Source organism: Aphelocoma coerulescens, chromosome 15, assembly GCF_041296385.1.
Source record: "Aphelocoma coerulescens isolate FSJ_1873_10779 chromosome 15, UR_Acoe_1.0, whole genome shotgun sequence".
NCBI lineage: Eukaryota > Metazoa > Chordata > Aves > Passeriformes > Corvidae > Aphelocoma > Aphelocoma coerulescens.
In genome coordinates, this window is record NC_091029.1 from 14,670,500 (window position 1) to 14,908,391 (window position 237,892).

At 52.5% G+C, this 237,892-nt stretch overlaps 1 protein-coding gene and 3 long non-coding RNA genes across 10 annotated transcripts; 2 read left to right on the forward strand and 2 right to left on the reverse strand.

The window, feature by feature from the left end:
* The first annotated feature begins 1,041 nt into the window (after positions 1–1,041).
* On the forward strand, positions 1,042–1,955 carry LOC138119195 (uncharacterized). Its single transcript, XR_011155422.1, has 2 exons — positions 1,042–1,123; positions 1,399–1,955. It is a non-coding gene; the product is annotated as an uncharacterized lncRNA (long non-coding RNA).
* A 3,480-nt stretch (positions 1,956–5,435) lies between these two features.
* On the forward strand, positions 5,436–131,960 carry TBX5 (T-box transcription factor 5). 6 transcript variants are annotated; one of them, XM_069030575.1, is made up of 10 exons: positions 90,070–90,081; positions 90,257–90,334; positions 95,221–95,396; positions 96,901–96,995; positions 99,501–99,620; positions 100,326–100,473; positions 102,449–102,601; positions 110,784–110,875; positions 121,350–121,576; positions 130,006–131,960. In XM_069030575.1, exons 3-10 carry the CDS (start codon positions 95,250–95,252, stop codon positions 130,581–130,583), a joined length of 1,560 nt encoding a protein of 519 aa, XP_068886676.1. In that variant the 5' UTR covers positions 90,070–90,081; positions 90,257–90,334; positions 95,221–95,249; the 3' UTR covers positions 130,584–131,960. The 6 variants fall into 6 exon arrangements, with proteins under 6 accessions (XP_068886678.1, XP_068886674.1, XP_068886676.1 ...); XM_069030577.1 differs by lacking the exons at positions 90,070–90,081; positions 90,257–90,334 and adding an exon at positions 5,436–5,525; XM_069030573.1 differs by lacking the exons at positions 90,070–90,081; positions 90,257–90,334 and adding an exon at positions 87,317–87,677.
* LOC138119071 (uncharacterized) lies at positions 77,917–91,292 on the reverse strand. 2 transcript variants are annotated; one of them, XR_011155376.1, is made up of 3 exons: positions 91,086–91,292; positions 88,989–89,080; positions 77,917–78,189 (listed from the first exon to the last, which is right to left on the reverse strand). It is a non-coding gene; the product is annotated as an uncharacterized lncRNA (long non-coding RNA). The 2 variants fall into 2 exon arrangements; XR_011155377.1 differs by lacking the exon at positions 77,917–78,189 and adding an exon at positions 87,887–88,590.
* Positions 131,961–209,492: 77,532 nt separating the features above from the next.
* Positions 209,493–210,431, reverse strand: LOC138119321 (uncharacterized). The gene is made up of 3 exons (XR_011155468.1): positions 210,229–210,431; positions 209,910–210,002; positions 209,493–209,819 (listed from the first exon to the last, which is right to left on the reverse strand). It is a non-coding gene; the product is annotated as an uncharacterized lncRNA (long non-coding RNA).
* Between the last annotated feature and the right edge of the window lie 27,461 nt (positions 210,432–237,892).

Below are 237,892 nucleotides of genomic sequence, written 5' to 3' on the forward strand. Positions count from 1 at the left end.
GGAGCTGCGCTTTCCTCATCCGCCACCGCTCCTTCGTGGAAGCTCAACCCGCAGCCGTCGCTCATGCACCACCTTTGGGTTTTCCCTTTCCTAATCCATCTGTTTTTCTTTCTTTGTTTCTTTGGTTTCTTGCTTTTTTATGATTGGATTATTCTAGAGTAAATACTTAATTATTATTATTACATTTTTTAAACGCTCTCAGCCGAAACAGAGTTCGACCTTTAGCCCAGGTAACCGCGGCCATAATTCCTGCTGAATTTCACCTTGGTTTCACCAAACTCAGCTTTACCTCACTCTCCCACATAATGACCTTCCCGGAGAAGGCATGGAAATAAAAACCAAGGCAGCACCGAACGGGCTTGGCTGTGCGGAGCGGACCCGACCTCACGGACACCCCGACCCCCTCCCCTCCCGGGGCAGCCCTCCTTTGCCTCCGGCTTCTCTCCTTTCCGAGGTCCCTTCAAGCTTTATTTCCTTTCAAGCCGCCCAAGCGCCCCTGACAAAATAAAGTTATCAAGGAAATAAGCTCGGGAGAAAAAGCCAGTGGTGCTTTCCCCCCCCCCCCCCCGGAGCTGCTCCTTCCAGGGAAGGTACGAGCGGAGCGGCTCCGGGCTGGGGGAGCCGGCCGAGGATGGGGACGCGGGGTCCGGCTTGGGGCATCCCATCGGCTGGACAGACGGCTCAGTGGAACAAGGAGGTTTTCTTGGGGCAGGAGGAGGCGGCAGGGGGGGAGCTGGAGGGATTTCTCCAAGCTTTCGCGCAGTCCCGTTCCAGGTCCCTCTGCAGGAAAGGGGTCCCCGCCGCCGCAGCCCCCCCGCCACCGCGCTGCCCGACCGCGCTCCCTTGGGAATGTGTCACCGCGATCTTCCGGCAGGATCCTGTCCCTTCTGCCGTGAAACTGCTCCCAGGAGCTCTCGCGTTTATTTTTCACAGGTTTCTTGAAAATGCATTTTCCCCGCTTTCCCTCGCTGTCCGTGGCCTTCCCCGTGGATTTTCGAGGGACGCTTGTTAACTCCTCCGTTCTTCCGAGTCCCTTTTCAGCCGGTTTTCATTTCTCCCGCCTCCGATCTCAAAAGCAAGCAGGAAAAAAACCCCTCGAACCTTAAATACAAATATAAACCAGGTCAGGAGGCTCCCCCGCTTTACTTGCTGGAGCGGGAGGGGGTAGGGGCTACCCCTAAGAAAAGTGAAAAGCTCGATTTAATGGGCGGTCATTGCTAAATCTCACCTTAGGGCCAAAACGACTCGCGACCCATTGCCCTCCTTACGATGTATTTATTTGTCTCAGTGGCACCAGCCGTCAGTCATTAGTGGGGGGGTTAACCCGAGAGCCGCCCTACGGTGGTGGCGGTGGTCTTGTGGCTTTTTTGGTTTGTTTTAAATATGGTTTCTCAACAGGAGCCTTTCCAGAAGAGGAGGAAGAACCTGTCCCGGGAGGGCTCCTTAGCGAAACACGGGGAGAACACGCGCGGGAGCGGAGAGAGCCACGACCTCTCCAAAAAACTGCTTTGGTCTGAGCAAGCGAGGTTTGGTTCGCACTCCGAAGGGTTCGCTCCCAGGAAAAGCGGCGCTTGGGCCAGCAGGGACATTACTCCATGGATAACAACGTTTTCCAGTACTAACAATAATGGAGGGGCAAACCAGCCCGGGAGCCCGAGCTCAGCAGCAGCCGCCCGAGCCCTGGGGCAGCCAGGCGGGCGTCGCCGACCCCGGGACCGGGAGTGCAGGCGGGCAGCAGCTCCGGACACCCGCCCGGCTGTGCTCACTGCGCGCAGGTCTGTGCTTACGGCCGCGCCAGGAGCTCCAGAGCCGCTCGGTAGCTGGATGTCACTTTATGTACAGCTGTCTCCGCACATGATACGTCGAAAGCGCTACGACGTTTTCGATGCATTTCAAATATTTATATAGTTCAAGTACGTGTGTACGTGTCGTTATGTAAAGTTGATGCAAAGAAATGTGACTGTGAGCGCATTTTTTTCACTCCACACAAGACGTGTGCGGTGTGCGACCTGTCCCCGCACACATCCCCTCCCGCCCCGGCTTTCCCAGGTTTAGTCCCCCCTGGCCGAGCACAGCCCGGCTGGGACCCGGAGGCTCTAACCGATGGATTTGGGATCTATGGCTCGATTAGCTCAGCGATACTTTCTCTGTCGTGTTCTGGGTAAATTCATCTCCGCCAACGGCAGCTCGCTGAGCGGTCCCAGGCTCCCCCGTCCCCCCGGGACAGCTTTGGGGTCCGTGACCATCGCCCTTCAAAGGGAGGGAAACGTGGGAGTCTCCCCGGTGCTCCCCCGTTCGCACCGGTTTCGCAGCCGGCTCTGGTTTGCTGCCTCTGCCGAGTATTTAACCAGGGTAGGGACGAGAGAGAAACCATACATTTCATCCTCCCTTTCCCCCCAAATTGCCATCCCGCGGCTCCAAACTTCTGCTGTCAGGAGGGTGGACCGACGGGGCCGGAGTGCTTGGCCTGGCCGGCTCCGGGCAGGGAGGGAGGAAGAGAGGGATGGATGGATGGATGGATGGATGGGTGGGTGACGGGGTTGGGGTGGGGCGGGGGGAGCTCCATCCTCGTGCCACAGCTCATTTCGTCCTGAAATCGGGAAATAACGAAATTCGGGAAGCATGAAACCACGGCAGCAGGCAGGACCTGGGTGCCCGGTGCCAGCAGCCCTCAGGAGCAGGACAGGGGGGCTCCTCGCTGCTCGGGGTGTCCCCCGCGGCCGGGAGCGCTGAAGCCGCGGCCGCTCTCGGGGCCGTTCCCGCGGCCGGGGCCGCTCCCGGGACCGGGACTGCTCCCTCCCGGGGCCCGGTGCCTCCGTCAGCCGCTCCTGGAGTGCCACCTGGTGGGAGCACCCCGGCAGCACGGGCAGGGCTCGGCGCCAGGGGTCCCGCAGCCCCCCGGGAAGCGTTTCCCCAAGGCTGGCAGGGGCAGCGGGGCAGCAGCGGGGTGAGGGGTGTCCTGGGGATCCCCAAGAGCCTGGGCACGAGGAGTGAAGAGGATGCAAGCAGCAGGACCCAAAAGGAAAAATCCAAATTGAAAGTGTTTCTTCTTCAGAGGCAGAGAAAGAAGAGGCTCTCATGGAATCCTGTGAGCCCCCTCCCTCTGTTCACCTGTAAGCGGGGAGGGGGCAGAGAGCAGGAGGGCAAGGCTGCCTCCAGCACTGACAGGATGGCTCCTGGGGCTTTCCACGCGCTCCAAGTGAGAGCCTCGTGCTGGGCACTCAGAGGGAAGCAGCTTTGGGCCTGGCATTTTTGCAGGAAACCTCCCAGAGCTCTCCAGGTGTGTGTGTAGCTGCACTCCGAGGGCAGGCGGGGCTTTATAAACAGAGCTGAGCTGTCGCCCTCCTGGCCATGCCATGGGCTCGTCTGGGGGGGCAGGGGTCTCCTTGCTTTGTCTCCTGGGGTTTCTGCTGCCCTCCCTCACATACCCACGTCCCGAACTATTTTGCTGCTGTGGTTTTGTCTTTGCTCACTGCCTGCTCACTCACAGACAGATCCAAGTGCGAGCAAGCACAAAGCCAGTGTGTTTATGTTTTGCTTCATAGCTTTATTCATACTTCTCTGACTTGCCTTACCCTTTTTACTCTCTCTAACGCACAAATTCTCCTTCATAAGCACTTTGTCTTATTATATCCTTATTATAGCTCTGATTTCTGTCTCCTGCCTCGTTACAAACCCATTCTGCACCAGAAACAGCCATTTCACATGAAACGCTTCGCCCTGGGCCAGAGATTAACTGGCTTTGGTGAAACTGGGGGGCACAAAAATGTGAGAACAAGGATGTAAAAGCAGGAAGACATGCATCAAACTTCAGGGTAAACAATGGGAATGATATTGATTGCCTTTTAATGTGCAGTGGGCACACAATGGGGAAGAAAACCTTCCCAGAGAAAAAAAAATAAGACACTCGCCCCGCTTTAGAAGCTTGGAGCAGACAGTGCAACTTTGGGATTAACTCAGAGGGGACCTTATCCCAGGGCTTCTGTAGGCAAGTGGCTTTCCAGGTCTAGCACAGCTTCCAAATAAAGTGCTGTCCTACTTTCTGGCCGTGTCTAAAGAGTGATGAGAAATGCCCATTGTCTCTGCCCAGGCTGGTGCGTGCTCTCATTAAGGCTCTGAATTGTGTGTGTGCATGTCAGTGTCAGAGCTGTTTGGAAGGCAGGGACGGGCAGGGTTTTTGTGGGAGGTAATTCCTGGGTTCCAGTGAGAAGTTTCTGAAGGAGTTTTGAACTCTTGGAGGCTCAGTGCTTCCAGGAGTGGTGGGAAGGGTGGGATGGTGGCCCTGCATTGCAAATGTTTAAGGAAGCTGCGTGAGCAGAGCTCGGGGGGAACCCACCAGGGCAGGGGCAGAGCCTTGGCCGGGAGCAGCAGGATTCATGCGAGGTGTAGCCAAGTAACCCCACTTTGCCCCTTGGGTGTCGGGTTCTGATCCGAACTGACAGGGGTTAGGAGACCCGGAAAATGGCCCTCCCTGCCTCCCCTTAATGAGCTACCTCAAGTCCAAATCGCTTCATATTCAGCGAGGGTGGTGTAACAAGAAAAAGTGTCAGGAAACATGAAGGCACAGCTGTTCTTTCCACTTGGGTAGCTGCGATGGGTTTGAATAATGGATATTCTGTTCAGCTCCTTCAAGGGGAACTTGGAGTCTCTAGCTCCTCACTAAGAGGAGACACGCTGATTTATCATTTATTTATTGGATTATAACCCTGTTTTACGGGTAATCAATCGCTGCTTTTTCGGCTTCCTCTTAAATCACATCACCCCGGTGCAATCAGGGGGTGAGGCCACTCCAAGTGCATCGAGTTTTCCCCTGGAAAATGTATTTCCATCGGATTTGGAGGTGTTAATGTGGGCAGCCAATGGGGGAAATAACAGGCAGGGGCTGATTTGGCCACGTCCTCTGGGGCTGGGGAGCACTCTGGTGGCCCTGAGGACACACTGGTGGAGGGTGATGTTTTCTAAACTGCTTTGCAATTTGGGGACCCTGGTGTTCGCACTGAAATGAGCTGTGACAGAAACAACACCCATTTTGGGGCTAAATCCTATTCCTCACAGAAAAATAGAGGGGGGGGCACAGTCTGTTAGACAAGAGTTTGAAGGTTGCCAGATGTTCTTTGCACATCGCTTGTACATGCCCCCAGATGCCTCCCCACCCTTGAGCGGGACCCAACACATCTCTGGTGATGGGTTCACACAAATTTTAGCACCAGGACCCTGCACAGCAGCGTGGGCACCTCTGTGAGGGGACTCACTGCCTGCCTGGAGCGGGGCTTCCCCTCCCCCTGTGCCCAGGTGCAAGCAATCCCCATCAGGAGCAACGAGAGCCAGCTGTGCCCAATAAGAGATAATTAAGGTGTGAATTTGCTGCACGGAGGAAGAGGACCTTGAGTCTTTATAGGCTTGATTCAGGCAAAAAAAAAAAAAAAAAAAAAAAAGGTTATTTTTAGGAGGTTGTTGTGTTGAAGGAGCTGTGAGAGACTGTTGGGAGAGCACCTGTGATGGGGAGCTCTGGAATCCTTCTGGAGGTAGGAAACTGTGAGGAGCGAGGGGGACGTGGTGTAGGCACAGGAGGGAAATGGTTGCTGTGTGAATTCCTGGCACCCCTCAAGAGCTGTGAGGGGGATGTTTCCCTGGAGGAAGTTGTGCTGTGTTAGATGTGCCTTCCCTGCGACTTAAAAGGGCTCCAGGGTCTTGGAACTTCTGGTTTGTTCTTCCTTAGGGACTGGTGGGATGAGCAGAGACAGAAGCAATGTGATTTACATGGAGCTGACGGGTGGGGGAGAAGGCAGCTGCTGTGTGCAAATCTGAAACCCGAGTGTGTGAAAAGGGCTCGCAGAGGTTCCCCGTGGTGCTGCTTCTCCTCCCTGGTCCTTCAGCTGATGCTGGGCCTGCTGCCCTCCAGCCACGGCTGCAACTTCCAGTCAGGCAGAGCATTAAATCTCTGGGGTTTTCCACGGAGCCTGTGCAGATATTGAGCTGGTTTTAATCTTTGCTGAGGCTCTTCCAGACTCACCCTTGCTTATCTGTGGGATTTAAGCTGGGCCTAAGCAAGCCCAACCTGGTTTTGGGTTCCTAGGTGCCAATGTGTCCCCACAGAGAGCCTGTAGCCAACCTGCACCTGAAAGCAGCTGGGAAATGGTTTGGGTTATGCGTGGGGTCCTGTCCCATCAGTGTCTGTGCTCTTTGATTTTTGGAGTTCCTTGGCTGGAGAACAAAGGCGGTGCCCTGGGTTGGGGAGGATGTTGAAATGCGGGGACGAGCGTGGCAAAGATTCTGCTCTGGAATCAGGAGTGTAGCTGGAAGGGAAGGAACTCGACAAACGAGTGAAATGCTGCCTCTGGCTGGCCTGGCAGCCTTTTATTATCCTGCATTCACCTGCCAGCCTGGCTGGGCCGTTCAACACCTGCTTTCCTATGTGAGAAGTCCCCAAACTCCCCACAGTGGTTTTTCTTTTTAAGGACCTCAGTCAGCTGCAGCATCAATGTGTAATTTTCCATTCTTGGCAAGGCACACCCCAGTGAACCTGGGAGAGCCATCTGCTGATAACAGCTGTCCTTTGGGGCTCTGGGTGCTCCAGCGGAGGCACCAGCAGGAACCAGCACCCAGGAATGGGGTGGGAGCTTCTGGGTGAGCTCATGGTCCTGTTCGGTCTGAAATGGAGTAGAAATAAATGCTGGTTTTAGAAACTATCCCCAAGAAATGTGATCTTTTGTCTTTAAAACAACCTGTTACCTGCTCTGAAAGTTTAATGCAGGAGAAGAAAAATGTTGGAAGGGTGGGATGCCTCTGCAACCTTCAAAGCTGCAGATCCTTCTTGTGCCTCTTGTCACAAGAATGTGCTCTTCTTTGCCACAAGGCAATACCAGAGATTTGATCACTGAGGAAATACTGATTTTCCAGGAAAATTACAGCGCAGGATCAATTTTTCATTTGCTAGCAAGTGAGATGTTGGATGTAGGCGTGAACACCACAACCTTTTAGGCTGGGTTATGTTCCCAACACTGCAGCTTTGTAAATGTCATGAAGTCTAGAAGCATAACAATATTTATTTATAGATATATACTATCTAGGAGCCTCTTCTCCTTGCAGAAGGTCATGAGAAAGGAGCTGCACAGCTGTTGACAATTCACTGTATATGTGCTGCCCTCCCTATTTACTGGTGACCCATCAGGCCTACGTGGTGAGGAGGGTGCTCATCATGGTCATGTCTTACAGCTGGGGGCTGAAGAACCCATTGAAGGTTTGTAATGGGCAAATAGACACAAAAAAAGACTCCAAAAGTGCCTCTGTCTTGGCACTGGGGTAGCAGAGCAGGGGTGGGGCAGTCAGGACACAGCCCTGGCTGGTTTTGGGCTCTCAGTCCCCTCTGCTCTGGTTGTACCCAGAAAAATGGTGTTGTTTCCCTGGTGAGCTCTGTAAATAACTCTTCTCCAATCCCTGCTGCCATCTCTTCCTGCTGAGGATGGGCAGGCCTGGCTGGAGTCCCTTGTGGCGTCCTTGTGTCCAGGAGCAGGGCTGCCCTCATCCTCCTGATCCCTGTGCCACGCTGGTGTCACATCTGAGGGCTCTGCTCCTGTGTGGAGGGAAATCATCTGAATTTCATTGATCTGATACTGGTGCAGCCTTGTCTAGACCAGGGAATGCTTTTCCTAGGCTCAGGTGGGATTTGCAGGACTTGCTCATTTCATTTAAAACAGTTTAGGCAAAAAGTTTTGCTTTGGTTTTTTTTGACACTGAGCTTAGTGTGTGGCAACAGCTACGTGCACATTATGTGAAACACAGTTTGGAAAAATTCTGGGTGCAGAGGCACAGGTGTTCAGGTCCTTAACTTTAATGGAGATAGAAACCTCAATCCTTGTAGTTAATTCTGATTATTCTGACTTGGCTGTGAGATGCTAGGCTTTGAGGCATGGATGGTGTCCTCATGGTTAACCAGCCTCAGTAAAAGCATCTTTTTGGATTAAAAAAAAATTCAGCGATCATAAAGATTTTAAATAGAGGGGGAAAGGGAGCGTGTGCTGCTCCTGGTCTGTGAGAGGAAGGGCTGGGGAGGTGGCTGTGCTGGAGACGCTGCTTTGTGCTTGATGCAGAAGGGCTCAGATCAGGCTCTCAGGGCCCGGTTTGCATAAACTCCAGGTGCTGGTGTTGCAGGGAACTGTATGGAAATGTGCCGCTAGATGGCCCCAGGAAGAAGGCGGAGCGGGCCCGGGGCGGCGAGGGAGGGCAGCAGCCGCCTCCAGCAGGCACCAGGGCCCCGGGGCAGGGCTGGGGTGGCACCGTCCGGCCGCCGAGACACCGCTGCTGGCAAAGAACAAGGGCAGCGCTCGGGCTCCCACACTGCCTCGTCTTTGACAGCACCTTCTGCTGGGTCCTGTGCCACGGCAGCGGGCTCCGGGGTGCGCGCAGCTGCGCTGCCGCCTTGGAGGAGCGCTGGGGGCTGCCCTGCGCCCCGGGCCCTGTCTTGGCACCCGTCAGTGGAACGGGTGACAGCCCAGCAAACCTGGCTCACCCGGGTGACTCTGACCTGCGGAGCTTGTGTATCCTTATCAGGATGTGTCCTTATCAGGTTGGAGAATTAACCAGAGTTCTGGGAGCCTTGGTAGCTCTCGAGCATCCCCTTCCATCTACAACCAACCCGGTAGCCGCACCTGAAGTCGCATGTTGGGATAAATGACAAGATCAACGCTGTGCTGAGCAAACCCCTGGGTTCTGCTGGCCTGGATGGTGGGATCTGGGCTCAGGGCTGCTCTTCAGGGGACTGTTTTGTGTTTGGGATCAAGGTGCCTTTCCTTTCCCCCACTGTGCAAAGGAGCCTTAGCTTTAGAAGGGGACACAAAGCGTCCAAGGCCAGGTTGGATGGGGCCTGGAGCAGCCTGGTGTCCCTGCCCATGGCAAGGGGGTTGGAACAAAGTGGTGTTTAAGGTCTGTTCCAACCCAAACCATCCTGCGGTTCCAGGTGTCTTGTTCTGGTTACTGTTGCTACTTCAGCTGGATATAGGATCACAGATCTTGAGGTCTGGATACACAGAACTGTAGGTCCTCTGGAAGGAAAGGCGGTACCTCTGCTCAGTTCCAGGGGGCACATGGGGTAGGAGGGAGCTGCAGTGTGCCGTGGGTTGTACTCCAAACCTGAGCCTGTGGGAAGCAGCAGGGATGAGAGGCTGTGGATGGTTCCAGCGCTTCTCTCTGGTGTGCTGATGAGCTCCTGTGGAGGATTTAATGAATGGAGCTTCTCTGATGGAGGAGATAGGAAAAATTGCTAACCTGGGGAGCTGAAAAAAAGTGCTGGGCCATGCCACAGCCTGAGCCTGGCCTGGTGGCCCTTTAGGAGGCTGCTGTGTGAGCCAGCCTAGGAGGGAAGCACAGCCAGGGAAGGGGCCGGCTGGAGCTGCCACCAAGCCACAGCTTCCTGGGCTGTGCTGGCACAAATCTGCTCTGGAATGAGCTCTGGGAGGCTTTGCAGCACCGCAGGCAGGGGTGAGCACTGCCAGGGAGAGCTGCAGGGCAGGCTCCCCCGGGGCTGCCCCGGCTGCTGCCCTGCCTCGCACCTCGCCGCCAGCCGGGGAAGTACCTGCTCTCCTGCAGACGGGGAAGCTGTGTCCCTCTTCCCTCTGATATGGAATTCTTGTGGGGCCCCAGGCGAGCGGCACTGCTCTTCCAAGACAAGCTTTGCTCCTGGGGCAAACTGGGATGAGTCCAAGGGCTTGTCTGGTTTCCTTTCTAGGTTTCCTCCCCTGTTTAGTGGGATTAATAACACCTAAGGGTGTCGGAGTTAATTACTTACCGGGCTTCAAGCGCTCTGAGAAAACCCTGTGCCATCCATTGTTTGAATTTACAAGGCGCTGCTGCCTCCTGGCTTTCAAAGGAATGACTGAGGCCCCTTCTGTGACTTTGCTTTTTGAAGGACACACAAAAGCCCCTCTGTCGTGACTGCTGATGCCAGCAGGGATTGGTGGGGTGCAGGAGGGAATCACAGTGTTCTTAGGAGCTGGTCAAAGAGCGAGGACGTGGCTCTTCCACAAGATCCCTGGATTTAAGGAGCAAACCAACCTTCAGCTAAAAACCCTGGGACAAGCTGGAGTTTTGTGGCCATCGGTTGTCAGGACAGAGCTCAGGTCTTTCAAGTGTGAAGTGCAGATTTCTATCCCTGTGTTTGAACTGACACAAGATAATTTACTCAGTTTGGGGCATTTTATGCAGATTTGAGCCACAAATATCCCTTTTTTTTGGTCTTGATATAACCAGTGTGAGCTGAAATAACCCCTGCTAAGAAGTGTCCTTGAGTATCCATGGATAAATCCAGTTAAGTGTGGCTCAGAAAGGGATGGACAAGGCTGAGACACCTGATCTCTGTAGTCAGAAGCTTTTCCCCTGAAAATCTTCATCTTACCTCTCCTCATCCCTAGATATCAACTCAGCCTTTTTTCCCTTCTCAGCCCTGTTTCTAGAAAGCATCCTGTAAAGATACCTGTTTACTGAATAAATTCCTTCTGACAGGTAAACTGAAACCTGCTATTGAGCCCTTTTGGGCTGGGGATTGAGCAGGGCTGGGACGTGCTGGATTTTGCTGCTTTTCTGTCAGGGAGGTTTAGTTCCAGCTGAAGCATGGCAAGGACCTGCTGAGTCAATCTGTCTCTGCTGCTGTGTGTGATGGGAAGGGCAGTGCCCTGCCTGACACCTGCTGATGAGCTCAGCCAGGATTGTTTTACCTGTGGGAGGAGGAATTTCTGGAAGGGGAAATGCAGAAGGGAGCAGGAATGACTCCTGAGCACTTGGAGTCAAGCTGAACCTGTTCTGTGGGGTGCAGGCCCTGCTGAGGCACTTGGACTGGTGCTCGGATCGCTGGTTTTGTGGGAGCAGGGAACTGAACCTACCAACACATCCCTGAGGATTTTATTCCCAGACTTGCTGAGCTGATTAAGTGGCAGCAGTGGTAGGCTTGGATCCCTTGTGATCTAGGAACTGTGGAGGATGTGTGCTAGGAATTCATCCAGCTGACTGCAGGTGCATCTTGAGGCTTTTGGTGTCTTGAGTTTCAGGCCTTTTGGCAATGTGGGGGGATTGGGAGCGCTCTGTGGTGTGTGATGGATGCAGGAGGGGGAAGTGGGGATTCAGTGGGCCCTTCGGGATGGAGAATAGTGTTGGATGGAGGAACTTGGGGTTGTTGGAGCCTCAAATGGCTCCTTTTAGCCTGTGTCACTCCCAGCCTACAGGGCCAGCATGATAGCAACTGTGTCCAGTGTCCGAATCTGTGCTGCCATCTTCCCAGAGCCATGGAATGGCCTGGGTTGGAAGGTCCATCCCCTGCCATGGGCAGGGACACCTTCCACTGTCCCAGGCTGCTCCCAGCCCCATCCAGCCTGGCCTTGGGCACTGCCAGGGATCCAGGGGCAGCCACAGCTGCTCTGGGCACCCTGTGCCAGGGCCTCCCACCCTCCCAGGGAAAAATCCCTTCCCAATATCCCATCCAGCCCTGCCCTCTGGCAGTGGGAAGCCATTCCCCCTTGTCCTGGCATTCCAGGCCCTTGTGAAAAGCTGTGGAAGCCCCTTGGAAATTCCACAGCAGATGGAGAGGAAACTCTTGGGATGATGGAAATGAGAAGACCTTTAAATGCTGCCAGGGCTCTGCTCCAGGGCTGTTTGTACCTCATGCTGGGCTTTGGCTCACGGGGGTGGGGAGGTCTGGGGCAGGACAGGAACAGGCTGTGCTGGCCCCGTGCCGTGTCTGGGCTGGAGGAAGGAATGCTGATCCCTGCCAGCAGTGCTGCCAGTGCCATGCTTCCCTCAGCAGAGCTGTTCCCGTTCCCATTGCTCCTGGAGCAGCTGTGGAGGAAAGCTGGTGCCTCCCAGCCCCTGCTTCACCTGGGGGATCCCAACTGCAGGTCCCACCCATCTCCTTGCAGATTGCTCAGGGTGGGATGAACCCAGGCTCCATGTACTGCATCCCTGTGCCCCCAAACTGCAGCCTGGGGTCGGGGCAGGGGGAAAATGGGCCCGGCCTGCCCCTTCTCCCCTGCAGTGGGTGCAGAAGGCTGGTCCACGAGCTGGCTGTAAATCAGAATGCATGAGGAAGGCAATTTTCTGCAAGCAAAACCTGCCCTCACCAAGCCCTGGGGGAGGGAGGAGAGCTCTGAGTGTCAAGGTGAGACGGAAGAGCACCAGAACGAGATTTAATTTCCTTCCCAATAATTTTCTCAAGCTGTATAAACTTTCCTTATTTAAAACAAATACTCCCTGAAAACACATTCTATGTCAGTGGCCCTGTGAAAACACCCCCAGTCACAACCTGTGCCTGTCCCTTGCTTGCAGCCTCAGCCAAAAGCCAGCAGTTTTACATTTTGCTCTATTAACTCGAGCTGTAAATTTCCTTGTGCAAAGTCTCCCAGGCTGGGCAATGAATTTAAGTAAACAGGGTGTACAATAATAGACTTGTGTTGGGGCAGGTTTTTCAAGTGGCCTGTAGCTTTTGGAGTAAGTTGGTCTAAATCTTGCCCTGTTATGGCAGGGAGTGTGTGAGCTTGTCCAGAAGGTGGAGGAAGTCAGAGAAAAGGCCTGGCTGGTAACAATCTCTGGATCCAGAGAAGAGCAAAGAATTCAGGTGAATTTCTTACCTGGCCCATGGCAGAAGGGTTGGAACTGAGGGATCTTTAAGGCCCCTTCCAACCCCAACCATTCTATGATCCCACTATTCTATTATAGTTTTTGACTCAAGCCTTACATGATTATTTTTTTTCTCTCAGTGGTGGCATCTGTGAGATGCTTATAAGGAGACTGAGGGTTTTTTCAACTCCCCTTGACCTACAAAATCCTGAATGCCTGCTCTAAAATCAGTTTTGTTTGCTCTGGTGACTAAAGGATTAGTTCCTTCTCAGTTACCTTCTGTGGGGAAGAGACAAGAGGAGTTCTTCCTGTAAGTGTGAAGCCAATATTGTTTCAGGTTTGTGGGCATCATTGTTCTGAGAGTGCTGAAATTCTGCCTGCTTGGTGCACAGCTGTGCTGGATCCGTTTCTGTCTCGTATTGCCAAGGAATCTGAAGGGATGCTGGGGATGTTATGAGGTGTTCATGTTTCCTGCTGCTCCGGGAAATCTCAACTTGAAATGCAGCCTACTTATCTCAGATTGTTGTTCAATCTCCAGCTAAAACCTGGCTCAAGGTGAACATGATCTAGAAGGCTGCAGCTGAGGAAAGACTGATCCCACTTTGCAAAATAAGCAGTTTTCCTACCTGCTACTCCTGTAGTAGATTCTTTTATTTTTCCCCATGAAGTTGCAGTTAAAATGCACATCTGGTCGGTGTCTTTGAGTCATCTTGTAAAGGGAACTTGATCATTAGATAAAGAGGAAAGGAACTTCTGGCTGATAGGCAGCCCTTTCCTGAAAAAAAAAAAAAAGGGAAGTTGTAAGGAATAATTTGGCATAAAAGCCTGTGATTGGGGTTTCTTTTGACTCCCCTGGGTTTGGGGATGTCTGGTTATCCAACCTTTCTCCAGCTGGCCCTTGTAAAACCGCAGCAAAGTGGTTCTGATTTCTGCTGGGGAAAAAAACCAAGAAAACATCTTTAAGGCCTTATCCAGAACTCAGTAAAACCAGTGGAAAACCTCTGAGTCTGGGGGATATTGGATCACTTCCAAAGGGTGGAAAACAGTGGAGAAAGGTTGAGCCCAGTTTGTGTTAGATCTTGAAGCCAAGGGACATTCTCTGCTCCTGGGAATGGGGAGAAAAAAAGTCTTGGCAAAATCTGGATCTTGGTGCTGGAGGAAGTGACTGACCCAAAGTGGGAAAGGTTTGGATTTATGGGATAAAAGGAGGATAAAGCCTTGTTTACCAGGGCACTTGAACAGCTTCTGAACTGGGAATTTCCTCTTGGTCTCTTTATTAGATAAAAGGAGAGTGTCAGGGCTGCTGCTGGCACAGCCTCTGCTGTGATACATCTATTTCCTCTCTTTGAAACAAGTGTTTGCACCCAAAATTCCTCCTTCTCCCAGCCAGGAGAGGGATCCTGCAATAAGGCTTAGCCCAGGTGTTTCTGTAGCCCCAAAAGATGTCGAGTCTCACTTCTGTGGGCCTCAGGGTCCTGCACCTGAGGTGTAACTGGCAGCAAAAGGACAAATTTACCCAGCTGAATGTTAAAGACTTTTTTAGATAAAACCAAGTGTTTGCTTTGGCTTTTAGAAACTTGGAGATACCTTGGATGGAGAGCTGCCAGCTGGCTGCTCACCAGCCACTGACTCAGAATGTAAAGTGTAGTGTGAGTCCCTGTATTTTTCCCCCCACTTCTTGACAAACTTTATAACTGGCTTTTTTGCTTTTTTGCTTTTTTGCTTTTTTTTTTTTTTTTTTTTTTGGGGGGGGGGGGGAGGAGGAGGGAATTCTCATGGTTTTAAGCAAATCACAACTGACTCAGCCTAAGCCCAAGGGTAGAATGGCGAAGGCTTGACGGATTAAGTGTCCTGGAACAACTGGCTACACAGCTCTGTCTTGTTTTCTGGCTGTGAGGATCGTCCTTTTGATCAGATCCTTTTCCCTGCCGCTTTCCGGGTTGTAAATCCAGATTAGTCATGGCAGGGTGGCAAACAATGAATATGGAACAGGAGGTTAAACCCAGGGAGCGTGTGGTGGTCTCTGGGTGTGTGTTACACCCTGGTGGCCAGGTGGGGAAGCAGGGACACCTTGAGGCCACCTGCCCATGAATTTGGAAGGGTTGAGAACCGGAGCTTCCTGCAACAACCCAGATTTCTGTGATCTGTTCAGAGATGTGACTCTAACTGACCTGCTTCAGTGTCTGACTTCCAAGTCTTGCTGCAAGACTCAGATTTGTGCCCTAAATCCCGGGGTAGAAGGTGTGTTTTGGCCATTTACCATCTCTCCTGTATATCTGACCTTCACAGCTCCTTGTCTGTGCTGCTTAGCTCATCCCTACCCTCAGGATTCCCTGGATAACTGGTCTTTGAGAGCATCAGCCAGCTCCTGCTCATTCCTTGGGTGCTGGTGATCCCTACTGGAAGCAAACTTCCTTGCTTCTCTGGCCATACAGGAAACGGGGGTGATGTTACAGAGCTCTGCAACTGGGAGAAAACACTGAGGGACTTAAAACCATGGAATCCTTAAGGTTGGAAGACACCTCTAAGATCATCAAGTCCAACCATTAACGTAGCACTGCCATTGTCACCCCTTTTTAAGGACTTTGGGGACCATGAGGAAGTGGGTTGGAGGGCAAAAGCTGAAAGTGCAAGGGACAAAGTGTCCTGATTCCCAGTCAGTGTGCAGAGGTATGAGCACAGGAACACCACAACCCTTGGCTTGTCCCTGACTGAAGTCCCTCCCCAGCTGTCCCAGTCAGACCAACAGGCTTGTTTGGAAGGCCAGTTTGGGTTATACTTCCCCAAACAGCTGTGGCTTTAAAATGATGCCTGTCCAAAGGTGAGGGCTTTGTAAGAGATGAGGCGGCCGTGCCCAAGTGCCTGCCATGTCCAAGCCTGAAAATGTTATTTTAAAGCAGTAAACTTGCAACATAATCAGTTTGTAGTGGGGGCCCAAAGGTGGAGCTAGCAAGGGCTGCTGTGAGAATTCACAGATTTATTTGCAATAAACTGATTTGCCTGATTAAGGTGACTCATGAACACAGCTGCTGCTTGGTGCACGGCTTCTGACATCAGCACTGTTATACCAGGGGTGAAATTGGCCTTCCCTACATTGTTGCCAGTTGCAGGAATTCATCATCCACCTGTGCTCTGATTTACGTGTGTGTAAATCCCAGGTAACTGCATTAACATCAATAAAGCTGCTTGAATAGATCTCTATCTGAACTGCTGCTGAAGACTTCTCCTGTTGCTGTTGGCTATGCAGGTGCAGGGACGTGGTTGCCTTCAGCTGGGAAACACGAGGCCATCCAAGTGTGTGTCTAGCATGCAAACAAGAAAATGCTGAGCTGAAACCACAATGCTCATTTAAAAGCAGGGGGGCAGATGCTGTCAGGCTTTCAAGAGAAGATTTCTCTTTGCCATCTTGAGATATTTGAACAGGCAGAAATTTTCTGGGGAATGTTTCCTTTGGGAGGGGGAGAAAATGTCCTGCTCCTTTGTGGTGGACAGATTGGTCCCAGATTGGTTTTGATGACAAAGTTGGGAAGAAAAATGAGTTGTTTTTATTTCTCATTTACCTCCTCCTGCGTCACTGCACCTCTACCTTCACCAGCTGTGTGAAGGAAGGACAGGGAACAGCAGCTTGCTTTTTTTTTTGCAAATGTTTATTTTGAGGGCTTTTTAAACACAAATTTTGGAAATGGGAAACATGGAGCAATGTTGAGGGTGTGGGGTGGAGCAGTGCCACCTTGCACTGGTGAATGGATTTTGGATCAGTTGTCTTGTGGCAGCAGCAGAAATGAAAAGTCACCTGGAAAAAAAGTTGTCCCAGGGAGATGAGAGAGTTAAGCCCTCAAAGAGTTTCTCTGCTGAGCTGGTGGCTACAAACCCAAAGCATCTGGGGCTGGCAGCTCTTCTGAACCACTGGTGATGTTACTGAAGGCTCACAGATAAATTATCCATACAATTTCTGAATCTCACTGACCTCTCTATGACAGCTCCTGCTAAGGAGATTCTGGGATTTTGGGGGGCCATTTGGCAAATTCATGGATACAGGTGAAAGCCAATATCAGTTTGGGTTGGGTTTTGAAGTGTGAAATGCAGCTTTACTGACCGGAATTTCTCCTGGTTAGCTCCAAGAGGAGGAGTGGAAATAGTGTTCAAGGCAGCTCATTTCTGGGAGCATGTGCTCGTGTTCTGGGGGCTCCGGCACTGAGCTAGCGGTTGACAGGTGCAGAGAAAAAGGATCACTGGCAGGTTCACGATGTTTTGGGTTTTTTAAATTAAGATATTGGCTTTTGGAATGAGAAGGGACACCTTACTGAAGGAAAAGACTTGTGGCATCCTGCTGTTTTCCATTGCTGGCCACTGGAGGGATGCTGGCTGCATGCTCTCAGCTGGTGACAGTCCGGGCAGGAGGAAGGGGATGCCAGGCTCGGGTTCTGGGGACTCTGGGCACCATCTCTGCTGTGTCCTACAGTTCAACCCTTTGGCCAAATTCTCATTATGTTCAAACAGCTGAAAATGGTCAATATTTTTGACCCCCAATGGGGTGGGTAACCTGGCTCAGTTTCTTTTACCACTGCTTTGTCTTGTGTTTGCTTCCAGCTCAGAGGGGCAAGACAAAGCCAAGCACCTTAACCCCCAAACCAAGCCATGGCCCTCCCCATACCCCTCATCCCATAGAAAGCTGGAATACTGGCTGGAATGAGCCGAGAATGTGCTTTTGGCTTGTAACCTTTGCAGCTGGTGGGTCTCTTATAAGAAGAAGGGTCTGAAAATGTCTGTTTGGATCTGATCCTCATTCACCTTGCAGGGCCTCTGGAGCAGCTGGTGCAGGAGTTGCAGTTCAGGTGTCTCATGTGCCTATTTTCCATGAACAGGTTTCCCACCTGGGCTGTGTCTCCCATGGCAGACCGTAGCTGGAGGTCCCTGTTGGGAATTCTGGCTGTTTTTCCCACAGGCTAATGCAAAGTACCACCGGGGATGGGAAGTGGGCAGGAATCTGTCGTACAGAGGAAAGCAGAGGCCTTGTCTGCATCTCCCACTTGGAACAGCTTTTTGGTAGCAATGCCTTTTGTCAATAATGCCTATCGATGATTTTTCTTTTTGTTTGGGGGTATGTGCTGCAGACAGCTTTCCCTGGGGACAGAGGTTGGAGTGGCTCTCGTAGAAAAGCCACCTGTACAATGCTGTGAAGAAGGGGGCTATTAAAATGAAGAATTCCTTTCCAGCCTTAGTGCTCCCGTAGGTGTAGCCAGGTTTTCTAAAAATAGGCTCCTTACGCTGGCTGAAAATGGGCTGCCCCGGGCGTTTGACTCTGCGCAGCTCCCCTCCTCCTTTCCCTGCTTTTGAAGTTGAATGCTTATGGATGTTTCTTAGCTTATCACAAACCCATCACAACTGGCAGTACTCCCCTGTTCCAGGGCTGAGGGTTTTCTTTCTCAGCCTCCACCCATGCATGTATCTCTCGGGAAAAGATCCCGTGAAATCCTCTGCTCCTCGAGAGGAGCTTGTCACTGCTCCATGCCTTAAAGATCGTGCTTAGCATTTCTTTCAGTGAGGATTTCCCACCTTCTGAAGGGCCTCAGACACTGGCTGTGCCCTTGATCTCGGCAGCTCCTGTGACAGACTCGTTCTTGTGGCCTTTGGTCTCTGCTTTGAGCCCTTAGGCTTGTCCTAAGGGGCTGGATGAGCTTGTGAAGGGGATGGGATTTCCAGGAGTCCTCCTGTTTTAAGTGTTTCCCTCCCAGAGATCACAGGGAGAAGAAAACACGCTGTTGATGCCTGCCGAGATGGAATCATGGAATTGTTTGGGTTGGAAGGGACCTCAAAGCTAATTTAGTTCCAGCTCCCTTGCCAAGGGACACCTTCTAGACTCCCACCAGATTTAAGGGACACTTCCCACTCTTTTTTATAGAGTTGCTGCACCCTCAGCTGCAACAGCAGCAGCTGGAGGTTTCTTGTACCAGCCTTGTTTTTTGTGGGGCGCATCAGGGGCCAAATCTGGCTGAGGGGGGACAACCGCCGAAGAAAAGACCATTTAGGAAACGTGGCCGTGTCCGCAGCAGGGCCCTGGGGGTGTGAGGCACTGCCACGGCCGGTGCTGACCCCAGGAAAAGAGGGAGGCAGAGCAGCTGTGGGGCTGCAAGAGATCTGTGCAGCACCGTGTGGGCTGGGCGTGCATTTGAGCACTGCAGGAGCAGCCAGAGAGCGCCGGAGGCTGGGAAAACACAGTGGGAAAGCTGTGTGGGCCCTGCCGGGCCTGCCAGGCGTAGGCCATGGATGGCTCCAGCTCAAGCCAGGCTGCTGCAGCGGGGCTTAGGGGGCTGTGTTATAAACTGTGCTTTAAAGGGTTGGGGGAACTGGTTTGTGCACACCTGTGGGCTTCCCAGTGGCTTCTAGCCGAGGCCTGGAGGGGTGTGCAGCCCCAGCTGGTGCTGGGCTGGCTCCAGGCTGGAAGTGGTGCGAGAGCTGAGGCACGTGGGTGACCACAGCTGCAATGAGCTGCTGGGAATGGCTGTGCTCTCCCAGTGCTCCTCCAGCAGTCCTGGTCAGCAGGTCTGAGTCAGGGCTCATTTGTGTGGGGAGCAGACAGAAAAGCACCCCAGGTAGGCAGCGGGATGGTGGGGCTGCCTTCGGAAGGGAATCTGGCTGAACAGGCCGTGTGGATGAGGAGCTGCTCCTCCACCTGGCACCCCAGCACAGATTAACCCTGTCAGAGATGCTGGAGAAAAGGTCCCTTCCCTGGAGAAGGAAATAGAGCTTCCCCATATCCCCCTAATCCAAGTGTGGCTGCCAGTCCCTACACAAAGGTGCACAAAGGACCCCCTGTGAAGCCTTTCCAGCAGGTTTCCACCAAGAAAACTATTCATTTTAGGAAAAATTCTGTCAGATTTCTTCAAAACTCTTCCAGAGACAGGGCTAGAGTAGAACACGTAGGGAAAGAGTTACGGCAGAGTGAATGTGCAGGACATTTTCAGAGGGTTTCATTCCATGGGGCAATGGACATCCCTGCAGTGTCACAACAAATCCTACAGATATATGTGAGAAAAACTCAGCTAGAGGGTCTGTGCAGGTGGAGATGGACCCAAATCTTGCAGAGTTCCAATGCTTTGGGAGGCCCATGCTGCTTCAGGTGTGTGTCCATGGATTGCCACAGTCTTGGATACGCCTGCCAGACCCTACTGCAGCGTCTGCCCTGCAGGGTTTAAACCCCTTCACTGCTCAGGGGTGCTGCTGGCTGACTTTCCAGGGGTGTCACCGCTGTTAGTTCTTGAGGAGACGGGAAAATTCACAAATGTGCTTGGAAACAGTTTGTCTTCCTAAGAGCTTTGCTCCCTGGGTCAGGCTCCCCGATAACATCAGTGTCTGTGCTCAGGGAGGGATGTGTTTTGGTGGCTGCTGCGCTCCAAACAAGACAGATAAATAATAGCAATCCATGTAGAGAGAGGTAATTAAAGTGACAGCCCCACTGACAAATAGCTGAGTAAATGGATGGGGCGATTTGCTAATGAAATGAGGATAAACGGATATATGGACATGCAGGATGGGCAAAATGACAGAAATATGAATTTGGCATATTCCCAACAGGCACTCTCGGGGCTGCTGTGCAATGATTTAGTCAAACAAGGCTTTGTGTCCTAAATCATGAAGTTGTTGCAGATTGCAAAGACTTTTTTTTCCCTGTGCCTAAGTGTGGGATTGACCCAGAACTGGGGGAAGAGGGCAAATTTCTGCCTCTCCAAGAAGAAAGAGGCAAACCTGGACAATAACCCCAGTACTGGGCCAGTGACTGTGGGCTAGAGAGCAAAGTACCTTCAAGGCAAGGGGATAGGCAAGCAATTTGAGGAAAAATCTAGAGAGTTTTCTGTTCTTTAGTCCTCCATTTAGTAACAGTGCAAGGTGCAGGAGCCTTTGGAAGTGTTGGAGTTGGGATGGAGTCAAAGTGAGGGGAAGAAGGTCAAGATGTCCTAAAAGCCAAGTTGTGCTCCCTGCAAACCCCCAGATGATGATGGAGTGGACAGAAAGTCCTAAAGGTGGTGTAACCACCAATTTAAGGCTGAGGAGCTGATGTGCAGTAGCTTCTCTAGACCCTGATAAAGCTCAGCTTAAGCTGCTTTGCATCTGGGACCAGTGCAAGAATGGCTTAAGCTCACTTAGACAATGAGGAGTTTCAGATCTGTGGTTACACACAGCTTGGCTGATAAAAAGCTGGTCTTGGTTCTTTTTTCTCCTCTCCTGTGCTAAATGGTGGGAAATCCATGAATTTTTTGGCAATTTCAGTCAACTTTGGAGCACAATCTGAATAGCCAGCTTGTAATACTACTGATCAACAATAAATACTTGGCAAAGATAAATATTAATGTATCAGCTGCTGTGTGTTTATCTTATTCTGATAAGGTAAACCATCTGATGGTATTTAAAGTGTTATCCCTACCTCTGCAGTCTCTTAACACCCTACAGCAGTCTTGCACATGCAGCTGTTTCTGGGGAAAAAACATGAAAAAATTGGAGTTGTTCCCCTTTTTAAGTGGAGCTTGGAGTGATTTCCCTGGCTTAATGGAACAGGCACCCAGTGCTAAGCAGCATTTCAACTTCATGTGCTCAGGTGGGGAAAAATGCTCCTTTAATATGAAAATGCCGTGATGCTTCTTTCCAGAAACAGCACATGGTGTGTGTGTTTGGAGGGTACTCGTTAATCTTCATTAAATTAGTGTCCTGGAAACTGGGGTGAGCAGAGGTGCACAGGGGAGGGACTGGGAGGAGATGGGGCAGCTCTGGCTCTGGAGCATGTGTACCCTGCTGCTTTGTGCAGCTCAGAACATTAGAAGTGCTGCTTGTCAGGACTTGAAGCTGGATTTTATGGAGGGATAAGATGGAGGAGGCAGGAGAAAGAGGCAACAGAACTTCCCTGGAGGCAGCATTTCTGCTTAGAGCCTGCTTTGTTTTGGTGTGCTCTTCCTTCCTTGAGATTAATTAATTTGCCGTGGTGGGGAAGCTTTTGAAGGCTGCACGATGCCACAAGCCACATGTCCCTTTGTGTCCTGCAGGAAAGGCAGAGAAAACAAAGCTGTCAGATTGCTCTGAAGATGGAGACTTGCCTCCCAGCCTGGGTGGTTGTTTCATTTCCAGAGAGGGGAAAAATAGCAGGTGTAAAGCAGCTTGTGGATTCAGAGCTTTCAAACTCCTGTGTGGAGCTGGGCTGTGTTTGCAGCCTGGTCTGGGTCCGCAGTGCCAGGATTCCCTTCCCAGTGTTTGAGCCAAGCCCTGGCCATGGTTTCACCTTGGTTACTCTGTGCTCTGGCCTGGTGTGTGAGCAGCAAGTACCAAATATTGCCTTTTGCAAAGAGTGAAGGAAAGCAAGGGAGCATCTTGCATCTTCCTCTGGGAAGTTCATTTGCTTTGTCCTGGCTGCTTGGGCTGAGCAGAAATCAGGAATGAGGATTTCCCCAGGCGCACTCAGCCAGTGCAGGATGCAGCCCTTGCTCTTGAGGGATGCCAGTAGAGCTCCACACAGGAGTTTGAAAGCTCTGAATCAACAAGCTGCTTTACACCTGCTATTTTTCCTCTCTCTGGAAATGAAGCAACCACCCAGGCTGGGAGGCAAGGCTCTGCTGGTTCCTGTCTGGACCCAAATCTAAGAGTTCAACATTCCAGGCAGGCTGGGTTCAAGGGACAAAGTAAGGTCACAGTTCATGATTTTTTTAAGGATTTTGCAATATATATCTTCCAGAAAAGAGAGTCGACAAAACCCAGTTCTGTGTGCCTTGAAAATATTCCTGCCACGCCCCCTCTGTTTATTGTGATTTTGTTCTCAAGATGCTTTAAAGCTTTTCTGCTTCATGATTCAAACACAGAAACAAGCAAATGCCATTTCTTGTCAGTCTCAGTGTGTGTTATTATTTGTCTGGAAGTGGCAAGTAGAAAGCAAAGCTGAATTGGGATTTTTCAGCCCACAGCTTGCATTGCTGGCACTGAAAGGTTGGATGTGTGTGGCTGGAAGAGTCAAAAACTCACTTTTCCCACAGTAGCTGGACCTCCTCAGGTTTGCTTTCTTCTCCTTGGTGCCTTTTTCAAATTCCTCTTTGTGCTGAGTAAAGGGAGGTTGTTGCCACAAGTAAGGCAAGGCTTGCTAACAAAGCCTGAGCTTGGAATTTAGGAGTCTAATCCTGGTGTAAGGTGCAATGCCATAAACCACTGCAATTACAGAGGGAACTGGTGTGCACATGCTTCACCCTGAACCCAGCTGGAGTCTGCCTGCTGAGCTGGCACAGCCTTTCATTCCAGACCACTGCAGGTAGCAGCAGAAAATCTGTGGGGTTTATTCAGTTTGACCATAAAGTGAATATGAAGAAATTCAGGATGCAAATTTTCTCCTCAGCGGTTCAGTGCACCCCTGAGATGGATCTGATGCAAGCAGTCTGTCCTGGCTTCTTGCTCTTGTTAAAGATCTTTCTCATGCTATTGCAGAGTGGAGGGTTTTTTTTCGTGCTGGGCATAATAAAAATACAACCTCTGCCCTAAGTCCTGGTGCTTTCATGTCAGAGCACAGTAAATGTTTGTGGATTTTGATGCCCAAATGCTGGTACTTAACTCCTGTCAGCTGTGCTTTGCAGTGAGGGGGAATTTGTATATCCCTTTTTCCTCTTACTCAAGCTTGTTTAGGTGTAACCTGTTCCTGTAAAAAGGAATTCCTCCCCCTCGAAAACATATTTTTTTTTTTTAGAGAACAAATTATATAGTATATGGAATTTCACATCTCTGTTACACGTGCAACTCTTTGGTGGCTTAGACTATTTTAAAGTCACTCTAAGCTGAATTAGGTGTATTTTATCTCTGCATTTTGGGGCAAGTGTCTCTAGAGAGCTCACAGCCCTGGTTAATGGTGCAGAACTTGCCTGTCGTGGCAGACTCTTGTCCCTAAGAGGCATTGCAGGGCCATAAATGATAAACCCTCCTCTTCATTCGCGGGGCTTCCCATCGTGTGGGGAGAGGAGGAAGGGCTGGGATGCAGGAGGTGCTGGGAAATGTGGCTGGCGGGGTGCAGAGGCTGTGAATTGCTGCCCCTGGCTGAGTGCAGCGGGCAGCTGACTGGTAAATACGGGAGGGAATGGGAATGCTGTGGTGATTCCTGTCAGATTCCTTGTCCCGTCCCCAGGCAATGCTAAAGGGCTGCTGCCTTCATGGCACAGGCTGGTTTTGAGTCCTCAGCCACATCAGCTGCTGGGAGGCTTTAGGGCTGCTTCCAAAACACTAGGATCAGAGGGAAAATGGGATCAGGAGTGCAAATGACTGAGGGAGTCAGCAGCAAATTTAGCATCTTGTTGCATTTTCCTCAGAGCTAAAGCAATTAGCTCAAATATGCTTTAGCATATATGAAGCATTGGGTGAGCTTTAATTCCCTTTAAGGTGTGTTTTGAAGGCTTTTTGCAAACCCAGGGCTCAAATGGCATCCCAGCCTTCCTTCAGGCTCGTGGAGTCTTCCATGCTCGGATTGTGCTGGAGTTTGGAAGGAGCTCCTTCTGGGAGTTAAAATATCCTGGCAGTGCTGGCACTGGCGCTCACCTGGGAGCTGTGGCTGTGTTCCCTGGCAGTGGCAGCTTGTTCCTGGTTTATTGTCTGAAAGTGGGGTGGGGAGCTGCTGGGGAATTGTCAAGGCTCAGCAAAAATCAATAGTTTTGTTGTCCTTTGAGCAGAGCCGCCTCTGAACCTCTCTTCAAGGCTGGTTTCATGTCAGAATGCAGATCCTCAGCACGCTCTGCTGGCTCTGAAATGCCCAATGTGGTGGGCAGTGTGTCTGGTGTGAGCTGCTGTGGTTTTGCAGTGCTCCCTGCTGCTTCCCTGGGCTCTAGGGGAAGGAAAGGAGCTTTGCTGGTCGTGTTCCACTCATGCCCAGCTGTTGAAGCATCCTTTTCCAGGTGACAAAGAAGCATTGTTAAGACTCCAGGCCTTGCTCTTTGCCAAGGATATTGTCCATTTATCTTCTCTTCAAATGTTTTTGTGTTTAATCTCTCAGTTCATCTTCACAACGGCCATCACTCTGAAAAACAGCACCCAGTTCTAGATTCAGCAGTGGGTGATGGAAAACAGAGGAGTGCTCTGCACCAAAGTGACTTTTTGAAGCTGAGATTTATTGCTGCTCTTTTGCAAATCAGTCATGACTCGTGAAATAAAAGCTTTGCACAGACCCAGTGCTCCCATGGAAATTCTGGGAGTGTTCTCCTGAGCTCCCACCTCATTTGTGGTGCTCTTGGTTCTTCTGATATTTGCTGGCACTCCAAGAGGCCTGGCAAGCTCACAGGAATTGACAGAAGAGTCTTTAAGAAAATCTGGACCCAGGTAATGTCTTCAGCCTTGTGGGGCAAAATGCAAAGGAGAAATCTCTGTGCTGGGACAGAACTGGTTGTAGTGTTCCTGCTTTGAAGATATCTGCAAGATCTGGGAGAGGATCCATGGCCTAGGAACTCCATCCACAGTGTGAGGAGCAGAGTGGAACAGCTCATGACAAGATGCTGGAAGTGAAGCTCCCTCTGTGTTGGGGGAAATTAAGCTGTCACTGAGCAGCTCCTCACACTGGGCTTGGGGCTCAGCCCGTTGCTCTGGAAACCTTAAATCATATTTGAGGTGGCAACAGTGCTAAATCCCATTAAATGTCATCTCCTGTCAGGTAGTGGCCTCATTCGTGGGAGGAGGGAAAGCTCCCCCAGCCCACTCCCGTTGGTGGGAAGCAGAACCTCGCTCTGCCTTTGTTTCCTCCTGCGTGGAGCACTCGCAGCTCGTTTGGAGGGATCGGGAGATATAATTAGTGTTTATGAACCACTTGGGGATTGTGTAAAACAAATCATAGAAAAGGGGAGCTCTGCCAGAGTGCTGACAATATTTACACAACATCTGAAGGCTGCCTGTGTTGGACTTTATCATAGGGAAATACGTGCAGGTGCCAGAACTTAAGCAACTGTTAAATGCATCCTTCTGGCTCAGCACTGCCATCCATGAATCCTGTGGGAACGCTCAGTCCTTGAAGCTCAGACAAAATGTTCCTGCTGGTTATCATCCAAAGCTTTCCAAAGGGGGAGACCACCTCACTGCTGCTTGTCTGGAAGAGGGATGATGGATCCTCAGGGAAGCCGAAGTATTTGAGGATTGCGAAAGCGGTTTGAATTCCCAGAGCTCTCCTTGCCTTGTTCTCAGTTTTCTGCTCTTGGCTTTCCCTCCTCCTGCACTGAGGAGTGGTGGGGTGGGGAGGATTTAAACCTTTCCCTGGAACAAATTCCAGTGGCTTCCTTTCAGTGTCCTTCTCATTTTAGGTGGCACCTCCTGCTCTCCGGGAGGAGGCTGCATCTTCCAAGGGTTTAAAGTCTAAACACTGAAGGTTATTTCTGCCTTCCTTTAAAACCTGGGGTTGAAAGGCTGCTCAGGGATACCACCAGCATCTCAGAGCTAATTCCTGCCCACCAGGATGAGCCCTTGGATTCAGCATCCTCATGGTACTGATGCCTTTTCCTGGTCTTAAAATCAAGAGTCACACACAGTTAGAAGGGGAAAAGGGATTTTACCTTGGTATTTATTTTAAGGATCCTTCGGTGTACACGTCCAGGTCATATGCATCGAGATGCACCCTGCCGAGTCTCTCTCTCTTTGTCTGTCTGTCTCCCCCTCACCCCCTCCCTAACACTGGGTATAACATTATAGGTTTTACCAATTAGCAGATCTATCAAAGATTCCCCAATGAGAGGCTCAAGTGAGCCCCCCTCCCCAAGGAACCTTCCCCTGGATGGTTCTATCTGGTTTACAGAATGTGTTCTGGAGAGGACCTTGGGCTCTGGGGCACATTGATCCCTAACTATGAAGCTTATAAAATGTTTAATCTCTTAGCTTGACAAACAAGTCCAAGAATGTAGGCAAAAAGCACTAGGAATACAGGAGTTGTAAAAAGGTATAACAGGGGTATAAAAGAAAAGGCAAAAATCTTTATGGCATCAGTACAGCAGGATCCCTGGTGCCCCAGCCCGGAGTTGTGCCCAGTGTGGGACGAAGCACATCCCAGGCTCGTGCAGAAGGAGGATTCATGGACTCATCCCCACCTGAGCTTCCTGGGTTTGAGCATCCTATTTCACCTTGGCATTCCATGGGACCCAGCTGGTGCCTTTTGCAGCTGATAGGTCTCATCTCCTTGGAGGACTTTCCCCTTTAGATGGAGGCCCATACTGTGGGATCACCTTTGGCACTGGGAAGATGCTTTTTCAGGAAGGGTGGGCGATGGTATTTTAGGATCCTTGGGGGAGATGCAGCCAGGATTGATGTGCTGCTTGTTTCTTGTGCCTGAGCTGCCCAGAATTCCATCCTTTTTCACTATTCCTGTGCTCAGTGCTGCTTGTCATGATCTGTTACTCAGCTGTCTGCTTCAGATATCAGCTGGTTGTTTATCAGTGATTTCCTCCACCCAGTTGCGTGTTCAGGGTGACTTTCAGAGGAGTGCTGGCTGTCAGCCAGCCAAGCATGGAATATCCCTGCCTTTTAATAGCATTTTTGAGGTCAGGTCAGATCCTTTTTAGCCCTAGCATGCTCTTGTGCGAGCACCAGCAGGCCAGCAGCAAGATGTCTTTCAAAAAACCATTTCCCAAATGAAAGACAAGAAGTCCCTCTGCCCCTGAAAGGTGGAGTTTTGAGACTTGTCAAAGGCCACAGGGGATGTTGGGAGGGAGGAAAAGGGCTGGTGCTTGCAAATTCCTCTGCTTTTTGAGCTCACTCCTAGGATTTAAATGTGGGAACATGGTTTGGTTTAGCTGGAGGAGATTTACGGCTTTTGGAGGAGATAGACCTGAACCCCCTTTTGAATTTCAAACAAACAAATGCCGAGCATGTTTTATTATCTTTTAACTGAACAGTGTCCTGTGTCTCCCATAGACTGCAGGTAGGTGCCTGGAACATCGAGGCACTTTTGGGTTACACTGATCGTGAGGGACGTGGAATGAAGTAAATTCATTCCTTCTGCATGTTTTGGTATATTCCTTAAGAACGAGGAAGCTCTGCCTTCCTGGAATTTCAAATGTTTTTGGATGTTTGATCAGATCCCATGCGAGACCAAGTGGTGTGTTTTGGCTCTGCATTCAGGGGTTTTTTTGCTCTTTTTGAAGTTATTAGAGAAGCACAAAGTCCTGGCAAGAAGTGGATTTCTTTACATCCTGCCTGATGCTGAAACTCCTGTCTGGGTTTCCAAATTTTAGTGGAAACAAGACTAATGTCTGTTTTTAACAAAAATAGGAGTTGGACTGAGGCACTTTCTGCTCTTCTGTGGATGGGAGGGAGGGAATTGAGAGGGGAAGCGAGTGAGGCTCAGCAGCATTTCTAATCAAACCCATGGTCTGATGATTGTCTTAATTTCAATTAGTGAAAACATCCTCTGGGAGGCCGTTGCCAGCTGCAGGTGCTCCAGGGAATTCAGCACCTCCTTCTCTCTGCAAGCTGGAATGAATCTGCTGGAAGCACCGGTCTGATGGATTGTGCTGGGTGTGTAATGGCAGTGCAGGCTTGCAGTGGGAATTGCTGGGAGATGGTGCTTAAATGGACTTGAGCAATCTTTCACCCATATCTGGCTGGCACTGGTAAAAACAACAGAGCCCTGAGTGACAGCTCAAGTCTATTTTTGATGTGCAGGGAAAGCAGGAAGGTTTAAACAGAGCAGACCGAGGAATGTTTATTGTTTTATTAGTCAGGACTTGCTGTTAAGATGGTGTTGGCTTAAAATTTGTTGCCTTTAACTTCCCTGGAAGCTCATTGACTTCAGTGGGAATGAAGGACAGAGATGGGGAAATCCCCCCAAACCCCATGAAGCTCAGGGAGGCTGCAGCTCTATGCCAGTATTGAACAATTTCCCTCAGAAAGGGATTGAATTTGAGTCTTCCATGCACTGGATGAATGTTTTAGTCACTAGCTAGGATACTACAATGATTCCAGAAGGTTCAGTGTGGGGGAGGCCTGGCTCACCAGGATAAACTGGGATTTCAGACCAGGACCTCGGAGCACATCTGTGTTTCTCTGTAGTAGCCCAGTGGGTCTGGGCTGCTCATTCAGGAGCTGTTCTGCTTCTGAAAACACTCCTGGGAATGTTTTCAGAGGCTTCAGGGAGTGCATCATGAGCTCCTCTGTCAGCTCAGGAGTTCTTTTGGATTTCAGCTTCAGGTTTGTCTGCCCAGCTTCTACCTCAGGATCTCTTCCCCCAAAATACTGGGACAGCATTGCTTGCCTTGGTAAAAAATTAGTAAAAATTTTGATTGTGAGGTTTTAAGCTCTGGTTTAGTCTCTTCAACTGAACTCCCACGACTCCCTGGCAGTAGCTGCTTCAGGGGCTCATAACTGGGTAGAATTTGTGACACTTCAGCAATTCTTGTATTGTTAATTTGTCAGACAGAAGGGTTTCTTGAATTCTGGTCTTCTACTGCTCTCCCCATCCCTCCTCTCCTTGAAGAGGGGGAAAATCCCAAACCAAAATAATATAACCCCCACATCTTACATCAGAAATTTCACTGGAGGCACTGAATGTGGCTTGGGGGTATCCCTTAGGCACCGTAGGTGTCAGTTCTTGCAACACCTTTGCAACAAAGCAGATTCCGTGGCATTTCTTAACAGGGACAGGGATCTAGGTGGGTGTGAGTGATCACACTGCAGTTGTGTTGGCTTAGAAACGGATTTTGTTCAGTATGAAAGCCTGGGAAATATTAAGACAGTTTCTGAGCTGGTCTTCCTTGGAGACAAAGGTGGGAGAGCTTCAAACTTCTACAAGAATTGAGGATTTGGTTTCTCCACTGACACTTGTTGCCTTTACATTCTCTGCTTCTGTCTCCTCCCTGACATTTACTCTGAAGAGGCTGTAGCAGTTTTCACACCTTGGCCTGAGAATCTGCTGTTTCTTTATTTAATAACCCTTTGGCTTCAACTGAATTAAACCTTCATGGATGAAGAATTGGATGAAACCTTCCCTGAAGGTGCCTCTTCCTATGGCAGGGGCTTGGAGCTGGAGAGTCTGTAAGGTCCCTTCCAAGCCAAGCCATTCCATGATTATTCTCTATCCCAAAAGCCTGGCATCTACTGCTGCTCAGGCAGGTGCTGCCCTCTGCTCTGCCTGGATAATTGCATTTCAGTAATCCCTACTTGCCTTGAAATCCCTTAATACACTTCACAGCTTTGCTGTGCTTAACACACCCCAGTCTCTCTGTCTGTAACAATCTCCTCACCTCTGCCATGCTCATTATTATTTATGAGGCTCATGGCAGAGCTGTATTGGTATTTTCTAGGTGTTGCCCAAGCTCTCAGCCCTGCAGGCCATATTCTGATCTCCTGACTTAGAGCAAGGAGTCTTTGTCCCACAGAAAGGGAGAATTAATTGCAAAATGAGATCTGCTTGGTGAGATCAGTGATTTGCTGTTCTGTTTGGAAACAACCTGGGCTGAAAGCATTTTAAAAATAAGGTTGGTTTCAGGAGTTGGGTACAAGCACAGATAATTTGAATCCATGAGCTAATTGCTGGTTAATTTTCAGATAGACATCCAGACTGCTGTTATTAAGATGGAGTGGAGGTAGCAGCACTCCCGGTGCTCTTAGGACTTGTTGCTATAGTTTGTGACAAGGTTGGTTAGGCACCATGGGAATTTCTAGGTGGTTTGAAGAAAATCAAAGCTAGTTACTTTTAGAGATGCTTCCAAACTCCCCCTCCAGAGGGGAAGGAGTTGGCTCACAGTCCAGGAGCTCTCCAAGTTGGCAGAGGCAGAGGGATCTCTTCACTAATTGATAGTGAGGGAGCCGGAGAAACAAAGCTGTGAAGCTTCTGTGATGTCAATATTTTAACCAAAAAAAAAGACTCACCCAGGATATCACGGGTGGGAGAGTGTCTCTGTCCAGAGAGACGCTTCTTTCTTGTGCCTCTGCTCTGTTGCCCGTATTTGTCTTATTCACAGACGTGTTTTGTCCCTGTCAGTGGATTTATCTTTTCCTGCTGGCTTAGCAAATGCTGCTGTGAGGCTGCAGCCTCCCCCTAAGCTTTCTGGCCCCTCCAGATGAAGGCAGAGGTTGCAGCAGAGCTGTTGCAGGCAGTGGGGTGGAGGCCTGGCCCGGGCGCACTAAAAGCTGGGTGTGAGCTCTGACAGGTGACTGCTCACCAGGAGCCTGCCCTGCTCAGGGGCTCTTAATTGATTCCCCTCCCTCCCCGAAATGAAGATGGTTGCATTAAGAGAGCAGTTAGCTCTGCCACTTGACCCAGAGGAGCATTTCCATTAAGTTGCAGGATCTGTATCCCTGGAGAAGCAGATGGTTCCTGCCTCCTCCAGTGCCTGATCCAGAGAACAAAGAGCTGAGACAAGCACAAGGGGCTGAGCCAGGTGTGTGCTGCTCTCCACGGGGCTTTGCCTCTGTAGAAGAAGCACAGAAACACTCAAGGGGCTCTAAGGAAGAGCTGTACCCACACAAGACATTTCATTTGTCACCTGACTTCATTGGGAGCTTTCTTCTTGCGTTTCCATCTCAAGGCTCAGTGCTGCTGTGCAAAGACCAGGTGCTCCCTGTTTATACACGCTTTACTGAAGTGTTTCCTTTTGTTTGGAGTATCCTCTTTGAAGCTAGAAATGAAAATAGCTTCAATTGCTGCCTCTTAGCTGATTTTGAAGCTGTGTGCTTAGGGGAAGCTGTCCAAAGTTTAATCAGTGGGTTCTGTATCTCTGTCTGGAGAGCTGCAGGAGATGGGAATGTGCTGCAAGAGCAGCTGTGGGTGTGAGAATGGGGGGAAATGTGCTTTTTTGAGTATTCTCTGGTACAGTATCATTTTGGGAACACCCTGCCAAAGTGGGGTGTTCAACCAGCTCTGAGTCTGAATAAGAAACTTTTTAGACCTTTGAGAGCTGAATTTTCTCAAGTGACTTTAGAGTAGAGCCTTGAGATGAATTGTGATGCTGCTTGTTCCGAAGCCACCTCTTCCAATGGAACCTCTCCTTGTGTTGGTACCTTTGCTGTGCAGCCAGGGGTATCTGACCTCCTTTTCATGTGGGGTGCACCTGGAGCCTGACACTGGTGGTGTTTCCTCCAGCTGCAGCAATCCTGGGAACCCCTGGTCTGCTCAGCAGTCCAAGCCTTGAGTCACAGAATGGGGTGGGGAGAACAGAGGAGCATTGAGAACGTGTAATTAAAAGCAGAGATGTTCAAAGAAGCTGGGTGAGAGAATCCAGCCACGGTGTCCTGTTATTTGTGCTCCTTGTGCTCTGTCCATGGCCACTCTGATTCCCTCTTCCATGGATGGAGTTTATCCCTGGGACTGGTTTTTTTGTCACCATCGTGTGTTCAGTCTGCAGGGATGGCACAGCTGCCCCCAGGGCAGCTGGAATGGAAAGAAGCCAAGGGAGAGCTGGTGTCTCTGGCAGCAGGTCTGGTCTCAAGGCTCTTGCTTAAAGCCTCTCTTTCAATAGAAATTCCCTTTTGGGAGCTCTGCTTTCACAGGACTCCGACTCCAAGCTGGTTTGAGGCGATTGCTTTTCATCTATCACCTGGGAATTCTGTGCTGGCAGGGCAGATGGGAGGGCTGTGGGTGAGCTTGGGCTTGGCACGCCTGCCTGGGGCCCTGTGCTGCCTGAAAGGAAGTGTCTGCTCCCTGCCAGCTTTGGGAGGAGGGAGAGGAAAACCCCTTGGCCTGTCTGTGCCAGCTGCAGGTCTGGCAAACTGCTGGGAGCTGCCAGAGCTGTGCTCTGTGCAGTGCCAGGCTCATCTGCCGCTTGTTCCCCTTCATTCCAGCCTCACCAGGCAGCTAAAAGATGTTCCTCCTCCTTCCCAAAGGTCTTCCCCAGCTGCCTGGCAGCAGGGCTTTGTGAACAGCACGGTTTTACCTCACAAGTGATCCCAGGTCGTTTGGGCCGGGCATTGGCAGGTTTGAAATCTGGATGGAATTCAGTGTGAGACAGTCCCTGTCCTGAAGGGTTTGGTCTTTTCTCACCCTCTGGAGAGTCTGGAGGCACAACAGGGCCTCGGCTGAGGTCACGTAGCTGGTTCTGTGGCAGAGGAGGGGAACCTGTGTGAGGGCCCAGCGGGGGACAGGGTTGCAAATAAAGCCTCTCATTCCTCCTGCCCCCGGCATTTCCCTGGCAGGCCAGTGGCTTCCAGCAGTGCCTGGGAGCACCTCGTCTCCTCCCTGGTGGTTTTGCATGGCTGGAAAAGGCTCAGGGAATGTGGCAGTGACAAGCAGGGCTGTTTGAAGCCAGGTTTCCCTGGGCATGTCCTCTCACTCCACCTCCGACCTTCGCCGAGGCAGAACTTGGGAACCAAGTGCATTTTCTGCCCTTTGCAGGGCTCTGCCTCGCACAAGAACAAGCTTGCAGAAGCCCATGCTCCTGGCAGGGGCTGGGAAGTGGGTGGGAGAGCACAAACAGCCTCAGAAAGGAACTTTCACTCTGTCCTGTGCTGCCTCAGGCAGGGATTTGGATCTGAGGAATAGATACTTCATCAAAGCTTGGAAGAAATGCATAAAGCAGGGAGATCTGGGGAGCAGTGACAGTGTAGCCTTAGGCTCAGCTCTGTGCATGGGTGCTGCACAACTGGCGTTACAGGTCTGGCTCTGCAGAGCTCTTGTTCTCACTCCTGCTCCTCCTGGCTGGAATTTCTGCTGGCTGCAAACGGGCTCATGTCAGGGAGTGTTTTCCTCTTGTTGCTCAAGCAAACCTGTGCTTGGAGCTTGGGCTTGTGTGGATCTCCAGAGCTGGCTGAGAGGGTGAAGAGCCCGGATTTTCCACACACACACAGGTTCTGAGTCTTGTCCTGCATTCATGTCAGGTGAACAAGGTCATTGACCAAGCCTAACGGGGAATTACACATTTCAGGGAAAATGTGGAAGATTTTGGGATGCCAAGGGGTTTCCAGCTGGCAGAAGAAAGACAAGGATGTGATCCTTCCCCTTTTCTTGCTCAGAGTCAGGGGTACAGGAGAGGGAAGCTAAAAATAATCCTTAAAACAGTGAAATCCCAGAGATTCACTCCTTTCTCCAGCCTTACAGGAACGGAGCATGAGATGACAGGCGCAAACCCAAACCCTAATCCTTTGTCCCTGCTTTCCCTTGTGCAGAATTTTGCCATTGAGCAGGACCCAAAGCAAAGCTGAGCTGTTCCACACTGCAGGGAAGGATGTCAGAAAAGTGCTACAATAGAACCAAATTCACCCTGACCCTTTCTAGAGGAGCCAAGAATGGGGACAACCTAAAGGAACTGAAGGTTTTTTGCCCCTCCTGAGTTTCCTTGGGGTCTTTGGACAGGAAAGCAGCTTTGCCTGGGGTGGCTCCCACTCTCTTCCCCCATTTTTAGTCCCTTGGCACTATAATAACGTGGGTTATTTCAAAGAGTAAATTGAGGTTGTCATGACTGCAGATGATATTTGGGAATTTGAACTTGAACTGCAGGGAGAAGTTTTGATCTGTATTCGCATGGAAAAGCCATGTCCAGGAGAGATGGCCTGGGATGGTTTTCAGTGTGGGAACTCCTGCTGGGTGAGGACAGGGCTCTGCTGTTTCTGGGGGTAAATCTCGAGTGAAACACTTCCAACAGAATGGGATTCAGTTTGGATTTAATCTGTGCTCTTAACATTTAATCTGTGCTGTGAATCTGGAGGAACAAAGGGACCATTTAGAGTTCACTGGGAATCACGTAATGCTGATATTACTAGAATTAAATAGAAATTAAATACTAGAAGAGAATTAAATAGAAATTCAGAGGCAGGGTACCTTTTCAGACCTGCCTGCTGTGGAAATAGAGCAAGTCACCAAAGGAGGCTGAAAGAACAGGCAAAATCATGCACGTGAAAGGCTTTGAATGCTGCTACAGTCCCTGGGAGAAGAACCAGGCTGTGCTGTAGGTCAGCACTCAAGGTGTTTAAAACCAAGCAACCCATACCCAGATCGTTACTTGAACGTGGTACAATGGTGAAGGGATCTCTGGGTCCTAGAAAATGTCCTTGCACAGAGAAGCAGATCCTGAGAGTCCTTCCTGCCGTCTTTCTGCCCAGAGAGAACCCTTTGTATATTATTATTTCATCTCCCTGCATGTACAAGCTGTGCTTCTGACCGAGCTACCAGACCCGGCAGGCCTGGGGGAGATTTTCATCCCTGGATCCCTCCCAGCCTCTCCCTTCAGCCAAGGCAACACCTGGCTGTGCTCGCAGAACCTCCTGTGCTTTGTGGTCCTCAGCCACTGACCTCCTTGGAGAGCCCACAGAGCACAGAGGGAAAGGTGGGAATCCTGTGAAGGCACATTCCCAGCCTCCAGCATCATTCCAGCTCCCCTCCCTCATGGAGATTGGATGCTCCTACAGATGTGATCCCTGTTGTTTGAGGCTGAAGGGACATGGCCTTGGGAGGATGGCCATGGGCTGGGATGATGGTTTGGAAGGGGTTGGCTCACTTTTCCTACCGTGAGGGTCCTGCTTTGTACCTGGTGTGTGGTACAAAATGAAATTATTGCTGCTCGGGAAGGGATTCATCATACGATGTTTGGGTCCTTGGTGGCTCTGTCAGAAAGCAGGTGGAAAAGAGACTTCAAGGCGAGATTTAACGAGGTGCCAAAAGTCACCGCTGCACGAGGTGAGGCCCCAGGCTGGCCTGAAAGAGATGAGTCCGCTCAGGGAGGAGAATTGTGCAGATAAAGAAGGTACGGGGCAGGATGCAGGCCGTAATCCCGCCGTCCCGAGGCGAGACGCGGGCCCTGCCGGCGCCCCCGGGGCTCGTTCCCGGGGTCCCGCCCGGAGCTGCAGCGGGAGCGGCGGCCACGAGAGGGCGCTGGAAGGATGCGGATTTCGGGCCGTGTCGCGGCTGGTCCCAAACCATCCCCGGGCCGGGGTTACCGGGAGCGTGAGCTGCTTCTGCTCTGCCCTCCGTTGTAATCATAAATCAGCCCGCTGGAGCTCGAAACAAGGCCGGAATGGCGCACCCTCAGCATCACTGCTTTATGCTGATTTTCTTTCCTACCAGGAGGCTTTTTCCTCCCGCAGCTTTCACAGTTCTGTTGAATTTTGCTCATCTTCCTTCAGTCCCTCAAGAGCCCCAGGTCTTCCGGGGAACGATCTGGTTTCCGTAGCCCGAATTCCGGACACACGCCCTGAGCTAAGCCAAAAGGGATGCACACGGGAGTTAATTTCAAATCTGTATTTTGTGTATTTTGTCCTGGTTGAGAGGTTACAATTTCTATCTTGTTTCCCTGAATTTCTTTCGAGCAGGGGATACTTGTTTTCCTGGTCCCAAAGGGTGACAGGGAGAGGTTTCCCTAAGAATTAGTAGTTACTGTCTTGCCTGTGGAGGAAGTTGCTGCAGGAACATCTCTTCCTACAACTGAGTGTCAGAGGAAATCCAGAAACACTTTGAAGTTAAAATGCTTATTTCACCCTTTCGCTTTGACCTTGTACTTATCCTGACTCAGTTTGGTTCCGATTTTTGGGCTGCACATTAAAGCGAATAATTCTATCTTGGAACATCTCGGAATTTCCATTCTGCAAAATATCTCAAGATCTCGACTTTTATTTTTTTTTCCTTTCAACCCGAAATCAGGAGGAAATGAAATCAACCCCGTGGCATCTCTTTTGGAGAGAGAATCCTGTTTTCTGATCTCTTCCTGACACTGGCTTTCTGATGTTGCTGGTGTGCTGAACTGGGATGATGGCTTGGCTGGGCTGGAATGTGTTCCTAGGAAGTCTCTCACTTCATCCTCCGCCTGACATTTCGTGCTGAGGCCAAGGCAAACCTCGATGCAGTTTTTGAACACTGGATCCACCCTTTGAGATCGGCAGATGGGAAGTCTCAAGAAATATTATATCTGGCAGAAGATTTCTGTCTTGGAATGAGAGCCCTTGAGCCGGGGGTGGAGCAGGGACGCTGATGAGAATTTGCAGGTAGAGAGAGACAGCGTTTCTGACCTTCAAGTATTAAGTACATTGAGAGCTGCACTGAACTGTGCGGTTCTTCAGGCAAAATCGGAGCTGAGACGGTGCTAAAGAGCAGAACCCGGAGCCGTGGGAGCCTAAATCCCTTCCCGGAGCCGGCAGTTCTGCTCCTTCCCCTGCTGATGGCAGTGCTCTGACTCCGAATCCCGCTGTGCTGAGGGACCTCGGCGCGCTCAGGGGCTCAGATACGGCCCAGGAGGAGCCTTTTAAAGCGGAGAAATGATCTGCGAGGCCTTCCCTGAGAGCTCGTGGGCAGCGTGCTGCCAGGCTGAGCTTTGGAAGTGGCTGCTCCCAGCCCTGGGCTCCAAAGTTCTCCCCTTCCTCGTTTTTCCACCCGAGCTGAGGGCTCGTCCCTGGCTGCAGCCTGGCACAGGGGTCTGGCATCTGACTGGGAGATTTCCCTTGGTGACCAGTGCCATCCTCAGAATTTTCCAGGAGAAACTCCTGGAGATCAGCAACCAGCAGGGCAGCAGTAGGTGCTCCGGGGACTGCACTCCCTGCAGGATGTACTGTCACAGGAGTGCCACAGGAGAGAAATCACTTCTGCTCATCCCTTTATTCATCTTTAAATGCACCGAGTTTATTCCAGCACAAACCCAGCACTCAGGCTGGAGAAGTTTCCTCAAGCTGCTCAATTTGCCTAAAACTGAAAATACAAGTAACCTCTGGAGAGATTTTTTTTTTTTTTTTTCCCCCCTCCAAATCATGGATCTTCAGTTCCAAGCCTGAAATGTCTCCCTCCTTATACTGTCATTTATCAAATTGTGTAACAAAGCAACGCCCACCTCTGGTAATAAACCAAGAAACGGGAGTTTTGCTTGCAAAATAACATGAAGCTTTGATAATTTAATTATAACAACAAAAAATAGGGGTTTTTTTCCTGTTGGCACTTCCTGCAAAGTGGCAAATAAGTAACTGAAGAAAAGACAGAGCCAGCTCTGAGCTTTGGGGTTTAAATCAAAGCATGCACACTTAAAAAAACCATATATATCTCAGGGTTTTATAGGCCCTGAGAAGGAGGAAGGGCAGTTCATCTGCCGTGGGTTTGGCGTGGTGGCTTGGGTTGTTCAAAGGGGCAGCACGGTGTGGGAATACTCCCCTGGAGAATGAAGATATTCCCTCATCAAAGCGGGAACCTGCAAACGTGTGCTGCATAAAGGGGGAAATTCCAGGCATTCTTGGGGAAATTGCAACTTCTCCACTGCAGGGCTGAGCCCGTGCAATGCTTGTAGACCATCCTGGGAGTCTGTGTCCGGGGCTGCAAGGAGCTGCAGGAGCGAGATAGGGGCTCAGAATGCTCCTGTGTGAGGAGGGAAGGAGGAATTTGCTGTTCCTCATGGATTGGAAGTTTCTTCCCAGCACAATATTTCAGTCATCCTGACAACCACAGCCCCAGCTGGCCATCAATTATTCATAGAGACCCCCCCACCACTGGGAGCTGCACGTATGAGAAGCAGCAGTGTTTGAGCTGTTAATTGGATGGGTAAGTTGCCCTCTCCTGAGGGCCGAGATGAACTTCCCACTGACCCCAAAAATGGTTTCTGGAGGCTGGAACGGAGCCCACGGCGCTCAGGGCAGGTGGCTTTGCCCAGCTTTTGCTGCACTTTGCAAAGCTGGTGGGCTGGGGTGGCTTCCAGGCTTGTCAGGGGAATTTGGTGAGAAAAGGAAGGATGGGATGCCAGCCCTGCAGAAATCAGCGGGATCTCCTTCCCATGGGGTCACCCACCCCGATGCTGTGGTGCAATAATGAGCTGCTGCTTCCCAGAGTGACCTTTTGATCCTCCACTTTGGGGAAAGGGGAGGTTTTTGTCAAAGAGCTCTTGGGCAGCTCCTGCCTTCTCTTGGCTCAGCTTCAGGCCATTGCTGCCTCCTTGGCTTATCCCTCCAGCCGCCTCCATCATCCTGACTGCTGGCAGAGCTACAGTGAAACCCAAAATTATCTCCTGCTTTCCCCTGAAACCACCCAGTGGGGCCCAGCTTGATGGAAGTGGACAAAGATCCCCTGGAGGAGGGAGCTGCACCCATGGTGCTGTGGGAAGGGGTAGGAAAGGAGACAATCAGGCTCAAATGCTCGGAGCAGGTGCCCAGTGGTGCTGGAGATGGGTTTGTAGGGTTGGGAGCGGCTCAGGGCTGTGTTTTATCTATTATGAGCTGGTTTATCTCCATTTGGGATGGGAGGGAAACCTTCCAGGTGGATTGTCTTTGTCTTGGGATATTCTTGGCCGTGTGGTACTAAAAGTGCTCCTTCATCTGTGCATCCCAGATTTGGGAGTCTTATTCCCACTCGTGCTGAGTATTCCCCAAAATCTGTCAAACCAAGGGGATTAAACCAGTGACAGCTGTCAGGCAAACCTTAATGTAAGGCTGATCCCTGTCCTCCACCTCCCCTGTGGCTTCCCTGCTCTTTTTAGGGCTCCTTTTCTTACTCTGTGGTGCTTGAGGGTCTCCAAGACTCACAGTGTCTGGAGCTGGAGAGCAGCTCACACGCTCCGAGAGATGAGCAATGTCCCTCTTTGTCTGCTCACTGCAAAAACATTCCCCTGCCTTCCTCTCCTTCAGCTGTCCAGTAGCTTTAAGTGGCTTTCCAAATGTGTTTATCTGGAATTCTTTACATTTTTACCCTCCATCCCCTGCCTGGGAAGCGACTGGGCCCTCGGATGCTGGAATCAGTGCTTAATGTAGGTCTGGTGTGCGGAGTTATCTAGAGGAGATGATCCTGCTGAGGGAAGAAGAGCACAGAAATCAGTGCCCCCGGTGAAAACGCAGGTGATAAAGGCGCCCTGTGAGCACATTCCTGCTCCCTGTGTCCCAGCATCGCTCATGAATCCCTCCTAGGAAGAAGGAGAGGGAAGCAGGGAGCTGTAAATTACAGCTTGGCTTAATTGGCTGGCTCAGGTACAGGAGGCCGGGCTGGGAATACACAGAATATCTTTATGTAAAAGAAGTGGTTCTTAGCAGGGGATGCAGTGAAATGGGGGTTTCAACCAGTCGGTGTCTTGTGGTTGGATCCTCTGGTGTCTGAGAAGGTGCAAACTCCAACTGAAGCTTTTCCTGCCGTCGGAGCGTTCTTAATATTCCTCCCTCCCCTGTGGATTCTCCAGTGTCCAATAATATTCCTAATAAGCTGCAACGTGAGCTCAACAATTTCTTTCAGTGTGGGGCATTAATAGGTCTCAGGGCACGGGAGAGGGCCCTATTTTCATAAAACTTGTAGGAACTGTAAGACCTCTGCCCCCTCCACCGAGCTGGGCTGGAATTGGCCAACAAATTTGGAAGTTATTGGAGACGGGGGAGATGAGTATGTTTGTTTTATTTATATTTTATATATGTATCCCACGTGCAGACTGACGGCAGAAACCTCATTTCTTAAGAGACTGAGCTGAAACCTTATGTTTTGCCTCTCTATTGTAATAAACCGTGTCTCCTTTTATTTACCCACCTGTAGGATTTGATGATTTCCCCCTTTCCCCCCCGGTCCTCAATTCCCCATATCCTGTTCCCGAAAGGGCTGGGGCCCTTCCCAAGGGATGGTTTCAGGCTGTTCCCCAGGAGGTCTGCCCTCAAGGATGCGGATCTGTAGGTGCACATATGCTGTGTCTCATTATTTGCTCAGCAGCAAGAGGGAAAAGGATACAGAGAGAGAGAGTCTGCTCCGGCCTTCCCCAAAAGCACTTCAGATTTGTGGGGTTGCTTTTGAATCTGTCAGAGGCACCTCTGGTCCCCTCAGGGAAAAAACCTTCAGCAATGCAAAAATAGGAGCAGCAGGAGAATTTGCAGTGCCTTTAGCCCAGGAGGCCACTTTTGCTGACTTGGAAAGGATCTTTCTTTTGGGGACTGATGTTTTCGGTGACGCCTGAAAACCCATCCCTGCTGTCCCAGGATGTGAACCCCCGAGCCGCTCTGCTTTCAGTGCTCCCCCAGGGCGGGTGTGCACACAAATTATCCCCTCGCACACGCAGCGCTGTGTCCGTGTTCTCCTCTCCCAGCATTCCAGCCCGCTCCGGCTGACCTTGTCTCTCCCAGTGATTTAGGTTTTAGAGAAGGAATGGGTAAGGATTTGCTTTGACATTTAAAGGCAATCCAGGTAATTGATAGCACTGGCAGCGTCCATCTCTCCCCCCATATATCTGCACAACAGTATCTATTTTTGACGTAGCTGACACGCCATTTCCTTTGGCAGCCCAGGGGCGGCTCATCTTTAAATTAAACTCGTCTCCGACCCCTCCAATCTGCGAGCTGTGCCGAGGCAGACACGGGTGGGGTATTTCATCTGGAGACTGTGCAGGCGTATTTGAGCAGGGTGATGTATTATCAAAAGGGCTCTGCGTTACTGCGAGCTGGAACCAAAACAAGCTCTAAAGTATTAACTAATGACATGGGAAGTCCCTTAGGTATCTAATCACCTTTAATGTTCAGATTTAGAAGACAACTTTAAAGGAAGAAAAAGAGATTAGCGGGTCAGGTCAGAGCACCCCTTCCCCCCTCCCTCCGCCCCCAAAATACAATTGGCTTTTTAAAGTCAAAACCAGATTCATATTTCACCTCATCAGTAAATACACCATTAAAAGCCCAGCCTCGGAGCTTGCATCTCGGAGCAAAGCTTTGCTCAGGTTTGGAGGGGTTTGAACCTTTGGCTTGTATCAAAAGCAGTGATGGGCTTGGGTGTCTGGAAAACCAAAAAAAAAAAAAAAAAAGCAAACCCCTTTGTGAGGTTTGAGGTGAAGTTTGGTGCTGTCTGGCTGTAGGAATAGGAAGCCCCTGCACCATTTCAGCTGTAGATTCCCGGGTTTTCATGCTTGGTCTCAAACCTGTGTCGCTCTAATCCCTGTTTTCCTCGTGCCAGAGCTCCCTACCTGGCCGGAGGTGCTGTAGGACATTCCTGTCTCCTCTAGGAAGTCTGTATGGCGGGAAGGAAATACTGCTTTGGCCTCCCAAGACTCAGGCCAGCATGTGGCTTGCAGAACTGGCTCTGTCGACTGAAAAAAACCCAAAACCAAAAACCCAGACCTCGTAAGAAAAGGAAAGCTGTTGTCAGTAAATTCACTTTCCTGCATGGATGTGGACCCAGCTGTGTTCTTGGGACTTGGAGCAAAGGCTTCCAGCCCTGGGCTGTACCCAGTTCTGCCTCCCACGCCAGTCCCTCTCTCCAGCTTTGAGGGAGAGGGGTGAACTTGTTTTCACTGGGAGATGTTCCTGTTTATGGCAGGAGAAGCTCTGCCTCCCAGTGCTGCCTCCCCAGCTTCAGATTGGGATTTCCAAGGAAGATAAACAAGTTCTGGCATCCTAAGTCCTGCTGAACTTTGCAATGTGGATTTCTGTGCTGTTCTGAGACCTTCTGGCAGTAGCACACGAGACCTCAGCATCAGCCACGTGCCTCAGAAACTTTGGATGCAAAAGTAAAACTCCCAGGGATTAAAGTGACTTCCAGCCCTGGATTTCACTGATTTTTTCCTTTGGTTGTGCTTTGGCATCTATGCTACAGATTTGGGCTTTCTGGAAATTTTTCCTTCATTCCTTACTTTTTTAAGGGTGGCCTGCAATCCTGAGCCCTCCAGTATTTCCCCCAAATTTATGGAACCTGGAGATGCTCAGCCTCCCTCTGAGTCAGGTTCAAACTAAAATACTGAATTAATGTAAAATCTGTTTTCTTTCCTTTTTCCTCATACTTTGATGCTCTTCAGAAACTGCTTAGGAACAAACCAAATAATTTGCTCATATCCTTTTATGGTTTTCATGCATAAAAAGTTTACTTAATTAGCTTCAACTGTTATTCCTTTCTTTTGAGAGTATAATCTTAGGGTAAGACTTGATACTTCTGAAACACAGAGAAGAGAGTAAATAAAATTGGGAGCTGACCAATTCCAGGGCAAGTGTGATGGAGAGAAATCAGACCTGGTGCCTTTTGTTCTTCACTTAAAATTTTTAAAAAGCCACACAATCACCCTCAACAAAAGCTGCGGAATTGTATCGGAGGTTCTGCATCCATGCAGGAATTGTGATGACGACAGGAGTCACCAGAGCTCTGCTCTCATCTCATTTGTTAGGATGTCACCTCTCCAGACATATTTATAATTTTGCAGTTTGTGGTTCCCAATCATTTATTCCTGTTAGATAAACACACGGCCGGGGGCTTTGGTGACATCATGGTAAACCAAGGGAGTGAAGGCTGAGGACTTTGGGATTGTGTGGCTTTGTCTGGCAGCTTTCCCCACGCTTGTGTGGTCATCCTTGTTGGGTGATTCTGGTGGGAGATTGTCCTGGAATAAAGAGGGAAGTGTTTGTGTTCCCTGCTCCCTTTTTTCCATCAGACTGGCAGTGCTGTTATGGCACCAGCTGATGGTCGGCGCACCCAAAGGGGCTCTTTAAAAAGAGATGGAGATGTTTCTTGGGACAGGAATTGAGGATTTTGGCAGTCAGCACCCAAACTCCGAAGAGGAAGTGGGACAATGGTGGTGTTTCAGGGGTTTGGGGTTTTTTTAATGCCTTGTGCCCGTGTGTATTGGGCACAGATATGGAAAGGACATTTTTATTTTGATCTGTAAAACAGAGAGTTTAAATCAAGTATTTAAACGGGTAAGAATAGGCGAGAATCTCTTTGTAGGTACATACCTACACACAGCAAGCTGTTACAGCTCTGGCAGGAGGCTGGGGCATTGTGTGTGAGAAATGAGCCCTGCAAGGGGGAACGCACCCCTGAGCCAATCCATCGGTGCCTTGTGCTCCGTCCTTCCCTCGAGAGGAGCAGCTGCAAGGAGGCACTGAAAGCTGGCTGGCACAGCTGCTGCTGCTGCTGCTGCCTTCACACCCTGCTGGAGCTCAGCCCATTTCAGGCTTCACTTTGGATTATCCAAGCCCAAACTCTAATGGGGGATGATTGAGTGGCAGAGAGGTGACGGTGCCCACGGCTGTGGGCAAAAGCGCTGGGTGGGCAGCAGCTCTGATCCGCTGCCAAAGAGGGGATCCCATGGAGAGGGCAGGAACAGAGGGATGCCAAGGCAGGAGAGGCTCCGAGGGAAGTCTCCAGGCAGCTTCCCAGCTGCATTTACCAGGAGCACACCAGTTGTTGCTGTTCTTCGAGCTTGGTGCTGCTTGGTGGTCTTGGAGTCCCAGCTCTGCCCTTGCCTTGCCAAAGTGACCCTAAGGAATGTGGTTCTGGTGTGAAGGCACCAATCTCCGTGGGGTCTTCTGTTATCCTGGGTGTGTCTAGCAAGGATTTTTCTCCTGCAGAAACTGGAAGAAACTGGTGGCTCCATCATACTGTGTCAGCATCACTCCTGGAGCTCCTGGAGATCTGATGTCTGCATCCCTCCTGCCTCTGCCCCAGCCCCAGGGATGCTGGCATTCATCTCCTGAGAGTGCTGTGAAAACCACGCTGCTCATGGTACAAATATTCTTAGCATTCCAAGAAGGACAAATATTTTCTGCCTCTCCATGCCAAGAACAACAGGGGTGGTTGAGGGCTGTTTTCTCCTGCCACCTCCTCGCTCTAGGGCAAGGCTCTGGTTCTAAATGGGGCTTTAATGTTTGTTCTGCCTTTGGATGCTGAATGGAGACATGCAAGTCTGTGGGGAAGATTGCACTGGTTGTACCATCAGTGCCAAGATGGGAAAAGCCAGCCCTTTTCATTCCTAATTTCCCCAGAAAAGATGCCCAGCTGCTGGTTTTCCTGCCAGCAGCTGGGTCCAAAAGAACCAGTGCCAAACCAGTGCCAAACCAGTGCCGGCAGTGCACGTGCAATGGAGAGAGCTCTGCAAGCTGAGCACGAGGCAGTAGTGGAGATGGATGAGACTCTGGGAGAACACTGTGAGGTTCAGATAAAATCTGCAGTTCTCGGGGCAGGGTCTCGGTGTGGTGGTGTCGAGGCTAAATGGAGTTTACCCACTTGGGACGTGAGTGACGTGTTGTTTATCCATTTCTCATCTACACCAGGCCATGGAAATAATTTCTTTTAATATCCTATCTTGACGTGGGGAGGGAGGGGGGATCACCCCACTGGGGGCTCAGGAGCAGGTGCATGGGGGGCTTGGGAATGCTGCCATTCCCTGTGGTGTTGGAGGGGGCTCTGGGCTTGCTGGGAAGACTGGAGAGGGGGGGCCTTTAACCCAAAACTGCTCCAAGGCTGTGCTGCTAAGGGGGTGTCTGAACGCCCCTGAGTTATGTTGTGCACTGTGCAGAGAGCACCCTCGCTTGTGTTCTCTCTCTCCTGGCATCTTCTCTCATAATCATTCATTCTCTCTATAAACAGATTTCCCAGTAATGGTTTTCATTTTCTTTGAAGTGTCCCATTCATTCTGCTGCTCTGCCCATTCATGTGCTCAGGGTTCCTTGAAAGGAAGACAGACACAAACATCCAAAGTGCTTGAAATCTGCTGCTGGGGGAGGGGGCAGGCAGAGGCATTTCTTTTAAAATAATCTATTTCAGGGGACTTTTTAATACTTTTTACTTTTTCATCTTTTTTTTTTTTTCCCACCTAAATAATTATCTTTTTGATTATTGTGTTACTTTTCCCCCCATACCGATCCCGGTGCAGCCTGGTTTTTAAATTCCACCCCCTGCAATGTGTTCCTGCTGCTTTAAACTATTAATAAATTGAAAGCATGTTCTGGAGGCTGTTTTAATCCAGCCCCAAAGTGAAGCAGGTGCTGAAGTGCTTTGCTGAGGGGGTGCACTGCTGAGCTGGGGCCTGCCAGGCTAGGACATGGCTGTCAGCAGGGCTCGGTGGCCGGGCTCACAGGAATACAAAGGAATATTTGGCCCTGAAAAGCAGGAATTGTGTTTCTCTGTGGGTGCAGGGGGGCTGTAAGGAGAGGCTGCTCTTCTTCAGGGCCATCGTAAGCCCCGGGTGATGGTTATTTGTCATCCCTGTAACACCTGAGCTGCACCAGGAGCCCTTCCCACTGCAGGAATAGCCCAGCTCTGAGGGTGAATCAGTGCAAACGCTGCTCTGTGGTGTCTGAACCTCTTGGGGCTTCCTCAGGGACAGGGATCCTCCTCCCTTGGGTGAAAAGGGACTTTGCTCTAACCCCTGGTGTCACCAAACCTATTTCCTTTCAATGACACGGCAGGGCTTGCAGTTGGCTCATTTCCATCCTCAAAGCCTTGTCCTGGTGTGAGAGGAAGAGACCTCAGGATTCTGATCCTTTCCTAGGGAGGCTGGGGTCAGGTTTAGAGCAGAGAAGGACCCTCGCCCTCCATGAAATGTCACTCTTGAGTCCCAGCCCCGGGAGCCTTCGCAAAACCGAGTGCCCCAAGCGGGTTCTCATCTGTGCTTCTTTCTCTTGACACTTCTGCCCACACATCCAAGGCTGCACAGAGCATTTTCGGGCTGGGTTTGTGGCCAGCCTGGGGTTTTTCTTAATTATTATGTCACGATGGACCAGGGGTTTGGTGCATGGGAGCGAGAATGGGTTTGCTGTTTCCCCACCAGATTTTTGCATCGGGTTGGTTTTTATTTAGGACGTGTTTGTCTTTGGTTTCAGATTTATAGGTAGCTCTGTTCTCTGAGGCTCCAATAGGTTTTTTGAATCCAGAGCCTCACAGAAATGGAGAATTATGATTCCAACATCATGCCTAGTAGCAATAATAATAAAAAAGAACTGGAGGCTCATATTTGTGTGAGAGGCAAGCCTGGCTTCTCTTTCAAGAGACTGAAGCTCTGCGTGGCTCTGGACCAGGCAGGACCCTATTTCAGGTGGAAGGTTTGTGCCCACTTGACTGAGAGGGGTGGGGTCTGGAGCAGATTTGGGTGAGGAACAGAACTGGGGGAAGGAGGGAGGAACAAACCAGCCCCTAGCATACCACAAATGTGTTTTATATTGTAATATCAAACATCGGCTTCTTCTGTGTTTTCTGTTAAAACAAGTCATAAAAGGACTACTTAAAGGGGACTCCATTCCTATATTTTATATATACCCACAGAGAACATGTGGAGCGCAGATAATGGTGACCAACCTTCCCCCCCATCGCCTCCTTCATCTCCTCGATCTAATAAGAAAAAGAACAGAGCTGGTGTTAACACAGGAGGGGTTGTTAATCTATTCGGAAACGGATTTTCGGGGCCGGCCATACTATTTTTAATTTTTTTGGCGGGCCTGAGAGGGAAAGGGAAGGGATGGGATGTTCACCTCGCTGCTCAGGGCCGGAGGGAGGAGGGCAGGAGCGATGCCCGGGGAGAGGCGCGGGGCAGCGGGGGGGGCTCAGCCCCTCGGGGAGCCGCTGGAGGGGCTCTGCGGAGGGCGGGAGGGGGGGGCAGTTGGGGTGGGATGTAATTGATGGCAGGGAAGAGCTGTCACAATAGCAGGATAGGAAACCGGCTATCCGGGACAGAGCCAGCTTTTAAAAGCCCCTAATCTGCCAGCCTATGTATTAAAGGGCTGATTTGAGGGGAGGACACGGGGGGAGGGGGGTTAAAGAGGAGGCCTGACTCCTGTTAGCTCCTTCTAATGAGGCAGTTGAATAGCATTTAAAAGGGCTCCTGGCCTAGCATGAAATCTCACAAAGGAACCTCCTTATTTTAATGCACGCAACTGACTCTGCTTTACAAACACTTTTATAGTGTCCAGACACTTACAAATCGACCTTCGGTGATTCTCGAGTTAATATGAAGTCTTGGGAAACATTAATGCGCTATTAAAAAAAAAAAAAAAAAAAAAAAAAAAAAGAGAAAGTCTCTCAATAGATCTTTCTAGTCTTACAAACACTCTCAGAGTTCTGGAGTACTCGGCTCGGGGTATAAAAATGTAAAGTCGTTTAGGGCTATTAATGGGGGGAGGGAGTCGATCCTGCATTCCTTGCCCGAGCTTCTCATTTAAGCTATTAACCTCCCGCTTGTAGTTGTTTGGTTTGTTGGTGTTTTTTCTTTTTTTTTTCCCCGAGTAAAAAGCAACGGATTTTGGCTTCGAGCAAACATATTTAAAGCCTCGAAGAAGGGCTTGTGTGTCGGCAAGTTTATCTTCCCCTCGCCAGCCCCCCGCCTTGATATGTCCGTTGGTTTAATAAAAAATCCCCTATTACCACTCCCGACAGACCTCGGCTCTCTAATTATCGAACAATGAGGGGGAAGAATTTTAGGGGTCCCATCCTGCCAAGCGAAAAACTGGAGGGGATGGGAAGGGCCGAGATCGGGTACTGTCTGCAAGCAGCTTGGAAAATACCTCTGTCCTTCAGAAAAAAACCACCCAAAAATTAAAACAAATCCGTGCAGCAGAAGGGAAACGGTTTAAATTGGCAAGCGAGATTAATGAGGGATGGAGAAAGCGCGGAGAAAATCGGGGTGGAATAGCTGGACACGGCAGGAAATGTGTGTGTACGGGGTGTGGGTGTAGTATGGGCTATGTGCAGCTCGTGCTGATCCTGGGAGCGAGATGCTGGAGTTTGGGAGCTGGGATTCCCTGCGGATTTGTCCCACAGACATGGAAAGGGAATGAGGAAAAAGACAGACTGAGAAAAAAGCGTTGTGATGAGGAATGGGGCGAGATTTTGGGGATGGGTTTTGGAGGGGGGAGTCGCTTTCCACGACCCGCGGCTCCCCGGCAAACCGCGCCGTTTCTAACAGTAAAACTCGTTTCTCAGAGAGGAGATTTCGGGTTTTTCCCTTTTTTACCGCCCGGCTGAGCTGGGCAGAGCAGTGACGGGAGCGCGGCTGTGGGGCGGGCGGTCCCCGCAGCCACCCCGGCGGTGCGGGCAGCGACTGCCGGGCGGGAAGGGGGGGAAAAAACCGATCCAACCCAAACCACCCCACTCTCACGGCCCAAATTATCTCCTCTTAGCGCTGCCTTTCGATAAGGCCAGACAGAGGCGGCCGGGCCGGGGGGGCGCGGACCCCCGCGCTCCTCTTTTGTCTGGTTTTCCCCCATCTCCCGGCTCTCGGTCGGTTTTTCTTTCTTTTTTTTTTTTTTTTTTCTTCAGCGAACAAAGAACCGATTTAAAGGCGGCTCCGGGCAAAGCGCTGGTTGTGCGCAGAGCCCGCTCCGCGCAGGCTGAGCGCGGAGGCTCCGCTCCAGCGCAGTGCCGAGAGGGGAGCCCCGAGCAGCCGGGAAAATAAACAACGCTCTGTTTTATCTCTTCGCTTTCCCCCTCTTCGGCGAAATTCGCAGGAGGGGGAGCGGATCTGAGCATGCGAACAGCTGCTTAAAATCTAATATAGACAAATAGACATCTTGTATAACATTAAGTTTTAGTAGGCAACTCATTTATTTTGAAGTGCGCTTGCAAATAGTTTGGCAAAGAGCTTTTCTCCCTTTTTCCTGTTCCTGGAGAGGAGCTGGAGAGTTTGCTGGGCTGAACTGGGATTTGGGAAGGAACAGGGCGCTCTGCCCGTGAAGGCTTCCCAGCCCTCGGGTCGATCACCTCAGCGCTCCGGGCTGGGGCTGGATCCCTTCACCCAAGAGGAAAACGAACATGAACAACCCTCAAACAAAATTAAACGTAGGAGACCGTGAGGATAAATGGAATATTTATTATTTGGGTAATTAGTGCTTCTGCAAAGAACTTTAGAGACTCTTAACTCTTAGAGCGTTCGAAGTGCCAAGTTTTGGGGCATCCCTCTCTTTAGGCTTGTGCGATATTAAACCAAAAAAGCCTTGTGCGGGATAGCTTGAGTTTGTAAATTCCTTAGGAAAAGTGGATTCCGCCATGGGAAGCCGCCGGGGATGGAGCAGGGCGCTCCTGCCTCGGCAGGATGGACACACGGACTGTGCCGTTCCTCTGTCGAGGAAAAAGTAATAATGAGAATAATAATAATAACAACTATTATTATTTTATAGGAATGTAAGTACTTTATAGGAGCCAAGAGCACAGAGTCCAAAAGCAAATCTGTGTCCAGCCAACCGTGGGGAGAGCGGCTCCAAATGACAGGGTTGGAGTTCAGGGCGAATAAAAATAAAATGGCCAAAGAGTAACTGGAAAATAAAGAAGTTCTTCGTGGTGTGCGCCTGGGTGCTGTCACCCACCGAGCGTGCCGGGGTCTCTCCTCTCCAGAGCCGCCGTCCTCCCCCAAATCCCTCCCTGGAGCAGAGACTTTTGGGCTGGATATGGGGGGAAAAGGGGGAAACTGCAGCTGTTTGTGAGCTCGTAGGGAAAACAGGCCCCTCTGCCACACCATCGCCCTCGCCGTTTATTTGCACGGTCAGAAATTCCCCAGGTTACCTAAATTTTTTGTTTAATTCGTTATGTATATTTACTTTTTTCCCCCTCGTTTGTTCCAAGACAACTTGGTGACTTACTCGACTGAAAACAGTCTGGGTGCCAGGATAAAGTTTTCTGCCGGATCAGGGGTTTGTTTGTTGGGGTTTTTTTTCTCGCAGAATCCAATTTCTCGAGCTGCCCGTGCGGCGGCAGCGAGTGAATTCCCCACCGGATTTTACCGCTTGGGAAAGATGCGGTCCGGGGCTAAAATACGGCTGCCTTTAGGCTGGGGTCCTTCGAGGGGTTTTATTCTTTATAATAATAATTAAAACCCCTGAACTACACGCGCGCGCACACACACATAAATAAAACTTATCTCACCCATTTAGGAGAGGGAAAATGTAGCGTGATTAGAAAATGCATTTTTGGAGCAAGAAGGGAAAACAGAGCGGCGAGAGCTTTGGGGAAAGCATCAAACCCCGCTGTCTGAATGTTAAAATCCCCTCGCAGGGACACAGGAATGGAGAGGGAGCGGAGCTGCCGCCGCGGTTCCGCGGGCCGAGAGCAGCCGGGCCGGGAGCTGGAGGTGATTTATTGTGTGTTTGTTTGAAAGCGTTCCCCCCAAACAGAAACAAACCATTGATCTCCCTGAAAGGCGCAAAGCCCCGGCCCTGCGGCGCGGATGCTGCGCGGGGATGGGCTGGGATGTTTCGTCCCGCTGCTCGGAGCCAGGGAATATCAGCTTTTCCGCCCGAACCCTCGGCTTGGCGGGGGAGGAACGCTCCTCTCGCTTTAACCCCGGCTTAATTTCGCCGCTTAAGGAAGCGAGCGAGCCCGTCCGAGCACGGAAGGTGCAGCCGGGTCTGTTATCCCTCAATTATAACTTCATTAATATCTCCTGCTCACGGCCAGCAGCGCCTCCGCGGAGCAGGAGCCGGCCCTGCCTGCGCGCCGGGCGGCGGAGGCAAAGCGCGCAGCTTAGTGCCAGGTATCACCCTTATTGTTATTGTTCTTATTCTGATGATTATTTTTATTGCATCCGCCGTGTCTGCTCCTCTCGGCGCATCCCCGATCCCTCCCTGGCGCTGGGAAGCGCCCCAAGCCCGAGGTGTTAACGAGGGGGGGACAAAAGGGCTGCGGAGCGGGGCGCGGAGGGGCGCGGGGCGGCCCCGGCAGTGCTCGGAGGAAACGCCTTGGGTTTCTTTACGGGCTCATTTTCTCCGAGGAGGATTTTACTGCACGCGTAAAGAATTTTGAAAAGCAGCGGTAAATATTTTCTCTTCTGGCAAGTTATTTATTGGCATGAAGAGAGGATTTTTCTTTCTCTCTCTCTCTCTCTCTCTCTCTCTCTCCCCCTCTTTATAAAGCTACATGTGGTGACCATATAGGATCAGAAATAACGTGGCCTTTCTGGGTTTGAAGAACTGCTAATGTCATTAAAGGTCTTCCTAACACGCCAGCTAGGAGTTCAAAAAGCCTCGCCTTTTATCCTGAGCATATATTTGGTTGTTTATAAAGTGCAGACTTCCTTGTGCTTCAAGTGCATCGGGAGGATTTCTTAAAACTCCGTCGATGGATCTGTTTTCAACTATATTCCTCTCTGGAAATTGGAAATCGGGCTGTTTAACTGGTGTCTTTCACACTTCTTTGCTGGCTGCTATTTTTATACATTCGACCGCAGATGAGCTTTCCCCGCACACAGAAGCAAACAAAGAACTCTCCCCTTTGCCTCGTATTGCAGAAAATATCTGCGCCGGCCGCTAATTGTCCATTAGCGCTAATAAGTGGCTAAAACAATAGGAGGAGATAACCCGAGCAACCTGTCTTCTTTGTTTTAATTTGGTTTACTGAAGTCGGGAAGGTTTTGACGCAGACCCGACTAGACGTGTCCAGGGAATCTGTGTACTAAACTTTTGGACTGTTGATTTTGAGGGTCACTTATCTAAGCTAAGTTCAAAGTGTCACCTGCTTTAATCCCTTTTCTGTCATGCTCGGGGAGACTCCACACAGCCCACTTCGTTTCTCAGAGCGCCTGGAAAAATCGCTCTGTCTCGATTATTATTTTTTTTTCTCCTCGTTTTCCCCTCGCAGATACATTTAAGAATTCCTCCCCTCGATTCGAGACTCTTAGGGAAAACTCATTTGAATTCAATTATTAATATTTTCCGGGCATGCTCTTTCAGTGTGCCATTTGTAATATATTAGGATGAATTATATGTTGGGTTAAAAAAAAAAAAAATAAAGGAAGGGGAAAAAAACTGCAAAAAAAAGGAGAAAAATCCGGAGAAAAAAAAAAGGCCTATTCTGTTAAATAGAAACAAGATGTTCAAATATAGAATACATGAATTTGAAATCTGGTGTTTTCCACTCTCGGATACTGATGGCGTTAAAAAAAAAAAAAATCCATTTTGCTGCTTCTGCAATTTAAATCTTTAGGTAGAAACATAAATTATCCACCGGGATATTATTTTTAATTAAAATTTTCTTTCCTGAAGGAGTTGTTTTTAACTGCTCCTCGGTTTTCCTGAAGATTTTTCTTTTTCCCTCGGATTTCACATTTTCATTAATTGAGGGATTCTTAAGACGTGTCTTGCAGCGGGGTTGGTGTTTTTGAGACTTTGACAGAAAACAGCCCGCTTGTTTTGTTTTGTTTTGGGTGAATGGTTTTGGGGAAAACGCATAGTTTTGAAACAACTCAGAGGGAGTGGAAACCTTGGAGCTCCTCAGGCATGTCAGTGAGCAGCGCTCACACACACACAGAAATCCCATGTTTTTTCAACGAGCTCTTGAATGTCGAGCTCCTCACTGAGGCTTTGGAGGGACAAACCTAAATTTACGCCTCTGCAGCCAGTCTGAGGCTCCTAAATAGAAACGAAGAAGTGCTGGACCCTCACAAATCTGGGTGAAGACGAGGAGGACAGCTCTGCTTCATCGCCCCTAAAACCGGCTCCCTTTTTCTCTCGCTGCCCGCATGTGACTTGAGCCACTCGGGCTGAGCTCAGCTGCCTTTATCATTTCCTCCCAGAGAAGAGCTGGAGGATCAAGGAAAAGCTCCTCTGTATCCAGCAAAGTCAGGGGCTCGAAGCGCTTGGTGGAGCTTCAAGCGGCTCGGGAGGGGCAGGGCACCACACCTGCTTTATGTTGGATGTGGGGAAAGGCCGAGAGGAGCCGCCTCAGCCACCCAGCCCAGCATCCCCTGGCAACCCAGCCCCAATTCCCGGCCTCCAGAAGGGTTCCTGGAGCATCCACACCACAAAACACCTCCCCCCTACCTGGGAACAAATATTCAGGTGCTAGTGCAAGAGAGCGAGTGGTGGAGGAGCCCAGGACCAGGGCAAGCCTGGCAGGGGACTTGAAGGGTTCACGTTGCTGCAAACCTCAGGCTCGGCCGTGTCAAACACCCCCAGGTGGTTCTGCCTTTTGGGTTGGTGTGTTGTCTGTCAGACGTGTCTCCTCCTGCCACTTCAGGCTAAAGAGGCGACAGCACTCGAAATGCAGTAAAAATAAAGACAAACTAAGGAAAATCAGCTTTTTTTTTTTGTATCCTGGGTTCTTTTAGGAAGGGAAAGGGATTCTTTCGGTTACTTGAAGCTGGTGAATATCAAAGTAACGTCATCTTTTCTCGTGGGGGGCTCTCTAGGAGCACTGGGGTCCTGCTCCAGCAGCTGCAGCTCTGCTGCCCTGTCCGTGCTGCTCTCTGTCCAGTGTCCCAGCAGATCGGGAAGGCGGATGGGCACTCAGGGCAGGGACAGGATTATTGGGACAGGTACATCTGCTGCTCTGTCTTAGTGGTTTCATTGACTTTTTTTCTCTTTCCTGTAATTTTGGAATCAGTCATTCTGCTATCAGCTTGCTCTAGAGATGGATGAGTAACACCAGTGAGATAAAAGTCAAACCTCCCTTTCCTGTGATTTGGCTGCTTTTTGTTAACAGTGCTGAGTGCCATTATTTCCCACAAGAGACATCTGGAAAATCATCGATGTGTGGTGGAGAAAGTGGCTCTTCCCTGCTCCGTGCTCCCCTTTGATCCAACATGGAGCACAATTCACTGCCTCTTGAGATCAATAGCTGCCATGCCGGGGTATTTTTCACTCTCCTATGCTGTGGCTGATTTGAACCACTTTAAGAAAATATGGATGTTAGCTGCTTTTTGTCTTAGATCGTGTTTATTTATGAATTTGTGACAGCAAGGCTGATGCCAGGCGGAGAATGGCATGGACCAGCTGGATATCACGAGTACAGTCGAGTTGTTCCTCTGAGCTGGGTTGGCTTCACCTTTGTAACAGCACACAACTGGCGATTTACAAAAGTCTGGGTGGCCGTGGCTGGGCTCTGCAGCCTCCCAGCAGTCAAAGCACAGATCTCCAGAGTCAACAGCATCAGCTTGAGTTGAAGCTGCCTGCCTGGAGTAGGGATGGGTTCAGAGCCCTTTGAGCTGGGGGTAGAAAGGGGGGACCAGAGTGGGAAGGGCTTTGTGTGTTCGAGTTCAGCAGGAGCAGGAAGTTGTGCTCTGGTCTTTACAACCAGGAGGGGCCCCCCTGTGATCTGTGGGCTGCGAGCTCGGGATGTGGCTCCTGATGCAGGGATTTGTCACGGTGAGGGCTGAGGCTACCCCTGCTTTGGTCTGGGCATGAGTCAGGGCTGAAGGGGCTGGCATCAGACCCAGCCTGCATCCCTGAGATCTCAGTCCCTGTGTCACTCATGCCCAGAGTCTTCCCTGCCCCTGTTTTTTGGTTCCCCAGTGAAAAGACATCTGGGTGGGTGGGAGTGACTGTGTGAAGCTTTTCCTCAGGAAAGCAGCTCTGGGATACGTGAGAAGTCCTGGCAGTACCGAGCAGCAGCTCCTGACCTGTATTCTCGCTGAAGGGCTCAGCTGCAAGGACTCTGAGATGTTTGCCTGCTCTCCAGCACTAAATCCTGTAGAACTCGACCTGAAAGGTCCTGCTAATATGGGCAGGATCAAGCACAGGCCTACAAAGAGCAAGGGAGGTCATTATTTTCACAGGAACTGCGAGTTGGACCCTAAATCTTCAGAAGAGAGCGGTGCCTAGGAACCAGCTGTCTCATATATCTGCTGTGCTGAACTGGTAGCAGGGAGGGGAGAATAAAAATGTGCTTTGCAGTATAATATTGCTTTGTGCCTCCAAAAAAGGCTCCTAATTTTATGTTTTAAAGGCAAACATTGCAGCTAATTGAAGAGCAGAGAGGGAAAAATGGATCTCCTTTTCTGAGTGCCAATAAGACTGGGTTCTGGGCCAGTGGTTCTGTGAGAGGTCTCCATTTACTACCTGTCCTAAACCTCAGATATTTTAGAAGGAAAATGCCTGCCATATATTAAAGAGAAAAGTCATTAAATGGATGTCAAAAAAAAAAAAAAAAGGAGGACAGAGAAAACCCATATGACTGAATTTATGGCTTGCTTAGGAAGCACAAGGTAGCACTGAGGAAACATGAAAGGGAACAAGGGGGCATCCACGCAGCGGAAAAGGCATTTACCACTTGCTGCCTTCCCAGTGCTGGCCTCGGAGGAGGTCCACCAGCATGGCAGTGTCACTGTCCTAGACCCTCCTCCTGCCTTTTCCCTCAGCCCCCCTCGCTTGGAGAGAATAACCCTCCTCCTCCTCCTCCTCCTCCTGCTCCTTTTCCCTGGGAGTTGGATTAGGCCCCGTGCCCAGAAAGTCGCTGGGATTTTATGGCTCTGTTGAATGCACCCATTTGCCTCTGGAGGAAACTGCTCGAGCAGCCCTGAGGCAGCAGGAAAGTCAAGGCTTTGTGGGCATCCAGGCAGGAGCCAAACGAAATGAGCAGGAGGCAAAGGGAAACGCTCTCAGGGACAGCAGATTGAGAGCAGGGTTTGGCTTTGCGTGGGAGGACGCAGGAAGAGAGAAATGTGGAATTTTAGCCATCACCTCGATGGGAGAGGAGTGTCCAGAGCGTGTGGTGTCACACCAGCTGTCAGGGCGGTGACACACCTGTGGGCAGCTTAGATCTGTCCGTGGGAAGAGCTGTCCTATTCCCCAGGGTCCTGTGGTTCCAGAGGTCTGGGCAGAGCTTGGAGCAGGAGGGTTCCCTCTAAACCCAGGAGTGGGACTAAGGGTGCAAAACAGGCAGAGACAACGAGCTTGGTAGTGCTGGGAGCTCCTGCTGAACTTCAGCCTTTCTGTTTGGACATCCAACACGAATGAAAGATCTGGAAACCCTGTCCTAGAGGGCATCTGTCCTTCCTGACCCATTTCCTTCTGGTCTCCGAGTTCAGCCATGAGCTGCTGTGGCCCTTCCACAGGGTCAGCCTGAGGGATGGGCTGGGCCATGCCGTGGGCTGGTGGCTCCCCAGCTCTGCTCACAGAACCCCCAGAGCTGGTGTCCTGGCAGATGCTGTGTGGTGCTGCCCACCCCCCTACATCCCACCAGGCAAATCCCCACAAGCTTCAGGTGCTTTGGAGGAAGGACGTCAGAAGGCCCCAGGGTGGAGCAGTGACTCCCATCCCACACCCTGAGTAGCAGCAGTCGAATGGAACTGGGTTTGTTGGTTTTTCTTAGCTTTGGGCCTGCTTTGATGTCCCAGCACAGCTCTGGTGCCAGCTCCTGTGGAGAGGGGTGGGCTGATCCCTGCCTCTGCTCGCTCCATCTCCACAGCTGCTGATTCCTCGCGTACCCCTTGCACCGGGCCTGGTGGGGTCTGGCTGTGGGGTGAGCAGGTTCAGTAGAGCTGAGGGTGGATTAACCCCATAAAAACATGGCAAAGAAACTGGATTTTCTGTCAGATCAGGTGCTAAGCTGATCACTTTATGGCTGGATCCCACATGGTTCTGATCCTTCCTCTGCCTTGGAGTGGCTTTGGTATGATCAAGACAAGGGAGGTGGCTTCCAACCCTCTCTTTGTTGCCACTGGACTGCGGAGGGGAAAATGGGCATCAGCACCAGCAAGAATCCTGCTCTGAACTTGGGATAGACAAAGAGTTTGGAAGGAAGCAGATTTGTTTTCCCCTCTGCTACTGATGTGCCCTGTGGTTTGGGCACTTCGCCTCGTGTTCCTGTGCCTGCCTTGTCCCATCCTCCTGCCACAGGAGCTCTGGAGAGACAGGGCCGGCCTCTCCCTGGGTGTTTGTGGGATGCTTCACACGGCGGTGTCTGTCACGGGGTGGCCTCTGGACTCTATCACAGCCCCACTACTATTAATAATCCAGAGGATTAGAAAGATAAGGCAGTTACAGCAAGACTCGGGCTTGTCAGTGCTCTCCACTGACTTGTGGTATCTCCTAGGTGGGGGAACTGCTCTGCTCTGTTTATTTACAGTCCATAACTTTGCAAATGGCCTAATAGAGGCTCAGGTTTTACTTCTTTGCAAACCCCTCAGCGTAGGAGACATCTGTGCTGACAGAATTATCTTTTTTCTTCTTTTTTTTTTTCTTTTTTTCCCTTTGCCTACAATGGTGCCTTTAAGGAGAGCTGGGCTTTAATCGGAGGCTCAGATGGATCCCTCCCCCTTGGCTTGGGGGAGGATGCCTGACGAGCAGCATGGAAGTAAAATACGGGCAGATTGGATCCGTGTATCTCGGCTATGAAGCACAGGCTGCCATATATTTAATGTATATTTCATGCCCAAGATTCAGAACTATTTTATTTATCTCTCTGTGAAGCGCAATAAAATTCTGCCTTTTGCACGGGCGTTGTTTCAGCAAAAGGCAGCGGCCACACAGCCGCAGGTCCCTGCCGGGCTGGGCAGGGCCGGGATTCCCGGTTATCCCGAGCACTTGGGGCTCCAGGCTCCCGCAGCTCCACGTGGGATGCTGGCAGCGTTGCCTAGGAGGGCTGAGGACTCCCTGGGGTCACGGCAAGGTGAAAGTTGTTTATTCCGTGCTGGAGGATCTAATCGAAGCTGGAGCACGGGGACAACCCCTCACTGACTGATCTCCCTCTAGGGGCACTTTTCCTTTTTCTGATGCCATACTAAGTGGATTTTGTCTCCTGGCTGATACAAGAGGAGTTTTTTTTCCTCCTCTGCTAACAGTCGTGGTATGGTGTTCCTTTTACAGAGGGAAAAAAGGAGGCTCAGGAAAGGGGTTTTAAGAGCCAGCCTGTCCCTGAGGCCGAGCAGCCGATGTCCCTGTGCAGCACCTGGGCGTGAAACCAAGGCACAGCCCAGGGATGATGCTCCCACAGGCACGGATAAATTCCTGGTCCTTCCTCCTACCCATGCAGAGCTTCCCAGCCACGAGGTTGGAGTGAAATCCAGCAGAGAGTTGCTGTCCTCAAAAATCCAAGGATTTTATGAGCCCATCCAGTTCCTTCCAGCTGTGGGACCTGACTTAGCCCAACCCAGCAGCCAAACTGGAACTCAGTCACACATCTCTCTCTTCTCTTCCCTGCTCTGGGATTTTACAGGGGGGATGTAGGAGGGATTCTGTGTGTGCACAAAGAAGGGATGAGGTGCACGGAAGGAGTTTTATGGTGTGACAGAGATCCCCTGGGGTCAGCACAGCCACACCAGGACAAAAGAATTCCCAGCCACCCCGGAGAGGCTGGCTTCCTTGTGCCACGGGAAAGGGGAGAAGGAGCTGGCAAGGAATCTAGCAGGGCTTGCCTTGCTGCTGGCAGGGAGAGACAGGACAGCTCCTTGGCTGTGGGGCTGCCAAGGCACTGCTGGCTTGTGTGTCAGCCCTCTGCAGTGACTCCGTGCTGATGTTTCTGTGGTTTTTTCCCCACTCTTTGCCATCAGTCCAAGAGCGTTACCTGCCCCACTGGTGAGACCTCAGCTCCCAGTGGCCCTGTTGTGCTGTGTAAGCTGTTGTTATTCCGTGTTCCTGCAGAACTGCTTTGCCCTGTGGTCCCTCCCTGGCCGCTCTCAGCACGGGCAGGGGTGGAGCAGCCCTTCCACAGAGTGAGTCCCCTCTCCTTAGTGACCCCTCTGCCTCAGCAGGCCTCAAAAGGGTCTTTGGAAAGGACCAGCAAGTGGTGAAACTGAAGAAATGTGGCTCACAAACTCATTCTTGAGAGGGATTTTCTGGTGTCCAGTCCAGAGATCTCTTGCCGCGTGTGCAGCTTTCCTGGTGATGCCCAGCTGTGGCTTCCCTGAAGTCCACGCCTCACTGCAGACCCTGATTTTTCCTACTCCATGTGGCACAGGATCTCTGTTTCTGGAAGTGACAGCAGGCTGCTAAACGTGACGGAAATGAAATCAGACCCCCCCCCCCAACTGAGAATGGAAACAAATCAGTTTCTGGAGGCAGGTACGGGTGTGCAGGACTCAGCCCCTTCCCTTAGGGATGCAGGCTGAGCACTTGCTCTACACCAAGCTGGCATCTTCAGGAATGACCCCAAATTTCTGACCTGCACACTGTGACACTGAGCACCTCCCTAAGTGAGGGTGATTTTCACCTACAAAATGGATTCCAGAAGGGTTTGTTTAGTTCCTTATTCCCCAAGTTCGCTCCAGCGTGGACCCCTTCACCGCAGCTTTGGATGTGGAGCAGTGCCCAGGCCCCGCCAGCTCCGGGCTGTTCCTGCTGCCTTGAGGTGCTGCTGGGGTCGCTGGAGGGTGGCAGTGGAGCTCTGGGCACTTTCTGGACCCACATTTTAGGGATCTTATGGATGTTCTTTATTGGCATCGCCGCAGACTGGGCTCTTCTTCACCCCAGTGTCTCCAGGCTCTCATTTCTTTCTCTCCGCCGTCTCCTGGCTCTTGCTGCTCTCCCCTTTATAATAAATAATCAAGAAAGAATTATTTTTATTAAATAATAAATAAATATTAATAAATAATTCCAGGGATTCCCTGGTGTGGTACAGATTTACTGGCACCCAGGCCACCCTCCCTGCTGCTGGCTGGCCGGTGAGGTGACCCCCCAGAACACAGGTGCTGGGAGCAGGACTCCTGTGACAAGGGCACTGTTCACATGAGAGGGGAGGCTTTGGGGTTTCCACACTGGGGTTTGGGAAATGTCTTGGGGGGACCTTAGGATGTGTATCCCATATCGCTGCCTAGGCAGCGATATGGGATACACATCCTAAGGTCCCCCCAAGACAGAATATTCCCCCCACCCTGTTCCTCCTGAGTAGCTGGCCAGAAGTGTTTCTCAAGGGCTGGAAAGGAAACCTGTGTGTACAATACCCCAGGCCAGGAAGCCAGAAAAATCTCCCCGAAACCACAGGGTCAGCCTGGCAGATTTGCAGCATTAATTTGCTGGTGGCTTAAACAAATAGAGGCAGATTTGCACTCCTGCCTCCTCCTCTGCCACCCCACACTCCAGAGAGCAGCCAGGACAGGATTCCCAGGGCTCTGCCCAGGTCTGGTGTCCCTGGATGGTCCTTCAGGTGGGTGCTGTGATGTGGCAATGAATCCTGCTGGAATCCCCCTCCCCCTGAGGGCAAAGGCAGCTGAGGAGTCTCCTCATCAAGCTGCTGAGTTAAGTGTCCCCATCCATGCTCCGAAACGCCGCTTAACTCTGACCCCACTTCCTTTCTGGTGACGTTAATTCGCCTGACCCTGTGTTTGCTGCTCTCCCGTTCCCTCGCAGCTGACAGGGAGCGAGGGAGGCGGGCAGGAGGCTCGGGAAAGGCAGAGAACTCCCTGATCCCGCTGTCCTGCTGCTTGCTGAGCCCGCAGGAAATCAGTGCTGCACTCCAGAGCCTGAGCAGCCACTCATGGATCCATGCTGAGGGATACTTTGGTCAAAATTTCATTTCAAAATGAGGAATTCTGATCCCGGATCCTGCGTGGGGATGCTGCATCTCCTGGGAATTCAAAGTTGAGCCTCGCCTCTGGGTCTGACGTGGGCAGAGCCTGCTGCTGTCGGATAGTCAGGAGCAGCTTAATAATTAACTGAAATTTATATTAATGCTTCTGAAAACGTCCTCACTGAGGGTTGTTCTGCCTCTTTAGGATCCTAAAACGTGGTCCTTCGTGTTTCCTCGGACCTCGCTTTTCCACCTACAGTCTCCAATGGTGTGATCCAAAGAGGAGCGTGGGAAGAGGCTCAGATATTGAAATGTGTGATGTGAGGGGATGAAGGGCTCGGGGCAGTGGCCAGCTCTGAGCTGTGACAGGAAGGGTCTCTGGTGGTCAAAACTTCTGCTCCGTGTCTTGAGTCTGCCTTTGGGAAGGGATGCTGTGGCTTTGTCACGCCTGTCACTCAAATCGTGATGTCTGCCCTTGGAAAAGCAGCAGGATTTGTGGACACAGCTCCCTGGGAGCGGAGGGATGTGTTACACACCGTGGGATGCTGTGGGAATGGATTGTTCCTGAGGGAGTTGGAGCACAGAGCAGCATTCCCACTGCTTCCAAGGCAAGAGTTGACAGCCTGGGATATCCTGGAAAGCTTTTCTGTGTGGGTCAGCACCGGCCTCTGCGAGAAGGTGACTTTGGTGCCTGGGTGCCTTCTCCGGGTTATTTGTCCTCGCAGGAATTACAGGTCTGCACCCAGATTGTGTTAGCAGCCCTCTGTAACCTCCCTGAAACCCCCCCAAAAATGGGGTTTTTCCCCAAGGAGAAAAATTTGGGCTTTGGAGCAGAAAAGAGGAGCATCTTTGTTCTCCTTTTGTCTTCAAGTGCTTTTCTCATCTCTTTAAGAACAGCCCTTCCCTCCCTGGAAGGTGCTGTCACTACTCCTGCTTCCCCAGCTCCGAGTCCCCACGCTGCAGTGAAGCTCAGTCGGGTTTTCCAAAGGGCTGGAAGTGGTGTCAGGGCCATCTGCTCTGCAGGTCGTTCTAAGAATTTGCAGGGTAAAGCTTTGCCATGTGTTCCCTGCAGATTACACACACCTTTGGCTGTGCTCTTGTTGTTAGCTGCTCGTTATTGGGGGGCTTGAAAAGCTTGCCTTATAAATGCCCTGGGTCCCAACCACACGTGTTGTATCAGTGCTTTTATAATGACCCATTTGGAATTATTTAGCCAGGGAACCTTGGAGTTTTTTCCCCTTCAATGTGTCCTTATAAGATGCCCAACTTCTACAGTTAGTCTATGAATGTACCCACACTATTAGATCCACTTGTTTATAATAGCAACCAAATGTCTTCAAATATTCAAGCCTCCTTTTATTTTTTACAGCACTGGCAATAAGCCTTTACATGTTAACTCTTGGCCTCTCTGGGTAACCTCTTATTTAAAAGCAACTTAATTGACTTTACCAGGCCTGGGCTATTTTTCATTTCTTCCTAGAGGACTCATTACTGGAGATGGATGTTTATAAACTGGATCTGGATCCTTCTCCTTCTCTCTCTCTCTCTCTCTCACATACACACACACACAAAACCAACCTATTTTACCCCTTCCTGCCTGTTTACATTAGCAGGCCACAGTCATATTCATGGCTTCACAGAGTTTGGCCAAGATATTTGTAGTGGTGACCCAGTGTAAAGAGAAAAAAGCAAATAGGTGAACAGCAAGTGCTGAAAGAAAAGAGAAAACTCTGAAATACTCAGGTTTTAGGGATTTCTGTCTGAATGGAATGGGCAGGGGTAGAACAGAGGTTTGATTCTTTGAAGCAGGTAGGTTTGTGATGTCAAACAGGTGTAATGCAGAGGTAGACTGGGCCCAGAGTTGGGTTTTAATTCCTTCTTTCCCTTTGGAAGTAGTGGTATCATAATTATTTAGGAAAAAAGGGTGACAGTTCAGGTCAAGCTGCAATCCTTAGCACAACAGACCCTCAAAAAATATGCCAAATAACCTGCAAAAGCTTTAGGCCTGAGGATTTTATCTGTGTAAAACTGCTAAGAAGGGGACACACTTAAATCCACAGCCTTGGAGTATTTAATGCATCAAACCCTCAGCCCAGCCGGCCGTGAGAGCTTTCCTGGTGCCCTTGGATCCACTCTGATTTCAATCAGTGGAACATCTGGTGCTTTGTGGTCATGTCCCTGGCTCAGCTGAAATCCACAGACCTGCTCTGGCAGAGGGGCTCCCAAACCCTCTGCGTTTGTTTGGGGTCTGAGCTGCTCTGTGTAACCGCTGGGAAAACCCACGCTGCTCCTCTGCCCCTCCAGCTGCACCTCCTGGAATTCCTATGGGATGTGAGGGAGGTAGAAACACCCACTAGGCCACATTCTTCATCCTCTTTTGGCCCTATTTCCACTTTACACCTGATCAGTTTGGGTTTGGTTTTTTTTCCATCATTTTGAGTCTCTGGTCAGCAGGGAGCTGCAGCACCTCCCACCCTTCTCAGGCCAGCAGAATTTGTGCTTATTTTTTAATTTGCCCATGTTCCATTGTGTCTTCTCCTCTTTCCTGAGCCAGATTCTTGTTCACCCAGCAGGTCCCCACCAGCTGTCACTGCTCTGGAGAATGACCCAAGGGATCCAGTTGTGGGATCCCAGATTTTTGATGAGGTGCTTTTCCTCTGCCTGCAGCCCCTCACAGACCCCTCATGGCTGATGTTATTTTCAGAGCTCCACCAGATGCCCCTGGAGGAGCTGAGAGAGAAATGTGGGCAGTAAGGCTCCAAGATTATCAGATTTATCTGATAATACAGATCCAGATCCATTTGATGGCACCTGCCAGAAGCACAGGGAACCCCAAAACATGTGGGGGCTTCCCTGCACTGGCTCTTGAATCCTACCCTCAAAATTAAGGGTCTTTCCTACCCTTTTCAGCACAAGCTGAAAGTTCTTTTTGTTTTTTCCAGTGTTCCTCTGGGGTTTTTGGCACTGCTCAGCCATAGGGTGCACGTCCCCATATCCCCGCTCCGTGTGTGAGCAGGGCTCCCGCTGTGGTCTCTGCCCTCCTGCCACCCCTCCCTGCAAACTCCAGCCTCACCTTCTGCCCCATCTCTCTCTGGGACTCATAATTCATTTTTACTGGATTGTGGATAAAACCACAATTGAAGAATCTGGGTTTTGAATAATCCTCCAGCCACCTTTCCCTGAATTTCATCATCACAAATAATTTTGGGCTCTTTCTCCATCCTTTCTTCCTGCTTTTCTCTGTCATTTTCCCTTCCCTTTTTAATCTTCTCTTGCCTTTCATGAATTCCCTTAACTGGGTAGCATCTGCCAATTTTATTAATGGGCTGTGTAATCCATTTACAGGGTCATTAATGAAAATATTAAATAAGGCCAGACCTAACAAAAGATCCTTGGAGTACTCTGCAAGATACCTCCCACAAGTGTAACACTTGGCTTGGTGCCTTCCTGGCAGGTCTGAATCCACAAAGCAACGTTCTTATTATTGTTATTATTATTGTTATTATTATTGGCACGAGGTGACAACCAGAAATCCCAGCCAAAGGCGGGTTTTTGTGGCCATAGGCATGGTGCACACATGCTCTGGTTATTTATGAGAAAACAGCAGAGTGGCTCTGCGATGGAGGGGCTGGTTTGGTCCGAGAGCTGCACGAAGAAGAGGCAGGCCCGGGGTGGTGGCAGTGTGAAAAGAGTGCCCTAAATGAAGGATGGGGAGGGTGACAGCGGGATCAAGGGCACTGCCAAAGGTTTGCCCTCTGACAGAAATCACTTGTCTCCATCTGCTTGATTCTGCCTTTTTAAAGTGTGTCAGCGCTGGATGCTTCAGCAGCAGCCCCAAATTACCCTTTCTGTGAAACAGCAAACCCCAGGCTTAAGGGGCATGGAAAGAAAGAAAATATAGCAACTGTTCAGTGTCTGCTCGCTGGACACGCTGAGTGCCTGGCAGGGGACGTGAGCAGAGGGGATCAGGTTGATTTTTAAGAATCCCAAGTAGATCCCAAAGAAGGGGATGATGAGGTGAGCCCCGAGCTCAGTGGGTGGCAGCACAAAGCCACAGCAATCTGGACAGAGAGCAGAGGGGGACCAGAGCCCCGTGAAAGGGATTCTGGTGGGTACTTTTCTGCAAGAAAACGTGAATTTCCAGAGCTGCTTACAGCCCTGGAATCCCCATCTCCCAGTCACAATCCCACTGTTCAGGCTTTTAAGATCTCGAGTTAATTAAGATCAATGCCTGGATATGTAAAATGTTTGTATCAGATGTTTAAAGAAGTATTTGCCTGCACACACCCAGATGTTTACTGACAACTACTTTCACATCAGTGCATTTCTCAGCCCTCCCGGATGGTGCAGGTTTAAGGCCTTCAGTTGCATTTTGGGAAGCCTATCCCGGTGCACGTGGATAAGATATTTTTATATATTCTCCTTTCCAGGTGCGCTTTGCACAATGTCTGTGTGTATACCAGGACCCCTCTGCGACTTTATGGGGCAAACAAAGTCTTTTTTGTTACTTTGCAGCTTAGTTGGAGCAGCTTTCAGGACTTCCCAGTGCTCTTTGCAGACCCTGAAGTCCAGGCAAAAAAACAAACAGAAAGAGTTCGGGGTTGGGCTTGGGGGGGGGAGAAGGAGAGGTTTCTGTGGAAAAGGAGAAATTTCTGACCACGCTACTTTTATTGGCCTGGAGGAACCCTAGAGATTAACAACCCCCAGCACCCCCCCTTCCCTGCCACCCACCCCCCTGCAACCCCGAGACCTTAAACAATCCGGTAGAAGGTGTGACTTCAAACTTGGTGGTAGGGATAAAGAGAAAGGAAGCCGGAATGTAAGCACTTGTGTGATGTGATTATTCCCAGAAATGCCTCGACATCTCCCCGCTGGCCCGGCCCGGGGCCGGGGAGCTCGGAGTGAGGTGCTGACCGCGACTGCCGCGACTCTGTGATACCTTATCGGGCCAGGCAGTGTCCCCTCGTAGTTACAAGCGGAAATAGGGCCGGGAGCCAGCCGAGCCCTCTGCCAGGGCCCTCGGCATCCATGAGAGCTCTGCCGAGCCCCCCGCCAAGGTAACGGGGCTCCCCGCGCCCCGCGGCCGCCCTGCCCGGCGCTGGCCCCCGGCGGGACCCGGGGCTGGGCACGGCCCGACGGGCGCGGGGCGGACCCGGCGGGGCGGATCCTACAGCGGGCGGGTGCGGGGCCCGCCCGTGGGTGCAGCGAGGGTTTGGGGCCCCGCCCGTGGGTGCAGCGAGGGTTTGGGGCCCGCCCGTGGGTGCAGCGAGGGTTTGGGGCCCCGCCCGTGGGTGCGGGGAATTTGGGGTGCATGGGCTGGGAGTGTTTGACCGCTGCTTCTGGACTCGCTGTCCATCCCCACCAGAGGAGTCTGGGGGGAGATTTCGGGGTAGGTTTGGATGTCAGGTTTTGGGTCCGAATGTGCCTGAAGATGCTCTGGTAGAACTCGCCCTGTCACTTCTCAAGTGCTTGGTTTTTAATTTGCTCACCTGAAGCGATACCCGGTTTGCCAGCTCCGATCCCATATGTCAGGAGAGAAAAACAATACGCCTATTCTCTCTCATATATAGATTTTTTTTTTCATTATTTAAATAATTTCATTTACAGGGGAGGTAGAAGCGAGAGAGGGCTAATGTAGAACAGGTGTTTTGATTTCACGTTCCTCTTTGAAAGGCAAATCTTGCCATTTGGAGCCTCTATTCACCCTTGGTTGGTGAAGAAATTAATAATAGGGATTGTTTCGGAATTCATCAAAGAAAACCCCATCCCCTTTCCCTGCCTCCCCTTCCCTGAGCCGTCGGTGGGATCCAGCACCCCCTGACTGGAAATGGCACAAAGCTTTGGCGTTTGATTTTTTTTTTTATTTTATTTTCCCGATTATTATTAATTAATTTATTTATTTAAGTTGGTTTTGGTTTCTAATGCGCTGTTTGGCGCTGGGAGCTGGGAACTTGGCACGAAATGAGAGGGGCTGGCTCTTCCCTGCCGTGGGCTGCGAGGGATGGGGCGAGCAGGGAGATCCAGCCCGGGTGCGGGGGGGCGGCTTTCCCGCACCCTTCCCGCACCCTTCCCGCACCCTTCCCGCACCATTCCCGCTCCATTCCCTCCGGGAGCAGGGATGGGAACACACGTGGGTTTGGAGAGCTGCCCGCGGCCCTTCCAGGGATCTGCCCCGCAACTCCAGCGCTGCTCGTGCCCGAGAAGTGGCTCAATAGAAATATATAAATATATAAATATAAAAATATATTTATATATTTATATATAAATATATAAATATATAAATATATAAATATATAAATATATAAATATATAACTATTTCTTTGCTATTTCTGCTTCTCTCCTACCCCGTAAATAATAAAAACCCCACAGAACCGCACAAACCACGACCCGGGGGCTCCGTGCGTCCATCGGGTGACACAAAATGTGTCTGGATCTTGTGAGGGTGGCAGAGGGGAGTGGGGTCCCTGCATGGCCCCGATGGCTGCGCATCCTCAGCCCCCAGAAACAACTTGGGGCACGGGGATGAACGAAATATTTGGGTTGTTGTTTTCTTTTTTTCCATTTTATTAAATATTATCCATCAGAAAAAAAATGTATTTCCATGATTTTCCCGTTGCCCCCAGAGCTCCAAGGATCCTCCCCGCTCGTCTCCCCAGATTCCCGAACGTGAAAAGCAGTGGTAGGAATGAGGTAAATCATTATAAATAAACGGGGGAAAAGTCTTTGCACTGGGGTGATTTGGAGTAAAAGGGGACTGGAGAACTCAGGTCGAGTTTGTGAAGCGAGGGGAACAAGTGCCACGCCGGTTTTGGGGGGCTGGTTTTAGGACGGGCTTTTAAATAAGCCTAAAACGGGAGTAACTTCTGGTTTACATTCGTCAGTGTGAGGATAAAATGAATTCCGGAACCTAAATGATGTTCGCGCCTAAACTCAATCAAATTAACCAAATATTTGGCAGTTCAAGAGCCCCGTTTTGCTCTCGGTTTCAGGGCTTGGGCTGCTGCTGGGGGAAAGCCGTGGGTAAATGCATCTCTCCGAAATTCGATTTCTCCTGCCTGATCCCGCTGGTGCCCAAGCAAATTCCTGCCTGCCGCTGCTGCCTGCTCCAAGAAAATTGATTTTCTTGGAGCGCGGGGCAATTTTCTCCGTCCTGCTCTTTGCAAGGCTGCTCCGTCCTGCAGAAACCCCGGCTCATTTCCCCAGATAATCTTAATATTCGCCACGAAGCCGAAGGAATGAGCCGGCCCGTTCCTCCTTTGGCTTTAAAGGTTGTTTCAAAGCTTTTATTTGAGCTCAGGGTGGTCGGAGGGCGCTGCCCGCACCCCCCTTTTGGGAAGCCAAAGGGGAAATCAGAAATGCAACATCTTCTCTCCGAGGTGGAGAAAGCCCTGCGAAAACTCTCCAGACACTCAGTCCCGCCCGGGAGCTCTCCCTGGCCAAAGGTTTGTCCCAGCAAGTGCAGTGCGAGAGAGATTCGTGACTTGAATTAGGTAGAGAGGAAAAGAGAAACGTTTTCTGTGCGGGAAACAGGGAATTCGCCTCCTTTTCTAAAGGGGACGAAAAAAGAAAAAGTTGTAGGTTTGGGGTCTTTTTTATTTTTTTTTCTCTTGTAATTTCTCTCACGAGCGGCTCTAATTTGGTGGCGATCGCTGGTTTTTAATCCCGAGCCTAACGGGAGCCGGGCTTTGCCCGAGGCCAGGCAGCTCCTTCCCCGCGCAACCCTCTTCTTCCGAGATCGGGGGTGCCTCGCTCATATTCCCTACAAAGCGCTCTATTCCCCCCCAAAACCCCCCAAACTTCCAGTGATTCCCTCTAATTTCCCCCCAAAATATCTCGTTAAAACCAACCCAGCCCCACCGTTAAACCTGGGTTTAGGGGGAGTCCCTTCGGACGCAGTTTGGGGCAATTTGTTCCTTTTCTCTCCCCCCTCCCCATCTTTTCAGAGTAAATCTTTTTCTCTCCCGTCAGAACCCTCCTGAATTTCCCCCCCCCCCCCCCCTCCCGCTTTTGGTGTAATTTAAATCCGCCCTCCAGCCCGAACAATAGGAGCCGTAAACCCAGACTCTAAGAAAGTTGTCGGCGGGGACGGAGGAACCGCAAACACATTTTTCCCCCCAACCATACAATGTGGAAACTCTTAAAGGGCGCTATCTGTAGACATCTTGCAATCACTGGTCTTCCTTGTCATCTGAAGGAGAAAGGGGAAAATATATTGAGTGAAGACACACTTTAAAATTACTTATACATTTTAAACATGCTGGCTGAGGGAACTGCCTGATAAACTCTTGCCCAGATTTCCTTTTTCTCGGGGAAATTATTTCAAGTTGTTACACAAATATCTCCCGCCCCTCTCCTTTCCCCCCGCTCCTTCCCCGGGTTTAATTCGAACGAAAACAAGTTCCTGCAGCCCCAAAACCCAGCTCGGGCGTGGGGCAACGGCAGGGCCGCTCCTGCAGCCCCGCGTGGGTGCAAACACCCACCTCAGCTGGGGTTAGAAAAGGGGAAAAAGCCGAGAAGAGCGATTGAAATTGGTTAAAATGCTCAATAACAAGCCGGCGCAGCGCCTGGTGTTGCAGCCAGGTGGGAGCTGAGCTGTGCTTGCTTTCCCCTGAGCCAAAACCCCCCAAAAGCAGTCGGGACAGCAAATTATTTCTCCGCTAACGAATTTGCGAGCCCGGCTCGCTGTGCCTGCCCAGGGCCGCAGCCAAGCGCACGTTGCCGCCTGTAAAGGCGCCAGCTCCAGAGGCGGGGGTTTGGCCCTGGAATAAACTCTGCGACTTTCCCACCGTGCGGCCGCGCTCCTTGGCTTTGGAAACGGGACTGAGCCGGACGGGAGAGCGCTGGGAAAAGGAAGCGAAGCTCTGGCAATTTATTTTTTCCTCTTTTATTTGTTTTTAAATTTTTCTTTTCGTTTCTCTGGGGTAACCATTTTTTTTTTTTCCTCGCTTTTTAATAAAAACGGGGAAAGACCCGGAGTTCGGTAGGGGATGCGCTGCCTGGTCAGGGATATCCCTTGGTGGGGACGGGAAAACGGGGCGGTCGGGGGATGGAGGAAGGATCCGGCCCCGACCCGGGAGAGCATCGGGGGTGGGGGGTGACCCAAAGGAAGGACGGGCTGGTCACACGTCCGGGGAACGGAGGGGCTGCGTGGATGAAGATTTGGGTTCGCTCCGGTTCTAAACCCACGAGGCAGGATCGGGTCCTTCTTCTGCAGCGGGATCTCCAACCTCCCTCTTCCCCCCCCGCCCCTCACTTCCAGCATCTTCAAACAGCGTCCGTCGCACAACCTGAGGGTAACGGGCCGGGGGGGGATGGGCCTTTCTTCTTTTTTGGTTTTTTTTTCCCCTTAAGTCTCTTTCAAGCTGAATTTATGTTTGTGTGATGAAATGCCCCTCTGTGTTTAACATTCCCAATGATCATTTGTTTCCTTAGCTCCATTACTCCTTTATGAGAGCGCCTTTCGCCCGGGCATGTTTAATCATAACCACTTACGCAATATTTTCTTTGGGATAGATTCACTCAGCCTTATTACATATCAATTATTTCCTTACAACTTCGTCCCACACCAGCTGCTTTGTTATCTGGGCCTGCCACCCCTTCACCCCCCCGGCGTGTGCTGGGAAGGGAGGGAGACGTTTGTTTTTCCTGGGATAAAATACTGCTAATAATAATGCAGATTGAGTGGAAGGAGCAGGGGAAGCGGGGGGTGAAGCCGGGCCGGGGATGCTCCGCGGGGCTGCGTGTCCCTGTCCCAGGCAGCACCGCTGCGGGTCGGGGTCCCCGAGGTCCCCTTCCCCACCCCAGGGCCTCCCTCCCCTCAGAGGGTCTCCCCGTTTCTCCACGCTTTTGCGCCTCATTTTGGAGCTGCTCCGCTGTGTTTGCGCCTCCCAGGCTTGGTGCTGGCTCAGAGCAGAGATTTCTGCTTCACAGTCCCCGGGGGAGTTCTCCCCACCCAGCCTCCGCCGGCTCCTCCGGCAGCCACCCATCTGGAAAGGACATTTCCAATCGATTCGAGCCCCTCCCGCCCGGACTTGAGTCCGAAATCATTTCAGTGCAAGTTTTATCGGCATTTTACGTCGTAAACACGCTGCCGGATTTGGCTTCTCCCTTGCTCCTCTCTCCGATGCCGGTTTTCCTGGGCTACCCCGACACGGGCTTCGCTCGCCGCACCCCAGGGCGCTGCACGGGGACGGCCCGGGCGCTCCCGGCCCCCGGGGCGGGTGGGGGGAGCTTTTCTCCTCGTCCAGCTGGCAAAGACAGGAGGGAACAATCCCTGGCAGGCAGGGAGAGCCGGGCCCGTGAGATCCCGCGGTGCTCCCTTCTCACCTTCTGCTTTCTACCCTTCCAGCCCTGGGACTCGGGTGACAGAGTTTCATTTCCCGTTTGGGGAACGCGGCACAGGACAAATTTATTTTCCTCTTTTTTTTTTTTTTTTTTTTTTTTTTTTTTTGCGTTTTTTTCTTCTTTTATTAATTTTTGTTCTCCCTGATGCCGAAGAACCCGAGATCCTTTGGTTAAATCATGTCTTTATAGGGGAAATATATACATCCATTTATGTGGGCTGTAAAGCTGCGCTGGGGAAGGGAGAGCGACCTCCTGCCGTCCCGGGTCCTGCGTGACCGTCGCTCGCTGGGACAGGGACTCTGAACGGGGACACCCAGATTTGGAGGGTGTCAGGAGTCCCGGCAAGACACACTTGGGAGTTGGGGGGGGTTAGCGCTGGATTTCCTGGCTCTGGCGAGCTGCTCTCTCCATCATCTTTACGCGCACACACAGATATGTGAACAGATGACTTGGCACCGGCGAAAAACACTTAAAATAATGCCTCTGCCTCTGGCCAGGCCTGTGTAAATATCTCACTCTCCCACATGCCCGCCTGGCTTTTCCTGATGCTGCGTTACTTGATCACAAATACATAATTTGCACGAGTGTGTGTATACACAGAGCCGCTTTGATCTCGGCGCAGAAATGCCCCCCTTCGCCTTCGCAGGGGCTGCAGCCCCGAGAACAAAAGCGGAGAATAAAAATGCTCAAATAACACATTTTCAAATGGGAAGCGTGTGTCGGCTTCCTTGAGTGGTTCTGGCACTTGGAAAGGGGTGGTGGGGGGGGGGGGGAAGAGACTTTATTGAACATATAAATTTAAACTTAGTTACCGCTAACAGTTGCCTTATAAAAGGGGTCCATATAACCCACATCCATTTTTTTCCTGGAGTCCTCAGGCGCGTTTCCCAGCGCAGCCGATCTCTTGGCAGCGCCGGGCTGCGAGGAGCGGGGCTGGCTGCGGGCTTTCGCAGGGGGAGATGTTTATTTTGCAGTCATTGTTGGCTCCCTCCCCTGGATTATTTTACTGCTGCAGATTTAAGCCCTTCTACTTATTTCTTGATTCTCTGGCAGCGCTCTCTGCGAGCTGCTCCCAGCTCTGCGCTTTCTCCCTTTGCTGCGTCTCGGGGTGGTGAAATTACAGGGTACGAGGGAAATGTGTAAATTATAGGGTTTATTAAAATGTAGGCGAGCGTGGCTCTCTAGGCGAAACAGATGCAGGATGGCTCGAAGTCAGGCAGCCTGACAAACTGCAGAGCAGCGGGGCAGGGGAATCATTAGAGGGATATTTCCCGCAGGGAGGGAGGAAGCGGCCCCGGGGTGCCGGGGGGAGGCTCTCCCTCCAGGAGCCCCCTAAAACCAGGACAGATTCCCCCGGGAAACAGCGAGGAGGTTGATTCCAGTAAACTGGATGAGGCCTCTGAGTGTTCAGCCCCTAAATGCCGCATCCCATCTCTCCCAGTCCCGGGAAGTGCGAGGGGCTTCCCCCCTTCCCTCCCCACCCGGCCACAGAGCCGGCCTCGGAGGTGATGATTTATTTAGGCTAAAGCGTAATTCTCAGTTTATAGTTTGGCTTCTCCAATATTAACCTCAACTGCTTTTATGTGAATCTCAGGGATGATGAAGGGACTTTCTGCGGCAGGCGAGAGCTCTCAGAAGGACCTTGAGGTTTGGGCACTGAAACTCCCTTTTCCCTCTTTCCCTCGCTACAGGGAAGAGCAAACTGGCAAGAAACAGGGCTGGGATGTGGATACAGAGTGGGGAACGGAGAAAAAAGCCCTGGATGAGGTGGTTTGGTGCTGCCCTGGCTCACAGCCTGCAGCAGGGGCTCATCCTGGCACACGGGGGTGGAGAGAGCAGGCTGAGATCACAGCGGGAGGGTGAGGGATCACGGCAGGAGCCTCTCCAGCTTCCCCTGAGGTCAGGTGGAGGATGGATGTCTTCTCCTCGGCAGGGCAGAGACGCGTCCTGCACCTCTCAGGAGCTGTTGTCACCCTGCCAGAGGAAGGACAAACATCCAGCGGTCCCTTCTCCTGTCAGCGGGGGACCTGCTGGGAAGAGATCCCGTCAAGGGAATCCTGGGGGTGTTCTCCCACCGCTCTTGTTTCGACACGTCGTGCAGCTGACGAAGCCTTTATTTACCCGCGTGTTTTCTGTTTGTTTTGGAGGGTGTCGGAGCAGCCCAAAGCAGTCAGGGAGGTTAACAAAGGAAAAAGCCTTATTTACTGATCCCCTCGCAGCCTCCATCCGAGGTAGCTAAAACACCGTCATAAAAAGAGTGATTAGGAGGGTACCGAAGTGTCCATTCAACTCTTGTCTTCACGAGATTGGTTTGGGGATCTCAGCCAGCCTGGCTGTTTTACCGCAGCGGGGCCGTCAGCCTCTCCTGCTCCCGGGCTGTGAAACGGGGAGGAAGGCTGCCCACACCACCCTCCCCTGTAAAACCAAGCCTTGCTTGGTTTTACAGCGCTGGTTATCAGTCCCGGCTCTCAATTTATGTCTCAATTTATGTCCTGCAAACTCATCCAGAAGCTCTGCTGTCATTTTTCCTCCCTCCCTCCCTTTTTTTTTTTTTGGATTTGTTTTTTGTTTGTTTCCAGCCACTGCGTTAATTTAAGAGGAACACGTGGACTAGGAAATGATCCTCAGGCAGCTTTGGGAGCAGCCCTCTGTGAATGGAAGCTGAGACAGGTCTGGGTAGGAGAGACTGGAAGAGCAGCTGGATTTTACATAAGGATGTGGAAGAGCTCCGGCTGAATAGTGGGAACGGGGAAAGAGGCCGTGTCAGCAGGGAGCAGGAGGAGAAACCTCCTCCGTGAGCTCCGTTCCTCCTCTGGGGAAGTCCTTGCTTGGACAGATGCAGGAATTGGTGAGGGGTTTCTTCTCCCATTCAGTGGATTTCCGTGGCTGAAATGCCTTTGAAAGACAAGCAGGTTTGCAAATAAAGGACTGTCAAAATCAGCTCTTCAGTTCAGCTTTGCCTCCTCTCGGAAAGAGGGATGGCAGTCAAAAGAGGCTGGTTGCTGAACGGAAAAGTGCCTGATGTGATGTGGGGAGAGCTTATGCACTCAGCAGTTGTGTTCTCAGTGCAAAGAGGGGGCTTTTGTGCTGCTCGATATTTCAGCAAAAGCTGAAGAGGAAATGAAGCAAACCCGCCTGCGTTTCCAGAGGGAATTCTGCAGTGTGCGGGCTGGAAACATCTCCCTCTTTTCCCTTGGACTCCGTGGCTATTTTTATGTTACCTTGGATCATGATCCTGAGTTCTTGGATTGCTTCTTCTGGGGTGCTATTCTTTCTAAAAACAGAAAGAAAATTCTATTCCTAGCAGTATTTTCTTTCTATTTTTGACCATTGGCTTCTGATTTTTAGTGACAGAGGAGGTTTCTATTGAGCCAATTAGGTCACATTTTCTCCTTTGCTGAGGGGAAGGAGACCTTTGCATAAATGCCTGTACTTTGCCTCCGTGCTTATCTCAACCACACATAACTCTCCCAGTGCTCCACTGATTTGTGAGCCACTCACTCCTCGGTGGGGAGGACCAGGTCCATGTGTTTGGAAACACCAGGACAGCTGGGCAGGCAGGAGCTATCAAGTGTGAGGGTGATTAACTGGATGGAGGCCTCCAGGCTGGAGCAGCACGAGTGCAGGGCTGTGAGGATGGAAGAAGACAAGTGTCAAGTGCTGGCTCTCAGCTGTGCGTGGAGCTCGTGTTATTCCATGATCTAATGCCCGGTCACCCCCTCGCGCTCGGCTTCGATGTCCCCCAGCTCGTGAACTAAACAAAGCAAAGGTGCCAGCTGAAGTCTCCAGTTAAAATTGTCCTGTGAGAGCCTTAACTGCACTCGTGCAGGGAATCTTCCTGACTGATGGCAAGGGTGCAAAAGGCAGGTTGTGTGCGGGAGGCAGAGATAAAACAGGATTTATCCAGAGGGAGGGAGATCCTGCCTTGCTACCGAGCAGCTCTGAGCTGCTGCTGCTGAACTCAAGTGCCTTGGACTGTTGCCTGTGCTCTCTGCTTCCCCGGCTGCTCCTTCTGCTGCAGAAGGATGCATCAGGCTCTGGCTGTTTCCACTCCTGGCCCATCCACGTCACGCTCCAGAAGAAGAAAAAGGTCCCATAACTCATGGGTGGTTTCTCTCTTCTCTCACCTGCCTTTCAAGATGCTGCATTGTGACCACGGCGTTCGCTTTTGCTGCGGTGGTCCGTGGGTTCAGGGTGTCTCAGCCCCAAATCTGTTGCCACAACAGTTTTTTGCTTCCATGGCTCCTGCCTGGTTGAGGTGGGCCTGGAGGGATGTGAGATTTGCCATCCCAGAGCAAAACCAGTGCGGCCACTGACACAAACTGGGCACCGGTGTGAGTGCCACACCAGTTTGTGTATTCACCACATATTTTATCCCTAAAAATGCCTCAGCCTGTTGCAGTGATCCTGATCTCTGTGGAAATGAGCAATGCATCTCTCTCCTGTCTGCTGCTGTGCCTCCAGCTCCTCTCGCAGCCACTTTGGGACCCGACATCCATTTCAGATCCAAAGACAGAAAAGACTGAAGGATTTTATTGTGTGATACACGAAGGACGAATTGAGAATTCCCAGCCAAGGATCAGCAGAGGTGAAAATGAAGCAAAACTGAAGCAGAGGAGGGATTGATTCTGGTGGGATATCAGTGACAGTGGAACTGGCTTTTCCATCTGAAAGGAAGAGCAAGGATGTGGGAAGGGAAGAGGTCTACGAGTCCACTGTGGGAGAGCAGAGGCTGAAAGGAGGCCCCAGCATGAATTCTTCCCTTCCCACTAACTTGGAGCGTTTTCTCTATCCTGTACAGAACGTGATACTCTCTCAGGAGTGACCCTGCTGACCTCCCGCCTCCTGATAGGATGGCGAGTAAGTGAGTGCAAAATAAATGGCACCAAATAGACCTTTTCAAAGAGAAGGAGGGAAATAAATCAGGTTATTCTGGTGCGGCATTGACAGCATGTCAAAACAACTCCCCAAAGCGTGAAACTTGGCTGGGGAATGGTAATTCCACTGCCATGATCCTCACATGCCAGATGTATGGCTTATCATCGTGTCTGTCTGCCTGTCTACCTGGCTGCCTACCTGCTGGTCCTGCAGCATCCAGTCTGGGAGCACACATGAGCTATTTCTGACCTTCTCGCCCACTCTGGAGCAGAAAGTGGGGTCTGAATGGGCGAGGATTGCTCAGGGAGGAAGGTCTGTTAGAATGTAATAGCTGGGGACTCAGTGTGGCAAAATGATCTGCTGGGCAACGCCATTTTAGGTGGGAGGTGGGTGGATATATTTTATTTCTGTTTTATTTACAGAAGCCCTGCGGTCTTGCTGAGACCCATCGGGCAGGTGGGTGCTAGCAAACCCTGATGGGTGCTGCACACTCAGCCTGGTGAATTATTGTACTGTCCAGGCTTGGATTATCCAGACCACCTTTCCAGCTTTCCAGAGAGCAGTGACAAACAGATCTAGACCTCATCCTGCCAAAAAAACCCCCCACGTTGCTTTGTGTTCTGTGGAGACCCAGCCTTCACCCCGCACCCAGAAAATCACCGCTCACCAATTCCACCGGGAAACTGGGACACGAAACCCAAACGTGAGGAAGCCCTCACAGGGCTCTCAGCATTGGCCTGTGCTGGTCAGGAAGAGCTGATGAACGAGGTGGAAGAGACCAGGCCAGAGGGCTCCACTCCCTCTCCTCTGTGGTTCTCCGGACACGCATCCCTGGATTTGCCTTGTACAGGAGCCTTTGAGAGGGAAGGCAGTTGTGGATTTCATGCCTGTGAGCTTCACGGTCACCCCAGCAGGAGCAGAATAAAGAAGGCTTAGAAATGCTGCTGAAGTTAGTTAGTATATTGGAACATTCCTGGAGATTTCTGTAAGTCCAGAAAAACTGCAGAAAATTATCCTCCCCAGGAATTTCCAGGGCTAAAGGCTGAGCTCACTTCCAGTAGTGCAGCTGCTGTAAATTTCTACTAATTAGCAGAAGGCTGAGTAATGTGGGGAGTAGTTAATGTTTTGGCATTTGTGTGCTTGTTTGTTTTTCTCTTTGGAGGACTGGGGGAATGGATCTGTGCTGCACATTGGGTCTGGTAGCAGGGGGGCGTTTCTGGTGCCAGGTTTGGAGCAGATTTCTGGCTGTGCAGAGCCTGTTTGAGCTCAGGACATGGCCAAGATCTCGAGCACGCACCCTTGGATCCCAAGCAGACCCAGGAGCAATCCTGTCTGAAATCCATTGGGAATTTTGTGTTTCTGGAGGTGATCTTGAAGCTGTAGCTTCTCTAGGTGGGGGATTGCAGGGGTCTGAAGGAGCTTTAAACAAAATTGCTGCTGCTGGTGAGATGTAAATGAGACACGACCACCAGAAGGACTCGGATCAGGCAGATATGAGCTTTGGAACGGTGCCTCATCCGTAAGGTATCCCTGATCCACAGGTATTGGTTTTGCCTGGGCTGAAATTTGGTGATTTAGAACTGAGCTGTGCAGGATTCTCTGTTACAGAAGTAGATAAAAGCCCTTCCTTCTGACTTCAGGTGAGCCTGGAGTAACCAGTGTGGTCTGGGGGTGGAGGAGTGAAGAGGGAAGGGTCCTGCACGACAGGAGCAGAGCCCAGGTTCCGTAATTTCCCAGTCCCAGGACTTCCACCTTGTTTATGATCCCAATACGCCCCATCACCTCGGTTTATAAGCATCACACCTCAAATGAGAGCAAGGGGAGATGTCCCACCTGACCCTGCTGGGGGTGTAATTCCTGCCCGCTGGATGTCAGAGCCCTGCTACCGCAAGACCAGGGAGGGCTGGCAGAGCCTGGGAAGGGACCACCTGCCTCATGGAGCACAGGCTCTCCCAATTACAGGTGACCATGGAAGAGCTGCTTAATCCAAAGGGGTCCCCAGCACATCCAGCGCATGCTGCAGGCTGTAAAACACTTCCCGACACCCTATAACAAATTTAAGACCCTCAGTACAAAAGACCAAAAGCCACAAAACCCTGAACACGCAGGAGAGATCAAGGGCATTGCCAGTGTCCTGGGTCCCAGCAGTAGCAGGGAAATTGTTAGGTGAAAATGTCCAGACGATCTTAGGAAGTGGACCATGGCCCACCCTACAGAGGAAAAGCGAGAAAACCCCACCAGCCCCTGCCAAATCTGACCCGAGGGGAAATTCTTTCCTGAATACAGGCCAAAAACCCAAAGTAATTGCATATGTACTCTTTAAAAATGGATTTTATTTAGGAGAAACACATTGTCATCATCATCCTGTAAACTGCGCCAAATGCGTGCCGAGGACTTTCCGTGGAAGGAGAAATGGGAAGGCTGCGGAGCTTTGCAGAGACGCTGGGATGAGTGAGGTGCCTCCATCCCACGCAGCCTGGCTGGTGCTAGAGGGGGAGCCCCCCGGAACACCCCGGATTTCTCAGGAAATGAGGCTTGACTTCCCTGGAGCTGCTTTTTTTTTTTCTTGCAGGAGTCCTCAGCCAGCTGTGGTGCATTGGGTCGATGGCTTAGAACCAATGTCCGGCTTCTGAAAGAGAGACAAAGCTTTGTGGAGGGTTTCCTGGCCTGAGGAACCTTGCTCAGGGCTGGAGCATCCATCGTGGCTGGTTGAGCGTAAGCAGCCACTCTGTGCCTCCCAGGAAGTTCTCTCTGATGCACAGGGCTTGTCAAAGCCCCAAGCACCACTTCAGCCTGACTAACGAGACCGAAGGACTTGTTCTTGAGAAAAATTTGCTCCTGTTCCCTGCAGTCCCAACCCCGTTTCTCTCTTTCCCATCTCTGTTCCCTCTGATTGCGCTCTCTGCTCGCGGTTCAGGCAGCAGTCGCTCAGAGCTGGCTCAGGCTGCGCTTTACCCGTGTCTGTGGAAGCAGATGGGTTTAGAGCAGTTGCCAGAAAGACTTATCCAAATTCGAGCTTCCAGCCAGCTCTGTGCTCTGGATAGAATTAAGAGGGGCTGGGAGGGAACAAATGGAGGTGGTTTTGCTCTCTTCCCAGCCTCTTGCAGAGCTGTGTGATGCTGAAGTCCCTTATTTTCATAGAGGGTGAGCCCACCATGACATCTCATAGTGCTTGTCCTACCCAAAAGGCATCCCAAGACACATCAGGCTACTCTGTCATTTTACAGATGGGTTCACAATTGTTCAAAAAATGTGTCAAAATCACATGGATGCGATGGAATTTTCTGTCAGAGACCCTGAAATTCTGCCTTTCCTAGGAAAGGAATCGGGGCTCACGTGACTAGATACTGATTTGGGAAACTCTGGAAGTGTGGGACGTGCTGCTGGCCCTGAGAGCACCTGTGTAATAAGGATCCTCGTGCAGTAGGGACTGCACAGGCACCCCTGATCCATTCGGGAATCCACTGACGGGGATGAGCAGCAGCTCTTTCTCCCAGGTCTCCCCACACTGTCAGAAATGTGGGAATTTTTATCCCACTGAAGAGGAAGTGGACACCAAATCTCCGTGATGTTTTCTCACGATTGTGTCGTGGCGCTGGTGACGCGTGCAAGGAGCTGATGGTTCCAGTAGGTGAAGCTGTGGAAAAAAATTTGGGGCGGGATGATCCTGGCTGGAGACTTCCTTAGGGTGAGGTCTGGGCCCTGCAGCCGAGGTGTTTGTCACGGGTAGATCTGTCCCTCCTGCCCCATCCCAGTGACCTTGGGCTCTGCTCTGGCTGAGCTGAGGAGCCTCTCTGGCCACGGGAGGCGTCTCACAGGCAGCGGGGCAGTGCCTGCGCTCTGGAATCCAATCTCCACTGAAACCTGGAGGCAGGAAAGCTTTGGCAGAGGGAGGGCTGTGACCAGCACGGTGCTCCCAGTGTCCCTGGCTGTCCAGCAGTGGTATCCAAGGCGGGGTGGCTCAAGCAGCTTCACAGTTCTGCCTGGCCCCGAATCTGCTCTGGCTGGATGTCCCCAGTCTGAATTCCCTCTCAGGAAGCTCAGGCTGATTTCTGAGCATGCTGAGCTCTCTGGCAGCTTGGTTTTGATGGGAGCCTTGCTGCAGGCTCCCTTCTTGTGCCTGGAGAGAGCCAGGAGGAACGTCAGCAGATGCCACAGAGCCAGCTCTCTCTGGGGATTCCCACACGAGATTCCCTCACTCACCCAGTAGCTGCAGAAAATACCCCAACCAGATCTGGTGCCAGCTCACCTGGTAAAGCTCAAGAGCCAAGTGTTGTTGACAGAGTGTTGGCATCTATTTCTTTTTAACAGGAGGATTTAGTTTCTATATATTTGGGAAGAGCAGGTTAAAAGCACCAGTCAGTGTTCAGTTAAAGCGTGCACAGAAGAAACAAAAATATCCCGTGTTGGGCTTCGTGGAGAGACGGGGAGATTGCAGCATTTCCATTAAAAATGATGTTTAAAGGGAAGGTGAGCTTGAAACTTTGACAGAACCATGTCCATCCCCTTTGGAGCCTGCTCCTGCAGAGCCAGGGTAGCACAGATTTCCCTGCTGATGATCCCCGGCTGATTTTTGTGTCCCTTTTGAGTGTGGGGAAGGTTCACTGAAGAGAAAAAGATTTTTCTCTTGAAGATTTTTTTCCTGAAATATCCCTATCAAAATCAGCTCCTACAGACAAAGAACTCTCCTGCTGGAGATCTTGTTTAGGAATAACAACTGATGTGCTCCTCTTTCTCCCTTCTGTGATGGGAAAATGGTGTTAAAGGGTGTGCTCGGGTGCCATGCAGTGTCTGAAGATGACTTGGGCCATTTGGACTTTAACAAAGCTCAGTTCCTGCATTTTTCAGCACCTGCTGAGCCTCAGGGCCGGCTCTGGAGACGTTGTCTGGGCTGTGAGACCCAAGTCCCCATGGTGAGACTGGGATTTGGCCTTTTCCCATGGGGCTGGGCCTTGCTAAGCTGCTCCTTCCAAACCCACTCAAGGGAAATCAGACCCAAAAAGTCATGGAAAGGAAAAAGGCGTGAGAAGAAAGACAAAGAAACAAAAAAAAACCAAAAAATCACAGAAAAGCCCTCCAACCCCTCACCTCCCTTCCTCCTCTGCCTGGATTGGAGTGGACGGATTTGGGGGGGAGATCTGTTTTCAGTCAGTGCTCTGGTGGGGCAGAGCTGGGTCCATCCCCACGGGCCCTGCACCCCCAGCGCCAGGGGCTGGGCTGGGCAGAGCCCTGGGCAGGCACCAATAACCCTGGGCAAGGTTCACTCTGCTCTGGCCAGAACCGGCCTCGCCGAGCCCCGAGCCCGAGCCAGTTGTAGGGGTCAGGCTAATGCTGACACTGGGGCCTTTGATTGTGTTTGATTCATGTCCGTACACTGCTGGTAGGTCAGATGGGCTGTTAATCCCAGAGTCCCTTCCCCCTTCCACAGGGGAGGAAAAAAAAGGAAAATGAGAAAGAAGTTTAGTGGGCGACTTCCCGGCTCACTTCAAGGCTTGTGGTGCCAGCTGGCTGCAAGCTCTGGGTGCTCAGAAATGCATTTCTTCCTCCTCATTTTGGTTTTTTGGGAAGTTTTTGTCGGGGTTTTTGGTCTTTTTTTTTAGTAGTCTGGTGACTAAAATGCATTAGAAGGAAAAAATTCTCCCAGCTGATGTATGGAGCAGAGTCTGGTGGTGAGGTGGTTGTAGCCTGTTCCAGGGGGAGCTGGGCTGCCGGGGAAGCTGTGGCAGGAGGGAGCTCTCTCTGCTTTGCCGTTTGCATTTAACCCCGGGAATTACATTTCCATCTAATCTTGGCAGCTGGAGGTTGGAGGAGGAAGGTTTGGTGCATAACCGAGCATCACCACCCATTTTCTATCCATACAGAGCTTCGGTCTGCTTGCGTGTGCCTCTGGATGTGATAGGGTTTGGTTCTTTCCCAGCTGATAAAGTGTATTTGGTGTCGCTAAAAGACTGCATGGTCAGAGCGTGGGTGTCTGAGCCGGGACGCGCGGGGTGGCCAGCGGGACGAGCCACCCTGGGCGGGCAGGCCCTAGGGAAGGATGGGCCCTGCTCTTCCTTGGGATGCGGCACTTCCCCGGCTTCCCCAGCGCCTGCGGGTGAGTGGGAGCGAGGAGAAATCATCGCCGTGGATTCGGGGAAGGGAAGAGGCCGGGAAGCACAGCCGAGGGGGTCCCGGGGGCGCGACACCCCCGTTGGAGGCTGAAAATAGCGTCAGCCGGGCCCTGGGCTGGGGAAGGCTGCTGTGGGCAAATGACCAATTAGGGAATCTTTGTCAGATTCGGGAAAGCCGAGATAAGTCCCTTTTATCAGCCTATAAAAATACCACTTTCACTTATCTGGAGCTACCTACGCCGCCCAGCTGCGGGAGCCGGGAGGGGGGAGCGGAGCCGCTCCGCAGACAGAGGAGGAGTTTCGGATGGGCTTGACAGCCGGGGGGGGGGGGGGTTGGAAAACCTTTTTCTGCTGGAAAACGAGCCCTCTCCGCCCACCTCTCTTCCCCCCGGAGCCCACCAGCTCTCCTGGCCGCAGTCCGCCCGGGTGGGGAATCCAAATTTTCCCTTTTCCTCTTATTTTCCACCCTTTTTTCCCCGGCGTGATGCCGCGGGGGGGCTCGGCCAGGTGGCAGAGAAGCCGAAGAGTTATTGGGGCAACGCCGGGTGGGGAAGGGGCACCTCGGGCACGGAGGAACCCACAGGCTGCTGGGCGGGCTGGAGCTGGCTCCACTCCCACTTGTGCGCGGATATTCCCGTATTTACACGGAAATCCTCAGATCCACGGGGATTCATCCCGCCCCCGAGGCCGTGGGCGGACACGCGCGCGGGGCTGGGTGTTTTGCGGACACCCCAAAATCTCCTTCTGCATCCGTGCTTGTGCCTCTGAAGGCATCTCAGCCCGGATACCCACACGCAAACAGAGGATCAAGACGTGGAGAGAGTGCTAACATGAATTCCTACTGTGGGAAAACATGCTGCACTTTGATTATTTTTTCTGTGGTTTCCAGGCTGTTTGGGCTGTAGGAAAACGAGCAGATAGAGCGTGGAGGGGGGAAAAGAAACCCATCAGGCAACCCAGCTCACAGCGCTGCTTTCTAGGTTTTTTTTGAGAGGGTGCTGGGGAAGACAAAAATGCGGGGAAAATATGGTTTTCGTTAAAAAACACGCCAAGCAGCTTCTCTGGGCTGGAAAGAGGGCAGAGAGGCAGCTGCTCCCCTCTCGCCCTTCATCCCCCCAGGTCCAGGCCCACAGGACTCTCTCCTGCTATTATTTTTTTAGGGCAGAACAAGCAAATCCGGCTGGCACAAAGTGCGAGCCTTGGCTGGCGCGGGGCGCAGTCGCCTCTCTTGGGGCTCGGGCAGGCAGAACTTGGCGCTGGAGTTTTTCTGGAGCCGTTCCTCTTTCGAGGAATAAACACGCGGATGGAGAGGAGCGGGACGCTGCCAGCAGCGCTGCCACGGGGAGTGGGGAGACCCTCGGAGCGGGTCGGGGAAGGGGCCCGGTACCTCTCGCACAGATTTGCTGGAAGGGCTTCCAAATTCTTTTCCAAATATAGCCCCGGGGCGGCCGCCCGGCTCGCAGCTCCTCCGTGTGCCCTTCACGCAGCCCAGGGGGACAAGCGCAGGCGGGAGGAAACAGGGACAGGGTGATTCCCATGGGAAACACGCGTAAAGCTGCGGGGCCGATCCCCATCGCTCCCCGTTTCCCCTGGACTCCAAGCAGGGTTATTTTGGGGGGAGCGAAGGGGTTCTTTTGGTCCCTTCTGCCCTGCTGTCACCTGCGGTCCCTTCCCCGAGGAAGGCACCGTCCCCCCTGCAGCAATGAGGGCCGAGGATTTCTTTTCCTACCCTCACCCAAACCTGGGGATTCCCACCCCAGACGCCCCGGCAGGAAGGTGTCTGTGGGGAGAACGCCGGCGTGCCCAGAAGTGCGCTCAGCTCCCGAGGGGGGGACACGCAGCTTTTGGGAGAGACACCCCCCTCCCCCCTTCCCCCTCAGAATTCCCGTGCTGGAGCGAAACCTGGGCTGGGGGAAGGAGGCAGAGGCTGGGGGGCATCTGGGGTGAGGGGACCCCTCCCCGCCAGGCCTGGGAGCCTTCAAAGATCATTTTCCCAGCGATAAATGGGATTTCCACCCGCACCCCCCGTCCCACACCCCCTGTTTCCACTATAAAAGGCTCCGCTCGGGATATTTCTCCCCCATCACGTTTTTATAGCGAGATCAAGGACAGACTTGGTGCGGGGCTTTGGGATTTTTTTCTGTAGTTTTTAAAATTAAAAAAATTTTTTTTCCAAATGCTGTTCGGGCTAAAGCTCGGAGAAATTTGCGGTTCTCCCGCCGCAATTAAGAGGGAGAGGGAGCGCAATCTTGATTGCTTCTGCTCGTTCTGCTCGCTTCGGAGGTGGGGAAGGGGAGGGGGAGACGGGACGACGGGCGGGAATTGATTTTAGATTTTTCTTTTATGTCGGGTCTGGTTTCTGGTGATTAAATTTCTCTCTTCTGCGGACTGAACCTCGGGATAACTGATTAATAACATGCCACTTGGCGCCAACACGGGGTCTCGAGGCCTTTAATCGGCAAGATGCACAAGAGAACAGAGAGAAACACAGAGCAGGACAAAACTCCACCGACTATTCCAGCCTGCTGCTCTCTGCCTCGGCGGAGTTTCTTTTCCTCCCCCCCTCATCTTTTCAGTATTTCCTGCTAAACTCGTAAACTTTATTTGATTTACAGCTATTTCATGAACCTGCTTAAACTAACATGTGTTCCGTCTTGTCCGACTGAATCATAAAAACAATCTTGGATCCAAACGAGATTTTTTTTTTTTTAAGGAAGAAACGAGTTATTAATGACAGAAAATAGACATTGTCTTGAACGGCGGCTCCCGGGGCCCCCGGAGTGGGGAGGTTGGTGGCTCCCGTGCCCGCAGCCTGGGCGGGGGGACGCGGGCTCGGCTCCGCAGGTCCCACCCGGGCTCCGAGGGAGCTTTTTTGCTCAGAGATTCCAGTGCTCTTTACCCCTCAAAAGAGTTTTTCGTTGGAAATGAACCATTTTCAACCCAAAATGAGCTGGCAAAGGCATTCACCTGCCGGGGCAGCCTGGCAGACACACACGGGGCAGGTAACCACCCCTGGCTGCGCCCCAGAAATCCCGGGCAGGAACGAAACGAGCTCCTAAACTTTCTCCAAAGGGTGAAAGCAGGAATTTTTGTGCCCACAACCACAGGACAGAGAAGCACGTATCCAATGTGAAACGATGATACGCGTGGAACAGGTACAAATCCATAGGATCGTGTGGATGGAGGCACACGTGGGCTCATAAAAAAATCAGGGTTAGCACCCCGAGTACCGGCACCACCCAGATATTCAGCCCCGACCCCCACCTCTGTTGGTGTGGAAAAGCTCTGCAGGGAAGATACCTGCTACCGTCAGAATTAAATCCCTGACACTTCAGGAAGCCGGATACGGCATCCCACTGCTCCCAAATACCGCTGTGCTTCCCCCACACACCCTCGGGGCTCTGCCCCTTCAAAACCCATTTCTCGTCAGCACTCGGGTAGCTCAGGGCCCTGAAGTTACAGTTTGGGACCTCATCCAGCCCTGGAACAGGAGAGAAAATGCTCTTTTTTTTCCTTTCCTATTCCTCCTGTGAATATTTTTTGGTATTTAACGTTTTCTGAAGACGTGCACACACACAAAAATCTCAAGAAGTGTTATTGGGGTAATCTGTATTTTTCCCTCGTGGATAAAAGTGGGTTTTAGCACGCCCGTGACACCCTTCCAAAGCCGGGTTAACGCAGTTCCCGTGCCGCGGGCCCACAGCTCCCGTCCCCTGCTCCCGAAACTTGTGGATGGCCAGGAATACAAAGGATAATATGGTTGTAACAGAGCGGCCGGGCTGCGCTGTGGCTCGGCCGGGGCGAGAAAAGGGGGGAGAAACGGAAAAAGGGGAAGAAAGGAGGCGAGACGGCTTGGAAAGGAGGAAAGAGGGGGAAAAATGAGTTGGAGAGAAAGGGAGGAAGAAATGAGGGAACTGTGGGGATGGCCGGGGTGTATCCCCGCCCGGGGATCCAGCGGGAGGGCGAGGGAAGGGAAGGGAAGGGAAGGGAAGGGAAGGGAAGGGAAGGGAAGGGAAGGGAAGGGAAGGGAAGGGAAGGGAAGGGAAGGGAAGGGAAGGGAAGGGAAGGGAAGGGAAGGGAAGGGAAGGGAAGGGAAGGGAAGGGAAGGGAAGGGAAGGGAAGGGAAGGGAAGGGAAGGGAAGGGAAGGGAGAACATTTACAGGTGTTGCTTGTGAGGCCTTTTATCAGTGCCTGAGCCCAAACCTTCGGGATCGGGCTCCTTCTGCCCCCCCGCCTCCCCTTCAAGGTCATGGCAAGATCGCTCTCGGAGAGGCGCGAGGCGCTGAGGACTTTTCCCCTCTCTTGCCCCCATTAGTTTCTTCCCAGGCAGAGAGCGAAGGTCTTATCTGCTTTTATTTTCTCCTTGGGGCCGAGATAAGGCCCTGATGGACACCCTGTTTGGGAAGAGCAGTTTAGCCCGGCATTGATAACGCGCTGGGAGCATCGGGCACCGATCGGGAATGGAAGGGGGATCCCATGGGCACCAAAACATCACCCGCTGATAATGGGGGGAAAGAGGAATGAGCCGAATTCCCTCTTTTCCTGGGCAGAATTTTTCCTTGGGGAAAAATTGGGGAGGGGGTCGCGCCCTGTCTCCCTGGAGTCGCCTCCCCGAGAGATGCCTTTTTGGAGGGAGACAGGGAGAAGAGAATGGATCCCTTTTGCTCCAGGGGTGTTTCTAGATTAATTTTGGGATCCTCTTGCTCTGCTTGGCATCCAGGAGGAAAAGGGATCTTCACCCCACGCGTGGGAGGTGCGGAAGGGCAGCGCCGTGCCCGCGCCACGCCAAGCCCTGCCTCTGCCCGGCTCCTTATTTTTCATTTTCGTCACTATTTTAAAGCCCGCAGTTCGCCTGGGAAATTAATGGGCTGCAGGGAGGGGAAAGGGTTTTAATTGCAAACTTTTTTTTTTTTTTTTTCCTTAAAGTAGCCAGAAGGGCGGGAAAAAAAAAAATCCAAACCACTTGAAACCACAATCTTTAAAAGAAAAATGCTATTCACCTGTAATTAAAAAAAACCCTCGACCCAGGTATCTACCCCCGAAGGCTTGTCTAAAGCAACTCTGCAGCACTAAATGCAGGACTTTGTAATGGAAATAATGACACGAGAGAACCGTATTGGCGGGACTTCCATACAAATATTTTGTCGATATCAGCTCTCCGGTCAATGCAGTCTGTCCCTGCCCCCAGGATTGCGAGAAAATTTAAAAAGAAGGAAATAACTGGGGGAAAAAAACCCAACACAGAAAAAAGCCCTAACAAGTGAATGGACAAAAAATGCTTCCAGAGAGGAGGATCATTTTAAACACTTGTTTGCTCCCAGGTGTGTTTTTCGCCAGAGCGAAAAGCGGCCAACAAAAGGGAAATAAAAGCAAAGAGAGAACTGGTCGGAGAGGGGAAGTAAATTATCTAAAAATGGAAAGGAAAAATAATAATCCCTGCTAGGAGGGAGCTGATTCTCTCTGAAAATATGGAAAGGAGAAAAAAAGAGCGTTGGGAGGCCAAAAGCGCCGAGGCATCCGCGCTGCCCCGTCCTTGGGCGGGGTGGCTGCCGAGGAGCGGCGAGAGGAGTGAATGCAAAAGCCTCTTCGATTTGGTTAAGCCGACCCAAAAAGTGATTTTAAAGGGGTGTGGAGGGCGGGCGGGGGGAGTGAGTTCATGCTCGGCACTATTTCTTACTGCTGACACCTCGACCCCGCTGCGAGCCAGCACCCCGGCCGTCCCCTCCCTCCACCTCTCCCGGGGAAATCCCGCAAGGAGAAACCTCCAGGGCGAGGGACACCCTGCAGAGGGGGGCAGAGGGGCCGTGCGGGGCTCCGGGATGCGGGGCCCTAAAGCCGGGGCTCCCCGCGGCCCGAGGCGCCGGGGCCGGGCGGTGGGGCCGGGGCTGCTCGGGCCGGATCCTGCGCTCCCGGAGCCGGCGGGGAGGAGCTGAAAAACCGGGATCGAGCCTGGCAGGGCTGCACAGAGCTCGGGGGGGCCCAGCCACGCACCCGCCACCCCACGGAGGTAAGTGCTCCACAGTGCTTGGGGCCGTGGCTGCTGGAGAGTGCGTGGGGGGATTTCTATTTCTATAGAATAAATATAAATATAAATATAAATATAAATATAAATATAAATATAAATATAAATATAAATATAAATATATAAATAAATCTATATATATATAGGGAGAGTGTGGTACATAGGCGGTGCATCCACGCTGATCCACTCGCCCGCCTTCTGCGGGTGCGCAGATTTGCGCCCACTCCCACTGAGATGTGCCGTGGGTGGGGGCTGATTAAGGCTGGTGTGCACCCAAAAATCCGCCTTTAAACCCCGGGTAAGACGTAAATATCCATAGAAACCCTATGGCGGGTGGGGCAGGGGTGGCCCAAGCTGGCAGAAACGCTGCTGTGCAAGTGTTTGTGAAAATCTCATCACCTGCACATCCACGCACACGCGGTTTTTGTGGCGTGCCTGCGGATATTTACGTGTACGAACAGCCACGTTTATTCACGTGTATCTCTCGGATCTCGGCACTCGTGCGGTTCCACCGCACGTTTAGTCTAAAGATATAAAATAAATGATATTTAGGAGACACGGGATGTGAAATTTGCTTAAAGGCTTGAGCGCAGAGGCACCGTGCGTGGGGCGTGTGCGAGCGGGGTGTCCGCACTCACGGATGCACATCCGTGCTTAAATATCCTTATTTACGGACATACCCCTCTGCCTTCCTGCGTGTGCTCCCTCTCTCACCCCGCGTGTCTCCCCGCTCCCGGGTGGGTCCCGCATTCCCCCGCAGCAGCGGGATCCAGGCTGTTGCAGGAGGCCGAGAGCGAGCGGTCCCCGGGCGGGCAGTGGGAAGCGATTCCCGTCCTTCGGCTGTAGAGGCCTCAAGGGCTCCGGGGGGACCTCAGGGGACACCAGGAGATGATGCCGGCTGCGGGGGAGAGGATTTTATTTCCCCTTTTGGGTGAGGCCCTACCCTGCTCTGGCAGCAGCAGCACCTTTGGGCGGTCGGTGCCAGCTGCAGAATCCTCCTCGGGGATTTTTTTCCCTCCTCTCGGCTTTTTCCCCTCCATCCCGGACATTTGGGAGGACTCTGAGCTGAGGAGCGCGGCCAGATCCGGCAAATGGGGAGCATCAGGGCAAGGGGGGGCTTTTCCTCCCTGACCTCCTTACTTTCATTTTTTTCCGCCATCCTTGCCGGTGCTTTTCCTACGGGCCTGGCTTTCCCGGGCGCCTGCAGAGCTCAGCCCGGGGAAGGGCAGGCAGGGCTTGCCGGGGTGCGGGGGATGCTGCCCGAGCCGGGCTGAGGTGCCCGCTGGGAACACTCACCTTGGCAGCCTCCAGCTCCCGCACCATCTTCTCGCTCTCCCTCAGGTGTTGCTCTTTATTTCCTCGCTCCCCATTTCTTCTCCTCTCTTTTTCTGTTGGACGAAAAAAACGCTTTAGTATCTTTTTTTCTCTCTCTGTGTGTGTGTGTATATTTTCTTTACTTTTTTCTTTTTTCAACTTTTTTTTTTGGGGGGGGGGAGGTGTGAAATCTTCCTGCTGCGACCGCGAGTGCATCCCAAAATCCCTCCTGATTGAGGGAGAGCTGGGACACGGGGCAGCGCCAGCGGCATCTCCGCAGTCACTGGCTGCACTTGGAGGGATCTGGAGGGTTTTGATTTTTTTTTTCCCTTGTCAATCTAATTTGGCAAATAATCGCCTGGATTTATTACTTATTTTTTCCCCTTTCTCTTTCTTTTCCCTATGTTTTTTAAAATTTAATCAGAGCAAATAATTGGCTCCTGAAGCACGCTTGAATCCGTGCAAATAACCAGGTTATCATTTGCTATATATAGCCCAGCGTGCTGGCTTCCAGAGGCGCCTGAGCATTCACTGGACAAGTTTCCTGGTCGCCCTGACAGCATTATTTGTTTAGAAAGAGAAATTAGGCTGAATAATGCCAATCCCGTTGGATTAATTTAACCCTCTGGTGAAGTGGGAGCTCTGCTCCTGCTTTCCCCCTCTTCTGCTCCAAGGATCACTGGGTTTCCCTGAAGTTTCCAGCCCTCTCGGGTGATACACGCTCGTCTGTGATATAAACCCCTCACAGCCGCATATGTAAGTCTGCCTTGTGAATATATGTATTTATATATACATCCATCATACACAGGCAGCACACACCCAAGCCACGGTGTATTTTGCACTTCACTGAGTGGTTTTCTTTTGGGGGAAAAAAAATAAATAAAGGCAGGAATCTCCCTGATAGAGCTTTAAAAAGAGGAGAATAATACAAATTAACCTTCCATTACTGCTGCAGTCAACCATGACAGAACAGGCCAGTTGCGTGGCTGGTGACGTCTCCGTGTCCTATAGGAGCAAAGCTCGTGAGATAGCAGCTATCGCCTTGAACTCTCTTTATTTTATCGGAGTATGGCTGGTAATAAACAGTAATATTTAATTTGTCGGAGACCACAAACCGGCTTCGAGCTGGAAGGCTCCTCGCCCTGCCATTCCAGCCCTGGGGGAGCCTGGATTTGCCGTCCTTTTTTCCCCAGCTGCTTTTTTTTTTCTCTTTCCCTCCTTGTCCACTCCTCCCCCCCCCCAACCTGCAGACGGAAATAAATTCGATTTATTTGCATCGTTTTCAACTTGTCTTCAAGGTGTTTGAGAGCTAGTTTGGCACTGGAGAGGTGAGTGCTTTTCTAGGCAGCGGCCGTGCTCGGGTTCGCTCTTCTGAACTTCAGGGATTTTCACTTTTGCCTTTCTTTCCGCCGAGGGGAGGGAAGCTCGTGCTCTCTCTCGCTTGCAGCTGCGAGAAACCTTTCTCCTCGTTGCTTTTGCTTCTTTTTAAGGAAAAACCCCCTCTCCTTTGGGGGATGAGCATTTGGGGGATGCTCGCAGCACACGTGCGGCGCGGGGCCGGCCGCACTCACCGCGTGCTTCCGCGGCTTCCCCGCACCGCCGCGCCCGCCTGCTTAATTCCCTTTTTCCCACTTTTCCCCCCAAATTTGCACCGTTCGGAGCACAGCCCAGGCCAGGGGAAGGGCTCTGCGGAGCCGCCGCTGCCCGCTCGCCCCAGGCCGGGGCTGGGGCCGCTCCTGCGGCCGCCGCCTTCCCCGCGGGGGAACGAGCGCCCGCTTTGCTGCGTCGTTTATTTGTGTTTGGAAGGGCTCCACCACTCCTTTCCCCTCGAAAAATAATGAAATATGGGACAAGCTTCGCTCTGTTTGTTTAAGTAGCATTCTCTGGCTTATTCTCTGCGGCTACAAGTGCAGTTATTTTATTATTCTTATTTGCAACCGTTTACTGTTGGCTGTTTCTCCTCAAGTAGCTGTTGGGACTGGCGCGCACATGGAGAGGGTTTGGGAGATGCCAAACTACACCCACAGACGCACCCCCCTCCCCAAGAGCCGCTCGCCCCCAGACTTTCCCCTTCCTCACCTCAAACTTTCAGAGGGCTCCGGTGTTATCGCGCCCTGCGAGAGCTGGGAGCGAGGGTGGATTTGTTGAAAACTTCCTCGAAACGCAAAAAAAAAAAAAAAAAAATTGATGGAGAGGCAGCAAAGAGTGAGGGATTCTTTTTTTTTTTTTTTTTTTTTGGATGGGTGGGGGGACGGGACAGAGCGGCGAGCAGAGGGTGGGGGCAGCAGCAGCAGGAGGAGGAGGAGGAGGGTGGGCAGAGCAGATCTGAACCATGCCATTTATTCCGAGTCTTATCAAAAATCCGCCTCGCCAATCTGGTTCTCTTCAGGCTGCAGAATGCGACAGGGAGGCTGTTTACCCTGCGCTGACCTATTCAACTTTACCCTCCCAATAATACATTAAAAAAAAAAAAAGAGGGAGCGAAGGAAGATGCAGATAAACCCCCAGCCCCGCTCCTCGCTGACGGGTTGATTATTTGAGCTCCGGGGGGCTGCGGCCCTCGGCCGTGGCAGCGCGGCGAGGGGTGAGGAAGAGGATGGGAAAGGGCAGGGGAAGGAGCCTGGACGCGGCCACAAGCGGGGACAGGGGCCACAGCCCCGCGCACACCCCGGGGCCACCTTCGCTGGGTCTCGGTCCTACTCCGCCGCGGTTTTTTTTTGGGGGGAGGGGGGTTGTACCCGTTAGGGAAAGCTATTTTGGGGGAACACCCCCCAATAAAAGGCCTCTGTGAGCACCAGCAAATTTAGAGCTGGGTTTAAATCCACACCTCTGGGCTGCCTTTGAGGGCGGGAGGGGGGAACTGGGGGTGGTACGAGGTTAGCGGAGCCAGCGATTTATTGGGGGGGGGGGGGGCAGGATATTCCCAGACGCTGAATTTTCTCTTTGGTTGGGAGAGATGGATGGAGGAGGGAGGGAGGGAAGGAGGGAGGGAGCGGGGAAGGAGGTAAAGGAGAGGGGGAGGGTTGCTGGGGAGTTTGATGATTGTCTTTGTGCCTTGTTCTTGTTTGCCGGCCAGAAAAATAGGCTGGAAAAGGAGGTTTGGGGGGGAGGGGGGCGGGAGGGAGGGCTGTGGGAGAGGGAGTCTCTTCGGAGCAGGATCCCAGCTGGTTGGGCAGCGGGTCCCGGCACTTGGCGAACGGAGCTGGACGAGCCCACGTCACCTCCGCGCTCCGCTCGGCTCCTCCGCGCTCCGCGCCCGGCTCCGCGCAGCCACAGCGGCAGCGCCGCGACCCTGCCCGGAGGAGCGGGGGTTACCAGCCGGCCGAAACTTTTTTCCTTCTTCTTTTTTTATCCCAAGAGGGTGCTGTTTTCTTTTTCCGCTCTCTCGCTCTCTTTTTATTTTATTTTTTTTATTACTATTTTAAATTTTTAAATTATTTTTAGGTGGGCAGCAGCAAGAGCGGGCTGGGGAGAACTGCATCAGATCAGGCTGAGAAAAGGGTGGGGGTGGGGGCTTTATCTTGGTCTCAGGATCCTTTCTAGTGCGTCTGACAACCTGGAAGTGTTTGGAGAGAGCAGGGGAGAGAGAGAGAGAGAGAGAGAGAGAGAAGCAGGCTTGCGTTGGATAGAATTTTTTCTTCCAGGCTGGGTTTTCACATGCTGATCCGCAAATAAATAAATAAAAGGAAATATGCACACGAGAAGCCTGATCCCATTGTAATTTCCATTGCAAACGGGGGAAATAGACCCACACATTATTTATGTGGAGATGCATTGAGTGCATGGAATTCAACAAGCAAGGTAACGGCTCTTCCATTGCCATGTCTGTCCGTCGGGGTCTGTCCTCTGTGTGTGCGGGTGCGTGAGCGAGGCAGAGCGAGAGCGGCTGCCCGGGGGCATCGGGAGCCACAAATCGCCGCTGCCGAGGAGCTGCGAGGCCTCGGGAGCCGCGGGGAGCAGGGGAAGGAGAGGGGGCTGCTCTCTCCGTGGGGCTGGGGGGGCCCGGGGCGAGGCCGGAACAAAAGCAGAGGGTGCTGATTTTATTTTTTTTTTTTTTTCATTTCCCCCCTTGTGTTTTTTCCTCCCGCAAACCCACTTGGCGCTACTTTAGCAAAGCGAGATGCATTTTTCATCCAGCCACCGCGGCCTGGTTCTGTCAAGCTCCATTTCTTCTCAGAAGCTCTTTTAAGGGGAAAAAAAAAAAATTAGAAGCCACGGATCGCCAAATGCTCTCAGTTGTGGGGTTCTTTTTTTGTCGTCACACCCTCTGTTTTTAAAATTATGATTATTTTTATATCTGCTTAATTATGTCTGGGCGCGGAGAGCATCGGGGAGGCTTCGCTGGGCTGGGCTGCGCTGCCATGGCTGGGTCTCTCTTTGTTTTAATAAACACGCTTTAGGGGTTGTTATTTCTATTTTCCCTCTCTCTACCCCCTAACCTTGCCAGCTCTGGGGGAGTCACAGCTCCAAGCTGGAGGGAAATCGATTAAAAAATGCAGAAGCGGCGCTTCCCGAGGAAAAAAAAAACCCAAACAAACAAGACACCAAACAGCCCGGGGAAAAAAAAAAAAAAAAAAAAAAAAAAAAAAAGAAGGAGGAGGAGGAGGGGAAGAGAAAAGCCTTAAAAGGTCCCTGGAGCTGCGGCTCTGCCCCCGCGGGCTGGGCCCGGGCCCGGGGCAGCGGCTCCCGCAGCGCCCCGCGCACTTTCCGCGCTCGCAGCGCTTTCGCTTCGCCCGTGGGTCTCTGGCTGGTGTGCGCTGGGAAAAGAGTCTTTGGGAAGGGAGGGAAGGAGGCAGGGATTGGGCACGGGCCGTGTCCGGGCACGAGCTGCAGCTCCAGAGGTGCGGACCTGGAGTCCCTTCGCTTTTTGTCCTTTTAAATCACAGATCCGTGCGTGTGTGGGTTACCCACCACTAGCGGGGAAGAGCATTTTCTCCCCCCTCCTTCCCACTCCCAAATTTCCTTCGCTTTTAAAGGAGAATTGCCTTTTTTTCGCGCTCTCTGCTTGATTTTTAACAGCTTTCAAATATCGTTGCAGGGCGAAGAACTCATTTAAAAACATTCTCATGTATTTATACCCAATATTGCCTCCATATGGTTGGCCTTTCAAAACTGAATCCCCTTCTCTGAAACATGCAAGAAATATATTTTTTTAAGCTCTTAAAACTCGGAGCTCCTTAAGAACAATAAAAACCTAGCAGATAATTCAATTGCTTTTATCTTTTTGGGTTTTTTTTTTTTTTGTGTTGTTATGAAACTTTTACCGTTCCTGATAGAGCCTTTAAAGCTAACTCAAAATACAGCTTTTAAAACTCTCTGCGGTTACTCGCATCAGATATAAACCATGTATTTTTTAAAGCTCGTTTTCTCTGCTGGTGCAGTTTTATCCCAAATGTTGTGGCTTAGTTCACTCCAGCCCCAATTCCACTCCCCGTTCACCAGCCCGAGTCCTCGTTACCTTGCACAGTGTTTGTCCGATTGATTTATTTGAACTTTTATATTTTCATTTCCTCGTCCACCCTTTGCTTTTCTTGTAACTGCCCGGGGTAAGGGAAGAACAGGCTTTAAAAATGTTTCATTTTTTATAAGACGTGCAAGAAGTTGAGTTGTCCTTGGGAATTGGGTGCGAGAAGTGGCCTCGTGTGTCAGTGGTGTTCTCCTGCGGGGCGAAAGCTTCCACTGCGCTGGGAGGAAAGTGGGGACTTTAAACCCTCCTGGGCCGCAGCGAGCCCGGAGGAATTGGAGGTGGCCAAGCCTCGGGGAGGCTCTGGAGCCCACACCTTGAAGCCCCCGACCTCCAGAGCCATTTGTGCGATGAGCTGCTTGTCCCACAGCCCCTCGGGTGCCTCGCTCCCCGCGTGCTGCCAGGCAGCCCTAAAACGCGCTGTTTACCTTCTCCAAAAGATGCATTCAATAATACCGCCTCCCCCTTCCCCTCCCTCCCCACCCCCCCCGAGCCCCCCCCCCCCCAAATCCTATCATCCCTTGCGGGCTGCGATAATAAATAAAAGTCTTTATTTCTCCCTCTCCCGAAGTTAAAGGGCCTCGCTCCCTGCCTGGGCAGCCGAAGTGAGTGGCGGCAGGGTCGGGGCAGCCCCGGCCGGCGCTGCGCTCGCTCGGAGCCAGCCCGCTGTAGAAATACCTATGTTTTATTAAACGTCAGCATTGACTTGTGCGTCTCTTATCTCTGCTCTCTCCCGATGTGTGCCTGCAGTGGGGGATTCGGCGAAGGAAGCTCGTAACATGGCGGATAGCGAGGAAGGCTTCGGGCTCCCCAGCACGCCCGCGGATTCGGAGGCCAAGGAGCTCCAGGCTGAAGCCAAGCAGGACACGCAGCTCGGGGCCACCAGCAAGTCGCCCACCTCACCCCAAGCAGCCTTCACCCAGCAGGTAAGCACCCATGCTCCTCTCCTTCAACCCCGTCACTGCTTAATTTTGTTGGTATTTTCCCCTTTTCTCCGCGTTTTCCCCCGCCCCAGCTGGGTGGCTGGGTTATTTTAGGCCCCACGCGAGGACGAAGCCTCACCTGGCCGTGGGCCTCATCCTGCTTTAGTGTTATTTAAGGTCGTGCTCAGGCGCTGAGCCTGCGGGGATGTGCCCGTGTGAGTTCTGGGGGGTGCGGAGGGGCAGGCAGGGAATAGGACCCGAAATAAGAGCGAGGGGAAGCCGCCCCGCAGCAGCACCCACACACCCACGGGTGTCCTCGCCTGAGCGTGCAAAGGCACGGGAGAACACACACGGAGGGGAGATTCCTGCTGGGCCTATCTAAGATAGAAATGTATATATTTTATATTTATATACATACACAAACCCATCTGCGCCCCTTGCACAGCCAGACGGGCACAGCTACGCCCCACACCCGCAGCGGGCACTCAGGGCAGGCAGCGGCTGTCCCGCCTGGGCACCCCCACAGTGCCACGGGGATCTTGGGATCCCCTCCCTCAGCCCTCGTGTGCCGCGACACGCGTGGGCTCCCGTGCGGGACCTCTGCGCTCCGAGCCATCCCTCGGCTTCTGCTTCCCGTGCCGGGAGCTCCCGGTGCTGGGAGCCGGCCTCGGCCCCCGCCGGCTCGGGCAGCGCTGGGAGTGGAGCGGGGGAAATGCGGGGAGAGGGGATTTTCCACCGTGATCCCAACTCTGAGGTCCCGGGTAGAGCCCCGCCTGTCCCCGGCAGGTACCCCCCGATGAACCCCGGGCTCTGGCAGGGCCGGGGTGGGCACTGGGACCGGCACCGCGGGCTCGGGGCCACCGGGGGCGTTTGGAAAGCGACCCCGAAGTTTGACGGGGCGCTTCGGCTGCGTTTTTAGTGACGGGAAGAAGTGCTTGGTTTGGCTGGGGGTGTCCCCTGTGCCTCCCCGCCCGGGGCAGGGCGGTGTTGTCCCCACGGTGGCATCTGCCCCAACCGTGGGGATCGCAGCTCTTGGGTGGGAAGGAGAAAGGAAGGGGGCGAGGGGAGCAGGGTGACACCCCGCTCCGCTCCAGCCTGCAGAGCGCAGCCGGGGGTGTAATCCCTCGTGAGAGGGTGTAAATCTCCTCCGGTTGCCTCTGGCAGCAGCTGGGCCGGAGTGCCGGGAGGTTTCTCTGGGAGGATGCAGTTGGAGCCGGCTCCGGGGGCTCCCTCCCATCGCCTCCCCGCCCCACGAGCCCCGCGGCCCGCAGGACCCCGCTCCAGGCCCGCCCTGAGCGGCATCTCCGCGCTCCGGCCTGGAATCCTCCTCCGGCCGCCTTTGCGGCAGGGTTTTCCCGGGAATGCCCCGAGCCCCGGCCCGCAGAGCCCGGCCTTTTCCCGGCGGGGCGGTGCGGGGCCCGGCCGCTCCGGCGGGGCTGTCCCCTCGCCTCCCGGGGCTGTCCCCTCGCCTCCCGGGGCTGACGCTCTGTGCCTCCCCGCTCCGCAGGGCATGGAGGGCATCAAGGTGTTTTTGCACGAACGCGAGCTGTGGCTGAAGTTCCACGAAGTGGGCACGGAGATGATCATAACAAAGGCCGGGAGGTAAGAGCGGGGGGCTCCGCGGTGCCCTTCGTGTTTGCGGCGGCGGGGGGGACACACCCGCCTGGATGGGGGCACTGGGCACCTCCCTGGCACGGGCACGGGCACATCGCGCGTGTCCGAGCCCCTCCGTGTGTGTGCCACTGCCCGGCCGTGGAGAGCCCTCCCTGCCCGGAGAGACGCGGGTGTTTCTTCTGGCTTCTTTCTTAACCAGAGCAGTTGGATCATTAATTCCGACTTCAGGCCTTTGGAAAGTTTCCAGGCGAACGCGAGTTGCAACACTTGGCCAAAAAGCCAACTTTGTTCAGAGCAACTCGCTGGGCCATTATTATTATTATTGTTATTGTTATTATTATTATTTAAAGAGCCCCTCGGCCCTTCTGCTTTTTTTTTTTTTTTTCCCGAAGTTTTATGCCATTTTACAGAGTTTTTAAATTATTTTCACTCCCTCTGGGGCGAATATTCCCAGCACAGCTACTTCACCCCTTTTAAAAGTCTATGCGGTCTTAAGTCACTGTTTATAGAGAGATAACAAAGCTGTTTAGATGCGGAGATAGATGCGTCCGCAAATAAATATCATGTGGGGGCATTTCTACGCGGGTGTTTATCTGCGTGGGTGTGCGGAAAAATACACAGCCTCGCAAATCCAACTTTATTGGGGTTCTAATCGATTCCATGACCGGCTCAGTAAACCTGATCCGCAGATATTTATATGTGGACGTGGGTATTTTTGAGGGGATTTAACAGTATCCTTGATATTAATGTGGTGGAGGGTTGTTAAATTGAAGAGCGGCCAGAGAAACGCAGTAAAAAAGTCTCTCCAGTCCTATCGACAAATCGGGGGCAGCACGAGGGAGGATTTTTCGTTGGGATTTTCAATTAGAATCCTTGGAGGAAAGGGGGGAAACCCTCCACGTGTAGGAATAGTTTTAGGTTGTAGGGACACGATCAACAACGCAGCGTCAAACTTGCGTTTTGTTCTGTCATCTGGTATTTGTTGTGGTCTTCCAAAATTTGCCTGAGGAGGGAGGGGAAAAATAAATATCGAGCTGGTTGGATAAAGTTTTAGCGAATAGATCTCGCCTTCCCCTTGAACCTCGCTGCTGCAAAAATGGGTTTGAAAGGGGTTTGTGGCCAAGGGGACGTGGGATGGTGTGGGGGGGTGAAGTCGGTGTTGGGATCTCCCGAAAAAAAACCCGGTCCACAGGGCCAAAAAAAAAAAAAAAAAAAAAATCCAACTCTCGAAGGGAGACAGAAACCACCTTGCAGGAATTTCAAACAAACATCGCCGCGGACAGAGATCTCATCTGGAGAGCAATAAACCAGACATTTACAGGGCAGGGGCTCGAGGGGAGATGCGGGATAGGTTTCCTTATTTGTGTCATTCCCCGTGTTTATCGCTGGAGAAGTCCCTGCTCCTGCCGCTCAGGTGCTCTCGGTGCAGTTCCAAGTGAATCTCCAGGTGGGATTTGGTGTCTTCTCCCTTAAAACCTAAAGTCCAGAGCCCCCTTCCTTCGTTGGGCGCTTTTCGCCTCCCTTCAGCTTTTTACAGCCGAGCTAAAGCCCGGCCCAGGTGCCCCACGGCAGCGATAAGACCCCGAGCCTCGGAGAAGAGCGCGGTATTTTTAGAGGTGTGGGGCGCTTTTTTTTTTTTTTTTTTTTTTTTTTTTTTTTTTTTTTTTTTTTTTGTTTATGCATGTTTTAAGTCCAGGGCTACATTTTCATCTGCTTTATTTTTAAATATTTGGAAAGCTCGAACTAAAATAACAGCAGCGGTTTAAGTGCCTGCCTTGCAGTAATGGAAAATATTTCGAAAAGCCCCTGCCCTGTGTGTATCCGAGGGTTTCCAAGGATTGGTCAGGTGTCTTTGCTGCCGTCTCGGGGTGGTCACACGGCTGCTCACGGATTTTCTCTTACACCTGAGTGCGTGGAGGGTTTTTTCCTCCGTATCTGTCCCTAGAACATCAAGGTGTTCATATAAACGCATTTTGAAGTGTTTATATTTCTGTATATGTGATATACGAGAACGTATTTCTATAAATATATACATTTGTAGGAAGATATATAAATACAATTTTTTATAGAAGTATCTATATTATAACTTTTATTTTAAAACTTTTTTTTGGCAAATTTCCTCTCCTGTTCCAGCGGTTTATGGACGGAGGGAAGTAACTGGCTTCCAAAAGTTCTCACGCCTGGATTTGTTCAAAGAACGGAGATTCAAAACTTTGGTGAAACAAATAATTAGTAAAAATGCGAATAGACGAGGAGGTGAATAAACAAACCCGCCAGCCTCGAAATTCCCATTTTGCTTTGAGAAATCACCCGGTTCGCCTCGGCTGGGACCCGGAGCGGGACCCAGCAGCACCCAACCATGTCCCGCATCCCTAGGGGAGGGTGCACCCGAGCCCTTCGGGAAGATCCATCTGGGAATGCGGCGTCGCCCTCGGCAAACTCGCTGTTCTCTGCTACTCTGCTTTTATTGATTTATCTATTTATTTTTAACAGGCGAATGTTCCCCAGTTACAAAGTGAAGGTCACTGGACTCAATCCAAAAACCAAGTACATCCTGTTGATGGATATCGTACCAGCGGATGACCACAGATACAAATTCGCAGATAACAAATGGTAGGCACGCGTGGGGAGAGGCAGAGAGAGAGGGGAGGGACGAGACCTCTGGGCTGCCCGGGTGGGAGGTTTCCCTCAATCAGCGGCTCGTCCTTCTTTTTCCATGCAAAATTCTGGGCTGCAGGAGCCTCACCTGAGCGCAGCACAGTCCCTGGGAGAGAAATGCATCCAAAAAAAAAAAAAACAAACCCACAAAAAACCAGAGAAATTGTGTGGCAATTAGTGAAGGATAACGAATCCTGTTTGACGATGAGATTATTTGCTGTTGTGGAGCTGATGGCTTCATGGTATTAAGGAAGGGAATATCTCTGGGCGGGAAGAATCTTTGAGGATTGGTTCTTTGCTCCTGGCTCGAGTGCCGTGACTTAGGGAAAGGAGGAAGGATGGGGTTAAACGGGCAAGCAGCGAGAGCCATCTCCGACGGGAAAGGTGCCAAAGAGCTCAGGAATTCCCCGAGCCAGCGGGGCTGGAAATGCCTGTTCTCCCCAGGCACGGGGCACCTGAGTGGGAGGGATCCCGCGGGAAGGGACGGATGAGGAGCTGGAGCCCACGGGTGGGGATGGGATGGGATGGGATGGGATGGGATGGGATGGACGGGGAGCAGGAGCCCACGGGAGGGGATGGGATGGGATGGAATGGACGGGGAGCAGGAGCCCACGGGACCGTCCCCCCGTGGCCGGAGCTCAGCCCCGTGTCCCCACGCAGGTCGGTGACGGGCAAGGCAGAGCCGGCCATGCCCGGCAGGCTGTACGTGCACCCCGATTCCCCGGCCACCGGTGCCCACTGGATGAGGCAGCTGGTTTCCTTCCAGAAGCTCAAACTCACCAACAACCACCTCGATCCCTTCGGACATGTGAGTACCAGGGCTGGGACGGGGGCATCGGGCGTGCCCAGCACCCACGTGGGGTGTCCCCCACCTCCAGATCCAGGGTTGCTGGGGTGGTATTTCCTCCCCTGAGAGAGTGGGATGGACCCCCCCAAAACCAGAAGCATAAACCTTAACCTCGGGTTTATTTCGTGGGAATTGGTTACAGACTCCCGGGGCCTGGAGTTCGCGAGTGGGTGAAACTCTGCTGGCCTGAGTGTTTGGTACCCGATTTTAATCGCGTGGAGAGTCCCGGATTGTTAAAATCCTCCCCTGCCTCCGGGAATTTGCCTAACAGGTAAAATCAATCAGGCATAATTAGCGGAGGCAACAGGAGCTAAAACCACGTGGATCCCTCGATCAGGAAAAAGAAAAAAAAAAAAAAGGAAAACTAACAATAATTAAAGACAATTAGAAAAATTGAAATCCCGCTAGAACTTCTTGGGCATAAAAAGGTCTTTGCGAGACTCGCGGGGCCGTGAAAATTTGTGTGAATTCTGCAGCCAGGAACAGCCCTCCTTCGAAGGTCTCCAAAGATGCGAGTTCCTCTGAGCAAATATACACGTGCATGTATGAATAATATACGTATATATATAATCTATAAAAATGTATATATATATATAATTGAACGAATATGTGGACCCAGATCCCGCCAGCCCTTTCCAAGGGCGGCTTTTTCTCCAGTCTCGTTTACACACTTCAGTTTCATTTTTTCCCAAGCTGTTTTTTTTTCCCCCTTTCGCTTTTTAATGATAAATTTTGTGCTATTAAATCCTCGCCCACGTGGTCGCCAAGAAGTGAGAGGGGTTTAGGGGAGAGGAGCCAGCAGAGTCCCCAGCCCACCCCAATGCCGAGCATCCTTTCCCAAGCGCTCCTTTGCACCTCCAGTTGCGGAGGTTGATCTCCTTTTTCTTTTTATAATTCTAATTTTATTTGAATTCTACCCTGAGCTGGTGGCAAAGGGGTTTGTGAGGGGCGCTTCCCAGGGATCAGGACCTTTCCTGCGGGAAGAGGGAGGGCAGCGGTGCAGCCAGGGGAACCCGTCCCACCCCCGGGGTGCTTTTGGGGAGAAGGGGGGGATCCGGCCCGGGGGGACGGGGCCAGGCACCCCCGCTGGGAATAGGCGGCTCTGGGGAAAAAGTCCCTCTAAACAAACCGAAGACGCTGAGGGGACAATAAGGGACTTCAGAGGAGGAGCTGCGCCAGGAGCCTCTCAATTAGAGTCGCTGTAATGAAATTAAAAACCATTAGATCGTTCACCGTTGATGTCTACGACTTTCCTGGATGTCAAAGCAATTTGCTTAAACCCCCGGGACGGGGGAGGCGGCGGCGGGACGCGCTGCGTCTCGCTGTCGCCAGGGTCCGGCAGTCATTATCGGGCCCGAGGGCCCCCTGCCACCCCCCATCCTCCCCCGAGATTAACCCGGTACCGAGCAGGGCCCGCTTTTTATCTGGAGCACAGCGCGTCCTCCCCTCCCGGCTCCGCCACCCTCCTATGCTTCCCATCCTCTGCGGGTGGCTGGCGGGGAGAAATGTCCCTGAATCCGTAAATCCCCAAATCCCTCCAGCTCTCTTCCCTCGCTCTTTCTTCCCTCTTTACCCCCCTGGGATGGGATGGGGGGGGTTGAGATGCCCTGGCCCCCCAGTACGTGTAGGGGGAGCAGCTGCGGCCCCGGGGGTTTGTGAGGGAAGAGCAGGGCTGGGCTGGGGGCAGCAGGTGAGGAACCACCTTTGACAGCATCTCCGGGCCCTGCTGGGCTCCTGGGTGGGGGGGTTTCTGGAGACACACGTCCCCCTGCCCCAGCACCTCCGTGCGCCCTTCGCCTGAAGAGGGAGAAGATTTTGGGGAAGGGGTTGCGGGTTCCTGCTGGTCCCTGTCCTTCTCCCCGGGGAAGGGAGGGGCCGCGCCGTGCTGTGCCCTCTCCATTCCCACGGGATGTCCTCTCCTTCTCCCCGTGCCCAGATCATCCTGAACTCCATGCACAAATACCAGCCCCGGCTTCACATCGTGAAAGCGGACGAGAACAACGGCTTCGGCTCCAAGAACACCGCCTTCTGCACCCACGTCTTCCCGGAGACCGCCTTCATCGCCGTCACCTCCTACCAAAACCACAAGGTGAGGGGCTGGGCCGGCCCCCGCCCCGGCAAACCGCATCCCGCTCCTTCCCTCTTCCCGCTGCTCTTCCTGAGGGCCTCAGCTCCCCTTCCCGCCCTACTTCTTTCAGCCCTTCTTTCTCTTGCCCCTTTTTCTTTCCACTCCTTCCTTCTTTTTCTTTCCTTCCTTCTCCTCTCCTTTCCCTCTTCTTTTTCCTCTCCTTTCCCCTTCTCCTCTTCCCTTCCCCCTTCTTTTTCTTCTTCTTGTCACCTTCCTTTTCTTCTCCTTTCCCCCTTGTCCTTTCTTTTTCTCTTTTCCCCCTGCCCTTTCTTCTTCTCCTTTCCCCTCCCTTGTCCTTTTCCTTCCTCCCTTCTCCCTCTTCTCCCTTCCCCTTTCCTCTCCTCCCATCCCCATCCCATCCCCTCTGTTATTCCTGGCCACACAAAGCATCCAAAGCCAGGGCTCGGGGCGAGCCGGGGAGGGGGAATGAGCTCACCAGGACGCTTTGCTCGCACGGAGACGACCAACCGAGGAAGCTGCCTTTATCTTGCCCCCTCCCCGTGGGTCAAAGGCTCCTAATCTGGAGGAGGGAGCCGGGCGCTCCCCTCCGCGGCCGGGCGCTGATAACCCGGCTGCCCACGGGGGGCTGCGGGCTCGGCAGCCAAGAGGCCCGGGCAGGAAAGGGAGGCTCAGCTCCCGAGATCAGGCAAACAAAGCACGAAAATCACGGGATAGGTTTGTCTTCTGCTGGAACAGCGAAGGGTCGGGTGGAATGAGGGTTTTCTCGGCGTCCTGTTGCTGCCCCTCTGTGAGGAGCCCGCAGCTCCCTCTCCTTCCCTGCTGGGTTTTGGGCTTCCTCACCCAGCAGGGAAGGAGGGGGAAGGCAGAGGGCTGAGGGCAGGGTGGTTCTCCACAGATGAGTTAGGGATGTCTTTCGCCAGCTGTCCTTTGCCACTGCCCACTGGCTCTCTCTAGGCCACAGCACCATGAAAACTCAATTTTTTTCAGCAAATAAGCAAATTCCTCTCTTAATCACATGTAAACTTGTACTCACAGGCAGGTAGGATGGCTCTTTTGTAGCCGATATAATAATTGCTTTTCAAACAGAGAAAAGTCATTTAGCACCCCAAAGGAATCCTGGATGCTTTCCTGGAAATGCAGGTTCCTAAACCTGTGTGAAAAAATTGCCTCTCCTCCATCCATCAGCTGACCAGCAAGATGCAGAGAGCAGAGCTGGGCTGGGGAAGAAAGAGTGTTCCACCATAACTAGGGAGAAAGGAAAACACTTCCCTGCCCTTTAAAATAGGAGCTGCTGGCACGGCCGGGACAAGCAAACCGAATCCAAATTGAGTCCTTGCCAAATTATGCCTTAAATTATAACTCCACTGTGGATGCTATAAAATCAAGTTTAACTTCTGCTTGATGGATTTGGAGAAAGAATATAATATTAATAGAAGTGGGAGTTAATAAAACAGGACACACTGCCTGCTTTAAAGGCATTTCCCGAGGAGAGAACAGACGAGAATGGAGCTGCTCCCCTTTGAAGGAAAATGGGGCTGGTTTATAGGAAAAGAAATGATCGTGCAAAGAAAACAAAAGCGAAGCAGGAACATGTGAGTACAGTAGTTTGGGAAAAGTGCCACGTTAGGAGGAGCAGGAATATTCGATTGTAAATCAGCAACATCTGTGTGATAAGAAATGACATCTCTGTGAGAGCAGAGGCGCTGGCAGAGGCGGGGATCCCCACAGACACACACACTCCCGGCCCAGCAGACACTCACACCCACCACGACACATTTTACACACCCCACACACGTTTTACAGGCTCTGGCAGCCCTCTCCCCCCCGACACACACGTTCCTCCCTGTGCTGCTTGGAATCGGGGGGGCACTGAGGAAGAGTGGCTGCAGCCCCGAGATAAAATCCCAACTGGGAAAGACAGAGACAAAAATACAAACCAGGGGGTGATCGTCCCTAAATGGCATCTCCCTGCAGGGAAGGGAAGAAAGCCTGTAGCCTGGCCCAGGGCAGATGGGAAGCGATACTGGGGTTGATGGAGACGCTGAGGGGGAACAGCCTCCAGCTGAGCTGGGTGACAAGTGGGGTCTTTTCCACCAGCAGAAGCCTGAGCTCAGCTTTCACAGCTGAGAGGTTGCTTGGAAAATCAGATTTTCCTCTTGCAACACAGGCTGCATTCCCCCTGCCACGAAGGATGCCAGCCCCTGATCCGTGGGGCATCCCCAGCTCTTGCTGTCAGGGCACTGCTTATTTTTTCCCCGTTTTTCTCTCTCCCCTCCACCCCTCACCTCATGCCAACTTTCCCATCCAGCCTCTGACATGTTTTACATGTAGTTTTATACACCCCTGTATTTTACACACACAAATTCATCCCTGCACGTGGTTCAGGTTTCAAGAGCTCTGTTATAGCTGAATTCTATTACAGAATTAATTGTGTGACTCACCCCAAAATGCATTTGAGTCCATGCTTACCCAGCTTACAGAAATACCTGCCTGCTTCCAGATAGCTCAATTTATTTCAAGAGCACAGCTGCAATCCCAATGTAGGGCTTGTGCTTATTTCCCCTGGTATTTTAGACAGCCTGAAAAGATATTTAAGCACCCTGGGATCTCCCTCTCCTCAGCCCGACTCCCCAAAGAGAGGCTTAAGCTATGAAGAGAGTTTTGGTGAAGTTTTCAGGGCGGTTGTCAGCAGCTCCATTGAGCACCTCCCCCCTCCCCTTAGAAATACCCCAGAAATATCGAGGTGTTAAAAAAGGTCACATGCACATTTCATTTCCTCGCCATTTACACAATGGGTGCTTGCAATCGGGCTGATTCCCAAATATTAACTTCCCCTGCAGTCAAGCACCGTTTTGCTGTAGCTTAAATCATTGTGTTCCTGGCCCGTATTTATTAGGTACGAGCTCTCTGCTTAGGACCAGGAAATGAACCCTAATAGACAGAAATAATTAAGGTTCTGCCCTCACGAGGGTTCTTTCAAAAGCAAGAATTCACAACAATTATTCTCATTAATTTTTACAACCTACTTTCCCCCTTAGCTGGACTCGGGCTTTATATTGGTTCCCCCCCTCAGGATATCCGGTTTTATGCTGATTTTTTTCCCCCCACCCTAAGTTATTTAACATTCTTGGTAGCCAAAGTTCTTGTAGGGAAATGTTAGTCCCAGGTGGGATGCTACAGGCACCCCAAAATGCTGTGTGGAGCAGAGGGGCAGGGCAGGGCATGGCTGAAGACTGGACTCCAGGATGTCGGGTGGGATTTCTGAGTGGAGAGGTTCATCCTTCCCCTGCAAAGACCCAGCGCTAAAATCATGCCGGTGCGTTGGCCAGCTCAGCTGGTGCTCGGTCCTGGGGGTGCTGGGGAGCTGCCTGTGCAGGTCCCCTCCGAGCATGGGGCTTCTTGTCACCGTGTTTGAGGGCTGGACACGGGCAGGTCCTCGGGCTCGGGGTGTTTTCTCCTGAGAGCTCCGTTTTCCTCGTCTTTGCTGGCAGGTGCCACCACTGTGGTGGCCTGGCTGGCATCTCGTGGGGCTCCTCTGTCCAGCCCCCAAGCTCTCCCTGCCCAGCCTGGGCTCACTGTCCCCGTGTCCCTCCATCTCTTTGGCAAGAGGGGACAGCCCCTCTCCTTACCCAGGGCAGACTCTGATCCCCCACGTGCTGAGAGAGACAGGGCTCCCCGGGGCTAAGTGAGGCCACGTAGCTCCTCTTCCTCACCAGGCCTGGTGGCTTCTGTGCAGCCCTCGGGCACCTGAGGAGGGCAGGGAGCCACTCCTCTCTCCCCGACCCTCTCTGGGGCTCCTCACATCTCTGCTCTCAAATCTTGGTGCTGCTCCAGGCCTCGGAGGGACAGAGCTTCCTTCCAGAGGCCTCGTGTCCCTCACAGCCTGTGGCCGAACCAGCCCTGTCTCCCTCGGTCCCCAGCCTTGTCCCTGCTCCCTGCCAGCCCTGCAATGGGGTGCTCAGCCAGCCCCGAGCCCCTGGACCCTTTTGGGCCTCAAAGCAGCCCCTCTCCTCAAGCCTGGCAAAGACACCCTCTGCGTCCAGCGCCATCCCCGCCTGCAGCCTCACCTCCTTCCCCCAAAACACCAGGCCAGGTCTGTCTCTTCCCATCCTTCATCCTCGTGTCCCAGGCCAGCCAGCAGCCTCCTCAATGAGCCCCTCTGTCTCACCCCAGTCCCTCCCATTTCCTTCACTGGCTTTAGGTTTGGCATCTTCTCCCCTCTGCCAGCAACTCCCCCCTCTCCTCCCTTCTCCTGGCCTTTGCCTCGGGCTCCGAGTCCCAGCTCCCCATCCAGCTGCTCTGCTTGGCCCAGGTGTCCGTGGGCTCAGCAGGCACCTTGTCTTCATCTCATTCTCCCCTTCCCACTCCTCTGGTTTGGCTTCTCCTCCATCCTGACTTGGTTTCCATCTGGGCTACGTGAGAGGGCGAAAGAAAAGGGCTCTGTGCTCTCCAGCCTCCCCTGGCTCCCAGCACTGCCAGCTCCAGGGTGGCATGGGTGCTCCTGGTCCCTCTCTGCCACCCTGAGCAGGACCACGGCCACCTGCAGGGCAGGGAGAACACGGATCCCCATGGAGTGCTGTGCTTGAGGGTGATCACCTGCACCTCTTCATCACCGAACTCTGGTGGTTTTTCCCTCCCAATCAGTTTTAAGCTCTCAAAGTGGCACAGACCCAAGAGAGAACTCACAAATTAAGGATCCCTGTCCCTTGCAGTCCTTGTCCAGAACGCCCAGCCCTTCTCAGTTTCAGAAGAGCCCAAAGATAGCAGGGTGAAGTGTTTTCCCTCAGCTTCAGTGCTTAAAAAACAAAGAAGTCATTAGCAAAGTAAGTAAATAAAGCAGAGCCCAGTGCACCTGGTGTGGAGCACATCATCCCCAACAAAGTTTTAACTTTGTTCCAACTTCTACAGTGAGAACTGAGAACAATCTTATCATGGCAAGTTCTTGACAAAAAAGAATACAAAATGGTAGTTTTGATTTTGGCCATAACGATACACATGAGCCCTCAGGCACAAATCCCATATAAATACATGTCTGTGGAAAAGGGAAGAAAATTAAAGCATCTTTCCTCGGCCTAACTCGATGCAAAGCTAAATTTTCTCATGCTGGAGCTAAAGCCGCTGTTGGAAAGGTCTCAGCAGAAGAGCTTTGTGGCCCATTAGCCCAGAGAAAGGGGAGCAGCCCAGGGATTGCACCGGGAGCTGTCGCTTCCCGTTAAAGTCCAGCTGAACCCACAGGTCAGACAAGCCCTGCAAAGTGGAGACCTGGGAGGCTTCCCCCTGCAAAGCTCTCATCCCCAAGGGAGTCAGTGGTCAGGAGGGGGCTTTGCCACCGGTTTCCCTCGGTAGCAAACACGCAAACAAAGCCCTTCAGTTTTATTGAACCCGTGCTGTACAACTCAGCCCTGGGCACTCCATCTTAATGACCTCGCAGGACGTTGTGTTTTGGTTTATTTTTCATGAGGTAATTGTCATTTGACTTTCTGACAGCTTTTCTTCCCCCTGCCCCCCCATGAGTTATAGTCAATTAAACTCAGTTTCGCTGTGGCAAAGCTGATCCAGAAGAAGGTTTTTTCCACCCCTGAGTTTGCTTTTCCACCTCTGAAATAGTTTGGAAGTCGGGCAGAAAGTGGCCAAACAAAATATCTTCCTCAGGTTGTTTGCTAAAGCAGGGATTCACGAACTTTTTCTCTATTTTCTAGTTTGTTGTGTGCAGTTCTGTTAAATCTGGCTCGGGCTCTCCTGGCTTTGTGGTGCCTGATGGCATGAGTTGTCACCTAGGGAAACTTTGTTCTGCAAGCTCCAATCCATCTGAAGTACACCAGAGGTCTGAGAGTGAATTCTAAACCTGCAGTCCCTGGTTTTCAGATGCCTTCAATCCAGCAGGTCCCTGATTTTAAGGAGGCTGAAGTTGGCCGTGATTCTCTTGGGGCTTTTGGCCACCAGCATCAACACCTTTTCTTCTTCCTCACGCGGCCTAGGGGACTTCTCTGCTCCTAAATCAACAGATCTGCAATATTGAGGTCCCATTTTGATATTCTGGCTGATGTTTTGTGGGTGATTAAAAGGCTGAAGAATCAAACAGGGCATTCAACTGCGGTGCTTACACGAGGGGCTGGAGCACTGCTGGCTCCTCCTGCAGTGACCAGAGAGCACTGGGGAGCTGTGGGGGCACTGCCACCCAGCCCAGAGCCCCAGTGCCCTCTGGCAGTCCCCATCTCCCTCCCTGGATTCCAGCAGCGAGCTGAGGCTCCCAGTGCAGGCGCCTTGGTTAAAATGCCTTCGGTCGGGTTGGGATGAATCCGGCCCTTTGTGCCTTTGTGCGCCGGTGCCAATCCTGTAAATCCTCGCTCACTGAAGGACTTCACTTATGTGAGCAAATATTGCCATTGGGGTCGGCGAGGGAGGACAACTCCTACATTTACAGGGCTTCAGGAGCATTCAAAATGCTGAATAATGCCTATTATTCATTCTGGAAGAGTCACCACCTCCAAACCGATAGGCTTTGCAAAATACACAGCTGGTTGTGTCAGAGTTCGGGGCTTTTAATTACAGAATGCGCCTCTGTTTTATTGCTGGAGAATGGCTCAGCTGGCAGATTGACCCCAAAAGATTGTTTGTTTACCCTTCTCTTTGAAATCTGAAATGAGGGACAAAAAAACCACGCAAAGGGCTTGTTTATGTGCTGAGTATGGTCCTGATTTAATGGGAATGCCCCTGGGATAAGTATAAGGGTGGTGGGGGGCTCTGGGAGAGATTTGGGGCTGAATGAGACAAAAATGGCAAATAAACAAATGGCCCTTGGAAAAAAATATGCAAAAAGACAAGAAAAGAGCAAAAGAATCTGGTTGTGCATACACCTGGCGAGGTTTGCTATTGACTCTGGGCGAGCCAGATTTCGCTCTCTGGATTTTGGCAGGGAGGTGGGCCCGGTTGTTTGTGCTTGACTCGGCGAACATGAACCTCTCTCTGTTCTCCCTCCATGAATCCCGAGCTCCTTCCTTCCCCTTGGCCAACTTTCAATAGGAAGGAAGGACGGGGTTTCCACAAAACATGGTGAGAGCATCAAGTTCCTCCAGTGGCAAACACGGGCCTGTCTCTCCTCCTGGGCAAGTGTCTCTCCTGATTCCTTGCTGAGGGCTCAGACTGCCAGGCAGTGATGGAGAAAAGAGACAAAAAGGGGACTTTTCTCTCTTCTGCCCAAATTTTAGGGCTTTGCAGCAGTATCACACCCGATCCAGGCTCTGTCCTGTTCTGCCAAGGCACCAAAGCATTTGTATCAGATTTGGCACGGCAGAGTGAGTTTTCACAAGACCCACAGGGCAGCTGAGGGTGTTGCTGGTCCTCAGTTAATACTGGCTTAAATGACAACCCCTGCTCACCAAAGCCCTCAGGAGAAGTAGAGCAGGAGGGGATGGGAGCTCTTGGAGCAGCAGAATCCCTGTTCTGTCCAGCAGCTGCTTTAAGTGTTCAATGTTGATGTTTTAAGAGGAGTTGAGTCTGAGCGGATTCATCCCACTAAACTTTGAATTCTCAAGGTAGCTCACTCAGTGAGCAAACTGGAATTAATGGGGAGACAAAAAAATCCTCCGGGGCTTGATGGTCACAGGTGAAGTCGCCCTCCAGGTAACTCAGGTAATTAGTCCCTGCAGTGCTGGCAGGTGTGGGGCAGGATGGCAGATGCAGAGCAGCTGGAGCGCATTTAGCTGGTCTGAAACACCCAAAGGGTGAAGTTCTGTGGTCTGGGAGAGAGGGTGTAGGCTCTGAGAGGTGGGGTTTTGGTTTTGCCTGTGCATTGATGAGAAAATACTTGTTGGGATTTGTTCAGATTTCCATCCCTGGTCCTCTGGGAAGTGGAGCCCTCTCTGTTCCAACAGCAAAATGAAAGTAGGAACTCTCAGAAAGCAGATTTTCTCCAGAGAAAAATGTGTGTGTGCAGTCCCATGTGTTGGTTCTGGGACAAGCCTGGGAGAAGCGAGAGGTTGTTGACAGGAGATATTTTTCCCATGGAGCGTTCTAGGGAAAGGCCCATCTGGAGTGGTCAGTGAGCTGAGGGACAACTGGAGTTCCTGCAAGCTGGATTTCCCCCCCATCCCGCCTGCCTTGGGTTTAATAACCACTATCCCCTCTCTCCCAGGCCGTGCCTTGGACTCGTGGTGACCCCGTTGCGTTTCCTCCCTTTCAGATCACGCAGCTGAAGATCGAGAACAACCCCTTTGCCAAAGGCTTCCGCGGCAGCGACGACATGGAGCTGCACAGGATGTCCAGGATGCAGAGGTAACGCCTGTCACCCTCGTGGGGACCCTCCCAGGGCCCCCAGAGCCACCTGGCCTTTGCTTGGCGTGTCCCTCGTGGCTTGGCCTGAGCCAGGACATGGTGCCACTCCCGGCCTTGGTGTCTGCGGGGGGTTTTACATCGGCTTGGTGTTCACATCCCAGCACAGGGGGCCAAAATCCTGCACCTTCTGCTCCCAGGGGAATTCCTTAATTGCTGGGTGGCAGAGGCAGGAGCTCACCTGTGGGACGCTGTCCTGGCCACAGGGACTTTACATTTCTTTTAGACACGTCCCCATCCAGAACAACCTTTAGCGTTGTGCTGAACTCCCATCTCTGAGGCTGCACATGGACTTAGACCTGTTAAAAACTTGGATTAGCTGGGAGAAGCTTTGGCCATGTTAAAAACTTGGATTAGCTGGGAGCAGCTCTGGCCACCAGGCTACTGTGGAAGAATTCCTGAGTGTTCCTTTCTCCCAGGTGCTTCAATGACAAAGCTCCCAGCCTTGTTTTGGGAGTAGGTTTTTTAAGGATGCTCCAGCTGCCTCTGGAGATGGTGGTGGAGCCTCCTGTGATGTGGTGTTGCTGGCTCTGGACGGGGCTTTGGCAGGAGGGGATTGTTTGCCTGCTTGGTTCTGGATGTGCAGAGCAGGAGCAGAGGTGTGGTGGTTTCAGGTTGGAGAAGGAAATGTTAGAAACTGTTGGGATCTCCAGGGCCAGGTGGCTGAGGAGACCTTTTCGAATCTAGGGTTTGGCTGCAAGTACTTAAGCTGAAAAACCAAGCCTAAATCTTGTTTGGAGATCCTGTTTAATGTCCTCTTCTAAATGTCAGGTCCTGCTGGAATTAAATTCATGCTTTTCCCTTGCCTTGGAACTTTGTCCGTGTGTCAAGAGGCTTCCTGGTGCAAATGTTTTGCAGGAATGGTGCCATACCCACGATTCTCGCTAGGACAGATGGAAATTCTCAACAGAGCATTTTCCAGGAGGGGAGGAGCCACTGGGATCCTTTTTTCTCTGGCTCCTGCTGGCGGGATCTGCTTTGGGACCTTCTGATGGGAGGGTTTTTCCCACTGCCCACCCAGGAGCCAGATGTAGGTGGTCACTTCTGGTGGCTGTAGCTGCAGACCTGAGCGTGGCTCTCCGTAGCCAGGCAAATGGCGCTGCCAGACACCAAATAACTCCTGCAACCCTGCAAACACGCCCAGAACCCTCCTCAAGCTGGGCAGATGTCCTCCTGTGTACAAACATGTTCAGGCTCAGCCCCAGGAAAGCCAAGAGATACCTGTAAAAAAGGTACATGTGACACCTCCTCTGCTCCGCCTAAATCATCTCCGTGGGCTCCTGAATGCGCCCTCTGTTCCCCGCCTGCCCTTTCCAACAGATCCTGGCACCATCTGCCAATATTTATTTATTTATGGCAGCACTGCCACTTGAAATAGCTCCCCCCACCCCGTGCCAGTCTCCCGACTTCTGCTGGAACTTGCGTGATGATGTTCCGTCCCCCCCCATTCTTTTTGCTGCCAAACCACTCTTTCATTCCAGTCCCTGGAAAGATCTGACGGTTTGGATTCATTTTTTGGAGCAGGAGGGAGGAGGTGGAACAGGGAGGACCCCTAGGAAGGGCTCGGTGCCACGTGAAGAGCATGGCATTGAGCCACGCTGAGCCCGCACTAAAAACCGCCTGGCATTTTTATGCAGGGGCTGCGGTCGATGATCCGGGGAGCAGAAACACTTGGAATATATAAATGCACCCACTCAGGCCTGGCAGGGCTGGAAGGGTTAAAAATCGTTGCCTTTACAGGATAATTTGTGATGTTCACGTTAATAACTCAGCAGAGGAATGGCTGTGTGCCTTTACAAAGATGGCATTTTTTAAGGGAGGGCAGGATAAGATGATTATAGTAAAATAAAGACCCATTCAAGGTTGCAAATATGGACCCACCTTTGTGGGTTTTTTATGTAGTTGTATGAATATATCCAAAATTATATATGAAAATATATAAACCCGTGTATAAAATCAGTTATATGTATAAATAAATTGTAGCTATAAAAAATAGGTTGTGTCTATGAGATAAAGAACCATTCAGGATTGAGAATGTTGCAGAACTATGCCCTGCCTTTTGTGGGTTTCTATAGATTTAACATATAAATATATATTAAAATGTCACTAAATTGACATATTATATATTTTAATATATAAATGTACGTTTATGACGTTGTTTCCCAGGGATGGACCAGTCAGTCCATCCCAGTTTTAGGGGAATGATGTCCATTTATGCCCTTGGAGAACATGGTGGGACGGATTTTTAGTGCTGTTGGTTCATGATGGAAAATGTAGCTGGAAAAACCCCCAGTTTTATAACCATGCAGAGCCTTTTGTACCCGGAACTGCTGACCTGACATTCACCACGGCGTCGAGTCCCTCCCTCTCCACGGCTTTCTCCTTTCCCAGGCCTCCCATATTGGTTTTTCCCCTCTTATTTCCCAGAAAAAAAAAGAATAAGGCTGTCCAGGTAGAAATTCACTCAGGAGTGGTGGTCAGCCTTTCAGCAGCAGATGATTCCACTGGAAAAGAGGAGCCAGGAGCTCCAGAGAGATCCAGGTTCCAGTGAATGTTCATTTTCGCCTTTCCTCTCGCTGCCTTTCTCTCCTGAAGCACAAGGTGCCTTCAGCAGCTTCTTTGGTAGGATGGGCCCTCTGGCAAGAAGAGCTTCTTCAAAGTTTTCAAGTTCCTGAGCATGAGATTGAGTTTGGGATTTTCTTGATTAGGGAAAAACCCCCAAAAACGTTGAAAAGAAAGGAAGATGCATAGAGGGAAGCGAGCTTTACTGCATGGCCCTGTGGTCACCCTGCAGTGGAAAAGGAGAAATCAGGTAAAAGTGAGGTGTTTGTAGTGCTGGGAATTTTGGGTGAGGTGTTCCTTTTGGATCTCTTGCCCTTCTGTGCTGTAAAAATCTTTTGTCTTCACTTGGGGCTTCTGCCTGTGCCGAGGGGAATTTGGTGTGGAGTGCAGGAGCAAAACACGTGGCGTGAACCCGCAGAGGGTGACGCTCATGCAGAGACAAGATTTGCAGTGTAGGGCTCTGCCCTCCAAATTCTCCACCCATGAGAGTCCAAATAGAGCTGTGCTGATAAATCATGGGGTGACTGGGGCTTGCATGCAACTCACAGCTTCCATTACATCAATTTCTGTCATCTGCAACTGCCAGAGAACAGCCGGGGAGAAGAATTTGTGGGTCTGGAGCACGGAGGGAGCAATTCTGGTCAACCCTGAAACCAATTCTTGCTGCCCATCTGCAGCTCCCATTGTCTGGGGTGGTTCTTCTGGGGGCTGAGGTGCTTCTGGAGTGTCAGGCCCTGGTTATTTTGTGCTCAAATTAATGCAGTTTAGCCCTTGAAGCTTCTCATTGGGAAGGCTTTTGAGGGGGATGCTGATGCCATGGAATGATGCTCTTGGCTGCCTCGATGGGCTCTCTGAGCCACTTGAAAAGTGATAAAAAAGTCCAGAATGATCCATGTGACAGGGAGGAGTGACAGCAGAGTCTGACGCTGGGGCTGTGTTTTCTCCGTCAAAGATCACGAGCCACAGTTTTCTGCCTTTGGCATTAATCCACAGCAATCTTGGCTCCAAAGGAATTATTCCAAAGATTCCCATGTGTCATTGGCAACAGAAACAGGGCCAGCACAGAGGACACAAAATCAGTGCCATGAGTCAGAGCTGGCATGACAGAGGTGACAGCGCATTTTGGGGTGCCAAATGAGAAATGGGTGAGCCTCTGGGCTCCGAAGGGATTGTGTTCCCCAGCATTCCAAGCTGGCAATGCCAGGGGATTCAGTTCAAACGCTGGACTCACAGGCACCAGGCTGACCTGTGTGCGTTGGTCTCGGTCTGCTGCAAACGGCCTTGTCCTTCTCGTGTCTTCTCATTGCATCTTTAATCCACTTCCATTTCCCAGGTTCTGTCACTGAGACCTCCCAAGAGTCTCCCTCTGTCTGAAATGCTTTCAGTGTGAGGCTTGGAGCTGTTACATCTGCTGGGGAGCGGATGCTTTCCTCCAGCACACACCCCCAGGAAATCTTCCCGCTCAAAGCCCCAGTGGAACCTGCAGGCTTGAGATGTGCTCAGTAGGACTTGATGGAATTCAGGTGAAATCCAAAAGGAAGCTGTGCAGACCTCACTTGTTCACAGCTCTTTTGAAGTGAGAAAGCCACTCAGGAAACACAGGGTAGCTGCAGTTTCTGTCACTGCTCCTCCTTTGGGGGATTTGCCCAGCAGGATTTGATCAGCAGAAGCTCAGCCCAGCACGAAGGGATGCAGGTGCTGCCTCCGGCCCACATCCATTCTCCAGCTCCTCTTGTGTTCCTCTTACTCCAACACATTTTTCTGGAGAAATTTACCTTTTTATTTGCCTGCTGATGAGAGCTCTTGATCTCTACCTGGTTCTTTTCGTTGCTGGTTCTTGGGTTTGTTGCAGTGATTTTGGGCTGCGCTGCTCAGAGGAGTTGATAACAGACCACGGGATCATCGTGGAATGGGTTGTGCTGAAGGCACCTTAAAGCTCATCCCATCCACCCCCTGCCATGGGCAGGGACACCTCCCACTGTCCCAGGCAGCTCCCAGCCCCATCCAATCCGGCCTTGGGCACTGCCAGGGATCCAGGGGCAGCCACAGCTGCTCTGGGCACCCTGTGCCAGGGCCTGCCCATCCTCCCAGGGATGGATTTTTTTCTAATATCCAATCTAAACCTATTCTCTGTCTGTGTGAAGCCATTTCCCCTTCGCCCATCACTCCAGGCCCTTGTAAACATTGTTCCTCCAACTTTCTTGTAGGTCACCCTGAAACCTTTTCTTTTCCAGAGAGCAATTCCAACCCCAGCTCTCGAAGCCTTTCCTCCCAGCAGAGCTGCTCCATCCTTCTGACCATCCTGGTGCCTCCTCTGGCCTCACTCCAGCAGCTCCAGGTCCTTTCTGTGCTGGGCTCAGGGCTGGGGCAGCTCTGCAGGTGGGGTCTCACCTGAGGGGGCACAGGGGCAGAATCCCCCCCTTCCTGCTGCCCACGGTGCTGGGGATGCAGCCCCGGACGTGGGAGGTTTATTGGGTGCTGGGGCATGTCCAGCTCTCCCCCACCGCAGCCCCAAGCCCTTCTCCCCAGGGCTGCTCCATCTCTTCACCCCCAGCCTGGGTTGATCCCAAGATTGCCCCAACCCCGGTGCAGCACCAGCACCTGGCCTTGTTAAACTGCCCGAGATTCCCGGGCGGGGCTGTGGGACCCCCCGGGTCCTGGCAGGAAGCTCAGGGCATTTGCTGCATTGGAGGAGGGTGGGGCAGAGAACAGAACCCCGTATTCCTCGGTGGACACTTGGACTTGTGGTACTGCACATCCAGTCTGGGATATCCTTCTCTGCGGGGCTGCTCTGCGGTCCCCACGCAGGCAGGGGTCACGTTTCATCAGAGGCTGAGACTGCAGGAAGCACTCAGCAATTCCTCTCCTACCACGTCCTTTCCTGCTGTAGTTTATCCACTTCCAGACAGCCTCTTGAGAGTGGCTCAATTTTATTTCACTGTGCTGGAAATGAGCTGAAATGAATGCACGCTGACAATTGGTTTTGGTTTGGTTTTTTTTTCCTGGGAGATGGTCTGTTTATTCCAGCCACTTTTTTTCCCCCCCCCTTCTTCCTTTTGCTGTGCCTATTATGGCTGACTTCCACTTCTTCCCTCCTCCTGAGCCTCAGCAGGAAGGACAACAATTGGTGGTCTGGGAAATATAAACCCCAAAGCCATTGAGTTGTGTTTGCACATCTGGACTTGGGGGTTGATTCTGTGCTGGATAGAGGGGACAGCACGGATAGGGTGACAAACATTTGTGCTTTTGTTGTGACTGCCCGAGGAGGAGGAGGAAAAACTTCCTGGAAATTTGGAAAGAGTGGAGGGGAATCCCTGTGTTCAACCTCGGGTCAGGTTTTAGACTAAGATTTGATATTGTGAACAGGATTTAGGCAGCTCAGGGGCTTCCAAGGGTGCTGTGAAAACATGGGAATGAAATCCTTTTCCATGCCATGCTTCACCTTGACCTCCAACAGATCCTTGGGATCTGATATTTAATAAGCCTTTTGAAGCCTTGTTATGGTGAGCTAGAGCAGCTCTGGAAAGCTCTGGAAATGCAGGGTTTTGTTGCAGAAATATCAAGAACATCTTCTAAAATAACTTGTTTAGGGCTGGTAGGGGATGGATGCTCCAATGCAGGAGCTTCCTGGCTCTCAACTGTGGATTTTTGCAGAGGTTTTTAACCAGGCTTTTGTCTGGCAGCTGCATTTGCTCTGCCTTGGCTGGTAAATCAGGAAACTTCAGGTCTGTACATGAAAATACACGGAAAATGATTATTCTCTTAGAGTGTAGTAATAAGCAAGAAATTGCACTGGGTGTTGCTCTGGGAAGGTCTGTATTCATCCTTTTTTCAGCTATTATTAGTCCGCAGTGGGCAACAAGGTTTCCGGTTCTGAGATTGCAAAATCATCTTGAATTTGCTCCTTTGGGCTCTTTGCTGGCCACGAGTTTGTGGCAAAAGTGATCTTACAAAACTCTGGAGTCTGTTGTGGTGAGAGCGTCGCTTGGCCAGGGAAAGGGGAAGTTGTCAGGAGAGAAAACGAGACTGAGCTCCTAATTCCACCTGGCAGAGGTGGGATTTGGGATTTGGAACTGCAGGAGGGATTCACTTGTCAGGCCCCATCTGTAGGATTGGGGTTTTAGGATGAATTTTAAGTGAATGTGGGTGCTCTTGGGAAGGCTCTGCAGAGCTGGTGTCTGACCCTGTGGGTTTTGGAAAGCCCTGGCCAGGTGGGAGATAAGAACAGAGTCCCGACTTCAGCACTGATGGTCTTGGGCCTCATCCCTGATTTCTCTCCCAAAGTTTCAACAAAACTTTAAACCAAACCTTTTTGTTTAACAAAACAAAACAAAAAAAAAAAAATCAAAATATTGCAGAGCCCCGTGTGTGACTCCTCCCTGTCCCCTTCTGCTATTTTAATACAGCAACTAAATATTCATTATTAGCCTCCAACAGATTTTAAATAGACCAGTGACAGGTTTCTCCTTGTAAATTCTTTTCCCAATCAACTTTTTTTAAAAACTTCTTCTAATTTTGCAAATTTCAATGCAAAAAAAGAAAGCCTATTAACATCCCCATGTAAAGCTAACTCATGTTGTGGCCCAGCAGCAATGACCTCCTCCTTGCTGTGTGGACAATTTCCTACATTGCTTAAGTTGAGCTTTGATGCTTTTCCCCGCCCTTCCCCCTTTTTACAGGTTTTTTTTGGACAGCAAAATTTCTGGACATGACAGAAACCTTTCATTCTATTAAACTGTAGCTCAGGATTACAACCACTCTTTTGGGAATAGTGATTTTTAGGAGAAAAAAAAAAGAATTTGATCCATTTTAGTTTGTCCTTCAGGCTTTAAAAATGATAGGTGTGCGCTCTACATATTGAGTGGGCTGAGGAAAAAATATAAATATTTAGAGGTGATTGTTGCTTTAGAAGATACCAAAGATTGATTTCAGCTCAGCTCCTCTAAGGAGGAGTATGTCGAATTACGGAGACAACGGCCTTTGTGAATTGAAAAACGTCAAAGTGAAAGAAAGGGAATATTTGAGATATTTAGTGAGAAAATACTTTCCTTCATCTCCCTCCTCCAATAGCTGATTTTTTGGCAAAAACAGCACCCAGCGTGTTTTGACTGAAATGGAAAGACTTCAGTCTGGAGAGCTGTTACTGCGATAGCTGCCGGGAGTTGCTGTTTGCAAACCTGGTGACTCCAACCTGTTCCCTCTCCTGCAGAACTCGCAGCTCCTGCTGTGTCCCACAGAGCACCACAGCCCTCTCTTACCTGCAGGGAGATTGTCCTATTCCCTGGGAAATGCAGCCTGGAAGGAACTGGGGACCCGACACCCCCCGTGCTCCGGCACTTGGGGTAAAAATACAGACAAAGAGCTCCTTCATGGAGAGAAAGGAGCTGAGCTTTGCCTTGGACATCAGGAGGAGTTCCTTCACTGAAAGGGTGGTCAGGCATTGGAAGGGGCTGCCCGTGGAGGTGGTGGAATCCCCACCCTGGAGCTGTCCAAGGAATGACTGGACATGGCACTCAGTGCTCTGGTTCAGTTGACAATGTGTTGGTCAAAGACCTTGGAGGTCTCTTTTGACCTTCACCATTGAAAATATTCTTTAATCAAGGAAAAGAATCCCTAATTGGGTTGTTAATTTTTTCCTGCTCTCAGCTCTCCATTGAAAGAGAGAAGATGCTGGTGTGAGTGAGAAATACCTGGGGTGGGGATGGCTCCTCAGTGTTTGTGTGGGGCTTGGCACAGCAAGGGTCTGACCTTTATGGGGTCCCTCTGAGAATTTATGGTCAGAAACCCCCACAGAGATCTCATCCCATGCTCCAGAGACATCCTCTGAAAATGGTCATAGAATCGCACGATTTCCCCACTGTGGCCAAATCTACCAGTACCAGCTGTCCTTAAGTGTCACATGGCCTGGCACCACGCCATGGCACGTCCCTCCTTCTCCTCCACCCCAGCTCTGGGTACCCACTGGAAACAAAATGAGGCTCTGTGGTTTTTTGGGAATTGGATGTTGGTTGTGTGGGGCTGAGAGAGATGAACCCAGCCCATCCAGGCAGCCTCTCCCCAGGAAGGAGAGCTGAGGGCACATCCAGGCGTGGCCTCCTCGCAGATGTCTCCCTGGAAGGGAAGCAAGGTGGGGGTGCAGCTTAGGGCTGTCGTGTTGGTACCATTTCCTCGAGGACCACGGGGGGAAGGTGGAGCAGGCAGCTCAAAACCATGGCCTGGGAGGGCTGGGAGTTCCTTTAGAACCCAGGAGATCTGAGGGCCATCCCTGAGGTTTGATGGCCCCAGCTCCTGACCTTCCCCAGAAGGCACCAAAGCTGCCCTCCAGCAAGAGACCCCGGTGCAGCGAAGCGCTGGATGTCAGGCAGGTGCTCTGAATGCCACCACGCATCCTGACAGCCACTGCTGCCTTCAGCATCCGGGGGATCAACCTCTGCTTCCTCCTGGTCCATCTCTCTTTTGTTCCTCGTGCACAGCCTGGGTTTTAGTTCTGAGAAAATGCTGCTTCAGGGGCCGAAACCCCACCTTTGGAACAGGCTCTCCTTGGCAAGCCCCCAGTGCCCGGGGTTTGGAAAGCTTTCAGGGCCCAGCCAGAGCCACATTTCTTTGGGTTTGAGCTCCTGGGTGAATTTCCCTTCCATTCCAGCTCGGTTGCTGATGCGTCTGGCAGCCACCACTGCGGTGGTTTGGATGAAAGCTCCCTGCTGGGGCAGGTTTATGTAATTGTTATTGTTAAATTTTGTAAATAAGTTCTGAGTTCTGTGGCAATGGGTCCTGTCTGAGGGGTGTAACTGGAGCTTCAGGCTCCTCCTCTGCATGGAAGTGGCCAGGTGAGCCTGTGGATGGGATTTAAGGAGCTGTCCTTGCTCCAGCACGATGATTTTGGACACTTGAGGGGGGCACCTCAAAGCCAGCTTGGTCCAATGGTTGCAGCCTCAGAGGAGAAAACCTTTGCTGGAATCAGCACTTTGTGGCTGCTCTGAGCCGGGTGGCACTTTGGGGTGCTGTACTACCTGATCTTTGTGCATTTTAGCGAGTCTTTGGGTTCAGGAGGAGACTTGTGCCTCACCTGAAGGGTCTGAGCTCCCCTGTTCAGCTTCAGTTCTCCCTGCAGAGCAGGAATCATCTTCGGGGTTTCCACATTGCTGATGTGTTGGGAGAAACATCTCCAAAAACATTGTAGGGTCTTTGAGGAGAGGGGATTTCCAGCCTGTGTTGGGAAAGCATCCCAACTTCCAACCAGATCTGGGAGCAAGGGAACAGTCCAGGCTTTCCCTCCCATCCTGGCTCTGCTGAGGCTCTGGTGTGTATCAAATCTCGGTGATTTATTTGTTTCTCTTTTCTGGGCCTGCTCTGTGGTGCAGGGATCCCCCATCCAGGACAACCAGGCTGACAGACTCCAGGGAAAAGGAATGGGAACAACTATCATAAGGGAAAAAAAGTAGACCTAAATATTTAATTCACTTCCAAGTGAGCTTGGCAGAAATGAGGTTTTTATTTACATGTGTGTGCATATTGCAGATCCATTATAAATAGTATATAGCTTATAACTGCTACAATGTGGAAATATAAATCTTCTTTAGACTGCATTTATCTATTTCATGTGTGGGTATAAAACAGCAGTGGTGGAAAAGGCATGACTTTAAGGGGACTAAAGGAAAGGGAGTAAGGAGTGCATGGATGAAGTGTGACGGGGCTGCAGCCTCCTGGGAGGGATGCCTGCATTTCCCTGAAAGCCTAAACAAACTCCGTGACACTAATGTGCTGCCCTCATTTATGAATCCTCTGATCTATTTATTAATTGATTGCTTTGATGACTTGTTTCTCATTTTGTTTTTTGTTGTTTCTTTGCTTGTAGTAAAGAGTATCCGGTTGTTCCCAGGAGCACAGTGAGACAAAAAGTGTCCTCGAATCACAGCCCCTTCAGTGGCGAGACCAGGGTCCTTTCTGCCTCCTCCAACCTGGGCTCCCAGTACCAGTGTGAGAACGGGGTGTCCAGCACCTCCCAGGACCTGCTGCCGCCTGCCAACCCCTACCCCATCTCCCAGGAGCACGGCCAGATCTACCACTGCACCAAGAGAAAAGGTCAGAGCTTGGCTGCTCCCTGTTTGCCCCCTCCTAACATGACTGTCAGCCTTGTTTCCCGATGTTTCCCCTTGGACAGCCCCGGGGATAACTGTCTTTGTGGATGGAAAAACATCAAAGTCAAAGAAGGGAATATTTTAGGTATTTAGTGAGAAAATACTTTCCTTCATCTCCCTCCTCCAAGAGTTGATTTTTTGGCAAAAACAGCATTCAAAAAGTGCTGCTGGAGGATGAGAGAGGGATGAGGCTTGTGGGCAGCTCCCCCAGGCTGAGTGAGACTCCTCTCACCTACAATCCCATTTCTGGCAGGCTGGGAATGAGCTGCTTGGGAGCGGCCAGTGCCTTTCACCCACGGTGAATCCACATTTGGAAAGATAGCTGGTGCTGGAGATAAAGATGACTTATCTGCACCCCTCAGACAGGGTTAATCTCCAGCTGGAGATACCCTGACAGTTTGCATTTTGCCCAGTTTTTGGCTCAGGGCTGTCTCACAGCTGGGAGGCAGTTTTCTGTCTGCAGAAATGCTCGGGCTGATGAAGGGGGCCTGGGATTGGAAACCATGATATCCCCATTCCTTCCTTTCTGCTGCGACTGACCTGCTCTGACAGAGCTGCAGGGATCAAACTGGGAGGGCTTTCCACTGACTGCTCAGCTCGTCCTGGCGTGAAGAGCCCCTGATAGTGATGGGATTATTGTTCTGGGCAGGAGCGAGTGGTTCCTGCTCTCTGCCTTCCTCTCCCAAAGCAGTGGGAACACTTAGATGCAGCACCACTTGTAGGACTGACATAGCAAAAGCTTTAGGTCAGTTCTACTTGGAAAAAAATAGGGGATTTCCAGGGCTGGATGCAACAAGGGGTGGGCAGGAGCTGGTTTGTGCTGACCCCGTTCCCTTTGTCAGGATTTACTCCGTGGAAAAGCTACCAGAAGGCAGCAAACACGGCATTGAGTGCACCAGGAATTTGTCCCCACAGCAGATCCCTTCCCGCTTCCCTGCACGGCCCTGTCAGTCAGACACGTCATTATTTTTAGCAACATAACCCCTGGAGCACTGGGATGTGCAGACAGTTGGAGGTGGGGAACACTGGGAAGTGCTGGCAGAGGAGGCGGGAGGGCACTGGAATTCTCTCCCACGTCCTTGGCGAATCCCTGGACGTTGTAGGAGCACGTGTGTTGTGTACAGCTATGCAAAGTGAAAAAAGCTGAGGAATGCCAGTATTTTCCTGAGACTGAGGTGATCAGTGGAAAACAGGTGGCATCTTCTGTCCCCTGCAGCTGACCAGGTGACTGTGCTCACATAGAACGTGCCAGAGCTGGGACTGGAAATGGGAATGCTGGCCTCGAGCTGGCTGTATGGCAGGGAATAAGGAGATTGTGGCGTCCCAAAGCGTCCCCCAGGTCAGGGGTGGGGCGTGTGGCCTCTTTTACCCCTGGGCTGCTGTGGGGCTGTGGGTGTGAGGTGCTGGGGTGCTGCTAAGTCCCACTGCTGGTGACGGAAGGTCCCAGCCTGTGATCCCTGCTCGGTGCTGGGAGCTGCAGCTCCTGGGAGTCCTTCCTCAGCTCCTCTGTCCTGGGAGCTGAGTTTTCCCCTCTCCTCTTCCTCCTTTTGCCGAAACTAACCAAACCAAGCTGGTCCAAATGGCAGCCAGCCCTCGGGACGATCCCTGAGTGCTGCGTGTCCCTGCCCCGCGGGGCAATTCATCATTCGCCTCCGCATTGTACCGCGATAAGGAATCAGCAGAGCTTTCCTTCCAGTTTTGGGATTCCCGCTAAGTGGTGTCTCCATGGGTGGTTTCCCTCAATCCCCCAATTATCTCACTTCCTCTTATTGTCACAAAAGGCACGACTATCTGCCCTGGAATAAAGCTCCCCGGCCCCTTTGGCCTGCGTGGCCCTCGCGACAGCGCGGGGATGGCCGAGGGAGCCTTGTCTGCAGGGCCGATGGCCCCTCATTATCTCAGCCATGGCTGCAGTGGCACAAGCAGTTAAGGGCCTTTTATCAAAGCCGCCAAACGCTTTAATCAAAGAGGAGCAGTGTCCTGCCCGATAGCACCGGCTTCTTCCGCGGGTTGGGTGTCCCCGAGCCTCTGCTTCCCTCCCTGCTCCTTTTTCTCTCCCCTCCCCGTGCCTTGGGCAAATCGAAAACAGCCAGCAGGGCTTACAGGAAAGAAGCACAAAGTTAATGGGATCCAGAGAGCCAGCCCGAGCTGCTGAGCAGCCCTTTGCAAAGTGAAATTAATTAAAAGGAAAAAAAATCAATTCGCTAGAGACGAGCAATTTGGTTCGGATAAATCAGAGCGTGATCCAAGGTTTCATGTCACTGAGCACGGAACCTCCTCCCAGCACCAGCAAGGATCTTTGCTGGACGCAGGAAAAGAATCCTCTGTATAATATTCCTCTTTTTTTTGCTGTTCCAGCCTCTCATTTCTGTGTTTTCCCTCACAGTTCTCCTGCTTTCCTACATTTCTGCTGAACACTTACCAAGCCTCACCACCTCAGCAAACCCTAAAGCAGGAGTGTGTTTGCTCCTATTGCCCCTCTGTCCATTTTCTGCACTGGAAATCTCATTGATTGTGTTGGATTATCCGCTCCCCAAGCATCGACTCCTCCTCAGGCAGTTCAGGATTTATCTCAAGCAGATTATTTCCTTTCCCAGGGCTGTGGTTATGGATAAGTGCCCTCAGGGGCAGAGGGCAGTTCAGCTGGGTTTCAGACCAGCTGCTGTCTGCATCTTCTGGGATGAATTCCACCACTGTTTTCCAAGCCAGTCTCCTTCAGGAGCTTTGACATCTCCTGATGTTTCTCTGCATCCTTTTCAATCAGGGCCAAGCCTTGGGTTAGGCTCAGCTAGGAGCAGCTCTGTGTTCACCCAACTCAAAGGAACCTTGTTCAACTTCTGCTTCCCTGGTGACCTAAGACAAGGATTATTCTCTGTGGTTGGCAGTGTTGTTCTTAGCTGTCAAGGCAAGATGGATTCAGTGTGGAGATCTGATATGGAATCACATTAGGGGAGAGCAGCAGGGATGCCAGGGGCTGTTATCTCTGAAGGCTTCAGGGAGGTGATGCTCTCCTGGCTGAGGAAGGAAGGAAGGACACATCCCAGAGCTCCCAATCTGGTAATTCCCGGTGTGCAGGTGGGAGGGCAGGGTCACAGCATTGGGAATGACCCCGTGTGCTGCAATGGGGTCGCTGCTCCAGGCGTGGGGAATGGCAGGGATCGTCCTGCCTTGTATCCCAGCTCCACACTGGGATTGCCGATGGCATGTGGCAGACACTGGTCCTGAGAGGACCCTCCCACCCTGTATCTCACCGAGGAGTGGCTGCAGTTCTTGATGTGGACTTTTAGGCTGACACAAAGAGCAGCTGGAGCTTTGTCTTTTTTCTGGTTGTTCTCCACCTCTCCCTGTCCCATTGTTGTGCTTGGAGAAGCCCAGAAGGCCTCAGCAGCAGGCAGCTTGCCTCGTGTCTTTCATTTAGCCCCACATCCCAGTTAAGATACTGGGGCTTGTTTTCCCTTGTATTATCCTGTCTCTCAGACATCCTGTGGACTACACAGCCATCCCTCTAAACCTCTGCTCCCTCCCAGCCTTACACAATCCCAACCACTTGGCAGATTTCTGGGATGCTTGCGATGCTGAACAGGAGGCAACTGGAACAGCCTCTCCCTGGGGAGGTCATAAAAGTTGTCAAGTTGGCACTCTGAGGGAGAAGAGGGACGTGGCAGAATCCACTGGCTCCAACCAGCGAGGACCGTGTCCTTCAGGCCCCTAACTTGGACGTAACCCTGGGGAAGGATTTATCTTCCATCTCCTTCCTGCTCTGATGAGCTCGGTGCAGCTACAGGGATACCTTTCCACCTCCTCCTCAAGAACAGGCACCTCTTTGTTGAACTGACTTCTCCCACATCCCACCCAGCTTTGTTTTTCACTCAAAGAGTCTGCAGGACAAAATTCAGGCATGGGGTGTCTCCTTGGAGGACACGCTGCTCATCCTGCTGACGGGTGGCGATGCAATGAGTTGGCCAAGGCTGGAGCTGGTCTGCAGCTGGAGAGATGCAGTGGAGCCCAGAGCAGGGTGGCTGTGGGACACCGAGGGTGAGGAAGGGACTCCCTGTGTGGGGAGGAGATGTTCAGGGGGCTGGGATGCACGCAGGATTTGCTGGGCAGCCACACTCTTGTGGCACTGGGGTTTCAGCCGCTTCATATCCCTGAGGAGGAAAGGCTGAGGGAGCTGGGCCAGCCGTGACTGAGAGGGGACCCCATCAGTGTCTGTCAGTGCCTGCAGGGAGGTGCAGCGGATGGAGCGGGCTCTGTGGTGCCCAGCCACAGGACAACGGGCAGGAACTGCTGCCTGGGAGCTTCCACCTGACCATGAGGAAGAGCTTTCCTGTCACCAAGCACCAGTCAGGCTGCCCAGGAGGCTGTGGAGTCTCCTCACTGGAGATATTCCAGAATTTTCTGGGCACAGTCCTGTGCCCTGTGCTCTGGGATGGCCTTGCTGGAGCAGGGAGCTTGGGCCGGATAACCCACTGTGCTCCCTTCCAGCCTGCCCCAGCCTGTGATCCTGCTCTGCTGCCAGAGGTGCCTCTGCAGGCAGTGCTGGCAATGTGCTGCCTGTGGAAAAGATTCCAGCTTTTGGGGGTTGGATGGTCCCTGCCCCACAACCCTGTCGTGTTCCCGTACAACACGGCCACATCACAAACAGCGCAATAGCTGGAATGACTGGCGTGCCTTAGGTTCCATGCCCTAGGATTTAGGACTGGTTTGCCCTTTAGAGATGTTCATTTTGACTGAATTTTCCTTGTTCTTTCCTTCTTGGACAACCTTTGTCACTCTTGCACCCTGGTATTGGCTCTTCAGGCTCGTGCCAGATCCATGCTGGAATCCAGACTGGATAAAACAACAGAGTTAGTGACAATCACCCATCGTGTCTCCCTCACAAAGTTGGGATGAGCCTCCTGTAACGCCCTGGAAGTGTGGGGGAGCTCTGAAAACCAAAGCAGTCGTGTCCTGTTCATTGTTTTCCATCCTGGGGAGCTGAGTGCCGTGGGTGAAAAGAAGCTCTCCTGATTTACACCAGGGGGACAGGAGGGCCCAGTGCACCCTGAAGTCCACAGACTTTCCATGTTTGCATTTCATTCTACATGGCCCTGATCTTGGAATGGGGAAAATTCCATTTAAAAAGCCATTTGTGTGGTATTTACAGCCCAGCTGGAAGCAGTAAATACCGGAAATCTTGGAAGCGCTCTCGCTCGGGCTCCTTCATTCGATAGATCATCAAATTCCTTGTGAGGGAGCCAGTTTCCACCCCATTCTTCAGGCTCCGTTTTCCTTGGATTCGCTTCGGAGCAGCTTCTCCCCAGCACTGGCAGCTTCCCCTGCTTGGCAGCACCTCCCGCTCCTTGAGGCTTGTGCAGGATCGAGGGGCTGCTCCCCGAGCTGATCACCACCCTTGGCTTCCAAGAGTAGCCACAACAGTGGGGGATGGTCAGGACAACTCCCAGGATGGCCAAAACTCCCCTGAGGGCTCAGGAGCACCTGGAAAAGGACAAGGAGCTGCTATCAGGGAATCAAACCCTGAGCAGGCAGTTCAGTGTCTCCTGTGTCCTGCTTGCATTGATAGGAGGAGGCAAGAGGACCTTGAGGGATGGGATTATGGCCTTGAGCTGCACTGTCCAGACTCCAGAGCCCGTGGGATGAGTTGAAACTGCAACATTTGGCATTGCATGCGAGATTTGTTTGTCTTGTGCTCCTTTTGTCACTGACAATGTCCCTTTTCCACCCCTTGACCTGCTCCACGCACCCGGGGGAAGCTCTTCAGCTGCTCTGTGCTGGCTCCTCCGTGAGGAGCGGTGGGACAGGACCAGAGAGCCTGGCCCGGTGTAAATCCCTCAGCCAGCACCAGCTGAGGCTCTCTGGTCTGCACCATCCCACCTCAAGGATGCATGTGGACCATTCTCTCCCCTCTCCAGCACTTTGAGGCTCCATATACAGGAAAATCACCGGGAAGGGGGGCAGGAGGACAGGCAGAAGCTGTTAGGGCAGGCTGCGATCCTTTGTTCGTGTCTAGGTCCTGTTTGGAGATGGGAACAAGGTCCTTACACACCTTAAAATCCCTTTCCACACAAAACATTGGTGAGCTTGGTTCTAGAGGGGCCAGCAGAGCGATCCTGAGAGCTTACAGAAGGACAGAGGGCACCCATGGGGTTTGCACTGAAATCCTGGCTGGCTTTGTTTTTCCCTCTTCACCTGTGCTGGATTCTGGAAGTGGCTCCGTGACGCTGCAGCTCTGCCCGGCTGGGCTGTGGCAGGCAGAGAAATGTCTGGGCTAAATGGAAAAATCAGCAAGCTCAGGTTGTAAGTCAGGCAGTTTTACACAACGGAAAAACAGAGTTTGACTGGTTTGTGTTGTATATTTAAAAAAATCAAAATAAAATAAACAGTCAAACCCCAAGCCAATGATTTCTGGTGCCAGCAGAGTGATGCGGTTTAATGCTGAAAACTTTATTAGCAGAACAATGCTGCATTTTACAAGACATTGTTTTTCCACCCCAGTGCTCTTATTACTCAGCGGTGGGTTAGGAATCCAAACTTTTTACACTGTCCATAAAAGCTCCAGCTCAGGCTGTTCTTCCAGATGTCCCTCCTGTCATGGAGCTGAGATCAGGGGAAGGTTGGACCTGTGTCTCCAGCTTTTGGCTTTCGGGGGACTCCATCCTCTCCACTGCTCCTACACACCATGGACCTGAGCAGGGCTAAGGAGGGTGACACGTTCCTGCATCCCCCTGCTTACTGTCCCGGCTGGTTTTAAAAACGGGACGGAATTGCTCATTTACCCCATCCTGCTTTTACAGGGAAGGCAGAGGGGGAACTCGATTATCAGGGTCTGCGTTGCTGAGGTGAAGGAGCCAGGCTTTGACATTGTCAGGAGGAAAGGAATGGGACTGTGCCTTTGCAGCTGAGTTTGTGGCATTACCAAGCCAAAGGCCACTGGGGGGAATGTCCCCACGCTGTCCCTCAGTACCTGCTCTTTGGGGGACTGTTGGACCAAGATGAACAGCAGCAGCTGGTCCAGCTGGACTTGGAAGAGCCCTGGGTGGGAATAATGGGTTATTTTGCATGCAGAGAGGGGGCAGCTTCCAGGAGCGCCCTCGGGGCTGGTCAGAGCAATAAGGGTTGTGTGCAGGCGTGTGTTCAGAAGGAACAAAAGGTGCCCGTGCTGCCCACCTGCCCCTCCTGAAGGTGTGACATGAGCATTCCCCTCCGAGCAGCCTGGCGGCAACATCTTGTGGGGCAGCTGCTCTCAATCCTCCTCTCTGTGAAACTGGGGTTTCTTTTAATCTCCTTTGTATTTCGGGGGTGAAAAAAATTCCAGCTCAAAAAATTGTAAAGAGTAATTTGTTTCAAATTTCTTTCAAATCTGACCCTGCTCAAAGGGTGCAGCCAGGAGGGCTCTAACCAAGTGGGATGTTTTCCTGCCTGCACCAGAAATCTTGCTTTTGAAGCAGCAGCAAAGTTAATCCATGTCAGAACAAGCTCCCCTTCCCTTGCCACGCTGTCCTTAAAATCTCTTGGTGAAGTGCTCGTCCCTGGGAATGTTGCCATCCATTCCAGCGGAGCTGGATTTCATTTGATGACCCTGCGAATGAATAAATAAGTGCACATTCATTTAGTCATTTGGCTTCACCCTGGAGATTTCACCTAAATTGTTTATCTTCTTCCCTCTGCTGGCCTGGGATGCTGCAGGAAACAAAGGGCTCTGCAAGATGGGCCTTGTTGTTTCTAGCTGTGAAATTTACTTTTCTCCTTTGTTCCCCTTGGCTCCAGCACACGGCCCTATGTGGATTTATGTGCCCACAGCCCCGTGCGGATTTGTGTGCCCAGCTGCCTTGGCACAGCTGAAGGCTGGGACTGTCAAACTCCAAATCTGATTGTCTCAATCGTGCCATCGCTGGTGCTCTCCTGGGAAGATTTTTATTGTGATCTCCTTTTTTGTCTCTTTTTCTCGTGGAAGTGTTTTGTTGTAAAGGATTTGAGTTGCCAGCATCAGCTCTGAGCCTCCTGGCTGGGAGTGGGGACCCTGGAAGGTGCTGAGGTCACGGGCAGATGTTATTCCTCGGGTCAAAGTGGCAGCGGGAAGGAGATGGGGGAGTGTGTGGGGGGATCACCAGGCAAGATAAACCTCAGGATCCCTCCAGCATCTCAATTTTCCTCCCAGAGCTCCTGGCTAATCCCTTCCCCACTCCAGCAGAGAGGGCCAAGAGCAAGGCTTGTTTTCCACAGGATAGGCTGAGATCTGTTCCGAGGAATTGGTGGGGATTGACACTGAGGGCTGTGTCGGGCTGTCCTCGGTAAAACCAGGACAGCAGAGAGGGAGGCTCAGCTGCGGGCACGTTCTCCTTGGGGGCTACCAGGACTTTTCTCTCCCAACAGATGAGGAATGTTCCACCACCGAGCATCCCTACAAGAAGCCCTACATGGAAACCTCTCCAGCAGACGAGGACCCTTTCTACAGGTCCAGCTACCCGCAGCAGCAGGGACTGAACACGTCGTACAGGACTGAGTCGGCGCAGCGCCAGGCCTGCATGTACGCCAGCTCGGCGCCGCCCACGGAGCCCGTGCCCAGCCTGGAGGACATCAGCTGTAACACGTGGCCCAGCGTGCCCTCGTACAGCAGTTGCACAGTGTCTGCCATGCAGCCCATGGACAGGTTACCCTACCAGCATTTCTCTGCCCACTTCACCTCGGGGCCGCTCATGCCCCGCCTGGGCAGCGTGGCCAACCACACGTCGCCCCAAATCGCCGACACCCACAGCATGTTCCAGCACCAAAGCTCTCACCAGCCCATCGTGAGGCAGTGTGGACCTCAAACGGGCATCCAGTCCCCGCCCAGCAGCCTCCAGCCGGCGGAATTCCTGTATTCCCACGGCGTGCCTCGAACCCTGTCGCCCCACCAGTACCACTCGGTGCACGGCGTGGGGATGGTGCCAGAGTGGAGCGAGAACAGCTAACCAGGGGGGCAGGGAAGCGCCGGAGCCACGGGAGAATCCGAGAAAACGGGAGAGGGAAGAGGAAAAGGATCCCCCTGTTGATAACAAAGCATTCTGCAAGACTCCTCGAAGGGAATGTTCACCGCTAGCACTCGCGAGGGACGGACACTGACTGAAACCGCGGCTGGAAGCCATCGGCCTCCGTGTGACTTGCCCCGACCCCCCTTTTGTTTTCTTTTGTTTCAAAAGAAAAGCCAACAGCCCAGCACACTTCTTCCCCTCCACGGTCCCACCCAGTTTGTGTTGCTGCCACCACCCTCGTTCCCCCTGCCCTTCTGCTCTTTTTGTTCTCCAAGGGACACCAAAGTCCTGCTGCCTTCCTCACCACGGTCAGAATGCTTGAACGAGAACAATTAGGATGTTACTTTTTTTTTTTTTTTGTGGTGTTGATGTTGACAATGTTATATAATAAATAATAATATATATATTTTTTCTTTTCATTTCCTCAGAAAAAAAAAAAAGAAAAAGACACCAGCCCTTTTTACCAAGGGTGGATTTTGGAGTGGTGTTTCTCTTTTTTTTTTCATTAGTGTTATCTTTGTTCCTTTTCAACAGAAAGAGGTACTGAGAACCCCCAAATAAAGAAATCCAGTACCTGCCTCGCCCAGGCATTGTGCCAAGAGTGAAATTGCTCCCACAGGGAGCTGTGTCCTTACAAATTCCTGCAAAATTCTCTCCAGGATCCATCCCATAAACCATCCCCCCATCTCCTTTCCCACTTGTAATTCTCTCACTCCTCTTCCTTTCCCCTCTCCTGGTCTTTCCTGGTCCCTCAGCTGTCTCTGACGGAAGCGTGGGGTTATTTCCAAGCTTGCAAACACCCACAGCTCGACTCCTGCTGGATTTTTAGTGTCGTGTGGACAGCCAGGCTCTGAGCCAGCTGCCACAGGGAGAGAGGGGGAGAGGATGCAGACACTGAGAGGAAAAAGTTTGCTCACAAAAATGACGATGATGACGCTTGTTTGTGATCCAGGGCTTTCATTTTCTCCCGTGTTCCTTTGTTTCCTCTCCAAAAGGAAAGGAAACAAAGAGGGATATCAGTGTGGGTATGTGAAGTGAGATATTAAATAAATGTGCTTAAAAGGGGCAGAAAATGATCCTGAGAGGCTGGGAGTGGTGGAGGCAAAAAGAGAAGGAAAAGCAAATATGTGCAAGGGAAAATGTCTACTGCAGAGTATTTCAGGTGTAAAATTTCCTGGTCCTATTTATTTATACGTGGGAGTTCCAATAACTCCGAGGATGTCACAGAAGCAGCTGATTCCAAGAGGTTCAAATTTTTATTGAAATGGAAGTTTGCTTTCTTTTCTTCTTTTTTTTTTTTTTTTCTCTCCAAGCTGTGCACACTCTATATAATTTACATATATTTTTAATTAAAAGTAATTCTAATTAACTAAAGAGGTATACCTGCGTGTCAGCCACTGGGAATGGGGGTGGGAATGTGTGGGAATGCTGATGTGGGAGGGAATCGAGACGGGCATCCAAAGCCATGGAGCTGAGGAGACAAAACAATCCCTGCCTAGCTACACTCTCCCATTTTTGTGTGCCAATTTGTGGCTGGCAAACACCACACACTCCCAAGGGCAAGGGAGCACCCACCTATTTTTTAATGCATTTTTGGGTTGGGGGTGGTTTTACTTGATTTTTTTCCTACTTGGTGCCTTTAATTTAATTTTCACTCTTTTCTGCTGTAGCAGAGGAGGTGCAACATCCCAGTGGGGAAGGAAGGGATGGGCTGAGCTTGGGGCTGTGGCCTTGTCTGCTCCAGACCTGCCTGGGTCTCCCAGGGCCGTGCTCTCCTGGGGTCACCTTCCCATCAAGGAAGATTTAGAAGTGGCCTTGGTGGGTGCTGGGGTGGCACTGGGAAGCCCCAGTGATGTGGAACTCCACCCTGTTCCCATGGAAGTGGGGTTGGTGGGAAGGGTTTGGCCCAGGGCAGGTGTGGGGTTGTGTCCCAGCCTTGGCAAAGGATGGGAGATGCTTTGGGAAGAGGAAGCCAGGTGGGAAAATGGGCTCCAGGGGAACGAGGAGATGGCAGCTGGGAAGCCCGGCGGGAAGGGTGGCTCTGTGGGGCTGCTGAGCCAGGACCACCTCAGGAAGAGCATGGAAGGAGCTGAGCAGGGGTCCCCAGCCTGCCCCACATGGCAGGGACACCGAGGGCCACCCTGCAAAGGCACAGAAAGGCAGCAGGAGCAGCAGGGTCACTCCACGGTGATATTCCCACCCTGCTGTCCCAAGGACCTGTGGGATGGGGTCTTCTGGGCCTCTCCCAGCGCTGGCTCCAATAAAACTTCCTTCTTTCGGATGTCTGTGCTTTTACTGCCTCGTTCTTGCAGAACATTTCACAGTTGTCGGGTGTGACACAGCCAAAATGTGCTGCTGGAGCTCGCTCTGGGTATCCACAAGGTTTGTGGGCAGAAGGAGACGCAGGCACCGCGTGTGGGGCACGGCCGGGACCTCGGTTCTTGCAAAGCCACCGCCAGGGAATCACCCAAACATTGAGTTAAATCCCACAGGGCACCTCCAGAACACGCACAGCTCCAAGGTTGGTGAGGAAACTGCGCGTGGAGTTGAGGGACGCAGCAATGACGCTGCATTCAGCCGTCATCCCCACGGTGCTTTCCCGGCTTCCTTATCCCACTGCTGATCATGTAATCACCTAATCCCTAGCTGGAGATTCCCGTGTAATTACACGGGCAGTGGCTACCCCGTAAGTAAAGAGGTCTCCCCAGAAATGCCTGCCAGGCTTCTCAGAGAGGATTAGGGAGAACTAAACTCCCATGGAAAATTACTTCCTAAGCTTTGGGAGAAAAGGCTCAAGCTTCCAACTCCACTCATTTCCTCGGAGCTCCTCAGGTTTGGTTTTCGGCTCTTTGGGGTTTTGCTGAGATTCTGTGATGGGTTTTGGCGCTGGAAAACCAGGAAGATCCCTGAGGATACAGCCTGGTGGAGCCACACTGGCATGGGAGCAGGGAGGCCATCAGTGGCAGAATCACCTCATCACAGAAGCAAAATCTGGGATGAAGGTGAAGGAAAGGTGGTGGGGAGGATCCCACACAGCCTTTTCCTCCTCTTTTGAAGGAGTTTGTCAGTCTGGTGTTTCCATATGGCAATTCCATTGCAGTGGGCAGGACTGGGAGGAGTCAGGTAGGATGTGAAAGGAAAAGGTGGCCCCCAGCCTGGATGTGGATGTGCCTGTTCTACCTCGAGCTTCTACTTTTCCCCAGGTGGTCCAAAACAACACCAGCAGCTGTCAAGAAGAAGGTTCTCCTCTCCCTCTGATTGTGATTTTATGTTCCAGGGAGCCTGATGTGATTTGTTTGATTTCTTTGCTTATGGATTTATTTCTTAGCCAAGAATAATAATGCTGATGATAACAATAAACAGCAAAAGTAGGGGGGAAATTACATTTGTCAGTGGAAGAGGAATTGGACAAAAGAAGTTGCAAAATTCACCCTATTCGGAGCTGAACTGGCAATTCTTCCCTGTGAGGGTGGGCAGGCCCTGGCACAGGGTGCCCAGAGCAGCTGGGGCTGCCCCTGAATCCCTGGCAGTGCCCAAGGCCAGGCTGGACATTGGGGCTGGGAGCAGCCTGGGATGGTGGGAGGTGTCCCTGCCCATGGCAGGAGGTGGCACTGGGTGGGTTTTAAGGTCCTTCCCAACCCAACCCAACCCATTCCATGATTCTATAATGAGAAGCATTGAAACTTGAGGACGACCATCCCAAACAGTCCTCTGGTGGTTTCCATAAACCCTGCTGAGGGTGTTGGGGGTGGGCTGGGCCTGGGCTGCTCCTGGGATGATGGAAGGAGAGCCCAGCAGAGCTGCATCCCAGGACGAGGAGGGAGCTGGGCTCCAAAGGGAGCTCCGGACGAGGAGGAGGAGGGCTGGTGAGCCGGGTGGAGAAGGCAGTGGAGGCCCTTCCTCCCCACGGGCAGGGAATTTGGTGAGGCAAGGAGCCGTGGAACGTCACCAGGCAGAAGGCAAACAGGCCTTTAGGGATGAAGCAGAGTAAATAGGAGCAGGCTGAGCAGTTCCTCGGAGGAGGAAACCCAAGCTCTGCTGAGAACACCTCTAAAGGGCGAGCAGCAAGCCCCGGGCTGTGGTCACAATGCTGTTTTTCCAGCTGCCTCCCTGGGCTGGAACACTCCCTGCTGGTACCTAGGGAGGATTTTGATGCCCTGAGAGGCACAGAGAGCTCTTTGTCTGCCCCTATCAGCCACTCCACATTTCAGGTTTCACCAGCCACGACGCTGGGTGGGTTTGGGAGATTTTTCCCCACCAGCAGCCCCCAAACCTGCACTGGTGGAGTTTTTTCCTTCAGGCAGGGATGCTTGGAAGGGTCACAGGTCACCCCTCTGCTGCTCAGGCTGCTCCCAGGGCAAAGCCAACCTCCCCAAAATTGCTGTTGTGCCTCGAGGGCTGAGGGAGAAAAACATCCCAAAGCCTCAGGATTCTCGTCCATAAATCCAGCCCACGATATCATAGATTTTACAGCCCTGCCAGCTCTGACAATTTTATGATGGGTCTCATGTGATTTGCAAAAGTGTGGTTTCGTTTTTTCTCTTAAAATTTCCAGTTTCTGGAGACCAATGAATATATGAGGCTCTCAAAGGATTCTGAGTCTTTTCCCCACTGCCCTGGTTTTGATTTTTTGTTTGATTTTAGAACATACTGTAAAGTTGGAAGTTTTACTGGAGAGGAAAGTGAGGCAGAGAAAACATGACTGGGGAAGGTGGGACCAGAACTCATAATGGGACAAAATTTTGGGTATTTTTAAAATTTGTTTGCTTCGTTTTTGTTTTTTTTTTTGTTTTTCTCTGTTATAGTCAAAGCCTTTGTTGCATTATTTTTGAGTAATGAAAATGACAAAGTTTGAAGTGGATGGCAAATGTTCAGAGAGTGGCTTGAATTAATTCCCACCCTCAAAGGGGAGCAATATTTTGTTCACATTTTGATTTTCCTCCTTCAAAATTTCAAAGGAACTTTTTCAACCTGAAGTCCTTTCAGAGGGAGGCGTTTCATTTGGGACCCACCACACCCAGGGGCTCCAGTGTCTCCTCCTTCCTTTTTTCGGCTGAAACAAATCCCTCAGATTCAGTGCCTGGTTCTGCCTGTGGCATTTGGAGGTTCTGCCCTGCACCTGTGAGGACTCAGCTACAGAAAAGTGGATTTAAAAGCGTTCATGACACAAATAAAGGTGACAAATGAAGGTTCAACAGCTTCCACAGCCCATCAGAAGGGCTGCTTTGAACATCCTGGCTCCAGCTTCTCCTGGGAACAGCTGGGAAAAGCCCATCACTGCCTTGGAGCAATCCCAACGCTTCTCCCCAGCACCATGTGCACCTGGACGAGCCCTCCCATCACAGGGATTAGAGGCAGAGGAAAGAGGAGGGCTGGGCTTTGAGGAGGTTTGGCTTCAATCCCTTGCAGTGACTCTGCTGGGAGCACAAGTGAGTAAAACAAAAGCAGGGGATGTGGTGGAATCCGGGAAGTGGTCACTGCAGATGGAACCTGTGCCCTGCTCTCACCCAGGGCTCTTTGGCTCTGCCAGAGACTGAAGAACTGAGCTGAAATCTGCCTCAGGGCAAGAAATGTTGCCTGAATTGTGAACAGAAAGTACAGCCCTAAACTGGGAGGGGGGAAGCAGCAAACACCTGCAGCAGTGCGCAGTGAGCCCTTTAACAGCGAGGGGCCGAGGGCTCGGGGGTGCCTGTATCCATAAACGTGCTTTTGTTGTGTAAGGTCAAACCAGATTTATTATTATTATTATTATTATTATTATTATTATTATTATCATCATCATCATCATCATCATCATCACTGCTGTATTGTGATAATCTGCTGTTGCTCCTCTGTTCTGTGGGAGCTGGCATGTGCAGAATGCCTTTACCACTGTGTGGCTGTGTCCCCCGGCGCTCTGTGCTGCAGTGACACCGCTGTCACCAACTCCAGGGACCCTAAATCCATCGATATTTCACTTCAGCTTTTACTCAGACCTGCTCTGCTATGAATGAGGAATTTGTTTGCTGCTCCCAGGTCTTCCCATGCCCCTGAAAAAGCAATGAGGCACTCGTGATGGAATGCTGGTTCCTCTTTTCCTGCTCTTGGGGTGTGGAATTCTAAGGCCTCCTTTACAACCCCATTCCTGCCTGGGTTTGTGCTCCTCCAGCTCAGGGTGCAGCTGATCTTTGCTCCATGGTTGGCTCCTGCTCTGCTTGTTCACCAGGCCCCAGGTCCTGTTCTGCAGAGCCCCTTTCCAGCCCCAGCCTGAGCTGTTCCATGGGATTGGCTGTGCCAGAAGGAGGGCTTTGCCTTTGAATTTTGGGGAGTTCTCCAGTTTTTTGGGATCCATCTGAGCAGCATCTCTGCCTCCCAGTGTGCTGCTCCTTGAGCTGGGGGTCTTGTCCCATCATCCCAGTCTTTAATATATGAAGTTTCTCCAGACCATTGGTGCCAACACCGATCCTTGAGGGATGCTGCTTGTTGCCAAACATCCCCTGGGATTGTGGCTGCTAAAGATCCCCCTTGGCATCTGCTGGCCCAGCCAACTTTCCACCCACTCTGTTGTCTGTTTACCCAGTCCCTGACTCATCAATCTGGACTTGGAGATCACTGTTAGAGGCAGTTTCGGGTCCTGATGTTCCTCAGAAACTCAGAGTGGGCAGTGCCCCAGCATTTCCCATCTCCGGATCCCTGCAAACCTGAGATGTCGGGGTGCAAGTTCTTCATCAGAGCTTTTAATGAGAGAACAAGTGCCCCACAAATGCCCAGGATGGCTTCTGTGGGGCACAACCTGGAGAAAGCAAGGCCAGCTGAAGCCTGGTTGGAAAGCTGAGTAGAATGATGAATTTGGGGCTGTTCCAGCAGTGTTGGCTCCCCTGCCTGAGCTTGCTGCTGCCTGGGCAGGGAAGGAGAGGGAATTCCAGACTTGGAGAGCTTTTCACTGAAAGCAGGGGGTCCTGTGGATGGTCTGTGCTGCTGGGACAGTCTGGAGCTGCTCAGGGAGTCAGGACAGAGGGTGGCTCTGCACAGACACTCTGAGAGCCGGAGCGAGTGACAGCACCAATATTGATGCTGGGGTGGTGCCAGTCGAGGTGATGGTGACAAAGCCAGGCTGGCAGTGACTGCAGCCCCTGCCTGTGTGGGCAGCAAGTCACAAAACTCTGGTTTGGGACATTTCCAAGGGTCCTGCACTGGGGTTGTGCAGCAAAGCAGGGAGGCAGCAGCACCTCGCAGCTCCAGGTTGAGGCAACCTTGCACTGCTGGGTGACCTTCAAAGCCTCAAAAACACTTGCAAAGGAGAGTAAATCCCAGTGCTGGACCCGGGGGGGTATCTGTGCTTTTTGGGTGTGTTTAACCAGCACCAAACACTGCTTTTAGGCTTGGATAACATCATTTGCTCACCTTACAGAGGAGCAGTTGTACTTTCCCCGCCCTCTTTAACCCAATCACCTTGAACTGTTCTTTATGTAAAGCATCTCCTAGAAGAGGAAGCATCAGAGCTGCTTAGTTTTGGGCATAAAATATTGCTGCTGGCCACCCCAGCATCCCAACTTGGTGCTCAGCTGTCAACAGTATTCAAAGAAGAAATGAAACACGGGAAAGTCAGGAAGCAAAAGGCTCAGGTCATTCCTAGCTCTGTTATAGCCTTAAATAATAATAAAGAAATCACAAGTACTTCTCCACTCCCTTCCAGACACTGTGGCTCAGTCTATGCCAGTCCTTGAAGGTCCTTACCCATCAGGAAGGGAGCTCTGGGTCTGAGCAGGATTAGCACCACCCCAGGGTATTGCTGAGTCTGACCTGGGATTGTTTTTAAGGTTGGTTTGCTTGGATTTTAATTCTGTTGACACAGCTGGTAATAAAGCTCAGGAAAGCTGTGTGGCAGATGTCCTTTCTCACCTGGTTGTGCCAGTTTTGGGGTTTTTTAACAACTTGATCAGATGTTGATGGACAGGGGAAGAACTCCTTGGATCAGTAGGTGAATCCTGCTCTTTCCAGGAGGACAGAATTCCAGGAGAATTTCAGGACAGGTAACCCTCTGCCTGAGAGGCGCAGGCTGGGATGGGGCAGTCACTAAACATAACCTGAATCAGGGCTTCATCTGGAGCCAAAGCTGGAGGGTTTGGGAGCCAGGAAAAGTTGAACAGGCACTATTTAAAGAGCGAACTGGCTGGAGAAACTCTCCAAGCTCAATGTCACTTAACTGAGGACCCACAACATTCAGCCTGAAATTCTTCTGGGTTTTTTGTTGAAGGTGGTTGAATTTTGCTCATGAAGGTCCCAAAAGGCAATGGCAGTGGCCCATTTCTTTAGGAAATTAAGCTACTCCTAACCCTCGGGACCAACTATCCCTTAACCCAGAGGCTTTATCCATCACTCTTGTCCATAGCGGGGCTGCAACTGGGAATTCCTACAGGAATATTCCTTTAGACAGGTTATTGATGGGCCCATGCAGGCTTAGGTTGGAGAAAAAGGTCTTGTGGGGGTTTTCTAATTTTTTGTTTTTGCTTAATCCATCCTGATGGAGTTCAGTGTAGCAGAAATGTGTTACTGGAATCCTGTGCTGGTGGGATCCGTTCTCCTTCAGGACAGAGGAGTGGGATAACAGGAATGAGTTATCTGTACATTAGGGATCATAGAAAGCACAGCCATTGCCCAGACCTGGCTCGTGCACCTCACCTGGGAGTCCATCCAGGACATGATCCCTGCCTGGAGGAGAGGGATCCAATGGTAGGATAAAAGGAACAGGCAAAGCCAGGGAAGCCGCCAGACTCCAGTAAAGGACAAGCAAACGCTGCTCTCTCCTCACACCTCGGAGTGACCCCGGCAGGAGATGCTCCCTTGAATCCCAACCTTTCCAAAGCCCTCGTGGCAAGGAGCAGCTCCTTGGTGCCATGACCCTGAGCTGCCCTTGCTCCCCTGGCTCGTGCTGGTGCTGAAGGGGCTCTTTCTCAGTGTCACTGATGGCCCTGACCTTTATGTTCCGTCTGTGCCGGAGTTCACCGAGCTCCCTCTCACGGGGAGGAATCAAGCTGGGAGACCTGGCACTGCCTCCTCCCCATCCGCCTCCCGGCTTCCCACGGGATGCAACAACCCTCAGGCTACCTGCCTCCCTTCCTCGAAGCCAAGGGGATGAGGGGAAATGGCAGAAAATCCCTTCCATCGCTGGGATTTTTGGAGACATAAAAGCTTCTCTTTGAGAGCAAATACTTTTTTTTAATTTTCCAATCCAACCCCCCCCCCCCCCCCCCCCCCCCCGCTTCTCCTTCTTGTGGCATTAAGGCTCAAGAAATTCCTTGGAAAATAATTTGTCAAGGCCCTGCCTGATCAAAGACATATATAAAAGGACCCTTTTTTTTCAAGGGGAAAAACTCCCCCTCCGAGCTCAGAATGAATTGGCAATTCATTTACCAACTGTCAGATAAAGTAGCTCAATCCCTATCACGTCTTTAGCTGGAGCTGTGGCCAGAAGGAAGCAATTCCCGGCCCACTGTGCGTCCATGTTTGGGGTATGTTAGTGATTAGAGTATTCCTGCCTGGGGGATGCAGAAAGATATGACTCAGATTCACAAAAGAGCCATAAATCTCCCTGCTTTTATTCAAAATGTGTGCTTTATAGCCATTTCCTGGCCAATTTCTGCCTTGGATAAATATGTAACATATCTGTGTGTGTTTAGTTTTGTAGGGCTGAGTGTTGGGCTTCCTCTCAAGAGCCAACCGGCTGCTCAGAGCAGCAGAGAGCCACTCAAACTTTTCCTTTCATTCCCAGAAAAATCCCTTGTTGAGCCTCAGTTGCCTGTCCTGGTGGCACCTGCTCCTTCTCCTTGAGCCGTGTGCCCTGGAAAAGGACTGGGTGGGAGATAGGATCTGGAGGACCCCAAAAAGGTCATCCAGGTCCCAAGACAGGATCAAGCAGATTGGAAGGACGATGTGGAGCTGAAGGGAAAGGCGGGAGGAGATGGACAGCACTGCAGGAAAAGTCAAGGCAGGGATATTCCCCTGGTTTTGGACCCCCCCATCCCAGGCTGCACAGGCCGAAATGCCCGAATCTTTAACTGTGTCATCTTTTGGCACCCATGGGCTGCAACCCTTCACTGGAATCAGCTGCAGCAGCTGAGAAACGCTCCCCAAGAACCATTTGCTCTTCATGTTTAGCCAGAGGATGGGTTCCAGGAAGAAGGAAGAACAGCAGGAACAATGGTGCTCCTGGAGAGTAACAGCGCTCCGCTTTCCGTCGGTGTCCTGCCCTTCCAAGTCACACAGAAAGCTGATTCCCCTCGCTGCAACAACAGGAAAACCCATCCTCTTTGCAGGGAAGCAGTAAATTTGGGGGTCTGGCATTGCTGGTACTTTATTTTTAGCTCTTCCTTCTAATCCCTTAAGCCTGTAGTTCCTTTCTGTTTCCTTTTCCCCTAAACCAGGAGCTGCAATCACTTCGCCCTGGCTCAAAGTCTCAAAGCCAAGGGCAAAGCTCCCAGATCCCAGAGCAGCCTGTGAGGGGCCTAAGGTTTATCTCCTGGAGGGTTTGATCCCTGGAGTTGGTGGGAATCTCACCCCCAACCCTCAGGAGCTTTTTTTACCGTGCCCTCAAACATCCCCAGCCTATCTGGCAGTACCCTGGCTGCACGCGGTGTTCAAAAGTAACACGTGCAGTTCCAAGAAATGGCTTCAAAGTGTTCCCTAAACTTCGGCCCAAGGCTAGAATTGATCTCAGACACCCAGTGTGACACCTTGAATGAAAGAGAAAGCAAGAAAGATGTGGATGAATAACTGGGATGATGGGAATTTCTCCCAAAGGTGGGTGGCAGAGGAAAACATCACTCGCTGGAGTGAAATCTGTGTCGCAGCTGTGCTTTGGATGCTCTTCAGGGGAGAGGCACGCCAGGCTGCTCTTTTTCTGCTCTTTGCTGCTTTTGAGTGATTTCTGGGGGCTTCACACTGCAGGTTGAGCCCCTTCCAGGAGCCATTCCCAACAGGTGAATAATCCTGTGGCTCCCAGTGCCAGGGGATGTTGATTCTTTTGAACTATTTCCCTCTGCATCAGGCACTGCTGATCCTGGGGTCTTTTATCAGCAGGGGAAAGAACTCCTGGAGACACCCCAAATGCTGGGTTTAGTAATTCTCCACCCAAGGTGGCACTTTGACTTCAAACAAGGAACCAGCAGATCCGAAACCTTCCACACACGAGTGTCTCTCAAGCTCTGACCGCAGCTTTCAGCTGAATTTATTTTTTTTCCCCTCACGGTATCTCCGTTTCAGGCCCCCTCATGTAAACACGGAGAAGCACATGCTGGTTTGAACAATGATTCATCCCATTAAAGTCCAAGTGGCTCCTCACAGGATGCTTTCCAGAACCAGGCAATAGATATAAAAAGGGCAGGGACCACGACTTCCCTGGGCTATCTCAAGTGCCTGATACTTCAGACACAACAGGCTCTACTGCAGAGGAGCTGGGCTCTCAATCAAAGCTGCTTAGAAACAGGATTTATAGGGTTTTTTTTCCTCTGGGAAATCCACTTTGTTCAAACATCCCAAATGGGCTCAGGTCACTGGGGTTTCAGGCAGCTCCAGCGATGGCTCAGAGCAGGGGTCTCACGTGAGAGAAGGGGAGTGGGATGTGACTCTGTGCACAGCAGGGTTTTATTATCAGCCAGAAAACAGAATAATCAAGTTGAGAAATGCCAATTTTCCGGCTTTTGACCCAAACATTTGGCCTTCAGTAGGCACAAGATGGAAAAGGCTTTTTTGCCCCCCTGATTTGTGACGCTCACCGGGTTCTACACGGCTGGGGAGGGACGTGGCTGCTCCCAGCTGGGCACAGGAATTTGGGAAGCTCCTGGCTCTGCCTGGGGACCACGTGCAGCCCTGGAGAAGGTCCCTGGCTGTGTTCAAGCACCTCAAATGCCACTGGGAAATGGCCTCTGTGCCCACAGGGCTCTGTGACCCTGGCTGCGACAGCTCAGGTGCTGCCACAGGGATGTCCCAGCACATCCCAGCGCTGCGAGCGTCCTCCAGGAGCCTGTGGAGACAGGGAAAAGCCAGGGAGGATGAACAAGGAGCATCCTCAGATTAGATCTCAGCTTGTTTTTGTGAGACCATCAAAGCTCTCTCAGGGATGGGGTCTTTTTGGTCCCACCTTGTGCATTTGGGCAGAGAAGCCCAGGGAATTTTGGGGGATGTCTCTGGGAAGTTTTCCAAGCACCCATGACCTTCACTGCCGTCCCCTCAGCTGGCTGGAGCTCAGCCAGCCCTGCCTGGCTTTGTCAGGCTGCTGCTGAGCCTGAGCTCTTCCCAAAAATAGAAATTAAAAATGCATTCATTGATTTTTTTTTAATTATTTTTTTACAAGCCGAAATGGAGCAGGGGTTTTACAAACACCGCGTTTTTCATGAGAGACTTAAAAGCCAAAAAAGCCCCAAACTGTCCAAAATTGAAGCTATGACAAAATGAATCTTTTTCATTACAGGATGATTCAATGCAGAGAAGTGTTTTACTTCTTTAGTGATTTATCAACTGTCTTCAAATAGACCAGGTAATTGAAGTTAAAAAATTATCATTCTGTTGAAAAATCACTTTTTTCCCTGGGGAAAAAAAATGTTTCAAGAAGGAAAGCTTTCTCTGGGTACCAGGGAAGTGCTCCTGGAGATGTTGTGGAGACAGGGAAAAGAAGTGAAGCAAGCTGATTTTATGCATTTATATAAAGTATTTTAAGGTGTCTATAAAATAGTTTTAATCTGCTTGATTGGTGGGCAACCAAACACAGGTAGAGACGCCAACATGATATTTTTGGGGGGAGTTTCTGCCTCATCAGACATTTGTAGAAGGTATCTGTGGACCCCAGAGACTTCTGCAGAGAGAAAATTGATAGCAGGACATTACCAGGGAGAGAAGAGAAAATCCAAAAGCCCTGAGCATGGCCAGGCAGTTGCTTTAGGAAAAAAAAAAATAGAATTTCCAGGAAAAGCCTCAAGATGCTCGTGGTGAGGCTGAGCGAGGGAACACCTGGGGAAGATTGATTAAGAGACAGCCAATGTGTGCCTGTGATTTATGAGGAGTGGGCCTGGCTTTAGTAGGAGTTTTGGGGAGATATTGCTGCTATGGTGCAGGACAGAAAGCTCCTGGATGCAATAGAGCTCCCAGACTGTCAAACATCACTTGATAAGGTTCCACGAGTGAGATTATTCACTCAGAGAGGGGGAAACAGAGCAGCAGGTCAAAGCAGCTGTGGGGCAGAAACCTGCTTGGAGAATTCTCTCTGTGCATGCAACTCCATGGAAGTGTGTGTGTGTAAAAATATAAATATATATATATCTCCATCTGTCTGTCCATCTAATTATCTACCTAAAACAGTCACTCCTGCTCCTCCTTCCTGGCAGCTGGGGGCAATTCAGTGTAGCTGAATCCTGCCTGCTTCCGCTGGGAGACTTTTTTTTAGGGATTCACTCCCAGGATGCCCCTTTGAACTTGAGTTTTGGGAGATTTTTTCGCTCCCCTGTGGGCTGGATGGTGGAGCTGGGATCAGGGGTGGTGTTTGGAGATGCAGAGATCCATCCCTGCTCCTTTCATTGTGGCCAAGGCACCGAATGCCCCTTTTTAAGATGTGATGAATAACCAGACCGTGCCTGAAGGATGGCTAAATGAGCACACAGTGTTTTCCAGCTGGATAAGGACAGGGAGCAGATAAGAGAAGTTGATAACTTTGGCTTTTGGGAGTGATCAACGGCCTCAAGGTAGGCCTTATTAATGTTGGCAAAATGAAGGATTTGGAGCATCCCTGGAGCTTGCAGGGTCTGGAATGTGCAGCCCTGCATCCACTGCCTTTCATATGGATCAGTGGAGATTTCTGTAACCTCTGGCTTTATTTGTTTCCATGCCATTTGGGATTCTCTGGGAAATCAGAATGGCTGGGCTGCGTTCCCTGTCCTTTGATAAGGTTGTATCTTTTGGAATTTCACTTTTGGAGGTGGAGGTTTGAAAGGTGTGTCCAGAAGGGAGTGAGGCAGAGACCAGCAGCTTTATGGACTCTGCTTCTGCTCCTACTCCACACCAGGTACCCAGCTGCTTCTTCCTGCTCTGCTCCCCAGAGCCCAAACAATGAGATCTCTTCCATTCCCAATCAATAATCCCTCTTTTTGGCATGAAAATGGGCTCTTCTGAAGCCATCCAGTGGGACATCAGAATGGTTTTTAGGTCATATTGAAAAGCCAGGCTGTAGGACAAAAGAGAAAGGAGGAAGGCCCAAAGCTGCCTCATAAATCCCAGAAATCTTTTGATGCCTTCAGCTCTAAAGCTACAATGGGATAAAAACCACAGCTAGCAGAAGAATATGGGACATTGCTTCCCTGGAGCAAGGAATCAGCTGGGAACCTAGGCCAGATACAGTCATGGCATCACCTTGGGACGCCAAAAAAGCCTGCCTTGGTTTGTGGCTGTGAGGGAGGATTTTACTGCCCTATGAACTGGGGCAACTGGGGTAACACTTCCAAAGTGTTCCCTCTGATGGGGGTACCTGAACCCCTAAACTGAGGTTTTCCAACTTAGGAAGAGACTCCACATGGTCAGTGGCCCATACTCATATTGGGGAGGTCCAAAGTCAGTGGGACCATCAGAAAAAAAGGGAATTCCAGACAAAACTCTTCCCTGGCAGCACAGTCAGAGGATGGAGGCGGTTGCCAAGAAGGCCACAAAGGTCTCATGTGCTTTTAAGACCCAGTTAGACCTTTTTATAGGAAAATAACTTTGTGTGGAAAACTTTGAGGGAAAGGAGTAGAAGTGAGTGGGGAGGGGAATGAGGTGCAGTGAGTGGGAACAGGGATGTGTTTTGGAGCTCACAGTTCTTTTTGAGAACTGTCTTTAGGGCTATTGTCTGTGATCTGTCATGACCTTCTTAATTCCAACCTGAAAGGGGCTTTTCCAGCAAATTCCCACCCTGGCTTGGTCCATATGAAGCTGCCTTGAATCAGTTCCTGGGAAGAGCAGGCCCAAATGGAGCAGAGGCCAAAAGCGGTTCTGGGGAATGTCCCTGGGAGCTGCATCCCGTGCTTGCATCCAGCTTTTGTATTTTCCTACAAGCCTCATAGTAATTAACCTGAAAAAAGAAGATTCTAAACCCAAAAAATACCCCTGGGAGCCTTTACCTGGCGTGTCCCAGGATGTGCAGTGCTCTCCCAGGACAGAATGGGATGGCTGCAGTGTGACCCCGTCCCCACAGATGCTTACCTTGAAAATTAACTTTTTCCAAGCCAAAAAGAGCCCAGGGAGAGAACTCTGCCTCTGAGAGAGATCTGATGTTCTTGCACTCAGGGCTGTGGGAGTCCTTGGCATCTAATTTCAGCTACTTAAAATTTAGGCCTCAAATTTAAGCTCCTCATGCAGGCTTTTTTAACAAACACAGGTCCTTCAGCTCCTGGAGGCTCCACAGGTCAGCAGAAAATACAGAGGGAGCATGTGGTGGCTGTAGGGATGCCCCAGCAGTGCAAAACAATGCTCTGGCTCTGGGTGAGGACAGGGAGCTGGCACAGACTCAGATTTCTGCTCAGAGCCTCTCGCAGGCCGAGACAGAAAGATAAACAGCAATGGGAAACAGTGGCTGGAGCGACACAAACGAAGCTTCTCCTCTGATATTTGCTCTTGGGGCTGCTTGCATTCCTTCAAAGCACAGAGCAAGTCAACAACAAGACAATAATAATCACAGCAACAATAAGAAGCGTGTCTGCTCGGCCTGTTCCCTAAACCCCGCTCTGGCAGGGGCTGTGTGCTGCCGGCTCCCGGCGCTGCTGGGAAGCGATAAGGAGACACGAGCTCCTGCACTTGAGAGGGCACTGGAAATAGAACCAGAGATAGAGCTCCACAGAGGGAGCCCCAGCGGCCTCAGGCTCCCCGCAGGCCTGGCTGGGGGGTTCAGCACCCAGGAGCCCCTGGAGCAAATTGAGAGCCAATTCTCTGTTCTCTTGGAGGGACAGGGGTCAATCTGCTCCTCCAAACCGGAGCGGCTCTGCTTTCACCCAGCTCGCTGTGAGTGAGGCCTCAGGGAGTGAGCAGCTCAGGGACCCTTGGCACTGCCAGGCTTTGGAGCCCTTTGGGCCAGGCCTCCCTCTCACTTTAGGGGTAAGGAAGAGCTGGACTTAGCAGTGTTAGAAAAATGATGGGTTATATACGGAATATACAGATGGAATTGTTCCCTGGGAGGGTGGGCAGGCCCTGGCACAGGGTGCCCAGAGCAGCTGTGGCTGCCCCTGAATCCCTGGCAGTGTCCAAGGCCAGGCTGGACATTGGGGCTGGGAGCAGCCTGGGACAGTGGGAGGTGTCCCTGCCCATGGCAGGGGGTGGAATGGGATGAGATTTAAGGTTCTTCCCAACCCAAACCAATCCATGGATTATCCAGGTATGAGGATAAAGACAAACTCCTCTTTCTGTTTGGAAAGCAGGAGCTTTGGGTGGCTTTGGGGTCATCACATGTGGCCCTTCTTGGGCTCTGTTGCTTTTTCTTACAGTTCATTTCAGATGATAAACCCCTTCCAAGCCAGCACCTAGAGAGACTGGCAGGCCAGCTGGATGTTGGAGCAGGGACCTTTTCCAGCAGAGGTGGCTTTCCAGACTCTTTGCTCTCCCTGCACTTGGTGAGGTACTCAGGAGAGGGGAAAAAGCCTCTGGGAAGCCAAAACCTTTGCCCACAGACCAGCAAAACCCCGTAATACTGAACATCAGACATTTGCTTTGACCTCACGGGATCATCCCGACCTTGGCCATGAGACAGGATGAGAGCAGGGTGTTTGTCTGCAACAAATTCCAAACCATCTCTGCTGCTGGGCATGTGCTGAGCATCACATTTAGCTTGGTGTTCTGAGAGATGCCTTCCCCAGAGCTGCTCCCGTGCTGGCTGTAGCTCGTGCTCCCCGTGCTTTTCCATTTTCCAGCAGTGAATTTAGTTCTGCACCTGCTCAGCTGTTTTCCAGAGGTGGATCCAGGAGCTCAGTAGCTACATGAGGATTTCTAATCCCCTTTTTCCACCCTGCTCTCACATGTGCTCCTGCTCTCCAAAGCAAACAGCAGCAGGCAACACGAGCACTGCTTTCCATGAATTGTTTTGCTCTGTTTTCGAAGAAGAGACCTGGGAAAATCTGTGGAAACTTTCTCGCTGGCCCAAGTGAGTTGAGAGAAAGAAAAACATTGCTCCAGAGTCAAAACTGAAATGGTTTTGGTTTTTCTTGTGTTCAAAGACGAACAGGAAAGGCAATTCATGAGGGAAAAGGGAATGGCTGCTGTAAAAACCACAAAAAAGCTTTCTAGGACCTGGCTCCAATCCTGCTGTGCTTGGATGAGCTGCTGGTTCACAACCTGGATGTCACCAAGAGTCAGGCACGATCAGCTCCTCTGCAAAACATAAAACTGTGGGACGTGGAAGGGGTTCTGTAGGTAAAACTCCCTGTTGGATGGGGCAGCAGAGAGGCAGCTGCTGTTTGATCAGAATGACTTCAGCCTGGAGCTGAGCTTGCTGAATCTCTGCTAAAATCCAGGCCTTGTTCTTCCTCTTGTGCCCTTCCCAGGATCAAAGACAGTCGATTGAAATAAAAGGAAGTGGTTGAAATGGTCTTGAAAGAGGAAATTCTTGTCTAATTCCAGGTCGTGGCAGAGGCTGTGTGTTCTGCCTGGGGAGATGAGAGCATCTTCCAGGCCTGGAAAAGCCATTGGCAGTTTTGAATCTCGAACTAAAGACTTCCTCCCCTCTGGCCCCAGAGAGGGAGAAAAAGAGGAGTGTTTGTGTGCATGGAAAGGGTGGCTCGCTCCACGGGAGGAATCCTGTCCTGGCTCTTGGGGAGGCAGGATGTCAGCCTCGGAGGGCCAAGCGTTTATTTTGGAAAAGTGAGCTCCAAGTTCCTCATCTGCAGCACATGGATGAGCTTCACCTCCTCCTCCTCCTTTGTGCCTTTCCTGCCTGGGTGCTGCCAGCCCTGCTGGTGGCCCTGTCCCCAACCCCAGGGCACGGTGTCACTCTGTCCCTGCCGGCAGCAAAGCTCCTGGCACAGGAGGGTGAAGCTGGAGGCTGCTTTCCTCTTCCCAACCTCATTGTGGAGCTTTCCTGCTGGAAAACCTTGGCTTCTTCAGTTTCCCACACTTCAGCTCACCCACTCCTTCCCTGGGTTTCCAAAGTGCTTTGTGGGAAGCCAGAACACCTGCTCTGTGAACTTGGATCCTGGAGGAAAGTTGGCAGAGATGTCCTTCCTGCACTGGAATGATGATTTTGTTTTTAAGTTGCTGGTAGATAGGATTCCTCCTGTTGCTCCCTCAGCACCTGGCACTCTGCTTCAGGAACCATCTCGGATGTGCCAGTTTGTGCCCTCTGTCCTGGCTCCCAGCCAGCATTCCCATCTTGCTTCTAGGAGGTGCCAGTGTCCCTCCCAGAGCTCTGCTCTTCCTGCTGGATGAAGAATGGCACCACTTGGCTCTGCCAGCTCCCATTCCTGCCTCATCCAACTGTGTGAAGTCAGGCCAGGAGTCTGATCTGGATTTAGGGAATGACAGAGAGGACTTAATCTGGTGTACAATCAGTGGTCAAGGCTCAGCTCTTGAGATACAAGGGAAGAGAGGCAGCTCCTGCTATTTTCCTTTTCAGCAACAGCCCAATAATTCCCTAAATCCAAGCTTTGGATCGCTCAGCTATTCTTCTGGAAAGGGGAACAAAAACAACATCACTAAGCCCGCCACAGCCCCTTGAAGTGGACTCAAATGGAAATAAAAGCCCTTTGTGGAGGGAGCTTTGGATGGATTTTTCACTGAGTGTCCAAAAATTCCTTGGAAAGACCATGTCGGCCAAAGGCCAGGGTCTGGGCTGCGTACCTGTGCTCTGTCCAGATGGAGGAGAAATAGAACAGATGCACCAAGATGAAGAGAATCTTTCAGAATGTTTGCAGAGCCTCCTGCTTGCTGAAAGGGCTGGAAAGTGATTTAGAAAACAATCCTTTGAACATGAGGAAAAAATTGTCTTGGACAGTGCTCCCAGTGCCTTTCCAGGCTTCCAGAGGTGGGGAAATGGTGTTTGCCTGCAAGGAACTCAACCCAAAATCTCCCTGGGGTCAGCTGCCTCTGTGTGAGAGGCTGTAGTGGGAGGAGACAGCACATGGGAAGTTGAATGAGGCTTTAAAATATTCGGGCTTCCTCTACTGGAGGCTAAAGCTGCCCGTGCTTTGGTGGCTTTTTTCCCTATGGCTTTGCCCAAGTGTCCGAGGAGATCGGGGATTGAGTGCTCTCCCAGGTTCAGGAGCTGGGGGCAAAAGCAAGGAAAATTCCTTGGCCGATATAGATGGATAAAGGAAAACTCTGCACTTGCTGTCCCATCTCACACAAGGCAAGGCAGGAGGTGCAGGATCACCTCAGCAGTGTGGCTGCAGCTGCTGTGGGCCCTGGATGTGGAAACCAGACTCCATCCCTCTTCTCAGTTTTTCAGACATCGTTGTTTTTCCACTGCAAAGAGAGAAATTTTAAAAACCCAGGGATTCACGTCGGGTTTTTTCTACTCCATTAACTGTGGGCACAGAAAAAGGAAAACCAGACATCTAGACAAGGATCAGCAGGGATTTCCATGGAAACCTGGGGTTTTTAACAACTCTGGAGACTGATGGTGATGTATGTTCACTGAAGGTGATGTTCTGGCAGCTGAGCTGGTGCTGAAACCACTGGATCGAACACAGAAATCAACGTGGGACTAATGTTGAGCCTGCTGGAAAAACATGGGGCTCACAGTGAAATAGGCCAGACAAGCAAATCAGGTAAAATAATAATAATAATAATAATAATAATAATAATAATGGTAATAATGAAGAAACTTGACCAAGAATAACCAGTCTCAGATCTATGGGCACCAGAGCCTGCTTGCTGTTTAGAATATTGCTTTACAGCCTCCTGGCAGCATTCCTGAGCTGTTCTGGGATAGCAGGGGACTGGGCTGGACGTGGCCAGGAGCCACAAAGGATGGGAAAAGCAGAACTGAGAAGTGTAAAAATCGGGGTTTACAGAGCCCAGTGATGTATCTGAGCTGCAGCAAGTTGTCGAATGCAACAAGGACTGAACTGATCCAGCTCCAGGCCTTTGTTGTGGAAGATGTGAAAGTTCCTCACCTCCGTGAAGAAAGAGACACTGAGGTTTAAGATCTTGCATCATATTTAGTCTTTCATTCTTGCTGTGATTCTTCTCTGTGGATTTAGGGAACTTATCCTTCATTTTCAGCTCACTTTAAATGTGTAAGTTGGTGTACAGCTGAACCTGTGAAGGGAAGTGCACACATCCATCACCACTGATATTATCCAAGCGTTTCTAGGCTTGGATGTCCAATGAGGAAAGATCTGTGCCTTGGATGTGGAGCTGGGAGCAACAGTTCAACAGAAAAAGGAGCTGCTGCCATGGAGAGAGGGCACAGGCAAGAGCAGGAGAGACCTTGCTCCTGTTCCCTGGGGCTCCTCAGCAGAGCTGTGGGTTTGTGAACCAGGACTTGGTACAACCATTCCTGGTCTCTGCCCCAGGGCTGGGTTTGGCTGCATCATCTCCTGAAGTGTCTTGGAACACCATCCTGGCAGTGGAAGGAAGTTGCCTTCTGATGTTGTTGCTGGTTTGTGGATGTGAGAGGATTGGGGAAGCTGGAGCTGGAATTCAACCCTGCCTCACCTTCTTCTGGACTTCCCAGGCCAGTGCTGAACCTGGAGGACTCCGTGGAGCCAGAGGGCCTGGCTTGGATGGGCTCACCCACCACTCACCACGACTGGGCTGGCTGGTGGCCTGTGCTGAAGAGAAGGGCTGAACAAACCCTGAGTGTGATGTGGGACTTCACAGGGAACAGGGAGAAAATTCCTCAGTAGATGCAGAGCAGTGGGAGACTGAGGCATGGAAGATCTGTGCCTGAAAAATTGAAAATTGTCTGTCTGCAGCTGCCATCCACTTTAGCAAAGGCAGGATGGAGAGGGAATCGCTTCCTTACCTTCACAGACCATCACTGCTGCAGCAGCACTACAGCAAAGCTGGCTCAGCGTGCACAGGGGGAGAGAAAGTTGTCTCTTCAGAGAGACAAGCAGCCAGACAAATAGACAGCGAGCCAGCTTCTCCTCTGCTCTGTGCCCGGAGCTCCAGAGCTATTAAAGGAGCTATTTGTAACCAGCAACAGAATCCAACTGCTGGCGGAGCTCCCCGTAAAAGATTCCCAGTTCAGTCTCGGATGGCATTTTCACGGGACAGCCACTCATCAGCAATGGCAGGGTTAAACACTCCCAGCGTGTGCAATTGCAGAAATGCCCCGAGAAGAACCAAGGAGATATTTCCATCTTAAACTCCGATAAGGAGTGAAAATGTGCAACTCGTTCCATATGGTGGCTGCAAGGCCCGAGCCAAGCGGAAAAGCCGCGGAGTCTGCCAATCCCTAAGAACTTGCAAGCCTGATAAATGAGTGCCTTGCTTTGGGAAAGCCAGAGACAAAGTCACACTAGAAAGGAGAAAACAGAAGAAAAGTGAGGAGTCTTTAAAAAAAAAATAAAGCCAAGTCTTCCCCATTTGTCTTGTGGGATGGCAGCAAGAATTTCTGGAAATGTTTTACATGTCAAAGATTTAACCAAGCTGGGATGTTTGTGGACAAGCCGTCACAGGCAATGAATAAATAAATCAGAAAAGAGTCTATCTCCTGCTTTACAGAAATGATCCTGGCCTGAGAGAGCTGCATTCTTCTGGGATACTCTGTGCAGGCCAGGATGGAAGCGCTCGAAGGCGGAGTGCTCTCGCATTTCTCCAGCACTGACATGGAAGGCAGTGCTGTGCTTGGTCAGGCAGCAAGGAGGGAAAAGCTGGAGGGACAGAGAAGCACCTGGGCACCCTCCAGCAGTGGGTGCAGATTCCCAGCCGCTCCCCAGGACTGCGACCACCCCCAGCACCAGGAATGGGTGCTCAGGCCAACTGCAGTGGCACCGTCTGGCACCGGGGTCAGGGATCAGGGAGAGCCCGAGGGAGCAGAGGGTCAGGGCAGCTCGGGCGTCTCCTGCTCAGGGCCTGAGATTTGCCAGGGCTGCATTCCTGGCTGAAGGGATCTGGCTGTGCCATGGATTTCTGGAGAGGAGTGGGCAAATCCGCAGCTTGGCTGCCTGGAGGGAAGGCTGTGCCTTTGGAAAAGCCCAAGAAAAGATTGTTAAGAGAGACACCTCCTCCAGCCGAGCACACTCCCGTGTTAAATCAGAAATCGAGGAGGAAATCAACCATACAAACAAAATCCCCTCCCATTTCTTCTCCAAACAGGGATTTTTTAAATCCAGGAGCTGCTTTCAAGCTGGGACTGTAGAAGCACTGAGGTTCCCTGCCATAGGAAGTCTTAGCTGGCTCATTTGCCTAAGCAAATTAGTTGTGATGAGGTTTTTCTGTTACACCAGGACTTCAGCAGGGTCACCTGTACCAGCTCGCTGACTTCTCCCAAGCCAAGAGTGTTTTGTTGGGCTAAAAAGAGCAACAAAAAGAGCAAACCCTGCAGGTTGTAAATTGCTGGGCAAGGAGATAAATGCTATGTGAACTGGCCACTATAATCTGTCTGGAAAGTTGAAAGGATTCCCACCTTCTCAGGAGCCTAAAATACTTCTTTTCCTAGAATACTTTATTTTCCAGCTGTGTGCCACGTTAGTCACTTGCCAAAGTATTTGCTCTCTGGTCTGTGCTTCTGTCTTGCAGCCGCTGACAAAACTGGACGCTCGGAATTTCCCTGGCAAAAGGGAAATGAGAATTTCCTGTATTTTGTATGTGGTTCCAGGGCAGCTGGGTCATTGCAGTGGTGCCTGGGGACACCCAGGTTACCCCTGGATTTATGAATAAGGGGGATTTATCTGCTGGAGAAGGTTCAGAGAGAAGGAGGCACCTGAACTCTGGCAAGAAGCTTCACTTTGGCTGTTGCCCACCCTCCAGCCCAGTCTCCCCCGTCACCCCCTGTGGCTTTTCCAGCACTGTCCCCTCCCTCCCCTTCGTGTTGCCCAGTGTGCTGTTCACTGTCCCAGGCTCATGGCAGGGAGGTGCTGTGCAATCCCACCCCCCCATGCCCTCAAGCCTGGCATTTATTATTTGCTGAGGATTTCTTGAGCCAGCCCAAGACATTGTAGGGACATCCTCTCTAGGCCTGGGCTGGCCAAAAATTCAGTGGGTGGGAGAACTTCAGAGATGAAATGCTGAGACTTCTCAGATGATGGTCCCTTTGATTTCCACTTAAAAACAAGTTAAAGAGCGAGCTCTGGTTATGACATCTCTGTCCTTGCAAAACACCCTCCCACTGAAAGGTCTGAGCATGAATTATAGGGCCAGATTCTCCTTTGTGTTTTATTTTTTGCCATCATTTACAGCTCGGAAAAATTCCTGTAAATATGCTCAGTTTTCCCACAGAGCCTCTGTGTGGATGAGCAGATTCTGTCAAAGGTTTTGAAGTTGGATGCATAAACATTAACACAGTTTGCTTCCCTTCAGCCCGTTTTTATTACATAAGAGAGGACCTGGAGCAGCTGAAGAAGTCCCCGAGCTGAGGTCTGGGAAATTCCAGGTGTGTTCTGCAGTTCAGTGTTCACCACTGGGTTTGTGCCATGCCAAGGAGGCAGCAAGAAAATTCATCTATATGGGATAATGTTCATGCTGTCCCCAGATATTTATTTTTTTTAAAGCACTGCCAACTTAAGCAATCAGAAATCCCTACCAAACATTGCAACATTTGTTTATCAAGGTTTTCTACCATAGAAAATTCCTTTAATGAAAACTCACTTGTGAAGGACCTCCTGAGGCTGAAGCTTGGAAGATATCCCAAACTCCTGACCTGAGGCTCTGGCTCAATCTTCCAGATGGAGAAGACACAGCTTTTGAGACAGGTCTGTATCTTGCAGCCCTAAACCACACTCTTTTGGAAAGAGCAAACCTGTTAAAGGCCATGTTTTGGAGACTTTGGGATGGCTCAGACCAAAGACACACGTCTCCCCAGATCCTGGCTCTGCCGGTGCCAGCAGCAAATGTTCAGGGCAAACCCACGGCAAGTCCCTCGTGACGCTTCCTGTGGGCCTTCCAACTGCTGGTAACTTGCAGCTGAAGGACTTCCTGAGCCAGGGGTCGTAGCCACATCCTTGTGTGGAATTCATGGCCCAAGATGGATCTCTCCATGTTTTTAATTGTTATTTGAACCCATTTATGCTCTTGGCTCCCACAGCCTCCTCTGACAGCGACTTCTACCACTGAACTAAACCCAGCACCATAAATCAGAATAGCCCTCAGTTCTAATCAAAGCCTTGGGTTTGGATCAGATTGCCAGCAGGGGTCAAGTTCCTTAATCACATCCCTGGGTTTTATCCACAGCAGTGGGAGCCTCATCCCGCAGCAGGGCCAATACATAAAATGAGTTTATGGCAAGATCTTGGAGATCCTGGTAACTCAGGAGCCTTCAGCTCCCAGCTGCCTCCTGGCCTGTGCCTTGCCAGGGTCGGCTCAGCCTGGAAGAGTTTCCTTGGGAAAACTTCGGGCTTATTCCTCATGGCCATGCAGGAAAGCCTGACTCTGCTGGGAAATTAATTCCTGGATAGGCCCTGCCTGCAAGGGAAGGGGGAGCTTGCACCTGCTGGGAGGAACAACCTCAGTCCCCATCCGTTTGTGGCTGTGCAGACCTGGACTAACAAGGCCTGCTGGAAGAGGAAATTCTGGGGAAGCTGGGATGATCCCAGATTTATTCAGCTGAGGCATGGAGACTGAGATGTTCCTCTGCTTTCCCATCCTGTAGATGGCTCCCAGAAGGTTTTCCCATCTATCAGAGCAAAGCTTGACTTTCATTTGTAAGTGGAACATGGCCCAAAAACAGCTCCAAGAGCTAGATCTGTTCTTCCTCCTGACATCTTTACTCTTTTTCCCAAGACTGATTTTTTGGGAGGTTGACAGTGGCAAACCCCACATAATTCTGCAATGTTTTCTGGTTGGGAAAACCCCAACCTTCTGTTTTTTCTCAGTGCTGGTCACCTTGGCACCACCAGCTCCTCAGAATGTCTCTGAGGAGAATCCCACAGATTCCTGTGATTTCTGCTGTGAGGGTTTTTTTGGGGGGAGGGGGGAAAGGGGGGGTCTGAATCTTCCAGCTGAGTGAAATCAGCTGCTCTGGTGAATTCTCCAGGAGATGCACAGCTCGGTGCTTGTCAGGCCAGGATATGAAACGAAGCAATTCTCATCAGATATCACATCTTCTGCCTCATGTCAAACGTCCAGCAAATCGCTGTGCTCGGAATTCAGCCTGACTGAAGGGGAGCTGCTCATCCCCTTCACCTCAGAGAGACACAGGAGCACGGAAGAGGAGCCATCTCCACAGGAGACTCCTGTTCACGGCGGATGTGCTCCCTGTGGGATCTGCTCCCCTCCCTAGAAGGCAGCAGATTGTGCTGCTCCTGCTGTCCGTCCCCACCGGCCCTTCCAAAGCTGCAGAGAATCCACACAGGGAATCCTTTAAAGTGATGGAAGCTGCATTTGGGGGAATCATCCTGCTTTGGTTCCCTCCTGGAAAGGCTCAGCCCAGGTAAGGCTCAGCTCTGGGTTCCTGTCCAAGCTCCGAGCTCCCATCCAGAGCTTTGCTGCCATCACCAGCCCATGGGAATTAGGGAATCTCAGCACAGTTAGGGTGGAAGGGACTCTGGAAGGTCATTTCCAGGGGTCCCAACCCTCTGGAGCAGCCTGTCCTTCCCCTGCAGTCAAACTGGGCAGCAGTGCTAGAGCATGAATTTAAACATTCAAAATTTACAGCTTGGGATGCATCAGGAAAGCATCAGAAAGTGTGGGAGGTTTGGGGTTCTTTTTGCTGATTTTTGTAGGTTCCCATTGTTCCAGCCTCCCCAAACAGTGCTGTGGGAACCACTTCCCCTTTCTTCTATTTCTTTTCTATTTAAAATTGAGTTGTGCTGTAATTACGCAACTCCAGGAGCTGGGGCTTGAGGAAATGCAAACAAATTTGCTGTCACCAGGTTCAGGAAAGGCACAGGGTTTTGTTTTTTTTTTTTTTTCCAGGGTCTGCCTGGCTCTGAAGGAGCCTTTCTTCTTTTCTTCAAAATTCTACTGAGCTTTGCCTTTCGGGGCATCCTTGGGGCCCCCTTGCCTCACCTGGAGAGTGGCTGGCAGTACAAACCCAACCTAACTCATTTCCCTTTAGCCAAGGTGGAAAAGACCCATCCCCAGAGCAAGGGGAGCGAGGCAGGGGCAGCTCCACAGCTTTCCAAGGTGAGCAGTGAGCCAGACATGAACTGATTCGTTAATGATGAATAATTCTGGTTGACCACGTGATTCTGAAAGACCCAGGAGATGCTGCAGCTGGGCAGGGCAGAGATGTTCCTCCTCCCTCTGAGAGCAGAATCTTCCTCTCCAAAACTCAGTGACCTTCTGCTCGTTTCCTCCCCGGCTCCTGCTGCTTTTTGATGTGTGGAGGGGAAGGATTTGATCCCTCCCTCCCTCCACAGGGGGCCCGGCTCTCTGAACCCATCCCCGCCTGCTCCGAAAAGGACTTGCAGCAAAATCAAGTGACAGGAGAACGGTGTCACGCAACAGCTCCTGCCTGGGCCTTGGGATTCGGGGATGAACAGCCGGGATTCCTGTCTTGGGAAGAGAGGGACAGCAGTGCCAGCTGAGCTGAGCTAAACCTAGGCTTGGTTTTATGTCCTTTGTAGATATAATGCAGATAAAAACATCCACAGCTACGCAGTCACTCTGTGCTGTCACGGTGCTGCAATAATGCTGTATCTCTCTCTCTATTGCCAAAATTTGGATGTTTTGCATGTAAATAGTAATCCCAAGGGGTTTCTTTCCTTGCTTAGAGCTCAGTGGTTCCACTGCCATTCCACCTTGGCTTCTTCCCACTCAGCCTCTTTACAGCTCATCCTTGCTCCCACTGCTGGGTGCCATGAGGATCTTGGCTTCGTGCTCTGCTCCCTGGAAAGCCCTGCCCTAAGCCCTTTTTGGGTGCCAGCTCCTTAAATCCTCTTCACAAAGCCTAGAAAATTTCATCTGTGAAACGACCAGGAGAAGCTTTGCCTGGACAGAGCTGGATTTAACCTGTTGCTGCCTTCATGTGCTGCTCTGGGAAGAAAATCAGGTTGAAACAGAGGGAGGTGCTTGGCAAATATTCCTTTCCTCTCCATATTCCAGCTCTAACATCAGTGGATTTCTGGCTCTTGGTTCAGTCCATGTGCAAGTTTTCATGCCACCATGAATTGCAGAGCAAATGAACCCTCTTCAGACCTGGAGACGCTAAAATTTATGCAAATATGTGGTTGGTGCATATAAAAAACCAAAGATAAATCATAGCTGAACCAGCGTTATCACCAAGAGATTGAATGCTGATGTTTCAAAACTTGGCAGTGTTTCCACAATGGGACTTTTGTCATCTAATGCTCTATCTGCTGGGATTATCCTTGGAAAAAATTGGCAGTGGCCTCAGAAAGCACAGCCTCCAGCTTATATTTTTTTCTTTTATCTCTTTTTTTCCTCCTTTTGGCAGCCCTTGCAGCAGTCCCTTGGCCATTTCCAGCCCTTCGGCTTTCACCCAGCGAAGCCCCGGCTCTGCAAGCGCCGGATTCCCCCGCTCAGCGTCTTTGGGACACCCATGGATCAGTGACAGGGAATTGGAGGGAGAGGAGGGGTGGCTTGGAAAATAAACTCCTCAGATCCAGGGAACATCCGCTGCTGGGCCATCCCCACTGGGTTTGGGGGAGCTGTGCCAGGGTGGAGCTTGGCCCCAGCATTTTTCAAGTTATTATTCCTTCGTTGATTATTTGCTGGAGTGTATAGAAAGCCTGATTTTCCATCTGCTTCCTCATGAATTTTCTTGCCTTCTGTGATGAATACACTTTGTTTTCATGCTTGGCTTTCACTTTGCAAAGCCTGGGTTAATGATAAACAGGGGTTTTTTGGGAATCATGGGCCACGTGCACTGATTCGTTATTCCAGAGGGAAGCCAGCAACAAGGTATTTTTATGGAGCTGGAAAAAAATCAAAGACAGAAAAATTAGTTCTGAAGGCAAACCAGCATATTTGAAATACTGGACCTTTTTTTTCTCTGATTTATGAAAGTTTTAATACATACTCCTATATTTAAAAGCAGAAATCAGTTGCAAAGACACAGACGTTTTAAGCCCAGCCTAACCTGCCTGTAGTTCAGATGACAATTTAGATAATGACCACTTAAATAGAAACAATCAATGTTAATTAGGACAATTAAGTTCATTATAAAAGGTGATTGTAAACAAGTCGATTGTTTAGATAACAATTAATTATCTCCCTGAGGCCCCATTTCCCACCACATTCATCCTCGGTGACCTGAGCAGGGCTCCCTCTGCCAAGTTCACCCTTTCCATGGGAGGATGTGGGACTGGAAGAGCTCAGCAGTGGAGCTGGAGATCAAGGCCAGCTGCTGAAAGATAAGTAATTTAAAAGCCTATAAAACTGCATGTTAAAAAAACCCATGAAATGCTTATCAACTCTTCAAATCCTAAAATTGTAGCTGGGTACCCAACTGCTGCCAGTTTGCCAAAAGCAGATGGATTTCGGACATAAAATTCTCCCTGCCCAGCTGAGAACCCAGAGAAGTCACGAACCAAGCGGACATTTGGGTTCCAGCCACGTTTCGTTTTCAGGATGTGCAAAGAAGAACCCACCCAACCTCCTGCAGCAGGAGGAGACTCTGGAAAATTCTCCAGGACAAAGTGGATGTGGAGTGCAGGCAAGAGAGGTGTGGGATGGGATTCCCCAGGACGGAGTTTGAAGAGAGGGGACAAAACCTGCTGTGTCAGCACCTCCAGGAGGAGGCAGACTCGCAGCTGATGTAGATCTCGTGGAGGAGCTTTCCAAGGGGATGGCTGCTGGAACAGCAGCATCGCAGCCCCTCGCTGGGACGGCTCCTCTGATGGAATCTGCAGGGAGCGGGGTCCCGAGGAGCCCTTGGTGGGCAGCAGTAAAGGGGCTCCAAAGCCCCCTGATCCTCTGATAACAACTGTGGCTTGTAAGCACGGCTGGGGAGGGCTTATCCCTCCTTTGCACCACCAGCGTGCCTTGGGCTGGAAATTCCTTCCAGCTGGAAAGTCCAGGAAAATGCTGATAAGCCCTTGCTGTCCCCCCAGCTGGGAATGATGGATTTTCCAGAGGTAACTCCATGTACCCGGCTCCCTTCTCCTCCACAGTGGGAGCATATGGAATATATTGTGGTCTGAGGGAAACGCATCCCAAGAATTCCTCCCGCGTCTCCTCGGCAGCGCGCCGGGGTGGACTCCAGCAGGTGTCGTGGAACTGCCCACTCCGAGCGGGTTCAGTGCTGAGCCCTGCTCAGCTGCACCCAAAATCTCAGCACAGCTTTGCAGCCAAAAGTTTTCGCTGTTCCTCGGGTTTGGGGAAGACTTGCAATGGAAGCTCCAAACAAGACTTTCCAAGGAGAGAGGACAACAAGGAAATATCCAAGATCTGCCTGGAAAAAGCTGCTCCTGCCAAGGGGTTGCTAAGCAGTTTCTGTAACGTGGTTTTTATCCTCTGCTGCCCAAGGAATCAAATCAAACACCCTTGTTGCTCCTCTGCAGGGATTGCCTGGGAGATGTGCATGGATTCCTGGAGTATTTCAGTTCTCAAAGTGTCCTCAATTGAAATTTTTCTTTGAAATTAATAGAAATTTAGGTTTTGTCAGTGGTTATTTTTCAACCAAAATCAACAAGCCAGATCCTGCGGTTTTCCAGTGCCAGAGAGGACAGAGTCATTCCCACAGGATGAATCCCCTCTGTTTTTCAGTGGTGGCCACAGCTGACTTTGGGTAAAACGCGGGATCAAGCTGAAACCCCAGCACAGGCACATCCTCTGCAGACAGAGCTGATGGGAGCTCAGAGCTGAGATCAAATCCTGTGCGTTGACCCACAAGGATGAATTGTCCCCTACATGGAAAACCACTGGGTCCTCTTCCAGGAAAAGGCACAGCACGCTGGAAATGCAGAGAGGCTTGGGAAGAGAACTGGGAAAGTCAGAGCATTTCTCCCACTGGAAGGGCTGGGTTGGCTCTTTCCGAAGGGCTTTCCCGTGTGGAAGAGTTTTCCCTGGTGAAATTTTCCCCACAGCACCAAGTGCACCCTTGGAGCATCCAGGACATCAGAATTGTGTTTGGTTTTGTGTCAACCGTGCATAAAAAGGCAGGGCTTAACTTAGGCCAGACCTGTGCCAGTCAGGCTTTGCTGCTGCCTCCGTCTCTCACTGCTGATCTGCAGATTTTTGATATTTTTGCCCTGATCCAGGAGCATTCCTCGCTGCTCCTGCTGCAGGGAGTGTAGGAAGCCGGACACCTGGGAATGTCAGTGGCTTCAGCGATCGCTGGGCTTTTCCCTGTGTCCTTCCTTTTGTCTCTCCCATGTTTTGCCAGCCACCTTCTTGCCCAGTATCCTGGGAAAAGGGACAACCCAGAGCACCTGGGTAAGGAAAGGGAAAACAGCTCAGAGAAAACATCTGGGCAAATCGATCCCTGGTTTCCCTGGAAAGGACCTTCCTGTGAGGCTTTGCTCTGTGAGGAAAGGCTGTGTCGTGACCCCGTGGTGCATCCCAATAAATTTTGGGAGCGTGTCTGGAGCCCAGCACTGAGGGACGTGAGGTGAAGGAGAGGGATTCTCCTCAGGGAACTCTCCACATCTCCAAAGCAGATTTCCAGTTGTCCAGACTCCAGCCACAATCCGTGGAAGGTGATGGGCACCATTTTTCGAACCAGCTGCTGTTTGTAGGGGGAAGAAAAGAGCTTTGAGGTGTCAGTCCCTTCCCATATTCCAGAAGTGACCTTTGGTGGCTGAGCTGGGTCAATGACGCCAACCAGCATCACCCCAGGGGAGTCATGGCACAGCCTGGGAGGAGCTCCTACGATCTGGGTTATGAACAAACTCCTCTCACCTGGAGCTTGATGGGAATTTGCTGCTAAACCAAGGGAATTTAAAAGCTGAGGAGGTGTCCAACACCTCCGGGCACCGGAGATGCCCGAGGGTGTAACAAGGTGCCACTGGAATGTCTGACACCTTGCCAGTGAGCCGTGTCTAAAGGGTCAGGCAGCAGGGGTGTCACAGAATCAATAGTGCTGGGGTGCAGATCTTTGCAGGGCCAACAGCTGCGTGCTTTGGGCTTGTTTCGGGTTCGTTTTTTGCGGGTCATTGTTGCTGCTGGGTTTTTTCCCCCTCACTTCCATCGAAGTTTTCAGTTCCCTTGTAAGTTTTTCAGGTTTAAGCCTCGGCCAGACCAAGATTTGAAGGGCGGCTGCCAGAGAGCTGAGGTCCATTAGGACACACGGAGCATTTGGCAGGGTTTGTGCTGAGAAATATCTGGGAGGGTAGAAAATAGGAGCCGTGTCCAGTCCCCTGGGGAAGGGGCTGAGTTCTGCAGACAGAACTCCAGGCTCCAGCCCCAACCCCAGCCCGACAACTGAGCCAGACAAATCCAGTGGCTGCTGGATTACAGCACCAATGAGGAACGTGTGTGCTGTGCTGATCAAAAGTCCCCAGCCCGCTCTGCCTCTGATCTGCAAATACATCACTGGTTTTTATCACTCAGTTTTGCTTTATCGCAGCGGGGCTGCTCTCAAGCGCTACAACCTGATTATCTCGCAGGAGGCTGCCAAAAGCATGTCAGGGATGGTTAAAGGGAATAATAAAGGAAGCAGGAGGAATCAAGTGGTTTGAGGAGGAAATCAGAGGGAATTCCTGGCTGGGGAAGGCTGGGACTTGCAGTGAAAGAGGAGGGGACAGCTCAGGACTCTGAAGCCTCCTCAGATTAGTGATGTGTTCAATGGAAATGCTGGGCTGGGCTGGATTCCCCAACCCTCATTAAAAATATTCCCACACATGCCTGAAATCTAGAGGGAAAATAGCATTTTAGGCTGAATGTCAAACCCCCCAGAGAAAAAGAGTGGATTTTAGCCTGTGGCGTTGAGTTCTTTAACGCTCAGAAAGAAATGGTGTCAGTTCAGTTCGTAGGACAATGAACAGCAGCACAGCCACATTTTATTTTGATGAATTAGATAACAAGCAGCGATATTCTTGTGCCAAAAACCCCTCTTCGAGTCAATTTGAAAAGAAGATCATTTTGTACTCAAGAAAACTGGAGAGTTACTTTTGATGTAAACAGACATTTTTAGCTTGAAGTGGTCTGTAATTAAAAGATTTGCTTTAAAATAATCAAAGAAAGTGTTGGAGTTTCCCTCCTCACCGAGCTCTGCCAAATTATTTGTGTTCAAAAAATCTATTCCAGAGCCGTTTGCTCTGATTGGATTTCTACTTATTTGGCTTCAAAATACAACTGTGGCAAATAAAAAGTCCTTTAGCTCTAATCAAGATCCAGTTAATCAAACCTCGTTTGCTACTGGTTTGGAGCTTGCACATGAGCAAAGGGGATCTTCTCCAGTCAGAGAAATGGGGTTTGATGTGAACTCAAGGTCTTGTAACGAGGTCTTTTTATTGCTCTTGTAACAACTTTCATAGGAATAGGATAAAACCAGAATGAAACCAAATCTGGGGAAGAACAGATATTAAAACCAGGCTGTCTTTGAGTAGGTAGAGTTATTAAAAAATGTTTAGCCCTTCAGTGTCGTTGGAGTGTATTTTGGCACCTACAGCCCTCCCTAGGGCCGGATGGAAATCCTCTTTGTTGTCTTTCAGTGTCCCTGTTTTAGCAACGGCGCTGGCATTTCCTCACAATCCCAATCCTCTTTACATCAGGAAGACTCCAGAATTCCCTGCCTTATGAAAGGCTTTTCCTTGTATTTTAAAGTTATTTTAAGTTGAAGTTGATCCATGAGGCTCAGGGCTTATGGAGCTTGGTTTCCCGTGGCCCCATGTCCCTGGGCTGGATCAGCGGGTGCCAAATAAAGTGGGAACTCTGCTTGAAGCATTTCCTGATCCCGGTGCCTTTGGAAGAGCTCTCTCCCATGTGCCTTTTCCAGCATCTACCAGCCTTGCTGGGCTCCTGCTCCCAGGAATTCAGGGCTCCCCCTCTCTCCAGCCATCAAGCTGAGCCTACTCCTAATGCTTTTGGGGCTTTTCGCATTTGAGTTGGCTGAGATGGACCCACGGATTTCCAAAGTCATTCCTGGAGGGAGCCAGGTGACCCCCACAGATGGTGCAATTCCTTGGGAAGGACTGAAGAAACGAGTTCCAGGCAGGAGCCAGCTGGGGCGGGGTCGTGTCTTTGTTGAAGTAATTCAGGACTGGTTTGGGATGGAGAGGGACTTCCTGCAAGACGTGGAGGGACAGGGCAAGGGAGGATGGGGTCACACTGGTGGAGGGCAGGGCTGGATGGGATATTGGGCAGGAATTTTTCCCTGGGAGGGTGGGCAGGCCCCGGCACAGGGTGCCCAGAGCAGCTGGGGCTGCCCCTGGATCCCTGGCAGTGCCCAAGGCCAGGCTGGACATTGGGGCTTGGAGCAGCCTGGGACAGTGAAAGGTGTCCCTGCCCGTGGTTCCCTTCCAACCCAAAGCATTCTAGGATTATATGATGTTGTCACAACATTTTTGGGAATTTCCTAAACCACTTGGAGTTTGTTACCTACCTTCCTCCGCATGATTTTCCCTGAAACAAAGAAACCATAAATTCATTCCTGATCTCATATCGAAATATTCATGCTCACAAATAATTCTCCAGTGCAGAAAGGAGACAATCAGGCCCTTGCTCTCTGCACGCTTGGAAATGAGCTGAAAATCCTTCCCTTCCCATGCATCCCACCCCGAAGAGCTTCATCCTCTTTGTTTTTTAGGGGAAGTGGGCCTTGAATCCAGCAAGTGGGCAAGGGCTGCTTTCCCTCCTCTTGTTGCTGGATGCAGGGTCCTTTTGGTGCTCAGCTGGAGCTGCTGGCAGCTTTGGGGGTGGAGCAGGCAGGGAACAGGGAAGAGGCAGGGAACAGGGAAGGAAGCAGGGAACAGGGAAAGAAGCAGGGAACAGGGAAGGAAGCAGGGAACAGGGAAGGAAGCAGGGAACAGGGAAGGAAGCAGGCAGGCACGCCAGGGCGCTGTCAGCAGCCAGCAGCATTCCCGTGGCTTTTCCAGGGCCAGGCTGTTCTCCTGCTCCCAGGCTGTTGGACACGGTGTTCCCGGCCTGCAGGACAGGGTGGGAGCTCTCAGACTCCAGGGTGGGAGCTCTCAGACTCCAGGGTGGGAGCTCTCAGGCTCCCGGCACAGCTGAAGGTCGGGGATGCAGCGGTGCCGTGTCCGTGCGGAGTGACAAGTGTGAGGATCGATATTCCCGGGCATTGTCACTCCTGGGGGCTGGGCTCAGCTTGTTCCATCTCTGCTGCACGGGAGAGGTGGAGTGGAAAATCCAGAAGGTGTGAGGGGAGAGGTGTGACACCAGGGAAGGGGGAGCTGGAATTTCAGCACAGTGGCAATTTGGGACCTTCTCCAAAGCAGGAGCTGCCACTTTGCTGGAGCTGCGTTTGTTCCAGGAAGGAGAGAGGGCTTCCAACACTTTTAGCTTCAGTCAGTTCTTACATTTGTTTGTCCTGCCCGGGGGAGGCAGAGGAGGGAAAGCTGCATGGTTTGTTTATTTACACGCACTGGTTTTGCTGCCCTGTCCAGAATCACTGAGCTTCAACCCCTTCAGTTTGTGGGATAACTGAGAGGGCAACAATGATGAACACTTGGCACCTTAACCAGCCTGAAAATCCCAGACCAAATTTGTCTGTGAGGTGTTTTTGCAGACACGGGTGAGGATGCAGGTTTGAGTTAGGCGACTCCAACACACAGTGATCCCAAGGCAAGGAAAATGTGAGTCTGAGTGCCTCATCCTGACCCCACCCATGAAGGGACAGTTGGAGCAGGCTGGGAATCATCCTGAGGAGACCAACAGACCCAGCCTGAGGGATGTCCCATCCCTGGAAGTGTCCAAGGCCAGGCTGGACAGGACTTGGAGCAACCTGGTGTCCTGAAAGATGTCCCTGCCCACAAGCAGGGGGGTGGAACAAGATGAGCTCTGAAGTCCCTTCCCACCCAAACCCTTCCACAATTCCATGATGCAGAACCCGGCAGCTGCAGCCCTGTCAGGAAACTCTGCCTCAGGTGTTGCAGTTGGGTTGCCAAGCCCATAAACCCATTAAAATCCTTCCTAGGATTGAGGAGGAGCTTGAGTTTGCCTGTGCCACCTCCAGGTGGGATAAATAATAATGATGAGGACAATGAGTGATGGAGAGGATTTTAGCAGCATAATTAATGCTGATTTATGGTGCAGGGCAGCAGGGAGAGACAGGCTGGGACAGGAGTGGGTGAAGTTTCTGAATGAAAGAGGGAAGGGGATGACAGTGGGGAGTGAAAAATGAAATGTGCCTTGCTAAAAAAAGCAAGTGGAGCTGGCTGGAGCCCCGCATGGAGCAAAGCAGGTGACATAAATAATGCCAGAGGATCCGCCAGTCCCAGAGCCGGGATGGCTGTAATTAGATGGAATCATTGGTGTCTTCAGTGCTGCAAGACAGAACGGGAGCTCTCGGTCCTGTGGAGCCAATTAAACAGCAGTGAGGGAGAAAACGAGTTCAGTCTGGGTACAAAAGCAACTGAGTTACGTGACTTTGAGGGTGGCCTTCATAGGACTGCAGTGAAATCACCCAGCCTCTGGCAGGACAGCTCGTTCCTCAGACCTTCCCCAGCCACAGGGAGCTGCTGGAGTCTCCAGGCCTCCCTGGGCTCCTCTCTGGTGTCCCAGGGGAGCCTCAGCCCCGTCACGGCTGCTGTCACCATGTCCCCAGCCCCGAGCTCCTGAGCCCAACACCCTCCACTACAGCCACAAGCCCAGCACAAACCCAGCACAAACCCAGCACAAACCCAGCACAAAGAGAGCATTGGGATTCTCCAGGCTCGTCCTGCCCCGGTGCAGGGACCTTGGCCGCACCATTCTCTGCAGTTAATTAACTGTGCACTCACGGCTGCCCTGATCAGCACCAGCGATGCCACCGTGTGAAGCAGAGCTGTCCCCCTGCTCCCTGGGCTGGCACGGGAAAGGGAATAAAAGGGAATCCTTCCTTTGCCACGATGCCAGCGACAGCTCCTTGGGAGCTGCAGCACATCTGAAAGCAGCATCGGAATTTTTAAATACATATTTAATGTGAGTTTCATCAGGCAACAACCCCGGTCTGGACACAACAGGTTGGATCAAGGCAGGATCAATCGCAAACTCCCTCTGCTGGGAAGGAGGGCAGAGGGAAATCAGCGGGGCACTGACTGGCCTGTGCAGCTGGAACACCCCCCGGCATGGGCTGCCCCACTCCCCTGGGACGGATTGCAGCACGCATTTGGGGAGCTGGATGCTCAGGGAGTGCTCAGCTGCTCTCCCAGACCATCCCAGCCCCCAGCTCCCTGCCTGGCTCTGTTTGTCCTCTTCCCACACACTGCACCACCAGCCAGGGGCTTTTCCCTGACTCCTCTGCCACCCCAGCAAGAGCTCCAGAGGCCTCCTGATCCAGCTGTGCGTGCCCTGGGACACCTGGACAGATGTTGTAATGAGACAGGGGCTGGTTCTTCCTCCAGGCACAACCCAGCTCCTGGGATGCCCTTCCCTGGCTGCTTCCAACAGGGAACGGCAGAGGAGTTTCTCTGACTCTCAGGGACTCCCCTTGGAAAATCAATTTAACTCAAATGCTCTGAGCCCAGGGACACAGGCAGGACAAAGCTGCCAGGGACGAGGTGGCAGCCTGGAAGGACATCGGCTACAAGGGAAACAACAAACCAGCTTTGTGACTGCTGAAATACCCACTGGATTCTTCCAGCAATGCTGAACATGTCCCTGCTCCCACTGGGCCACCTGGGCCTGAGGGCTTGATCCTCCCTCTACCCTTTTCTGCTGGCACCAGACAGGAAAAGGAATAAGCAGGACCAGCTATTTCCAAGTCTTTGCCCAGAAAAAGAGGGATTTTACCTCCCTGCAGGGCTCAGAGCTGCTGGTTCACAGTGAATCCCTCCAGGGGCTCCCCCTCCCCATCTCCTTCTCCCCCAGATTGCCACATCTCTGTCCCTCCTGCCCCTATTTCTGTCCCTCCTGGCCCTCAGGCAGGTGGCTGAGGGCACCCTGGGCTCTGCATCCCTGCTCCCGGCCACTCCAGCACCCATGGATTGTGTCGGAGCCATGCTGGGGAGGTGGCCAGTGGGCCCCAGCCACACGAGCCCTGCTGGTCTCCTTCCCCCACGCACGAGTCCAAAAGGACACCGTGACTCACTCCTTTTCCACAGGCAGCGCTGCCAGCTCTCGAAATATTCCGTGTTTTTCTTAGAGTCTTGGCTCCCGCAGCCCTGTAATTACTTGAACTTTCATTTTCTTTAAATAAAGCCAATTTCTGACACTCGCCGAGAATCGCCGGAAAATGTGACCTCCTACAAGCTCAGGAGCCACAGAGTGAAAACCTCACCTTTATTCCTTCTTTTTTTGATTTTTTTTTTCTTTCCTGTCACATTTTTTTATGAATTTTCTTTCAGACTGGAGTTGTTGGAAATTGTCTTTCTCTGCCTCAAGTCTTGCAATGTTGAAATGATCTGAGGCTTGTGCCTTGGTGCTGCTGACATCTCAGGTCCATTGGCTTGAAGCACCTGGTTCTGACTGTAAAATTCACAAATAAACCTTGTGCTTTTTGGCTTTAAGGTGTCCTGGGCTCTGTGCAGCTCTGGACAGCACAAATTTGGCTCTGGATTTTGTGATTCCTTGGGGGATTCAGTCCATCCCTGCCTTGGGTGGGACAGATGAACCAGAAGGGACAAGAGTGGCTGTTCCCCTCTTTATTCTGAGGAGCTTAGGACAGGTTTGCTGTGCCCCCCCAGCTTCAGTGTTCAGCACCAGGTGAGATGGAAAAGCTCATTTTCTGCTGGGATAACCCTGGGGAAATGGTGTTACCTGGGGATGAGGATCCCACCCAGCAGCATCAGGACAGAGATGCCACAAAACGATCCCATCCCAGGCCACTCCCCATCAGGGCCTGGAGACACAAAGGCACAGAAAACCAGGTGAAGGCACAAGGTTGTGTTTGCCTTGTTCTGTTCATGAGCTCTGAAAATTCATCTCCTGCCCTCAAGCAGCACAAAAACGCAGCCAACGCGTGCGGACGGGGGGCAGGGAATTGCCTCGGAGGTTGATTTTAGCAACAAACCCCGGCGATCTCCAGAAGCTCCCGATGAAAAGTAATCCAGAGACATTCCAAAACACATTTTTTCCAGAGCAGTCGGGGGGGGGGGGGGGGGGCAGCGTGCATTTTTAGCAACATCCATCAGCGCACTGGCCCAAGTCACACGTTCAAACCGAGGCCTAGAAAATATGGAAAAGCTGAAATAATCCTTGGAAGCAATCCAGGGACTGGTCATTCAGCCTGCAGGACCTCTGATGAACAACTCCGTAACACAAACCTAATGGAAGCACCAAGAGCCAGCCCTTTGGTTTTCCAGTCCCAGTTTCCCATTCCAAGATGAACGGCCGGCGTTTTTGGGAGGGAAAGGAGCAGGACTGGTTTGTCTCCTGGCTGTGAGAGTTTGGCTTTGAAGAGCTCAGCCTGCAGGAACAGGCAGCGCTGTGAACTTCCTCACCTCGGGGTTTCTCTTGGCCTGGATCTCCTTTTTATTCCCTGTTATTTCAACTTCTGTTACATGGGCAGGAAGTTGCCTTCATTCCACACCAGGAGAAGCCAAAGCCTTGGAGACCCTGGACACCTGCAGGTCTCTGTCTCTCACCTTTCTTTTCTCTCTCATCACAGCCATCGGAAGCTTTTCATCCTTGAGGCTGTGGAACAGAGGGAGAGGAGCAATCTGAAATTGCTGAAAGGCCTGAAATGGCCTCCCTTCACACAGGAGTCTTTTCTGCAGCTCTGTGTCCCCATTTTCCCAAAAGCAGCTGGCAGTGGGTAACAGAAGGGAGAGGGACTCACCAAAGTGAGAGCCGCTCCTCTGCTCTTAATTAAAGCTGACTTAATTCAGATTTGCACAGGAAAACCCTCCCATTTTCCCTATTCCCCAGCAACAACCCCAGGGAGAAGCCCCTTTGCTAAAAGGGGATGGAAAAATAGATTTGGGAGATTGTGTTTCCCAACCATCCCATGAGTGAAAACTTCTGGAAAGGCCGGGAGAGGGTGGGTGGGAGCAGAGAGCACAGGCAGTGCTACTCCTGTGTCACAGTCCCAGGCAGCCTTGGGCCCTGCAGAGCATCTCAGAATCGCTACGTTGGAAAAGACTACGAAGATCATCAAGTCCTTTTTGCATCGAAGCATCTCCGAGCTGGCACCAGGCAGCAGCTCTGTGGGGTCTCTTGCTAAGCCCAGACATGGGCTCATCTTCCACCCGCCATCCAGGCACCCCCCAGCACACTTACACATCTTCTTTCCTGATGTTAGGAGGGATTAAAAGGAGCTTTAATCCAGAGATTCCTTCACTGACCTGCAATTCGTGCTGAAGCACTAAAGCACCTTCCCCTCGGTTCTGTGGTTTGAAGTGTTTTTTGGAAGTATCTGTTTATTACAGCTCAATAAAGTTTTATTTTGCGAAAAACCATGATTGATTTCCTCTGCTTGAAACAACAAGCAGGCACCCTCCCCGGCCAGCACCTCCTCCTCCATTCATAAAAACGTGTTAACAATTCGTTTAAAATTCATAGACAAGCCAAGCACAGTTTATTCCTGAAGTTACACAAATTAATACAAAGCAGCACACGGCCTAGGCCTGGCGTGCAGTCAAAGCCGGCTCCAAAGGCCTCCCTCTGCTGTACAATACCTCGATGTGCTCTTGGAAACTGCAGGAACCAGCAGATAGTCCTCGGAGCTCCCTCCTCCCCTGCCTGCTTCCCTCAGCTCTCCTGGTGGAGGTGAAATTATCTTTGAGGTCCCAAACCACGTCTGATTTGTGATTCCCTGAATATGACACAGAGCACTGATTTAAATCTAAGGCTGCACAAATCTGTGCCCCTTCAAAGTCCGGTCGTGCTCCAAAACTTGTGTTTGGGAGTTATCCTAAATTTTGGCTTCTCCTAAATTTTTCTCCTTTCTGTTGCGTAGGTGCCCAGAGCTGAGCCTTGTGAGCTTGGGAACAGAGATGGCTTGGTGTCCAGGAGAGTTACCCAGCTTTGGGAGAGTGTGGGTTGGGAAGGAGAGCTCCAAGGGAAGGCTTTCATCTGGGAAAAGTGCAGGTGCAGCATCCTCCACAACTCCCAGGTCCGTGTGGGACAGCGAGAAGCGACTTTCACTGTGGTGTTCCACACCTGTCCCCTGTACCACCACACAGCAAAGCCACCACAGCAGGTCCCTCTGCTGGCCCCACCAGCCTGAGCAGCCCTGGCAGTGGGGTGAGCCCAGCTCCCTGCTGCCCTTGGGAGGTGTTTCCTCAGATGGATTTTCCCCCCCAGAGGCTCTGCTCTGTTACAGACACCACAGCAGGAGCAGGTGCAAGTTGTCATCCTGAGGCATTAATTGCCGCTAATTAACTGATGAGGTTCACCTGGGGCCTCCACCCATCTGTGCTCTTCCCCCTGCCCTGGAGCTCTGTTGAAAGGCAGCTCTGAGCCTTTGCTCCTGGCCTGGGCTGTGTTTGGGATGTCCTTGCTCTCCTGGATGGACTGTGGATGTGCTGCAGGGAATTTGTGCCCTGCATTGTGTGCTGTGGGCAGTTTGTCTCCAGCCTCCCTCCTGCATGAACCTCAGCCCTGTGAGTAACTTTTCTGGTGTTCTGGACGGACAGAATTGCTCCTTTCCCTCCTTTCCATGCTTTCCCTGTCTTTTCCCTGTGCTTGCCCTGTCATCAAACGTGTGCAGGGGTTTCCTGCTCCACAGTTGTGTGCCCTTTCTTGGAGGTGTTTAGTATGGGCAGCACAACTTCCTGGCATCAGCTTTCCCTTCCCAAGGACTGGGATTCTGCAGTCTGAACGTCCTGACAGTGATGCTTTTCTGGGGAACAAAATGATCCTGTTAAATATCCTGACCAGTGTTTAGTGCTGGATTCTCTGTTAGCTCCAATACTGCTCTGCTGGGCTCCAATGATTTGCTCTACTGAGTGTGTTTGTTTAATTACCTCTTCAGCTCCACCCCCCCCTCTTTTTGCTTTTTTACCCAAGAAAGTCACTGCTGAAAGGCTCCTATGAGCAGGAAGCCTGGGCCCTCTCCTCCTCCCTGCCCTGTCAGCACAGCCCCTGCTCTTGACCCCAAGCGAAGCTCTGAAGTTCTCATTTGTCAGCAAAGGGAGGGAGAGCTGGGACACATCGATTGTCCTTGCTGAAAGCACCTGGAAGTGGCAGCGAGGGAAGTGTGAGGCCAGGTGGGATTTTGGGAAGCATCCCCTGCTGCCCCCACCCGTGACAGGCAGCGCTCAGGTGTTGGTTGATGTTATCAATAAATTGGCAGCCTGGATTTCTCTGTGAGGGTCACTGGCTGAGGGCTTCGGGCACCTTCCCCTGGGAGGCTCCTGAAGTGCAGCAGGGCCACCTGAGCTGAGAGCACGGCTGTCCTGCCTGCAGGGACAGCGCTGGGATGCTCCCGGCTCGCTGAATTCCAGCTTTTTCCACAGGGCCCTGTGAGATCTGCGATTGACAGCGTCAAATATCCCCCAGCCTTGCTCCTCTTTCCCCTCTGCTGACCTCTTATCTAAAGTGCTTTCTGCTGCCCTCAGCAGCTGATTTTCATCACACCAGGGAGGGCCAGCAGCCTGTAACCTGGTAAATCTCCCTGCTCCCAGGATACACCCAGAGAGCCACAAAATGTCACTTTTTGGGTCTAAGCACTGAGTTCTCTTCCCCAAACCTTGGTGTTGAGATGTTATTTCGTGGTGTAATTCCCCCAAGATGGGAGGCAATGATCCTGGGTCTTGCCTGTGGTGAAACACAGCTGGAGTTTGGCCCTAACCTGGAATCAGCTGCAAAGCCAAGGGAAATCCTTGGCACCAGCTTCAAAACCTCCGGTGCTCCTGGGCAAGGCAGGACCTGAGCACGGCTTGGCTTTGTGTGCTGGAGAGCAGAGCTGCCCTGGAAAGCCCCTGTGGGAATATTTAGGTAGTTTCTAGCAAGATGAATTTAGTGCACGTGGGCGAGATGTGGGGATGAGGAGGCAGAGGTTTCATCAGCTTTGGCTGAGTAAAGAATCAAGGTTTAGCCTGGCTGTTCGCAGTCTTTGTCTGAGCTGCTGAGTCCCCCCGGAATTCCTCGTGAGACCTGCACAGGGATTTGAAGCTCCTGATTCCAGACTTGCCTTCCCTGGTTATCTCTCATGGATCCTCCACGGCTCTGGGAGCATTTGATCATTGTGGGCTGAGAACTTGGCTGTGCAGGGTGGCACAGTGAAGGCCACAGCTCTGCCTGTGCCGTGATGCTCTGTGTCTGCTGGCACTTGGCGTCTAAAAAAGCTGAGGTTGGGGAGGTTTTGTTGAGAGCTGCTCGTTTTCCAGGCTCATTCCAGAATTGACTTGCAGTGTGCCAACACTCAGTGTTGGAGCTGTATTTGCTGAGCTCACACAGGAGTGGATTTGAGCCTTTTCCATTACAGCAAAGAGGCCGGGAAATATTGCAGTGACGGAGCCGCGTCCCAGCTCCCCGTTTTCCAGAGCTGGGGTGAGTCCAGCTCTGCACTCCAAGGAAAGAAATGATGTGCCATGTGCCTCAGCAAGCTGCAGCTCTCCAGGACAGACATCCAAGTGCCCTTTCCAGCCCCTGGAGCTACGTGGTGGGGATCAATCCCTGCGGATCCACGGCCTGTTGGCAGCGGGACACGGCCACACAGCCGGCGTGGAGGAGACACTTCCCTGCAGCTGGTTAAGCTTAAGCAAAATGCAGCTACATTACAGTCTCCTGAATGAAATTCCCAATTGCTTTGGGAACCTATTTCAGAGAGGAAAAAGTGGATCATGTTTCACCAGACAATGCCCGTGCTGAACAACTGGAGCTGGTTTTATGGAAGGCACAGTTGATTTTTCTCCAAACTTTTCTTTTTTTTTTTTTTTTTTTTTTTTTTTTTTTTTTTTTTGGCAGGAGAGGGAGAGAGAAATCCTGGTAGATGAATCCTTGCTGGAGAAAGGGAGTGTGGGTGGAGGCAGGATGGCAGGAGATGGTCACTTATGGCTGGCACAGAGAATTCCTGCTGCTGAGCACCCTGGGAGAAATCCTGGGAATACAGAGATCAGCAGTGATTTCAAGGTATGCACTTCACACCTGCTGGATTCCAGGTGTACGTGTGGTGCCCAAGTTGCTTTTGGTTTGTTTGGGGTTTTTTCTGAGGGGTCTGATGCTAACTCAGGACTGGGAGAAGAAAACCCACAATAAAGCTAGTGCTAGAGCTGAAAATGCAGGGAACAGTCACTCCAGGATGAGCAAGAAGAGAAATTTGGGTGTGAGGATGGTGGGAGCCTGGCTGGGAGGAAGAATGGATCTTTGACTCAAGAGAAACAAATGAAAGGTTGTTTTTTTTCTTTTCCTGAACTGGGGAAAAGCTGATATCCCAGGTTGGATGGGGACTGGAGCAGCCTGGGATAGTGGAAGGTGTCCCTGCCCACGACAGGGAGTGGGAACGAGATGATCTCTGAGGTTCCTTCCAACCCAAACCATTCCATGAAATTCTGCATATTCAATTCCAAAAGGAAAAAGCCTCTTAGAGTAGTCAACAAATTCCATTTTGGTAGCAAGGCTGATTTGTTTTGAGCTGAATGTAGAAAATGAATGTCAAGGAAAAGTCACTCCCAAGCAAGAAAGCCCATCCTTTGCGTTGGGGAAAATGTCAAAAGGCCACGCTGACATTTACATTTTTTTCTCTCTCCACTTTGCTCTTGAACAAAAATTTGCCAAAGCCACCAGGGCGTCACTTTGTGATGGAAATCTGTTTTGACAAAAAATTTTCCAACCAGCTCTGCTCGCTCCACACAAACATTTCCGCTCTCGATTCCAACGGGGATTTGGCAGGGAGCAGGGCAAGGATGGAGAGGGGGATTCCTTTCAGGCCCTGTCGGAGATGTATCACCCTGTCACAGGGCCCAGGATGGCTGGAAGCGTCCTCATTCCAGGGACATCTCCAAGGCTCCCTCTCTTTGCTGGCCTGGCCAACCTGGGCAGGGATTAAACATTAAACATGGCTATGAAAGGCTCGCCTGGGAGCTGGATTTGGGCTGGGCAGCTGATCCAGAGTCAGGGCCTGGTTAGGCCTCGCATGGCCTGGTTAGGCCTGGTTAGGCCTCGCATGGCCTGGTTGGGCCTGGTTAGGCCTCTGCTGAGTTACAGGTCTTCCTCACCGATTTCTGTGGGGTTTTCCTTATTTCTGATGCAGTTCCTGGATCACTGCTTGGATAGAGACTCATTTCCAGGGGCCTGGAGTGACAGGACGAGGGGGAATGGCTTCAAACTGGCAGAGAGTTGGTTTAGGTTGGATATGGGGAAGGAATTGTTCCCTGTGAGGGTGGGGAGGCCCTGGCGCAGAGAAGCTGCGGCTGCCCCTGGATCCCTGGAAGTGTCCAAGGGAGAAGAAAACCCACAATAAAGCTAGTGCTAGAGCTGAAAATGCAGGGAACAGTCACTCCAGGATGAGCAAGAAGAGAAATTTGGGTGTGAGGATGGCGGGGGCCTGGCTGGGAGGAAGACTGGATCTTTGACTCAAGAGAAACAAATGAAAGGTTGTTTTTTTCCATTTCTGAATTGGGGAAAAGCTGATATCCCAGGTTGGATGGGGGCTTGGAGCAGCCTGGGATAGTGGAAGGTGCCCCTGACCATGGCAGGGGTGGGATGGGATGATTTGTGAGGTCCCTTCCAACCCAAATTATCCTATGATTTCATGATATTGAATGAAGAGAGGAGCCCAGTCATCTGCTTATTTTTTGGTATTTACAGACCAAAATTTGTATATTCTTGCTGCAATTTATCTGTACAACATTGAGACCCAGTGCATGGGATGGAGGAGGTCTGAAAGTCTCTCATTACCTTGTTGGGATCATATCAGAAGGAACATCCTCCTGGGAATGGGGATGAGGGCCCAAGCCATGCTGGCTCTTCTCTCCTGGGAGGAGGACAGCCCAATCTGTGCTCCAGCTATGAACACGAGGGGCTTGCCAAAAAAAAAAAAAAAAAAAAAAATCTGAGCACAAGTGCTTGGATGTTACTGGCAGGGAAAAAAAAAGCCACGGCGGCAATAAAATTAATTTCCTTCTCTAATATATACAAGACTTTCTCCAAGAGAATTATGAGGCAAGCTGATCAAAGTCTGTAAGTGGTACTTATGCTATCAGTTTCACCCCCTTAATGCCCTGCTGTCAAAACAAAATCCCCTCGAAAGGCTTTGAGGAAAATCACATGAGCATAATGGCTTTGAGAAAAATGGCCCTAAGTACTCAGTAACATATACAGAGAGGACTATTAGATGGGCTGGTGTAATTGGACTTATTTTCAAATGTAAACACTCTTCTAGGAGCAAGTTACTGCTTAGCCACGGAGCAGAGCAGGGCTGGGTTATCGAGGGAGAGGGGAGCACGGGGACCTCTGCCCTGAGACACGGTGGTGACTTAGAATGAGATAAAAGGAGGAGGGAAAAAGCAGGGGAAGGATGGGGTTTATTAAAGACTCATTCTCAGGCATCCAAAGGATGAAATTCAGGCGGGGTGTGACGGTGCTGCTCGCAGGTAGGAGGCAGTGAGAGTGACCTCTCTGAGCCTTTATCTGCTGCCCGCGCTTGTTTGAAGCTGTTCCTGGTGGGGCTGGCGCTGCCCTGACAGCTCTGGGAACAGGAGTGCTCCGAGGATTCCCAGCTCCAGGCAGAGCCATGTCTGGGCCCAGGCCGTGACCATCCAGCCCTGGTGGGGACAATAAAGGTGACAGCCCAGGTGCCCAGTGTGCAGCACTGGCAGGGAGCACAGGCAGCTCTGATGCTCTTCACCTCTGGAGGCTTTGTTGGTGCACCTGTAGGGTGCACCCATTTTCATGTTTTGGTCTGTGACTCATCCCCAGGGTGCTCCATCCCCTCTGGAGCAGTGCCAGCGCCTGCTCCACGTGCAGCTCCTGCCCTTTGCCATCTCCTGTTGGGGAGGTGGCAGCCCCTCAGGTCTCCTTGGCCACAGCAGTGGTGCCCCAGGGGTGTGCAGTGATGGGGGGGATGAACAGCTCGGGGGGTTAAACGGGGGCTGTGTTTGGGGAGCTCCGATGTTGAGGCAGGAAAACTGAGTGCCCCTCATGGTTTGGATGCTTCTGGGTGGAAAAGCTGCTGCTGAGGGTTGATTTCAATTTCTCCCTGTGCAAACAGTGTCCAGTGCAGACTCCAGGGCCCATTCCTCCAGTCCCTGCTTCCCCTTCTCCCTCTTCCTTTCTGCCCTGCAGCCCTCTCTGTCTGAGGCCAAAGGTCCTTGGAGTCTCTTTCCCAGACCACTGAACCTCTTTGCTGGGTGACTTTTCCCCTTGGGAACACCAGCTCAGCCTACCAAAAAGCAGGGTCAAGGATTTTCTGACAAAATCCTGAAATATTTCAAAGGCTTAAAAAAAACCCATCCAGAACAACCCAACAAAACAACACCAATAAACCCAGACAGTCTCTACCACCTGGCTTTTTCAGCTGGGGACTGTAAAATGAGTCTTCCCTCACCATCCTTTTGTGCTGGGGCACAGACAGAGTCCGCTGGAGTCAATGAAAAGATATTCTAGGGCAGGCTCATCCAGACTCCTGACATATCTCATAGAGCTATTTCCCTATCTGTCCCTCTTTCCTGGCCTTACTGTCTTGCTCTCCCTTTGGAGGAAATTCCTTTCCTGGTGATAACCACGTCTGTAGCTCATATTTCCTCTTTCTTGTTGACAGTTTTAAACCAATAGATTTATGAACTTTGAAGTAATAGAAATATTTCAGGCATACCTACCCTTGCCCTTATCTGGAGCAGGCAGGGATTATTCTTTTTCTGGACACTGCACTTGTAATAGGAGACATTTGCCTTTCAACCCATCCTTTGGAAAGCCAAGCCTGGTTTGCTTAATGAGGGCTTTGGTAACCTCTGATTATTCATGTGGGAGTCCCCCAGCTGTTCTGCCAGTTTTTGCCTCAGCTGGGACCAAAGAGGTAGATCTGCCCTCGAGGTGCTGCCCCTTGCTGGGTGTGTGGGACCAGAGGGTGATGGATGGGTGCCCAATGAGGAAATTTGTGATTGTTTCCCATCCAGGCTGGCTGGGACACCAGGGTGAGTGAACAGCTCCACGTCCTGCTCGCTCTTTGCCGTCCCTGGCCCAAATCTCCTGCTCCGTCTGAGAATCCCACGTTGCTTCTCACACTTCAGCTCCTCTGCAGAGTTTCACCCTTCGGAATGGGAATAACCTGGTTTGCAGCGCTGCAGGCAGGGTCAGCCACAGCGGTGCCAGGGGACATCAGCTGCCCTCATGCCTGGACTAAGGTAGGCAGGGAGGGTTTTACCCCTTCCAGCCCATCCCAGGGTGTCTGTCCTGGGGGCACACAGCTGGGGCTGCACTGAGCACCCCAGAGCATGGCTCTGCTTTTCAGACCTGCTGAGTGTAAATTCCTCCTGCAGGGACTTCACAGACAGGACTCCTTCCCTTTTTAACTCAGTGGGATCCCTAATTAATAAAAAAGGGTGGAGGGAGTAGATGCTTCCTACAGGAAGTGTTTCTGTCTGTCGGAGATGACAGGACAGGGCTCGTCAGGCCGTGAGCTGATTTACTGCAGCCTGTCCCACGAGTGACACGAGTTGGAGAGAATTCCAGAGGCAGCAGCTTCTCACCAGAACGTTGAGTGCTGAGGCCTGGGGGGTGTGAAATGATTGGCATCAAGGACTGGCACCTCCAAAACTCCCCAGGGGTAAAGGAGAAATGCTGCAGGTGGGACAACTCAGTGTTGATTGAGATTTTGCATGGCTGTGAGCTCCAGTGAGGTAAATTCAGAGAAATCCTGCGGTAAAAGCATCTCTGGGTAGGGGCTGGATTTAGGGGAAGCTGAGCCTCAGTTCCTACAGTTCCAGACCCCAAAATGATGCTGTGGATGAAGAAATGACAGCCCTGCAAGGTGCTGCTGTCAGGTGGGAGGGTTTCTTTCCCCAGCGTGCTCCTGCCACCACAAAACCTCCTCATTGACATTGCTGGGGACAGGATTTCCTGGCGGGGTGGGGAGAGTGTGAAGGCATTGGAGGCCCCCAGGGTGCCACGGGTGGGAGACAGGAGAGGCAGATCCACCCCAAGCCAGCACTTTCCCAGGAAAAGAAGGGATCAAAGGAGTGATCCTGAAAGGCCTGGGACAGCTTTGAGAGCCAGAAAGCGCTGCTGGCTGTGTGCTGAGGGTGTGCTTTGGGATCGGGGGTTGTAGATCCCCAGGCTGCTTGTGTTCATTCTGGAAACGGGAAGGGTTGGCTGGGTCTGTGCCCAAATGAATCCCAGAATCGTGGAATGGTTTGGATTGGAGGGACCTTAAAGCTCATCCAGTGCCACCCCCTGCCATGGGCAGGGACACCTTCCCCTATCCCAAGTTGCTCCAAGCCCCATCCAGCCTGGCCTGGGGCACTTCCAGGGCTGTGTGAGGGCACAGATCCGCACACTGCGGTGAGCAGCAGCAGCTTTTGTGGCTTTTTTCCTGTCCCAGCATTTCTCCCTTTCCTTAAGGGATTCTGGTGGCGCTGATGCAGCGCTCGAGGGAGCAGCAGCGCAGGGAGATCCCACACTGGTGCTTCCCCAGCTGGATCAGCTGTGGGCTTACCAAAATAAATCATTTTCCAAGGCTATAAATCCCGAGCCTTTCAGCAGCTCCTACAGTAACTCCAATGTGCAGAACAACAGCAGGCTGTTTATCCAAACTCACCCAAGCATCTGCAGCACAGTTAACGATTTCCCAGCCACCCACACCCTGCCTGTGGGCTGCGAGCTGCTGCCCAGAGCATGGGAGAGGAAAGCACAGGCTTCAGGGTAGGAGAAACTGCATTTCCCCTTCCAAACCCCAAGCTGGGTTGTTTTTGGAGGGTATTTTCTGCCTGCTCTACTCCGTGTCGGGATTTCTTTCCAGAGGGGCGGAAATCGGTGCTGTAAGGGTTAAGCTGATGTGCTGGGATGCTCCTCTCTCCTCCTGATCGCCAGGTCTTGTCTCTGTTAAACATCTCCCCCTCTCTTTTCCATCCAGCTCCCCTTTTACAAGGCCGGCCCGGGAATTCCGGCGCAGGCAGGATCCGCCATCCATTCGGGCGCGGTGCCAGCAGGGTGCTGCGCCTCGCCCGCACCGAGCCCCGACAGCACAGCAAGAAGCAGCTGCCCCGTTTCTTTGCAAGGCTCATCGGCCCCCAAATGGGCCCATTTGGGGGGCAAAAGCTGAGCTGAGCCCGGTGGCCAGTGGTGGTTTTGGGGGCCGTTTGCGCCGAGACCTCTCGGGCGCGGTCTGAGCCGTCTCACCCCCCAGGAGGAGCTGGAGATGCTCTGTTTTATCAGAGCTGCTGACCTCTTACCCTGCAGCAGGCCAGCCGAGGCTGGATCATGTCTGGGCTAATCACCGGGGCTGCAGAGCCGCCGGGGGCTGCACCCACCCCGGCATGCGGGAGCTCACTTTCCCAGCCTTCCCTTTTTTTCCCCCCTTCTTTCTGCATTTTCTCCCCCTCTCCTCTCTGCTCGCTCAGTCTCACGTTTCTCACATCTCCATTTCCCCACCGGCTGCCATCCCTCAGCCACCCCGAGCACCCCTCCTGTCCCTCCCGTCTGGCAGGACAGGTTTGCTCGTGTGTGGTCTCGCACCTGGGACAGCAGCGGGGATTCTGCCTCTGCTGCCCGGGCACCGCTCCGTGATAACAGCGGCAGGAAGGGCTCTGGCCAGGGGAGATCAAACAGGAGCCGGAATGCTGCGCTGGATGATGCTGGGAGGGCAGCCCAGGAGCTGCCAGGGAGTTGGCCTGGGCAGGGGAAGAGACGATTGCTTCCTTTCTTTCCAAAAATCGATTATTTCTGCCAAAAAAAGGAGCAGAGAAATCAACAACTCTTCTATTTTTTGACTTTCTGAAAAGTAGTTAGAAAGAAATCTGGAAATGGGAAGGTATGAGCACACAAGTTCCCAGGCTCTACCTGCAATTTCTTCTAATTATTAATAATAATTTCAATGTAAAGCACTCACCTCCTCAGAGCCCTTCTGCCGAACCCATTTATTTACAGAACTGCCTGCAAAGCCCAACACAAGCCCCTCACCGGAGTTAAACTTCAGCTCGTTTGCTGAATTACCCCCGATTCCCAGGGAAATCCTGTCCCAGGTGCTGGCTGGAGGAGCTGCAGCCAGGCCGTGCCTGCCCAGGAATGCTCGGCGAGCCCGGCTGGCGTGAGAGGAGACTCTGCTTTAATTTGCAGTAATGAGTTCCAGGGTGATTAAACTCGCGGAGTGCCAGGTCAGTGCGGGGCATTACCACACCCAGGGCTGTGCCTCACTGCTCCCTCTGCCATTTCAGGGCTCGGGCTTATGGCCTGTCCTGGCGAATCCGCACCAAAGCAGCCCCAAATGCCCAGGGAAGCTTTCCTGAGGGGCAGCAAAGGCATGGCAAGGCTCATCCCAGCTCCCTGCTGAGCTCCTGGGGACATCTGGTGCCTTCTGCTCCGTGCTCCTGGCCCTGCTGAAGTCCCTGCACCCTGGAGGAGCGCACTGCTGGGAATTCCTCCTGCAGGAATAGCTCCTGTGGAACTGCTCTGGCAGGATGGCTCTTAATGAGCTTTTTAAAGGCAGAAATAGATTTGGACCATGGGGAGCTCTTCCAGTTTCCCCCTAGGCCTTCTGAGATCTTTTTTCCTGTGCTTTTAAGGGGAATTATCCAAAGGAGACGACTCTCCTTTCAATTTATGGGATCAGTGCTTAAATACGGCTCGGCTGACAATTCAATTAATTGATTCAATTTGGGGCTGGTTTGAAAATGGCTCTTCCAGGGCTCTCCCCAAAGCTGGGATTTCTCCTCTGCACTGGCTCTGAGCACCCCAATCGGCAGCCAGGCACGTGTGGGTTGACGGGAGGGTCAGCAGCATTCCCTGCTCCAGATCCCTCCCTGCTGGATCTTTTTCACCCTGCTGATCCCCAAACACACCCCATGGACTAGCAGCAGCAGCATCCTCCCCCCGATCTTGTTTTCAGGTGGGGAAACTGGGGCACTTGAAAACTAAATGAGCCTCTCTAATCCCAGCCAGGCAAAGGCAGAACTCAGCCTTTAGAGTAACTCTGATTTCTATCGTCCCATTTTTAGGATGATGGAGAAGACACTGGTCCCTCCACAAAATGAACTAACATTGCCAAGGAGTTCCTCGTGCTGTCAACTTTTCTAAACAGCAAGAAATCCAAATTTTTGCAATGAACTGCTCCAAAACCCGAACGGTAAGGAGACAAAAAGGCAAAATCGGGGCTTGGATCTCAGAGTGCTGAGCGTACATTGTGCAAGGCACAGCAGCCATCCCGGAGAATCCCTGTCCGTCTCCATCTGCCCAGGAATGACAGAGATGGATGCTGGGGCTGTCCTCCCAGGAGGGAGCTGCAAGCTTTGGGAGCCCCTGATGAAGATGTAAGAGCCGTGTTTGACATGCCAGCTCTTTTGTTGGGGCACTGGTGGCTCGTGCCACCCGCCTGCCAGCCAGGAGCCACCACGGGCCTGCTCAAAAGGGTCACCGGGACTCGTGGCCTCTTTTCTGCCTGCAAAAAACCCTGGGGTGATAGGAAATCTGCCCAGAGAAAAGCTGCAAGAAGCATTTTTTGTGGGCACATGGGGTAAAAAGACCAGAAAACAACCAGGGTGTGTAACAGCAGGGAGAGATGCAGAATGAAATGTTTGCTCGCCCCGCAGAAGTGGGGAAGGATGAGCAGCTCAATCCCCAAGGGGCAGAGCTGCTGCCCTGAAGGAGTTAATTCCCCGAGCAGTGCACTAAGTGGTCAGCAGCCCAATAAATTACGGCCTGGAAAGACAAACCCCAATCATCATTAGTCACGGCTCATTGGCCTGTTAAGGCTCCTCAGCCGAGTTTATCTCTTCCCTCCTGTCCACCCGCAGCCATATTTCATGCTCCGAAAACAGCTGACCCTGGGGGTCAGCCAAATGAAAGCCCCATTCAACAGGTCCTCCAAGGCCTGGCCACGGAAAAAAACAGCCGAGGTCAAAATAACACGGAGCTGCAGGCAGCCCTGGGCCGCTGGCCGCCCGCAGCAGACGCTCCCCACACGCTCAAGTGACCAGGACATGTTAATCCTCTGCAGGATCAGCAGGGTCAGGCCGGGGCTGGGAGGAACAGTGGCATAATTAGGTGAGGGTGACCTCCATAAAACAGTAATGGGCTTCCAGAGCAGCCCGTGGTGCTTTGCACCGTCTTCCCGGCTCCTTGGGATGGAGGGAGGCCCGAATGTTGTCCTTGCTCCTGCTGGTGGGCACCAGGGCCCAGCGTTTCAGCACTCAGGGTGATTTTAGTGGGAGGCGTTTTAAAAGAAAGGAGTGGGGGGAATGTCTTAATTTCCATTAATTGCCATTTAAAAAAAACGCCAGGGAAATATTTGGAGCAGTTGGAAGCTGAAGCAGGCAGTGTGGAAAGGCCCTGCCTGCACAGAGCAGCAGGAAAAGGGAGGGGAAAGGGGGTGCTGAGGAATAAGGGGGGGTTGAAGAACGGTTTTGTAGGGTGTTATTTTCCCAATACCCTGGGAGTTCATGCACATAGGTTTGGGAATCTACCTTGGAAGAGCTGGACAACTTGGAGAGGGATTAAGGGAGAGGAACTTCAGGCCAGCCACAGCTTCATCTTCCTCCACAGGATGGTTATAAAAGTCTGTACTGGAGGGCACAGAGTGGCTCAGGGTGAGCTCATGGTTTTCATGGCAAAGGCATATGGCCACCTGAAAACTCAAAAAATGCTCTTAAAATAAAATTTATTGCCATGAAATTAAAATCCTGGAGATTAGCAACAAGTGAGAACACTGACTCTTCAGCAACACAGCGGGGCAGGGCTTTAATTCTAGAGAAGAGATTCTCCGTGGAGGGAAGAGCAAGAAAGATGGAGAGGAAAACACCTCAGATTTTTACATTTTGGATAGATTGGGTTTGAGCCAGACTGGTTTGAGTTTTTGACTGCGAAAGGGTTTGTGGCAATACCGAGTGAAGTTGTAAACATTTCAGAAATAATCCTCATTTAAATTGATGGATTGAGACTTAAGGGTTTGACTGAGGAACAACAGAGATCAAATCAAGCTCCTGTTTTACCAATCCCTTGGAAGTCAAACTCCTGTTTTCCAGCCCTTTGGCCAGCAAACCAGCATCACCTTTAGGAATTCAAAGCTGGGCCAATACCTGAGACCAGGGAAACCTCGTGGAGGTGTTTATTTCTGGGGATTGAAGGTTTTCCTGCAGCAGCAGGAGATGCTGGTGCTGGAATGGGCCTCCTTCTCCCACTTCATGAGCAACCTGTGCACCTCCAGATGCTAACAGGCTCTGGAAGAAGAGCTGGAATATCATTTTCCTGGAGCTGGAGGTCAAATCTGGGGCTGAGCCCACTTTGCCATCCACATCTCTGTTAAGGAAGGGTTTAAAACCATCTCCTCTGTGATCTCTGTCATCGAGCACATAAATCAGGGGCCGCTGGCTCAGGGCTTTCCCTTTTTTTTCCAGGGGAGCTGAGGGAGGGGTGAGTATCAGGGATAACTCTGCTGAGGTAATTCCTGCCCAAAGCAGCTCGTGGGGGTCACATTTTAACGCAGCTATTTGTCTGCCTGTTTGTTGCAGCGTGTTGTGGGATGTTTTAACACAAAGCAATGGAGAGGGCATGATTTGGGACATCCCATCTCCCTGCTCCCTCCCTAATTCCAGGGACGATAATGATGGGAGGATGCCAGAGGCAGGTGTGGAGCATCCCAGCCCTGGATCTCTGCCACAGCCGAGCTCAAATGGGGGAAAGGGAGCTGAAAAAGGGGGAGGAGGAGGGGGCTGTGTTTCCTCCTCTTCCTGGGCTGGAGAGGGGGCAGCTCCTGGCTCGGAGCACCATTTGCAGCCAGGGATTTACAGGATTTGGGGAAGCCAAGGCAGGAGTCAGCACTGGATGGTGAGGAGAGAGGGGAGGGAGAGGTGTCCCTGTCCCCGGAAGGCCGGGGTTGGTTCTGGCTCCCAGGGATGCAGGATGGGGTCCCTGGGAGGGGGGGGCTGGCTGGGAAGCTCTGCCTGAGGGATTTTGGGTAGCACAGGGACGTGAGGGAGGTGTTAGGGAGCCGGGGAGCTCTGAAATGGGGTCTCTGTCTCTCCCCCCTTCATCCATCCAGGGTCTCCCAGCCCATAGCTCCTCTGCTCTGTAACTTGGATGACTGAACAGTGTCGCCCCTTTCCCTCTGTGGGTCCGCCAGGAAAACTTCCAACAACCAAAAATAATCTGTTCTAGATAAAAATCATGGGGCTTTCCACAGGATTTGTTTTTTCCCTCTACTTGGAGACAAAACCTTCACTCCAACAACTCATTTTGGGAGAGTTTGCTGCAAAGCCTGATCCCACCTGGAGCCGCAGCCCCTATTCCCAACGGAGGAGCCTTTTTCTGCCATCCTGGATGCTGGGATGGCACTGAGCCTGCAGCCAGGGAGCGGGGCTGTCACCCCATGGGTGCCATCCCCATCCTGGCCCTCCCAGCCTGCTGCAGGTGTTTGTGGGAGCCCAGGGAGCTGAGCCGTGATATCCCAAACCCCGGCTGAGCACTCCAGAGCTCCCTCCCCTCCAGCCATGGGCTATTTGGAGGACAAGGAGTGACCAGAGGTGGGATGGATTTGTTCCTGGACCAGAGAGGTGAACATGGACAGCAGAGGAAGGGCACGGAGCTGGCAGCAGGTAAGGCTTAGGATTCGCATCCCTGTGTGCACAAACTGGTGGAAAAGCAGCCCTGGAAGTGAGGCAGGAGCTGGGACACATCTGGCTCTTTATTCCCAGGCTATAAGGAAGCCATTAGTTAATTTAAATAATTACCTTCTCCTGGTGGTGTTTCCCGTGCTGCCCCCAGCCAGGGGCGAGAGCTGCCGGGCCCTTCCCTCCTCTCTCTGTATCAAACGTGCCTCCCTCCTTTTTCCTTGGGCAGAAGCAAAGGCCAGCCTATTTCCCCCACCTTTCCCCTAAGCCATCTCGCCCTTGCCAGGTTATCTGTGGAGTTAAATCCTGTTCAATCCGCTCCTTTGGAAGGCCTGGATCAGCAAGGCCCAGTGACAGCGCAGTCCCAGGTGGGAGCCGGGAGGGGATGCAGCAGAAATGCCTGAGCAGGACGTCAGGCCCTGCACTGGTGGAAAATTTACAGCCCCAGGCTCGGGCTCTGGGCCCCCTTTTCATTCCATGTGACACCGAGCGAGCGAGACTGAGCTCCCCCCGCGATTTCATCCACTCCAGCGGGGCTTTTCCAGCTCCCAGCACCACGGGCTTGGGAAGAGGGGCCACGGAGATGCCAGCAGCAAATCCAGCAGATCCAGGAATAAAGGGCAGGCGGTATTTCATAAGCTTAGGATGGGATTTAGCTGTCCAGCAGAGCCCGGGAGAAGGAGCTCAGCCAGCGTTTCCCCAGGACCGGGGGATTCGCTGGAGCTCTGCTTCTCTCTTGTCCCCAGGTAACGGAGGCATTTTTCAGCTCTTTGCTGGCTCCTCCATCGTCCTGCCTGTACCAGCTCTGCCAGCACGGAGCCGTGGAATATCCTGAGTGGGAAGGGACCCACAGGGATCTCTGAAATCCAGCTCCTGGCTCTGCACAGGACAGCCCAACAATCCCTGAGAGCGTTGGCCCAACGCCCCTTGGTCCCAACGCCCCTTGGTCCCTGCCAGGCGTGGGGCTGGGCCCATTCCCTGGGCAGCCTGGACAGCGAGATTTTAACAGCTGCCTTCCAGAATCGCTCTGGAGTTTGGGAAGAGGGTTCGTCTGGGCCCAGGACTGTGTGGTGATGTACAAACGAGGATGCAGAGGAGGGGGGATGTCTGCTAGAGCTGCTTGCAGGTGGATTTTCTCCTCCCAAGGCTCTCAGGGAGGATGAAATGGGGATGTTGGAAGCTGGCAGGACAAGGACTGGAGATCTCCAGGGGTCCCTCCTAGCCTAGTGCCTCTCCAGATGCTGGAATTAAATGGCCTGATGGGTGCAGCTGCCTGCAGACACCAAGGCAGGTGTTGGGATGTTTCCTTTTGCTTGAATGATCTCACACCTGGCACTTCACCCCTGCCCTCTCTCCTGCTCTGCCCCCAACTCCTCCACTCTCCTTCCAAAGCAGAACTGCCAGAGGTTTTGTTGCTCCCAGGCTGCCTTCCCACCCCTCATGCTCTCTCCCAGGAAATGCTTCCTCCCGTGTCTCAGCACGTTTCCCCTCCCCACGCTCGGGCTGCCATTCCTGTCCCATTCCAGTTCCACTCTCCCCTTCCTGAGCACACTTAGATTGGATATTAAGAAGTATTTATTCCTTGAAAGGGTGCTCAGGCATTGGCCAGGCTGCCCAGGGCAATGGTGGGGTCAGCAGGGATTCAAAAGGGAGGGAGGGAGGGGTTTGACAGCCATGTGGCACTGAGGGACAAGGGTTGGTGGTGGCCTTGGGGGATGGCTGGATGGGATGGTCTCTGAGGGCTTCAGGATCACAAAAATCCCGTGATTCTGTGGGCCACGTGGAGTGTGCCTCAGACCCTCTAACAGCAGGATGGAGTTTACAATCCCCACCTGGGCTTTGTGGTGTCCCCAGGCCCACCCTGGCAGCGCTGGCACTGAGAGCAGCCTGGAGCATCCGTTCCCAGCCTTTCCGAAGGCGGGAGCTGCACGGCCCCGTCGGGATGCCCGCCCTGCCCAGCCACGCTCCCTGCCACGCAGCTTCCCCTGGGCCTTGCCTGCTCTGGCTGGACTGTGCTGGTTGAATCCTGGGATCTGAGCGTGGTTCCAGCCCAGATGCCAGTGTAGGAACCAGGACATCCCCTCACCCATCTGCTCCCCCCCCCAAGCCCTGGATTTCATCTCCAGCTCTCAGCTTTGAGTGGCAATATTTGCTTGGGCTCTGAGCCACCCTCTCTGCCCTCTCCACCACGTGGAGAGGTGGCAGCTGGTTCAGCAGAGCTGCTGGGGCCCTTTCCTGCCCTGCATCCCCTAATTGGTCAAGTTGAACGTGGCTCCTCCACTTGCAATTTGTCAGGGCTTTATCTGAACATCTGCATCTCGGCCTCTTATTAAGCCCTTAGAAAAAACAGAAGTGTCTGATGGCTGAATAGCTTTAAATTTGGAAGCAGAGTGGGAGTAGATGTGAGAAAATGCATTGCCCTTGATGTAATCATCAGAGGAGGACAGTTCTGAACAATGACCAGATCGTCCTCGCCCCGACGATGACAGCAATTTCTGACTTATCACCCCCCAGCACTATATTAAGGCACTGAGATTGCAGTGTTACTCATTAGCACCACATCTGCTGGAAATCAGCGTGGGGAAGGCTGCTGAGGGTGCTAAAAAGCTTCAGGATGGCACAGGGAGGACACTCCCCCAAAAGGGAGAAAAATGTCCTTCCCCTGCTGGGGGTGCTCAGTGCTGATGGGCCAGGGCGGGCAGCCCTTGGATGGAGCTGGTGGGGACAGGGGGCACTGAGAGCTGCAGGTCCCAGGTGTGCCCACCCACGGGGGCTTGGCTGAGGCTCTTCCCTGTTTCCTGCCTGTTCCCAGTGGTCTCTTCCCATGCTGGCACAGCTCTCTGCATGGCACACCAGGTTTAACCCGTGTCACTCTGCCCTTCCACACCACGGCATGAAGATCCCATTTCCTGCGTTTTGAAGTTCTCAAGTATCCTCATCTCAATGCAGTCATAGGGAAAAACTTTGATTCTTAACAAACCCAGATGGATAAAGGAACTTTGTGCCATTTATCCCACCTTGCACCGAGACCTGCCCTGCCCTGGCTGCCCCAAAAAGCCCTCACCTTGCTCACATTCCTCTGACAGCTGAGCTGAACTTGTGGATGACTTCAGGAGGGACTCCCTGATTTTGTTCCCTGCCTGGCCTGGTGAGCAGCCAAACTCCACGGCCCTCCTGGTTCACAGGCTGGAGGAAAACCTCCTTGCGGCGTCTTTGCTGGTTCTGAGGTTTAGCAGTTGCAGCAACATTTGAACAATTCTTCAGGACCGATCCTTGACTTCTCCAAGCAGTTTTGGTCCCCCAGAGAACCAGGGATCGGGAACATTAGGGCTCCAAAGGTATTTCATGGCCTTGTGGCTAAAAACGCAGAACTGTGAGGATCTCCTGGAGCTGCCGTGGTGGATTTTCTTCTGTGTGAAGTGAAGGTGATTTCTGAGCCTCCCCAGCCACCGCAAGACGTGGCAGCCGTGCTTTGATTCCCAAGGATGATGTGGAGGACGAGGAGCACTGCTGGCAGGCTTTGTGCTGATGTATGGCTCTGCACAAGGGTCCAGAAACCCCATCCCGCCTTCCTGGAGCTGCCCTGCTTCCCTCAGGAGCCAGGGCTGCTGATCTGCAGAACCTCAGCTCGAGGAGCTTTCAAAGGACTGCTTGAGCAGCTGGTGTGAACCATCCATCAGTGCTCCTGTCTTCGCTCCAACCCGCTCCGTTCTGGGCTGCCTTAACTCAGTTATGATGAAATTTCGAGCAACTGCTCCTGACAAATGAGACTTCCTCCAGTGGGTTGCTTCTTTAAACTGTTAACACATGCTTAAATATTGTCAGAGCTCAGAAGGAGAACGTTTAAGCTCCCAAAGATCCTTCATTATCAAAGGCAGCTGCTGGCCTGCAGGGGATCCCTGCCGCCCAACTGTGCGTCCGTGGGAGAGTATCCTGGCAGGGATCCTTCAGTTATAGGAACGAGGGCGACTGCCCTGGGAAAGGGGCTGGAGGTTATAATAGCAGGTTGGAAGTGGTGGAAATGCAGAGTGGACAATGCTGCCTTCCAGGACCTGAAGGGAATCTACAAAGAAAAGATGGGAAGGACTTTTTACAAGAGCCTGGAGGGCCAGGACACAGGGAATGGCTTCCCACTGCCAGAGGACAGGGCTGGATGGGATACTGGGCAGGAATTGTTCCCTGGGAGGGTGGGCAGGCCCTGGCATAGGGTGCCCAGAGCAGCTGTGGCTGCTCGTGGATCCTTGGAAGTGTCCAAGGCCAGGCTGGATGGGGCTGGGAGCAGCCTGGGACAGTGGGAGGTGTCCCTGCCCATGGCAGGCCATTGGAACGAGGTGATCTTTAAGATCCCTCCCATCCCAAATCATCCTGGGATTCTGTGACTCAGGACTTCTCCCCATTCCACATGGACCTCAAGGAGCTCCGGTTTCCAAGGAAAGGTCTTGCAAGGAGAACAAAGGTTTTGTGCAGCCCTGTCCCAGCTCAGCTGCCCGACAGCCACGGCCGCTCCGCCCGTCCTGCAAGGAAAGAGCCCCCAGGAGATTTCCCGTCCGCTCCTCCCAGCCTTTCCCGTCCCAGCTCCCACCGGTGCTGCTGTGACAAGTCTCTCTGGAGGGCACCAGGAGCTCTGGTGGCAAATACTCATTAATTGATTCGCCAGGACCAAGGAGGAATCCAATCCAATTAGAGATAAATAATTGATGCCATCGAGCACCGAGATTGGGATGTTATTGATCAGGGGCACGAGAGGGGCCGACAGCTGTTCCTGGTGTCAGCGCCATGGAACCTGAACTGAGACAATGACCCTTCAGCAGCCCCTGGGAGGGCCAGGGGACACCAGCCCCAGATGAACCATCTGAGGTCTCCACACAGCACAGAGGAAACCACTTGAATCCTTTAATCCTTGGCCTCTCACACCGAGGGCCTTGAAGGAGCTCCTGAAGATTTCAAAGGATGCCTGAGGTAACAACTTTTGGTGGGACCTCAGCCACAGATTTCAAACAGCCATTGGTCATCCTGCTAAACCCACACCCTGCAGAGAAATGAAATGTCCCCTCCAGCAGCACCAGGAAGGAACTTGGTTGGACGAGTAGGGCAGGGCAAGAAATAATTCTGCCGCAGCTTTGTGCTTTGGTGGCTCCAGACAACGCGGAAAGGAGCAAGAGGGAAAATCCTAATGAGAATGTGGCCCTAAAGGTACCCTACCAAGGGAGGGAGAGGAGGAAGAGGCTGGGGGTTGGTGTGTGTGGGGTGAGGATTGCTTTCCTGGGGATTGCTCCCCTGTGTCTATTCCCAATGGAGGGGCATTTCAGGAGTCAGGTCTGGAATATGGGCAAGGATTTTTCTGAGGAGGATCAGAAAACTGTGGACTGTGCCCACCCATCCCTTTCAGCCTTTTAATGGCTGAAGAATTGTTGAAAACCTGTGAACCAGATGGAGATTTACCCCCCAGCTCTGGTGGAATTTGGATTAGTGGGTCCTTACAGAGCTCAGGGAGAAGAGGGGGAAGCTGTGAGGGATCCAGAGAAGCGAGGATTGCTCACTGATATCCCCTGGAACGAGCACACGGTGATCTCAGGCAAAGGCAATCTGTTATTTCCACTTCAGGACGTTTATTTGGGTCAGGGTAGGGAAAGCTGATTTACTTGCCAAGGTCCCACGGGGCTGGTGAAAGCATAACTGCCACACGTTATGGTGTGAGCATCCCGATCCCGCCCGGTGACTGTTTGTTACACTCGGCCACTTGGGAGTTTTCTCTCTGCCCCCTCCCCTAAATCCACTCGAGTGAATTTGCCCTGAGTGCTTCCAGGACCTGTAAAACCATGGAGAGGGGCTGGAGCCACAGGGATCCGGGACCCAGCTCCTCACAGAGCTTCCCAGAGCCTGCGGAGGGGAACACCTGAAGCTCTGTCCTCTGCTCAGGGCCTCATTTCACGCCTCATCTGCCAGGGGTGGGAGTCGTTCACAGCATCCCAGAATGGGTTTGGAGGGATCTTAAAGATCATCCAGTGCCACCCCTGCTGTGGGCAGGGACACCTTCCACTGTCCCAGGCTGCTCCCTTGGACACTTCCAGGGATCCTGGGGCAGGCACAGCTTCTCTGGGCACCCTGTGCCAGGGCCTCACCTCCCTCACAGGGAACAATCTGTTCCCAGTATCCAACCTAAACCAGCTCTCTGTCAGTTTGAAGCCATTCCCCCTGGTCCTGACACTCCAGTTCCTGATGAACGGTCCCTCTGTGATCTCCTTGCAGCCCCTTCAGATCCTGGAAAGCAGTTCTGAGGTCTCCACTCAACCTTCTCTTCCCTCAGGGTGTCATCATCCTCGGGCCCTTATTTCCAGCAGAAGCAGGACATGGATCTCCCGCAGGCAGGGCTGAGGTTGCCCTGTGATGATCCATAAGGCGGAGGGCATGGAGGATGAGCCTTAGGAGGGTGCCCCTTGTTGACAGGAGGTCAAATTCTGATTTCTTAGGTTGGATGAAAACAGAGCCAGTGGACCGGAGCCTGTCCCTGGGGCACTGAGCTCCCCTCTCTGGTGCCCAGAGACAGCACCCAGGGAGTGCCTGGAGCTGGAGCTGGGCCAGGGCAGGCTCAGGCTGGAGAGCAGGGAAAGGTTCTTCCCCCAGAGGGTGCTGGGCACTGCCCAGGCTCCCCAGGGAATGGGCACGGCCCCGAGGCTGCCAGAGCTCCAGGAGCGCTTGGACAGCGCTGCCAGGGATGCCCAGGGTGGGGTTGCTGGGGTGTCCTGGGCAGGAGACAGGATCAGGAGTTGGATCAATGGGCCTTGGGGGGCCCTTCCAGCTCAGGACACTCCATAATCCAAATGGTGCTTTCCAGCCCTACATTCCCAGCTCTGGGCCAGAGCCCCTTGGCCTCCCAAGCCCCAGAGCTGCCTTATGAGCCGCCCTGGGCCGTACCGATTTCCTTCTGTGCCGCACCCTGCTCTCAATCCCCGCTGGCTGCAGGGCTCCTGCCTCACACTGGCCGAACTCCGCTGCCTCTGCACTTTGGGATTGGCCTGGCGGTTTTCTTTCCAGGCAGGAAAAGGTTGTTCTGCTGCTGGAAGCGCCATGGTAACACCCCCGGGAGCGCTGCTGCGTTAAACCCCGCAGCACGAGGCGCTCCGAGCACGCCAGCTCCAGCTCCTAGGCAAGGAGGGAGTTTTCCTTTGTATTTATCCCCCGGAGCCTGAAGCACCAGCCTGCTCCCTGTGCATTGTGCCGGCACAGCGGCCCCATCGCCGGCGATCCAAGGGGAACGAGGTGCCAGGATCCCAACAAAACCCCCCGCTCGCAGCATCCGCGGCCGCCGGGGGCTGCGTGCGAGCCCAGGGTGTGAAAGCAGCCCCAAGGCGCTCCCCGTGCTGGAGCTGCTGCATTAACTCGCGTTCAGGGCGCTCTGCAGAGCACTCAAAGGGATAAAAGCAGAGGGAAATCATCTCCCAGCCTGACCTGGGGCTCGCAGCACCCCGTGGACCTGCTCCTTTTTCTGCGCGCACGCTTCCAGGTAACAGCTCTTCCCAAGAAAATCCAGCGTCTTCAGGAGGAGCAGGTGCTGTGCAAAGGCAGCAGCGGGGCCCGCAAATGGAAAACTCCCTCACACGCGGATGGGAAACGCGTCCTGCTCCGAGGGAAGAGACCTGGGTGGGGGAGGTTTGCTCCCACCAAGGTGGTGCTGGCTGCAGAGATTTGCGTGTTTAGTGACTTCATGCACATCCACTCACCCGCTTCCTTCCCCGGCCTCGCAGGGACTGCTCGTTATTTGTTTTCACAGCTAATCAGAGGCTCCCCGGGCTCAGCCCCCTGATTAGGGAGAGAGGGCTGAGCCCACAGGCAGCCACGGTGGAGGATGCCCCGGCGCACAGGCTGACCCCAGGCCGCCCTGCAGACCCCACGCTGCAGTCGGGACATTATTTACCCCGATATTGCAGCGTTCTCTTAAAATATATTGAAGGAGAGATTGGGAAAATGAAGTGCATAAGATTTATCCTGCACCAGAGGATTTCAGCATCCAAGAAAGCCAGAGAGTCCAGTCCCTCAGACTTAATAGAAACCTCCTGCTTTATTAATGTTGCCTGATTTTTTTTTTTTCCCTTGTCCACAGGTCCTGGGCAGAAAGTCAAAGCTGTATTTGAGGAGCTTTCCTGGAGGTTTTCATTAACATCAGGGCCAGGGAATCCACTGCAAATGTAAAAATAATAGATTTGAGAGCCCTAAAAGGATGGAGATTTACTCACTGTGGAAATATTAGGGAGAAAGTGGGAGTGGGAGGTTCCCAGGGCCCGGCGCTGCCTGGCTGTGAGCTCTGGAAGCTGCCCGAGGAGCTGCTGGGAATGGGAGAGGAGGGAATGTTGCCTCCGAGCGGCTCTGCAAGGCAGCTGCGGCTGCTCCGCTGAGCAGCGAGCTCCCAGAGCCGTGGGGATCCCTGAGAAACGGAGAATTTCCTTCCCAGGGTAACGGGAAAAGGAGGATGGGGAGCTTTCATCAGCCACGGTGTTCACCCTCGGAGCTGGAGGTCCGGGGTGATGCTGATGCCCAGCAGGTCAGGAGGGACCCACCGGAGCGGGGTAGGAGAGAGGGATCGCTGCTTCCTGCTGTGCCCGCTCCTTGTGGGAATGCTGGGACCGCGTCCCCTCCTTCCCAGGGCCTGCTCCTGCGCCCCACACTGAGCGCCAGGCCACGCTGTCACCGCCGGTGGCGTCACCTCTGTGCCAAACCTCGCCTGGCAGAGCTGCCAGAGCCACCAGCGTTTCCGACCCCAGCCGTGGCACGGCTCGGTGGGCGGCAGGGTCCCGGCTCCGGCTGAGCCCGTGCACCGGAGCTGCTGCACCGAAAGAGCCCCTCTGCTCCCGGACAGGAAGGGTTTGCCCTCCCCACTCCACTCCGCCCTAGAGGCACTAATCTGCTGAAGCTGCTTGCCACGGGCTGGTTTTACGTTGGAAAATGGGTTTAAAATGGGTACCGCTTCCTCTGGAAGGAGGAGCACAGCCTTTAGCTCTGTGGCATCCTCCAGGTACAAGTGAAAACCCCCAGTCAGAGCTTCCAGCCAGCTGAGACCGCTGGGTACCAGAATTCCTGGGGGATAGAGGGACGGAGAAGTGAGATTTCCTTCCATCTGGGCAAAACAGGCAGCGAAGCCTCTGGGTGCAGATGGAACTGGCTGCAGGCTCGGATGCCAAACCAGCCCTCCGAGGAATCCTGGGGAGCCCCTGCCAAGCCCCGCTTCCCTGGGAGGCAGCATCCGGCGTGCCCCGGAGCGCTTCAGCTCCTCCACAGCTCCTCCCTCGGCGCTTTTCAGCAGCTCCGCAGCCCCCCAGCCCCAGCCGGCTGCGCTGGTGGCCCGGGGGCTGCAGGCATTTTCCCAGCGCTCTAATCTAACAGCACCAGTGGGAATGTTTACAGCACGCTGCCACTTGAGGGCTTATCAGCCTCGCCGCCTATCTCCCACCGCCCCAGCCTGATAAAGGGAGGGGCTGCTGGCACCCGGGGGAAGCGCCCGGAGCAGGGGACGGAGCTGGGGACTGGCCAAGCAAACGCAGCAGGGCTGCGGGACTTCTCCAGGAGCCCCTCTGTGTCCCCGAGGATGTGCTGGAGAGAAGGAGCAGGGCAGATCCTTTCCCAAAGGGTCCCTCAGAGCAGCTTGGGAGCAGCAGCGGCCAGGCCCGGGGCAGAGGGAGCATCCCGTGGAGGGGTGATGGGGTGTGGGGGCACGGAAGCGCATCCCTGGGAAAACTAGAGGCGGGTCATAGGGTCATGTAGGTGGGAGTATCAAGTCCAAGTGTTATCCCAGCACTGCCGAGGCCACCACTGCCCCACGTCCCCAAGTGCCACATCCACACGGCTTTTAAATCCCTCCAGGGACGGGGACTCCACCACCACTGCCTGGGCTTTGGTGAAGAAATTTTCCCTTTTATCCAATCGAATCCTCCGCCGGTGCAACCTGAGGCTGTTTCCTCTTGCTCTGTTGCTGGGGGGAAGGGTCTGACCCCACCGCAGAGGGCGGCTCCAATATTTCCATCAAGGAGCCAACTGCTGACACCTGCCTGCCCTAGGAACAGGTTTTCCCTAAATTACCTTAATCAGCTGGGGATAAAACGCAGCTCAGCTGGGGCTGCACGCTCTGCTTTGTGCCGGGACTGAGCTGCGGCACCCTGGGAGTGTCCGCATGGATTCTAAAGGTCCCGCTTATCCACCTGCAGCGCTTAAACCGAGCAGAGTTCCAACAGACTTAATTTTTTTTTTTTTTTTTTTTTTTTTTTTTTTTTTTTTAACTTTAGGACAGGCAGGTGCCCTGACGTGTCCTTGCGGCTACCAAGCAGCCTCTGTCCCCCCTGCGCATCCCTGGCTCCCGGCGCTCCGGGCGTGGGACACGCCACGATTGCCCTCTAGTGGCCCCCGGCCCAGGGAAGGGGCGCTCGGGTCCCGGGGGCTGCGGGGTCCCGCTCCCGACCCCCCCCTCTGCCCCCGGCCGGGATCCCCGCCCGGCTCAGCGCACCCGGTCCCTGTCCCCTGTCCCCTGCGTGTCCCCCGGGCTGTGTCAGGAGCCGCCGCTTTTGGGATTCGGGCTTTTCCCGGGATCTGGTGTGCAGCACGCCTGGCTGCAGCCCCCGCACGGCCCTTGTGTCCCTACCCCATCCCTCGGGCTGTTCCTCAGCCTGGCAGGTTCCCCCAAGCAGGGAATCTCAGACTTGAGGGTTTGGAGGGTGGTAGGAACAGGGAATTCATTCTGGAGGCTTCCCTGGCTTTATTTTAAATGTTTTTAGTAGAATCACAGAGTCATGTAGGCTGGAAAAAACCTTTAGGGTCACTGAGTCCAACCAACCCTTCCAGGTCACCACTACCCCCCAGGGACGGTGACAAGCCGGTGCCAGTGCTTGAAAATCCTTCTGGTGAAGAAATTTTCCCCTAATATCCAACCTGAGCCTCCCCTGGCACAGCCTGAGGCTGGTTCCTCTCCTCCTGATGCCTGCTGGCTGGGAGAAGGGAGTGATGTTTTAATGAGAAAGTGGCTGCTGCTCCTGCCAGCGTGGCCAGGAGGGATCCCCAGGTCCCACGTGGGATCCAACAGAGTCCCCCAACACAAGAAGCAGAGGAAATGGAGAGGTAAACTCGGGGAAGGAGGGAAGTTTGCAGAGGGAATGGACTGGGATCCGCTCCTGGCATTGATGGAGGGCGTGAGGACACAGGGAGAGAGAGGCTGGGGAATCACTGTGGATTTTCAGCAGCGCTGGGTGAGCCACGCACGGCACACTCTGCCCGTGTTCACCCTCCCCCTTTATCTTAACACGGACCTTTTGGAGAGCAAAAATATCCTGCTCTTCCCAGAGCTCTGCTCCCAAGGTGTTGTGCTGAAGGAATCTGTCCTCTGGTGGGGCTGGGTGCTGCTGTTCTGCTCCCTGCAGGAACAGGAGCTGTTTGCGTGGCTTGGCAGGACCTGCTTCACCCCAGCCAGGAGATCACAGCCCCATTTCTCATCTATGAATAATAAATCAATACAGCCCTGGCAGGGCTGCGAACACGAGGGAATAGAAGGGAAGGTTTCCTTCCTGGAATGCTCCCTCCTTGGTGGGATCTCCCAAGGAACTGGGCAGAGGAGAGGGTGAAATGTCCTCCTGTTCCCTGCCAAAGTTTCTGGAGAGGTTGGAGACCCTGGGCTCTTCCTCCAGCCCTGGTTTATGTAGGACAGGGATGGGCAGCACTGGGATCATGATCCCTGCATGTCCCATGGCCTGCCATGGAAAAGGGAAAGGGCATTAGGCAGGACTTTAAAGTGCTTGGAATTTTTTAATATGAAGGTGCCACTAAGGAAAACCTTAGATAATATCTTTTTTCTCCCAAAAAGAAGGGCAGGGAAGATGTGGGAGCACATCCCCAGTGTGTGCAAACCACAGCCTGGACCGTGACACCGAGCACAAACTGCAGCCACGCGTGCCAGGTAAGGGGAAAATGAAACTGGGCTGTGGATTGCAGGGGAAAACACAAGGCAGGGGCGAAAAACCTGTAAGAAGAGACTGGGAAAGTGCTCTAGAAAGTCAGAAGAACAGGTGGGAAAAAACCCAAGCCCAGGACAATAACGAGGGAGAGGAAATAGCTGGGAGAAAGCAGAAGGAAGTGGAGCCATTGCAGGGGGTTTATTGTTCTCACCTGGTGGATTTTATGTCCTCCATTACCTGAATCTGTCCCTGGGTGACTGTAGGGTTTCATTAACTCCCTCTGTGACCCCCTCAAGGGTTTATGGCCCAGGACAGACCCCAGTGGCCATCACCATGCAGAGCCAGTGTCCCAGCAGCCCACAGATGTCCCCAAGCCGCAGCAGCACGGGGGCCCCTCGTGCCTCTCCAGGCTGCAGGGCCAGAGCTGGTGGTGCTCAGACATCATTGCAGGGGCCTGGGTGGTGTTTCCATTCCTGCCCTGGGAGTCTGGAGCAGAATAGGAGCACAGGAACATCCCTTAAAGCTGATTTTGCAATGCAGGAGTCGCTTGTGTCCCTTCCCACAGGCAGAGGGGGAATGAGGAGGTTTTGGGGATGTTATGAGGAGCTGGGCAGGGACAGCTGCAGCTGAGCCCTGTCCACAGCCTGTGCCTGCCCTGGGATTTTTGCCTCGCAGGGAGAACAGGGCTGAGGGAGTCTCCCTTCTGGAGCTGCGGGCTCTGACTCTCATCCCTCAGTGAACCCAGTGCCACTCGCTGCTGTATTTTGTGCCTTCCAAACTGAACTCTGGATCCCCCAGCTGCCCCTGCCGGGGCTGATCTCCTGCTCCCTGACCAGCACCACCCCCCCAGAGGCTCCCAGCCCCCAAACCCAGTTCCCTCGTGCTGCCAAGGCCCTGCCCTGCAGATCCCTCCTCCTCTGCAGTCCTGGGCTGGGTGAGGTGCCCTTTCCATGGACACCCAGCAGCAGCAGCTGCTGCTCAAAGCCTGCTGTGATGCTGTGCCAGCCCTCCGAGCGTGGCTCGGGGCACCTCTCCTGCCCACCGGCCTGGGGGGAGCAGGAGCCAAGCCCTGGAGCACAAAAGGGGCTGTGTGGCTGCTGTTTGCCCTCTGAGAGCTGGAGGAAACTTGGCAGGGAGAAAAAGGCCTTCAGAAGCTCCTGGGATGGCCAGGATTTACGTTAAGCTGCTCTCAGGAATAAAGGGAATCTTGAGTGGGAGCAGGTACGGCAGAAGGGATGTGGGCAAAGGGGATTTGTCTCCATATATCCAAGAGGAGCAGTTACTGTCACAACTGCAGTTTATGTGCTCGTGAATTGCCTTTGTCACCTGCGGGAGGCTGGTCCTGCTCCACTGAGACACCACCTTTGGTTTCTGAGGGGGTCTGGAACAAAAACACCTCAGCCACGTATTTTTAACCTGAATGTCTTTAACTTCAGAGAACAGCAAGAAGGATTAAAAGCCCCAAAACCTCTGTGAAAGAGGGCATGGTGCACACATCTGAGCTGCAGAGCTGGAGAACGCGGAGGCGGCCGTTTGGAAAGAGGCAGAAGGAGAGCGAGCTGAGAGGAGAGCATGGACCCCCCTCTCCTCGGGGCAAGGAGGGCTCTGTCCCTGTGCCAGTGTCCCGGGCTCGGGTGAGATGAACTTCCCTGAGGGCGAACAGCCTTGCTGTGAGTTTATTCCGTGCAAAGGGCGGGGCCGTGGGTTCTTTCAGGGTTGTGCTGAGGGCAGGCTCTCCCCAGCCCAACAACGAAATGGATCTGCACCCTGGCCGGGCTGAGCGGGGCTGAGCCCGCTGTGGGGCTGGGCCGTGGCCAGGAGGACGGTGCTGTGTGCTGGCCAGGCCAGCACAGAGCTGGCATTGAGAGCCAGGAGCCTGCCGGGCAATCCCTGGATCTCAGCTCCCTCTGGGAATGCCTGTCCTGGTGGTCCAGCGCTCAGAGCCTCACTGTGAGCACTCCCAGGTAGAGAGAGGCACTTGCAGGGTGCAGGGAAGGCTGAGGAGGGTTTTCCACAGCATCTTGTGACTCCTCTGACAGTCAGATCCGCGTGAGGGGATTCTGCTGCTTGCTTAGGCTCTCCTGAGACCCAGCAGCATCTTGGGAATTGTTTAGGCTGGAAAAGATCCCTAAGAATCGCCCTGAGGGAGATGATTCCCCCCTCTATCCTGGCTGTGAAACCCCAGCTGGAGCATTGCACCCAGGTCTGGAGTCCTCAGCACGGGAAAGGTGTGGATCTATTGGAGCACATCCAGAGGAGGCCACAGAGATGGCCAGGAGGCTCTGGAGCCAGGCTGGGAGAGCTGGGATTGCTCACCTGGAGAAGAGAAGGCTCCAGGGAGACCTCAGGGTCCCTTCCAGGGCCTAAAGGGGGATTATAAAAAAGTGGGAAAATGATTTTTTCCAGGGGCAGATGGTGCTAGGACAAAGGGGAAGGGCTCTAAGCTAAAAGAGGAGAGCTTTGGATTGGATGTTAGGAAGGAATTGTTCCCTGGGAGGGTGGGCAGGCCCTGGCACAGGGTGCCCAGAGCAGCTGTGGCTGCCCCTGGATCCCTGGCAGTGCCCAAGGCCAGGCTGGACATTGGGGCTGGGAGCAGCCTGGGACGGTGGGTGGCCTCCTTGCCTGTGGCTGGAACGAGATGATGAACATCAGCTCTGGTTAAACACCCTGGAGTGCTGGGGGAGCTTTGTGGGGCTACTCTGGACCTGGGGCCTGCTCTTCTCCCCAGCCTGGTTGGCCAAGAACGTTCCCTGTGGGTCACCAGCTCCCTGCTGCTCTCCTGGCCTTTGGCTGCTGCCCAGATTCCCTCTGCCCCCCCCTGATCTCAGGGTGTCCCTTTGCTCCCCCCAATCCCAGGGTGTCCCTTCACCCCCTGCTTTCAGCCACTTGGCTCCCTGTGCCAGCTGCCCAGAGTGCCTGGAGCTGTGCAATAAACCCAGCGTGGCACCATTCCCTGGGAGAAAGCAGCTCATGCCCCACGTTCCCTGCTGTCCCCTCTTCCCTCCTCCACCTCGCTGCTCTCCAGGAAATCTCGTGACCGGTGATTTATGGGCAGTAAAAGGGAGAAGGAGCCTGACTTGGGACTTGCTTTTTCGAGGCCTCGGGGGAGTTTTGTGGGGCTCAGCTTGCCTGGAAGGTGCTCGGTGCTGGTGGCTGCAGGTGGGAGAGCCTTGCCCAGCTAAGAGGGGAAGCAGAGGAGCATGAAACTGTGGGACTAACTCGGGCAGAGTGGGCAGAGGGGGAGCAAAACCAGCTCGTGAGCGCTCTGGAGTTGAGGATGGCTCCAGGCAGAGCTGGCCCAGCTGCAAGCCATTCTCCAGACAAACTAACTCTTGCCACCAAATGTCCATACGATTTTGTGGCTCTGCTCTATCCATCACGCCTAATACGTGGCTGCATAAGCCAGGCTTAAGTAATGAGTTGTGACAGGCTGTACATTTCTGGGTGATTATGGCATGTGTCATAAAGCAACGAGCTGGAGGCAATAATCCCCTGGAAACACATTGCCCCGGGGTGTCCTGTTACCCTTCCGAATCCGAGTCACAAATGAAAAAGTAATGAAAAGAGCCAAGAGCTCGAGGCACAGGTAGGGCAGGGCTGTCGGGGGATCAATCCCCCAGCCCAGGCCGTGGGGGTCACTTAGATCCAGCACCCACTGTGCCACCCCGCGGGTGTTGCTGACAGCCAGGCCCTGGGTGCTGCCGCTTCTGCCTCCGGGATCCTGGGAGAAGCAGCTTTTCCTTGGTGCTGTGAGGGCTCTCCCGGGCTGTGCTCAGCCCTAGCTCACCTGGGTGCTTTCTCCGCTCTAAACCCGTTCGGTGAAAGCTGAGCTTTGACTGGGCTGGGCTGCGATGGCCCCAGGGGGTCCCTTCCAGCTCAGGGTGTTCTGTGATTCCTCTTTTATTCCCGCACTTAAGGTGGAGCATCTCGTGAGTGGTTTGGGATAACAACCTCGCCTTTGTTACCTGGGCTCCAGGAACCGGAGCGGGATCTCAGAGGGGGGAGGCTGAGGCTGGCCCCTGGCTTTTCCTTGGTTCTCCATCTCCTGGCCTCCACTCGCTGCACCCACTCCTTTTCCAGGGAGTAGGAGTTTTCTTTCCAGAGAAAGTTGGGAAGAACAACTCAGGGAGTCGCCTGGAAGCACAGGGATGTGCCTGTCCTGCCTTTTGGACACTGCCAGGAGTGACCCACCCTGAATGAGTTCATGTGGACCTTGAGCACGAGGTTGGACTTGAAACCTCCCAAGGACCCCTCTGAGATGGAATTCCCGTGATTCCATGGAAATCGGGTGCATTTTGGGGGTGTTTAGGAGCAGAAGTTGCCTCTCTTTTCCATGGAATCTCACCCACAAGGAAACCACCGCCACCATAGAAGGCACCAGTCGTTCTGTGGGGTTTTTATCTCCTTTCTCAGCCTCATTTGCATCAGATAAGGGATTGATCCAGAGGTTTGTGGGATATCACCCCCCACATGTGTGATATCAACAATCGTTTCTGTGGCTGTGCAGAGAGTTCCAGCTCCCCATGATGAGCCCAGGAATGTCTTCAGCTCCCTGTTCTTCTCCCCACAGGAGCAGCAGAAGATGCTGGGAAATTACAGCACAAGTTTCTTTCTTCCCTCTTTTTTCTCTTTTTGTTCTCCCCAAGCTTAAGGAAAACTCCCAACAAAGAAAACTTAATTTTTCCCCTTCTCACATCAACAGGATTTGCCAGGTAATGACGGATGGAGGACCAAGATGTGCCAAATGCCACCCCAGAAAGGTAAAAAGCTTTGATGTTCCACAGGATCCAAGGCCTGTTTGCAAATTTTGGGCTTTTCAGGAAAAAAACTTGTCACCAGTTCGATTTTCTTGGCTCTCCAGGAGCGGAGTCTTCTCTTTCAGCTGCCTCAAGTTTTTGTTTAAGAGAAAACTCAAAACTGTTGGTGGAAATGAGGGGCTTTTCCTCCTCTTTTCTTCCTGTGGGAAAAATCCAGGCTGAGGAATTCCAATGCCTTGAGAACTGACTGAAAACGGCAATTTTTTAGTTTGAAAACAACAAAATGAGATTTTCCCCTTCTGCAAAACAATTAGAAACCAGAGTTCTTCATGCAGGAAAATTGGACAAAAGCAGTTAAGTGTGCAGGAAGTCTCAAATGCTTCCTGACTCTGGGAATTTTTTTTTTTTAAATCATTTGTTTCAATAAAAATCTGACATTTCAATAGGAGAAAATGTTTTGTTTGGACTTTTGTGTACATAGTTGAAATTTACCAGCATCAAAATGCGTTCTGACATTTAATGTATAATAATATGTCATGAGATATTCGAATATGCTTCAAACAAAGGGGTCCAGAGGAATAATGCCCAGAGTGAAATGAAATATTCCAGATCTGGAAAGTTGAGGAAAAGCTTTGTCCCTCTTCAAAAATTTCATAGAAATGGACAAAGTTCTTGCAAAATATTCTGATTTTGAGCCAAATGTGGGTTTGGAAGGACCAAGAGCTTCACCTCCAGGAGCTCTTTGATGAATTCCTTTGGATCCATGGCTCTCCAGTTCCACTTGGAACTCCAAAATGGGCTCTTTTTTGGTCATTTCCTCAAATCAAATTATCCCTCCAGGAGGAAAGGCAAAATTGGTCATTATCCTCATTTTACTGCCCGGGAAGCCAACTTTTAGGGAGGGAGAGCTGGAGGGGAAGCCAAGATTTAGTGGCCAGCCCGGTGCTTCCCACGAGGATGTTCCCTGGGGCTGGGGGAGGGGCTGGGGGAGCCGCTTTCCTGGGGCTTTGCTGCGCTGGATCCCAAATAAACTGGGATTTTTACACACTGCAGAGGGGCTCCTTACGTCGACTTACTGCCATTTCCCAGCTGGATTTTGCCATTTCCCAGCTGGATTTTGCCATTTCCCAGTTTGATTTTGCCATTCCCAGTTGAATTTTGCCATTCCCAGTTTGATTTTGCCATTCCCAGTTGAATTTTGCCATTTCCCAGTTTGATTTTTGCCATTTCCCAGTTTGGTTTTGCCATCCCCAGTTTGGTTTTGCCATTTCCCAGCTGGATTTTGCCATTTCCCAGCTGGATTTTGCCATTTCCCAGCTGGATTTTGCCATTTCCCAGATTAATTTTGCCATTCCCAGTTTGGTTTTGCCATTCCCAGTTGCAGTTTGCCATTCCCAGTTGCAGTTTGCCATTCCCAGTCCAACCTCCCTGGCAAGGCGCTGCCCCCACCAAGAATCCACTGAACATTCCCCAATTTTCCGCTCATTTGCTGCCGCCTGGAAGCGGGGCTGAGCCGGGGAGGGGGCTCAGGGTTGGATGGAGGTTGTGTCCCGTTTCCTCAGGCTCTCCTTGATCCTGATTTCAGGAGAAGCTTCCTGAAAACAGCGTGACAAGTGGCGTTTGTCCCGGCACAGTCAGGCTTTGTCCCGTCACGTCACCCTCGAGAGATCTGCAACCAGACTTGAGCGTTAAAACCTGTTTCCTTTTTATTTTTAAAGTGCCTGGTTTTCCCCCAGGGAATCTCTGTAGTCCTTGGGAAGACTCAAGGGTGACAGAATAAACTGATTTTTTTTTTAATATTAATGAGTTAAAAACTGGTTCAGACTGAAAGGGAACATCGGGAACACGATTAATTTGATTTTTTTCCCCCCAATTTCTATTGGAAACAAATAAATAACCTGACGGAATGGCATCCATAAGGGGTTTTTATCATGGAAACAAGTTTTAATAAGCAAGGCACTGATGTGTGAGCTCCCTGCATGCTGAAGAGAGGTCTCTAGTGAGCCAGCTTTAGCTGGAAATTGATAATAAATACAATTTCCAAATCTTGGTTAATCACAGCAGCTTTGCCCTTGGGGCACGAGGCGCTTTGGCCCCAGACCTTGGGGGAGTTTTGGGATGGGCTGGGATTGAGACACCTGGAGCAGGATAAGGTCCCACCTTCTGGATTCCAGTGCCTGTTCCTCTCCTTGGCGGAGGCAGCAGGAGGAAGTCTCCACAAGGTCAGCTGAATTCAGATATTTCTGCTTTTATTGTCCTTTTCCAAGCACCGTTCCCACTGCTGCATTTGCTGCTGGAGCTGTGCTCCCATCCCGCTGACGAGTGGGAGTCTGTCCATTCCCAAATCTCCGCTATCCCAGTGCTGTTCCCAGAGGGATCTGACTCCACAGCTTCCAGGAATGGGAATGACCAGGGCAGCTCCGAGGTTCCACCCAGCTGTAATTACAACAAAATCATGGACGAGCGACCCTCCAGAGGGATCCCTGCTGGCCCGTGGCCACCAGAGGCAGGGCCAGCCGCCATTCCCAGCCTGCTTCCAAACACTCTGGCAGCGGGCGAGTTGGGAACGAGGGAAGCAATAAGCTGGGTCCTGGGCCACAAATGAGGAATTAATTGAACACTTGCTTTTAATTTCCCCCCATCCTGAGCCCAGCTCGAGATGCCTCTGACAGTGTGCTTCCCACGGGAGGGGAGGGGCGGGCTGACGATTTTTCCCTGTTGGTTGGCATTTCCATCGTTTTCTGCTTGGTTCAGGCTCTTTCTTGTCCTCTTTTCCCACCAGCTCTTCCCCTTTTCCAAGCGTGGGGAGCTGGGAGGAAGATTTGGGGCTCTGCCTTTAGCAGTGCTGTCTGTGGGAAAGATGTCACTGGTATCAGGGAGCGGTGATTTAGTCAATCCCAGAATTCCAGAATGGAATTTGGGTGGGAAGGGACCTCAAAACTCATCTTGTTCTGATCCCCTGCTGGGTTTCACCATCCCAGGTTGCTCCAAGCCCCAATGTCCAGTCTGGCCTTGGGCACTTCCAGGGATCCAGGGGCAGCCACAGCTGCTCTCAGTCAGTGATAACAGTTCCTCGTTATCACATCCTGTGCAGTACTTGCAGACCGTGGGCTGTTTCATGGATTTAGGAGTGTTTCCCATCACATCCCAGCTTTCAGCTCTGGATTCTCCCGGTCTGGAGTGACTCCAGGGAGGTGCTGTGATCCTTGGGAGCAGGTGAGTTCAAGTTCAAGTGAATCTCCTTTTCCCAGGGGATGTGTCCTGCTGTGCAAAAACATCTGCTGCTGGGGGAAAATGAGCTTTTCCCTCACCTCCCCGTGTCCCTGGCACTGGGAATTCCCCGATCCTGCTCCTCCCTGGTTTGCAGCATCTCCGCCACCTGCAAATACGGGAAACCTGCTGGAAACGATGGGAACAATGTTTCTGTGCCCGAGGAGAAACAGGAACGCTGTGGGCAGTTGGGGGCTGGTTTTCCCTCCCCATTTCTTGGTAGAAAGGACCCATGGAGGTCCCTCCCATGGATCTCCCTTCCAGCTCGGATATTTTAAGCTGAATTCCTCTCTTTGCCCTCAGGACTGGGCTTCCCTCAGCCCTGCTCCCGGAGCAGTGGGACCAGCCCTGCACCGGGCAGGGTCTGGCCTTTCCCAAGGCCGTCCATGGCCTGATGGTCACCACGTCGCTCCTGATTTCAGGGATCACGTTCCAGGAGCACATTTTGCAGCAGCATCTGGAATTGCAGAGGAGATCTGAAGCTTTCCTTGCCCTTTTTGTCTCTCCCTCTCTTCCCCCAGCATCGCCCGGCCCCAATTACAGCCCGGGGCGCTCTGGGAGGGGACATTCAAACCCAACAAAGCCCCGTCCCCCGCCCTACAAAGGCGACATCTCCTGGGCTGGAGCCCTAATGAGAGCAAATTTTTTGTCCAAACATTTGAAGCGAGGAGGTGCCTTCTCCTGCCACCCCCTGCCGGGGTTAATGTCATTATCCAGCTGGCTCTGGTTGGGAATTAAAACAAGGGCATTCCCTTCTTTTAATGAGAGCTGACAGTGGCTCCAGCACTTCAGAAGGGAATTAGGGAAGGAGGGATGGAAGCGGAGTCTGTCTCCCTGGAGCCTTATCCACCGGCCCTGCTGCCCCGGGGGATCAAAGGCCACTTACCTGCTGCTGAGCACCAAAGCCCTCGGGACACCGCGCTGGAATAACGATTTTAGCAATCCAAGGCTCCGCTTTGGCACTTTTGGGCATCGTGGCCAGCTCTAAAATGGGATTTTGGAGTGTTAAACCTGGCCGGGTTTTGGTGAGGACTCGGTGGAAAGAGAAAGTTTTTGGTGTAGGCAGTCTGGCGAAAATGCAGCAAGTGAAATGTTGTGGAGAAAACGATGCATACATATCTATTTTAAAGCTGTTTTTTTAATGAAAAACTCTAAGTTTTCAATGGGACCTTTTTGACTTCGGGTAAGTGCTCCAGAGAAGGCGGTTTATTTTTAGAAATGAAAAAAAAAAAAAAAAAAAAAAGAAAATTGCTGATCAGAAATACCCATCAAAACCTCCCTGCGTCGTATCACCGAAAACAGCGAGCTCAGCCCGTCCTCCTCTCTGTCCCAGGATAGGTTTGATTAGAAACGTCAAAAAAATGCGGGACAAAAATGTGAATTTTTAATCCCATTTTAAAGGACCTTTACCCATGCGTGAAGTCTCCTTTTGAAGTGCTGCAGTGGCTCTTGCCCGATCTGCTCCGAGCAGGGATGCCCAAACAAAGGGAACCATTTGCAGTGATCGTTACTTGCGGCAGGATGCCAGAGGACAGGAGCAGGAACTCCATTTCCTGGGATGCCAGGGGAGTTGCTGCTGTTCTGGAGGTGGGGAGGAGACACTGAGCCGCACAAAACAGAGCCCAGGCTGTGAAAATGGATTGAACGGGCTGATTGCAACGATTGCAGGGAATTTTCCTGGGGGTTTTGGGTGTGTTGGAACAGTTTATAGCTGTCCTTTGAAAGGGATTGGGAGGGAAATGAATTCCCAGTCCATGGACCACAGAGAGGATGCTCGCTGCGCTGCTCTGCTGTGGGGCTTTCAGATGGAGTTGAATGATTTCAGGATAACTTCAGCCCAAATCCCACTATTTCATGGAATGGCGTCCTCCTCAGGAGCACCCCAGCTTAAAATTCACGCTCTAGCATAAATTTTTGTCTAGGAATTACTGGCATGGAGCTGGGGAGGCACGATGCTTGCTGGAAGAAAACGGGAGAGTCAATGGCTCCGTGGATATTTCCTTTCTCAAAAGGCCAGGCCAGAGGTGCTGCAGGGGACCTGGTGGCTCTTGCCATCCCCTTGGTGGCACTGGGAGACAAGGGACAGCAACAGCAGCTTCAGGGCACTCCCAGCACCAGGAAAACCTGGGAAAATGCATTGCAGTTAAAGGTGTGATGGGGGGAAAAAAATCCCTTTCCTCGATGTCCATCAGAGAGGGAAAATTCTGCTTTTCTCCTTTAATTGGAAAGCTGAAAATGAATAATTAATTTGAAAATGAATGCACTTTTAGGCTTCTGGATGAGAGGTTTTCCGTTTCCAATGGAGGGGTGGTGGAGCTTAGGGAAAGCCAACACTCTTAGGGGGAAATCAGCCTGGTTTGGTGCTTGGCTCCGGAGCGGGGCAGGGCCACGTGGGAGCAGCAGGGAAAGGAGCATTAACGACCTGAACCCACTCATCCATCCCCGGCAGGGCCGGGGGTACAAATGGAAGTGGCTGGGGCCAGCCCAGCCCAGCCCAGCCCGTTCCCTGCAGGCTGGGAGGGGGAGCCAGGCAGGAATCCCCGGGAGCAGCCGTGCAGGCAACGCTCAATAAACAGCCAGCGGTAACCCAGCCGTCTCCATCAGGAAATCAATCAGATGAGGGGCCTTGAGGCTGGCTTTTTCTCTGTTTTTCCTCCTCCCTTCCCCTCCTCTTTTCCATTTTCCAGGCAGGTGTCTGAGGTGAGGGCTGCGGGAGCAGTCGCTGCTCGAGGCAGCCGCTCTGCTGTTCCCTCTGCTCACGGCCCGCGGCTCCGGGGCTTTGTGCTTCTCCCGTCCCCCATCCACTGGGAAGCTGGGGCTGGGAAGGCTGCCAGGGTCACAGTCTGAGCTGTTTGCATCCCAAAGGAGGTGCATTACCCCTGGGTTTGGGCCTGACCAGCAAGAGCCAGAGCAGGGCATGGAGGTTTCCAGGCTCAAGGTGAAGGCGAGGAGGGTTTGGAAGGATGTGCTTGCTCTGGGTTTGGCTTCTGAGCTTGAGCAGAGATGAGGAAAGGCTGGGAAGGGGTTAAATCCAGCTCTGGTCAGGGAAACCACTGGAAGCAAAGGGGCAGCACGAGGGGTTTGGCAACAGGAGAGCAGAAAATGGATAGGTCGGGCTTGATGGGTTCTGCGGGACTGGCTGGTTTTGGGAGCACACCCAGCCGGGGGTTTGGATCTGGGGCCTGAGGGTGACCCAGCTTTGAGACCAAATCTCTGATCTTTATATCCTCTTTGTCACTTTCCCCTGGTGGTTTGTGACCTTGCTTGCCTTGCTCCTCACTTAATCCCCCAAAATTCCAAACTGCCCAACCCTTTCCACTGCCGGCTGCACAGAGCCCTGAGCACGGGAGGAGGAGATGGCATTGGCTTAGCCAGGAATTGCCAAACACCACCTTTGCCAAGATGGAGATGAATATAAGAGATCAAACACCACCACAAAATTGGATTTCAAAAAGCTCTCTGCTTTGAGAACATCAGAATCTCTGGTGCTCTGGGCTGTAATGTCGTGTTCTCATAAAGCAAAAACTGTCTCAGCCAAGATATCGGGTCTGAAATGGCTACATCAGGCAGCAAACCAGTGATTCTGCCCGAATAACCACGAAGGGAAATGACACTGAGGGCAGGAAAGGGAGGGTGGGGACAGAGCAGGGGACAGATGGCCCTGAGACCAGCTCCATATCCCTGCGGAGGTGCTGGCAGAGGGAGAGACCTTGATATATCGTCTGTCCCTTTGAACAATCCCAGGTCAGCCAGGCAGCTTCATTCATCTTCTCCCTCCGGCAAGGAAAGGAGCGAATTCTCTGCCTGGTCTGGATTCCAGATGTGTGGCAGTACCTGGGACGCTGACTCTCAGCAGAGCCCTCGGATCTGGAGAGCACCGGGCTCTCCTGATGACAGCAGCCAGCACATCCCTGGGGACAGGCAGAGCTGCTCCATCCTCTGGAGCATCCTGGGCCATCTCCTGGTGGAGTTCACTGACCACCAAGCGGGTACAACCTGCACAAGTGCTCCTTACCTCCTGCAAACACAAAGTGTCATTTAAATTCTTCCTCTGACCAAAAACTTCACACCGCGGTCACTAAGACCCAGCTACCAAATCTGCCTCAGCTGCTTTTAATCATCTGGACATCCCCCGAGCTCCCAGATGCCAGGCTTGGCTTTATTCCCCTGCAGGAACTTGTTAGGCTGTCAGCCCTGAATGTTCCAATATCCCAGGTGAGGCACCTCCCAGCTTCATTTAATTACCTATCTCCACTCCTACACATCTATCCAGTCTCACAGCTTGTAGGGTGAAATAGATGGCTTGGAAAGGGATGGATTGAGGGGTGTTTGCTGTGCCCTTTGTTCTCCAACCGGCAGGTCTGGGTTTGAAACCACAAGCTGACAAAAAGGGTCGTGATCAGTACCGGGGGCTCGTCCATCTGCTGCTCGCGTGTCTGATCCGTGCAGGGTGTGTTGGGCCGGCTAAACCTGGGCTTTTCTGCTCTGTGAACAAGTCTGATGTTGGCAAAGGAAATGTCATCCTGGTTCATAATTTCGGGGAGGGGTAGAAGGGAACTGGGCATGGAACGTCACCTGGCTGGGGCAAAGGGGTGGTTTTCCCTCTCTTTGTCTGGACTTCATTTGGATTCTGCAGGAGGAAACTCTGCAGTTTCGTTCAAGCCAAACCTAAATGGAAACATTATCTATAGAAATGTTCAGAATGCCTTGGGTTGGGGTTTTTTGCCTGCCTGCACATGATGTCATCTTTTAACACTTGTCTGTGTGAGGCACCGCGCCTGCCCTGGGTGAGCCCGGGGCGGCCACAGCGCTGCTCTGCAGCTCGTGCTCGGCTGGTCCTGTCCCCAGCTCAGTCCCCGGGGAGGAAAGATAAGGCCCTAAGTTACGTCTTTACCTCTTGGCTGCCTTTCCTGCTCCCCCCAAACTCTCTGGAAACAGGGAGAAAGACCCTCCAGGGATTTTTCTGCAGTTGCCTTCGAGCAGAGACTCTGCCAGGCTGGGGCACCCTCGCTCCCTGCTGCAAAGTCCAGGAGGTGCCACTGGCTGTGACAGGGACAAGGTGGGCTTGGAAACCGAGCACATTTCTTCCAAAGCCTCTGCTGTGTGCTCCCTGCAGCCCATCCCGTTCCAACCCCCAGCCCGCCGCTGTTATTTCAGCAATCAGCTGCAAGACAAACCAGCTGGCCCCTGCCGAGGTGTGGAAAGTCCACCGGGGGATTAAGCTGGTCTTACCATCAGTCCTCACTTGTGAAAATACAACCTACTAAGTTTTCCTAGATGATGCAGTTTTCAATTGCTTTTGTTTGCTTTTCAGGCAGGTCTTAAATCAGGCTGTCAGTCAGGCTCCCTCCGTGCCCCCGCCTCGCCTCCGAGGCGGCTTCCCGGCGCTGCTGCAGGACCTGCAATCCCTTTCCTATTGCCATTTCTTTATGGGGTTTTCCCTCCCCTGGTAGGAAAGGAGGGGCTGTGTCTGGCACAGCGAAGCCTGAGCTCTGCAGCTCCTTCTCTGGAGCTCCCAACCCGGGGTGCCAGGCACCGATGCCGGCAGGGCTGCAGGGGGGACTGGGGGACACCGCGGTGGCACTTGGTGTCTCTGCCTCTCCAGCTTTCTCCTCCATCATCTGCAATGCTGCAGACTCTGAAGGGAGGGTGGGGAGATCCTATCAGTGTCCTACAAACCTCTCACCCCTCTCTTCACACCTGCGAGGGGAATTTCCCGGGGAAAGCTGAGGGAGAGGCTTTATCTGCGCTTCCTCCCCTCCCTGGGCTGTTGCATCCCTCTCCTGGCTGCCGCACGTGTTTGTGCAGCGGCCCGCGGGGAGGGAAGAGCTGAAGTTTGTTAGAGCTCGTTGCTGGAGTTTCCAAAAAGGGTGCCACGGTTTTTTTGGAGGGTGAAGGAGTGGCTGGGAGGTGCAGGGAGCAGCTCTGGAAGGTGCAAGCTGCGAGTTCAGCGGGGCTCGGCTCGGCCCCACGCTCCGTCCCACCAGGCACATTTTTATATCTGTTTAGGTGCTTGAGCACAGCACTGTCAGCACATGGGAAAGGAGCTGGTCCTGCCGGAGTGCGTGCAGCAAATCCAACACAGCCCAGGCAGAGATCGACTCCGCCTGACATCTGGAGCAGGTCGGTGCCTCCGGGATGCAGCAGAGCTGCTCCGTGTACGTTCAGGGAGGATAATCCAGGATTTCTGGCCGTGCAGAGCAAGAGCTGACCCAGATCTCTGGGCATTAAGTTGTCTCTCCAAGTCGTGGAGCACAGGTCCCTCTGGTAGAGGTGGCAGACCTCCAAGGACCTCTGCAAATCTGGCCCAAGCCTTACTTGCAGCCACATCTCTCCCCCCTCCCCGGCCTCAGTGTTCCAGGTGTTTTCTTCCGCCTTTGTCTCAACACAATTCACAAAGGCCAGAGCTCTTCCAGATACGGGAATGTGGGCGCCAAGTCCGCTCCCAGCAGCCCCCTAAATCCTACCCCTCCGTGTAATTCAAATTGCAGGGGCTGTGCCTGGGGGACGGGGGGGGGGAGGCTGCTGGCTTTGAATGTCACCCGGTTAAGGAGCGCGCCGCGATCCCTCCTCCCCCTGTGCAGAAGGCAGGGGACGGACGGGGTTTGATCAGCTCTGCTGGCTGGAGGAGCCGATTCCTGTGCTGGGACTGCGGTAACACAGAGCTGCCGGAGCTGGGGTGGTGTTCGGAGTCAGAGCTCGCAGCTCTCCCCGCGCTCCTGCGGGAGCACCGTGCTGAGCTGCTGGCGACTCTCACCTCCGATAAGGGAGGAGGCACAGAAAAGCCAGGGCCTGTCTCGTCCTGGAGGGGCTGGGTTTGGGTTCAAGCAGTGAGGAACGGTCCCTTCCTGGCAGAGAGAGGTGTGTCCTCCCACTTCACCTGCACAAAACCGCAAATCCTGCTCTAATACACCCCACTGTTGCCCCGGATAGGCAAGGAATCATCCCGGAATGTTTTTCTCAGTGCAAAGTATGGCTACCCGGGCAGAAAAGCAAGGCAAGGCACCCTAAAGCTGCTCGATGGCAGAGGAAGATTTGGGAGTGCTGATATCCAAGTGAGTGGTGGTTTTCTGGCTGGCTGTAGGATGGGAGAAGGAGCTTCCCAGGCTTGTCTCCTGCTCTTGATGATGTGGAAATGGCTTGGGCAGCTGAAGAGCCACTGTGCAGACACGTGGTCCCTGCAACAAGGTGAGAGTCTGGCTGCCCCTGACTTTAACAGCTAAATCCACAGGAGCTCCTCACTCCAAGCCTTGAGCTGGTTTTACATCTGATTTTAGCCAAGCCTGAACAACGCTGGCACTTAGATAAAGTTTTGTTTTCCTTCTGTTCTTTGCATCTCCTCCCAAGCAGCCTGGAGATGATTGGAGAAAGCTGCATCTTCCACTACTCCAGTGAGTCAAGAAGGACCCAAATTCCTGGTCTTGATGTTAGACTGGCTTTGTTCTGTGCAGCAGGAATAAGAAAAACCCCGACTGAAACACGGAAGTGGCTGTGCTGTTAAAGGCTCCAGCCCACGGAAGGAGGGGAAAAACATTTTCTCCTGTGCCAAAGTGAGCTGGGACACCAAAAATCCCTCACCTCGCAGCCCCGATGTGAAAGCCAGGTTGCCTCCCCTCCACACATCTGCAGCACTGCTGCTCCCGGTGCCCCCAGGGGAAAACAAGGCAGCAGCAAGCCCTGCCTGCTGTGTCCAACAGCACAGCACAGCGTGGTGCCAAGGCCTGGGCACTGGCAGGGGGCAAGGCTGGGGTGCACAGCAGGGCTGGGGAGCCTTGGAGGGATGCTCTGGATGAGAGATGCGTTGTTGCACCGCTGGCAGCACTGCTTGAGTGGCTTCATCCCTGGCAGCTTGAGCAGGGGTTTATCCAATTCCCAAACTCCCCAGGGATGTGGCTCGCTCAGCTGCCTCAGCTCGAGGAAGGAGAAGCATCTGGCTGGTGTCAGAGCTGGTTGTGGCCGAGAGAGCAATGAGGCATCGCTGCACTGTGCCTTGAGCCGGGATCTGCTGGATCGGGACCTCCTGGGCTGTTTGCTCCCAGGATATCTCCCAGCCACTGCTGCCTGGTGCCCTGGGAAAGCTGCTGGATTCATTGCTGGTGCTGCTTGGAAAACCCTGCTCAGGCATCTTTACCTGTGAGCTCGGCTGACACTAAAATAGGAACATCTCAAGGAATAAAAGGATTCCTGAAAGAACTCCAGACCACCTGCTGTGGGATGCCAAAGGGTTCATGTTTAGCTGAACCCCTCTTCCCATGCACCAGGCTCCCTGGGAATCTGGTTTTTAACCTGGGACAGAAAAATGGGGAAAATGGCAAAGGTTTTATATTTGATCTGGATTAACCAGGAGCATCCAGAGCCAGCACCACTCCCCAGGGAACAGCTGGAGGCAAACCAGGCAGTGCTGTGGGATACACATGCCACTGCCATCCCACTCACTGGAGCATATCTTGGAAGGGGATTTGGGGATTTTGGAGCCACTGAAAGCAGAGCTGGCCGGGAATCTTTTTGCTAAAGCACGTGTTGGAGTTACTCAGTCAGATGGAACCTCTCAGTGATGTGTGGTGCCTGCCAAGGCTGAGGCTGAGAACTCTTTCCTCCATCTGAAGGGAGAAAAAAGGGGATCCAGGAGGAGCAACGGCTTTGCGGAAGCGCATCCAAGCTGAGTGCTGGCTCCAGCTCTCTGCAGTGGCCACAAGCACAAGGAATGGCTGTCACCAACACCTCCTTGGCCACCCGAGAGCCCTGACGTGGTGCCAGGACCTGCCATGGTGTGGGTGTCCTCAGTGAGTGACATTCCCAGAGCCTCTTGTTCTGTGCATGGTGTCTTGGATAACAGAATTTAGGTTGAAAGGGACTTTCAAAAGTCATTCAGTCCAATCCCCTGCCATGGGCAGGGCCTTCTTCAACCTCAGAGCCCCATCCAGCCTGGCTTGGATGTTTCCAGGGATGGGATGAGCTGGCAGTGGGCAACGCTCCTTAACCCCCACCTCGAAGCAGACCCTTGAGCCCAAGCCAACCCCACTTCCAACGTCCTATGCTCTCCCTTCCCTTTCTCTTTTAGGAAAATCTTGGGGGCAGCCACTTCTGTGTGGTGGGAAACAGGAAAATTTGGGGAATTCTTCAGCAGGCCATCAGTGTTGCTGCTGCCCTGGGCACAGGAGAGGCTACACTGAGGGCAAGCGCCTTTCAGCTGCTCCTCAGTGTCAATCTGACCCACGAGCTCACCCAGCTCATAGACACTGCCTCCTGAAAAGGTAGTAAATCACCCAAAACCCTCAGTCAGAGCTGGCTTGGGAATGTTTTATGGTGGAATTAGAATAATGAATGAGGAGCCTGCTGTTTGTGTTAGTTTTGGCTTGCGAGCTGCAGAAAAAGTCTGGCGCAGAGCTCGGTGATAAACTCTCCTCACCAGCGGGCCCTGAGGTTGGAAACAACTTTTTAAAGCCTCCAGGGCCCAGGAGGGTGAGAGGCTGGCACAGCACGAGCTGAGTGAAAGTTAGGGCTGAGATAAGAGGCCTGGGTGTGTTTTGGGGCAGGATGAGCCCTCGCTGCCGGAGGATCCAAGCTCTCCAAAGCTTTGGACACTCTTCTCCTTGGGCTTGGCCCACCACACGCTGCAGGAGCAAAGTGAGTTGGCCAAACCTGCAAGAACCCAGCTGTTTCCATGCTCTGAGGAGCCAAACACACTGGGATGCTTTGGGATTGCTCCACACCTGGTGGCAGGTCACCCACCACGCGTTCCTGTCCAGCTTTGCTCTCAGATCCCTGCTTGAGCTCGCGGGGATAAAATGAGCTTTGTGCTCTGACTCTGCCAGAGCTGCAGGGGCTGGAGAGAACTTGGCTGTGATTTTCCCGAGCTTTGACGTGGGTCTGGATGGCTCCTGGGTGGAGCTGGGCCAGCTTTCCTCTGGCTGGGGGAAGATACTCTGGGAAAACCCGAGGAGCTGCTGGTTACTGGGACACAGTCCAGATGGATGGGGAGCATTTCTGCGTTAGTGTGAATGATCCAGTCATGCAGTTCCAATGCATGATCCCTAATCCATGCATGCTGCAACAAATTCCCATTTTTCTGGAGCACACTGCACTCTGCGGGCACTGGGAGGAGTGAGCACCTGGATGTGCTGAGCTCCCTGCACTTCACAATGCAGCAGGGCTCTCCAAAGAGCTGCAATTGCCTTCCCTTCTCTGGATCCAGGATTTTATTTCCTGGTGGTCCTTCTTGCCCCCTGACAACTCCTGCTGCTTGGCTCTGAGTGGGACACTCCTTTCACCAAGGTTTAGGATCCTTCTTCTCCAAATCTTTACCCCAGCAGATGGACCCAAATCTTAATTCTCCCACAGTTTTACCAGAGGTCAAAACCTGGCAAAACTCACAGTCCCATTTTTGCTTCCATGGTTGATTTTCTACTTCTCAAGGGCTGTAATCAATGTCACCTTTCCAGAAGAAATCCCAGCTCACCTGGCCTTGCCATTTCTCATCTTTTTGGTCTTTCTTTTCCTCTGGATTTTTGAACTTTGCTTTCTCAAATTGTTTAAAAAGACATGTTTGACGATGGGAAATGCTCAGAGCTGCACCGAAGCCTCTTCCACCTGGTGAGCCATGAAGCGCAGTTTGCAGCTGGAGCCTCCCCTTTGCTCTACGTTGGACAACCTGAAGCCTTTGTGGGGGCTGCTTAAAGGGTGGAATTTGAATTCCCAAAATTCGGAAAGGGCAGAATTTTCTGCCCTGCTGCATCTCCTGTGAGCGATCACAGGGGAAGAGTCCAGGCTGGGCCTCGGCGTCCCCACAAGGCCCAAGGCCGTGCGAGTCCTCCCCGAGCCCGTGGGCTCTGCTGGGTGCTCGGGGGCAGACACAGGGCCCCGCTCAGCTCCCCTCGCTCGCCCGCCGCTGTCCTCAGCCCCAGCTCAGCTCCTGCAGGCCCGGCTGCGGCTGCACGGGGCCAGGCAGGACTTTTGTCCTGTTTTGAGCTGTTTGGGATGTCCGGCAGGAGCAGCGGGGCTTGGAGGGAGGAGAGCAGCGCGAGGGATCCCTCGGTGTCCCCTGGTGCCACCCCAAAGCCACCCTGGTGTCCCCACAGCCACCACCCACCCCGGCCTCACCGCGTCCTTCCGTGGCCCCTCTCCTCCTTCCCTGAACCCGACCACACTCGGTTCGAGCTGATCCCGGGTTTATTTTGGAGCTGGATCAGCCTCCCCTGAGGCCAGGCCCGTGGCTGCCTCCTGGCCAAGTGGCTCTCTCAGGGGCAGCCTTTATCTCTTTGAAGATTAGGGGGCTTTAATATGTCTTTAAAGTGAATTTCATCCCCCCCCCCCTCCTCTGTTTTATTATGATAATTGATGACCAGCAAACTTTTCTTTTCCTTTATCTCTTAAATATGTTTCTTTACCCTTAAAAATGCAATATTTCTTTTAACTGGGAATATGGATGGGTCTGTGTGGAGCGGGGCTGCCTTGGAATCATCTGTCAATTTGATCGTGTAAAGCCTCTGTTTTCAGCTGGCATCCAGTGCAGATTTCAAAGCTGTGACTCACCCCTTCTTTGCAGAGCTAGGAGTGAAAAAAAAAGGGTAATAAAAAAAAAAAATTAAAAATAAACGTTTTTCAAGTGGTCAATTACTGAGTTTTATTTTTGAGCCTCTGTATCGGGCAGTTTTGCCTGTGTGTGCTCAGGAAGGATTAAAAGCACTAAAAGATTGCAGTAGCAAGGGCTAGAAAATGAATGGTTTGCCTCTGAAAGTGGAGGTTGGAAGAAATGAAATGATTGTAAATGAAGCTGAAAGGCCAAAATTCAAAGTTTTTTAACAAAGGATAAGGCAGGAAAGGGGAAGTCATGGGAATAATTTAAATATATAGTCAGAACATTGTATTTGAGTATAATGTAGGTAAACTCATGTAGCAAAGGCTTGGAACTGAAACTGCCTTTTCCCTCCCGGCGATAAACAACTAAATAAATCCATATCTAATGGATAAATGTATAACTATAAATATAAATTACTAGAATAAACCCACTCGAAGGTCATGTTAAACTGAAATGCTGACATTTACTCTGAAAATGTGAATATGCTTTTTTTTAAAGCAAATTTCCCCCCCAATTTATATAACTTTACCAAAAATGCTATTTTTTTCATTGTGATCACAGCTCCACTGGGAACCAGGCTGTGTTTGCTGGGCCTGATACCCCAGCCCCGGGTGGGCCAGGGCTCTGAAGCCCCCCAGGAAGTGACAGTGGATCTGTGCTCCTGCCACCAGTGGCTTCTGCCCCAGAGTCCCGGGATTTCCCCAAGCCAAGTCTCCAAATAATGTCAGGACGGAGCACAAGCAGCAGCTCGGGGTTTCCTGGCTTGTCAGAGATTTTGGTGACACCTTATCCTGGGCATTGTAAATCCACACGTGGGGAAAGGAGGCATTAAAAATGAACATTTGTGATGCCTGAGGAGCACCGGGGTTGGCTCAGGGGCAGGAGGGTTCCAGGAGCAGGGATGGTTCCAGGAGCAGGGATGGTTCCAGGAGCAGGGATGGTTCCGGCAGCAGGGATGGTTCCAGCAGCAGGGATGGTTCCCAGAGCAGGGATGGTTCCCAGAGCAGGGATGGTTCTGGCAGCAGGGATGGTTCCAGGAGCAGGGATGGTTCTGGCAGCAGGGATGGTTCCAGGTGCAGGGATGGTTCCAGGAGCAGGGATGGTTCCCAGAGCAGGGATGGTTCCAGGAGCAGGGATGGTTCCCAGAGCAGGGATGGTTCCAGGTGCAGGGATGGTTCCAGGAGCAGGGATGGTTCCAGGAGCAGGGATGGTTCCCAGAGCAGGGATGGTTCCAGGTGCAGGGATTGTTCTGGCAGCAGGGATGGTTCCAGGAGCAGGGATGGTTCCAGGAGCAGGGATGGTTCCCAGAGCAGGGATGGTTCCAGGTGCAGGGATGGTTCTGGCAGCAGGGATGGTTCCCAGAGCAGGGATTGTTCTGGCAGCAGGGATGGTTCCCAGAGCAGGGATGGTTCTGGCAACAGGGATGGTTCCCAGAGCAGGGATTGTTCTGGCAGCAGGGATGGTTCCTATGGGCTCAGGGCTCAGCATGCTGTGGGTGGCAGTGCCAGCTTCCAGTGCCTTATTCCAGAATCTCCCACTCCAGGATGGGGTGGGCTCAGTTCCCTGCAGGCTCTGGGAGATGGAGATGGGTTGAATCCCGTGGATGTCTGTGCTTGGAAGCTCCCATTGGGATCACCCTGCACTGGGAGCACTTGGGAGCCACCAAGGCAGAGTCACCTCATGGTTAAACCACGGAATCACTGAATTTTTTGGATTTAAAGGGACTTTAGAAACCATCTCATTCCATCCCCTGCCATGGCAGGAACACCTTCCACTATCCCAGGCTGCTCCAAGCCCCATCCAACCCGGCCTTGAACACTTCCAAGGATGGGACAAAGCACCCCTAACACCTCCAAAGACCCCAGAGAGGCTGTGGGGCAGCAGAGCCGTGGTGGAGCTGGAGGGCAGGAGGTGGGTGGGATGCAGAAGCTCTCGGAGCACAAATTAGGACTTTTAAACCCCAAATTTGCAGGCAGCTGCTGCTGGGAAGCCCTTCATGATGCCGAGAAGAGCTGGGATCTGATGGTTGTTGAACCTCTGCAGTCAAGAGTGAGAGGGATGTGAAATGCAGAGAGCCCACGTGTCCCCTCCCATTTACTGAATTTGCTACTCCTTGCACCTGGCAGTGTCTGGAATTATTCCTTTCCTCAAGCACCGATGTTTTCCCAAGTGTTTTGCAGGTTGGCACCTCCAGCCTCTCCTCTGGACCTGTGTGGGAAGTGCTCCAGCCCGGCTCTGCTGTGATCACGTGAAATTATCCACATTCCTCCTTCCTTCACCATTTCAATGCCAGAGGCTGTTTGCTCACAAATTAACACCAAGCTCCACTTAGAAGTGGCTTCAGTGTTTTCTGAGCCTCTGAAGACCAAGAGCTGGTCACCAGAAATGTGCCAGAGGCCCTTACACCCTCTGAGAGTGGCCTAGACCTGCTGAGACCTTGAAACTGGCATTTTTCAAAATATGGTTCACCATGGTTGGCAAACCCAAAGTGAAGCAGAAGGTAGAAGACAGGGAGCGAATGTTGGAAGGGAATGGTGGTGTGGACAGAGAGGAAGGAGAGCAGAACTGCCAGACTGAGCCCAGAACATCCCAAGAGCAGGAGATTCGTGGTGACTTCGTGTTCCCTGGCTGCTATCAACAAGTGAACTGTTGGCATGGGCGTGCCTTGGTCCTGCACACACCCATCTCCTGCTGGGAAAGGCGACGGGATGGCAGGAGACAGCTTCAAAGGCAGAGCTGGGGAGAAGCTCTGCTGAGGCTCCCCTTGCCCGCAGAGGCACCCCCTGCTATCGGGGGGCTTTTGGGGGCACCTCCAGCGGTAGCAACAGGCTCGGGCTGGGGCTGAGCCTGTGGAATTAGGGATGAAAAGCTGCATCACAGGCCCGGGGAGCCCACCCAGGGCCCTCCAGCCGGCGGAGTGCCAGGCTGAGGATGGATCCAAGGGCCATTGAAAGCCCTCATCCAGCGTATATTTGGGTTGTCTTGTGTGACACGGAGAACCTGAGTTATTATTTGATCCTGCTCTGAGTAATAACCAGATAAATGGGCCTGTGGGTTTCCAAATAAACATTTTAATAAATGAGGGGGGAATTAAAGGAGAGCTGCTCCCCCCTCTCCCCTGCTGCCAATATTAATGTTCAAATGAAGGCAGGCAGTGTCTAACAGAGCCCCGTGTACTGTAAATACATTTCTTGCACTGTCACATATAAACACAGCAGAGACGGAGATCAAAAGGTCTCGCTGTGCCGAGCAGAGCCGTGTGATGAAGTGAACATGTTGCTTTGTGCCTGGGGTGGGGTGATGGGACGCCTGAGAATAACAGACTGGCTGGAGACGGAGCAGCCCCAAAGGCCTGGGGGGCCTCAAAGGGGGGGAAAAAAAATCCCCACTAGCAGCAGGAAAAATAAATAATTCCGTTATCTCTGATGAATTTCTGCCTTTGATCTGGTTTTTCCTCTCCCTCGCGCTGCCTTTTCGTTCCCTCTTCTCCCCCCTGCTCGCAGCCCCCCCAGCTCCCCCTCGGACTCTTTTCCCCTTCCCCTCTCGGTTTGATTTATCCCACGGCTGGCTCGGGGAGCCTGACGGGCGCTGATGGATGGGCAGAGCTCGTCTGCCCAGCCCTGCCCCGGCGTCTGCCAGGACATCCCCGGCTTCCTTTCATTCCTGGAAACCCGGAGAGTCCTGCCGGGCAGCCTGGAGCTGCTCCGTGGGTTGTGCTTCCCTCAGCTGCCTGGGGAAGATGCTTTTGTGCCTCTCCCAAAGCCCAGCCTTCCCTCCCCACGCCGAGGTGATCCAGCTTAACCTTGACAGCTGCTAAATAATCGGGTGTTTCTTCCACGGCCAGTGCCGCCCTTCTGAGCCAGGCCAGGCCGCACGGGTGCCTCTGACGTTTCCCTGCAGCTTTGCCAGGGGGAAAAAGAATAAAGGTGGGGTTTGGAAGCAGCAGAGTGGGGCTGGGATGGTGTTTGGGGATGAACGGGGAGCTGGGATGGGATGTGGTGGGATTAACCCTCCTCAGGATTAGCCACTGGGATGGTCCTTGCACAGAGAGGAGAGAGGAGCAACACCAGAAGAGCGCTTGCCTGCACCTTAGGCTCAGCTCAGCTCTGAAATTCAGGTCCTAGGAAGGCCCAAACCATGGAAAAAGTCAGCACAAGGGAATGACTCAGGGGGTCTCAGTGCCCAGGTGAAGGTGTCCTTTAAAAAACCTGAATTTTTGTCTCTCCGTGCTTGATAATCCATCAAACCCACACGGTGGGCCTGCTGCAAACCCCCACCCTCCCTCTGCCACCACCAAGGCAACAAAGCGGCGTGGCTCAGGCTGGAGGAAGCTGCCAGGAGGTGTAACAACCCCCTGGACACTTCCCTCCTGCTCCAGGCACTGGGACAGACCCTGGCTCGATGCATCCTCTGTTCCCTGTGACTCAAAGCCAAAATTCACACAGTGGCTTGACCACTGGGTTGATAAAAGGGCCATTAAAAAAGCCCTGCAGCTCTGCTTTGACATCTCCTGTCTCCCAGCCCAGCTGGTTGAAACTTTGGCTTCTACATCACATTTGATATTAACAATTTTCCTCAAAACCCCTGTGAAATACAGGACATTTCTGGTTATCAAGCCCACAGATCCAGCCCAGCTCGGTCAGATTTGTGCCCCCCTCTCTATTTCTTCATGCCTGTGGTGCTGTTCTGGTTGATCATTCCTGATTTTCCATCCCCTGGAGGTGTCTCAGGAATGGCAATCTCTCCCTTTGGGCTCCCCTAAATGAACTCATCCTTTTTCCAGAAGATGATAACCTAAAAATTGATGCTCGAGCCTCGGTGATTTGTATTTTCGGGTGTTTGCATCGATACAGAGTTCACTCATCCACTTCCTTCTCCAAAATCCTCTCTCCTCTGATCCTTTTCTTTATGCAATTCCCTATTTTCACTACCTATGAAGAGAAGTTTTTGCATGGAGGAATTTTAAGGATTTTTGTACAGTCAGTGTGCTCATGGAACCTGCTGGCAGCGAGATCCCCCCAGACTCCTTATCCCCACCAAAAACTACATAACCCTTGAAAATTCCTTTGTGAACAATGTCATGAAGCCCCCAAATCAGCCCCACCGATGCTGCTGAGCACCACACAGGGCATTCCTGCCCTCAGCTCTCCCAGTAAGGCTGGAGAACTGACAGCAAAAATCACAAGGAGTAGAAATCACTCTGATAAGGGCCCAGAGCAGGTTGGAAGCAGAGCTGGGAGGAGAAATTGGGTCTCTCCACGGATTTTTGGGGGAGCTGCAAGGTGAACAGTAGCAATTCCAGTGCCAGGGAAGGTCACATCCAGCCCCTGGACCCATCCCAAAGTGGTTTGAAGACATCCAGAGATGGCAAATCCATCACTTCCCAAGGAGAGCTGTGCCAGCGTTAATCACCCTCACCTCAGTGCCCTGGCTTTGCTTGCAGCTTGCAGGGCCTCGGCTTCTGATTTCAGCTTTCCTTGCAGGAGCCCAGGCCCTTCCTGGCCTGACAGCCTGGGCAAGGGCTTGGAGAGCTTTTCTGGGCTGCTTATCGCCGATGCTTCATTAATCCATTTTTCTACAGCTCAATGCAAAACTCTATCCTCCCATTGTGATATTTTATTAATAAGAAATAAAGAATTGCCATTCTAATTTAAATAAACAGACATATTTCCTTACCCACAAGTAAGAATTTTTACATTTAAAAAAAAAATCTGATTTAAATCTCTTTCCCCCACCAGATTTCCCTAAAATTACCATTTGCAAAAAACCACCCACAATCAACGAGGGAGGTGCCCCTTGTGTTTCTGTGGCATCATTTTGGTCCTTTGGGTTTCCCTTCCCCATGTTATTTCCATGACAAATACCACACCATTCAGGGAAAATACTCTTGCAATGTCATTTCATTTCCAGCCATGCACCACAGACCAACTGTAGGACTCCACACACTGAAGTCAATCTCCACTCTGATTTTAACAAAGAATGGGATGTCCTGATGAGCACAGCTGGTTAAACAACCAGGAGGGAAGGAGAGAGGATTAATTAGCTGGACAAGCTGCCAGTAATTAGAGACAGGGCAGGACTTTCCCTCCCTGGGGTGGTGAATCCTACATAAAGCCCTGGGCCGGCAGTAGCTGCTGTGATGCTGGATTGGGTGCTGGCAAGGTGAGCAGTCTCTGGGGTAGGTGGGATTCTTCCTATGGGGAGAAGGGGTGGGAAGGTGTTGTTTGCTTGTTTGTGTTATTTTGGGGGTGGGAATGTCCTGCCCTGGGTGCTGCTGGTGTTTGGGGAGCAGCGTTGGGAGGGATGCCCTGCAGGGAAATGCTCTGGGGTGGACAAGGGATAGAGTTCAGTCATTCCCTGTCCTGTTGGGGTGATTCCATCGAGTCCCTTCCTCAGGCAGAGGCCATTTGTGCTTTCCCAGGGCTCCTGCTCCAGCTGGATAACCCTTAAAAATCCTGAGAGCCTCTGCCTTGGGGCTTGGCTTGCTCCAGAGCCACAAGTGGGAAGGCAACAGCAGGGATGTGTTGAGTTCTAGTTTGGGGTATTTATTTGCTTGTTCTCCTAAATGAAGGTGCACGAGCAGGTTCCAGGGGGAAGTGAGGCCTGTGCCCCAGGGGCCCTCGCTAAGCAGAGGCTCAGATGAGTCTTGTGTGTCCCTGAGCCCTGCTGGGGACAAGGGGTGACAGACACCATGGTAAAGCTTTGTACCTTCCCTCCTCACCTTCAGAGGCCTCTTGGTTTTGGGAAAACCCTCAAATCCTGTGGATGAAGCAGCCCTCGGTGAGCAGAGCACTCAGGGTCAGCAGCAGCAGCGGAAGCCATTGCCTGCTCTGTAAAATAAATCCTCCAGCACAGAGTTCTTGGGAAGTGACTTGAAACCCAGGAGGTTTTAACCCTGAAAGGTTTTTCCTGTGCTTTAACTCCCTGAATTTTACTGAGGCTTTGCTGCCCTGCTTTTCAGGCTCCATCGTGCAGATGGGGGTGAGGCTCTGGGAGATGCTGGGGAGCAGCTGAGCGGGCTGGAGCTCCCTCCCAGCTGCTTGGAGCAGCGAGCTGGGGAGGAGGCTGCTGATCCCACATCTGGGGAGGAGGCTGCTGATCCCACATCTGGGGAGGAGCAGCTCGCTGTGCCCTCGGCTGAGTGGCTCCCAGAAGGGGCCCAGGCCGCTGGCCCTCGCGGGGAGCGGCCGCGCTCGGCCATTGCGCCGGCACCTTATCTCTGCCCCAAACATCAGAGAACTGATCTTGCTCCTGAGGCCAGGACCTGACAGCCTTGTACGTTAGCACTTTTTTAAAGTGATGTCCACTTTTGAAATAGTACCTGTCCTGAGAGTGGTCACTTCATTTGACAAATGCCAGTGATGACAGCTGCACGTTACAAACTCCAGCGCAGCTCGCACGGGGCTGAGGGGGGAGAGCCGCGTTCCCCTTGGCTGTGTGGGGTTATTTGGATGTGGTGCCCACCCTGAGCCCACAGCCATGGTCCCACGCCTGTTTGGGCCTCGGATATGGGCTGTCCCTGTGGAATGTGGGCCTGGATCCCACCAGCAGCACGGAGCATCATCAAACAGGGCAGCTGAAGGCAGGGAGAGAAGGTCGATGGGGATTTTCCCAAAAGAACAACAGGGTTTTGCCACCCTGTGTCTGCCCAGAGCAAGGACTGAAGCCAGGCAGGAAAGCCCCCTCATCTCCTCCCCACACAGGAAGGTTTGAGCTGAAAGTTTCTGGGTGAGGCTCCAGTTCCAAAGCCGTCCCTGGCTGTGTTTTGGCCTGGAGAGACCTCGCTCTGGTGGCCAAAGGGACTTGTCTGGCTCCACGGGGCTGCCGTGGGCACTGTGCTGAAGAGCTGGGGCAGCCTGGGGAAGTTGAGACAGGGCGGAGAGACCACACAGCTGACTGGGGGGGCAGAGGAGAATTCACTCCCTGCTCTGCTGAGCCTGCCAAGAGCCCTTGTGCTGCCGCTGGGCTGTCCAAGGCACCGCTAAAACCTGCACTGAAACAGCACGGCTGAAGTGACAAATGAAGAAAGCCGGGAAACACCACGGTCCGGGCTGCTTGATTAATTTTCTGCCTTTTATTTAAAGAGGAGGTTAAACACATCCCCTCCCTTGGACTGTGGTGCCCTGCTGAGCATTTCTCTGACAGATGCCCGGGGGTGCTGCAGCGATGTTTGTGCTGTGTTTGGTGTGAACGGGCGGCTCACAGCCCCTGGCTGAGGGGTGCTGGGAGCAGCTGGGATTCTCTGGCCGCTTGCCTGCACTGTGGGATGCCCACCCACTGCTGGAAAAGTGAACTCTCAGCCCTGGAATTCACAGGGAATGGGCTGTGGATAGGAGCAGAGAGAGCACTGGGTGTCACCCTTTGCTGTGACTACTGAGCCTCTCCCTGAAGTTTCCTGTATTATTCCCATATTCCCAGCAGGATTTCCTAGAGAACAATATGTGGGTGAGTATGTGAATGCTGAGCTCTGGGAAGCACCAGCTTTGCCCAAAGTCTTGCACTCCTCAGTGTGTTTGGCTCCTCACTGCCAGCGATGCTGCGGCTCACGGGCAGTGCCCAGCTGGGCACTGGGCACCTCAGGGCAGCCAGGGATTCATCCAGAAACCCCTGAGCATGGAAAAGTTTTCAGATAGATGCAGAAAAAAAAAAAAGTGTTTTGGGAGACTTGGGCATAGCTGAACTCTTCTGCTGACGGACAGAGGAAAAGGATTTAAGTGTCCTTCAGGCATCTCCTTGGCTGCTGCCTCTGCTCTGAGGGTTGGTGGGTGTTGGTGTTCCTCTCCATGGTTTGGTCCCACCTCTCTGCATCCCACACCTTTCTCCCTTCCCAGCCCTCTCTCCCCTTGAAAGAATGCTCATAAAGAATATCACAAGCTGAAAGGGATCCCCAAGGATTATCAAGTCCAGCTCCTGGCCCTACACAAGACAGCCCAATAATCCCACCCTGAGCCTGCTGGGCAGGGCAGAGCAGGGAGAGTTGGTACCTGAGGAAGGATGGGTGTCTCTGCTCCCAGCTGGCCCAGGCAAGCGCTCCAGGCTCATCTGTGCCCCTGGCAAATGGGGACTCTGAGAACTTGTTCCCAACTCAGCAGCTTTTGGGCAATTGTGGGTGGGAATGGAAATTGGATGAATTTTTTCTCCCTTCACGGGCTCTTATGCTTTCCCCAAGCACCAGCTCTGTCTCGTAGCCATCCCTGCATCTTGTGGTGCCCACCCTCCCGTGCAGCTGCCACATCTCCCTCCACCTCCTCACCTCCACCGAGACCCAAGTTATGATGTGAAACTTGAACCCTTCTGGACAACTGGCACAGCCCAAGCTGAGCCTGCAATTTCCTGGCTCATAAAAACATGAGCTTCCTTCAGGCCCAGGTCTCTGCCAGGTCACAGTGATCCAAGTCCCACACCACCTCCCCAAGGCCTCCCCACCCCCAAAACATTTCGTGACACCAGCTATGAGCTTGATTTTTCTTTTTTTTTTTTTATTGCTCCATATGTTGGAGACACATGGAAAAATGCATAGGAGAAATCCCCCTGGCCAGGGAGCGAAAAGCCCCCAAGTTTACAGGGTGTTGCAAATAATCTGAGGCAAAACAAATGTTTAAGACTGCCTCAACTGCCAATTTTGAGTGCATTGTTTTAAATCCGGGAAAACAGGCCAAGGGGCAGTTGTTAATGGGCCAGTAATTTTCTTCCTTTCTAGGGACCCCAGAGCAACAAATATCAAATATTCCTTGGGAAAGGAATCAAGTGTGGGGGCCTTTTTATTTAATGTATCAAAAGCCGTCCTGGCCTCGCCCTCGGAGCGCTGCCGCTTCCAGCGAGGAGCCTTTACAAGCAATAACCTGCTTGGGAAGCAGAGCAGGGAAGCCACACAGCCCAGTTTGCAGCTCATTGTTGGGCCTGGCTTTTACAAGCCATGCTGGGGGCTCCCAGCAGCCGAGCTTTTTGTAGCCCAGTCCATTAAACACGGCAAGCAGAGCTCAGGAGCGGCCGGAGCCCCCGGGGATCCTGCTGAGCCGAGCCCTCTGCTCTGTAATAAACTCAGCAGCATCCCACTTAGAATTCCAGCAGCAGCCAGCCCGGGCACAGGGGCTAATGTAACGCTGAAGGGAAGGTCAGGTGTGAAAAGGGCCAGGCTTGGGGGTTTTCCACAGGGTTTGGTAGTTGCTGCAAGATCAGTTGGCTCTGACAATGAGCCAAGCCTCGTGGCTGTGACTGTGGGAGCCTTGTTGAGGTTTCTCTTTCTGAGATCTTGTGGATGTTACATTGATGTGCAGCCCAGGAGATGTGGCAGCAGCGAGGGAGTGCCTGGAGCTGGGGCAGGGCAGGCTCAGGCTGGAGAGCAGGGAAAGGTTCTCACCCCAGAGGCTGCTGGGCACTGCCCAGGCTCCCCAGGGAATGGGCACGGCCCCGAGGCTGCCAGAGCTCCAGGAGCGTTTGGCCAGCGCTGCCAGGGATGCCCAGGGTGGGGTTGTTGGGGTGTCTGGGCAGGGACAGGAGCTGGACTCGATGACTTTGAAAGTCCCTTGGCACTCAGGGCATTCTGTGTGTGCTGGGCAATGCCCCCAGCCCCCGGCTCCCATGGACCTGTGTGTTCCCACCTTTCCTTGGACACAGTCTGGCAGTGCTGGAACATGAACATTTCCTGGCAGGTGCCTCAAACAAAACCAACCTGGATTTTGGGGATCCCTTATTTCTCTCTTGGGCTGCAGGAGAAGGAAGGGCTGCATCAAGTGAGGGGCTCTCACTCTTTGGTGCCGTGAGAGGGGTGCTACAAGAAAAAGGGGAAAAGAAGGGATTCAGCACTTGCTTTTCCAGCCCCCAGCTGCCCTGCCTGTGTGCCAAGGGCACAGGCACTCCCTGCCTGCTTCACTTTCTGGGTTTGCTGCTGTTTTCCCAAGAAACAGCCACCCAGAGCACTTCAGTTCCTCCCTCAGCTCCAGCCCGTCCCCTCTCAGGCAGCAGCGTGGAAGTCCTGCAGAGCAGAGCCTGCTGCCACAAAACTGCAGTGGACCTAGTGGGGGCAGAAAAAAGAAACAAATCACGAATTTTATCTGAAATTTGGCCTGGCTGAAGTGTCTGGTGTCCTTCCTGTGCAGGGGCTGCCCCTGGTTCTCAGCTGCTGTCACTTGAGCTGAACATCGTTGTGTCACCTGAAGAGGATCTGCATCTTCTTGTCCTTCCCCCAGTGCTTTCAGTGTTTCACTTGGAGGCTTGGACCTGTTGGCAGCTCCTTTTCTCCCTGCCAAGGCTGGGGGAGGGAAAGGAGTTGCTAGACAATGCCCAAGGTCTGTAGGCTAACACGGGCTGCCGTTTTCACTGGTGGTTTTAGTTGAAATAAACAGAGATCTGACAATCTGGGAATGCTGTGGGAGCTCCAGGCTCTTGCAGGAGAAAAGTAAATTTCCCCTTGAGTCCAAACTGCTCACCTCTAGTGTTTGCAGAATTGTCCTGGCATTTGTCTGCTTTGGAGCAACCTTGTCATTTAATTGGTTTTTGTCTTTGATTTTGAGGTTTTTGTTCAAATCGACTGAATTACTTTGGGGCAAAATATCTTAATTTCTGATTTATTTACTCGCAAACCCAGGGTGTTCTGGTGTGAGTTGGGATAATTCCGCTCAGCCCCCGCTGTGATAATTCGGCTGCATGTTCTCCTGTGCAGGTACCTGCTATTGCCCCATCCCTGGAAGTGTCCGAGGCCAGGCTGGGGCAGCCTGGGATAGTGGAAGGTGTCCCTGTCCATGGCAGGGGTTGGAACGAGATATTTAAGGTCCCTTCCAACCCAAACCATTCCACGATTCTGTCGCACTGCTGAGGTAGAAAGCTTAAAATTATGAGTCTGAAAACAACGTATTTTATATCTAAACAGTCCGGGGTGCAGTTCTCCGTGCAAAGGGCAGTTTGAGGAGGAATAATTCCCGCTCATTACGGGATCCAGGAGTGGGACAGGGACTGCCAGGGCTGGGCTGTGCCGAGCATCCCATGGTCCAGCACCGGTCACTGAGGGATGCTGCAGCCGGGGGGTTGCCATGGAGACGGGACAATAGCGAGCCTGGGATGCGATTTGGTCCCCACCGATGTTGCCGGGGAGGAGGGGACGTGGCTGGGGACCCCTCGGGGCGCTGCCCCGGCCCCTCCGGAGCGGCGGCCCCGCGGGGCTCTCGGGGGGCTCGGGCGAAGGGGGCGGGTGACACCTTGTGGTGGCGACTCCTCGCCGGGGCCGTGCGGTCACAGCAGAGCCCGCTCGGCCACTCCGCTCGAAGCCCGAGGTCTGGGACATTCCCTGGGAGTTCTCTTGCCCGAAGCGCCGGCACAGCTCGGGCTCAGCCGGGGTGGGAGGATGGAGCCGAGCCAGGAAGCCCCGGTGTCCTGCAGGAGGCTAAAAGCCATTTTTTTCCCCTTTGTGCCAATCAGGATCTGTGCTAGGGAGTGAAAATTTCAGCCGCGCTGACCAGCACGGGTTTTTCTGGGTTTTTCCGGGGTCGTGCCTTGCTGGGAACACGGGGCGCTCAGTTTAGTCCATCCTGGTTCTACACACCGCATTCAAACCTGGGATCCAGCGCGAACTCCCTGCTGTGGGATGCTCTGGAACTCCCCAGGAGGCGGAGGGCTGTCTCTCAGGGGATGCTAAACACCAGGATTGGAGGTAACTTGGGATGAGGTGTCCCTGCGTGCCCAGAGGCTGAGGCTGGAATAGCTCCGTGCTTCCCTGCCTGAGTGCCCGATGCTGGCTGCTGCGAGGAGGATGCTGAGCCAGCTGGGTGTCCACGCTGGCCCCTTGCTGCTGGTTTTTATGGGCTTCGTGTCTTTGGGGAATCTGTTTCACGCCCAGAGGCTGAGATAAAACATCGCAGCTCTGAAAATTCCTCAAACTGCAGACAATTCCTGTCCAGCTTATTTAAACTGCAGATTCAAGATACTTTGCTCCAAAGTAATTCAGTCAATTTAAAGAAAAACCTCAAAATCAAAGACAAAAACCAATTAAATGACAAGGTTGCTCCAAAGCAGACAAATGCCAGGACAATTCTGCAAACACTAGAGGTGAGCAGTTTGGACTCAAGGGGAACTTTACTTTTCTCCTGCAAGAGCCTGGAACTCCCACAGCATTCCCAGATTGTCAGATCTCTGTTTTTTTCCAATTCTCCTCCAGGTGGAGGAGGGACAAGCAACCTGCTTTCCTGGGAAATGGGGAGGTTTGGAAGTGTCTGGCTCTTTAGGCTGCAGGAAAAGGTTAATCCCTGGGCAGGGAGGAAGGTTGGGACCGGGATTTTCTTATTCCCCTCGAGTGTGGTTTGGCTCCTGGCTCCCAGCACCTCCTGCCACTGTCTTGGTCCCCACGAGTGACAGGGAGCTGCCTCCTCTGGGGTGCTGTGGGAGCAACCAGCAGCTCCTGGTGTGTCCATGCTGCGGAGAATTCCAGCAGCAATCAGGGAATAAAGAGGCCTGGGAGGGTTGGTACCTGGAGGTCACTGGGCTCCTGCTCTTTGGCTTGGACACCCCTTCCCTGGCTGCCAGCAGTGAAACAAGGTCCCTCCCCTGCTCTGTGTGATTTTGGTGGCACAAGGTCCCTGCTTTGAGTCTCTTTTTGGGGTAGGACCTTGTTGGTTCACCCAGCTCTGGGTGGGAGCAGGAGTTGGAGTGCAGCTGGGATTTTGTATTTGCCGGGGGACTGCAAGTGCTTCGATGCTGAATTAATCGAGGGGATTTTGTAGTGCTGGAGGGAAGGAGACATGGAGTGAGACCCCATTTTGGGGGTTGTGCTTCTCCTTGCCCTCATGAACCCCTGGTGGGGAGCAGGTTGTCCCCACAGAGGCTTTTGAAAGCTCCTCTCTGGGCAGCTGAGTTGATGGGCAGTTAATGGTTCGAGAAGGATGGAAAGGTTTAACTCTACCCTGCCTCAGCCACCATTTTTCTGCTCGGGTGGGCAGGAGGCTTAAAATGCCACTTTGCCTGGCAGAGAGCTGGGGGCCAGGGGAAGGGCGAAGAAAAAAGCTTTTACTGCCAAAAATAACTCCGGAACAAAACGAAGAGGGCGGAGGGCAAGCAGGGAAACGGAGAAGTGCCTCCTCCAGGGGCCAGCCCTGGAGTTCTCATCCTCTGAGCAGGAAAGCTTGGCTGGAGTAGAGACAGTCCCCTGCTGCAGAGCTAAAACAGGCACACGTGAGAGCAGCGGGGGACGGTGGCACGGGGCTGCCCTTCCTCCTCCGCACGTTCCAGGCTGAGCCTCCCCCGGATCATCCTCCAGATCATCCTCCCAACAAACTCTTCTCTTCTGGCTGCTCAGGGCCGCCACACGCTGGGACCATGGCCCCTCTCCTCGCCTTGTCCCTGGCTCTTGCACGGTGATGCTGCAGCTGCTTCCCACCCCCAGCACTGCCGTGACTCTGGCACGGGGCAGGAGAGGGCACTGAGGGGCTCCTGTGGTCCCCTACCCATGGATGTGCTGCTCCATGCCCATGGAGGTCTGTCTTGGAGGTCAAGGATGGGATTCCCAGAGGGTGGGAAGGTTTGTGGTGCTCCCCAGGCTCTACCAGCAGAGAGGAGGGAGGCCTGGGCTCTGCTGGGCATGAACCCAAGTAGGGCTGAGGGCTCTGAGGGCTGGGGACACATCTCCAGCCCCCTCACAGAGCAGGCTTCGATCTGGACAGAGGGAGATGTCTGTGGCTGTTGTGGGGAGCTCTGGAAGTGTTACAGGTGGGACAGGAGGAACCTGCTGCTTTGTTGGCTTTTTTTTCCCCACTCCACTGATTTAAGACCCACTTCCCACCCTCAGGAGCTCAGCGCTCCTTGAAGAATCTGTTCCCTCCAGCTTGGCACGGATCCTGTCAGAGGGAGCAATCCCTGAGCCATGAGAACCCAGGAGCTGGCATCTATTGAGCACCATGACACCAGGAAAAATGGAAAAAATTCCTCTGCCAAAATGGCAAAAAATCAGAATAACACCCCACAGGGGCTGTCCTGGCCAAGAGCAGTTCCTGGCAGGGCACTGGGGAGCACCGGGGCTGGCCTTGCTCCCTGTTCCATGAGAGGGCCTTGCCCATGCGTCCCGGTGCCTGATGCTGCAAAACCCCTGTGCACAGAGCCCTCCCAGCAAAGCTGGGGCTCCCAAAGGAAGTGCAGGGGCATTTCTCAGAGCAAGTGTTGGTTGGGTATTGAATTGTCAGCGGTGCCAGGAAATGCTGCCATGCCTTCCCTTCCCAGGGCTGGGAGATGATAAACACCGGGGGCTGCCTGCATTCAGCTGTGATCCATCAAGGAGGGGGGCCTGGCCCCAGCACGGGGTGAGGGGAGGTCGGTGATTGTGTAAACAGCCACTTCAGAGTTCACCCCGAGCTGGTATTACTGCAATTCATTAGAGGTGTCAGCCTGCTTTGTAGTTGTGGCCGGAGAGCCCCTTGCCTGGCAGCTTCCAGCACCCAGCCCTGCCAGCAGAGAAACAAACCTCTGCAGGAGGCAAAGCTGCAGTTGCAGCACCACCCTTAAATTAGAAAAAAAAATTAGAAAGTGGGGTTTGGTGTCTCTGCTTGGCTTTACTGCGGTCCCAGAGGCTCCTCCTCCAGGGGAATCTGGGCTTGGAGAAGGCTCTTTGCTCCGGCCACACACAGGGCAGTGAGGTGCACCGTGGTGCCCGGCCGCCGCTGCTGCACTGAGGCGTTTGTTTCGGGAAAGCAGCACAAGGGCACGGATCGTGCCGTGCTCTCCCACAGCCAGCGTCTGCTTCGAGGAATTCCAAACCCGTTCTAGGCAGGAGCTCGGGGACCACAGGAGCTGATGCAGCTGTGCGGAGCATCCTTTCCACCTCGGAGCAAACCACCTGCACCCAGCCTCACCGAGGCTTTGCTCTGCCCAGGGCAGCGCGGGGAGCCCGTGCCCCTCTGCAGCCCCACCTGGATGCTGGGCTTGGTCGGGAACTTGACGCCCCTTGGCAGCATTTGGGGATGGAACAGGGCTTTGCCAAGACGAGGAGGAGGAGGAGGGCTGGAGCTCTCTCCCCTGTTGGAACAGCTTGTTCCGCTCCCCTCCCAGTCTGCTCTGCTGCAACGCTTCACCCAGCACAAAAGGACACTAAAATTTCCCCTGCCAGCTGTGGGGAAGCCCAGGTTGGGATAATAAACTGCCAGAGGTGTCCAGGGAAAGTCTCACTTGGAGGCTGCAAGCCCTGGGGAGGACGGAACGCTGCAGGGGCAGCCCCACAAGCTCGGGTGGGCGCTCTGGGGGCGGTGATGCTGAAGACCGAGGGAAAGGAGGGAGAAAAGTCACATTCACTCTGCCCAGAGGGGAATAACAGCTCCCCAGTGGGGATGAAACCTCTCCTCCCAACCAAAATATCCCTGCAGGCGTGGCTGGGATGGCAGAGGGGGGGACTCTGCAGATGGAGGTGTTGGACAGCGGCTCCTCCCTGGATCCTGGGGCTGTGCCCAGGGGTGCAGCCCTTCCTAAGGGGGATTACGGCCTCAGCTGAGTGCTGGCAGCAGATGAGCTGAGTCCTCTGTGGGTCCTGCTGTGCTCTCCAGCCTGGAGGGTGTTGCTGTGTGGATCCTGGTCAAGTCCAAGGTCACTTCCCAGTGCTGGTGCAAAGATCTGAGAGGAACAGGCCAACAAATGCGGAGAATTCAGCTCTGCTTGCACACGTGGGGGCCTGGTGAGTCCCTCTACAGAACCAGACTTCATCATCGCCCTGCAGGTGACATGGCAGCCTCAGGCCTGCACGTCTGCAGGCACTAACGAGCTGCACTGATGAAGGTTTCTCCTCCCCTGGGAACCTGCTGCTGAGTCCTGTTTGCTCCCACCAGACCCGTGCCGAGGAGCTGCAATGTGGTGCCCAACCACTGAAGAGGACAGAGCCCCCACTGCTGAAATTCCAGAACTGGCTCAGGAGTGCTTGGTTGAAGGCTAGATTTGATGATCGTGGAGGCCTTTTCCCACCTTAATGATTCCATGATTCTAAACAAGTGACTATTAACCCAGGTGACAATTTCCATTGCTCCCTTATCTGCCTCCTAAACGCCACAATCCGCTCCAACCCCATCTCTCCACTCACCAGCCTCACTGCTGTGGTGTCCGAGCGCTGCATTCCCAGATAAACCCAACCTCTCCTGCCCCATTTCCAGGGTGTGTGTGTGAAACATTCTGAGACGGACCCATTGCTGAAGCCTTGGAGCTGGAACGAGAAGAGTGTCAGCTCCCAGCTCTGTAATTGCTAATAAACCATCTGGCCTCACTTGTTTTAATTGCATGCTGCTCCCACGGAGGGTCCCTGAGGAGAGAGGGTGCCCTACATTCCCACGCTGGCATTTCCCCAGGGATAACTGTGCCATGCAGGGATCCCAGCACCGGGGCCTTTGATTCCCGGCTGAGGCAGGCAGGTGCTTCAGTGTTCCCCCGCTCAGCCTCTCGGAGAGGGAGAAGCGTTTGCAGGACGCATCTGGTGGGGGGCAGAGGAGGGAGTTCAGCCGGGGTGCTGGCGAGTGCTGGGCGGGGGCTGCCCCGTGGCCTCGTGTCACAGCCGTCCCCGTCACGTCGGGCCCTCCCCGCGCTGCTGTCACCGAGTGTGGCCCTCCCGAGGTGTCAGCGGTGGCCTGTCACCCTGTGCTGCCTCGGAGCAGCCTGAGCAGCGCCCGGGCTGTCCCCTCCCCTCCCGCAGCTGCCCGTCCCTCACTGCTGCCTCTCCCAAATTCCCCTCATCCGCGCCCGGCTGTCAGCTCTGCTTTGCCCGTCTGGGATGGGATGGAGCAGCCGCATCCCTGTGCTCAGGGGTGATTTTGCAGCTCAGGAAGCCTCTGGCCACTTCCATGACCTCCACAAAAGTGAGGGTCCTTGGGCTGTCCCCCGTGCTGGAACACAAATAGTCCAGGGAGGAGGTGGTGTCACCAGGCTTTCCCCGTGCCTCAGTTTCCCTCCCTGCTCTGGTGCAGGACCTGGCTGTAGTGGGGGCTGTGGGTCATGGTTTGTGTAGGATATTTTGGCAGGTGAACCCTTTGGGCTGGGACTTGCATGACATGACTGTGTCGGGATGTGGCAGTGCTGATCACTCCATCCCTCCTGCCTGATTTACACTTCCTGGGACCTCATTTTTGTGGGAAATCTTTCCAAGGGGTCTTCAGGTTCCCTGGGAAGACCCATTACCTCCCCAGCCCCACATTCTGTGGGTCTGGCACAGGGGCACCCTATTCATTCCCTGCCTGCTGCCTGTCCTGGTCTGGAATGGGCCACCTGCACCTGGTGGGGCTCAGCCCAGAGAAAAGGAGTCTCAGGAGGAGCTTCCTGCTCTCCACAGCTCCCTGAGCAGAGCCTGGAGCCAGCTGGAGGTTGGTCTCTTCTCCCAGGTAATGTGACAGAGAGGAAACAGCCTCAAGCTGCACTGGAGGAGGTTGAGGTCAGATATTAAGGAAAATTTCTTCATGGAAAGAGTTGTCAAGCACCGGCAGAGGCTGCTCAGGGCAGTGGCAGAGTCACCAAAGCTGGAGGAATTTAAAAGATGGGTGAATGCGGCACTAAAGGATGTGGTTGGACCTGATAAGCTTGGAGAGTTTTTCCAATGTAGACGATGCCAGAACTCAGCCATCCCCCTTGCCCCGGCAGCCTCTCCCCGTGCCCTCAGCCGGCTGTGGAGGCACCACTCCGGAGCCACGCGGGATCCCGACCCTCAGCTGCCACTCTGTTCCCGCTGCTCCCTGCTTCCCAATTTCCCCTGCCCCTTTCCGCTGTGCCCCCTCCACCAGCTGTTAAACCCCAGCCTCTCCATCCACCCAAAAAAGGGCTCATCCCTGCCGGATTCCCAGCCTGCTGCAGGAGCATTTCCATGTCTTTATTTTCCCAGGGTTTGCTGATAACTCCTGTCTCCATCCCCCGGCCGTGATGGACTCGTTATCAGGCCCCGCACGGCGAGGAAGCGACCCGTGACCCCGCCCGGGGACAGGGGGTGACCCCGGGGGAGCCGCCCTTATCGGCCCTTTTTGAAAGCTTCCCTTTTTACCACGGCAGAGGAGCCTCGACCAAGCCGCAAGAGCCACGGGGAGGAGGAAGGTGTGTCCTGGCAGGAGGAGGGGTGCGGGAAGCACCAGGCCCGTGGGGTGGGATTATTTGGGATTATTCCTGCTGGGAACCGAGGGTATTCGCTGAAGCTGGGAAGAGCTGGAGTGAAACCCATGAGGGTGGAAGAGGCGAGTGTTGAGGTGGAGAAGGGCTGGGTGTAGCTCAGGGGGGCTGAGCTTGACAAACGCCTTGCCCGAGTCCACCTGCTCCTCCAGACAGGCTTCCCACCGGGATTATCAGGAGAAAGCCCGGCGGGAGATAAGAGCGGCCGCGGGGGAAGGCGACACGGGACATTCTTGGCACCGGGGCTGTCCTGAACCGCCACCCACACACCTGGGACGGGGCAGGGGCTGGGAGCTGTGTCCCCGCTGGCCCCAAACCCCGGGTCTCTGTCGGGAGGGGCCGATTTGTCTTCCCTTTTCCTCCCAAGTGACCTTTCCATCCATCTTTTTGGAGGCGCTGAAAGCCTCAGGGCATCACTGCCCCTCTCTCCCCTCAGCTCCCTCTCCAGGGAGCAGCTGCAGGGTTTGGAGGGTGCCGGCGTGTGGGAGCAGGGATGATGGAGAACCGAGGGAGAGCTGGGGATCCCATTTCTCGTTGCAAAGAGGATGACGCCCTGCTCGGGGCAGAGCCCTGGGGCAGAGCCCTGGCGCAGATGGAGTAGCCCTGCTCCCTCACCCTGTCGGGGCACGGGTCCATCCCTCTGATGGGCTGCGGGCTCTGCCTGGGTGGGTCCCTGAGCCGACCCCCCGGCTCCCCAGCAGGGATTAGCCGGGATGGGTTTTTGCCAAGTCCCGGCTGTCACTGTGTTCCCACCTTTGATCAGGAGTCGGCATTCCTGAAGTGCTCCATCTCCCACATGTTGCGCTGATCAAAGGCAGCTGTTGCCCGGACCCTCCCCTGAGCCCATTTGCACACACACCCCCAAAAATACAGAAATAAAGGAAACTCGAGGCGGTGGAAGGGGTGATGGATGAAGGAGAGAGCGGGCAAGGGGCAGCAGCAGGAAAATCCCTCTCCCTGGTCTCCTCATGGAGGGTCCCATGCACACCCATCAGGAAGGCTGGTGGGGAGCCTGTCAAGGGCTGAAGGGAGAGCTGCTTGGGGCAGCTTGGAAAAGGAGCTGGACCTTATCTGTCACCTGGAGGAAACAGTGTTCTGGGTGGGTGACAGCAGCAGCTGTGGCAGAACACAGCCAGCATCTCCCCCAGCTTTAGATGGGGTCAGGAGAGGGCCTGGATCGACCTTTCCTCTAACCCCACTCCAGCCCTGGCAGGTTCTGTGTGCTCAGTGCCAAGCTCCAGCCCATCCCCTCTGGAGAACCACGGAAGGCTCTGCTAGGCAGGCATGTGGGCTGTGATGGGCAGAGTGATGCCAGGAGGGATTTGACCTCATGGATCATCTCCTTCAGCTCTGCCAGCCACCACCATCAGCTGCTTCACAGGGAGAGGAGAAGGTCCAAGACCTGCTCTGGTGGCGGCTGCTCTCCAGGGCAAGGGTGGTCCCATTACGTGTTCTGGCAGATGAATTATTGCTCAGGGACAGGATTTAACCTCTGTCCCCCGGCTGCTGTAATGCAAAGCACTTGGATTATCTGGATTTCCAAACCCTTGGTGAATCCTCCTCCATGGCAAGTCACGCTGGCATCAGCAGCTTGTTTGTGCCCGATGTGATGGGGGAAATCCCTCCTGCCCTTCCTCATCCTCATCTTCTCTCCCATCTGCTGACACTCAGCGCTGCAGTTCAGCTGCAAGGCCTTGGAAAGACACAATCTCCACAGACAACCTGCAGGTAAAAGGAGGGCAGAGAGCAGGAGCATGGCACACGCTTCCAGACGGTGCCCTCGGCCGAGGCAGCGGGTTCAGGTGAGGGGAGGTGTGGTTGGCAGCCAAACTGTGCTGCCCACAGTGACACTGCAGCACTCACACCCCCAGGCAAGGACAGC

Coding starts and splice junctions, on each gene's coding strand:
- TBX5 (XM_069030571.1), top strand. CDS start 92,768: ATGTGGAGATGCATTGAGTGCATGGAATTCAACAAGCAAG. Junction 92,808..95,220: donor CATGGAATTCAACAAGCAAG/GTAACGGCTCTT, acceptor GTGTGCCTGCAG/TGGGGGATTCGGCGAAGGAA. Junction 95,397..96,900: donor AAGCAGCCTTCACCCAGCAG/GTAAGCACCCAT, acceptor CCCGCTCCGCAG/GGCATGGAGGGCATCAAGGT.